This window comes from Salvia splendens, chromosome 22 (assembly GCF_004379255.2).
Source record: "Salvia splendens isolate huo1 chromosome 22, SspV2, whole genome shotgun sequence".
NCBI classification, from domain to species: domain Eukaryota; kingdom Viridiplantae; phylum Streptophyta; class Magnoliopsida; order Lamiales; family Lamiaceae; genus Salvia; species Salvia splendens.
In genome coordinates, this window is record NC_056053.1 from 16,351,168 (window position 1) to 16,638,860 (window position 287,693).

Here is a 287,693-nt window from a genome sequence, read left to right on the forward strand (position 1 = left end):
TTTACCTCTTCATTTACCTCTCCCCTTGGAAATGCTCTTACTAATAATATGGACCCAACATTCCACTAATACTACTTCTCTCTTACTTTTTTCCCTTATCTCTTACTTTACCAATTTCACATTAAAACATGTGTCATTCACAATGTGTCTTATTTTTCGTGGACGGAGGGAGTAGAATATTTATTAACGGATGGACGAAAAAGAAAAAATGAGACATTTAAGATGGACGAAAAAGAAAAAAATGAGACATTTAAGATGGATGAAAAAGAAAAAATGAGACATTTAATGGTGCAATACAAAATATAATCCCTACTAATGTACAATAATTTTTTGCGTAAGACCGTTCTTGTGGAGGAGCCAGTGGCGGATTTAAGTGAGAACAAAGGGGTACGAGCGTACCACCAAAACAAAGTGCTTGAAGTGGTGCAGTGGTAAGTAAGCATATTACCTTGCCATCCGATAGATTGGGGTTTGATTCTTGTGGATGACAATGCCATTTCTTGTCCTTGTATATGCGGTTTTTGTTAATGAATTAAATTTTCTTGTTAAGTATTTTATTGTTTTGAATGCATTTAATATTATTTATCCTTTTGTTATTGTACGTTCAAAAACTTTTAATTAATTTATTTAATTTTCTCTTATAAACATTGTTTGATTTTCTTATCATGCTTTTATTTAATCTTTACTATTTTGAAAAATGACTAAGTTTTGCTTAGATAATTGAAAATATGATTTCTTCATAAAAATAATATGTGTTGCTAAACTTTAAATAAATCATTGACATATTACTATAAACATTCACATTTTTTTATATACTGAAGTTTATTATAAAAAAAGATATCAAATGATTAAAGCATCGGTCGAATTTTGAAACTCTAAATCATTATAACTATTTATCGCACCCCCAGATCGGAAATCCTAGATCTGCCAATGTGTGAGGCATTGGCGTAGTCCATTGTCGACGTTACTTTATTTTGACATACTCATACAAAAAAATGCATATATAGAATAACAATTAATTGTCATTTAATTTTTACTTAAAGTAACATTTCGACATATTCATAAAATTAATACTACTATTATTGTGATATATGGTAATAAGTATGACTTGAATTTTGAATTTAATATATAGTGGATTACTACTATTGAGTTCATCGACAAGGTTTCTTTCCAAATCATGCTAAAATTAAATTAAATATACATAAATTTTATCAATTCTCTAAATAAAACGGATAACAAAGATAGAGAAATGAACTAGTCGTAGAATTAAAACTCCCATACATCACAAATTAATGTATTTAAAATTGAGCTAATGAAATAATGCTAGTATATACTCCCTCCTTCCACGAAAAATAGGACACATTGTGAATGACAAAAGTTTTATTTAGAATTGGTAAAGTTAGAGAGAAGATAAAAAAGTAAGAGAGGAGTAATGTTAGTGGAATGTGGGGTCCATATTATTAGTAATAGAGAAGGGTAAAAAGTAAGAGAGAAGTAATGTTGGTGGAATGTGAGATCCATATTATTGGTAAGAGAGAATTTGTTGAAAACTTTTTCTTTTTTAAATGTGCTCTATTTTTCGTGGATAACCAAAAATGGCAAATGTGCTCTATTTTTCGTGGACGGAGAGAGTATGAAGTAATATTTTATCAAAAATTAATTTTAACCCAATAAAAGGCTATAATACCTTAATTTTCAAAATTACGATGACACAATTTCACAATCAGCAACTGAACTTTTTGACACGATTTGACAATTGTAATGGGAAGTATATATACATAGTTAATTTAGATAAATACGTCCTCCGTCCCTAAAAATTATCACTAATTTTTAAAAAATTTGTCATCTTTTACTTTTACCATTTTTTTTTGTAGCAGATCCCACATTTTACTAATTCATTCTCACTCTCATTTTATTATAAAATTAATATATAAAAGTATACTCACATGCCACTAATTTTTTCAACTCTCTTTTTGTTATATTTCTTAAAATCTTGTCAAAATGGTGACAAATTATAATGCAATGAGGGAGTTACATATATATAGATCTACTTAATGCATCACAAAGTCAGTTTAGCGGGGAAATATGATGACAATAATAAAAGTACCCTGCTAATTCACTGGGAGTAACAAATTGCACAACAAATTAGTCCAACATTTAATTTCAAAGCCACCATATTATTACAGACATGCATCTACGTTTTAGATGCCCATAATATTAGAGAGTCATAAAGATACTCATCAAAGAATGTACCCAATAAATGAATCAAAATTAAATGGCAAATGCAACGATTGCACTCCAGTGGAAATATATACATAGGAAAATCAGGCCTAAATCTTACTTTAGGATGTTGTAATAATTAAAATAAATGATCCTATATAATCTACTCTATTATAGAAGTCTACTACGCGTAGAGTAAGTGCAAGGATTTAAGGTTATATAACCATTCCGGTGAATCTCACACTTTCTGGAGTTGCCGGAATCTCTGCACAATAATCATATCCGACCGCGACCGCAACCGCAATCACGCCGGCGACCAGTCCCCGCCTCACCACAATCTTCAAATCGAAGGTATCAAAATTCACATTTCCCTTGTTTAGTTTATAACACGTTAAGAGATTGTGTACAATTTACAGCGAAATTATAAAGATTTTTTTCTAATAAAATAGTACTAATTTTTTTAAAAAATTAGAATTTAATAAATGTGATGGTGTGGGAATTTAGATGAGGAGGAGTGTCCGATCGAGCAGGTGCGGCTGACGGTGCCGGAGACGGATGATCCGACGGTGGCGGCGCTGACGTTCCGGGCGTGGTTTTTGGGCATAATAGCGTACGTGATGCTTTCATTTAGCAACCAATTTTTCGGATACCGGCAAAACGCCTTAGTGGTGAGCTCTGTGGCGGCGCAAATAGTGACGCGAGGGTGCTGCCGACGACGTCGTTTAGGGTTCCGTGTACGGGGTGGTCGTTTTCGCTGAATCCGGGGGCGTTCACTATAAAAGAGCACGTGCTGATCGCCAACTGCGGCGCCGGAGGGAGGGGTTTACGCCGTCAGCATTGTGACGATTGTGAAGGCTCTCTACCACCGCCCTCTCAATCCGATTGTGGCCTGGTTGTTGGTTCAGTCTACTCAGGTTTCATATTAATTACTTGTTACTCTTGTATTTGAATTTTTTGTATATTGGTTTTGTGGGTGTGTACATATTTGATTAGATGCTTGGGTATGGATGGGCTGGGATATTTAGGAGAATGCTGGTGGATTCTCCATATATGTGGTGGCCTGGAAACACGACTTCATTGCAAAACGGGAAGTCAAAAATAATACTCCTACATTCGTTCGGCATTAAATATCCCCTTCTTACAAGCTCGGATTTTAAAATATAATTTCATTTTTTAAAATAGATTCCGACATAAAAACTATTGGATTGTGTGTCTTATTTTTATATATTGATTAAGGCCTTCATAGTCATTTTAATTACGAAGTTTGGTCAAATTCTAGTTCGTCCCATCAAGTTTAAAATTGAAATATTCAATCACGAAGTTTTAATTTTTCGTAATTGTCTTGTACATGTCTATATTTAAATAACTATTAACTCTTGATTTTATAATAAAATATAAATAAAATAAGTTAATGTAATGCGAGTTCCACTTGCTTAAAAATAGTAAAAGTATAATTAAGATATTTAGTGGGAATAGAGGGAGTAGTTAGCTATCAACTTAATTTCAATGATATACAAGTATTCGTTCAATTTTTCTTTTCGTTTCAATATTACCATGTTAATGACAGAGCACTCGTTGTCGCATCTATTTTTAAATTTGTAATCTCTGCGTTCATTAAAAATAGTCTCATGGGTAAATTACACGGATTTTTAACTATTAGTCTCATGGGTGAATTACACGGATTTTTTAACACGGCTCCAATTCTTCGTGATAGTATTCACAACAAGCTACGCATACTACGAAATCCCAGCTTACTTCTTCCCTACAATATCCTCCATCTCCCTCCTCTGCTACATCTGGAAGGACTCCATCTTGATGCAGCAGCTCGGCTCCGGCCTCCACAGCATGGGAATTGGGTCCTTCGCCTTTGACTGGGCCACCGTCAGCTTCATCGGCGACCCCATCGCCACCCCGGACTTCGCCATCATCAACGTCGTCGTCTGCTTCATCCTCGTCATGTACGTCGTCACGCCCATCACATACTTCAACAACATCTACCAGGCCAGGAAGTTCCCCTTCTTCTCCTCCGCCACTTTTGATGACACCGGCATGAAATACAACATCTCCCGCATCCTCAACGAGGCCACCTTCTCCTTCAACGTTGCTGGCTACGAGACCTACAGCAAGCTCCATATCAGCGCCTTCTTCGCCTTCACTTATGGCATTGGATTCGCCATGCTCTCCGCCACCATCGTGCACGTCGTGTTGGTTGAATTGATTTTTTAACTACGATACAAAGATACACTAACCGGGCGTAGTACAACCCAATGAAGAAAAGAGAAATTAAACGGAAAATAAATTGAATTGAAATTACAAAGAAGAATTCGAAACAATAAACCGTAAAGATGTAAGCCGAGTCGAGAAGTCCTCTTTCCGCAAGACGAGATACGCCCCGGTAGTGCTCTCGGTTTGGCGTGTCGTCCCCAAAGATAAAACGGCTTCGTCTTGTTCGTTGCAGCACCGCAGACGGAACAAGCTCCGGCAAACTAGATGATGGCGAGGGCAGAGCTTCGACAGGAAGACTATGCAGAGAGGGAGAGAGTTATGCAAATGTGTTGTGTGTCTAATGGTCTTTTGCAATGCATGAAGTGACTGTCTATTTATAGGCCAAGTCCACCCGCAGGAGCATTGATGGAGTCAACAGCCATCATGTGTGTCATGATGGATTGACTGTAACCGCTGGGGGTTACTGACTGGTGCACTAGCCAGTGGGAGCTGAAGAGACACGATGCACCTGGACATGCTACACGACGGGATACACCATGGACCGTCGGGGTCCATCGGTGACCTTTTGTCTCCCGTTATGCGTCGGGGTCCAGCGGGGACCTTTTGTCTCCCATTGTGCGTCGGGGTCCAGCGGGAACCATTTGTTTCCCGTTGTGCGTCGGGGTCCAGCGTTCCATGACGTGGACTAGGACCCGTCGGGGATAGCGTGGAGTTTGGGTTGGTCTAAAAAGAACAAGCGGGGCACGAACCACGCTCAACGACTAGCTCCAAAGAACAGCCCAAAGACCACCCAAAGACCAATTGCCTTGAACCAAGAACCAAGGTCCAAGGCACCAGGCACCAGGCACCCGGGGCACGGGACACGGGTCACGGGACACGATGCAAGGTGCGCGGTGCGCGGGTTGCAGGACACGGTGCAAGGGTGGCGGGCGGGCGGCGGCGGCGCGCGCGTGTGCGCGCGTGTGGGCTCTGTCACCCTTCTTATTCCACGATAATTATTATATATAATAATTCATCTGATTAAATACTTTATCAAAGAAGTTTATCATCCCCGATGTGGGATAATTAACACTTAGTTAATTAATCCCTTAGTTTTTCTCATAGCTCATTTCTAGCTTTATTGTGACCAAATTTAATATATTATTTCTCACTCACCGGGAATCGGATTTGAGAAAATGAATATACTACGGTCATCTACTCGTAATGTAGATCGACGTTATTGCATTTAATTTCACAAAATTAAATGTCTTATAACATTTATTATTAGTCAAAGTCATTTGATCAATCACGATTCCAACTATCCCCACATGAGTGGAAATTGCCAAATGCATATGTATGCAGACACAAGCTCAACCCTCAAGAGGTATGTAAGCATAAGGATATGTAGTTTTTGGCTTTGAACCATCCATAGTTAACACCATCGGATACACAGGCGGACTAGTAGCGCGATGCTTTGAACTATTCCTCCACGGCGTGCACCGAGACAATGATGTTAACACTTAAACACCTCAACCTCATCCGTTCTCACGTTTTTTGTCCATTTCAGGCCTTGGACACCACTTTGGATTCATAAGTGTAATTTTTGAAGCTGCCCCACTTCACACTTACATAGGTGATTCCTCGTTAAGTATCTTGCCATACTCGGTCTCTTTGAGAACTTCATCTCAACGAGATCCTTTAGGGATCATTAAAAGTCATAGACTTAACCTCACCACTAGGCAAAATTTTCAACACTCTATTGCTCTCTAGGGAATAGATATAGATGAGTGTTTCACACGAACTCTCATAGCTTATTTTTCCCATTGAACCAAGTTCTTGGGATCTCCAGTCATCATGGTTGGGTTACCTCTATGAAAATTCTTTAGTTTGTGGATTTCAAACTCATTCCCTCTAGCAATTTGTTCATTTGATCACGATTTAACCTTTGGTTAGCGGATCCGCTAGATTATCCAATGACTTCACGTAGTCAATTGTAATCACCCCTGTTGTGATCAAATGTCTCATGGTATTATGTCGTCGACGAATATGTCGAGACTTACCATTGTAAAAGTCATTATTTGCCCTTCCTATAGCAACTTAGCTATCACAATGAATCAACACTGGAGGCACTGGCTTAGACCAACATGGAATATCATCAAAGAAGTTCTTAAGCCACTCGGCTTCCTCGCTAGCTTTATCTAAAGCTATGAATTCCGATTCCATGGTTGATCGAGCTATACATGTCTGTTTCGTAGATTTCCACCAGACAGTATCCCCCCAATAGTAAAGACATATCCACTCGTTCAGAGTGAGTCTTTGTTATCGGATATCCAGTTCGCATCGCAGTACCCTTCAAGTGCCGGGGGTATCTCGAAAAGTGTAGCCCATGATTTTGAGTATACTTGAGATATCTCAAAACTCTTACAAGAGCTTTCCAATGCTATTTGCTTGGATTGCTCGTGTAACGACTCAACTTGTTCACAATACACGCAATGTAAAGTCTAGGGCAATTAGTCAAATGCATAATGCACTCATTGTCCCGTGCATAATCTTCTTATGCAGCGGGCTTGCCCTTGTTCTTGCTCAAGTGAACTTTGAGCCCTATAGGCGTCTTAGCCGGGATGCCATCATATGCGTTGAATCTCTTTAGTACTTTCTCAATATAATGAGATCGTGTCAAGATGATTCTTTTGAATTAGAATTTTTCATTCCAAAAATCACATCGGCTAGACCCATATCTTTCATGTCAAAGTTTCTCTTTAACATGGTTTTCGTATAGTTAATCATTTAGGTGTTACTACCCATGATTAACATATCGTCAACGTAGAGACACAATATAACATATCCATTATCATTTGTCACATTCGTTGATTTTAAATTCATTTGATAACATCACATTATCAAATTTCAAGTGTCATTGCAACGACACTTGTTTCAATCCATAGAGGGATTTAACCGATTTGCAAACCTTTCTCTCTTGTCCAGGTACTACAAAACTTTTAGGTTATTCCATATAGATTTCATATTAAATCACCATTTAAACTTGTCAACTGTTCCAACTGCCTTAAACTTGCTTTTAAGGACTCATTTGCATCCTAAAGGTTTAGCACCTTCAGGTAGATCAACCAACACCCAAGTGTGGTTTAGCAAAATTGAATCAATTTTGCTTTGAACAGTTTGTCTTTAATTCAGCCTATCTCGGCCAGCAAAGGCTACTTTTATTAATGTTAGTTCTTCATCCAACATAAAAGCATTATAGTCATGACCAAATGTCTTTGGTGTACTGACCCTACTACCACGTCTTATTGTATCGTTTGGATCGGGCCTTGTTCGCTTGTGCGATTCTGGCTCTTCATCCGCTGATTAAGAACTAGTGGCTTCATCCTCAATTCTCGTCTCAGAATTGAGTGCAATATTTTCTTTATCTTTGTGAGGAAATATATTTTTCAAGAAATATAACATTTCTTGACTTGATTGTTGTTCCCACGGTCACAGTCGGTATTTCACACTTGTGGACAACAAATCGATATGCACTACTATTAAGTGCATACCCAATAAAGATTCAATCGACCGTTTTAGGACTAATTGTAACTTCTTTGGGCAGAGGAACCATCACATTTACCAAACACCCCCACACTTTGAGGTATTTGTAGGATGACTTCCTTCTCTTCCACAACTCATAAGGAGTGACATCCTTACTTTTGAGTGGGATTTTGTTTAGGATGTAGTTGACTGTCAAAACAGTTTTCACCCACATGTTCTGGGGCATCCCTGAACTAATCAATAACGCATTCGTCATCTATTTAAGATTTTGATTCTTACGTTCTGCAACACGATTAGATTGTGGTGAATATAGAGCAGTCGTTTGATGAGTTATACCACATGTGTTGCATAATTCGTCAAACAGGTCTACGTATTCGCCTCCTCTATCACTTCGAATCATTTTGATTTACAATCCAAGTTTATTCTCGACTTCGTTCTTATAATAATTTTTTTTAACACTTCAATTGCTTCATCTTTACTTCTTAAAAGATAAAGATAGCAATATCTTGTGCAATCATCTATGAACGTGATAAATTACTTTATACCACTTCTAGTTTGCACGAATTTTCAATCACATACAACAATGTGAATTTTCAAAGGGTTTCATGTTTCGTTCAATATAATGAAACGATAATCTAGTCATTTTCGCCTCAAGACAAATCTCACATTTGTTTTGGGTATTGACTTCTTTCGTGTTTAGTAAATTCAAGTTTACTAAACTTTTATAGCATTAGGATTCACATGTCCTAATCTATAGTGCTACAAATAAGAGGACGTATTGGCATTTTCATTATTAGCCAATGGCTTTTCAAACACGGCGAATAGCCGATAAACTTAGTTTAAAATAGACCATCGGTTACAGAACATTTTCCGATGGATTTTCTAAACTTATACACAAAGAACTTATCGGACTCAAATACAAGTTAAAAACCCCTATTTACAAGTATTGATCCAGAAACTATGTTCTTGCGTATGTCCAGGATATATAGCACTTCCTTAGAGTGATTGTCACGTCGGACATCATCTTGAGGACCATATCTCCAAAGTCGACACATTTGGATGAGACTTGGTTTCCTATGTTGAGCTTCCTCCCCTTAACAGTCTTGTAAGTGTAGAACTTACTTCTATCGGCACACACGTGGGCAGTGACGCCCGTGTCGATGTACCAATCTCCTTTATTCTCAACGTGATTGACTTCTTCAGTTACCACGACGGCTATGTTGCCTTTGGCATATTTGATAAATTTGGATCCACCAAGCTTCTTGGTTGGTGGCTTTATCTTTCTCCCGACATCTCTCATGGAATGGGCGGGGCCAAATGTCTCCCGACATTTTGTCAAGACACGGACGGATGTCAAACGTCTCCCGATATTTTCTAAGGGACCGACGTGTGCCTTATCTCTCCCGACATTTTCTAAGGCACGTACAGGAGCCAAATGTCTCCCTATGTCTCCCGACGAACGGGAGACCGACGGGTACAAATTTGTCCAGCCATTTCACATGGGATGTAAGGGTGCAAAACGTCTACTGACATTTCCTAAGGCACGGATGGGAGCCCAGGTCTCCCGACGAACAGGAGACCGATGGGTGCAAAATTTACTCCCGACATTTCCCACGTCACAGATGTGTGGCATACGTCTCCCGACATATTCTAATGCACTAACAGGAGCGAAATGTCTCCCCATGTCTCCTGAAGTTTTGAAGGCACGGACGGGTGAGAAATGTCTCCTGACATTTCCCATGCCACGGACGGGAGTCGAATGTCCGTCATGTCTCCCGACGAACGGGAGATGTCCCTTGGGACCTAACGTGTGCCAAATGTCTTCCAACATTTTCTAAGGCACGGACGGGAGCAAAACGTCTCCCATGTCTCCTGACGAACGGGAGACGTCCCTTGAGACCAATGGGACACGCCCAACGACCCTATGTATGGGAACGATGGGAGACGTCCCGTAGGACTTACTGACCATTCACATTCACGAGGTCTCTCCCCCACATTGGAGTCAGTCGTGTTGATCCCAACGGCATCAACTCTCGTGTTGGACCCGACGGTCCCAACACTCAATCCATTCAAGGATTCTATGGAGCCACTAAACTTGGAACCACTAGTTCTCGTGCTAGCCCCGAAGGACTCAACACTTGATCCGTTAGAGGATCTAAAGGAACTACTAATAGTGGAACCGTCAGTTTGCGTGTTGGCTCCGAAGGCCCCAACACTCGTGTTGATCCCAAAGGACTCAACGCACGATCCATTCGAGGATCTCGCGGAACCACAGAAAGTGGAACCGTCATTCTTCGTGTTGGTCCTGAAGGCCCCAACACCCGTGTTGACCTCGAAAGGTCCAACACTCGATCCTATCAAGGATCCCATGGAACCACTTAATGTGGAACCATCGGTGCCACCAAAGGTGGATGCACCAGTCGACCCAAATGGGTTAGTAAGCGCTCAAGGCGCTTGGGTAATCAAGTGTGATGATGTGGAATCGACGGGAGTCGTGGTCATGGCGGGGACCCGACGGGGAACAGTGGGCACGTCGGTGTTGGAGTCGGGAAAAGCGGCAACGGGGAACGCAGCGACGGGTTCCATCTCCACGCTAAGGTATTAGTTTCGAAAGTTTTAGATTTAATTTAAAGTCCAATCTCCTTCTTCAACGGCAAGTATATCTTGTCTTGCGATTGTTGGTTGAATTGATTTTTTAACTACGATACAAAGATACACTAACCGGGCGTAGTACAACCCAATGAAGAAAAGAGAAATTAAACGGAAAATAAATTGAATTGAAATTACAAAGAAGAATTCGAAACAATAAACCGTAAAGATGTAAGCTGAGTCGAGGAGTCCTCTTTCCGCAAGACGAGATACGCCCCGGTAGTGCTCTAGGTTTGGCATGTCGTCCCCAAAGATAAAATGGCTTCGTCTTGTTCGTTGCAGCACCGCAGATAGAACAAGCTCCGGCGAACTAGATGATGGCGAGGGCAGAGCTTCAACGAGAAGACTATGCAAAGAGGGAGAGAGTTATGCAAATGTGTTGTGTGTCTAATGGTCTTTTGCAATGCATGAAGTGACTTCCTATTTATAGACCAAGTCCACCCGCAGGAGCATTGATGGAGTCAACAGCCATCATGTGTGTCATGATGGCTTGACTGTAACCGCCGGGGGTTACTGACTGGTGCACTAGCCAGTGGGAGCTGAAGAGACACGATGCACCTGGACATGCTACACGACGGGATACACCATGGACCGTCGGGGTCCATCGGCGACCTTTTGTCTCCCGTTATACGTCGGGGTCCAGTGGGATCTTTTGTCTCCCATTGTGCGTCGGGGTCCAGTGGGAACCTTATGTCTCTCGTTATGCGTCGGGGTCCAGCGGGACCATGACGTGGACTAGGACCAGTCGGGGATAGCGTGGAGTTTGGGTTGGTCTAAAAAGAACAAGCGGGGCACGAACCACGCTCAACGACTAGCTCCAAAGAACAGCCCAAAGACCACCCAAAAACCAATTGCCAAGAACCAAGGTCTAAGGCACCAGGCACCAGGCACCCGGTGCACGGGGCACGGGACACGGTGCACGGGTGGCAGGCGGGCGGCGGCGCGCGCGTGTGGGCTCTATCACCCGTCTTATTCCACGATATTTATTACACATAATAATTCATCTGATTAAATACTTCATCAAAGAAGTTTATCATCCCCGATGTGGGATAATTAACACTTAGTTAATTAATCCCTTAGTTTTTCTCATAGCTCATTTCTAGCTTTATTGTGACCAAATTTAATATATTATTTCTCACTCACCGGGAATCGGATTTGAGAAAATGAATATACTACGGTCATCTACTCGTAATGTAGATCGACGTTATTGCATTTAATTTCACAAAATTAAATGTCTTATAACATTTATTATTAGTCAAAGTCATTTGACCAATCACGATTCCAACACGTCGCGCTCTATCACGGAAAGTATGTCACTCCTTGCTTCGTTTGGAATGTCAATCATAAAAGAAAATCTATTTAGTAGGGTAGATAACTAATCTGTAATCACTCAAAATGTGTGTTCTTATTATATTTTTGTCTTATCTATCTAACTATATAATGAAATTATTTTGTGGGTCCAGGACAATTTGGACACTGTGGACAAAAACAAAGAGCAAATTCAAGTTAGATGAGCATACAAGATTAATGAAGAAGAACTATGAATCTGTGCTGGACTGGTGGTTCCACTCCATCCTTGCTCTAGTGTTCGGGTTGTCGCTTTTAGCTTGTGAAGGTTTCGGAAAGCAGCTGTAGCTTCCGTGGTGGGGGCTTATATTGCCGTGCGCGATGGCCTTCTTCTTCACTCTACCTGTCGGCATAATCCAAGCCACAACCAACATGGTATGTAACTATGTATCACCAAATCTCATCTCTATTGAAACCCCTTCTTGTCTTACATACATCGATAATTTGCGACGGCAAGCATGCCGCTGACGAGGTCGGTGAACTACCTGATGTGTGGCGGGGTAGGGGTGTGGTTCAACGTGTACGTGTATCGGGTGAACAAGCGGTGGTGGGCGAGGTATGCGTATGTCATGTCGGCGGTGATCAACGCTGGGATTGCGTTTATGGCTATTGTCATGTACTTCGCGCTGCAGTCGTATGACGTCTCGATTAATTGGTGGGGGTTGGATATTGACGACCATTGCACCTTGGCGTCGTGCCCTACCGCGCTTGGCCTCGCTGTTGAAGGTTGCCCGATGCACTGATGCCTTTTTTTCTTTTTTTCTTTTTTATTTGAGTATTTATTAATTAATGTTGTTACTATTTACTTTTGTTGGAAGGAGAAGATCTTGGAGAATCAAGAGGCTGATTTTCCTACAATCATAATTAATAGGAAGATTAGCATTTTATATTTTCCATGTATATGATATTAGGTTTAGGGCAAGGGAACTTACCTTATGTGTATTACTCTTGAGAGCCTATAAGAAGGCATGTATAGTTACTCCATAATCAATAAGACCGATTGAAATTATTCCCCAAAACTTCTCTTTAACCTATTTTATCATGGCTTCAGAGCAGGAGTCGAACTAGGGCTCAGATTTTTTAACTCATCACTGCCCAACCCATACCAATATCGGCCAATTCACAAAAATCAGAGAGCAAACAAACTCAAATCAGTATCCCAGAATGTCAGACGAAAAGAAACCAACCGAATCAGAATCAGAATCATCAAGCAGTAAAATACGAGTGAGTAAAAACGTAACTGTTGCGTTCAAACTCAATGGAGGAAATTACCCTCTATGGTCGCGGCTAATGAAGGTCGCGATTGGGAGCAGGGGAGGCTACTCCCATATAACCGGAAAACCAACTCCACCACTGTCAGGGAGCAAGGAGTACGATGATTTGGAGGAAACGAACTTAATCATTTTCTCCTGGATTGTGGATAATATCGAGAACGATATCATTGCCGATTTCGCTCATCACCAATCGGCCAAGGCGATTTAGGACGGCCTAGCCACCACATACGAGAGTGAAGCCGATCTATACCTCGTATACGACCTGGAAGATAAAGCAAATACAATCAAACAGGGGACTATGGATCTAGAGACATATTACCGCAAAATCCACGGGATGTGGATTAATATTGATCGGTGTCAAAAGCAACTGATCGATTGCTGTGAAAAGGGCGTGAACCAGTTCAGAATCTACTCAAACACCAAGAGGCTACTCTGATTTCTCGCGGGATTGAATGATGAACACGAGGGAGTACGGTGGGCCATCCTTAAAGAAGCGTCGCCCTCTCCGCTAAAAACCGCCTATAGGTGGATTAAAAAGGAAGCAACCCGACGAAGGTTGGGGCAACCAGAATCCCCAAATCCGGTCACCCATAGCCACGGAGGAGGAGACACGCAGGGGATCGGACTCAGACTGGCGGCTCAAGGACAGCGACCCGGAGGTCACCCAAACGGACCCCCCAGACAAACCACCACCGCTCACCGCCCGAGAAACAAGCTGGTGGACAAGTCTAGGTTGTGGTGTTCCCACTGTGGGATGCAAAAGCACACCCGCGAGACGTGCTTTCAATTGCACGGCTACCCCGAATGGTGGGAAGAGAGGCAGACGGCGAAGGCCAGGATGGCGGTTGGAGTAACCACCGGAGATGAATCGCACAAAATGGTGGCTGGAAATCGAGATATTCTAACCTGGCGTGGGAAACAGAGGGAGGAACCGGAAGCTTCCGGCGGAGGCGGGAACGGCGGTGGAGTGATTGGCGCCGGCAACTTCGCCGGCAGAACACGGGACCGACATGGGGAAGGCGGCGGAATCGGAGGTAACGGGTTAAGGGGTGTGAACCCTAACCCTAAATTTCCTTATGAAACCCCCACTTTTTTAAAATCTTACAAGACTCCCCTAGATTTCCCTAAATTACAAAATGTACCCCGTTTTTTGCATGATAGTCCCCAGACTTATGATGTGTTACACCTTGGACCCCAGACTATTGATTATCGTGAAAACCCCCCAGATTGTTTGGAAATATACGATTTAGCCCTGTCCCACTTAAAAACCAATTTGAGCCCTTGGACCATATTTCCGTTGCATTTACGGTAAAACGGGATAACCGGGATGGAAAAAAGGGGTGGATATTTGATTGCGGAGCAACTGACACCATGACTCCGAATAAAAATGATTTTATTTATTTTAGTGATATTACTAAGACTTACATCCAAACTGCCAGTGGGGAATTGATTACTGTGGCTGGGGCGGGTACTATTGAGATATCCCCGACTTTAAGATTATCAAACTGCATCTATGTCCCTAATTTGTCCCAGAGATTGATGTCCATAAGCCATGTAACAAAGGAATTGAACTGTACATTGCTGATGCATCCCGATTTCTGTATTTTGCAGGATAATCGGACGAGAAAAATACTTGGGCGTGGCACTGAGAGCCAAGGACTCTACTACGTGGATGAGATAGCTCAACAAGACAGTGCGATGCTGGCTCACGGGTCCACGAAAAGGGAGATTTGGCTTTGGCACCAACGACTGGGACACCCTTCCCCTGGTTATTTTAGTTTGTTTTTTCCTAAACTCTATTCCAAAAGATTTTGCTTGTGAGACTTGTGTTTTGGCCAATAGCCATAGACAATCATTTAAACCTTCAAATACTCGTATGAATTCTGTTTTTTCCCTTGTTCATGCTGATGTGTGGGGTCCTGCACCTATTATTGGAGGGAATGGTCTGAGATTTTTTGTGATTTTCGTAGATGATTGCACTAGGATGACATGGATATATTTTTTAAAACACAAGTCTGAGGTGATTGATAAATTTATCCTTTTCTTTAATCTTATCCAAACCCAGTTCTAAACCACGATAAAAATCCTTCGATCTGACAATGGGAGGGAATTTGTGAACCAAAGAATGACAGATTTCTTTACAGAAAATGGCCTAATCCACCAAACCTCTTGTCCTTACACACCAGAACAAAATAGGGTAGCCGAAAGGAAAAATAGAACCATCGTCGAGATAACCCGAGCCTTGATGTTTGAGTCTAAAGTTCCCACACACTTCTGGCCCGAAGCAGTTGCTACTTCTATCTACCATATAAACCGACTTCTCACTAAAGTCTTAAGCAAGAAAACACCCCTCGACACCCTCTCCAAAATAACCAAAATACCCAAACACCTTAACCTCCAACTAAGAGTTTTTGGATGCACAGTTTATGTCCATATCCCAAAACATGAGAGAACAAAATTATCACCTTGTGCTACCAAATGTGTGTTCGTGGGCTACGGGATTAACCAAAAGGGGTATCGATGTTATGATCCAACCACAAAACGAGTAATCACCACCATAAATTGCAATTTCCTGGAAACAGAGTTCTATTACCAAACCTAACTTAGTAGTCAAGGGGAGAGTGAGTCGTATAACTCAATAGACTACCTAAGTTGGTTTGTGCCCGAGTCAAATCACTCCAACAGCGACTTAACAGAATCAGTTAGCATTGTCGTCGAGCAGATCTCAACCACTCCAGAGTACTCTCAACCGCGACCAAGTGTCTCGCCTCAACCGATATCCGAAACACCTGAGGTAACTCCTAATCCACCTCAAGAAGATAGTACTACTGTTGACCCTATTGATACAGAAACTGTTGATGAAAGCACGACCCCTGATGAGAGTACAGGTCGATACATCCTCCCACCACGAAGTAATCGTGGAATTCCTCCAAAGAGATTCTCCCCAGGAAAAACGGGCAGGAAAAGTCAGTATGTTGTGGCTAACTTTGTGAAAGGAAACTTGGCCAAAATGGCTAGGGCATTTGAGGCTGCTCTTTACGAGGAAGAAGAAATCCCTATACCGCCGAAGAAGCATGGAAAATTAAACATTGGAGGGACACTATGTTTGTAGAGATGGACGCATTGCTAAAAAATAAAACTTGGGAAGTCAGTCCACTACCCGAAGGAGCTACTACAGTGGGATGCAGATGGGTGTTTACGATAAAAAGGAGGCCTGACGGATCCATTGACCGATATAAGGCGAGGCTAGTAGCAAAGGGGTACACCCAGACTTATGGCGTCGATTATGCAGAGACCTTCTCGCCAGTTGCCAAGATCAATACAGTAAGGGTATTATTTTCGATAGCCGTCAACCGAGACTGGCCGCTGCACCAGTTCGATGTGACAAATGCTTTTCTACATGGAGAATTGACCAAGCCGGTCTACATGGTTCCTCCACCCGGATTTACTGGCGACTTCAAAAATGGGGACGTGTGCAAACTCAAGAAAATATTATATCGCCTCAAACAATCTCCCAAAGCTTGGTTTGGGAGGTTCACTGAAGTGATGAAGAAGTATGAGTATTGCCAGAGCAACTCGGATCACACCTTGTTCCTCAAGAAGAAGAATGGTAAGATCACATGTCTCATTATTTACGTTGATGATATGATTATCATGATGAGGAAGAAATAGAGCAACTAAGGAAGAACCTGTCCAAGGAGTTCGAGATGAAAGACCTTGGTCACTTAAAGTATTTTCTGGGGATAGAAGTGCTTAGATCGAAACAAGGGATCTTCATCAACCAGAGGAAATATGTACTTGACATCCTGGCAGAAATCGGAATGGTGGATTGCAAACCAGTGGACACTCCAATGGTCCAAAATCATGGACTACAGATTCGAGAAGGAGCCAAACTCGCTGACCGAGGGAAGTATCAACGGTTGGTTGGGAAACTCATCTATTTATCCCACACCAGACCAGATCTTGCATATGCCGTTGGAGTAGTAAGTCAGTTCATGCATGCTCTACATGAAGAACATTGGGAGGCAGTAATGAGAATAATACGATACTTGAAGGGTACCCCGGGTCATGGAGTATTGTTCAAGAAACATGGGCATTTGGAAATACACGGCTATACTGATGCAGATTGGGCAGGAAGTCGACAGCAGGATACTTCACCTTTGTAGGGGGAACTTGGTGACATGGAGAAGCAAGAAACAAAAGGTAGTAGCAATGTCGAGTGCAGAGGCTGAATTCTGGGGAATTAAGAGTGGATTAACAGAAGTGCTATGGCTCAGGAAATTGATGACCGAACTCGAACTCAAATCCACACAACCATGTCGATTGTTGTGCGACAACAAGGCTGCCATTAGCATTTCAGAGAATCCAGTCCAACATGATCGGACTAAACATGTGGAGGTAGACCGATACTTCATAAAAGATACCATAGATGCAAAGATAGTGGAATTGCCCTATGTCAAGTCTGAAGATCAATTGGCGGACATCCTGACAAAGGCGGTAAACTCGAATTCTTTTCGAGGTGTATTGAACAAGTTAAGCATTGGGGATCCCATCACTTAACTTGAGGGGGAGTGTTGGAAGGAGAAGATCTTGGAGAATTAAGAGGCTGATTTTCCTACAATCATAATTAATATGAAGATTAGCATTTTATATTTTCCATGTATATGAAATTAGGTTTAGGGCAAGGGAACTTACCTTATGTGTATTACTCTTGAGAGCCTATAAGAGGGCATGTATAGTTACTCCATAATCAATAAGACCGATTGAAATTATTCCCCAAAACTTCTCTTTTAACCTATTTTATCAACTTTGTTCTGGATATCTTGGTTTGTATCCCTTTTTTGTAAATGCAGTTTATTGAATCAGAAACATCTGATTCTTCGTCGTTTTTACTTCCAATCCAACATTTCAAAAAAATAATCATTTTTTAACTGTAACAACCATTGTTAATGTTATGTGTTGAAGAAGATTAGGACATTCATGCTCATAAACATGAGATTTTGGTTCTTTCGTTGCATATCTACTCATACTCTCATAGTGCCACCTCATTTTTAATAGTGATTGTTCAAACTTTGAGAGTTCAAGTCGTCCTAATTTTTTAAGAGCATCAGCAATAGCGCCCGTCCCGGCGGACGTCCGCCATTGTGCAAGGTCGCGACGGATACGGACGTCCGCCATTGCGGAGACACGACGGACGTCCCGATTTTTTAATTTTTAATTTTTTTTTGTTTAAAAGTCTATATATATGGCTCGTTGGACTTCATTTCATTCGCACCACTTGTTTTAACAAGTTTCTCTCTCTCTAAATTTCTTTTATATATCCGTAATGGCTAATAGTGGTAGTGGTAGTGGTAGTGGTGGGCATTATGAACACATGATGCGGCTTATTCATGCACGTGTGCGGGAGGCAGCGGATAGGGAGGAACAAGCGGCCTTGGAGCCTGTGGTACCTCGAACCATCCATCGTCGATCTATAGTACCCCGGGACCACCTCGCTGCACACTGTCGGTTGTACGAGGATTACTTCTCTCCGGAGCCACGATATGGGGAGAACATGTTCCGGCGACGTTTTAGGATGCATCGTCCGCTCTCTCTGCGTATCGTGGGCACTTTAAAGCGTCGATATGGGTATTTCAGGGTGGGGGAGGATGCGGCTGGTAAACCCGGTCACACGCCGATTCAGAAGTGCACTACCGCAGTCAGGCAGTTGGCATACGGAGGCGCGGCTGACATGTTCGACGAGTATCTCCACATCGGCGAGACGACTGCCCGCCAGTGCCTGAAGTATTTTTGTCAGGACGTTAGGGAGATATTCGGGGAAAGGTATCTTCAGAAGCCTACCCCCGAAGATTGTCAGGCTCTGCTGGATATGCACGGGAATCAGCACGGGTTTTCGGGAATGTTAGGCAGCATCGATTCTATGCACTGGGAGTGAAGAACTGCCCCGCTGCCTGGAAAGGGATGTACACTACTAGTTTCAAGGGCAAGAATCCCACGATGATCCTTGAAGCGGTAGCTGACTACCGACTGTGGATTTGACATCCCTATTTTGGAGTAGTCGGGTCTAACAACGACATCAACGTCCTCCAGTCGTTGTCCCTTTTCAACGACCAGTGCATGGGTGTTGGTCCGACCGTCAATTTCGTCGCCAACGGCAACCAGCACAATATGGTCTATTTTTTGACAGATGGGATATACCCTATGTGGCCCGTCTTTGTGATGACGATCAGGTGCCCCACAGAAGAAAAGAAGGTCTATTTTGCGGGTCGTCAGGAGGCAGCCCGCAAGGATGTGGAGCGGGCATTTGGTGTGCTCCAGGCTCGATGGACGACAGTGAAGGGTCCAGCACAACTATGGTATGTTGACAGCATCGCCGACATCATGTACGCATGTATTATCATGCACAACATGATTGTCGAAGATTAAGGTCCAGCAATGACTGATTGAACCAATGATGATGCTGATGCTGCGGGTCCAAGCCACGGCGTGGCCACTAGCAATGTACGCATGGGGATACCCCACGACGAAGTCGATCGAGTCCGTGCATTTGCCGACATGAGCCAAAAACAAGCCCATGTTCTACTCCAGAATGATATTATTGAAGAAGTATGGCAGCAGAGGGGTCGTCGTTGATGTAGTTTTAATTATTGAAATGTTTTTTTTTAATTTGGTGGAATGTACTTTTCTTTTTTTATTTAATGAATTTTTTCCCTTATTTGTGTCGAAATTTTAATTCCGTAAATTATTTAATTCCGAAAATTGTTTAATTTGTGAATTTGTGAATTTTTATTATTGTGGGAAGTTCGTCGGGATGTCCTTGGGGATGTCCGCCATTGTGCAGTGGATTTCCGTATGAGGTGGCATCCGCAGTGGGATGTCCGTATGACGTGACAGGAGGTATTTTTGGGATGTCCGTGGGGATGTCCGCCGGGATGTCCGCACCACTGCTAATGCTCTAATTACACTAAACTGAAAATTCTAGATATGCCGTCGGCTTCACATTCAATCAATGCTAGTACTATTATATTTTGTGTGTTTAGACCTCTTGATAATGGAATCACTTTTAACAATGAAAATTAACTTGTTAATACTCCTAAGAAATTATGTTACTATTTTAAAGTATCGTGTTTAAACTAAGAAATTATATGCACCTTTTGATTGAAGAAAAATACTCAGCTATAGCACATCCAAAATGTGAAACAATGTACTTCTTGTAGTTATTGCTTGTAAGAGTGAACTAAAATGTGAAACAATGTACTTCTTGTAAGAAAGTGAATTGCAAATTTAGTTTCTGAATATTATTGTTTTCACCCATTCTTTATGAATTATGAATATTAGTACTATTAGTTTTTGGATATTGATATAATATCATTGAAGATTTTTATGCTATTTCATGACATTTTGGCCTTTCTTCAAATTTTTCTATTTCATGACATTTTGCCCTTTCTTCAATTTTGTCTCGAGTGGAATTTTTGTCCATTGATTATATCTTTTAGTTAGAAAATACTTCAAACAACATTATGCTATTCACATAATACCTTTCTTTGTGAGTGTTTTAATCTATGCGATACTATTTCAATCCTACATCAGTCCAACATATCAATCACGTCTCAAATTATGTGTTTATTGGTCTTTTTTAAAAAAAAAGGCATACTGAAGATATAAATGTGTTACACTAGTTATTGTATACTCCCTCCGTCCCATATTACTTGGGGCTTTTCTTTTCGATACGAGATTTAAGAAAGTTGTGCTTAATGAGTGAAATAAAGATAAAATAAGGTAGAGGAGAGAATAAAGTAAGAGAAAAGAGAGATAGTAAAGTAAAAGAAAGAATAAAGTAGGTGCAATTAGATATTTTGTTTTTAGCCAAAAAAATAAATGACTCAAGTAACTTGGGACATCCAAAAATGAAATACGACTCAAGTAACTTAGGACGAATGGAGTATATTGCTAGGGTCATACTGAAATGACTACCCTAATTAAAATGACAACCTAGCACCAATGATGACATTTAGATTTAGGAGCAGATTCAACCTTAGCCTAGCATGTCACGTGGCAGGCTTGATTGCTTGATTATATCAGATTTTATATCGCAAATTGTTTTGAACCATATGTCAAGTAACTTGCCTATGTATCGCAGATTGCTTATATAGATTGTCATTTTAACTACGGTGTCACCATAGTACTCTAATTTTGTATCGCAGATTGCTTGGAACCATATGCCGAGTTGCTTGTCTATGTATCGCACATTGGTTGTTTATATATCGCACATTGTTTGCTTAGGTTGTCAAGTTGTCATTAGAACTATAGTGTCACCATAACGTACCTCGTTCTTATTTATTTATGATTTAGAGTAAACTACATAAATGGTACATGATCTTTCACTTTAGCACATAAATGGTACCTGATCTTTATTTTATATCGTTTTCGGTATCTCGTGACAAAAGTAACCCTAGGTACTAAACATGTTATTTCTTTTTTCTTCCTTTCTTATTTCGTTTTTTCTTCTTTAGTTTCTTCTTCTTTCTTTTTTCTTCATTTCTTCTTTCTTTTTAGTATTTTATATTCCTTTCTTCTTTCTTTTTACTCCTTAGTTTATGTTTTTTTCTTTTCTCTTCTTTTTCTTTTTTCATTTTAGTGTTTTATACATACATCTAATTGCATTCATAATACTCCATCCGTCCCATAAAAATATAGGCAATAGGTAAACTTATGATAAAATTGGTAAAGTAAGAGAGATGAGAAGAATTGTATGGTAAAGTAAAAGAGAGAATGAAAATGGTAGTTAAAGTAGTGTTAGTGGATAGTGGAACCTACATTATTAAATTGATATACCTTTTAAAAAATGGAATGCACATATTTTTGTTGGACGGACGAAAATGGAAGGTGCGCATATTTTTATGGGACGAAGAGAGTATAAATCAAGAACAAAACACCAAATTAAATTAACTATTTAAACTAATTAAATCAATTAAATATTTTTACTTAAATTATTTTATACTCACTTTAAGGTTGAAACACCTAACTAAAAATATGCAATTGTTTGTATGATTATGAATACAATTCACAATTTTAAATTGTTATTAAGACTATATTGATTAGTTATTAATTTAATATAAAATAATAATTATTATATAATATTATATGATTTATAATTTAAATAATTATATTATAATTATTTATCATTAATACTAGTTTTTAAGTACTATACAATAATATTATTATTATAATAATTAATTATAATTTTATTTAAGTATATTTGAATGATATTAAAAATAAATCAATTATTAATTTATAATATTAAAATAATAATATTAATATTAATTAATAATAATAGTATAAAGAGTGAGGAGAATGAGAGAAGATATTATAATATCACTTTTGGTACTAGTTTTGTGTATGCCCAAAATATCCTTTATGACACAAATGAGAAAATGTATTCGTTTAGAGCGCATTTTGGGGTGAAAATTGTATCAGGTACAAAATTTGTGATTTATAGATAAAAACGATATAAAATAAAGATCAGATACCATTTACATGTCAAAGTTAAAGATCAAGTATCATTTATGTAGTTCACTCTATGATTTATATCTTTCTCAAAGTGTTACACTAATTATTACTTCTATATAATACTCCATTTGTTCAACAATAGGAGTCACTCTTATTGTGGGCACGAGTTTTAAGAAATGTAAAGAATAGTGAGTTGGAAAAGTTAGTGGAATATGAGACCCATTTTTTTATATTGATTTTATAATAAAATGTGAGTGAAGTGAGTTAGTGGAATGTGAGGCCTATTTACTATTTATGGTAAAAAAAATGGAGTGTAACTCTTATTATGCAATGAACCAAAATGACAAAATGTGACTTTTATTGTGGAATGGAGGGAGTATTATTAGTATCTGTTATATTTGCTATAACAAAATCACTATATTATTAAAAATGGGCTTTAATTGTACATGAGTGCAACAAAATCACTATATTATTAAAAATGGGCTTTAATTGTACATGAGTGCAAAATTTCCCGGTGGGGGCAAGAGTGAGATCCGTGATATCCGACTTCGATAACAGGAGGCTTTGACAGATTCTTGAGACCAACAAAATCCACTTTTACTCATAACTGCATGTCAACCATTTCTCGTATACATTAATTAATAATATCATAAATTATCTGCTAAGAAACAATCCCAAGTTTCTGAAACTCTCAATCCATCTACAAGATTTATTCATGTAGTCCCCACAAACAATTAATTTAAAGTATATTTTCATCAAACGAGGTGCATGGTTGCACCTGCTCAGCTTTTGTTGTCAATCAATTTCTGTACCAGCAGTTGGAAAACTCCATTTCAAGAACTTGTCTTTAATTTTCTGTTACCCTTTCGTTATATTTCAACTAACATTTTCCTTTACAATCCCTATTCTATATAATTGCACTACAATTCTATCATTTTTTTGGTTTGGTTTCTCAATTCTATTTCACAAATGCATTTATGGGCTTTCTCAATTCTCTCTTGGGAAAACATTCCAGAAGATTTATCAAAAGAAAAGACAGTGATGCCGGCGAAGCAGGTCTCTTCTTTTTCTTGATTGTTCAATTCATGATTTGTATGGATTTTAATAAGTTGAATACTTTAGCTTTTGTATGCCTCTTGTGTATAAACTTGATTTACTGAATTTTTTATTAGGGAAAGATTAATTCTTATTATTGAAGTCATGACAACATTTATGCTATTTACATAAATCTGGTACATAGCTATATAAACATGTAGTTGGTTAATCTTTAGATATATTATTGAAGTTGACATATTATCAGATTTTGAGTTCCCAATTGTAAGATAGTTGTGTTACTTGTTATACCTATGTCATCTTATTTTACGTCTCCTGGTGCCGTTTAACCAGGACGTGCATTGGAAGAACTCAGAGGCTCTCTTTATCATGAGCTTCGGACCACAGAAGGAGCGAAGCGCCAACAACAGCGCTTTTGTGGTCCGGTTGTTGCAATGACATTCAATTTCATGGTTTCTGTTGGCATAATCCTTGGAAACAAAATGGTGTGCATTTCACTCCTTTACTATGTCGTGGAATTCTCAGTTATATATAGACTGCAATGGGCTAATGAGGCTACAATGTAGCCTTTTTTCACCACTATTTTTCTTTTGTTCACGCCTCTGCATCGTATATGTTAGGATTAGGCAACTTGATGGTTTTTGACTTACTTCATCGACAACACAGGTTATGGGGAGAGTTGGATTCAATTATCCTATCTTTCTCACGCTAATCCACTACGCGACTGCCTGGGTTCTACTAGCTATTTTCAAGGCGCTCTCGTTGCTCCCAGCCTCTCCACCGTCTAAATCCACACCCTTCTCGTCATTGTTTTCTCTAGGCGCTGTCATGGCTTTCGCCTCTGGGCTTGCTAACACGAGCTTGAAGCATAACAGGTCCTTACCTTATCCAACCACTATATTTGTTCTGCTTTTCTCTGTTTCCATTAGGCCCTCCATTATCCAATCTACTTGTGCAGTGTTGGTTTCTACCAGATGGCGAAAATTGCCGTCACTCCAACCATTGTTGCAGCAGAATTCATTCTTTTCCAAAAAACGATATCGTTTAGCAAGGTAACCATCCATCACAGTTTCATACTATCATTTATATCTGATTTTGGAGATGGACAGACATTTAAAGTTGAAATCGACAATATTTAGGTTGCTGCCCTCGTTGTTGTCTCAGTCGGTGTGGCTGTTGCAACTGTTACAGACTTGGAGTTCAACGTATTCGGTGCTTGTATAGCAATCGCATGGATAGTTCCAAGCGCCATCAACAAGATACTGTGGTCTAGTTTGCAGCAGCAGGGGAATTGGACAGCTCTAGCGTAAGTTACCACATTTAGCAACGATCAACCACAGTTTAATTTATCGAAAAAACGTTGTTTGATCCTATAGGTTGATGTGGAAGACAACCCCAGTGACAGTATTCTTCTTGGTAACACTCATGCCATGGTTAGACCCGCCGGGAGTGTTGTCTTTCAAGTGGGACGCCACAAACATAACCGCGATAATGATATCAGCTTTGCTCGGGTTCCTTTTGCAATGGTCGGGAGCCCTGGCACTCGGGTACATCATACATAACCCTCCCACTGACTCTCCTATTTTGACTATTGTTTGATTTTGGCATTGTTGAGCTGCTGATTTGTGTGCAGGGCAACTTCAGCAACATCACACGTGGTGCTCGGGCAGTTTAAGACGTGCGTTATCCTCCTGGGAGGGTATGTACTGTTCGGTTCCGATCCAGGATTTGTGAGCATTGTTGGCGCTGTGATGGCCCTTTCCGGGATGTCTGTCTACACGACACTTAATCTGAGGGAGTCGCGCAACAAGGCGGTTCTGCTTCCCAACCATAACTCATCATCCGCTAACAAAACCAAAAGTGAGCAAGAAAAATCATTACTCGTCGAGGATAAACCACCCATTGCATAACCCCTTTGCAACTCATCTTCTCCTTTCTTGTTTTCTGACATGTTTTTGAGGCTTTACAAGTATGAGCTCAACTCAAACTTGATTTTCATTGATATTTGTACAGATTTTAGCATTAAATAACTAATCTATATAGTAGTTGTTATAATGTTATTCCAGCAAGATAAAATTATAGGTGTAATAATATCCATTTTCATAAAACAGTCATGTTTTAAAAATCTAATCATTAACTCATTCTTAGAAATGCCAAAACTCAAAATTGTTTACATGGACATCTTTAACAAGCCCACCAATTTGGTGAGCTAACTACTTACCAACCATATTTCTAAATTATTTTTTATATCAATATACCAATAATTAACTCTACCTCTATCTATCTCTCTATCTTATCTATCTACTTATCACTCATGTATTCTATTTTAGGATTCAAAACTACACTGAATAGAAGTTGTGGAATTGTTTCATCTCTATTTACTCACATTAATTTTATTTTACTCATTAATTTATGTATTCTGGGATGCAGCCAATCCAACAGAAGCTACCTATAAGAATCTTACAAAAAATAAGGACAAACAATTTTTGCATTTTATTATTGTTTGTCTTCAAGAACGATTCCACTTGCTCATCATCAATCGGGTATTTAATATATTCATGAATCAACTGCTATAGTATTTGTCACTTTCTTTGCTCAGCTTGAAGTTTTATTGGAACTAATATAACATTTGTTCGATGCAGAATAAAAATTATAATGTACCACTCACAACACACACAAGATACTTGTGAAATTAAGAGTATTAAAATTGAGCTTGTATTGGTAAAATAAATAAAGTTTCTACTATTTTCATTATAATGTATACCAAAATATGACAAGTATATATAGCATAATTTTTATATATGGAAAATGTGTCCCAATATATATAATGATGAAAACAGACATTGCTTTTGTGAATTAGAGTTCACTATATAATACTTCATATGTTCCACAACAGTATGCACTTTTGATTAGACACGGATTTTAATGCATAATTGGTAAAATAAGAAAAAGTAATTAAAGTATTGTTAGTGGATAATGAGTTCACCTTATTAGAGAGAAAAGATTAAAGAGTATACAAAATTAGAAAGTGCATACTCTTGTGGATTGAGGAAGTAGTACTATATTCGTCCACGATTTAAAGACTAAATACACTCTCTATGTTCATAAAAAGTTTATCACTTATTTTCTTTTCCGTTCGTTCCACATAACTTTGTCCAATTTTAATTTTACTATTTTGGTAGTAGACTCCACATTCGACTAACCCATTCATACTCTCATTTTATTATAAAACTAATCTATATAAAAAGTTGACTCACATTCCACTAACTTTTTCACCTCACTTTCAATTACATTTTTCAAAACCAATGTCGGGTCAAAACATGACAAAATTTTTTGGATGTAGGGAATGTTGAATATTTATGCACTAATTGGTATTTGGGCTGATGTATTTAATTAATTGGGTTGATCCAGTTGGGTTAAATACTAAGGCACAATTCCTTCGTGTGGCCAGCCTGTTTATGTCCAGCCCGTTGATTAACCTACCTCATCGACCGCCATGTCATGCCTCTCACCTGGGTCACCAACATCAGCCGTTGGATCCAAGGCTGTGTTTGTTGTGTGAGTTAAGTGAGGCGTCGCTTCCTTTCATCACTCATTCTGTTTTTACCTATCTCTCTCACTTGCAGTGCGATTTCTCTCTTCCTTCTCTCTTCTTTCTCTTACTACATCCACGGCGGTTAACGCCGGTCTTCTCCTCCGATCTTCAGTTTCCTCCAATGAATCTGTGTTTTAGTTGATTTTATCGGTGAAGTTTTGGAGTTAGGTTACTTTCTCGGTTTCCTTCAGAGTTTGGTGTAGGATCTGACCTAGGGTTTCAGATCCGACTAGTTCGGGTGTTTGGTGTGAGAGATCTTGTGTAGATCGTGGAAGATCTGTGAGATTGGTGACGTTTCGAGACCGTGGTTGTGAACTGGTGGTAGTTAGTGAGGTTGTGGTTTCTGGCGCTTGTGTTCAACGGTTTCTCATCTGGTGACTGACTGGTTGAAGCGTGTGGGGAGGTTCTTGGCCTGGTGTAGTCGCTGTTGTGACCTGAGCCAACTCCTGTTACTTCTGACCTTTGAGTTGTTTGTTCTGTTGTAGATCCTTCGGGATCATTTCTTGTGTTACTAACTAGTTTACTTAGTGTGCAGGGGTTAATCGATGGAGCATGAGGATTCAAGTCTGGTGGAATACTTGAACTCAACTAGGGTTTCTTGTACTTAGTATCTGTGTAATCTTGTAATTCTCTTTTGTATTGTGGCTTGTTCCTCTGAGTCTAGCCAACTCAGTAAGCGGTGTAATAGCAAAAGAGGTCCTAGTAATTAGTATCATGGTGGTCTGATCCCTACAGGGAGTAACTTGTTACTGATTTAAAAATGTGAAGGAAAATAGGTCGAAAAAATTGTGAAATGTGGATCTCACTTTTATATTTTTATGCTATCACATTTTATTACTTATAGCTCCCTATTTTTTTCCCAAAATACTCGTAGGTCATTAATTTAAAATAGAAACATTTTAATTTTAAGGGACGAACCAAAATGAAAATAATTTCTCTATTTAAAGGATGAAGGTAGTAATTGTTTTGATATTTCAAATCGTAATATTAAATAAGTCAATTAAATTTCTCCAAAACTCCTCTTTTATTAGATGAAGGTATGTATGCATGTTAGTATTGTATAATCAACGCCGAGTATTAAAATTTGCATTAGGACCATACAAGTAATGATGTCAACCGGACCAGTCCGTACGGATTAAGGCAAACCCTATCGAGTCGTTCAAGTCAATCTTAACCATATCCGGGTTTTGAGCTAACACATTGGGTCAATCGGACTCGAAAACTTTTATACTCCAATTTTTAAACTATTAGTGTGTTTCCTGTTGATAATTTTATTTTTTTAATAAATGAACACACGTACAAATTGATGTTATCACTTGAAACAAATACTCTCTCCGTCTCATTGCATGAGACACATTTATTTTGTGCACATGTTTTTAGGTACTAGTTTTTAATGGTAAATAAAGTGAGAATAAAGAGTGAAAAATAGAGAAGATAAAGTAGGAGAGAAGATAAAGTAAGATAGATAAAGTAGGAGAGAAGATAAAGTAAGGGAGAGATATATTGTTGTTTTTTTGCCATAAAATGAAATGTGTCACTTATAGTAGGACGGACCAAAAAGAAATACTCCTCACTTATAGTGGGACGGAGGGAGTATGTAACTCATAAAGTGTCCAAAATACAAATTTTAAATAAATACGAAATATTATTACTACTACTTCTGTCTTTTAAGAACAAAAACTTTGAAACGACTCAAGTTTTAAAACATAATTTGTAAAGTAAAAGAGATATAGAAAAAATGTAATTGATGTATTGTTAGTGAAAAATGAGTATCACCTCAATAGATGAAAAAAAGTCTCCTAAAATATAAATAGTTTCTATTTTTAAAGGACAAGGATAGTACTTTTAAATTTCTATATGTATATGTTTTATGATGAATATAAAGTAAAATAAAAATAAAATAATGAATTATAACTTTTATTTAATAAATTAAAAATATATTTTCACATTTATTTGAAAAAAAATACTCCTACTCCTACTCCTACTTACTAACCTTTAAAAAATGGAGTAATAGATATTGAAAATTAAAAAACAACAATGAACTCATCGAGGCAACCTATCAAGTTATAAGGTACTCCTATTTAATTTAGAGTCATTTGAATTACACTAAATAATTTAAAAGTAAAAATTTTGAACCTTGAATTATACTAAATATTTTCAAAGTATAAATTTTTAACCTTGATCCTATCAGATTGTCGAGGCCAGGAATTAATCTCCTGTATACAAGATTTTCCAATACTTATTTGTGTCCTATTTTATTATTTCTATGCGTTTCATATTAAAAATCTTATTTCACTTATAAATGATAAATAGACTTTATATTTTATCAATTTATTTTACTTATATTTTACTATAAAGTTAATATATAAATAAGATTTATTTTATTAACTTATTTAACTCAATTTTCTTAAAATTCATATCTAGTAAATGAAATAAAATTTTTATTATGAGACGAGCAAGCATAATTGTTTCATTTTTAATGTTTTGTTATTCATTTTGTTATTAAAGTCGTTGGGGTAGACCGGGACCCACGTGCAAATCACGCTAACCAAGCTAAGTATTTCAAATTTTATTTCCAATTTAATTATGAAATGCGTCGATAGAAGGATCTAGAAACCCTAGAATACTCACTATATAACTTCCCGCTTGCTCAGTCTCTCTCCTCAATTCTTTCACAACAATTCCTCCAACCCTAGCTCCCTTCGTGTTCATCTCGCATCCCTTATTTTCTCGCAGAGACTTGCAGCGATGTCGGAGACCGAGACGTTTGCCTTCCAGGCTGAGATCAATCAGCTTCTCAGCCTGATCATCAACACCTTCTACAGCAACAAGGAGATCTTTCTTCGTGAGCTCATCAGTAACTCCTCAGATGTAAGTAACCGCTTCTCTCATTCATATGCTTTTCGTTTTTTACAGATCTCGCATAGTAGCATGGTTTTGTTTTGATGTTTTATTGTTAATCTATAGACATTTTTATCTGATGCCTTATTTGTCCTCCGCTTTTGAATTTATTTGAACTGGCGCTGTTTGTAAAACAATTTTGTAGGCTACAACGTGATTTGTGGCATATTGAATTGATATGTAATTATGCTCTGTTGTAGTGTTTTCTATGCGCCGCTTTTGAATGCATTTGATCCGTCGCTATTTGTCAAACAATTTTGTAGGCTAGAGCGTGATTTTGGTGTATTGAATTTGTAAATAATTGTGTTCCAGTGTAGTTTTTTATAGCTTAAATTATGTCCATTAGATAATTGGTAAATCTTGTTGAAGTAGCATTATGTGAATATTTCTAGATCGCTACTGTGTTCACTATCGTTTCCTCGTCCTTTATCTGTATCTAATACATGAATTAGTACTAGTATTTGTTCATTGCGGTACAGTTTAGCATCTTAATTGTAATGTCTTTTGCATTAGTGGAGGTATTTTGGTGTTTTGCATTTTGTCAAGTAGATTCAAATTACTCGAAGTATGAATTGTAGCAGTATTTGATTTGATTGCTTAACGACGGGGGGTTGATATACAGGCTTTGGATAAGATCCGATTTGAGAGTTTGACTGACAAAAGCAAGCTCGATGGCCAGCCAGAGTTTTTCATCCACATCATTCCGGACAAGACCAATAACTCACTGACTATTATTGACAGTGGTATTGGTATGACCAAGGCTGGTGAGTGCTTTTGCAATTTTAAGTGTTGATTTATTCTAAATTTGTTATGTTCCATTGCGGATTACTTACCATGGATTTGGTTTTGATCAGATTTGGTGAACAATCTTGGTACGATTGCAAGATCTGGAACCAAGGAGTTCATGGAAGCCCTTGCTGCTGGTGCTGATGTAAGCATGATTGGGCAGTTTGGTGTTGGTTTCTACTCAGCTTACTTGGTTGCTGAGAAGGTTATCGTCACAACGAAGCACAATGACGATGAACAGTATGTTTGGGAGTCCCAAGCCGGAGGCTCTTTTACCGTCACTAGAGATACATCTGGTGAGCCCCTAGGCAGGGGTACTAAGATGACTCTCTATCTGAAAGAGGACCAGCTTGAGTATCTTGAAGAGCGAAGGTTGAAGGACTTGATAAAGAAGCATTCTGAGTTCATCAGCTACCCAATTTCTCTTTGGGTTGAGAAGACTACCGAGAAGGAGATTTCTGATGATGATGATGAGGAGGAGAAGAAGGACGAGGAAGGAGATGTTGAGGAAGTAGATGAGGAGAAGGAGAAAGCTGAGAAGAAAAAGAAGAAGATCAAGGAGGTTTCTCATGAATGGGACTTGGTGAACAAACAGAAGCCTATCTGGATGAGGAAGCCAGAGGAAATTACTAAGGAGGAGTACTCTGCTTTCTACAAGAGCCTTACAAACGACTGGGAGGAGCACTTGGCTGTGAAGCACTTCTCTGTTGAGGGGCAGCTTGAATTCAAGGCTGTCCTCTTTGTTCCTAAGAGGGCACCTTTTGACCTCTTTGACAACAAGAAGAAGCCTAACAACATCAAGCTCTATGTTCGTCGTGTGTTCATCATGGACAACTGTGAGGACTTGATCCCAGAGTATCTGTCCTTTGTCAAGGGTATTGTGGACTCTGAGGATTTGCCTCTCAACATCTCTCGCGAGATGTTGCAGCAGAACAAGATTCTCAAGGTTATCCGCAAAAATCTGGTGAAGAAGTGCATTGAGCTATTCTTTGAGATTGCTGAGAACAAGGAGGACTACAACAAGTTCTATGAGGCCTTCTCTAAGAACTTGAAGCTTGGTATCCATGAGGATTCTCAAAACAAGGGAAAGATCGCTGAGTTGCTGAGGTACCACTCAACCAAGAGTGGTGATGAGATGACCAGCCTGAAGGACTATGTTACCAGGATGAAGGAGGGACAGAGCGACATCTTTTACATCACTGGTGAGAGCAAGAAGGCTGTAGAGAACTCCCCCTTCCTTGAAAGGCTGAAGAAGAAGGGCTATGAAGTCTTGTACATGGTGGATGCCATTGATGAGTATGCTGTTGGCCAGTTGAAGGAGTTTGAGGGTAAGAAGCTGGTTTCTGCTACCAAGGAAGGCCTGAAGCTTGACGAGAGCGAAGATGAGAAGGCAAAGAAGGATGAGCTGGTGAAGAAGTTTGAGGGTCTGTGCAAGGTGATCAAGGATGTGCTTGGAGACAAGGTTGAGAAGGTCATTGTCTCTGACCGTGTTGTGGACTCCCCCTGCTGTTTGGTGACTGGTGAATACGGATGGACTGCCAACATGGAGAGGATCATGAAGGCACAAGCTTTGAGGGACTCGAGCATGGCTGGATACATGTCTAGCAAGAAGACGATGGAGATCAACCCTGAGAACCCCATCATGGAGGAACTGAGGAAGAGGGCTGATGCTGACAAGAATGACAAGTCTGTCAAGGACTTGGTTATGCTTCTCTTTGAGACTGCCCTGCTCACCTCCGGATTCAGCCTTGATGAGCCCAACACATTCGGCAACAGGATCCACAGGATGTTGAAGCTTGGATTGAGCATTGATGACGATGCTACTGAAGCTGATGTTGATATGCCATCTTTGGAGGAAGCTGATGCTGATGCTGACGGCAGCAAGATGGAGGAAGTCGACTAAACCTTGCAGCCTGGGCGTTATGTTTTTAAGATCCCGTCTTTACTTTTCTGGTATAATGGATTTTTAAGATTTGGTGATTTTCCCATATCTACTTAAGAACTGCTTATGTTTAACCCGGTGCCTTTTTTTGGAAAATGCGGCTGAATTGATCTATCGTCTAGTAATTAGTGTTTTGAGCTTCTGGGTGACATTTCGTGTTTTCAATTGATTTCATGCGTCTATTTTTATGCTTTGCTTTCTATGTGATTGAATTGCCAAAATACTGAAATGCAGGTAAGTTGCGGAATCTTCATGTGATTGAATCTCTTTAGAGAGATTTCAAATTTTGGGATGAAATTTACATGCTTTTCTGTTTTTGAAATAGAATTCCAATGCCTTGATTCTATATTGTGAAAGTCGTGCACATTTAATCCATAAAATTAAAAGATGTTAATTTAAGAGTAAATGTCAAAACTGGTTCTTAATATATAGTTAAAATACAAATTTGGTTTAAAACATTCACTTTTTGAGAATAGGGTTGTCGATTCAATCTTTTTTTAACAGAACTGTCAAAAATTAAAATCGGGTCCTAAACATAGCTTATTTTGATGTGTTGTTTTTATCCATGACTTGATTGGTTTAATTCAAAATACGAGAACTGCTAAATCTTAGTACGGAGTACTTGTTTTTACGACCAACTCGATTGCTTTAAAACTATGGACAGTAATTCAGTCATTCAACCAACTAAAATTTTTATGCGTCCAACCAGTTATGGATTTTAACCATATCGAAAACAAAAAAAAAATCACAACTCAATCTGCAACGTCTTCCAGAAAATAAACACAAGCCCAGCAAGGTAGGTTACTTCCAACTTCACGGATCAGGTATCCTCAACTCTTGAATGAAAAACAAAGCTTGGGAATGTGGTGGTAATGTCCCTGTTCAATAACAAAACCAAGCAAAGCGATTTTAATCACAAAATGAGGATAATCAACTTTCTAGGTGTAATCAACACAACATTACAACCTCAAACAAAATTTTATGCAAATCTGGTGCACAATTCTAATATGAACATTTTTTTTTGAAGCTGCATAATTGATTGTTCGTTTCCAAGTATTCCACGTTTAGATCTCTCAGCATCAAAGAAGAGTGGAAAAGAAGAGCAAAAAATGATTTGAAATATTGGTTTTGCTTCTTTTTATATTGGTCTTAAAGTAGGTTGGTAAAGCCACATACAAAGAATCGTTGAAGTAAGGGCATACTTGAGATACTGAAGCGTCATATTCTTCAAAAGAGACGGATGCCGCACGACTAAACTTCTCCACTCTTCTTTATCGATCTTACCATCATGCTTTGTATCAGCTTCCTCAAATGTCTGGCAAAGGAAATGAGAAACTCTGTGAATAATGATTGTACTTGTTTTCTTATCTAGCGCATGACATTGGTTTAAGTAGCCATAAACAATCACAATAATAATATTTTAAACTTTTAATTTGTGACAACTAGATAACTCTGAGATTATCAGTTTCTAATGAAGACATTTATTCTTGTACTAACAATGCCCATAAGTAATTTCAGTCATGGACTTCTTAATACACAACCAAATAATAGAATGAAGATAAGAAGATCTATATTACAAGAAACGATTCACATTACCTTGTCAATGATGCTCTCAATAACTTCGTCTGACAGGTTCATGCCAGATTCAGCTAGAGTAGCAACCACCATCTGTTTTACCTGCAAATTGGTATAGCCCAATATCAACCATACTAGCTAGACATTCGACATTTAGAAAATGGTAGAACAGTTTTACTAGTCACAACAATGTATAACATGAAAGCAATCAACGTAGTGAAGTGGGTGCAGGAGCAGGACTGTTTAATATGGGAATTAGGCAAAGCACATTCAATAAATGGGAGTACAGCCTAAAAAAGGGAATGGGATAGTGTTTCTCCTATATTAGATTTCAGATATAATTTAAACATTCATGGAGTTAATAAAAAATAATTTAAAGCCATCTCTGAGGCCTGCGAAGAAGGTTAAGTCCACTTCTAGACGATGACAGAAAACAAAAAGTGGGTGGAGATGACATATCTTATATTGTGCACATGATAGTGACAATGTGACATTACTGTAAACAATCACATATACAAGCAAATTGGGAACAACAAATGCTTTCATAACTGTAAAAAGATAGAGCAGTTCAAAGGTAAAAAGATAGAGCAGTTCAAAGGTTTACAAACAAAATCTAATTACAGGTGGAATTCAAATTAGATTGTTAGTATTACCTCTTGTCTTTCAATAAAACCTTGCTGTTTGAGATCATACAATTGAAAAGAAACTGCAGTGAGAGAAGATGGAGATGTTATAATGCTACAGAAAGCAAGAAAGGTGCTTGAAATATAAAAGCAGTTCTCAGTAGAGAACCAAATTGTACAATTTTCATACATTCAATCTTTTCATCAATAGGAGCATTAGGATGGAATACGGACAGCGCACGGGCGAACTCCTCAAAGTCAAGAATTTCATTATGTTTAGTGTCAAACAAGTCAAAAACCTGCTCCAAAGTTAGACAAAATGACAAGAAATTAGAAATTCTTTCGGATTTGTAAAAAAAAAAGGATAAGCAGGCCATCATAAAAACTTGTACTAGAAAACTTGCTAGAAAGTATATAGATTCGTAATTGGAGTACCCGATCTGCAAACAAACTCTCCTTTTTATTTGTCTTGAACAATGCTAGTTGAAATTCTTCCTGCAAACAATACGAAGGAATATGATGGTGATCTACAAAAGGATACATCATACTTTATGTGAAAAGAACAAATACGGATTATCTTTGGACTTGTAAATCAAACCTTGTTGATCAGCCCGTCATCAACCACAGCACTGCTGATCTTCTTGAAAAGCTCGTAAAGTGCTTCAATTTCACTTACACTAACTGCATAAAGGAGAAATCATGGCGCTAAGGTAGTTTTTCATCCTCATGACAGAAAAGATTATAGCAATTACCTTGGAATTAAAACGACAATCTATTAGATCCAAGGAAAAGTCATTATTATCATTTCCTACTTTTGAAGACTTTATTTTCACAAACAAAGTGCATGATAAATTATAATGGAATGTAGTCATGATTGTGAACAATTTTACAAGACAAGTTAAAAGGCGCTAAAGTTTTCAACTGTGGCTGTAGATATAATTTCCACAAACAAAGTAGCATGATATAGAATCAAGTTGACATTTAAAAGTCGAAGTTAGATTAGCGTGCTATCCACAGCTATTAGTGATTCTTAATCTCTGGTTCAACTTTAGCTTTCAGGGTAGGGATTAGGGGTCATACACACTGTCTCACGCGCAAGAATTTCAGGATCCTCTAGGCCTCTCGATTGCCTATCGATTTCACAACACTGAAGCACGGAAGCACATAAACCTTCTAAGCACTTCAACATGGTACTTCATGTACATTATTATGCTCCATACCTGCCCAAAAATGGTAAAAGAAACAAATTAAGCGATTGGTTTATAAGAAAACAGAGTACATCATCTATAAAAGAACAAAAAGAAAAGAACCTTCGGATCATTCTCCACATAAGGTACTTGGACAAAAACGAATTACAGGAATCTTATAACTGCCTGCTTCACAACACCAGTGCACAAACTATGAGAGCGAAACTTCACGGACGACACTCCATGTGAACTCAAGTCACAGGCAGCAATTCAAAGGGAAAACACATAAATGAGCACAAAGCTAAAACCAATGCTATAAAATCTCCCTAATCACAAAATCCGTTAGAAAACTCCAGCATTTTGATTTATTTCCTAACAAGATAAAAGCTCATAACAACTAACAAATTCAGCAATAAATATAACGATACAAGACTGATACACAAATTCCAATCTGCCGATAGCTGATGCACCTCAATCAACAATTTAAATTAAAGCGTTATCTTCGTCCACCAACTATAGAAACTCGAAGGAAACACATGTAGGAGTCAAACCGAAACCGCAACCAATCCGACACCAGATCCATTTAATTTTATTTCCGAATTAAGTGAAGCTATATAAAATCTCAGATATCGCCAACAGATCTAATAACAAGCAAAGAATAACGCCTCGAAAAATATTACTGTTTATATTGTGCAAATGGATAGCAGAGAGAGGAGCGTACCCTCGTTGAGAAGAAAGGCGGAGCTGAATTTGGTGCGAAAATGAAAAAAATAGATTTTGATGAGTCGCAAATTTGGATCAGAATAACGACGTTGAGGGGCGTGGTGGTTTCACATAGTTTTGTCGATTATTGTATAATTCAATGATCCAAATTTACGAGTGGAGTATTGGCCGAGTTACCTTGTCGTGTTCCTCATTCAGGCTCGCTCGGTTCACAACTGCCTTAAATAACGAACCGCCATCGTTGGGAATTTGGAATCATCATTTGCAAAATAGCCGGTTACACTTTAACCGCTCCAGGTAGGGCTGCTAATTTTTGACCCCTCGAGATACATAAATACGCACAAAATTAATGATTTTAAGTTAAGGTATATTGGAATCGTGGATCGGTTATGAGTCGAATAATTTTAGGTTCGTTTTGTGTTGAATTCGGGTAATCCATTAACAAGTTTACTATTATTATTTTAATTATATTTGTAAAAAATTATGCATTAGTTTTATTCTCTAGATTCTTGTAAATCAGGTTCAAGTCATGAAATCGAATTTTTATCGTGTAAATAAGTTTTAGTCGTGTAACATCATATTTTAATTGTGTGATATCAAGTTTAGTTTGTTATAGCGTTGTTCCCTTATTGTGTTAACCCATTATACCGTGTAGTTAACAAGTCCATGACGGATATGGGACATGTTCACGTTTGACAATAGCGTCGGTTCGCGTGTGGGTTTACAATTTTCTTAACTGGTCGAGTCAAAGTGAGGTTTTATTGGGCTAAAGATGCCCACGGTTCCGGAACCGGCGGTTACAGTTCAGAACCACCGGTTCCGGTTTTGGAAATCGCCGAACTGGAACTGAACTGCGAGGGTGTTTTACGGTTCCGGTTCGGGTTCCAAAACCGCTAGTTTCAGTTTCGGTGCCGAACTGGCGGTTTTTCAACGGTTGTTTACGGTTTTCACATTTTCGAAACGCCAGTTTTCGGCATTTTTGCGGTCCCGACTCGGTTTCATGTTTTTCACGGTTCTGGCACAGTTTCGGCTCGGATTTTGGAACCTGAACCGGACCAAGGTAAGTGACAGTTTTAATTTCATTTAGATCTTATGGTTCCGATTTGGAACCGTAACCGTTGGTTACAGTTTTAATATAAACCCATTGTCTCTTATTTTAAAACAACACGAATTTATAACGAGAGAAAAGGAAAATTACTAAAAAATAGTGTTAGTGAATTGTGAAATCTACATTTTTAATAATATTTAATTATTTATAATTTTTTTTAGAAAAATACATATTTAAGGGACATAACAAAAATAAATAAATAATTTGCTACTCCATTTTTTAAAAAATGAAATAGTAAGAGCTTGCTAACCGTTATAATTATTTATTTATACTATATTATTGAATACAAATCACAATTGCACCCTCAAAAAATACTTTAATATAATTGTGTTATTTTCAGTGGCGGACGCATGATTTTTAATATGGGGGTCCTAATTACATTAACGATAATTGCATATTTTTAGTGTCGATGATTTTAGAAACAACCCGCGACAATACGGAGCTGTGAGAGAGATGAATGAGAGAGACAAATAGTTTGAGTCTTTGAGATACAATTTTCTCCTCGTATGTGTTGTTTCGTATTTATTAGTTACATGTTATCTTCTCCAATACATTTTATATTTAATATTTTGTTTAATTTCTATTATGCTTTTACTTCTTTAGTTTCAGCACAATTTTTGCTGATGTTAGGTGAAAAAACAACTCACAATTAAAAAATGACAGAAACCCACTAAAGGGACCAGAATTGAAAACTAAGCCGTCAAGGTGATTCGAACACACGACAACCTAGTTATAAGACTGAATCACCAACCAACTGAGTTAACTATTTACTTGATAAATGATATCTAATTATATATAATATAGTAAATAGCAAAATGGGTGGAGGTTCCAAGGAATCCCCATACCCCCACATAGGTCCGCCACTGATTATTTTCTAGAGATCCAAATTTTTAAGATCTTAAAAGCATTTGCAACGGTGTTTTATGGAGAAACAACCCCTGCCACATGGCGCGTTGTCGTGCTCCCAACTACGCGGTGACGCCCACTCACCTTCTTGCATGTGGGTGTCGATTTTCTGGCAATTTTTTTTGACAAAAACCAAAAAAATATAAAAAATATTGAACAAAATACAAAAAAAATCTTCTCTCATTTTCCTCTATAATTTTTCTTTGCATTCTTAATTGAAGTATGTCTAGAGGCATGGGATGAGGCGGACAAAATCAAGCAACCCAAATTTCCATAACTCTTTCAATGGGAATGTTGTTAGCCGCTGTAACGACCGACACTTCTCGTATGACACGGTCTGAACGAGCGGCACATCACCAACAATTGCGCTCCTCGTATCTCGTTTGAACACATTGCCTCCCCACCACAACTAGAAGAGTAATTATTTAATGTTTCTTTATTTTTAGGATTTTAATTATTTTAATTTTAATTTTTAGGATTTAAATTATGCAACTTTAAATATTTATAATTTAAATTATGTAAGTTTTAATAATCAGGAATTTGTAATGTCATTTTTGAATTTTTTTAATAGTGTTTTACAAATGAAATATTTTTTATTAGATGTATTTTTAAATTAAAGAATATCCCTCCGTCCCCAAAGAATATGCACTTTGGGATCGACACGAGTTTTAATGTAAAATTGGTGAGTTAGGAGAGAGGTAGAGAAAAAAAGTAAATAAAATATTGTTAGTGGAGAATGAGCCCATCTCATTAGATAAAATAGACTTTCCAAAATTAGGAAGTGCATATTCTTGTGGGATGGACTAAAAAGGAAAGAGTACATATTCTTGAGGGACGGGGGGAGTATAATAATCATCTGAATAGTTTGGGAATGAGATGTGGGAGCCATTGAGGAGTTATGAGATGGCTCTCTGCAGAGAGCCAAAGACTACTGTTGTATATACTCTAAGAGTGTCCACTATGGTGTGGACATGGTTGGTGGACAAGCCACAAAAAGTTGTCCGCAACCACAAAAACAGTTGTCCAACCCTATAGTGGACTTGTCCACAACTACAAATCACAATATTTTATCAATTTGGTGTATTTTTGTTCAATTCGAATAAAAATTATCAGACAATTATAATTAGAAAAAAACACATAATTTAACATATAAAAAAATTCAAACCAAATCTTCGTTGTATTATAGATATGGAAATCGCTATCTCCACCTTGCATATTGAGACAACAAAAATATAGATAGTGGAAAAAGTGTGTAGATGTGTGTGAATGGGAGTGAAATAAGGAGTATTTATAATAAAAAATTGTAAAAAAAAAGGTTGTCCACGGCCGCGGCTGTCGGGCCCTGCTACAGGCTGTCGCGGTCAGAGCCGCCTCCTCCACCCCACCGCCCCGTCCTTGCCAGCTACCTGGCGCGGACGCGCCCACCCCACCCGCCCTCGTCCTCCACTATAGGGAGGCGCGGCCGCCGTGTCCTCCCATAGTGGACACTATAAGAGCATCTCAATGGCATTCCTTAAACTGAGGATGAATGTCATATAGAGTACCATTCATGGACCCACACCAATTTTATTCATTTTTTATTCACTTCCTTAACTAAGGAATAACAACTCAAATAATCTATTCCATTTTCATTAACTATTCATGGCTTACATTATTTTAACACATCAATTTAAAAACACAATCAACATAAAAACATTTTATTAAAACAATAAAAAATAACATTACAAATTCCTAAAAATTTAAAATTACATAACTTTAAATCCTAAAAAAATTCACATAAATTACTCTACCCGTCTCACCTTAAGTGACAACATTTTTATTTTTGAAAAGTCTCACTCTAAATGACACATTTCTTAAAATAGAAAATCAATCTCTTTTACTTCATTCTCTCCACTAAACTCGCAAAACAATACTACATAAAATAGCAAATGCACCACTTAAGGTAGGACGGATAAAGTATATAATTTAAAATTTCCATAATTTTTTTTTTATATTTTCCCCAATTTTTTGTTTTTAAAAAAAATTCCAACGGTGCAAATGATGTCCATTCGGAGGGGGGCAACCAGGCGCCAGCGCCCGCCCACAGTGTGCCACGTGGGCTGGCGCATCTTTCCGCTAGATCGAGTGGTGCTCTCTGCAAAGGAATGGCCGTAATTCCATCGGATGCGAGCATTCCCTGCTGATGCTCTAATATTTGAGGCAGAGATTCGAGAAGAAAATGTTAGTTCTACAAGCTCGAAAACTTTAGATCCTCGAAGAGAATTTAACATTTTTGGCATATGATTTCGTCCATTATTTAGATGCAGTGATAAATTAATTTATATCGGAATCGTGCAATTTAGTCTGTAACGTGAAATCGTCATATCATCTTCATTAGTGTGTTTGGGTTTGTTTTAACTATTTGTGTATGACACAAATAGTTATCGTCTTAAGTCTTCCTCACAAAAATATTACGTAGAAGTATTGTATTTGGTTCAGCTTATTCTATAATTTACCTCGCACAATCGTCTGTATCAAATTACCATATATTTTCATAAAATAAAAAAATTTTAATTATTAAAACTAATACTATGAAGATCATTTTGTGTATTGTTTATTCATCTTGGCAAATTTTTATTCCAAACCGAATTTGTCTCCAAAACCGTAGGTAAAAAAAAGAGCGCCACGGCACAGACGAATTTGAACAACCGCGCCAGCTTCCAAAATGGAGATTCATTGCAGCCGTCGATGAGCCAATCATCAACGGACAAAACAACACCATCTAAAAATCGCGCGGATCTCTATCCACAGCCGTAGATAACACCACGAATCCAACGGCAACCCCCAAATTTAATCCATGTATAAATAAACGTCGTCACAATTCACTCTTCCCTCAAACACGCTCTCTCCACAAAATACCTGAATCGCATCGCAGTTCAAAATCCAGGGTTTGAAAATGTCGGGAAGAGGAAAGGGGGGCAAGGGTTTGGGGAAAGGCGGAGCCAAGCGCCATAGGAAGGTGCTCCGCGACAACATCCAGGGCATCACGAAGCCGGCGATTCGCCGCCTCGCTCGCCGTGGCGGCGTCAAGCGGATCAGCGGCCTCATCTACGAGGAGACCCGCGGCGTGCTCAAGATATTTCTGGAGAACGTCATCCGTGACGCTGTGACCTACACGGAGCACGCTCGCCGGAAAACGGTGACGGCGATGGATGTCGTCTATGCCTTGAAGAGGCAGGGCCGCACGCTCTACGGTTTCGGAGGCTGAATGTCTTTTCAATTTCTTGTTGCTAGTGTTACTTTGATCTCGAATTTGAATTGGATGTAGTCATGTAGTAATTGGTAAAAGCTCGGAGGATTTTTGGTTCAATTCACAATTTACATGACAACTATATTTAGCTATGATATGGCTATTGTTTGGATATAAATAGTACAAGTACTACAAAATATTTACAAAAAGGCAGTCATAATAAATCCACATCAATCTAATTTCTTTTTGACAGGCCAAACCTTATAACTTATAAACATTTTCTTCTCCTGTCTTCTTGCTTAGTAATGCAGACCATTATTCAAATTCATGGATTTTGTACGAGCACGGTAGACCCCTAGGAAAGAAGAGAATATTCAAAGCATATGTCGATGCGAGTGGAGACCCCGTCTTCAGCAACCAACAAAAAACAGAGCCTTTTTGGGACTGAGTTGCTTTCTAGAGTACAATATAGTACGTCAGGAAGGTGACTCGTCGTGCACATATAGTATGCTTCGAAATTCAAAATTTTTGCGTCATCTATAACAAGCTGGAGAAATAATGGAGGAACAACTCAAGCGAGACAATTTTTCTCCGAGATACAATAACCATCCATCAAAAGTTGAACAACAAGTCTTTCAAGTACGTTATTACTTGGGAGAAGGATTGTTGCTTCGATAAATGGACGAGTTGGGGAGAGTATGCCCTCACAAAGCAAACCTTTGACTAGTATTCTACAAATCACATGGTGGGGTGGGCCGTCTCCCACTGTTCTGACCTACGGGGTGGATACAGGGTGTGACCTTGAAGTCGAGAAGAAGCCGTCCAATGGGATATAAGGCAAAAAAACGCAAAAGATAAGAAAGACGACGACCTCGAGCAGTCCTACAGGGTGAGATTTGGGTGGTATTCAAGCAGCAGTTGATATTGCATAAAAATTCCCAAAAAGGTAACTATAAATCTCATTAGCTTTCTATGCCTAAACTTCCATCTAGTACAAGAAAACCATGTAGCATACCTTATTAATGTCCTAATTAACTTATAAGCTGTGCTATTATTTAACAAACTGTTGATCCTGTTGCTGACAACATTAACAATATGTACTAGTCCAACAAATGCATCAATTTTTTTCTGAGTACACAAAATACATATGTAAAATAATTTGTTTAAACTAAACCAATCTATGCTTCAAAAGAAAAATACAAATAAATGAGTCAAAGCATTTCTGGTGCCTTATGATTCTACAACATGTATAGTAAGTAAAATCACAAGTTGGGGAAGAAGCTAGCAATCGCAATTATCCATACCCTCCTTCACATAGTAGCACCAGCATAAGATGCGTTAAAATGTACATGCTTTACGGAAGTTGGCTGGAATATGACTACAAGTTGTCCAGTCTACATACGGCATCATGGAACCATTCGAGTGAGTATAACATAAGCACAATTCAAGTCTGAGTAACTCAGTCCAAGCTAAACAGCAACAGTAGCCAACCAACCTATTTGCCAAGATACAACTTCCAACTTCCAAGTATATGTGTCCACTCGGATCACTCTCACAAACATAGTTATTAAGGACCGAGTAAGGCAGTAAAACATTTTTTTCATCATCTCCCCCTTGAAACCAAATCCAACAAGAATAGCAAGGCTAGACAGTTTATGTTAGACGAAAATTGGCAGAAGTAATGCTCTTAATTAAGGATTGTGTATAACATTTTAACCTATCTTCGAATGCAAACTCCAAATGCAAGTTTTTATAATCCCACGAATTACCAAAAGCACTGTTAGTCAATCCAAAAATAGCTGTCTTGGAAAATTCACATATCTTGATATGACTACAAGGAACCCAATTCTTGAGCCAAAGAGCATGAAATAGATTATATGCTACCTTTTGGGATATGAAAGCAAAAACAATTTTGTGTTTATATACCAAAAAGACGATTTAAAATTTATGACAACGTAGCGTACCAAGTCATTGACGAAGACCTTAGCGGTTCTGGAAGACATCTATCATGCTCATTTGCTCAGTACAACTTGATTCCTCACGTGCCCTTAAATAAACAGATGCAAAACTACAGATATCGAATATCATGAAACAAGCAGGAAGATCAAGCAATAAAGACAATTAAAAAACAAAACTGTTGAAGTAACTCAAGAATTGATAACTGATAAGTGAAAATTAATAGGCAATACAAGTTATATCCATCCAATATGAAACAACTCAGCATTATGCATAAAATTCCATTATTTTGTGGCATAACTATGTGTAAAAACTATAATCAAACTGTATGTGATCATCTTCATCACTGAGCTACAGCTTCAGATGGCGTCTTGGCAACGATAGACAAGGCATGTAGTCCACTCTGCAACTCATCTTGCAACAAGCTGTAAACCATTCTATGCCTTTTAACCAAACTCTTCCCTTCAAACTCCTCAGAAATCACCTCCACATTGAAATGTGTCTCTCCATCGCTACCAGCCACCCCGGAATGGCCGGCATGCTGATAAGAAATATCCTCAACATGTATTGCAGTTGGCCTTAGCTCCTTCAAAATCTCCTCAATCCTCCTTCCCCTACTACCCAATTCGCTATTACCCCCCAAATCCTCCCTCAAATCTCCACCAATTTCACTTTCCCCCTCTCCACCATCGCTAATTGCAGAATCCCCAATTCCTGAGACACCAGAGCTAGGGCTTTCACCTCTCTCGGCTTCAACATACAATTGCAAGGCCTTCTTCTGCATCAATTTCAACATATTCAAGAATCCATTATTCCGAGATGGGGTTAAGCTCTGCTGCAGCCCCAGAAGCGTCGCGAAATCGGGCGAAACCCTAACAATCTCCTCCACGGGCCGGCCCGAGAGGCCTTGGACGAGCAAAGCTGCGAGCCCTTTCGTGAGCATCGAATCCGAATCCGCTTCAAAGATCACATTTTTATCCTCGTCGAAATAGGCTCTGACCCAAACCTGAGACACGCAGCCTTGGACCTTGTTTTCGGTGGTTTTGTACTTGGAATCGAGGGCGTTGAGATTTCTGCCATAGAATAGCAGCTGTTCGTACTTGGCTTTGGGCTCTTGAACGGCCTGGAACAGTTTGACGATTTCTTGGAGCTTGGGCGGGAGCTCCTCGACGCGTTGCAGGGAGGAAGAGGAGGGAGGGGAGGAGAGGAGGGGTTGGTTTGAGGAAATTCTTTTGGTGATGGTCTTGGAGAAGAGGAATCGGTGAGGTGGAGTGGGGATTTTGGTGGGGTTGAAGAATGGAGCGGCGGAGCGATGAAAGAGGGAAGAAATGGGAATTTTAGTGGGGATTGACATGAGTTTCCGATTGAGGACTGAAAGAGAGGATTGGTAGAGTAGAGCTGTAGAGGGGAGAGTTTATGGATGATGAATTTGTTTTTTTGTTGTGTTCGTCGCCTAATTATTTATTGCTGTTATACATTCCAACTTAGAAGTTAATTTTGGTCATCGATATATGAATTTGGTCTAAAACATTCATTTTTTTTAAAAACGAGTCCATAACAAATGAAATTCGTGTCGATCCAGTCCATTTTTAATGGTTTCGTTAATTTTTAACGGTCAATCGTCAATTAACAAAATTTTGACCCAATGAGGCTTAATTGATTCCACTTTTTTTTTATATATATTCAATTTTAATAAAATTACTATAAGGATAGCCATTTATGTAATCTGTAATCACGCCGATGTTGTTCGACTCTTTATTATTCGTCAAAATTGGACAAAAAATTTAGAGCATGATGCATTTAAGCATTTTATACTAAGTCATTTCCAACCATTTACATCAAAATTAAATTCAAATTCATTTTTAATATATAAATTATTTTATTCTGATCATTTACACTAAATTTAAATTTTACAACATTTTTAGTACTCCATATGTCTCACAAAATTTTTGCAATAACATCATATTTTGTGTTGTTCTATAAAAAAAATTAGAAAATGGATTTAGGTTTGATGTAGAGTCGGGAAAGTTTTCTATAATAAAATTTATGTTTGGTGTATGATTGGAGAAGAGAGAAATTTCCAGTGGCATCAATATCACACATTAAAATCAATGCATTTCAGAGTACTACTAAAAGAATTTTTCAATGACATCAAAATCGAACTTTAAATTCAATATTATTGAATTAACTTTCATGTGCTATCCATATTGTGATAATGGTCCAATGATATGTTTCATACTCCTAAAGACTATAACTAACTCAAAACTAGATGAATGAAAAATAGAGTGACCAAAAGATATTGTTGAAATTTGAAAATATTACTGTTGAGTGTTTTTGAGCTGTAGGGATTAGGGAATATGAAGATGCATTAGATTATTAAGCACTTCAAAACTACAGCATAATATACTAATGCATTAGACTAATTAATGATGAAAAAAAGGTATAGATTCCATATTTTGAAAAGATAAAAATTGAAAATGCCATCTCCCCTTTTTATGACTAGCATAAAAATGATTTTAACAACCTACAACCAGTACATGGAGACAGCACTTGATCATAAAAATGTATATTCAAGAACAGAAATTTTTGTGCTTTGAAATAATGAATGGACTCCTCCTCCTCCTCCTCCTCACTTGGTGTTCGGGTTCCAATCTTCATCGGTGCCAAAATATCGATCGCCAAACTCGCCCATACCAGGGATGACGCGGTAACTCTCGTTCACTCCCATTTCAATCTCAGACGTCACGATCTTTACTAGAGGGAAGCATCTGCACACCGCGTGCACTCCTTGAGGCGCCTGCACACAATGTCGTACATTAATAAATAAAGGCAAACGTACGTACTCGCTTATCTGAAATTTCCAACTTACTGAAATGAGATTAAGGAATATGATGTTGGCCTCCGAGACACCCTTCTTAATAAGTAGGGAAATAGCTTCAACGGCTGAGTTACCTGAAATCGAAGATCACAAACGCGTTAGAAATGTTTTCGACCTCTCTCTCCATTACAAGTTCATGAATACAAGATTCCCACCTGTGCCCAAAATTGGATCCAGTAACAAGACATGTCTATCTGAGATGTCTGTTGGCAGTTTCTCATAGATCAGCTGCACCAAAAAACAGAAAAAACACGATTCCAAATGACATCGATCACGTGCATTTACGAGCAGACGTGTTGCCAAACAAACCTGTTGAACATTGTCACCTCCTTTATGAATAAGGATTTTGCCAATTTTGATTCCTTTGCAGCATGCTCGTAAGGCGTTCTCCATGCTCTCGCCACTTAAAAGTTCGGAATTTCAAAAACTAAAACAACAATGAATTGACACTTGAACGGATATTTTTACCTTCTGATAATAGACACACCACATAATCTTTTGCAGAAGTCTACTCCAATGTACACTGATCCTGCATTACCAAACATTCGTATAATTTACATATCTGTTTTCGACACGCTTCATCAATACGTATAACAAGCTAACCAGCAAAGGCAGAACTTTGAGAACTACAAAAATTCCTTGAGCAGATTGTGGATAGTGGACAAGAGTGGCTTACCGGTTGGAGTAGTGACCTGCTTTTCTGTAAACGGGAGATGCCCGAGACCATGTTCGACAACCTGACAAAACATGTTCCATATAATGAAAAACTCACCAAATCAATACTAAAAACAGCTGAAAGCAATCCCACTCCAGAAATAAAGACACATACCAAGCGGATAAGGCGGTCAGAATAGAAGATAAAATCATGCGTTGATGTTTTAGAATCACGTATGATCGTGTGCATTCCACGTATCTTGAAAGTCATAAACACCAAGTAAAGAATGGTGATATATATGTTTAGTGTACAGAAAGAAAATAAATAGATGGGAATGATACCTGAAAAGTTGATTGAATGACAACTAAGTTCGGGTATATTTTGCAAAGATCGTGCTGGCCAAGTTTTGTCCGTAGATGTTGGACAATTAGGTCGATGGCAACGGGATTGTCTCCTCCTCGAGGAATAATTATGTCAGCGAATTTTTTTGTAGGAAGAATAAAATCCTCAAATGCAGGCTTCACAAATCTTGCATACTGTTATTTTACATGAAACATTAATAGTTAGTAGAAATACAAATTCCTGAAAATAAGCAATGAGTTCCCTGCTATGCTACCTGATCAAGAACCATCCCGACGTCTCTACCCTTTTCTACTGTATCACGCCTTATTCTCCTCGCGAGACGAACATCAGCATCTGCACTGAAGAGTTTGTGTTATCAAAACCAACCTAAGTGCAGAAAATATTGGGAAAGGACAAGGAAGAGGAGAACCTGCATCGACGAATATCTTCATGTTCATCAAATCACGGACACGAGGATCATGAAAGACGAGTATGCCTCCTATAATTATTACATCTGAGGGATTCACCTGATAGAAGTGGACAGATTAAAGAAACAGAATAAATAAACGGTATGAAACACGAAGCAGAACACAGAGGATAGTACTCTTCGGGCAGGGAAAACATCGTTTTTATAACTCTTGAAATCGTATTTTGGAATGTCTACTGCCTGACTGTGCTTTAGTTTCTTCAACATGCACAACAACTGCTCTGTATCGAATGCATCTGAACAACAAACACGCAAACTGAATGAGTTATAGTAATAAAACTTGAATAGAAAGCATTACTCACCAGGATGATCAAAATTGTACTCATTGACTCTTGTAAGTTCTTCGGGTGTCAAATTGTGATAGAAGGAGTCCTGCGAACGCAGTCTATCAGCGAGGCTCGTGCTTCTCTACTTCAAATTATGTTAAAAAGTTCTCATAGAGAAACAGATGTACCTGGTTAACAAGTACGACGCGCTGATCATGAAGCTGTTCGATAATCATATCACAAACGGTAGTCTTTCCAGACGATGCACCTCCACCAACTCCTGCAGTTTAAAACGATCGACACATGGTAACTAAAAAAGACTTTCTAATTAGCCCCAAATGCAAACCACAACTACATAGACTTAATTCATTTCCTATATCTTTCAGTAACAGATACAAAGACACAAATTGGTTCGATTAATTCCAGTTCAGCACTACCAAAAAAAACGACAAGCGACTACTATTTGGCGATCATAGGTGGAGTTGAAGACGTTCCAAGTACCTATGACAAAAGGTTGCTTGCCATTTTTAGATGCAGCAATGTGTTGCTCAGCTTCTGAAGCACTTTGACCTGTTTCACCTAAACGAAAACCGGAGAAATGAACGCCCGATACAGCTTCTATCAAATCTCCGACCGCTGTTGAGCCCATGACTTGCACAAGAAACAGAACAATATCAAGGAAAATTAGTGTATCTAATAATCATCTCCAAACAAATGTGTATGTAAATCAATCCTATTCAAATTTCAGAAGCTTGACACTTAGAATCTGAGAACCTTAGATGAATAGTGACAAATAGAATTTCTTTTGGTGGAACATACATATTCACAAGGAGAAAAAATATCAGCTTCTCAACTTTTTGGATATTTCAAACTAGTTTAGAGGGAATAGTCACTATTCACTAAGTTAGCAATGTACATTTTTATAGAGGAAAACTGGATTTTCTCACTCTTTGTGATTATTTGCCAAAATAAGAATCGAAAAATGTATGTGGATTTAGCTGGACTGGATTGTTATTATCTCTTTTTATGTCCTATTAATTGTAACATATTCACTTTTATAATTTAGATAAGTGAACTCACGTTTTACTGATTTAATTTATAAAATTAATACATAAAATAATTTTTCTTTCTAATTTTATGCATTATTTAAAATATGTCTAAGTTAATTGAGATATTTATTCCCAACCTTAGAGAATACGACTATAGTTTAATAGAGAATAGAGAGTCTATAGACAGATCGATTTTTGTAGAAAAATGTAAACCAAGTAATATAGTAATTGCCTAGATTTATGAGGAAACAAAATATTAAGAAAATGTGCATGGATATGATAATTGTTAGTATTTATATTGGATATGGATCCTCTGCTCTGCAATTTTGCACAGCAGAAGCTGCTGTTTCTAATACATAAATAAAATAATATAAATTTATTTTATTTTATTTATTTTATTTATTTGATTTTTTTATTCATGTGTGAGAAACAGCAGCTTCTGCTGTGCAAAATTGCATAGCAGAGGATCCATATCCATTTATATTTGTGTTATTAATAAATGGAATGTCTGGCTGTCGTCGAATCTCTAATCGACACTGGATTTGTTCGAATCCAATGTGGGACGCGTTAAGATGCAAGATATATATATATTTTTTTCGTTTTGTACACGTTGGCACAAAATATCTCGAGTTGTCGAATGGGCCCATCCCTGACATGGGCCGGACAGTTTGGGCCTGGCCCTTGCACACTTAGTAAGCGGACCAGACTGGATTGGGTTGTGCAGGAAAGTATCTACTCAAACATTTTTAAACTTATCATATGAAGCTTTAATTTTTTATACGGTTATCCAGGGGCGAACGCAAAAAAAATATTAGAGTAGGGGCTATATATTCAAATTTTGTATGAGATAATAATTTACTTATATTTTGTTGTTTGGGTAGGGGCATTTGCACTTTATTTTACATAAATTACCAACAAAATCATAATATTATATAACTAAAACAATGAAAAAATTTAGTTGGGGCTTAAGCCCCTCCTTAATTGCATGTGTGTCCGCCCATGCTCCTATCTCATTTGTTGATCTTTTATTTTTAGTTTGTTCCATAAAAAATGTTATATTTCTTTTCAAATGATTTCAGTGAGAAATTCAAAGTCATTTAAGTTAACTTTTCAAAATATAGTAATTAATTTCATTTTATTTATGTATTTATAAAAAAAATTAAATTAATTAGTATTTTTATTATATACAAATTAATGAATTAAGACAGAATATATGTAATTAAAAATTACTCATAAAATAAAAATAAACAAGAAAATAAGAAAAATGAAGTGAACTATTCATATTTATCATTAATATAATTGTAGAGGCTTTAATATGTTGTGAAGTCAAAGTCAAGACGTTTGTAAAATTCACTTTGTATACATGGTAAATTCTATTCCACATTTTTAAAAATTATTAATCCGAATTTCAATTGCCAAGCGTCCTTGTAACCGGCGATATACTATTTCGTTTTGGTAAGCTAATGTTTATCTTTCAATCAATTCATCTTTTTGAGTTGCTATCATTGAATAATTCAACCTCAAATTAATGTTAGAATTAATGAAAATAATTGATTAACAAATCTAGCTACGCGAACATAAAGATATATTCACATGTAAGTGTTCTATGTTAGATAATATCCTTACCTAAAATTGAATCTTCAGAACCATGTGTAGCAACATTATTAGTACATGCAGTTATATTGACCTTAATAATTTCGCAATGCAATGACTATTTATGGATTAGCGATGCAAAACGATCTAATTTATTTAAATAATGCTCCAAAATCTTTTGGTTCATCCACCTGCAGTCAGTCTGTAGATAGCATTGTCTTCGAATAATTTAAAGATTTCCATAATCTAGAGAAAGGCAAATCTAATAATCGACTATATAAATTATAATTATAGTTTAATATAGAGAGTGTGTGATTATTGCATGTATCGCCTTCCTATTCTGATTTCGTGATTTTACTTCACTAAATATATAAAATCACTTAATTGACATTGTGATATAATTAATGTTGAACATCGTGAAACCTTTATTTTTAGTTTGTTTTAGTTCATTTAGAACGTTTTTAATTCATTTTTTGTGTGTTTCAATTCATTTTATATTGAGTTTAATTGATGGCCATTTTACTTCATTCTTTCTAAAATGAAGTACTAAAACAAACTCATAATAAACTATTGTTGGTTCGACAATTCAACACTAGGAATTAGTTTTGTATATATTACTACCCTAGACGTAGTAGTAGTAGTAATATTTAATATACTAAATATAAGTATGCTCACTTTTCCGCCTTGGCTACCAACTTTGACGTACCTAAGGTAGTCGTAATATTTAATTATACGGTACTGAAGCATTATGGTTTTCCAAAGACATTGGCTTCGAATAGAAAACATATATTTTTTTATTGTTATCTGGAATGATTTGTTGAGACTTAGTGTTACTACAGTGCACTTTACAACAACTTATCATTTAAAATCGGACGGCTAGACTAAGGTTTGAAATAAAGGATTAAAACAATACTCGCGCTCATTTACGATAATCCGTCAGACCAAATGTTCACAATTCCTTCTGTGGGCTGAATTGGCTCTCAATTGTCAATATCACGCAGGCCTTGGAACATCTCCCTTTCGGGCACTATATGGTCATGATCCACCAGCCTTGGTCTTGAGACCACCTTCAGATTCAATGCCGCCGTCGCCGTGCTTGGTCAAGATTCTCATTGAGCGCACGAGTCTCGTCGTTGAGTTGCTCCACAATCTGAGTCAAGCACAACAACGCTTACGTGACACTGCAAACGTGACTAATGCGACATGCAGTTTGCAGTAGGTGACCTAGTTTGGCTGAAGCTGCAACCCTACAAACAACACTCTTTCGCATGGCCTCAATCGGAAAAATTAGATAGACAATTTTGTTGACCTTCCGGATTCTTGAGAAAATAGGACATTGATAAGGCTAATTTCATGCATCGGTCTAGGGGTTTTATTTCGTGAAATTACTGGGTCTAACGCACGATTTAAGCCAGGTGTGTGAAGGTTTTTGCTAGATCCAGGAAAAGAAGAGGACGCTTGCATGGTCCTAGGAAACTGGCGAAAAAGTGGACATTATGAAGGAAATTGCTTGACGGAGGAAACCTCGGAGTTGAAGGGTAGAATAGGGATTTCTACGAAGACTCTAGAAGGCTATGTCCGCATCTATAAAAGGAAGAAGCATGCAAGCTGGGGGGATCTTCTCGGTGGAGACCTTGCTAACAGCCTGTAGCTTAGTCCATTCTCTTCACACTCTTGGGTTCTTTCGGTGGGAAATTCAGGGCACACTAGGGGGTTCACCTCTAGCTTTCATACATTTTCGATCTGGTTGTAACACCGTCCTTCTTTAGGGCGAAGAAACAATTTATTTTCCGCTTTCGTTTCTGCTGAATTCGCCGAGCTTCGCTGTTCGAAGCTCGGACCTTTTTGTTTCTGGATATTTCTTACTTTTATGCAAGTTTCGTTTTCGTTTACATCGATCGTGATGGTTACTGTTGTTTGATTGTGTTTACTTGAATTCTGGAGTTGGATTGTTGGAGTTGGTTGATTTCTGGATTATTGCAGGTTAATGGTTGAATCTGGGAGAATGGAGCTGGTTTGTGAATGAATCGGGGTTTTGTCTGGTTAATGTTGTGGAGTTGTTCGTGATTGTTGGAATTTGGCGGTGATCGGAGCAGATCTGTTAGAATCGGAGTTATGGAGTTGATTTTGTTGATTGTTGAGTTTGGATTGCTTGGATCCGGAGTGGATTAAGCGTCCGACGTGATTCTGAGCAGGAGTGTTTAATTTTATGCCGCGCTTACGTGTTTTCATTTCATTTCGCCTAGTTTACGTAGATCTGGTGTATTTCCGATTCGTAGCAAGTTTCCGGCGTCCAAATTTCTATATTCTGTTCGAATCCAGGAGTATGCTTTGTTTTCTGCATTTACGCGTCTGAGTTGGTTAGGAAATTGCATGGGTTGGTTGTCTGCAGCTTTTACCGTACTTGCTATTTCTGGAAACATGGTCCCCACTGTTAGTTGTTTTCTGTTTAGCTAGATTAGGTAATTGTTTACTTAGTCTAGGGAGTAATTGTGTCTTTCGGATTTGATGTCTGATTCCAGTAAGTTTTCTGTGTCCTAGGTCTAGCGTTTACATTTCTTGCCTAGATCTAGTGATAGTTAAAATCTCAACCCCTTTGTGTGGCAGCAGCCGTTTGTTTCCATAGTCTCTTAGCACTACTTTGCGAATCCATCTCTGTGGGATCGACCCCACTTCCCTATACTAATTCATAGTATTCGGGTTGAGGGATTTATTTTTGAAGGGGAGTCGAGTGTGTCCAACGACAAAAACACTGTAGTTCTCTTGAGTTCCTGGACCCAGTGATCCAGTGGATTTAAGGAGCGTTGTGTCTGGACCGAGCTTTGCATTAATTCTCATATGTGCACACTTGCTTACTCCTGAGTCTAGTCATTCGACATTAGAGTCGAATGAGATGACAGACACTTCAAATGGCGTCGTTGCCGGGGATGGATGGCGTGCTTAGTGTTAGTGTTCAGAGTCTGTGGTGTAAATAGTTTTGATTTGTTTTCCTTCTCTTTTGTTTGCAGTTTATGAGCAGAGGCTCAAGATCTACCTACTGGAGCAACTCATCTGGGTGGAAACACGACCAGTTTGATTGACTGGTTAAGGATACAGTCTCTACTGTGACCACCAGATCAGGGTTCACCACGGGAGATCCGTTTCTGAGTGAATTTACTAGCGACGAATCTTGGACGTCATCAGGACGCGAAGATCCAGAATCACCACCCGAATCAGAAACAGAGTCAGAAACAGGGGAAGCAGAGGAAGTAGTCATGGCGCAGGTGGTAGACCCAGATCCAGAAATCGGCTCTCTCACTGCCCATTTAGATGGAGAACCAGCTCAAGCTATAGTGATGAATCCACGCCAGAGAACTATCGAGATCAAGACAAACGTACTCGGCATCTTGCCGACGTTCTCTGGGCGTAGAAATGAGTGTCCGTATGAGTTCTTAAATGAATTCAGTAAGTTATGTGGTATTCAGAAGAGGCCGAATGATGCAACAGAGGAGGATTATCGCCTACGAGCGATTCCGTTTACCTTGAAGGGGGAAGCTAATACGTGGCTATTGAGGTTGCCTCCGGATTCTATCCGCACGTGGAGGGACTTCAAGTTAGAATTCTTAGATTATTTCTTCCCATCCAACAAGACGAATGCACTTAAGAAAGAAATACTAGAGTGTAAACAAGATTACGATGAATCGTTGAGTCAGTATTGGTCGAGATTTAAGGGGTTGTTGGATGCATGCCCGAATCACCGAATGATAGAGGCAGAGACCTACTCTCTGTTTTACGAAGGAGCAACTCCCGAGTCAAAGGACTTAATGAACTTCTCGAGTGGGGGAAATTTCACAAGAAAAAGGGGAAGTGAGGCAAGAGAGATCCTAGGGAAGTTGATTGACGCTAAGAAGGCGTACGATAACCCTAGGAATGCGGTGAAAAGAGGATCGGTGCATGCTGTGAGAGAACAAGAAGATGACAAAGTCGAAGCAAGGATTGATAGGCTCGAGAAGGCTCTTTTGAACGCGATTGAAAAGACGATTCCACTGGCTTCACAAGGGAATGAGAAATCTCCTGGTCCAGGAGATAATCAAATGCAACAATATTACGGGACCCAGGAAGGGGGTTATCAGGCCCAGGTCAATGCAATGGGAAGTTGGAATCCCGATGGGAGCTGGAATCCAGGGAGACAGAGAGATGCCCCTTGGAGAAACCATCCAAATTTCAGATGGACTGACAATGAACAGAATCAGCCGACACCACAACAAAGTCAGCAGTTTGCACCTCAGCCCGAAAGACAAGGTAACTGGTCAGGAAGGAATCAAGAGGGGCAGGGCAACTGGATTAATCGGAACCAAGGAGACCACTCGAGCTGGGGAAACATGAATCAGAGCAATCAGGGGAACTCTTATGTACCCCCACACCAAAGGAATTTTCAGAACAATTACCAGGGCCAAGGAAATCAATACAATAACTCTTCAGGCGGTCAAGGAAACGCTCGTCAGAATCAAGCAAGTGGACCAACTCTGAGTATAGGGCCAGGGCCCAGTCAACCCCCGAAACCACCAAAGAGTATCGATGATATGGTGCACGACCTCGTCAGTTCTCAGCAACATATGCAAAACAACCTGCAATTGAACAATGACGTAGTGCACAAGCTTCAAGATGCTCAACAGGAACAGAAGGCAGTGATGGATATGCTGGCAAAGCAACTGTCACAAATAGCTACTTCCTTGAGTGATATGCGGGGAAACGAGTGCAAAATTCCTGCCTCAGTAAGGCCACCTGATAGAGCTAATATAAGTCAGATTACCTTGAGATCCGGGAAAGGGTATGATGGGCCAGTGGTAAGAACAAAGGAGGTGACAGATCCCAAAGAAGACAGGGAAGAAGAGGATACAATTCCTAGGCCAAGACACTTGGGGGGGAGTATTACCTTGGTCAAGGATGACCTTAAGACATGAGATTTAGAGAAACCTTTGCCTAGGTCAACTGAATCATTCTTCCTCGATCCAGAGCCGGAGTTGGAAGATGAGGCAGTGGGAAAAGAAACTGGAGAGTTATCAGCTGAAAGTTCTACCGGAGCAGGAAAGCGACCGAAACCCTTTCCAAGCCGAGGGGAAGCCAAGAAGCAAAAGGAAGAGCCGGTGGACTTCATGGACATTTTTGGGAAGTTGGAGATCAATCTGTCATTCTTACAGGCCCTGAAGATGCTAGTCTTTAGCAAGTTCATCAAGGAATTTATAGCTGGGAAGGCTAGACCCAGTGGGAAAATTCTGATAGGCGAGAACGTCTCCGCAGTGATTCAGAAGAGGAAGATGCCTTCAAAATGCAATGACCCAGGTATGTTCACCTTACCCATCTCTATTGGTGACATGAAAATCGAGCATGCTATGTGTGATTTGGGTGCGTCGATAAATGTGTTACCACTTTCCATATACAAGAAATTAGTGGGGGTAGGCATGGTAGACACGAAGGTAGTGATTCAACTGGCGGACATGTCATGCATCTGTCCTGAAGGGGTGCTTGAGAATGTGATAGTCAAGGTACACGACTTCTTGTACCCTGCTGATTTCCATGTGATTAAGATGAGTGATAATGAGTCTGCAGAGTCGGGCGGAGTACTTTTAGGGAGACCCTTCCTACGTACCGCTAAGACTATCATTGATGTTTTTGATAGAACAATTTGCCTTGATTATAATGGGGAGAAATACACATTCAGCATTGATGAGGCAATGAAGAAACCTCTTGACGTTGAAAATTTGCATGCTATAGATGCTATTAACCCTTTGGTCCAAGAATACCTTGAGACGGAATTAATGCAGGAACAGATTGAGAACTCCGAGATGAGTCATGCCATTGATAGAGAAGTGGCCAGTTGGTGTCAAGCAATGAACACAAGTGAGTTATCTGATGAGGAGTTAGCTGAAGCAATTCTGGAATTCTGTGCAAATCCGGAGCTAGCTAGGTCAAGGAATACACCTTATGTGGCGAGTGTGGAAGGTTCTGCTGGGTCGAGGAAGGGAATGACAACCGAAACAACAGAGAAAAATCCCTTGCCCCAGGAAAAAGACGTTCCCAAGAAAGAGTTGAAAACACTTCCACCAGACCTAAAGTATGCTTATTTAGAGGAAAATGAAACTTTCCCTGTGATTATCAACAGCAGCTTGACCAAGGGACAGGAAGAGGAACTGCTGAAGGTAATCCGAAGAAACAAGAAGGCTATTGGGTGGACACTCTCTGACCTGGTAGGAATTAGTCCAGATTTGTGCATGCATCACATCCGCTTGGAGGAAGGAGCAAAAGCCTGCAGAGATCCTCAACGCAAATTGAATCCTAACATGAGGGAGGAAGTGCTGAATGAAGTATTGAAACTACTCTCCCTAGGAATCATTTATTCCATACCAGACAGTGAATGGGTGAGTCCAGTCCATATGGTACCCAAGAAGTCAGGAATACAGGTGGTCAAGAACGACAAGAATGAATTGGTGCCCACCAGACTAGTCACTGGGTGGAGGATGTGCATCGATTATAGGAAGTTAAATGAAGCGACCAAGAAAGACCATTTCCATCTACCTTTCATTGACCAGATGCTGGAGAGGCTAGCGGGCAAGCAATACTTCTGTTTCCTAGACGGGTATAGTGGGTATTTTCAAATCTATGTGGATCCCGAGGACCAGGAGAAGACAACTTTCACGTGTCCTTTCGGCACGTATGCTTACAGGAGGATGTCGTTTGGCCTGTGCAATGCGCCAGACACTTTTCAGCGGTGTATGATGAGTATCTTCTCGGATCTCTTGGAGGACTGCATCGAGATTTTTATGGACGACTTCACTGTGTACGGGAATTCATTTGACTCATGTTTGGCTAGTTTGGATATAGTATTGAGAAGGTGCCAGGAAAAACATTTGGTTTTAAACTTCGAGAAATGCCACTTTATGGTCCCTGAGGGAATTGTCCTAGGGCACGTAGTCTCGGAAAGAGGTATACAGGTAGACCAGGCAAAGATTGAGGTGATCTCAAAACTGCCTTACCCGACGAATCAGAAGGAGGTGGGAGGATTCCTAGGGCATGCCGGATTCTATAGGAGGTTCATAAAAGATTTTGCAAAAATTGCTCAGCCACTCACCCACTTGTTGCATAACGATGTTGATTTTGTCTTTGATGAGGAATGCAAAAAGGCTTTTCAGTTGTTAAAAGACAGGCTAGTATCTGCGCCTATTATTAGAGCGCCCGACTGGAATCTACCCTTTGAGATTATGTGTGACGCAAGCGATTATGCGGTGGGAGCGGTGCTAGGTCAAAGAGTTGATGGGAAAAGCTATGTGATCTTTTATGCTTCAAAAACGCTGAATCAAGCTCAGAGAAATTATGACACTACTGAAAAAGAAATGCTGGCGGTAGTATACTCATTTGAGAAATTTCGCCCGTACTTGCTTGGGTTGAGGGTGATAGTCTTCACCGACCACGCGGCTATAAAGTACCTGTTGGCAAAGAAAGAATCCAAGCCGAGATTAATCCGATGGGTGTTGCTTTTGCAGGAATTCGATTGGGAAGTCAGAGACAAAAAGGGAACAGAAAATAAAGTAGCCGATCATCTGAGCAGGATATTTCAAGGGGAGACCGAGGAAGCAATACCGGATGCATTCCCAGAGGAACATTTGTACTACGTGAAAAAATTTCCTCGACCTATCAGCTGGGACGAGATTATGGTGTTAACAGGTCCAGGGGATGCCGAAAAGGGAAATGTCATCAAAACGCTGAGCCATGGTTCGCTGACCTGGCAAATTACTTAGTCACTGGAGAGGTGCCCAGTTCGCAAGTAATTTCCCGGGCCCAGAAGATGAAATTGAAGAGCGAGGCCAAGTACTATTTCTGGGATGACCCGTATTTGTGGCGAATGGGAGCCGACCAAGTAATCCGGAGGTGTATTCCGGAGTGGGAACAGAGGGATGTGCTGAATCATTGCCATGCTCTAGCATGTGGAGGTCACTTTGGACCTAGGAAGACCGCAAGGAAGGTGTTAGATAGTGGTTTTTACTGGCCTACATTGCATAAGGATGCGTTCGAGTTTTGTCAGAATTGTGAGAGGTGTCAACAGACTGGGGGAATCTCCAGAAGAGATGAAATGCCGCAAGTCCCGGTGATCGTTTGTGAAATTTTCGATGTTTGGGGAATGGACTTCATGGGTCCATTTCCATCTTCATACGGGAATACATACATACTAGTGGCAGTGGATTATGTTTCGAAATGGATAGAAGCCAAGACGACCACATCTTGCGAAGCTAAGGAGGTATCGAAGTTTCTTAGAGCTAATGTCTTCAATCGGTACGGAGTGCCGAGAGCTATAATATCTGACAATGGGACGCATTTCCGCAACCGGACTATTGAAGCTTTGATGAGAAAGTATGGCGTCCACCACAGATTGTCTACACCTTATCATCCTCAATCTAACGGCTAGGCAGAAATATCAAACAGAGAAATCAAAGCGATCCTGGAAAAAACGGTGAATCCGTCGAGGAAAGACTGGAGCAAGAGAATTGATGATGCATTATGGGCATACAGAATAGCGTATAAAACGCCCATTGGAATGTCTCCTTACAGGTTAGTATTCGGTAAGATGTGTCACTTGCCGGTGGGAATTGAGCACAAGGCGTACTGGGCGGTCAAGGAGATTAATATGAATCCTCAAGCTTGTGAGGAAGAGAGGAAACTGCAACTCCAGGAGTTGGAAGAATTGCGACTTGAATCCTATGAGTCAGCAATGTGGTACAAGGAAAAGACCAAAATGTGGCATGATAAGAATCTCCGGACCAAGGAACTGCAAGTGGGGCAGAAGGTTCTCCTGTTCCAGTCCCGACTCAAGTTAATGCCCGGTAAGCTGAAGTCCAAATGGACTGGACCATACACTGTTGTGAGTTTGCGTGCGAACGGAGCGGTAGAAATCCAGGGAAGTTTTTCAAACTCTACTCCATTTCTTGTCAATGGCCATAGGGTAAAGGTATTTAGGGATAACTCGGAGATGTGTGTAGTGGACGAAGTTCCACTACGCGTACTCCCTAATATCGCCTGATCATTCTGGGAAGTGAGTGTTCTTGGAGATTTCCTAGGTCCAGTATCGAAGAAGTTTTATCATGGCCTGGTCTAGGGAATCTTGAGAACACTGGAACATAAATTGTAAATATTTAGTCGCTTTTAGTAAATCAAGAAAACCCAAACAAATCAGAAAGCAAACAATCTTCCAAAAATATTTTTGAAATACCAGGCTCCTTTAGGAATGTTTTTGATATTGTCATACCCTAGACCCGGGGAGTCTGGCGTTTCAATTTTTAGTTTAATGTTTTTCTCTAAGTGTGATTTTGCAGAAGGAAGTTACTTGGGCAGGGAATTGAGGAGTAAAATTTTGGAGGGAGTAGGCACCGGCTCGGATTTCAAAAGACACCTTTATGGGGAGGTGTACGGTCGCTAGCGTCATGCCTGCAAACCACTTGCAACAAAAACCGTCCTCGCCCATACCTATCGGATAATAACCGTGTTCTCCTTTTATTTTACTTATTCACTCTCTCTCTACATCCGAAATTCCACAAATTCTCTCTAGGCTTTCTCTTTTCTAACCCTAATCAAAGTAATTTCCGTCCAAGTCTGTGTAAAAAATTTTGCAGAGTTCTCCATGGATAACAAGCAAAGTGCCGGGAACACCTCAGGATCCGCCGATTCAAGTGCGGCAACGTTTATGGCCGAGCTATTCCAGAAATTCGGGGGTGCGGAGAAGGCGATGGAGGCATTCGCCATGTTTGCAACCGCAATGGGTAAATCCGTACAGGCTGCTCCGACTTCTAGTGTACCACAACCGGAGGCCGTTTCAGAACCCGTCGCCGAACCTAAAATCGTTCAAGAAGTCATCGCCATTCCAGAACCCACTCCCGTACTAGAGGAGACAGCTGTTCCAGAGACCACCACACAACCGGAGGACGTTCCAGAATCCACGACCACCAGTCCGGAACCACCCACAACAGGGGATCGTGAAGACGACTCAGATCTGGTCACAGGGTTGGAATTGTTGGCTGTGAACAAACCAAGGTTAGACTCTGCAACTGAGGGGGAAACCCTTATTTCGATTAGTGTTTCCGAGAGGGTGAATCCCGTACTCGCCAGTGAGGAATGTGTTGAGAGAGATGTTCTGAAACCGTCTGGGGAAGTCAAAGATTTTGTTGTTGATGTTAGTATTTCTGAGGGGGAAACCCCTGTTTTGAAAGAATCTGGGGGGGAGGCCCCTATAGTTGGTAAAGATGAGGACGACGAGGCCCCTATAGTTGGTAAAGATGAGGGCGACGAGGCCCTAAATTCTGAACAAAATATGGAGGGGGATACCCCAGAGAAACCGGTGGGTACTGAGGCCCACGTCGGAGAAGGATTTGAGGGGGTAGAGACCCCTGTTTATATTTCGGGGGCAACCCCATTGTTGTCCACGGAGGGAGAAGCCCTCGATTCTGAAGTTGGCCACGAACCCGCAGACGCTGGGGTGGATTTGATTGTGGATCTGACCGAGATCCAAGAGGAGACCTACTCACCGGTAAATCCCAGAGATGCTAGGAGGCGGGCTCGCCGGAGCCTCCTTGATGAGATTGATGAAACAGTGGAGCCGACGGAGGAAGAATTGCTAGGTCTAGAGACCGCAGTATCTGAACAAGAGAACTCTCCCAGACCTGGCAGGGGGGAGAGTGATGAGGAGAAACGCCGCCAAGCGGCTGAGAAGAAACGGAAGGGGAAACAAATTGCTCCTTCCTCGACCAAGAAGGCAAGAGGGAAGTCTACTGAATCCACACTTCCGCCGGCAGCTAAGGTGCCATATGCCGCAGAAACCGAGAGCCCCTCTGAGTCCAGCGACTCGGAAGAAGAACAAGAAGAGGAACTTAACTTTGAGCCAGCCGAAGTGTGGATAACAAACAGCTTGCTAGATGAAATGAGGAAGTTTGACGACCCAAAATGCAAGGCCATTTATAAAGAGAAGAGTACTGAGGGAAAGGTCGCTAAGTCTGGAAAGATGTATAGCTCATCGGAGCTCAAGAAGATTGCTTGCAACGGTGAATTCAGGACTTATATCGACGCCATAGGCTTCGATTGGTTGCTCAAGCACAGTACTGTCGAGGTTCCGATTGACCTGGCCCGAGAATTCTTTTCCACCTTCCGATTTAAGTCCACTACCGATTTGGATGCTGACTCAATTAATTTCAGACTTCTCAATGAGGAACATACGATGAGCATCCGGGAATGGACCTTGCGGATGGGTATGCTGACACGAACGGAGGACGATGAGGGCCTGTGGAATGCAAGAATGGTGGGTCCACCGAAAATGACGCCGGGATTCAAAGCGCATGGGAGTTTTTGACTCACCCGAGGGTGGGTCAGTTTAAAACAAGCTGTTCGAAGGCACACCATATTGAGGACAGGGTCCTGCGATTTGCCCAGACTTTTATTAGTTACAATTTAATGGGCACAACCAACAACGCTCTGACTACCGCCGATCTGTACTTCACATGGTGCATGACTACGGGGGTAAGAGTTCACTTGGGCTACTGGTTAGCCCAAGCCTGCCATCAAGTGACTGCAAATCCTTCTCGGCACCTATACACATGCCACCTACTCGGGGCTTATCTGCAGAGGAATGTGATCATGAAGTTCCATAAGGCATGCCGAGAGGTAAAGACATGCTCGTCCCCTGAGGTTTTTAACATGGATTATTTTTTCAATAAAGGGTTGCTGATCGCACGCGGAAGGGAAGTATGCTTTTACGAGGTTGGGCAGTCAGAGACTCAGGTGAAACAGGAACCCGATGTGGTGGAAGTGAAGGATACTGCCGACATGGAAGCAGGAGCCAGGATAGAAGTAGAGGAAGTGCGAAAGGAGGTTGGTTGGATGAGGTCAGAAATGAAAATGGTTTTGGAGGGGATTGTGGCCCTATGGGGAGAAGGGAATAATAGTGCTGAGGCTGAGAGTGTCAGGAAAGAAGTCGCTGGAGTACGAACGGAACTGGAAGAAATAAGGACGGAAGTTGGGAAGGTTCGGGAGGAAATGATGGCCCTCAAGGGGCGCATTTCTGATCTAGTGGTATCATCGTCCAGATGTACTGAGCAGATGACGGAGGGCGTCGCACTGATGATGAAGATGACGAAGTGGCTTCAAGCGAAGTTCCCCGAGACACCGAAGGGACTTCCTGAACCTAGCGGCGGTTCCAAGACGCCGGGTCAAGGGAGTCTAGCTGTGCAGAAGCCGCCACAAGCCCAAAGGCCTCAGACCACCTCGTCTTCCTCTAGGCCCGTGATTTTGAAGAAAACCGTACCCCGACCCACAGAAGATCAGAAGGAGACGCCGGAGTCACCGGCACGAAAGAAAGCTAAGGTGACCCAGCAGACAGTGCCACCAAAGTCTGGCCCTCGCGGGGGCCAGACCCCGAATTAAAATCCCCCAAAACCAAGTAATTCTTATTTTTTTTTTCTGTCTTTTACTTTTCGTTTTTCTTTCGTTTGTGTTTTTATGTGCCAGCATGCTTCGTTTGTATATATGTGTTATACCTTCCCACACTTAGCCCATTTTTTGGTCTAAGTGTGAGAAGGGGCTTTTGTTTTGCATGTCTTGGTTTTGTATGTTGCGCCTTCTCCCACTTAGCCCGATGTTCGGTCTAAGTGTGAGAAGTTTGTTTTGTTCATATATTTTGTTTGTTGTCTGCTGTTCTTACTTCCTTTCCCCCCCCCCTTCACTAGGATAGCTTGGGGACAAGCTTGAGTGAAGTGGGAGGGGGGGAGTAAGTATGTGTCTGTTTTTTTTTCTGTTTTAGAGTCTTTAGGATGTGTGTTTCGCATGATCTAGTGAGATAATAAGGCAGGTTTCCCTTAGTAAGAGTGATTGAAGAAAGAAAGCAGATCAACTTTGACACCTTCTTCCTTAATAAGCCGAATGCGATCTGAATGAAGTTAGGACGATGGAAAATGCCTTAGATAACCTAGCTGTGCAGCCCTACTATAAAGTGAGTTATAAGCCTAAACACCTTTTGTGCTAACATGTAAATTGGGCTGCCACTCGATGCTTAGGGAGTAGAGTATGAAGGAGAAAAAAAATGGGTTAAGAAGGTATAAGCTGGACAAAGTCCAGAAAACCGGAGGTATAAGCTGGACGAAGTCCAGAAAAAGGAGGTATAAGCTAGACGAAGTCCAGGGGAGGTTTGAAAGAAAAAAAAAATTCGGAGGTATAAGCTGGACGAAGTCCAGGGGAAAGGGGGTCATAATACAGAAAAATGAGGAAAAAAAAAATTATTATAATCCTTAAGGGCAGAAAAATCGTAGCCTGACCCAGGGAAATTCATAGGAAATGAGAAGTAAGAAGGGAAAAACTCTCATAACCCGACGCATCAGTGGTATAACCTTAACTGTGGAGCGTTTTGATCCTAGCATCCCTGGTGAAGAATGAGTGATCGAGCGAACCTAACAGATGGGAAATCGATAGGCTATCTTGACAAACTGACGGACCGTTTAGGCAGACGAAGGAAGGGGGAAGATTTGAAGACTGTAATCGATCAGATTGAACTTAAACTTGTGGGGATAGTAGCTTAAAATTCGAAACTAGTTCATGCTTGTTTGTTTTGTTGTGTTTCTGTTCTTTGTGTTGTTTTCTTTTCCAATTCTGTAGTTGCTTAGGTCTAGGAGTTTGTTTTCATTTTTTTTAGGATTTTACTTGGTAACCATGCATTGAAATTCGCCTTATTCCTATTTTCTTGTCTTCCATACTTGAGGACAAGCATGGTTTAAGTGTGAGCAGTTTGATAAGGCTAATTTCATGCATCGGTCTAGGGGTTTTATTTCGTGAAATTACTGGGTCTAACGCACGATTTAAGCCAGGTGTGTGAAGGTTTTCGCTAGATCCAGGAAAAGAAGAGGACGCTTGCATGGTCCTAGGAAACTGGCGAAAAAGTGGACATTATGAAGGAAATTGCTTGACGGAGGAAGCCTCGGAGTTGAAGGGTAGAATAGGGATTTCTACGAAGACTCTAGAAGGCTATGTCTGCATCTATAAAAGGAAGAAGCATGCAAGCTGGAGGGATCTTCTCGGTGGAGACCTTGCTAACAGCCTGTAGCTTAGTCCATTCTCTTCACACTCTTGGGTTCTTTCGGTGGGAAATTCAGGGCACACTAGGGGGTTCACCTCTAGCTTTCATACATTTTTGATCTGGTTGTAACACCGTCCTTCTTTAGGGCGAAGAAACAATTTATTTTCCGCTTTCGTTTTTGCTGAATTCGCCGAGCTTCGCTGTTCGAAGCTCGGACCTTTTTGTTTCTGGATATTTCTTACTTTTATGCAAGTTTTGTTTTCGTTTACATCGATCGTGATGGTTACTGTTGTTTGATTATGTTTACTTGAATTCTGGAGTTGGATTGTTGGAGTTGGTTGATTTCTGGATTATTGCAGGTTAATGGTTGAATCTGGGATAATGGAGCTGGTTTGTGAATGAATCGAGGTTTTGTCTGGTTAATGTTGTGGAGTTGTTCGTGATTGTTGGAATTTGGCGGTGATCGGAGCAGATCTGTTAGAATCGGAGTTATGGAGTTGATTTTGTTGATTGTTGAGTTTGGATTGCTTGGATCCGGAGTGGATTAAGCGTCCGACGTGATTCTGAGCAGGAGTGTTTAATTTTATGCCGCGCTTACGTGTTTTCATTTCATTTCGCCTAGTTTACGTAGATCTGGTGTATTTCCGATTCGTAGCAAGTTTCCGGCGTCCAAATTTCTATATTCTGTTCGAATCCAGGAGTATGCTCTGTTTTCTGCATTTACGCGTCTGAGTTGGTTAGGAAATTGCATGGGTTGGTTGTCTGCAGCTTTTACCGTACTTGCTATTTCTGGAAACATGGTCCCCACTGTTAGTTGCTTTCTGTTTAGCTAGATTAGGTAATTGTTTACTTAGTCTAGGGAGTAATTGTGTCTTTCGGATTTGATGTCTGATTCCAGTAAGTTTTCTGTGTCCTAGGTCTAGCGTTTACATTTCTTGCCTAGATCTAGTGATAGTTAAAATCTCAACCACTTTGCGTGGCAGCAGCCGTTTGTTTCCATAGTCTCTTAGCACTACTTTGCGAATCCATCTCTGTGGGATCGACCCCACTTCCCTATACTAATTCATAGTATTCGGGTTGAGGGATTTATTTTTAAAGGGGAGTCGAGTGTGTCCAACGATAAAAACACTGTAGTTCTCTTGAGTTCCTGGACCCAGTGATCCAGTGGATTTAAGGAGCGTTGTGTCTGGACCGAGCTTTGCATTAATTCTCATATGTGCACACTTGCTTACTCCTGAGTCTAGTCATTCGACATTAGAGTCGAGTGAGAGGACAGACACTTCAGACATGTAGCCTATTGTGTAGAATTACTTGAGGGGAACAGAATACACGATGAGTTTCATGTGGGGCTATTCCTCCTGATCGTGCTAGGTGATCCCTTACACATGTCGAAGTTGTTATCATCGGTCTTATGTGACGGCTGGCCAATCACCACACTCGTGGCCATATTAGATAGGCAGATCATTTCACAAAAAAGGTCTAGCTGTTGAGCAAGGCCTAATTTAGTGGTCCTGTAGTAACCGTTTATTCACTACATGGGAACCCTTCAATGACATTACATCTTGTTTCCGTCTATTCTCCTTAAGGATAGGGAGTCTCCCCTTGACAATGGAGTTGATACGAGCCCAACCCAAGAGTGAATAAACTCTTAATCAAAAAGTGAAGAGGAAAGCAAATAAACTGCCTCAGCTCGGAATCGAATTCTCACTAATCTCCGTGCTAAAGGTAGAGAAAGAAGTCAACTACGCTACTGAGATATTTGTTAAAAGTGTTAATATACATATACTAATACGTAAAATGTTTGGGGTTTCCATGGGTCTCCCATGGCTCTTAGTAGGTCCGCCACTGTATACAAGTGAGACCCATATTCTAACAATTATTCACTCACTTTTTTTAGCGTTTATTAAAATCCGTGCCGGAAAGAAATGAGACGGAGAAAATAGTTATTATAAATAGGAGAGATTGTATTCATTACCCTTAAAGAATTGTACAATATCTCATTGATACTCCCTCCGTCCCCAAAGAGTATGAACTTTGGGTTCAGCACGGGTTTAGCATTATTGGTAAAGTAAGAGAGAGATAGGTAGAGAAAGTTTTTAAAGTATTGATAGACCCTTGATCTATCGGACTAGAGCACCAACGATTTGTAACAAAACGAAGAACAAGATAAACACTAGTTGAGGTGCTAGGGGGCGATTTCCGCCAGAACCGAGAATGAGAATAAGTTTTTACTTTATTTCTCAATGAATCAAAATACTAAAGAATTCTATAATTTATGAATTCTATACCTTAAACCTATCTTGCTAATCAAGCAAGATAATTAAAATAGAAGATTACAAAAGATATGGAAAATAACTAAAGATAACTAACTAAAATAAGAAATATGCTAAGACAAAAAGATATGCTAAATAGGAAAAGATATGCCATGTTGATTATTGAGAAGATATGGCTGAAGGTATTTGGTGATGAATAATGCAACGTGAGATCCCTATCAACTCCCCCTCCGAAGAAAACCACCTTGTCCTCAAGGCGTAGATGACAAAAATGTAGCAGAAGATCAATTTTATAACTCCATGCACTGAAGCTCGAATTTGAAGCAACACACATAGCTTACTACAAGCCGCCACGTATGCTTTCTCTGCAGCTAATTTCCTAGCATCTGATCTTGCCATCTCTAATGCAATTTGAACGTCCCCTTCCTCTGCACTTGTACTAGCTAGATTAAGTGTTGGATCGGGCTCGACGCTAGGAGTCGCACTTGCATTCTCCTCTAAGCTTGTACTCTTTGTAGTTGGAGCTTGAATCATTTGCAGTATGTAGCGCGAATCTTGGCCAACCACATCAACTATGTTAAGTATGTTAATATGATCTCTATTGCAACATTTTTCAAGCCAATCATCAGCACTCTCAACCAGATCTTTCATTCTAGTTCCATCCCTAAGCTTCCTAGTAGCATCATGGTCCACCTCAAGTTCCCCACACTCATACTTATAACACCCAACAATTGATACAATTGCAAAAAAATCTCGGTCAAACCCACAAAATGTCATCCTCCAACAAGATGCATCAACGTCTTCAAAGTGAGCAAAATTAACAGAATCCTTTGCACTTGAGTCGAACTCGAGGATTACTACATTGATATCGTCATTGCTTATGAGAAGCCTGTTTGAATGGCGGATGCATCTCCCCTTGAGAGGATGATGACCATCATCGCCAATTAAACTAATATGGCTCCCTTGACTACTCGAAAATTGGATCAACCAAAACCCGTGGCCAAAAAACTCATACAGTTTGAGGCCCTCATATATTGCATCTTTACTTACATCATTGGAAATTATGAAATCACCTCCATGTGCGACCATGTCGCTAGGTCATCACTAGGGACATCAATATTTTGGCGAACATCAACGGAGCAGCGCGGCTCATGATCTACCACCTGCCTCATGGTATTACCCTCCACATACAACATGTTGTTGTCAAGGTTCAAGGTGCACAAGTGGCCTGGTCCATCGACATCAGATTCATCAACTATCGATCTCATAAAGCGAGTAGACTCGCCAGGATCCCATGTAGCCGGCAATTTCCCCTCAACGTACTCGCAAAATGGATTTGCGAAATAGGAACCAGACATTATAGCAGATATACTACTTCGACCACCTAAATCCACTGAAACTCCCTTGTTCACTACTTCTCTATCCATTGGAACCATCGGGCCTCCTCTTAGCACCATGGGTTGCGTGGACTGCTTCATATCATACTTGTTGTCCTCGATATCTTCAACGGCGATGATTTCATTAGTGATTTTCAATGCAGCGTGGGGAATACCATCACACAACGGATTGCCATCTATCCCAATGGCAGCAGGCTGGAGGTCCGAGACAGCAGAAAGAGCAACACCATCAGCTAACTTTGTGCTAATTATTTCCAATTTCTCAGAACAATTCATCATGTTCAAAACCAAGTCCCTTAGAAACACTATTGTTGGGACCACTCCCGTTAGCACAATTTTGGCTAGATACTACATTCAAAGGTTGAGAACCAAATTGAGTGACATCACTTTCTGTGTGATCTCATGATTTTGCTGTCGTGGCTGGCGATCGGGCTCCCAGCTCGCGACTGGGTATGGCCTTTCACATTTGGGTTGCCGCTGGTCTCGGGCTAGTCACCTATGTCCGTGTAAACGGTCCACGTGAGGTAGTCACCGCGGGGTAAGCTTGTAATTTCCGTGCGATGGCGAAAGTTTCTCGGAGCATGCTAGGTCGTCGCGTGAGTACTACTTGTTTCAACGGTGATTTGAGACCCGCAATGAACAAAGAGGATAGCGTCGAATCCCCGATGTGAGAAACCTTTTGTAGCAATGATTCGAACGATGTCTGATAGGATTCGACGGTTGAAGTTTGCTGGAGATTAGCCAATCGACCGACATAGTCATATAAATCGGGATTGAATCGCTACTTTACGGCTAACAAGAACTCTTTCCGGCCATTTCCTTTGTTATTTTCCTCCCAATACTCCCTCAAATCGGATGCTGGTTCATCGAATAAATATTTTATAAGATAAAGACGATCGTCTAGTGGTGTGTAGTGGTGGTTATAGTACTGTTGGATCTTACAGATCCAATCCAAGGCATTCTCTCCGTTGAAACGTGGTGGTTCCAAACGGAGGTGTGGCAGGGTGAAAGGCCTGACACCTATTGGTGCTTGCGTGACCGAAGGCGGTAATGACCGACTGCGCGTAGGCGTCATGAATGGCTGCTGGTCCGGTGGCTTTTTCGCTCTTGCGACGGTGACAGAGGCTGAGAGCTTGGCAAGGAGTTTCTCAATTTCTCTGGTTGCGGCCATGGAATGTGGGAAAAATAAGTATGGGGAGAATGAAGGGGTTGGCAGCGGAAGCGTGCGTAAATCACCGATCACATAAACTTGATCTATTTAGCAGATTATTTAGACAGATTCTATTCACGTGATTATCACATGTATCATGCTCATAACTTTAATTAAAATCATGCTTTAGAATATAAAATCCCTAAAACATGCATACTACGGAGTTAGCCAAATTACCTCGTTGATTCGATCAAGAATCGAAGATAGCTTGCGTCTTCTCCACGTGAAGATCTTCAGTACTCGACCTCGGACCTTCTGACTGGTGTCCCGGACTATACGCTGATATTTGTGTGGGCAAATCTCACCAACGTACTAGGACTTGAATAACGAAGACAGAAACTGCTCACGGCGGAAGCACAAATTTCGAACTCTCTCTCTAGAGGGGGACGAAAATTTTGATAGAATAAAAGTTGTGTTTTCTGTCTCCTTTATTCTTCTATTTATATAAGTCACATATTGGGCTCAGTCAGGGATCTAAGGAAGAATTTGGATCAGGCCTCACCCAATTAGCTTTTTACTAATTAAATTGAACTCACTATTTAATATAAGCTTATATTGGAATATTACAAGCAGCCACTACAGAAGTAATATTGCACTGCCTTCCAAATCTGAAATTACAAGTATTCCGGGTTTCCTTTAATTGCATTTAATTTTATTTTCCGCGCTTAAGATAGAAACATCAATTAATTAATTATTGTCTGCTATGGACTTAATTAATTAACATATTTTAATTTCCAAGAGTGGACTTAGCTAGAAACTCTTATTTATTATTCATAGAGTAATTAAACTCCAACTAGCTAGGTTCCGAATAATAAAACCTTGTTTCGAGCTCCTCTCGTGGATGTTATCAAACGATACTCTCCTCGCGCAAGATTCAACGTAATAGCAATCCTAGCACTGCTAGATAATGATCACCACTACCCAATATACCTGGATCATTGGGTGACGAAAAACCCGCACCTTTGGTAAGTCAAAGTAGTAGATACTCAATATCGTATGCTCAATGCTAACGTACATTGATTAAGAAATTAATTATCAAGACCTCGTCTTTCAGTAGATAGCATAAAGACTCGTCTTGCTGTTAGATCCATTCAGTGTTGAGGTGCTAGGGGGCGATTTGTAACGATTTGTAACGAAACGAAGAGCACCAACGATTTGTAACGAAACGAAGAACAAGATAAACCTTAGTTGAGGTGCTAGGGGGCGATTTCCGCCAGAACCAGGAATGAGAATAAGTTTATACTATATTTCTCAATGAATCTAAATTAGGCTAGGTAAAAATACCGAAATACCGCCCTTACCGTATCAAAAAAATACCGAAAATACCGGATTTTCGGTATACCGCAATTTTCGGTAAGGTACCATATTTATTTCGGTACTATAACGGTATGAATTTCATATACTGAGGTATACCAGGGTATACCAAAAATACGGTATATACTGTAATTTTAGATATATACCGAAAATATGGTATATATCATAATTTTCGGTATATACCGATATCAATATATGCCAAATTATATCAAGTAAATTCATACTTTTACCAAACAAATAAATATTTACATGTAGAAATCAAATCTTGCCTCATTATAGTTTTCGGGTAATCATGTGAATATAAAATCAAATAAACTCAATTAGGAAAACTTGATATCGTTGAATCAATTAGTTTCAAACAAATATAAGATTTTAGTTAAATTAGTTCCAAACAAATATCGTTGAACGTTATGTGATTGCGTGGAGTTTAATTGTTGCAGTTTTTTATTGAATATGTTTGAGATTGATTAAATTTCATGTTTTCTAAGTATTTTTGAAATTTTATTTTCATTTGTGTTTGTATTTAGAATTATTTACAAAATAATGATATTTTGGTATGTCGTATTGTAGTCCGATATACCGTAAAACTCTGGTATACCACAAAAGTACGTTATACCGAATTTAGATATGACATACTGAAAATAAGGTATGATATCGATATTGAAATTTGTCATATCGAAAATAAGGTATACCGAAGTTCGGTATACCAAAAATTTTGGTAAGGTAAAGGTATGATTTTTTCTCATATCGAATTTTCGATAAAGTATACGGTATGATGGTTTCGGTAAGGTATACCGTACCTACCCACCCCTTTCTAAATACTAAAGAATTCTATAATTTATAGAATTCTAAACCCTAAACCTATCTTGCTAATCAACCAAGATGATTAAAATAGAAGATTACTAAAGATATGGAAAATAACTAAAGATAACTAACTAAAATAAGAAATATGTTAAATCAAAAAGATATGCTAAATAGGAAAAGATATGTCATGTTGATTATTGACGAGATATGGCTGAAGGTATTTGGTGATGAATAATGCAACGTGAGATCCCTATCAGTATTGTTAGTGGAAAACAAGTCTCACCTCATTAGAGAGAAGGTAGTTTTCAAAATTAAAATGTTCATACTCTTTGGAGACGGGTAAAAAAAGAAATAGTATACTTTTTAGGGACGAGACGAGAGGGAGTAAATGTCTCTTGATGTTCTCTCAAATATCTAACTACGGTTTCACAAGACCCTAGAATCTGCTCTAGCCGTCGTGCACAACCCCTCTGTCTTCTCCAGCTATCACCGCCTCCGATAAGCCCAATAACTATCTATTTTATTTGATTTTATTTTATTTTATTTTATTTTATTAGAGTCATATTAAAACTCTTGATGGTGATCAAATAGTATTAAATCGACTGCTTCAAGCATTTGGACAGTGTGGAAAAGGATTTTGTCTGGGCTGGCCCACCAAAGAGATACCTTTCTTGTCAAGTTTCCTAATAGCTTAGATACTCAGCCAATCCCAAAAGCAATACTTATCTCTACATCACTCTCTACATTTGATAAATCTTGTCATAAAAAGAACATGATACAGATTTCATAAGCTATTAGCACTATGACCACTTAGTTTTATAATTATGATTTTCTAGTCCTTCAAGTCTTCGATACAAATATTATAGTCTGTTTTAATTGATCTGGTGTTTTTTATTCTATTTACACAGCATACTGTATATGTCACAAGTGCTCCAATATGTGGGTTACCAACCAAAAAAATAGCAACAACAAAAGGAGTAATTTATGCTTGCTTCATGGATTGAATTATTTGAAAAGTTGACAAATAGATGGCTGATTAGGACTAAGATTGTGGAACCAATCATTCCATTTTACTTTATAAAAAAAACTGAAATAAAGCAAAATTCGATGATCAATTTAACAAAAATTATAATGTTAATGATCAATTTAATTATTTAATTCATTCAAAAGGTGAGGTTCAACTGCTTTGTGAAACAATTGTTTGCTTCAAACTAAAATGAACTGTAGTCTTTGCTTTTGGATAAATACCATGATACATACATACATTACCAGAGATAAATTAGTTACATGGAATATGAAATGTAAGCGTATAAGGAAAACTATGCAATTAGGAACAATTTTTTTTATTGATTTATTATGAATGCTCTTGGCATAGCTTGAAAGTTGATTGGAAAGAAAAAACAAAAGCTGAGATAAGTTGATTGTTCAAGGTCATCAAAATAACCTAGAAGAAAAGAAATTAAGTTATTAATTATTTTTGCATTATCAAATATTCTGAAAAGTTTATTATTTTCTCCTAAAACCATAAAAAGAATAAATAAATGAAGTAGGAGTGGAGATGTAGAGAGAGAGAAACAAGTCATTCTTTGCTTGGAAGGATGAAATAAACAAAAAATGTATTCCATTCCAAGAGTAAAATTAAGGAAAAAGCTTAGACAAAAGTATAACACTCATCGTTAATAAATAACCCATCGAATTGCTGTTTAAGCAAACAAATCGACTCAAATCCAATCTCTCTCTCTCTCTTCTGGCGGGAGACCTCACAAAATAACAGAGGTGGTAGAGATAGAGTGAGTTTGTGTTGAATTCGAGGAGGAAAATATATGAAGAAGAGAGAAAATCGGCAATCTGGGAAAGCAGTTGCTGGAAGGGATCTTCGGTTGTTTCCATGAGATCACAGCCGCACTCGCTTTCTCTAGGATGAGTGACTCTGCTTACAGAGTTGAAACGACGTCGCGCCTCGCCCAATGGCGGATCCAAAATCTGGCTTCCTGCACTTACCGGAAATCCGATCCCTTCAAGATCGGCATCTGGAATTGGTATCACTCTCTCTCCTTCTATAAACTTTTTGTTTCGATTTAATACTTCCAAAAACTCATCCAATTTCTGGTAAATCCACAAAATTGAAGGCATATGTCGATTGAGAAGAGCCGGAGCTTGATGGTGAAGCTGTATCCGGAGATATCCAATGTGAGCAGAGAGAATCCTCCGATTGCATCGTTCATAATCAGAGCGATTTCCTCTGTTGGAGATCGCAAGTGTTTGCTTCATCCAGGCAAGTTCCGCTCCCCAACGCCATCAAAATACAAACTCCCCTGCATTTCACACTTGTTCATGGTTTTTTTTTTTTTTTTGCAGAGGTTACTGATAGGCAGCTCAAGACCAACGATGACTTCGTCTGGTCTATCGAGGTTCCCTTCACCGGAAAATTCATCATCGACGTTGAGTTTCTCGACCTCAAAACTGCTTCTCCACACGTAAGATGTTCTTCATTATTAGGATAAATTTTTTTAAAGAGGTATGTGAGTGTGGAAATATACCAATATATGGATGGATTTATCGTACCAAAAAAATACTAAAAATATTGAATATTCGATATAAAGTGATTTTTTGTATGATATGATACCTTATCAAAATATTTCGATAATATAAATTTTCATATACCTCGGCATATCAAAATTTCGGTATATGTCAAATCTTATTGTATGCCAAAAAAAAACCAAATTTATACTGTAATTACCAAATATATTTATGATATTATATAATGGTATAAGGGTTTTGCAACATAAAGTACCAAAAAAATACCTGCTAAGTCGTAAAATTTCGGTATACTGAATGTTAGTGGTATGATAATGGTATTGAAATTGGTCATATCGAAAATGTAATATACCGAATTTCAGTATATTGAAAGTTAGGATAGGGTAAAGATATGGTTTTTACCCATGCCAAGTTTTTGGTATGGTATACGGTATGACAGTTTACGTTATACTTACTGACCAACCCCTAAGTGTGTGTTATGAACTCTGATTCTTGAATTGAACAGGGAAGTGAGCCTTGCTCCATTTGGGGTGAAGGAGCATCTATGTTGACAGGAACAGCCCTCACATCGCTAGGTCGGATGCTATCCGAGAGCATCCACACGGACATTGTGATCAACGCCTCAGACGGAAGCATCTCAGCGCATCGCGCAGTTCTGGCCTCAAGGTCTCCCGTCTTCCGCAGCATGTTCTTACATGATCTGAGGGAGAAGGAGCTCTCATCCGTCGAGATATCAGACATGTCAATCGAGGCCTCCACGGCCCTCCTCAACTACATCTACGGGAGCATAAGGAACGACGAGTTCATGACCCACAGGCTGCCTCTTCTTCGAGCAGCTGACAAGTACGACATATCGGATCTGAAAGAGGCCTGCCACCAGAGCCTGCTTGAGGACATTGACACCACCAATGTTCTCGAGAGGCTCCAGAACGCCTCGCTTTACCAGCTCACGCAGCTGAAGAGCAGCTGCATGAGGTATCTGGTCAAGTTTGGGAAGATATTTGAGATTAGAGATGATTTCAATGTGTTTCTGCAGTGTGCAGATAGAGAATTGATTGGTGAAGTATTGCAAGAAATACTTGGGGCGTGGAAGGGATTCTGAGATTGAAATCTTATGCAGTTTCTACTTATACAATTCAATATGGAATCATAGGTATATTCTTTTGTGAAAGATTCACGATTGTTTCTTACATGTACAGGGTTATGTGACATAGGTGTGGTGTGTATAGTTTGATGAACTACAACTACAACTAAGGATGTCAATCGGGCCGGCCCTACTCGGGTTGCGGGTCAATCGGGTGCGGGCTAATCGGGTTGTGAATTCTTTCAGGTTGTAAAAGTTCAACCCTAATCCTAAAAGCTCGGGTTTCGGGCTAGCCCAGCGGGTAAATCGGGTTGCTACCGATAAGATTAACATGCGATCAATCCAATAAATAATGATGAAATTAGTTATATTCATAAAATGTAAAATATTTAATTATGACAAATTTGATATATATGGTCAAACTCAATCATAAACATGATCAAATACTAATATTTGAGATATTTCGTGAAATTTTAATGCATGTTTTAGAAATTTAAATATTTTTTTAAGTGAATTTGAAGTTTTTAATTTATTTATCAATTATTATATTAATAAAAATTCAATATATAATTTGTATATTTAATATAAAATTGAAAGTTATTTTTTTAGTTATCTATATTATAAAATTAATCAATGAAGTGTCGAATTAGGAGTAAAAAATAGAATAATAGAAATTTTATCGGGTTTTCGGGTCTGGCCCTAACGGATCGCGGGTTAATCGGGTGCGGGCTAATCGAGTTTTAATTTTATCGGGCTAGAAATTTCCAGCCCTAACCCTACAAATTTAGCGGGCTATTCGGGCCAGCTTATGGGTTGCGGGCTACATTGACATCCCTAAATATAACTATGGTGTAAATTGTGATCAGAAAATAGACAAGATTTATTCTAGTAGACTCGTATTTGTTTTTGTTATACTTTAGTTGAATCATTTTTTATATAAAAAAATTAACATATTCTTTTATTTTCATACCAAAAAGAAATGTCTCTCGATACGGTAGGACCAAGGAAGTAGAAGTTTGAAGGTTAGTTTCAAATAATCAATGACTAAACACATTCTGAAACTAAAAAAATTTAATATTAGCACATTTTTCATTATACTAGAATTATATTTCAACCATTTCTGCATAGTTAAAAATTAAAATCCATGTCATAAATTAATTGGTAATTTGATACAAATTTCTTTAAATATCTTAGGTCAGAAGAGAAACAGATTTCAATAGCTCTTTTGGTTTCCTAAGTAATTTAGGATCAATTTTTCTAGAGAAAGAAATTTAAAATGTGAGGATTTACGCTTCAATTTAAAATGGATGGCAAAAAACAACACACCATTGAAACGGTGAGGATGAAATAATACGTGGACAATAAATAATAAAGTGAACCGCACTGTGTGATGAGATTTTTCTAGGTTTATAATTAATTATCATTCTAATTAGGATATGACGTTTATTTTATTTTTTTTAAAAATACTATATTGAAAAATTGGGATGGTGTATTATTTAAATAAAAAATATCTAAAGAATAATGAATGGATCTTTTTAAATAAATTCATTTTATTATATCAAATTAAAAAAGTGATATATATAAAACAAGAATATTTTGCACGGATCTTTAGAAATTAAAAGTACTACAAATTTAGAGATTTAAGAATGTCTTTTGCCACTAACCACATTCTTATGGTGTTTTTAATTCAAGATATTTATATAAAATGAAAAAAAAACAGTTGCCTTTTTTTTCAAGCCATTAGTTAAATGGGCTTTTTAATTATGAGCACCAAGGGCCCAGAAATTGTTCCTCTTAATCCAAAGCTAGTAATACAACCAATGAAGATGTTCCTTTTTACCTCTTTTTTAGTAGTACTGTACTATTTATTTATTTATTTTTAATGAGATTATATAGGATTTGGTGTTCTTTTAAAAGATACTCCATTCCCCTACCACTAATTGTCCTGTTTTGCTATCTTTATTCATCCATAATAAATGTGTCATTTGCTTTGTTTACTATTTTTTGTAACGGGACTCATATCCAATTAATTTTATTTTATCTATATTTTGTTATAAAATATAAAAATATGACTCAACTTCCATTATTTTTTTTCACTCATTTTATATTACATTTTTTAAAACTTATATCTAAGTTAAATAGAACCTATTATTCACTAACGAAAGGGAGTATTAAAATGAAGATTATTCGAAAGCAAAAGTTGTTGAACCATTCACTTAGCCTTTTCTCTGAATTGACACCACACATCTACAACTTGTCATTAAAATAAAGAATTTTGGAAATATAAAATCTTCATTTCACTAAGGCTTTTTCGACGCAGATTCATGCTCAGGTCATTCAGTTGAGCTATAATGATCAATCTTTCACTAAAGACTAGTACAATATTATTATCTACAAAGAGCAAATATATCCTCAAAAAGTATTCTGAAAATATCAAATCATTCTAAACTTAAAAATCATCAAATGTGATGTTTCCCCAATTCGTAAATAAAAAATAGACAACAATTTATAGTACTTTCTTAGAAGTAATAACTACTCCCTCACTCCCACAATAATTGTCACACTTCATTTTACTATAAATGGTAAGTAGGTATCATATTCCACTAACTCACTTCACTCACATTTTATTATGATAAAACCAATAAAAAAGTGGCTTTCACATTTCACTAACTTTTCCAATCAACTTTTCTTTACATTTCTTAAAGCACGTGTCCACAATAAGAGTGACAATTATTATAGGACGGGTGGAGTATCCATTTTCTACCCAAAATATGTATATACCTCAAATTAATCACGTAGGGGTATATTTTTCTTCAATATAAGTATTCAAAAACATAAATAAAAACCTAAGACGAGTAAGAGAAATTATGTGTAAGGTAGAGAAGTAAACTCAAAGATGAAACAAGCATTTGTCGGAGAGCTTGGTACCAAAAAAGCTTCCACCTAAAAAACTGTAAAAACAAAAAATGAAATGTCACTGTCACCTCAACTTAACCTCGATTAATAGTAGTATTTGCGTGGAGTAACCGCTTTCAAGAACGTGACAGAGAGATTCTATATCTCTCTCATATATCGACCACTCCTCTCTTGCTGTTGCTCTTACTCCTCAATCACTCACCAACACTCCTCAATCTAGTTTAATATAAACTAGATTCGATATTCAAATATCATTTGAAGTTTGATTTGATCAAAATGTGTTGTGGGACGAGAATTTGCTGTTTGTGCATGTGCGTCATATTGGTGGTGATCGCCGTCGGTCTGCTCTTCGGGTTCGGAGTTTTCAAGCATGGATTTCACAAGTTTAAGGATACGATAAGCGTCTGCGATCCCTCCGGCCGCCCGTTCATCGGTTTTGCTCCGCCGCCGTATTAGTACTACATTTCTTCTCTTCTCTTCGAGTTGGATAATTTGATTCTTTCTTTTAGTTAAGTGCTCTTTACTATCTTGTATTTTCAAGTGGCTATTGTCGTCATGTTCAATTCAAAATTGCTTGTATTTGAAGTTTAAAGTTAGGACTGATTACTTGAAAAAAGCATTAACATATTCAACAACTCCCATTTTTTAAAGTCCATCAAAACTAATAGAGAGAAGACTCTCGAAAACTGGTACCGGTGCCAAGTTAGAGCATCTCCAATAACCGGCGTCACCACCGCCTCGCCGATTTTTCGCCCACGCCGGTTTGACGCCGAACCATTGGAACCGGCGTGGGCGATATCGGCGTCAAAATCGGCGTCGCCATGCCGATTCCCGCGCTGACGCCGGTTCCGACGCCGATCCTCACTGGCGCCATTGTGCGTCCCGGATCGGCGCCAAACCGGCGTCGGATTTAAAATTTTTTTTTTTTGTTTTTCGAACACACTATATATACGCGCGTTGAACCTCATTTTCATTCGCACCACTTGTTTTAACGAGTACTCTCTCTCTACCTTACTTTCTGTACAAGATCATAACGAGCAATGGAGAACAACTACGAAGGTACTCCAGTTAATCCCGGGGGATGGTCTCAGACTCCCCCGCCTCCCGGTGTAGGGTCTCAGACGCCCCCGACTCCCGGGGCAGGGTCCCATACTTCCCCGGCTCCTGGGGGAGGTGGTTGGCCTCCGATGAGCGGGTACTACAACATGTACCCGTGGCAGCATATGATTCCGGGGTGGGCACCCGGCATGCAGCCCCCTATGCAGATGATGCCGGGGTGGGCACCCGGCATGCAGCCACCGGCGCAGCAGATGATGCCACCGGCGCAACAGATTATTCCCCCGGCGCAGGGGACGCACGGGGGGGACAACGCCTATCGGCCGACTTTTGATTTTTCCACCGGTTCTTCGCACACATCGACCCCAACGGATGCACAGTATACGGAGACCTTCTCCTTAGCGGACTTGGGTTTTGATATTAACGAGGTTTCGGAAACTCTCATTCAAAGCCAGGGAGTAGGGCGGGGTAAGAAGAAGGGCAAGGCGAAGAAGGTCGGCGAGTCGTCGCAGCCCCAAGCCGAAATCCGGGGCCGGAGGAAGTGGACAGACGCGGAGAACGTTGCGGTTACCAAGGCGTGGGTGAGTGTCTGCGACGATCCTCTGGTTTCGAACAACCAGAGGATCGTCAACTTGTGGGCCAAGATAGCCGCAGCCTACAGGGCATTTTGCCCTGAAGGGAGACCGTGCACCGGGGAGGAGGTCCGGAAGTGCTGGGACCGAATCAGGGCTGGCGTCTCTCGATTTTCGGGTTTGTACGCCAACGCCCTCCGCATGCAGACCAGTGGCCAAACAGAGGAAGACTGCAGGAGGATTGCGGAGAGAGCCTACCCCGATCCGGATAAGAAGTACTATGAGTTCACCTACTGGAACTGCTACGTTGTGCTCAACGAGTCGGAGAAATTCCGGGCAGGCGTCGACGCTGGCTGGCCGAAGAGGCAGAGACTGAACTATACCGGAGATTATAGCGGCAGCAGCGGTGGTTCGTCAGACCTCCCTGAGACGGCCCAGGAGGTCCCGACTCCTCGGTCGTTCGGTCGCCGACCTCGCCCGGTTGGGCAAAGGCGGGCGCAGCAGGTTGCGAGGGGGGGCACCCCGAGTTCCCAGGACGTCCATTCGGCATCCCCCCTCGGCAGGTCTACCGAGGAGCTCAAATTCTTCGCGCGCCAACAAACGCGCGCTCAAATGTTGAAGACCTTGGCCGACTTCCAAGCGGCGGTGGACCCCGAGGTGAAGGATTTTCTTCGTGTATTGCTCCAGAGCCAGCGTGAAGAATTGGAGGCGATGAGGAGGGACACCGGCGGGAATAGCCGCGGCGTAGGTGGTGACGGAGGCGGCGGCGACGACGGTGAAGAAGCGCTGGGCGACGACGGAGACGAGGACGGCGGCGATGAGTGATTTTGTTTTACTTTTTTTAATTAATGTACTTTTTAATTTTTGTACTTTTTTTTATATTATTGTACTTTTTTTATAATTAATGTACTTTTTAAATTTTAATATTATTATTCGAATTTTCCGTATTTGTCTCGTAAATTAAATTCCGTATGTTGATACAAGTGTAAATTAAATTATATAATTGTTATTAGTGATGTGGAAAGGTAGTGTGAAGGCTATGTGAGGGCTATTTGATGTCCAGTTGATGTGGCAAGCTGATGTGGCAGGAGAATTGTAGTGCTGATGATGTGGCAGTGTGAAGGCTATTTGATGGCTATTTGACGTCCAATGCTATTGGAGATGCTCTTATGGATCAGGAGCAATAATAATAATAATAAATAGAAGCAACAACATGAGAGAATTTTGGAATAGAACTGCTAGCCAAAAAATATCAGAGCAAATTGAATCCAACGTGACATGCCAAAAATATCCAAAACAATGTAATCATGGTCTAAAATGACATGTCATATTCACTCCGTCTCACATTAGAAGTCCTATTTTGCCATTTTCATCCGTCCCTCGTTAAGAATCATTTTACCAAAAATAATTAGGCACACATTCCACTAATTTATTCAAACACATTTTTTTTTCATTTCTTAAAACTCATGTTGAAATCAAACAGAAATCTTATTAGGGGACAAAGAAAGTAATGTCTTAAGGTACAAACCCTTTAGATCTTCTACAAAAACTTGATACTCATAAATAAATATAGTATATAAAAGTTATAAGACTGAAAAATCAGTTGATATAGTTATAATATATGACGCATTCAGAAACCTCGGCAACGCGGAAAAATATGAATGACATTTCTTTCAAGAAAAAGACGGCCAAATTTGCAAAACAATGGCAACTGAAGAAAAGGGTGAAATCACACTACGACATAAACCCATTGCGTTTCTCTCCGCTCTTGGCAGACCTCCTCTGTAAATCTGCCTCGTAGTGTGCAAACGCCGCATCCAGAGCCTACAACAAGGTTATCTCTATTTTACTTGATCTGAATTTTCAAACATGCAAATGCAACGTTTCGATGACTACATGCAAGCTAGTGCTAACCTGAAGCATTGGGTGAACAAGAAGTGACACCTGATGCCTGAAATCAGATTGTACAGATTCCTTGATCTCCTAAAACAGGATGGAACATGGTAAGATATTCGTCCAAGCAAAGGAGGCCATAACTGAAGAACATCGATAAGTAAAGTACCTGCAACTTTGGATATACTTGGGACATTGCGTCTTTCAATCTGGTGACCTGGTGATGAATAACAAGTTAGGATACAATTTAAGTGTATGATTTGCTTCAATGTATTATGCCCCACCATATCAACTACCAACTTCCAGCAGGAACAATTCTACTGATATTCAATGTCTTCCAATATTGAATTTTTATTTCATGAAGAATGGGACTTAACTGAGAATGGACAATTTAATAAAAACAGTACTCCCAATTCTCTGGCATAAACTACTCAAATCACAAACATTCTTTACAACTTGCAAGCCCCTTGACCAGCCCTTAAGGATGATATTTTGTGGAGCAAAATAGTAAAGGTTAAGTGCTACGTAACATTGTAAACCCCCAAATACTTTAGAAACAAGGGATTAGCCACGTTATTCGTTCATTTTTACCCTGTCTTCTGCACATTGGTAAGTAATGTGGAGTATGATTGTAATGGATAATCACTTCTACAAGGGATAATGATGATTGGCAGTTAATAATGAAGTACTTTGTTTTCTTAATTTCTTCCTGCCTCTTACTTTATGAGAATTTTGAATTTAATGATGTGTATCAAATATATGGCCTTAACAGAATTTTTATCAATCTTAGAACACTTCAGGGAAATATACAAAGTTTCTTTAGGAGAATATACAGCATTTAAACATGGTAACATCAATAACTGGAACTAGGCATTCCTTTAACTGACCAAATAATTATAACCTTTGATTGATGCCCCAGACCCAGACAAAAAACTACATCTTACCTTGTTATAAAGGTACTTGGTTGTAAGAGGGTATGATGACCAAAAGTGTTTCAAGAGTTCCTGCACTGAAGTCCAGTGCTGCAAAAGAGAAGTTACTTTATTGCATACCATTATGGATTCCATAACTTAGATAATGTTTCTTTGTCTGACTAGTGAAGGCCAACTATTGGGCAAAGCTTACATGCAAGAGTTCTTCCTTAGTAACTTTTGGTAACATATCGAGGATACTGTCGTTGGAACTGTTTCCAAGATGGAACTTGGTGCTAGAGATACTCTGGGTCAACCCACTGAGGACCTGCTTTCAGTAAAACTTAGTTAACTTTTATGTTTCGAGAACTGATAATATGAAGCCTCTCATGCACCATGATCAACTTATTACAAGAAATTAGAGATGCAAAGCCACCCGTGGAGGATATATACCTTTAGTGCAACCTCCTGATTCATTATCGGCTCAGTTAACCCCATTTCATTAATATCAATTATGGCATTCCTTAATGAGTCATAAGCTTGCCGTGCGTTCGCACTGGAAATCAAGGGTTTTGCAGCTGAACCTGTATCTCCCAACGCTTTTAGTGCATTGGCCTGCTGAGAATCAAAGTAGTCCCTCGGATCCTGTCAAAGGAGTCAAGGCATTCAAAACTTAATGCTCTTGGAGACTAATGCAGTTTATTACTTAAATGACAGCCAAACCTTGATACTGAGGGGTGCAACAGCAGGATCTTGAGGGCCCTGAAGATCTTCAAGCTCTGCACTTCGAGAAATCCTGTTGGATAGTTCTTTCTCAAAATTTGTATTTAATTTGTCCTCAGATAGTTCAGCTGCAAATATATACTCAATATTAATATGCCAACTCATTATAAGATCATGAAACTGAGCAGTGCTTGTATCCATAAGAATGGCCAACAAAGTTGAAAGAGTACCTACCCTGCTTTTTCCTGGTAAGGGCTTCAGCAACATCTCTTGGTTCAGTCAGCTCAGCATCTATTCTCATGTTAATGTCACAGAAAGAAAAAGTAAAGCTATCATATAATTATCTCGAAACTGAAACAAAGACATTCATTAAGTGTACTCATTTGCTAAGATAAGACAGATTTGCGCAAATCATAACTTTGGATGATATGATTGCAGACAAAAACAAAGAGAGAGCCAAATGAAATCAGCAAGAGTTAACCTGTTAGGATGACTTACCCACAACTCTTCCTTGAAGAACAACTGCAGAATGCTGATTCAAATCTTGCGAGAATGATCGTCGGTATGGCTCATACCGAGGGTCCAAAACATCTTTGGTCTCATCACGAACTAACCCATGATCCTACAATTAAAAACATAGCATATACTATAAAATGAGATAGCAGCACATATCAAGTAGTTATATACCACAGAACACTGTCAACAAAAATGGGCATTTAACAACATAAAAGTAGAGTTACACAAAATGTCAGTAGTAAGTACTGTGTCAAACAAGAATGGTCCTATCAAATTAAATTGTTCAACAACATTTGTCCTTGGACTCAATATCAGGAAAAAACTATACACACAGATATGAACAGACAGATAAAAACCCATATAGAACCATAGTCCAGCAAAGTGCCTGAAAAATATGATTGTTGATCAATTTACCGGGAGATGTGTGTAATCATCACCCTCATCAGCTTCAATGTCCACAGTTGGATCAACACGCCTAATCTGGTAAAAAAATAAGTGCAATCAGATGAAAAAGAAATCTCAGAAGCAAGATGCATTTCCAGCTTTAAAAAATGCCAACAGAAGGTGAAAAAACAAACTTCAAGTGAACTTACCTTTCTCCGAGCTTCATTTGCCAGCATATCATCTCTCTTCAAGAAAACAGCAAGCTCCTCATCTTCATCACCCTCTGCTGCAGCTGCAACTACATTTCTCGTACTGTGAAGAAATTGTGCTCTTGAATATTTGGTCCAGAACTCGATTTCGTTCAACTGAGAATACAAGAATACATCCTTACCAGTTATGTCATTGTGGCAGAATTATGTACAAGCATATTACTGAATACTGAAGTGGCTAGATTATCATGATTTTAAGTGGTAGCAACTGCCTCCTCCGGTTACAACTGATTTATTGCACAGAAGGTTAAACATTTGAAGATATAATTTCTGAACTCATTCTTGGCAGCCAAGCCCTATCCTTCAGACTAGAATTATTATTTAACACTAGGAAACAGGCTGGTATGAACTATGAAGGAAAACATATAAAAACAAGTTCTTAGAAAGACAAACTATATTTTATTCTAGGATACTCCCCCGGGTTTACTAAAAATACGAACTTTGGAAATGGCACAAGTTTTAAAGTAAGAGATAGGAAAAGAAAAAATGGGTAAAGTAAGAGAGAGAGAGAGAGAGAGAGAGAGAGAAAGTAGTGGAATTAGTGTTAGTGGATTGTGGGGTCCATTTCCTAAAATGGAGAGTTTCTATTTTTAGGAAACGGACTAAAAAGGAAAGAATTTCTATTTTTAGGAAACGGTGGGAGTATTAAATAATGAGATTCCCAATTAACATGATGATGAGTGCAGTGCTAGGGTTTGTATCTAAAAGCATGTTTTAGAGTTGTTTTGTTTATTCCTTTATTTATGAGAATGAAGTTATTTTGTTAGCTGGCCTTTTATATTCTGTTGATTATATTAGTTGCAAAAAAGTCCATCTTCTACATTGTAGGACGTGTGGTGGATTCAAACTAACATAAGATCATTAAGTCAGATCCTTGTAGAATAAGAAAGTTCACAACCCAAATAGATATGGATAGCCTACTGCGTAAGGTTGAGGTATCAGTCTGATATTACGTTTATCTTAACTAACAGGTGATACTAGTGCAGCTATTGTATTGAAATGGAATTCATAGTGAGATAAGTTCTATTGTGCTGTTAGTGAAGAATGAGGTCTCAGAGATTGTTGTTCTCAACCTACGTGGAAACATTAAGTATATGTGGTTGATTTTATGCACTGCTTTAATGTACTAGAAAGTGCAGGTTTTTTTGCAACCATATACCTTGGTGTGTTGGGTAGTGGTATTGATTTATGATAGAATAAGCTAGGTTATTTGAGTTATATGTAGAATAAGCTAGGTTATTTTCAATGTTGAATTACTGGTGGAGCGAGATTATACAACAATAATCAAATCGAAGATTTTGCACAATAGGTAAACTAATCAAACTCTATGGGCATACTAGGTAGGGGTCTTTTAATTTAATATTCGCTTCTGTCGTATATGAGTTCTAGATAGATAATTACATTAAAATTGCATGATTTATTTAAATATTATTCCTATGATATCCTGGCATTTAAATTCATCATTGGGTTCCGTCATCTAAGACTCCAAAATAGACATTATATTGCAGATTTACAGTGTAGGAGCTTAAGAAAATATTAACCGAAAATATTAACCAGTCATAAACTTTTGAAAAAGGAATAGAATTTTTTGGCATTCTTCCTACCTTGTGCGGGACAAACTTCAAGTATGCTTGGCGAACAGCTGGTTTTTCAGCAAATATCTGTGTAAAAGTTTAAAACAATATGTAAGAGGGTTTCAGGGAACCACTTAGCAAGATTTGTGAATGAAACATACTATAAGCATTCATAAGACAAAGACTTGCATATTAAATGATGTGAATCAAATTGTACATTTTTATTCTCCTAACTTTACATGATTTATATAGTTTAATGCTCGCAAAAGTATGTTTTGTGGTGTAGGAAGAGGAATAAATGGTGAAACAAAGAATGAAGCTCGGATGGTGAAAAAGCTGTCAGAAAGCTCTCAAAATGAGGCACCCTGCCGAGTGTATTGTTTGCCTAATAATTCCACCCGGCCGGGTATGATTTTCAGAATACGAAAATTCCAGGAAGTCCTCAAAATTGGTCACCCGGCCGGGTGAATTTTATGCCTAATAATTCTACCCGGCCGGGTAGTTCATTGATTCTAACTGCAATATTGCAGTTTTGTGTCAGAAGAAAAGAATGGAGAGAGAGAGTGGATGGGACGTTTGAGACAGAAAGAAATATAGAAAAAGAGGAAAAAGGCTGCAGAAGGAAAAGACGTGGCAGTTACAAAAAGTAGGAGAGGAAAGTTTAATTTGAGTATTTTTAATGCCCAAAATATTGGGGATTTGGGGAGAGACGTTTTTTGGGAGACAGAAAATAGGAGAAAGAAGGAAGAGGAGAGAAGAGGAACGAACGATCCAAACTCCATCCCGGAGGAGATCATCCATCATCTAGAGTTGGAGAACACCACGGAGTTTACGGTTCACGGTTCTTTTGGTGTAATTCATTTTAGTATGTTTGGCTAGATTTCCTTCGTTGCTCCGAATATGTTGTAGGGTGAATTGCGGATAATTTGATGACTTTTATGGTTCAATTTATGTGTGATTCTTGTTTATGAATTGTTTAATTCTTCTACTAATCTTGAGACGTCTGGATAGGTACAATTTTGTAGCCATTATTCTATTGCCTTTTTAGCATAGATTTTGGTCGTACTTATATGCAAGGAACTCGAGATTTGATACTTGTTCAGGGAGATAATCTCGAGTGGATCGATAGTTTTCATCTTTAAATTTGGTTTAGTGTCTGCTGCATTAAGTTAAAATGAGCTAATTATCGTGTTTGACAATTGAAGAAGCTAATCTAAAGCTTGCTACGCGACCTAGTGGTGGTGATAGGTTAGTGAGTAGAACTTGGGAGACGTGTTCAGCTTATCCTAGGTTTACAATTCTCTTGAAGTGTTCAGCGGATAGGGAGCGTAAAACAAACTTAATCCTCTTAAACATAGTCTTGATCATAGTAGTCCATCGAAGTATCCCAATTCATAAGCCCGAGACATATTGGAGCAATGATTTCTTCTTATCCTCTATTTTCTAAGTTTTGTATTTTTGTTTATCTTTTTGTGTTTTATCTTCTCTTTATCAAATTTTAGTTTTTTTAATCTCAAATTAAATAACATACGCCTCCTTGTGGTTCGACACTCTTTTACTACAACTACATCTGTACTCTTGCAGATAGGTTGTAATTTTAGAGTTATTTTTATTAAACTTGTGTGATCTTGCACTCGATATTTGAACTCGAAAATTACACATCATTAAACAACGAGAATTTCTCAATTTATACACTCTAGCCATGCATGAATAGACAACTACTCTCACATACTTCTCTAAAAGTTTCAAACTTACCCTATAATGGTCCAAGTAATCAAAGAAGGTAACAAAAAAAATCCCAAGAAAGAATAGGCTTGAGGAGGCCTAGCAACTGGCTACAGAAAGAGAGTGCTTAGTGCTTACTTACGGACTAAATATGTAAAATTCAAATGCATACAATGGGTTAGAGCGTGTCACTTGATGATATTACTGGCATGTAGAGAATTGGAAAAACAAATGAGGGTTTATGGGGAAAGATAAATTCAGAAGTTTATGGGTTTGCTAGATTGTGTTATCAGAGTACAAAGTACATTTCCATTGAGGTTATGAAGATTTATTGATTCTTCTAAGCAATGAAAAAATAATTTGATAAACAATCGGTAGTCTGGAACTTCAAGGTGTGGAAATGAGAATGCATTTGGTTGGTTTTTTTTATATTTTATTTTGGGGCCCACTTTGAATTAGTGGTTAGGAACAAAGAAGTGATATGTAAGTGGTGGATCAATTGAAGTGATGATACAGGATTGAGGATTGATGATATAGGTGTTGAAAAGAAAAATTAGTGGGCCAAAAGGCCCAAAACTGAGGAGATGCTTTTGGATATAAAAACGAACAAGTCCTAGTTTCTGCATCATATGTAATGCTCAATTGTATAAGATATCGTTTACCCCCATGAATATAAAATAGGTAACATAGCAAGGCTTAAATTGGTAGTCAAATTGACTTATGTATCTAATAACAAAAGCTATCGTGGCTCTACACAGGTCTACAGAAAAGAAACACACTGATGAGAGAAACAAATGTGAAGGGAGAAGAAAGCATACCTGATGAATGAGTTCTGGCGTCAAGTTAAATGTCACTCTGTTAGACTGAAATACAACAAAAGAGACAGGAATGGGAGGTTAAATGTTAATACAAAAAATAACCATAGACCATGTCAAAATTTATAATAAGGCAGGTTTCAGCTGATGCAATGGAATCAAGCTATATGACGATTCCCAATTCAAGGTACAAACAACATCAAATTAGTTACAGATTCCCCCCCCCCCCCCTACATAATATTAATTCCGTACAGCTATAAAGAGAGCATGATCTGTTAGGAAGAACCAGGCATTGTTACTCTCAAAACCACCAAAAAGTCACTTTTATCATCGTTTTAAAAACATTTTAGTGGAACACCACAGGAAGGGTGGCTCAACATGGAATTCAAGTGTCTATGATTTTTCTACCCGTGAAGACATATACGTGAAATATGCACACTCAAAAATCAAATAAACTTAAGAGTCCACTTCCCTCCTCCAAAAGGAAATATGTCATCCTACTCTGTAATTTTATTTTCTTTTTGGCTTTCTTTAATTGAAGGCTGTGCATCAGTTATTTCTTTTTTTCTTCTTTGTTAGGGTCAGCTACTCTTTTACACTTGTACTTCCAGAAACATGCTGTAAGTCATCTGTTTGTTTAGGAGAGCATCAGCTATTGTCTTTTAAATTTAAATAATCATCATATATACAAAAAAAAGTTAAAATAAAAAAATAATTGATATTCATGATAAGTTATGTCTTTTTCTACCTTTTTAGAGAGAAAGAAAGAAAAGTCAAAATGCAATTACACAATTACTTATTACGCAATGAAAAACCCTTTTTATATTTCCTAAAATGGAATGGGACAACTCAAAAAGAAAAGTGAGACACTTCGAACCGGACTTAGGGAGTATTGATTAACAAGTGTATTGTATTTGTAAAAGCATAAATATAAAAATCAATAGAGCATATGCTCTAGCCTCTAGGGCCAGCACATCAACCACGAGCTTGAAAAAACTACCATACTAGACATGTGATGTAGGGCATTCTCTTTTTCCCAATGAGAATGAATGACAAACAAATGAGTTATCAAGTAGGAAGGTGTACCATAAGAGGCCCAAAAGCAACTCCATTTGACTAGACTTTTTAATGGACTTAAGAAAAGCTCATAACTATCCACTATACAGAAGTCGTACCAAACAAAAATCTCTCTCTAATACAACCAAATCAAGATAGCAAAAATTTGGACTGAGAAAATTAATTTCTGCTACAACAGAACAAGAATAGCAAGTAAGAGTCAGTGCTCACAACAAGACAAGCATAGAGCTGCATGCTCAACCATACATATACACTTGTAATTTAAAACTGGATCTCTGCAAAGGATGGTTATTTTTACCTGGCCATCAGATAATGGTTTTATGCTCCACATTTCATTTTTTAATGCTAGGCGCTGCTTTGGTCTTCTGCTATCATTCTGGTCTAGCAATTTCTGCACTTCATTAATGAAATATAGCTATTACATATTACTCGTATTTGGCCAAACACATAATGTGCATAGCCTTTTCATCAAAGGTGCATTGAGAAAATGAACAGTTTACAAATTAATGCTTAAAAAATTAATATAACATACTAAGCACGGGGATGCCTCCCTAGTCGATGTACTCGTTTTGGAGATCTCCCCAAGGATGTTTTTTTTCCTATCTTTATTATTTACTACCTTTGTCCCATTAAAAATGAAAAGTTTTCCTTTTTGGGTTGTCCCATTAGAAATGAAACATTTCCTAAAATGGAAACAACATCATTTCTACTTTTTCATCTATATTACTTTATTTTCTCCAACACCACAAAAAATCTCGTGCCGAAAAACAATGTTTCATTTCTAATGGGATGGAGGGAGTGTGTGTTTAGAAAAAAATGCTTTAATATGTGGTCAATTTAAGTTTGACCAAAAAAATTATTCCAAGCCCTAATTTTAGAGAAAAAGAGCTGCCTCCTCTGTCTCCCTTCACACACGACCCATTCTCTCAGCGTGAAATGGTACATGTTGTAGACTTTAGTTGGTGTGCTTTATGTTTATTATTGGAGTACTATTATTGCTATGTAGTTATATCATGGATTATGAGGTATTTTCATATTTACTTGTAGATTTTAATTTATATAAAATGGAGTCTATATTAATAAATACTCCCTTCGTCCCATAAAAATATGTGCACTTTCCATTTTCCATTTTCATCTGTCCCACAAAAATATGTGCATTCCATTTTTGGAAAGTTATATCAATTTAATAATGTAGGCCCCACTATCCACTAACTCTACTTTAACTACCATTCTCCTCCTCTCTCTTATTTTACCAATTTTATCTTAATTCTCGTGCCATCTCATCCGCCCATATTTTTATGGGACGGAGGAGTATAAAATAATAAAAAATGTACTTCATTTTTGGAAAATCGGCATGTCTACACCCCCGTATCATATTCATATCTTACACGCATTTCAAATTCGCCCCATACTCCATAGGTAACATATAGTTTTAGGAATGTTTGGAGTACAAAATAGTCTGGCATTAACATAAAATTCCAATAACTAACCTTCCTTGTTGCCCAAAATTCATCATCTGTCAGTATACCTCCAAACACAAATTGCTTGTGCAGTGTCTGTAACTCACTGCCAATTACACCTATTTAGTACATTAACTATAAGCAATATTAAAAATAACATACTGAAATTTCATTTAGAGAGCAAATTAGGCTTAGGCTCAAACTGGAGCTTAAATTCATGCTAGAATAACAAAGATACTATGTAAATAAAGGAAGAACTATTAGTTGCACTTTACTAAACTTTCACATGTAGATTCTTCTTATATGTATACTGACGATAAAATCTAGACAATGACAAACAAGTTTGACACATTTAATTCACGAGCAAATGTGATTGGGTATATCTTTCTGTGTTCCATTTACAAAAACATCAACCATCAATACATCATAATGCGAGCATACTGAGAAAGAGAAAAAGATAATGGCTGGAGTGGAGACAATAGTACAATGCAGTGCTGGAGGCTTGGAAGAGTAGCTTTGTAGCAATTACATGCCCAACCATTAAATATAGCACCACACCACAGTGATATTTTTATCAGTGCATCTTAGAGCACTCCGTAAATGTACAGTTAAATAGCTTTACTATAATAGAAGCAACTAAAACTACGAGGACGACCTACTCAGAACCAAACGATTCTAGGAATCTAGTGCACAATAAAAAGTAACCAAAAATATTGCAGCTTGTTAAAGAAACCCAGGATGCACTATGATAATGTTGATGTCTATTTTAAGTTACTTATTGGGCTCAATGGGCTCTTGAGTACTAGATGAGATGACACTTAAATCTCTAAGTCAAAGATAATCTGATATCTAAGACAAGTACACCTAGGATACAATTTTATATTCTTAGTTAGGCTTGCATCTTACATCACAGGCTCACAGCAAATCATTTGATCTTGTCTAGTAACATGTGTGGGCATAAGATAAAAAACAAATACTCCCTCCGTCCCAGCCTAAGTGAGGCGTAATCCTTTTTGGGATGTCCCAGCTAAAGTGAGGCATTTCCTCATTTAGCAATAATTAACTTCATTCTCTATCTTACTTTATCCTCTTATCTCTCCTACTTTACTCCCTCTGTTACTTTATTCTACTTCACTCTCTCTTTCCGTTTCCTACTCCCCATGTCCGAAGGTAGTTGAGTCGTATTCCTTTTTGGGTTGTCCCAAGGTAGTTGAGTCATTTTCATTTTTGGCAAAAACTTTATCCTCTCTCATACTTTACTCTCTCTTCCTCCATCTTACTTTACTCTCTCCATTTTAACTTTTAATACATCAATTTCATAAATCTCGTGCCGAAAAGACATGCTCAACTACCTTAGGACAGAGGGAGTACTTCATTCTTTCTCCTACTTTAATATTACAATTTAAATCATTACACACCATTACCTAAATTCTTGTGCCAAAATAGAAATGTCTCACTTAGTTGGGACGGAGGGAGTATAATATAACAGTCCCTGGAAATAATGGACTTCCAAACCTTGGAGTGAGCATTATCCAATTATTTAGGAGAAGAATCTTGGGTTTTCTAGTTTCTACCAGTAGGCTCACTGTCCCTACTGGAATTTGCATTAATTTCACCTTCGTGGTTAATGCATGGGAAGAAACCCAGTTCATATATACAATGGAAAACGAATGCTTTTTCCTTTTCAAATCATAGATAATTCCGTAATAACAAAGAATTTAATACATGGATGGGAGATTTTAATTAGAAATAGAAAACAGTTTACCTATTTTCCTGCAGTAGCTTGATTCTGCGCTCTGTTTCTATGCTACTAAGTTGCTCGTTGGTTACTGGAGGAGCAGTTCTTTCCGGTACTGCTTTCCCACCTTCAGTATAGAATGCAATAGCCCTGGCTGTACATAAATAGTATAACTTCATTGTAAGGTATAGTAACTTGTATGAATTTTGAGAGTAACAGCTCTAAATGTCAATCACGCTGTTTCACGCATACTAGCGTTTCAACATAAGTTTACATTTCTATTAGACTAAAGCAATAATTGGTCGTGTACAGTTACTCAAAAAACTTTTTGGCCCTATACATTAAATGTGTTAGTTTTTGGTCCTAAACAATGGGTTTTTGGTCCATATTTAACGGTTCTTTCAAAATAATTATCAGTCAATCACGTTTTAAAGTCCAAAACTGGTCCCGTACATTTGCACAAAAAACCTATTTGGCCCTACACATTTAAGTGTGTTAGCTTTTGGTCCCCTAGACAATATGCTTTGGTCCATATTTAACTCATCAATTAGGCCAAAAGGCGGTTGCCAGTTAAGTAAGTTTTGATGGAACCATTAGATATGGACCAAAACATATTGTTTAGGACCAGAACTATCACACTTAATGTGTAGAACCAAAAGGTTTTTTGGGCAATTGTACGGGACCAATTTTGAACTTTAGTCTTTCTATACTAATCAAACATGTGAACATCTCCTTTACAAGTTATTTCACATTTTTTATTTCAGAATTCAGATTCCAACTATATCCAAAGACATTACTCATGGACCATAGCAACTTTATACGGCATGTTAACACAACGACACAGCAAGAAAGCTTTTCTTATCAGGTATGTGGAGGGCCTGTCAAAAGAAAACCATATTTAATCTTTTCTAACCAAATCTAGTGGAATGTGGAACATAATTAGGGAAAACAAAAGAAAACAACATGGCTGTTGGATAAGATGGCAAATCCAGCCCATTCCGATTCTACCAGACAACCTCAAGATGCAATGATGTATGTGTATTGATATATGGAGCATAACAACTCGTAACTGTGACTCACCAACAAATTCCCGGCAAACATCGCGCTCGGCAAAACTGTCAAATTCGAAAATGTAATTCCCCCCCTGGAATAACACATATATATAAGTTACTTGCATTGGGGAATAGGACAACATACAACACCTCAAGAAAAATTGAAGTTCTGAGAATTGCAAACTATTAAGACTCCGGACCTGTTCCTGTGTAAGATTAAGCAGGGCCTGTTTGGAACCCTCCTTGGTGAATTTGTGACCTGAAATTGACAAGGATAAGTACAGATATGTTGTTTGTGACACTGCGTTTAATACGCAGACAAAATGTAAATCCTTTTAGATTGGGTTTTGGTTGATGATTATCCCCATCCAAACAACCAGCAAGGATTTATATTCATGGACTTGAGATCCTTAAAACCCAAATGCAATGTTTTTGGATACACAAGTATGACTAACATGGGGTGATTATAAGCAAACTGAGTCAATATTAATTGCAGCTACAAATTTAGTGAAATAAAATCGATATCTTAGGCCTAGTGAGGTCGAAAATGCACCTTTAACTGTTTTAAACTCCACATTTAGCTTGACGCCCGATTTTTGATCATTTGGCATGAAGATGAATCTTTCTATGCTCTGAGAAACAGAAAACCACCAAACAATGAGTTAATCGAACATTCCTACAGCGCCGCAAATCCTACTTAACATCATTTTGTGCATAGCAACACGTTCAGGAATAATACCAATTTGATTCCACTTAACAGTAACAGAACAATCCCAAAACAATACAGCAAACCCGTTTATACCAGTATAATATAGAAAGAAACACACAGAACATAATGCGAAGTGGTAGGGCATAAATTAACAACCAGTTTGAGGACGCCAGGAACGCCGGGGTCCTTGGTGGAAGATTTATACTTGGCGCGCTTAATCACATGCTTATCCGACATACTGCAATCCGAATTCCAACAAATAAATGCTCAAAAAAGAATATATAATTCGCTGGTGAATCGATGCGGCGATGAGTTAATAGAACGGAGCCATGAGGAATGCAGAGATTTAGGGTTTTAAGGAAATTATGTGGGCGAAGTTAAGGGTGTAATTAAATCCTCCGCTTCAGTTGCTGATGGGCACCAAGCCAACTGTGATGTGCTTTGCTATGGTGAGTGGCTCGGCAATCATGGCCGATCCGCATCTGCCGAAGTTGGTAATCTATACTAATACAATGAGAGAGTTGCGGACACTCTTATCAAAGAGAGTAAGCGGCGCCGGCGCTGTACAGTCACCGAAATCCTCTCGCGCATATGCGATTTTCCTTCAACTACTCTTTGATATCCTTCAAAACCAAAATAACATGGGAGGATAATAAAAATCCACAACAACAACAACAAAATTGAAATTCCCCAAATCTATGGAAAATCAAGCAGGTAAAAAGGTGAAAGCTTTAAAAATGTGAGCTTACTGTTATCGACGTTCGATGCAGAGCCGTCTGTCCCCGATGATGGGGCAGTGCGGCGGGTGAGGAAGGAGAGGCGGGCGGTGGGCGTGGCGGCGAGAGGGTGGTGGGGGTGGGTGAGGCAGGCTAGGAGATTTTAATTTATGGAGGATATTAGTATTTGGGCTTTATTTGTGTGGATTCTTCTTTAATTGTGTAATTAAATTTATATTTTGCTTTATATTTCAATCAAAATTGGAATTGTTGGTGGCTTCTGTCTGGATCAAAATTGAAATTTTATTTATTATTGTAATACTTCTTCTCCGAATTAATTTACAATTAAAATCGTAACACAAATATGTAATATTTCAATTTTCATCCTATATTTATACAATTAAAGTATTTATTTAATATATTTTAGTTAGTCTCCAATTAGGAGTAAATAATACTACTAAGTTTATAGAATTAAATAAAATTAAAAATATACTTATAATTAAATCTAAACACATAAAGTCTGTATAGCTTCTTATAATATAAAGGGTAGTGTATATTGTCACATTATTCAAAACTAACCAAATGCATAAAATGTTATCGTTATTTTATGTGAAAGTTTACTTTATATACATATGAAATAAGAAATCTGTTTTCCCCAATATTAAAAATGCATGTAGTAATAATGCATATCAAGTTATGCAAAGCTCTATATACAATGAATTTAAAATATTATATATTTTGAAATACTAAAATCTTAGTAATATGCACTAACCAATTAAATTATAGTACTACATTCATTCTAAGTAGTTGAAGTCTGTTTCTTTGGGGTTAATCCTTTATACTTATTACAGTATTTCGCAGTCCTTTATTTAAAAAATAATTTGTGAAAAAATAATAATTATAATAAACACTTACTATAATTTTTACTTTTGAAGGTATATTTAATAATATGTTTATTAATCTTCTTAATATATCATACTATAATGGATTATTTTATAAGTATTATTGTAATTATTTTTTTAAAAAAACTTAAAATCCATTCATGTCAACAAACTATACTATCCTCAAAAAAACTACGAAACTAAGTATTTGTATTAAAAATGATACTAACTCCGTCCAAAAAAATTGACAAAGTTGTAAATGACACGAATTTTAATAAGAAATTTGGTAAAGTAAGAGAGATGAAGAGAAAATGTGGTGGAATTAGTGTTAATGAATTGTGGGATCCACATTCTACTGAGAAAGGTTAATATTTGTTTAAAACTTTTCATACCAAAATTAGTCTAATTTTGGTGGACACCCAAAAATGATAAAATTAATCTGTTTTTTATGGACGGAGGTAATATTGCTAAACAAATATAGGCATCAAAGTTAATAGTACTAAGCTTCATATTTTTTAAATATGGTATTTATCACTATTTAACCCTTGTAAAAATAATTGAAAAAATTTTGTTTTACAATTTAATTATAAAATTATGTTTGTCTTACAATTCACTTGTGCAATCAATCTTATATAACTATAAATATTATTTAATTCACTATACGGTATATTAAAAAAATATTTATTAATTTGAACCAATTCACTATAGGGTACATTCAAAAATATATTATGATTTAGATGATTAAGCCTAGAAAAAAAATGATTTTAAAACCGATTACAAGATTAAATAGAGATAAGTATTTTATTGAAAATAAACAAATTAGGAGTATATGTTTGAATAGGAAGTTTTGTTTAATAGTACTCTTTATAATACAAATATGGTATTTTAAGTACACGTTAGTAATTTTAGCAAAATTGGAGATGAAAATCACTTATTTAATTTATTTATTTGGCACTTAAACTTTAGTCATCTAATTATAACATCGAAAAAATGTATTCCTGCTTTTTAAAACTTAGAGCACTTGTAATGTAGGCCGCCCGACAGGGGCTGCATTAGACCACCTTTATCGGTCATTGGAGTCGACATCCACGTAATTTTACAATTAAAAAAAAAAAAAAATCTAAACATGGGTCTCTCTCTCTCCTCGACCCATGTCGCTCTCTCTCCTCAAACCAACCGACGAGTCTCCCTTCTCATTTCACCATTCAGCCAATGAGGTTGTGCCAAATGGCACAATTTCATTGGCTGATATTTTTATTTTTAATAATTAATATATCTTTAATGTATTATATTAAAAAATTATAAAATTTATACCAAAATTCATCATTTTTCTTCCTCTATAAATAGAGACCACATTTGCTATAGTTTTGCACACAAAAAAATATCATCTTTTCTCCTCCTATAATCCTTATTGTTTAGTAGAATTTCATATTTTCTAGTTTCCCTTGTTGCTAGCTATGGAGGATTATGAGGATATTATATTCTCTGATTCCCAAAACTTCAACCCTTCCCAAAATATTAACCCTTCTCAAGATTATTTCCCTAGCTTTGATGATTTTCCGAATTCTGAGCAATTTCAAAGTTCATTTCAAAATCAACATTCAAGCCAAGCCATATCACAAACCAAGAATGTTGTAAACACCCCACATGGTTGGAGTGAGCAATAATAAGTATTTCATGTAATAATAATAGTATTAAAAATAATATAAAAATAAATATATAATAGTGGGGTTGGGTGGTCATTGATAAACCATGAAAATATGTGTGGTTGGGTTGGGTGAATATTAATGATGTGGAAGATGATGTGGATGAGATAGAAATGAATTAAATATTGAAAAAGTGGATGGTTGGGTTGGGTTGGACGGTTGCTGATAAACATGGTCTTATAGACCCCCATTTTCCATCTGCTGCCCGCCTTCTTGCACCTATTTTAGAGATGGTTGATGAAGTTAATCAGTTTATGATTTATTTAGATTAGCTTCTGGTAGAAATTATTTGAGCTTTGATAGCATTGTGAACTCTGATGGACATCATATGGTCATGCTGAAATACACTCTGTTGAATTTTTGAACAGTTTGAAATGTTCAGGTACTCCTAATCATTAATTGTTGTTGAAAGTTGGGACTTCTGTCATGTTGTTGAGAAATGTAGATCATTCTTATGGATTGTGTGATGGTACCCGTTTGATAATTACTCGATTAGGTGATCATCTTTTGGAGGCCGAGGTTGTGGTTGGTCATAAAGTTTTGATACCTGGAATAGAATGTCCTTGGTACCATCTGATCTAAGGTTCCCGTTCAAGTTTCAACGGCGGTAGTTTCCTTTGGCCGTGTCGTATGCTATGACGATTAATAAAAGTCAAGGCCAATCACTTTCACATGTTAGTTTGTATTTGAGGACATGTCTTCACTCACGGACAATTGTATATTGCTATATCAAGAGTTATGAGTCGTGAAGATGGAAGATTTTAGTTTGTGAAGATTAAGTTGATAGCAATAGTGAATCCAATGTTAATGTTGTTTATAAATAAGTATTTCAAAACTTATGAATTTCTTGTTAGATAATTAATGTGTTTCTTTTCATTACTAAATTTAAGAAAACAATATAAGTTAAAATAGAGAAAGAATAAAGTATATAAAGAAAAGAATAAATTAGGAGAGTAAATAAAATAAATATGGAGTAGAGAAGAAATTGAAGTAAGCTAATTTAAAGGATTGTTTTTATAAAAGAAAAGAAAAGAAAATACCACTTACTACATTATGAGGGTGATGGTCATATTTTACAACAGACCAAATACATGCGTTTGATTGACCAAGCAACATGGTAAATTAGACTTTGGTAGGATAGATGGATCCAAGATAGAAGTACGCTAAACTGTCATTTTTGTGGTGTACATATTTTCTACTCTTGTTATGCTTCGAAATTTCTCTCTACAACATAATTAATACTTTTGGGATTTCTAAAATTGGGTTAGTGTAACTTATCAACAAAGTCTGCTCAACTCATGTAAACGATGTATATTATCTATTTGTCAGATTACATTACTGTTTCAAAGTGCACAAGGCTAGACCAGCTCCAGTTTAAAAGCAGAAGTAAAATAGCCTACGTCCTGATATAACAAAAATTCAATCAAGCAGAGGAATTAAGACGTATAGAGCGTGTTCATTGTTTCCAGAAATGAGACGATGTCTTGCCAAATAGATTTTCACAGTGTTGGGCTCTTGCAGCTCTCAGCAGCAGCCGGGTAAGGTTAAGCTAGGCGCTCTCAAACCCAAATATTCGAAAAACACCTGGTCATTACAACAGCAAGGTGATTTTTCATACAAAGGGAACTTCATTCACATTTACCTATCCTGGAAAAGAATTATACCTTCATCAGTCTGGTATTTGTTCTTGTCGTCTCCAGCATATGCAAGTAAGTTGTACTTGGGATTCCACTCCACACTGTTCATGGCTGCACGGCACGGAATTTGGTGGACTGGTCGGCCTGTGTGAACATTGGACTGTGGAAAATTTAGCATAATAGCTGACAACACGAAATTCCTCACTACTGCAGCATGATTTCAATTATGGGGTCACTTTATGTAGTTGTGGAATATCCTTATTTTACTCGAATATTCCATATAATCTATATCTATTTTTCTAGTACATGATTTTGTTCATTCTCATCTATATTTAGTGTTGACAGTTGAATTGTCATGTATTGATACGTCCACTAATACGTGTTGACATTGATAATAATCTGTCTCTAAGAAACACAAACTCTAAGAGATGAACTTATCTTTAACAAACTAATGACTATAGTCCTAAAACAATAAACAAGTAAAAGATAAAACTAGAACAGGGAACAGATATTGCAGGAAATTGATCGGTATCAAAGTGCCATATTGAAGCTAGAGCATACAATTCAGGCATACTCACAATATCAATGAACAAGTCCTCACTGGCAGAAGCAATGTATTCTCCAGTGTGATTGAAACTAATAGTCCGAACAGGCCACCTAGAAAGATAAAGAAACGGTCCAAGTATTCTCAACTTGATGAGATTCGCACAAAATTACGATCTTAGTGGAGAAGCCATGGGAAAGGGTTCAGAAGATAGAAGGAGAGAGCATCTTACTCAAGTTTTGTGAATGTACGGACACAAAGCATCTCCTTTATATCCCAGAGGCTGACTAATGAGTCAGCACTTCCCACAGCAAAATACCTACACAAGGACAAAAAATAGTTCCAGAAAGATTGTATTGACATCTAGCAATCATTTTTTGTCAACCCCCTCATATTAGATAAGGTTTACACAGTTGCACGGCCTGGATACATAGAATGACCAGTCTATTTTAATATACACATAGAAAAAAGGAATCAGATGTTGATCTGAGGCGCACCTTCCTGCCGGGTCAATCGCAATACAATAGCAACCTGCTGTATGAGCCATGAGGGTTCCAACTGCTCGGAGTGATGGATAGGCAAGCACTTCAACAGTACCTACGATGGAGCAAAACCAGAAAAGGAGAGGGGGGTACATGGTCAGGCATCAAACAGCAAAGTCAAGACAAGACAACAAAAACATGACCTTTTCCTTTCTCACCATTCCCAGTAGTTAAAAAGAACATATCACCCGTCATGTTCCATGCTATCTCATTCACCTGATACGTAACAAGAGGTGAATGTTGGTATTAAAATCTCTATCCTCATATTTCAGTGTCTTGCACCATTCTGATATTAAACAGGCAGAGCATGGAAGTAACCGTAACAAGATATGCTGCTTCAATCAGAATACCGATAACAGGAATTGAGATGGGTCAAATTTAATTTGTCCAGCCACTGAAAGACTCAAGTTATAAATAACTTAATCCTTGTAAGAGGAGAAAGGGCTCAATATTATAACTTGACTTGTCAAATGGAAAGAAATGGCACATGTATTTTTGCAACCAAGAATCGACAACAATTGAAAACAAAAAAGGGAACACTCGGAAAAAAAGGTAAAAGTTTCTCTAGTTGTTAATAAAGAGAATAACTATAACTATATGAAGACTACGGAGGTGTTTGGTATGAAGTAATAGAGGAGGGAATGGAATGGTCATTCCTACCTCCATTCCATTCATTTGCTTGGTATGATCTTTTCTTATGAAACACCATTCTTACCAGATTAGGAATAGTCATTCCTTCCTCAACCCATGGTATTAACAATTTGTAACTTATTAAACCTAGTGTCTTTCTTTTCTGGTGCAATTACAAATTACTCCCTCCGTCTCCAAACAGTATGAACTTTGGGTTCGGCACGGGTTTTAATGCATTATCGGTAAAGTAAGAGAGAGATAGATAGAGAAAGTTTTTTAAGTATTGTTAGTGGAGAATGGGTCCCACCTCATTAGAGAGAAGGGAGTTTTCAAAATTAAAAGTTCATACTCTTTGGGGATGGACGAAAAAGGAAATAGTGCATACTCTTTAGGGACAGAGGGAGTACAAGATTTAGCATGATCCGAATGGAATCAATCAAGGAACCAAGATTCAATAACTTTTGCATTCTCTGTGCATACCAAGCATAGGAATCACATAAGGTCTGCCATTTGGTTCATACCTCATTTTGTTCCCCCTTCATTACATTATATCATATTAAGCACCTCCTAAATGTATAACAATTGGACATTTCTGAAAACTGAGTGAAGGAATAACATACAAGAATGAGTCAGTTGAAACTTATACCTCATAGTTGAACTTGCGCTTATGTATGGGCTTAAACTTGCGTACATCCAATATTGTTAACTCGTCATCCTGAAGTACGTAGAAAAAACAGGTGAGACCATTGGATGCTGATACTAACAGATGTTATCATTCAACGAAATCTGAGTTGAAATAGTTTACCCTATTACCAACAGCAATGTGGGTTCCATCAGGCTTATAAGTAATATTAATGTTTTCCCCACTAAGTTCTGCTTGCTGTGAACATTTTCCACCTGCAAGTCACAGGAAAAACACCATAAAGTATTTTTTAGCACCAACCAAGCAATTATGGAGGGGAGGCAGATGAGATGGTGAGCCATGCAAGTCACATGATATCCAACACCATGAAGTTCCTTGTAGGGATGTTTTCCTCCCATTGTTGGATTTAAGATTTTAAGTATTAACAATCCATAGCCAAATATTGGTAATTTATTTAATATCCCCCCTGCATAATATCCAACTCCATGAAGTTCCTTGTAGGCACGCATATTTGCATTATATTGGAGGATATTAAATAAATCACCATTATTCGACAATGGATTGTAAATACTTAAAATCTGAAATCCAACAATGGGAGGAAAGCAGGCACAGACAATTAAAGTTGATAATATAAAAATTTGAAATTGATTATTTACTGAACTTGAAATTTAATTTAAGGTTCTCCATGATAAACACAAAAGAAATCTAATGGCTTAACTTAAAATCAGTATAAAAATGCCAGGCGTTCAATATAAACGCATAACGGAAATTTCTGATTCTCAAAATTGTCTAAGTTAGGGCACCATAACTTACTGCGAGCATCCCATAAGCGAACAGTCTTGTCACCGGATGCTGTTGCAATCAAATCTGCATGTTTCGGATCCCAGCATAGCTGATCTACACTATCAGAATGCCCCTTCAGCTCAATATCTTTAACCTTACCCTGCATTTTCAGATTACATATCTATCACATCCTAAAAAACAAGAGCAAGCATAGTCACGATGATCACAGAAGGAAGCCCTAAAACTCGTGAGATGAGAGATGGTAAAACTAAAATTTAGTTGTTACGTACTCACTTTCAGAAACCAAAGGCCTATCAACCTCCGATATCAAGATAATGAACAACTAAGGAACTTCTTGAGCAAATGCACCATGCAATTCACACAAACTGATGAAAACACGGGGATGAAACTCCTATACTAAGTTTCACCCCAGTTGCGCCTTGCATGCATCAGCCAGTTTATCATCTATTCTGCTTCTATCAATATGCTCCACACGAAAAAAGATGACCAAACTTAATATGCCAACTCTAAAGTCAAGAATCATAACTTTTTGAAAGAAAAAAAACAAGTAATTCTATGAATGGAGAAAAGACAGTACAAGGATTAAGTTCTTACTCAAGTGTAGAGGCTATATCCAATCTAGAAAGGACAATTCCAATTTCTAACAGATTGGATTTATAGTAATAATGGTTTGGTGCATAACAAGCTACTCTAAGCTCGAACCTATCCTATACCTCCTCTAAATGTTCCTCAGAATCCTTGCAAGTTCTTCAAATCCTTTTAAGCCAGAGGAATCACATGTCAGAATGAATAGCCCCCAAAGTATAGTAATTACTAAGTACCCTCCTTTGTACTAAATCATAGGTCCCAAATTAGATAAAAACAGATCAACAAATGCATGATAGTTTATTGTAGTCCAAACTCTCCTTCGTAACACCCAGCCATAAACAGAATAAAATAAAGAGCCAGGCGATGTGAGTCAAGTCTTCAATGTTCTTGTATAACAGCTACCAGCTTGTGACCATTTAAGCATGTAAAAATTTCCTTTGTAGTGCATCACGGATGAGCAGCTTATCAGAGAATAAAAACATTCTAGGTACGATAACCCACCAAAATAGATCAGATATTTGCTATGAACTCCACTTTATCACCTTTTGAAGCTTTCCATTCCACATTAATAGATTTGGAGCTATAGATTGTGAAAACAATATATACACAAGTTCCTATATAATGGATTTTGAATCCTCCGTTTTGATGAATTTGGGATTCAAGATAAAGTCAGCTGAAAAATCCTTCCCCTATATTCTCTCCTCAATTCCAATTCCGCAAGTGATACAGAAACTTTGCCCTAAGCTTCATGATAATAAAATTAATATAGTAAATCCTAAGCAGGCTGGCCCGAATGGTTGCTTTAGTAGTTAGTACCACACTGGAGACACAATGCAAGGAAATTATTCAGCACGCGCAGCAAATTTAGCACATTTTGAACTAGTTTCATCTCAAATCGCTTGCTTATTTTGTAGCAGAAGAGTTCCCAGTATGCAGCAAGATTTGTTGTGAGCTTAAACAATAACACTACCGGAAACAAACAATAGAAATTAGAGCTTAATGCAAACCAAAATGAAGCATGATTGGATCTTTACATGGCCATGAGGTTCAATGTGCCAAACTCGGGCCGTCTGATCAACGGAACCGGAGGCCAGTTTCGTGCCCGCGCAATTCCATGCTACCGAATGCACCTGTAATTGATAAAAGCGATGCGGAAATAGATCAACTGAAATTCCTAGATAAACAAATTCAGAGCGGTTTGCTAGGGTCTGCACCTTTTTCTTATGGCCTTGGTACTCTCTACTGTGGAGTGTGTTGAACGGTATGGTCTCATCCATCAGCTCTGCAATTTTGTCCCGCCAAATCCTACAACTCTTGATCCTAAATGTTGTGAAATTTAGAGAACTTAATTAGCTAAGGGCAACGCCAACCATACACCAAAACGTCCAGTTAAAAACAGCCCCAACCATACACCAAAACGCATCTCAAATTCCCCAAATTTGCGTTTTTTGAACAGTGCTGTAGCTGCATAATTTGTGAAAAATTGCAAAATGTATGTATTTATTGGGGGAAGAAACATACCTGTGGCCTGATGAAGAGTAAAGGGCGGAAACAAGAACCGTAGATGGATAGGCGACGGGTTCTCTTCAATAAAAGAAGACGATAGTCGTGGGTGGGCCTCTATTATGTTCATGGGCCTCAATTATACTCCTATCAGTATTTTTAAAATAGCAACTATTTCAATTTTAGTTCATTCCTTAAAAATAGCAACTTTTAAACTTTCTATTTTAGGAAATCTTCACAACTATATACATTAATTTTTTACCACTTATACTACTAATAAAGTGGACCCCATAATTCACTATCATTAATTTTTCTCTTCATCTCTCTTACTTTACCACTTTTTTCTCTCTCATACTTTACTAATTTTTCTATCCCCTTTCTTACTTTACCAAATTATGCATTAAAACTCATGTTGTTTCAAATGTTTCTATTTTTAGAAAACGGAGGGAGTATTATTTAATTATAATCAATTAGTAAAAGATTAAGATATTTAATTGTTAATTGTATTGATATTTGGTTATGTTTAGTAGAGCTAATTAACTATGTTAACACTACACGAATTTAGAATTTTGAGTTTGTATAAGTAGGATTTGTTTAAATATATTTGAATTTTAGATCTATATTTAAGTATTTAATCAAGGTTAAGTATATGTAGTATTTAGTTTAAGTTTAATTATTCTTTCATGTATTATTTAGTTAAAAACTCAGTTAACATTCATTTATTTTATATAAATTAGTATTAAATAATTATTTTCTATAATTTGTGATATTATATATAATATTATATTTAAATTTAATACTATAAGAAAATAAATTAAACAATATGATATTTATTTTATAATAAAATATTAAATTATTATGGGGTTAATGTACAATTTAAATAAATATGTAGGTAAGATTGAAAAAGTAAAAAGAAGTAGGTTAATATAGAATATTCTTTTAGGCATTTTAGTGTAAATGTTTGGAGTAGAATTATTGTTTGATGTGACAGAACTGGAAAAAATGAGTTTGAATTTGATGTAAATGATTGGAGATGGTCTAAGAAATTGGAGTGATGGATTATCGTAGGGTTTTGAAATTTTGAGAAGACGCACTAGAAAATTTTTCGACCTTGGCCACTCGGCAATCATTGAGTAGTGTGTGGGGCCGTGTTCGTCAACATTTTCCATTTCAATGCACTTTATTTTGACATTATATTTCAGCAATTAGAGCTTAGAAGTACCAATTAAATGTACTAATGTAGTAAAGTTATTAAAATTGATGCATACTCCCTCCTTTAACGTCCACGAAAATAGTCTTATTTTGCCATTTTGAAATATCTACAAAAAAGAATCTCATTTCTAAAAATAAAAAGTTTCTTTATTATACTTTTCTCATCTCTCTCGTACTTTATCTGCTGTTTCTACCTATCTATCTCATTTGACTCACTTTTTTCTTCATCTCTTATTTTACCAATTTCTCATTAAAATTCGTGTCATCCACAAATGAGACTATTTTTTGTGGCGAGGGAGTATAACGAAAAGTAAATGGAAAAAGATATTGAAATATAGATCTCATACTTCTGCGATGTACTAGGGTCTTATGCCTTCTTAGTATAAAACTCAACACAAATCACAACCCTTGAATTCTTAAATTGGATGGTTGTGATAATAATAGTCGAACTACATTATTAGACTAGAAATATATATTAAACTATAAAGCCATTAGACTAAATTAGTAAACTAAAAATATACATTATTAGATAACACGTGACATTAATTTAACTGTTAGATGACAAGATCCAATGGACCGACAAGTGTTTTGTGTTTTGCATATATTTGGGGTATGAATCTGAATACATCCCCATACTTATATACTCAAATCTATACATAAAAAATGAATTAACAAAATTCTTGACTTAGTTACTATTTGTAGTAAATATGAAATGAGATTCCTAATGGATCAAGTGTTAAATTGAGATTCCTAATTAGAGAGTAATTTAGTTTTTTTCATAGGTATTTTTTCCTAAATATTACATTTTACTTCTAGCTTTTTTTTTACTTTAAAGAGAGTGATTATCTTTATATTATGGTTAGTGTTACATTTCACCTAATAGTAATATTTACATGAATGAAGTAGTCATACACTAAGTAGTACTACTTTGTTCTTGTTTATCCAATTATTTATATATTTAATATTTTCTTATTGTTTTAATCGTATTTTTGGTGATGAGATTTTATATGCTAATGTTATATACTACTATAAATGAGTACACTGCAAAAATCTCTATGTACAATATATGATGCATATTCATAACATTTTGTGAAAATGAATTGCATTCGAGATATTGGACAAAATTTGAATTCATTTAAGAATTTTTTTTTCATTTTCATGTCATTTTGTCCTTACCAATTTCAGTGACACTATTGAGATTTTCTGTAACATCCCCAACTCAATATACCATTTTATTATCAGGTGATAATTGAAAATTTCAAATGAAATTAAACTGAAAAGTCATTTCTTTATTGATAAGATATATAATGATATTTTATAGACAATATAAACATTTATATTTGAACAGTTATTATACTGTACAAACTCCAACTATGATTTGGACTGTTAGAAAATGACAACATAAGACAAAATAATAACAACAAAAAATGTCAACACAGTGTTGACGGTTGATGTTGTGTTGACATTTTTTGTTGTTGTTATTTTGTCATCTGTTGACATTTTCTAATGATTCAGATCAAAGTTTGGAGTTTGTACAATATTTAGAGTTTGCATTTTATCACTACCCTATATATATGTGTGTATTATCAATATTTCACAATTAACATATACCAGTTTTTCGATGAATATTTTCAATTTATGTAATCTATCATTATGTGGGAGAGAATCCATGATGGTTGCTATCTTCGTGCGGAAGTCGAATGCGTGCTTGGGCCCCTAAGAACACTGATAGTAAATCCATATTATTTATTTTACCCTGAAATATAGAATAAACATAAATTTTATTGGATATAAGCATTAAAATATGTTAACTATATTTGAGCTTTGTCGTTTGAAATAAACAGACAATAAACTTATTCAACTCTTTCATATTCCACTCATAGCTGAATAGCATTCTACCCGCGTCCATACTTTGTGCAAAAGAGGAAAGTAATCAAAAATTATATTTTAAACATGTTTTATCGTACTAGTAATATAGTTAATATGAACTTACAAAATTGGACAGCCTCTCGTTACAACAAAACTCTGCCACATTTTTCAATGACAAGCTTAGGTTGTGCAGTACTATCACGTTCTGGCATTCATCCGCTTATATTTATCCTTGTTGAGCTCACTGGTGCCCCTATTTTTATCTATGTTAAAGTCACTGGTGCCCCTTTCACTAGGTTCTCATTGTTTACAACAAACCTGTATTTGTTTCTTACCCCGATCACCACTAATAAACATCACCCAAACCATATCATCGGCAAACATCCTCTAATGATCTCATATAATCAGCTGACTATATGGAAATTAAACCAGTATCCTTAGCTGCATTATAATGTTTTAAACATGTAATATCTATATTACAATAAAGTTAAACTGAAATCATTTAAATTAAATGTACATTCGTATTGTCATAAAAAGTTGTATAGTAATAACTCTTATCTAATATCACGTTCCACTTCTCACAACGTGGAAGTGCAGTTTCAGAGGTTTTCAATACACAAGACTTGGCCAAATCTGGTATGAGTTCAATGAGCCACAACTTCAAAGCCTACACAACGCCTTTTAGGTGATATTTTGGGTTTTCTTTAATTTTTTTTTACCCGAATTGGTAATATATTTGCTCAAAACATAATAAGATAACGAACCTCAAGGGAAGTTCTCCCATGTCCCTTCATCCTCAATTAAATTCCACAACCATGGCCTCATTACGTTTTGTCCAAGCCCAAGAAGTACTGCGTGACCTATAATCAAGTTTGCCATTTTTTAATATGCGCTAGATTCAGTTCCAAACCCATTATCCTTAAACTTGTTTTGTACCATTATTATGCTGGGATATATACCATCGAAATGCTGACATAAAATCTCATCTTCAGTCACGTCGTTCTTTCATGTTCTTTACTTTAGTCCGGTTATCATTGCATACACTTTTGCAGTGCATTTAACAATCTGTCACCCAATAGAGAACCACCTCTCATTGGCATGTATAGTTTGCCCTCTATCTGTCGGGCAAGGAAATAATATATAGCACTGGTAGACATTGACTATTAGAAATTGACCACTCACCCCTTAAAAAGACATTGTTAGGGGGTTAGCCATACTTATATAGATGAGGTATGATGATCATCAAGTCGATGTGGGACAAGATTTAGGAGTTTTGACACGCCACTCATGTGTGGGTCGAAATGACATATCAGACTTCCATTACCTGAATAAGCAAGAGAAGAGATAAAGAGATGAAATCCATCATATAATTCGGCCCGCTCTGATACCATATTAGAAGTGTGTCACTCACCCCTTAAATGGTCTGGTAAGAGGTATGATTATTCATAATTATATAGATGAGCTAGGATCATCACCAAGTCGATGTGGTACAAAGATTTAAGAGTTTTAACATTAACTGTTTCACATTCAACAGCCTGCAAATGAACTTAAACGGAACTTGCTCACTTCTTGAGCACAACACTTTAGATTTAACACCGGCATCAACATGTCATCAAGGCAAGTTTCATCCAATTAAACCCAACCTATAACAGTTAAAATAATTGTAAACAAGACGAGCCACGAGAACATCAAAGAACATCAAAGAATATGACAGATCAGTAGGTGGACACTTTGTTACTTATGTGCAGAACAGTAGGTGAACACTTTATTACTTATGTGCATGAAACACAATTGTTACATGAATACATGTCCTTTAAATAATTTTTAGTTTACATAAAATATCTTAAATTCTCGTTCGAGTTCAACTAAACAATCAAATTAAAGCAACCAAATTCATTTAGTAACTTATATAACTCGATATATAACTTTGTTATTTGATGATTCAAGGTTAAATCATACCGGAGGTTCATGTTGAATGAATTCCGCCGATTCCCCCTCTGTTTTGCTGTGGTTGGATTTCGTTATTGTTGTGATCGGAAAATCTCTCTATTCAGGGGTTGCTGCTGCTCTATTTGTCCGGTTGAGTCTCTGATCAGGATTTGGACATTAATTGTGGTGGAATTTTAAAGAACAGACATGCGGCTAATAACGGCTTCGCATATTTTAACCTAAATGGGTGATAACATTGGAAATCCACTATAATATGAATAGACAAATAGTCGCCAGATGTTAAATACTCGATTTTAAATTTCAATTCACGACTCCCAACTTAGTTTGTTGGAAGGACAATTATACATCATCTGGATGCGAAAAAAGAATCTGACGAACAACAAGAGTTATACTCGAATGATGCATAATTGTCCTTCCAACGAGCTACATTGGGAGTCGTGATTTGAAATTTAAAATTGTGTATTTAGCATCTGACGATTTTTTGTCCGTTCATATTATAGCAGATTTCTAATGTTATCACCCATTTAGGTTAAAATGTGCAAAGCCGTTATATTAGTCGCACGTCTGTTCTTTAAGATTTACAAAATCCCTGAATAGAGAGATTTTTCGATCACAACAATAACGAAATCCGGTATGATTTAACATTGAATCAACACCTTTCATTAAACATAAACCTTCAGTGTGATTTAACCTTGAATCATCAAATAACAAGTTATACACCGAGTTATATAAGTTACTAAATGAATTTGGTTGCTTTAAATTGATTATATAGTTTGAACTTGGAAAAGAATTTAGGATATTTTATGTGAACTAAAATTTATCTAAAGGTCATGTATTCGTGTAACAATTGGTTTCACTCACATGATTAACAAATTGCCCACCTACTGATTTGTCATATTCTTTGATGTTCATGTGGCTATTTGATGAGACTCGTTTCACGCATGTGTGTTATCATAAAACTACATCAAATTCTGTGAACTAACGTCTAATTTTGAACCAGGTGTGTATGAAAGTCCGTCATTAAAAAAAAATGAGTTGATCAACTGGGCGGACGAATGGATCAGGGGAAAGAGTTAAATTCGCTGCGTAAATGGATCAAGTTGGATCAAATGGCATACATCGGGAGCACTTGTTTAGAAAACTAATGCGTCACACAAGAAAGATCCCCAAGGGCAAAGGGTAAAGCAGACTTTTTAGAGAACAAATACCCTAAGGATCAAGACCTCATGTCTTCCTATAAATGGAAATAGAGGAGGAAGGAGACAGCTTCGAACGGACGGCGTTCATTAGTTTTCAACTCTCTTCCAAAGCTGAAATGAGAGCTCCCAACACTCCGCTCCGAGAAGGAGCGATGGTTCTCGGCTTAGTTTAGCTTAGTTATGGTTTGATGTTGGTTTTTGTCACTATAATCAGTCGTTTTGGCTATCCGCTCCGAGAAGGAGCGATGAAACAAGTTTCTGTTTTCTTAGTTATTTCGGTCTATGTTTTTGTTGCTACTCATGACCTTCAGATTTAGTAATTTCAGTGTTATGATCTCATTTCATCGCTTGAACTTCCTGTTGTTATGCATAATCTCTCCGATATGTTTGATTTCCTATTCGATGTATGTCTTAGCTCAAATGTTTGTTGCGGTTTGATCTGATGTATCTGAGTCTTCGATTTATGTTTCATTTGATTGCGAAGGAGATTTATAGATGAAATGCGTTAGGAATTTTAGATCTGATAGATGAGTTTGAATTTCTGCATGATTATGAGTTTGATTCTTGTTTACGTGAATATGGTTAAGTTTTTAGGAGCAGATTTGAGTTTGCAAGTTGTTATGATGTTTCGTTGTTATTCAGATCTGCTTTTCCTCTGTTTTTCATGTTGAATCTTTGAAGAAGATGAATTTGTTAAGGAAGTTTTGCTTTATCGGACGTTTTGACAGTTATCGCTTTATTCTTTTTGTCCATTTTAGGAAATCATAGGATGAGTTGATCAAGTAGATTCCATCAGTTTAGTAAGTGGATCATTTTAGTTTAGTTAGTTTAGTCTTTCAAGTTAATTGTCCCAACTTAACCCACTGTAGTGAAGCGTGGCAGCAACCATCCCATTCGTGTCCGCAACCAATGGCAAACACATCATCTCTGTGGGATCGATCCTTACTTCCCTATACTAGTTAATAGTATTGTAGGTTAAGGTTTTGAAAACACTTTTGTGTCTCCCTGTTTATCTCACTCCAGGCGGATTAAGTTAAGTTGATAGAAGGCACGCCCCTGACCAGCTTGATCAGCTTGACAATCCAGCTCGAGCAAGCCACAACGATAAAAATAAGATGAAGGAAAACGAAACGTGGAAGCGAGACATTTTCACTATTCTTGTTTACAACCATTTAACTGTTATAAGTTGAGTTTAATTGGACGAAATTTGCCTTGATGAATATACCTTGCACATTAAGTCAATACAATTGAGGGAGTTTGGCTGACATGTTGATGCTGACATGTTGATGTCATTGTTAAATCTAAGGTGTCATTGGCAGGCTGTTGAATGTGAAGCAGTCAATGTTAAAACTCTTAAATTTTGTCCCATATGGACTTGATGATGATCATAGCTCATCTATATAAATATGGATAATCCCCCTACAAGGCCTTTTAAGGGTTGAGTGGCCAATTTCTAATATGGTATCAGAGCGAGCCCAAGTCGATGATGGGTTTAATATCTTTATCTCTTCTCTTGCCTACTCACGTGATGGAAATCCGATGTGTCATTCCGGCCCACAAATGAGGGGGCATGTTAAAACTATTAAATATTGTCCCACAACGACTTGGCGATGATCCTAGCTCATCTATGTAAGTATGGATAACTCCCCAAGGACTTTTAAGGGGTGAGTGACCCGTTTCTAATAGTCAATGTCTATCAGTGTTGTACATTATTTCCTTGCCCAACAGATAGATGGCAAATCTATACATGCCAATGAGAGGTGGTTCTCTATTGGTGGGCAGATTGTTAAATTCACTCCAAAAGTGTATGCAATGATAGCCGGACTCATGTTAGAACATGAAAGATCGACATGACCGAATATGAGATTTTATGTCAGCATTTCGATGGTATATATCCCAGCATAATAATGGTACAAAACAAGTTTAAGGATAAGAGGATTGGAACTGAATCTAACACATATTTGAAGATGACAAACTTGATCATAGTTCACGCAGTACTTCTTGTGTTTCGACAAAATGCAATGAGGCCATAGCTGTGGAATTTAACTGAGGATGAAAAGGCATGAGAGAACTTACCCTGGGGTTCGTTATCTTATTATGTTTTGAGCAAATATATATTATCAATTCGGGTTAAAAAATTAAGGAAAACCCGAAATACCACCTGAAAGGTGCTATGTGGGCTTTGAAGTTATGGCTTATTGAACTCATACCAGATTTGGCAGAGCCCCGTGCGTTGAAAACCTCTGAAACTGCACTTCCATGCTTCCACGATGTGAGAGGTGGAACGTGATACTAGATAAGAGTCATGACTATACAACTTTCTATGACAATACAAAGGTACATTTAATTTAAATGATTTCAGTTTAACTTTATCGTAATATAGATATTACATGATTAAAACATTATAATGCACCTAAGGGTATAAGATTTAACTCCATCGGGTGAAGAAGAGACAACTAATTTTATGAGATCATTAGAGGATATTTATGCCAATGATAAGGTTTGGGTGATGTGTATGGTGATCGAGCATGTAAGATTAGGAAACAAACATGGTTTGCTGTAAACACGGAGAACCTTGTAACCATACCACCATAAATTGGAAAGTGCTCGAAATTGACAACCTTTATATATCTTGAACAACATGATGCCAGGTCTAGCATGATCCTTTCATTGCTTTTTCTTGATACAACAATGTTGATCACAAGGAGGCAGCTCAGTTCTCCAATCTATCAATCCGTAGATGAATTGTCCATGAAAGTCTCCATAACTTGCTTATGGACACCAATCAAATAAAATCACTGTTTTAGGTAGGAAACAACAATATATTATTCTAAATTAAATAATTTCATTTATTAAATTGAGATTTATATTAAGTCATAATAGTGTCAAAATCTTGATTAACTAAAAAATCAAAATAAATCAATAATTTAAAGGCAATTTTTAAAGCTAATATTTAAAACTAAAACTGAATATAAATTTTTACTATAGTAAATACCCCACAAGCTGCCATATTTCTAAAATCACAGATAAAAACATGAAAAACATTATATGATTAGTCCACGGACAAATATTCTATACAAATTATTACTACTGTATTATTTAATTGTTAATATTTTAAAACACCGTTTATTCATCTATTCATTATTCAATACTAAAAAATATATACACTTGACAATAATAATTATAAATGTTAATGAAGGTATTTTAGATAATTAAATGATATAATAAACTTAATAAATATAAATTACAAATTCAAGTCTCTAACAATATAAAATGAATTACTCATTTCTTCCGCCATTAAGAGTTTCATTTCTTTCCGGCACGAGTTTTAAAAAAATGTTAAGAAAAGTAGCTAGAAAAAGTTAGTGGAATATTGGTCGAATATATGAATTTTTAAATAAAATGTGAGTAAAATTAGTTAGTAGATTGTAAGATCCTATTATCATTTTTAGTAAAAATGAACCGTGACTCCTATCGCTGACGGACTAAAATAAATTACTCAATCAAAGTAAATTATGAATTTAACTTTAAAAAAGTTATTAGTTGAAAATTTGAAATCCAAGGCCAAATTGTAGCACCATGTCTAATCGAAATGCCAAATAAATTTGGGATTAAAGAATTAGGAAAGCTTAAGAGCGAAATGTTGATGCAAGAGCAGACACCGAGCTAGGTAGATCCGATTCCGACTATAACCCTTCAAATCGCATAAGTTCTCTATTCTTATCGGAGATCTTCAACTTTTCTTCACCCAATTTCTGCCGATCCGAAGTTTGCATCTCCTTCAAATTCAATTGAACTCACATGTTTCAATCGGATCGTTTACTGTAATTGCATCGACTTATAGCGGGTGTAGGTAGCTGGAATTGTTCTCCGATGGAGTGGGCCACTGTGCACCATCTGGATCTACGGCATACGGGTCGGAGCTCCAAACCCTTACAGCCCCATGCCGCTGCATTCCACCCGACTCAGGCGGTCGTCTCCGCCGCCATCGGCACTCATATCATAGGTATGCTTTCGATGACTTTTTAATCTTCCTTTTTACAAGGAATTTTGTAATTGAAGTTGTGTTTATGCGTGTGCAGAGTTCGATGCTTATACTGGGGCTAAGATCGCGTCTGTGGACATAGGCTCACCGGTTGTTCGCATGGCTTATAGCCCCACGGCTGGCCATTCGCTCGTTGCGGTGCTTGAGGTCAGTTTTCTGAACTGCATTTTTCATCGATGATGTGGAGAATGAGATTTTTTGTGATTATGAGCTGTGGTATCAACACTAGGTAGCACCTTACACAATTTAGATTGCTTCGATATCCTGAAATGTAATCGGAAGTGCAGTAAATTTGTTTGGAGGAAGGGACTGGCGGATGATATGGTTATAGTGGAATGTGTGAAGTGGGATGGAATATGTATTATTTAGTGAAAAATATTTGAGACTGTCTCGCCGAGCATACCTTCCCTCTCCACATATGGAAATACTAGACTAGAAACATATAGTCTTCCTTTTCTCCAGGTAGGAGGCTTTTACTAATGAGGATTAGCCTAGATTGATAAAATAGTAGTCTTATTAGTCCAGTGTGCACTGAAACGGATTGAAACTTTGGGACATCAAAAGGCCGTTTGTTATTTATACAATTCAAGTTAACTTGTTTGGTTCATATCTAATTGTAACGGGTACGATCAGAAAAATCTCAATGATGCAGACTTGTGTCGAAATGATCCAAAATTTAATGTCATATACATTTCCACATCCAGTCTCATGCTCACCTTTGCTCAACTAACTTGATATCAAGGTGAGCTTATATATTATTTCCTTCTCATTTGTGAATGTGTGATCTATTTTCCATGCAGGATTGTACGATCCGTTCCTGTGACTTTGACACTGAGCAAACCTGTGTTTTGCATTCACCTGAAAAGAGGACAGAACAGATATCAATTGACACTGAAGTCCATCTCGCCTTGACTCCTCTTCAGCCTGTAGTGTTTTTCGGTTTACATAAGAAGATGAGTGTGACAGGTTGAGCCCGTTTGTGCTCTTTTTATTTTATTTTATTTTTTGTATTTTTTTGCTTTCCTGAAATGCCAATATGTAGATTGAAGGCTGCTAGGAGTGGGGTGGGGATCTTAGTGTTAAGGGCTGCCAAAGGGGAAGGAGGGAAGAGTGGAATGAAAACTGGAGAAGGGACCGAGTCTGAATTTATTGTCTTCTTTTCTTTGATAATTTGGTTTGCAAAATGGCGATGGAGTGTATATAGTCAATGATATTAGGGAACAGGATAATGATGAAGCTATATTTTTCATTGTGTTTAGTAATGGAAAAGTCATTATTATCGATACAAATAGATACACTTACCATGTTGTTGACAGTCCCACCCTCGAGATATGATAATGACCGTGACAAATTATTACTGATAGTTGCTCCTCACCATCCTTGTGCATTGTCATTCTATCATCTACTGTCTATGGCTAGTGCAACAAACCAATTATTATCCCCATCTGGTGGAAATAGCAGGTTTCTCTATTCTTTTGATGTTTTTGCAATTTGCATCATGAAAGGATGTCCGACTGATTATGGAAAAATAGATCTTTATGAGGTGTCATAGAGGACAACATGGCTGTCCTAATTAGGTTTACTGCTGGATCCCAGCATTGCAATATTAAGGAGATCTCCAAGGAGACTCAGTAAAGATAATTCTATATTCTATCATACAGTTGGCTTTGTGCACTTCGTGTAATGACAATCTAGAAGCTTATATGAAGAAATCAATGATTTCTTGTCCACTTCACTGCCTGCTTGCATTGGAAGGACCAACCTTTTGTGCTTCAGGTCTTATCTACTGCACAATACCAGCATGTTTTTGACATGGAGACACATCAATGGTTTTCTTGTTCATTTCTCAACCAACTTGCATTGGAAGGGACAACTTTTAGTGTTTTACTTATTTTCTACTGCAGAATACCAGCACGTTTGACATTAAAATTCTATTCTCACAAAAAGATAAAACGCGAGTATTAGTTTTATTGTTATAACAACTGCCTTTTTTTGTGACTTTGGTTCTTGTAATACTGAATTTCCTGTTCCAGACAGTTTATCATTATTGTGTAACAGCCTTGGATTCATTATGGTCACAGACTCATAGAGGATCTTTTTGGTTGGTTTTGCTTGCATGATTCTAATTTATAATAATTTCTTGTGTCAAGTTGTTGGAACTGTGGTTGGTGGGAAAGCACCCACCAAAATAAAGACCGATCTGAAGAAACCTATTGTCAATCTTGCTTGCCATCCCCGGCTTCCAGTTTTGGTAAGAATTTTAACTGGAATGTTCTTAGCTCCCAAATTCTGTTGCGATTCCACTTGTCTGGGTCATGTTGTACCTACCCTTCATAGATGCTGATGATTTTATGCTTTTGCTCTGTTGCTAGTATGTGGCTTATCAAGACGGTTTAGTTCGAGCTTACAATATCCAGTCATACGCTGTTCTCTATACTCTACAACGTAAGAGTTGATCAGCACCTATGTGCCTTTATACTCTCCTTTTTCTGCTGAAAGGCTGAAACATTTCTAGCTTCACTGGAATGTTCATTTCCTTATTAAGATGGAATGGTTGATTGTTAATTAGTTGGTCCCTTTGCAGTTGATAACACCATCAAGCTACAGGGTGCTGGAGCATTTGCATTTCATCCGAAACTGGAATGGATATTTGTTGGTGACAGACGGGGTACAATTTTGGCGTGGGATGTTTCCACCGAAAGACCTATAATGATCGGAATGTGAGATATCTATAGACACAATATATGCCAATATACTTGTATTGCAAATACATTTATGTCATAATGAGACCAGTATATACTATATACTTAAGAATTGCGCTATTGCATATTTGTTAACTACCAGTATATATCTGATGTTTCATGGTTATTCTTTAGTTCTTGATTCTAGTTTCTGTGTTGGCATCTTTGCAGATACTTATTCTGTATTGTGAATCAGTATTTTAATAACATTCTTGTTATTATAACTATATATTTGGGCTGTAATTATGACCCTTGTCCTTGAATCATGACAATTTTTCTTCATGTGAAATGCTAGTACGCAGGCAGGTTCACAACCAATCACATCACTTTCCTGGCTCCCAATGTTGCGGTTGCTTGTCACGTTATCAAAAGACGGAAGTGTTCAAGTCTGGAAAACACGCGTAGTTGTGAATCCCAACAGACCACCAATGCAAGCAAATTTCTTTGAGCCTGCTGGTTAGTTGAGCCTCAGATTTTCCTTTCAAGAGTAACATTGTTGTCCCATGATGTTTTCCACTTTGCTGTTAATGGCCTATCTCGAGATATCATCCTTTTAAGGTTCAAGGAAGATTGTAATGCTCTAGATAATATAGACGTATCTTTTGAAAGCTATTTCCCTCTCCAAAATACTTGTGCTACTTTTCCCCTCTTAGGAAAACTTTCACCTTTTCCCTATGTCTTCTGGAACAGCTCTCTATTCTCTCACCTTCTTTCCCAGTTTGGAAAATATTTTCAGTTTTGTGTTTAATGAGAAAGTTTCTCTTACTCTCTTATAGCTTACTCTGTTAACATCCACTCAGAAATATAGATATTAATACCCAAATGCGTATATCTAGGATTCTAGATAGTTTAATATCCAATCTCCTGAGTCTGTACTTGGTATCTTGATGGCTAGTATGAAACTGTACACTTGAACAGTTAAACATTAATTTTCTGTTTGGTTATAATTTCCATGTCTATTTTTGGACATTAGGGTGCGGTGAAAAATAGCTGAGTGAGATGCATCTTGAAGTTAACTTTCTCATTTTTAATTATGACAACCATAAAACTTAAGGTAGTGAAGATCAAGAATACACTTTTGATTGATTATTTCATTTAATAGCTTATGCTTCATGATTACTTCATTTTTGTCTTTGCTCTGTTCAAATATTTCTGACATCCTGTCATGAAGGAATGTTAATAATGACTTTTATTTTCCTCTCCGTAGTGAATGTTGGCATGTTTTAATTCTCATTATGATTTTTTTAATCTCTTATCATACAGCTGTTGAATCCATCGACATCCCTCGTGTTCTATCTCAGCAAGGAGGAGAAGCTGTTTATCCTCTCCCTCGAATAACGGCTTTAGAAGTTCACCCAAAATTGAATCTAGCAACATTACTTTTTGCTGTAAGCATCTCCGTACTTATCAGATGTGGGTTGCATGATGCGTAATCAGATGGTTTAGATGTAAACAAATAGTTTATGTGATTCTTATTTAGGGAATGTCTGGGGGAGATAACCGCAAGAATCGAGCTGCTTATACTAGAGAAGGGCGGAAACAACTGTTTTCTGTTTTGCAAAGCGCAAGGGGATCTTCAGGTGTTTTTCCCATGTATTGTTATCCTTACTTGATAATTTATCTCATACTTGCTTTGTGACAGAGGCCCCTTGTGTTTGTATTTTGGTTATTGCCATTGGAAATTTTATGTTGTGGCTGTATGTTCTAATTCTTTGTAGTTCAATTCCTTGTTTTGAAATTCTTTCAGGTGCGGGTTTTCCTGGGAAACAAAACTCATTTTCATTTTGATAATATTTGTATTGGCAGTCAGCATGTATGTGCTAGATCCCTATCCTGTCTGCTGGCCAGTCTTTTTGGTGTTAGGGAACACTTGAAGTTCTTAATCTTGTAGTGTTGGTTGTTGAGTCTGTTTTGGATTGGACTGATTTTGTAGCTTGTTTTAGTTTAAAAGAGGAACAATCATGCCAAACTTCTGCTGATTATGTGCTGATTCAACTTATGACATTTGATATTTCCAATGAATATGCAGCTGAATGATAAGATGTATTTTGAATTTTTCATTGTATTTTGTTGCTTTCTGTCATACGTGCTTATGATACTATTGGGTTATAATTGCTAACTATGATATGTTGAGCAGCATCTGTCTTAAAGGAAAAACTAGCGTCCCTTGGTTCTTCTGGTATATTAGCTGATCATCAACTGCAAGCTCAACTTCAAGAGCATCATATGAAAGGGTGAGTAATGGAAGTTGCTTGATGAGATATAATGTCAAAATTATTAGCCCAATTTGATGACCCACCCACCCTAATTTAATCTTTGATAGCAAATGGAATTCAATCTTGTCCCTGTCATAGTATGGAGCAAACCTTTTAGAGTGGAAGGTTGTATGTTGAGTGATTGACATATAAATGCTCAACCCAACTATGTATATTGACTCTTTAGAACTCTAAACATGCCTGAATGTTGGATGGAGGCTCGCAGTTTAGTTTAAGAATAATGTTCAATTGATGAATACGTTATGTTCTGGAATCCTGAGACAAGTTGTTTTGTTTACTTTTATCATTTTTGGGCATCCTTGACATTTTCATTTCATTTCAGTCAAAGCCAGCTTACAATTTCTGACGTGGCGAGGAAGGCTTTTCTTTACAGTGTAAGCTCGTATTTCACTAGCTTATTCTATTTAATATTTTCATTTAAGAGCTTATTGTTATGAAGTGCTAAGAGTATGACCACAAGGGTCCTGGTTTGACATGCATAGTTTTTGTAGCTATGTAATTGCTGATGGTTAAAGGGAAGGGACTGTTAAGAAAAGTTAATCAGCTAAACAGCACTATTCACTTCTTTAAAGGTATAGTGAATTGGGAGTGCTTCAAAATATTTGTCGTTTAACCCCCCTGCAACCAACTCTAACCACTAAGAAAATCACTTCTCATAAGACACGTTTCCTTTTACAGCTGAAGGTTAAGAGGTTTGAATAGAACATATCATGGCTAGTATTTTGACAAAACTCTTAGAAGGCCAAATTCCTTAAAACTGATATTGTGCACCATGGCAGGTGTATGCTCGTTGCCAGAGAACAATGGCCCTGTGTTAATTATTTCCTTTATTATTAGTATTGTTCGTCATTAATTCTGGTTCGGTCAGCTTGTTTGTGCATGGGCTTTAGGTCAAGTAAGGGTAGTAATAGTATTTAAGGGTGTTATGTTATTGTAAGGAGTATTTTGGATTATTATTGTTTTCTAGATGATTCGTCGCTGGCCTCGTTTGAGGAGAGCTATCGTATTATTACATTTCCATTTTGTGCTCTGCTGTCACTCCAATAAAAACACTCTTTCTACTAATCGAAAGAAAAAGCACAATGAAGAAACAGATGCTCTGGATTCTTGGACTCTGGTGTATGTTGAAAATGTAGAAACGCCGAACTTTTGTTAAAAGTTGATAATTGGGGAGAAATACATAAATATCAGTGTTTAGTTTAAGCTAAGCTCCATTTTCACAAGTGTATGGGATATGCAATAAATTCGTACTGTACTACTTATCTCTTATATTGTCTTCAGAACTAAATATACTACTTATCTCTTATATTGTCTTCAGAACTAAAGCAGTTGCCTAATCTACTTTATAGGAGTTAACTTCTGAAAATATTGTTGGATTCTTTTTTTACTTCGCTTTCGAGTCAGACAAACAACCCATATTTGTTAAATCATGATTAATATTGATTTGCTTAGATCTTTTAGCAACTTGGCATAGCTTCAATGGCTTGTAACTCATACAGGCTCATTAAATTTTAATTGATGTCTCTCCTTTTTTTACAAATATGGAGAGCTATTGCAGCTATTGCAATTACAAGGATGTAATAAGCATTTATCATTATCAACACTGTATTGTACTTTCTTAAAGATTGGTCTGCTACCAATTAATTACGACATGCGACAAACTTTAAATTGATTCCACCCCATTTCCATAAATGTGCTTGAATTATCATCTCTTCGTGGTCTTGACAGCATTTCATGGAAGGCCATGCAAAGAGTGCTCCAATATCCCGATTACCTCTCGTTACCATTATGGACACTAAAAATCATTTGCGAGACTTTCCTATTTGTCAGGTAACTGCACTGATCTTGATGCTAAATGACATGCATAGATAGGGACATTGGAGAGACACTGATTAACTCAATTTGGCAGCCATTTCACCTGGAACTAAATTTCTTCAGTAAAGAGAACCGGGTTCTGCACTATCCTGTCAGAGCTTTTTATATTGAAGGGACAAATCTCATGGCATATAATCTCACTTCTGGAAGTGAAAGTATCTATAAGAAGCTTTATACTTCGGTAAGTTCTGGTAGTTCTTTCTCTTGACTAGTAATAATTGTGTTACTAATAGAATATGATATGAAACTCATCTTTTGTTTGCAGATACCTGGAAATGTAGAAATTAATCCAAAATACATTATTTATAGTAAAAAGCAGCACATATTTCTTGTAGTATATGAGTTAAGTGGTGCTACGAATGAGGTAGTGCTGTACTGGGAGAACACAGATCCTCAGTTTGCAAATAGTAAAGTTACCACAGTAAAAGGTCTGTACAGTATTTCTACATTGTTTTTGTAATTTGAACCGTGTAGTGAGTGATTACTTTAATCCATTTTTTGCAAAGTTTTCAGGTGCAGATGCAGCCTTTGTTGGTTCTAATGAAAATCAATTTGCAATTCTGGACGAGGATAAGACTACACTTTCCTTGTATATATTGCCAGGGGCTGGCTCTCAAGAATCAGTTGAAAAAAATTTAACTGCTTATGAAAACCAGTCGGAGGAAACTGAAGCCTCTTCTATTAAGGGTCCCATGCAGTTTATGTTTGAAAGTGAAGTTGATCGCATCTTTTCTACTCCTCTAGGTGCTTAAAAAGGACTTTACTTTCATATATGCCTGAGGAAAGTGGCTTTATTTTGATCCAGAGTTCTTTTGCAGAGTCAACTTTGTTAATTGCTTCTCATGGAGATCAGATTGCTTTGGGAAAACTTATTCTAGGATACCGTCTTCCTAGTACAGATGGGCATTACATCTCAACAAAAGCTGAAGGGCGGAAATCGATTAAATTGAAAGTAAATGAGGTGGTACTTCAGGTAATTATCCAGGTTTTCAATCTTCTGTTAGTGAGGATAAATCTTAACGCTTAGTTTTCTCTTAACCTTTTTAATAGCTTGCATGTTGTAAGAAGACTTGTGTCATAGTGTTCCTTCAATATATATATTTTTACTGATTCAGAAACATGTGAGTGGAGAATATGCATGGATGCTTGAGCAGGCATCATAATTGTTGATTAGTGCAGAATAATGCATGGATGTATCTTTTATTGTTAACTTTAGATGAGCCTCCAATTACTTTTAAGGAAATGGACATGGATACTCATAATTGACAAGTTTATATGTGTTATTTGTATAAATTCTCTGTACAAATTGATTCGAAAATTTATCATTCCCATTCTTAACTAGTTTTGAGGCGATTACTGAATTTGACATCTAATGAATGTGAATTTTGATTCAACACCTTTCTGTAAATCCTCTCTACTATCAAATCCTATATTCAAGTGTGGCCTGAAATAAACTTGACATGATAATGTGGTAGTACAACCTTTTCTTTCTTGTTTTTCATTTCACATTTTCCACAGACTACAATAATGAGATTACTGCACCTTATAATGATATTTAATCAAGTTCCGATTTCAATGCTCAATAAGAGAGGTTTTCTGATGTATCCTAATACTGGAGTCCTGAACCTTTTGCATTCCAAAGATCTGAATATTTATTCGTTTATTTTCTTAAATTTCATATTGATGATTCACTTGCAAAATTTTGTAGGGCCACTAATGTATTTTTCAATTTTTGTTTTTAGGTACAATGGCAAGAAACACTTAGGGGCTTTGTTGCTGGTATATTGACCACACAACGTGTGCTCATTGTTACAGCTGATTTAGATGTATTGGCCAGTTCTTCCACAAAATTTGATAAAGGACTTCCTCCAATATCCTTTGGGCACTCCGACCACTCTCTCTAAATATGCATGTGAAAACTACACACACATGCACGTATGCATGCATCTGTTTGTTTCCTCACTCTCTTTCCCCTTGGGGTTTAGTAGGATGTAACTAACTCTTCAACAGCTCCTTGAATAATGACTATTGTTCTATTTTCAAGTCATTGGATTTTTGAGGGCCCTTAACTCTTGGTTACTTTAGATCCTTGTTGTGGCTTGGACCAGCACTTCTCTTTTCTACTTCTACTTCCATTAATGTGCTGGGTTGGGATGGGAAAGTTAGAACCATCCTTTCAATTAGCATGCCTAATGCAGGTACAATAACTAATTTTTTTGCTCAATAAAGGACCTTGGAATGGTATACTATTCTGTTAAGATTTCTCATGTTCAAAGCTTAACAAACTTTTCAATTTATTGCCTGCACACAGTGCTGCTTGGAGCTTTAAATGACCGCCTGCTGCTTGCAATATCAAGTGATATTAATGTTAGTCAAAAGAAGAAATTTGAGATCAAACATTGCCTTGCGGGGCTACTTGAACCTCTTCTCATTGGATATGCAACAATGCAACAATGTTTTGAGCAGAAAATCGATTTGTCAGAAGTACTATACCAAATAACATCAAGGTTTCTTCTTGATTTTACATCAGTAGTTTGGTGATCCACAGTATACCTTTTTCTTATACATGATTAGGAATGATGGTCTAGTTTTCATGTGCTTGTTTTGTCTTCTTCATAAGTGTTTAATATTAACATTGCATTTGCATGACTATTGACATGCTTTTTTTAATGCCTGACTGAAGGTTTGATAGCTTGCGTATTACTCCAAGATCACTTGATATTCTCGCTAGAGGCTCTCCAGTTTGTGGTGATCTTGCTGTATCACTATCTCAATCAGGCCTGCAATTCACGCAGGTGCTTGATAGTTTATAGTACTTAGAAACTTTTCTTGTAAGGAATCTGCAAACCCTCTCAATAACTTTTTTGCTTCCATGCCTCAGGTATTGAGAGGAATATATGCAATCAAAGCACTTCGTTTTTCTACTGCTTTATCTGCCTTGAAAGATGAGTTTCTGCGATCAAGAGATTATCCTAGATGCCCCCCAACCTCACATTTGTTCCATCGGTTCCAGCAGTTGGGATATGCATGTATCAGGTGTGTACTCGTAACAATTCTTGTCTAGCTTATTATATTCCAGGGCCATTGGTTGTAAGTTAGTTTGATAGTTAAGTTCGAAACTTATGCATCTCATCTTTGATACTCTTTAAATTGGTAAAATGATGATGTATAGGCTAAAGCCATCTTTAATTTTGTTTCAATGTGATCAGTAAAGAGTTTTTGTTGAAATTGACAATTTTGGTATTCTTATAGCAAGAAATTTTTTGTATTCAGATATTTCTCTTGTTTTTTTCTTTGTTGCTACACCTAGAAGGGTGACCGTATCTTCATGTCTTGGCAAAGCTGAATACCAAGAATTATTTCTTTGTAATGCCAGCCTTAATAGCTAGTAGCTACCAATTTTTGCACATAAAAAATCTGTTTTTTACTATTATATTTTAGCAGCTGGTATTAGTAGAATGTTTAGGCGATCTGTTAAGTGATTTGGTCTATGGAAGTAAACTCACGCAAGCACTTTGTTTTAAATTATTCCATGGCCCATGCAAAAATCTCTATTTTTTTTGTCACTCTATAAAGTTGCCACAAAAAATTTATTTATAGAAATTTTCTTATTTTTATGGTTTTTAGTGGCTAGTATTATGAAGAGATGTGTTAAGTGTTTTCTTTTCCTGGAAATTAAAGTCACACAAGAATGATGTGGATTACTAATGAACTTTTCCACGGTATTGAGCCATGAAAAGTATACTGGAAAATTCAGTACGTAAAAAGAACAGATTCCCTGAAAGGGAAAAAAGAAATCACTAACAAATGCCACCATATTTAGTATCATAGTTTTATTTCTCTGGGAGAGTCTTGTTTCTGTATTATGGTTATGATTATGAAAGCTATTATGTTGCTTCTAAATGTTGACTCAGTTTCATGTGTCTGGTTCTTTGTATGTGATAGTCTCTTCTTGCTTACATTTGTTTTTCCATTCATTGCGCCCTTGCTGTCTATCTTTACTGGTTTCACAGTAAAACATGCTAATAACAAGTGATGTTACAGATACGGACAATTTGATAGTGCAAAGGAGACTTTTGAAGTTATCTCAGACTTTGAAAGCATGCTTGATCTATTTATATGCCACCTTAACCCTAGTGCAATGCGACATCTTGCCCAGAAGCTGGAGGAAGATGGTGCTGATTCAGAGTTGAGGAGATACTGTGATAGGATCTTGAGAGTCCGCTCAACTGGATGGACACAAGGAATCTTTGCAAACTTTGCTGCTGAAAGTATGGTTCCTAAAGGACGTGAATGGGGCGGTGGGAACTGGGAAATCAAGACACCTACTAACTTGAAGGACATACCTCAGTGGGCACTAGCTGCTGAGGTGATGCCTTACATGAAAACTGACGATGGAACCATCCCATCCATTGTCACGGATCATATTGGTGTTTATCTTGGTTTGGTCAAGGGAAGAGGTAATGTTGTCGAGGTAAGAGAAGACAGTTTGGTGAAAGCAATTAAAGCTGATAGTGGTATCAAGGCTAATGGTCTCCAGGCAGCTCTTGCTGCCTCAGACAAACCCAAAGTGCCCTTGGATAGTGAATCCAAGGCTGGTTCTCTCATGGGTCTAGAAACTCTCTCCCAACAGTTTACCGGTTCCAGTGCTATAGATGCTCAGGCAAAGGCCGAAGAAGAATTTAAGAAATCACTATATGGTACTGCAGCTGATGGTAGCAGCAGTGACGAGGAGGAAACTTCAAAAACCAAGAAGTTGCAAATTAGGATCCGAGACAAACCAGTTGCATCTGCAACAGTAGATGTGAACAAAATTAAAGAAGCAACTAAGCAGTTACGTCTGCCAATTGGTTTGACCAAGTCATTAACTGGTTCATCGCCAGATTTGGGTGCACTTGTACCTCAACCCACGCCAGTTACCACGGGAACCCTTACAAGTCAATCTTCTCTCCCTGGAGATCTTTTTGGAATTAGTACATTGGTTCAGGGGCCAACTTCATCACAGCCTACCTCCATGGCTCCAGGTTCTGGAAGTAATGCTAGGCCAATACCGGAGGACTTTTTCCAGAATACAATATCATCCCTTCAGGTTGCAGCATCACTCCCTCCTGCTGGGACTATCCTTTCAAGACTAGATCAAAATCCTCAAGGACAAGGTATTGCAAACAACAAGGTCCCAGCTAACCAGGGTAGTGCACCTGCAGTTGAGATAGGTCTACCAGATGGTGGGATACCCCCTCAAGCTTCTCAACAACCCGTTCAATATCAGCCCATTGGGCTTCCAGATGGCGGCATACCTCCCCAGGTGTCTCTGCAAGCTGCTCCACCTCAACAACAGTTCCAGATGGCACAACTTCCAGTCTCTAGTCAGCCTCTCGATCTCAGTTCACTTGAAGCTACAGGATCAGAAGCATCTGCAAAAGCTTCACGCACAGCTTCTCCTCCAAGAGCTGTACGTCCTGGGCAGGTAGTTTTCTTTTCCCTTTGGCTCGTATGACTTTCTAACACAATGTGACGATGCTGTATATCATGGAAATATGGAATACCTCTGGGTCTTGTGTGGAGACTTCTTTGTATTTGGCAAGAGATAATTTTCTCTTCAAATTACGATGACATGCAAGAGTTATATGGAAGGTCTTTGTATAGTGTTATGGTCATAATCCCTACATTTGAGTAGTTTGTGTAGTCTTTGCATATACTCATGCTTACTGTGATAAGTAATAAGTATAAATTTGTTGATATTACTACCTCCGTATTTGAAAAATAGAAACATTTGAAAACGGCACGGGTTTTAATGCACAATGGGTAAAATAAGAGAGAAGAATTGGTAAAGTAGGAGAGAGGGGGAGAAAAATAAGTAAAGTAAGAGAGAGGAAGAGAAAAAGTAGTGGAAATAGAGTTAGTGGATTGTGGGGTCCACTTCCTAAAATAGAAAGTTTAGAAATTTTCTACTTTTAAGAGACAGCTCAAAATGGAAATAGTTTCTATTTTTAAAATACGGAGGTAGTACATTTTATGCAATTTTTGCAGCATATTGTCAGTCTTGCTTAAATGAAACTATTTTGGGACTGGGCTGCGTATGAAGGTGCAGTGTTTGAAATGTTTGGCAAATCCTATCCCGCTAGATTTAGGGGGCTTTTTGCGTCTGGGACCCTTGGTTTAGGTGTTTGTTTGGTCAAACTCTTAGCTTTCACAGTGCCACTCAGATCAAAATATAATTGTGCATGGTGATGCTGAAATGTGGTGACTGATACCTAAGACACTGACTGGTAGGACCTTAGGAATAGAGTAATATACTCTTAGTTGTCCTTTTATTTTTTTGCGGATGCTCGTCCTTTCCTTATATGGTGTTTAACAATCTTGTTCATTGTGTTTATTTTGTCAGTTCTTTTCTTTATTGTTATATTTTTTTTGTTGTGATTTATTTTTTTTTGTTGGGAGGAGGGTTGCATTGGAGTTGGGGATCAGTAAGAGTAACATGACATTTGTTTTCATTTTTCTTTAGGTTCCTCGTGGTGCTGCAGCTGCTGTTTGTTTTAAAACTGGACTTGCTCACCTGGAGCAAAATCAACTTTCAGATGCGTTGTCCTGTTTTGATGAGGGTTTTTTAGCTCTTGCAAAGGATCAATCTCGTGGAGCTGACATAAAAGCTCAAGCTACAATTTGTGCACAATACAAGATTGCAGTAACCCTTCTTCAGGTACCCTGGTTTCTGTTTGGTATCAGATTTCTTTGTCTGCTAATATTTCCTTCTAATAAACACTGTTGGAACATCCATTTGCCTATTGGTTTTACGTTGTTCTTCCAGAAGTATAAGAATGGAAGATCTATTTGCCTGAGCTAACCGATAGACCTTATTAGACATGTTTTTATCTTCCTTTATACTCCAAATGAATCTGGCATTTCTAACTAATAAATTTAGCTTGAAGGATATTCTTAAAGTACCTTGATTTGACTGATATGATATCAGCCCATGAATTAGTTGTCAAAACTTGCTTTTCCTGTTTATGAGGTACTGTTAATTATATTTATTACCACTACTCAAGTACTGACAGCCAGCACAACTAATCATATGTTTTATGTGAATATGACTTTTAATCTTTGATTCTAGTGCTGATTTGCCTCTTGTTTGATGAACTCTCAGTCTCGTGAACCCCTCTAAAATTCGTATGCACTGCATCCCTACCAAACAAATGACATATTCATATGTTTATGTGCTTTGTTGTTTTCGCTTCATCGCAGGAAATAAACCGACTGCAAAGAGTCCAAGGCCCCAGTGCAATTAGTGCAAAAGATGAGATGGCCAGGCTGTCCCGCCATTTGGGTTCATTGCCACTTCTTGCGAAGCACAGGATAAATTGTATTCGGACTGCCATAAAAAGAAACATGGATGTGCAGAACTACGCGTATGCAAAACAGATGCTCGAGTTACTCTTGTCTAAAGCACCCGCTGGTAAGCAAGATGAATTGAGAAGCCTGATTGACATGTGTCTTCAGAGGGGCTTGTCCAACAAGTCCATAGATCCCCTGGAAGACCCCTCACAGTTCTGTGCTGCTACACTTAGCCGTCTATCTACCATTGGTTATGATGTCTGCGATCTCTGTGGTGCTAAGTTCTCTGCTTTGTCGACACCCGGCTGCATTATCTGTGGCATGGGCAGCATTAAAAGGTCAGATGCCATTGCCGGACCTGTTCCTTCACCATTTGGCTGAGGTAAATTACTGAATCGTTTGAGGCTGTCTGCGACTTGCACCCAAAATTTCGTCGTTACGTCGACTAGTAGTGGTTTTTTTGAGTATTTTTTGTTCACGTCATATTTTGTTCCATTTGTAAATTTATGATGGACGATGTTTCGTCATTGCTCCCTGTTTATAGCACAACCCTATTTGTGTTTTTTCATTGTTGTATTACTACATTTGTAATTTCTGTTATTTCAGGTTGAGTTTGCGGTTACTGGTACCGGGACTTCTGCTTTGATGCCAATTAAGATTCATTCTGTTTTAATTATTTTAGTGAGTATTGGAATTGAATTTAAGGCCTTTCTTGACATGATGGAATTAAATGAGAATGAAATAGCATTTCACTATTCCTACTCTCATTTCATTATCTTGCTTGGTAGTATTCCCTCCGCCCTTGATTATTTGTCACTATTTGATTGGCACAAGTTTAAAAAAATTTAATAGAAAATGAGTTGAAAATAGTGTCATGTGAGTTTAAGCTACTAAAAATGATAAAAGTGGAGGGTAAATTTTTAGGTACGGAAGGAGTATAACTTTTGGTTTGGAATTACCATTCCATTAAAAATCCATATTTCCTTATTTCGTTCTCATTTTATCTTAATTAAAATTATAAATATATTGTAATTATGAATTAACAACACATAATTTAATAAATGAGATTAATTGAATAAACAAGATTTATAGATACGAGTGTTTTTAATTTTGATAAATCTACTGAATACATTGGAGTATTTTTATTCGACCAAATTATAGCACAACGTGATATAATTAATATGTTAATGTTGAGATTTTGATATCAAAATATTTATATTCTCTCTGTCCATGAAAAATAGAGCACATTTGCCATTTTTGGTTGTCCATAAAAAAATAGCATATTTTAAAAAAGGAAAGTTTTCAACAACTTCTCTCTTACTTTTGTTCCTTTCTCTTACTTTTTTCCCTTATTTCTTACTAATAATATGGACCCCACATTCCACTAACACTACTTTTCTCTTACTTGTTTTCTCCTTCTTTCTTACTTTACCAATTCGATATTAAAACTCGAGCTATTCACAATGCAACCTATTTTTCGTGGATGGAGGGAGTAATACTTTATCCATTTCCTAAAATAAAAGCTTTTGAAATGACACCGATCTAGGTAAAGTAAGAAAAAGAGATAAAATATAAAAATGTATTAATGAAAAATAGACAAAGAAGTTTCCTAAAATAGAAAGTGTTTATTTTTAGGAAACCGACTAAATTGAAAATAACTTCCATTTTTAAAATAAAAAAGCAGCCGAAACAAGATATTAGAATAGTAGTATGTAATTTTGTTTTTGTTGCACATAAAAGCAGCCGAGACAAGATATTTAACAACTTAAACTAGAAAAATAAAATCCATGGTATACATTAACATGAGACAGTCGGGGAAGAGGTAGAACTATATGTCGCGGTGACAAAATAAAAGATCTTTCATAATAACAAGTGCCTCTATTTAGTAGTAAGATATACATCGATTCATCTTATTAATTGTAATATATTTTACGCTATCAATATTAGTTGCATGCATTTGAAAAATTAAATAGCTAATATTCGTAACAGCACGTGAGGCGCCTCTATATATGTCAGAATCCAAGTGAAAAAGTATATCTCCTTCTCATATTTGTTTCTCTCAACTAATAGAAGAAGAAGAAGACGACGAAGACTTGATGGCTTTGAAGAGAATCCAGAAGGAACTAAAGGAGTTGGAGAAGGACCCTCCTGCAGCTTGTAGTGCTGGTTCGTATTCATCTTTTATTGATTTCCCGATTCTTTTATTCTCATCTTAACGTTTTGTGCTATCCCAACTTTTTATGCAGGCCCTGTTAGTAATGATCTGTTCGAATGGCGAGCCACCATTATGGGCCCTCCAGACAGCCCTTATGCTGGAGGAGTTTTTCTTGCAACTATTCATTTTCCGCCCGATTATCCATTCACACCACCAAAGGTACTTGTGTACAACTTTTATGCTATGTTGACACTGTTTTGATATTTTCTGTACGTGATCAGTCAAACTGCACATAATTGTAGTATAATATTCAGAAAAAATGGGGGTTTTTCTTCTTTAGTTCTAGACCACAAATAACATTCCTTAAGTGTACTGGACTTTTTTTTATTCCGTCTTTGGGAGAGACGCATGACCCTCATGCGTCTCCTTTTAATGAAACGCATGGCGGAGATGCGTCTTTTATAGAGACGCATGAGGGACATGCGTCTCTCAATTTTTTCGAATTTTTTCTTAACGACGCATGAGCATCATGCGTCACGGGCAAAGACGCATGAGCATCATGCGTCGCTGTGAATGGAAGAGGGAAACGGGAGGTCACATCCAACTCAGAGTAGCTTTCTGCAATTGTCAGATTATTTCCATTATTAATTCTATTTATTACAATTATTATAATTTAATATTACTGCAAAGCAGCTCACCGCTTTCATCATGATCTGCCTCATTCTATTCTTATTTTTCCAGCACCAAAATCGAGATTTTCACTTGCTTGTACAAACACTGGATTAATAAATTCATAAATTCATATTTTTCCATTTCTCATTCAATCGTAATAACTCAGTCCTATAACAAGAATATGCATTCTTTTATTTATGTTATCCCACAATAATATACATTTTTTTGTTTAAGCCGCCCCACAAAATTATACAATTTACAATTTGTGAACCTTTTCCCCATTAATAATACTTTGATTACTTTTTTTTCTTTACATTTCTCTTACTTTATCAATTTTGCATTAAAACTCATGTCGAACCCAAAATGTATATTCTCTTAGGACAGAAAAAATATAAATTAAAAAAATATTTATATTTAAATTATGCATAAAATACTGTAACAGTTGAAATGATAATCATAGACCCCACAATTTATTGGTTTCCAATCCTCTATTTCAGAATAAAATATAGTCCCCCACTCGACGAATTAATAAATAATGACCCTATTATTTATCAAATGGATTTTAAAATATTGGTTGTGTATTGTATCTGAAACAATAGGTTCATTTTTATCGTGATAATAGACTAAGAACCCACATAATGACAAATTGACAATTGCAAAAGCTACTCTGAGCTGCGGACCCCGCCGGATGTGACCTCCTGCGTTTCCCTCTTCCATTCTCAGCCACCTAATAAAATAGTGACGCATGACGCTCATGCGTCTTTGCCCGTGACGCATGATGCTCATGCGTCGTTAAAAAAAAATTCGAAAAATTTGAGAGACGCATGTCCCTCATGCGTCTCTATAAAAGACGCATCTCCGTCATGCGTTTCATTAAAAGAAGACGCATGAGGGTCATGCGTCTCTCCCAAAGACGGAATAAAAAAAAAGTCCAGTACACTCAAGGAATGTTATTTGTGGTCTAGAACTAAAGAAGAAAAAACCCGAAAAAATGCTACGTAATTCTGATTTTTTACTCGTATTCTGTGAACAGGTAGCTTTCAAAACTAGAGTTTACCATCCAAATATCAACAGTAAAGGTAGTATTTGTCTGGATATACTCAAGGCGCAGTGGAGCCCTGCCCTCACAATATCAAAGGTATTGTTTAGTTCAACTTGTAGTAACTTTTTTAAAGGTGTTGTAATTTTTTACACATTTTTGATGGTGTAGGTGCTGCTTTCTATCTGTTCCTTGCTGACTGATCCAAACCCGGACGATCCCCTTGAGACTGAGATCGCTAAACAATACAAGACTAACCGGAGCAAGTACGAGAGCACTGCGCGATCCTGGACTCAGAAGTATGCTATGGGCTGAAGTTACGCCGAGTAGCATTATGTTTCCCTATTAATAATAGTAGTAGAAAACAACAGCATATGCTGAAATTTTAAATTCTAATCACTTTACTATATCTCCTAGCTAGTTATGGAAGGTCTAAATAGGTTTTTCTCCAATTGATTAATATATTTTTGTTATAATTTGATATATATCTATAAATTATTAGTAGCTTTTTACTTATCCATTTGATGATCACAAAGTGTTTAAGCCCTTAATTTATCAGTCATTTTTCATTTTTGGAGGGATTATTCGTGCTACTCATGGCAATTGAATTGGCAGAAAATTGAGTTGTATCTCTGATTAGATCATAGTTTTTTGTTTATGTATGTTGAAAAAGTGGTTATGGATTTATGTTGTCACTTGTTACAGTTTTAAATTACACTTCAACAGTTTGAAATATTAATCCAGCAAAATCAGATGCAAACGTCTGGTAAATTTAAATTAACACACATTTATTCAATTCTGGATGACATCTGTATGACAATTTAATAGTACAAGTATTTTCATGGCAAGTAAAATGACAGAAATCTGCATAACAACAAAGACTATAAGCATTATTATTAAATTAAAGGCAGAATTTTCGCGCGAAAAAGTGAAGAGGGAAAAGCAGCAGCGCGATGAAGATTGGAGGGAAAGTCCTGATTGGAGTGGCAGCGTTAGCTATAGTTGTAGGAGTAAGGGTTGGTGTTGGTGATCGGCACTCAAGTCCTCGTTCGCTATCCTTGCATACGCTGCTGAACAAGCCAGGCGGATACTTCCCGATTGTTGTAATGTAGCTGAACAGTTGGTCATCGCAGTCGTTGGTTTGATCATTGAGATCTTTTGCAATAGGGCATGCCAATTCGGTCAGACTCGAACAACAGGGTTCGGGAGGGTAATTTGGTCCTTTACACTGGCTCGTTATGATAGTGTAGTTTAGGTTCTCAATGTTTACAGGGCAAGCTGTTATGTTACAACCAAATTTACCATATGTATGTTAACTCTTTAATTAACTCAAAAATATAATCAATTTAACAGTGTTCATGATCACTTACGTTTCTTTATTTGAAGAAGAGTCCTTCCATTAGTCCCAGCTTGGTCGCTGAGTTGAGCCGCGAAAATGATGAAGACGAAGACGACAACATGAAGAAATGGAATGCCATCCATCGTACCAAGAAGGGCCTTATTGAACCGAAATATATGCCTCGAATTCGAAAAAGGAAGTAAGGATTGGATTCCTAACTATCCTTTGCTTTCCAATTCAATTTAACATTAATAGAAGTGGAGAATGGCTAGACTCAGTCCTCATGCTACTTGTTGCTCTTTATTTTATTTGTAAAAAGCGATGACCAGATCAAGATTACTCCCAAACCCCAATATGGAATAAAATTTACTCCCTCCGTTCATAAAAATTAATCCCATTTGTGGACGACACGAATTTTAATAAAAAAAATTAGTAAAGTAGGTGATAATGAGAAAAAGTAGGTACAGTAAGAGTAAAGTATGGAAGAAAATTTTTTCATTTTTAGAAATGAGACCATTTTTTATGGATATCCAATATAACAAAATGAGACTATTTTTCATGGACGGAGGGAGATAGAGGGAGAGGGAGTATATATTTTACAAGAATATCATTTGTTTTATATCAAGCTAAGTTAATTTGATTAGAAATATTAATTATTTGCAGTTTTTAAAATGTAATTTTCCATATGAGTCGGAGAGTATAATTATTGGTTAATCAGGCTTTATATTTTAATATTTTTTAAAGTAGCACTAGCAGTATTCGCTGGAGTCCATCTAAATTCTAAATAATGAAATTGATATGGTTTTATTCTTTAGATTAATGTTTAGAATTACACTCCAAAGAGATTACGTTTTATTAGAAGTTCAGCTTTGTTAGAACTATGAAGTCAAAATTAATTATGTAGTTATGAAACTAGAACGTAAACTTGTATATCTCATATTAATCTTCTTTTCATTTTTTGGTCTGTGTTTCTGTAATGATGAAGCTGTCCAAACTAAGATGACATATTTTTATTTTTAGTAACTTTCTCTTCGGTTAATTATGCACACAACCACCTTTTCTCATTACAATTAAAATACTTAACTATTTTTCTTTGTTCATTTAATATTTACATCTATTTTTTCTCTCTCTAATTAAATACATTAATGAACAACTCCTAAAATTTCGTGGCGACTAAGACATGTGTCATCTTAGCTTTCACCCCAAGTACTATAAAAAATGAGATTGAAATGTAAATTTACACTCATGATCCATTTATTATAGTAACGGTATGGTCCTATCAAGTTTAATCTGCTGTGTGAATTAGGAGGTGATTTTTTCCCCTAAATAAAAATATAAAATTGAGTATCTTAAAAATAAAAGTGATACTTGACATACTTTTCGCAGAAAGAGGGATTTTCCTACTCCATTATCATAATCCTTATTTGTTGTTTTGAATTGTCATTCTCGTTTGTTTCGGTCAAATTATTATTTCAAAGGCATAGTTGATAAATTTTTCCCTCGATACGATTGTAATTTAGGAAAGTCAAATCGGTAAAATAAGTAGCAATCTCACCACCAATGACTTGGCCTGATCAAATAAAAAAGTAATCAACTTAAAAATTGTTAATTCAATCGATTTTTTAAATACTAGTGATCTCTTTTTAGGCGTTTAATTTACCAAAGAGTTGACCCATGCACGTCCACTACGTAGCAGACGTCCTCATCCCATTTTAGTAATTATATTTAGATTAGAGCCCCTTTCCCTTGTAGGTCATCTTTCAGGTAGATTAACTTAATTAGGTTTATTCTCTCGGTCTGCGAATAGAAGTCCGGATTCATTTATACAATAAACACTAACTCATTCCATTCATATTTTATTTAAAAGTAATATATACAAGTAGGATCCATATACCACTAACTTTTTCTACCCATTTTTCTTAATATTTCTTAAAACCCGTGCGAAAAAGAAATGAGACTCCTATTCGCGGACGGATGGAGTATTTCATTATGAGAGTCACTATAACAAATAAAACCGAACACTTTTTAATGCTATTAATGACAAAAAACGAAGACTTTTAATGCTATTAAGGACACTAATTTATGTGTATAATTATACATCGACGTTTCATAAAGTATCCTTTTGTTGGTGTCTCAACTAATATTAGAGGAAACAAATAAAAGCGTACTAAAAAGTAAAAAACTAAGATAATTTGCCCTTAACATATGGATGCTTTCTTTTGCGTCCTAAATTATGATTATTTTAAAAAAAATTCAAAACCCCTAGTAATTGCGTCACAAATTTGTTGTCCTTAAAAGATAAGGATGAACCCTCTATAAATAGAGTCTCGTGATCTGTAATTTTAGGTACTTTCAAAAGTGTGGAAAATCACATAATTCTAATTATATTTCTATAATATTACAACTTTATTGCAAAATTATAGCTGCAGTGGTAGTACTTCAAGATCGAGCCACAGTGAGGGAGGCGTATGATTTTTTAACTTAGGATAAACAAATGAAAGCATTAATTGGTCAACGGCGTGGAGGAAGGATGGGACGTCGACCGAATTGGACTAAATCGGTGCATCAAGGGAGATGTAGTGGGAGACGCGGTGGTCGAAGGACTTGAGCACCTACTTGATTCCGTTGTTGGAGAGCTTTATTGAACAATCTGTTGTAGGAATGACTGGAATTACAAGAGATAAACAAAAACCGGGCGTAATACAACCCAAGAAGGAAGAATTGAAACTGAAAATACAATGAAAAACGAAACTGTAAACTGGAAATCAAATTTAGCCGAGTCGAGGAAAGTCCTCTTCCGCAAGACGAGATACGCTACGGTAGTGCTCTGGGTTTGGCGTGTCGTCCCCAAAGATAAAACGGCAACGTCTCTGGTGAAGCAGCACCGCTATCAGCAGAGCTCCGGCGAACTGGAAGATGAGAGGGCAGAGCTTCGAGAAGAAAGACTATGCAGAGAAAGTATGATGCTTGTGTGTATGTTTTATATTGATGCAAGAAATGACTAGCCTATTTATAGGCCTAGTCCACTGCAGGGATCAATTCAGCCTTGATGGCTGTCATCATGGCTCATCATGGCGTTAGACATGCCCACCGGTTCCGGTTCCGGCGGTTAACCGCCGAACCGGAACCGGCGGTTCCGGTTCTGGAACCGGAACCGGCGCAATATTCCCGAACCGAAACCGTCGCAATTCGGTTCGCAGTCCGGTTCAGGTTCAAGATATTTCGAACCGGAACCGTCACCGAACCGGCGGTTAACCGTGGAACCGCCGGTTCCGGCGCTTAAATCGAGGCAGAGGGATGGGGGCCGGTGCTGATCTTCCAAACCGGTCGGAACCGCCGGTTTTTCGGCAGTTAACCGGCGGTTAACCGGAAAAACCGGCGGTTAACCGCCGGTTTAGTGGCTTTCGAGGCGGCGCGGAGCACGAGGCGACAATGGAGCAGCTTTTGCAGACGGTTCGTTGACCGAACCGGCGGTTTTATTTCGGAAACCGGCGGTTTTGGCCCGGAAACCGGCGGTTCCGGCGGTTCCGGCGGTTTTCCGCCAAAACCGCCGGTTTTGTGAAATTTCAAATTTTTTTTTTTTAAATTTCAAATTCGAATTCTTCCATTTTCCCCCTCATTTTTTTCTATAAATACCCCCCTCTATCCTCATTTACATTCACCCCACTCTTGTGTTAATAAGAGTTTCTCTCTTCAATCTCCCAATTCTCTCTCTTTGTCTCCAATTTCTCATTTGTGCTATTGTGCTTCCATTTAATTACGCAAGTGCTACTCTTATTACGCATTGTTATACACTTATACAGTTATACTTGTTCCCGTAGTTCTATAAGTTGTCTTTCTTTCTCAATTACTAAAACAAAAAAAAATATATTATTCCATATTTCTACATTTCTACATACCATTCCAATATGTCTTCATCCCGAGAAGGTCGTGTTGATAAGGGAAAGGGAAAGGCCAAGAGGCCATCTCGGAGATCCGTTATTGATGAAATTTCTCAAATGAACATGGATGAGTGGCAGGTTAATATTTATTATCTACTAATTTCATTAATTTTGAATTACATTTCATTATTGTTCATAATTTTATTTTGTATTTACAATACAAATATTATTTTGTAGGCTCGAGAAGAGCAAGATGTGGCATATGCTATTGCTCTCTCTCGCTCTCAATACCAAGGCGATGCTTATATTGGTACCGGTAGTGGTGCTCCCGGTCGCGGTGCCTATTCCCAACAAAGTCCAACCCCTGTGAATGTTGATGAAGATGATGATGATGATGACGACGAGGAGGACGGTGAACGGCGAGCACTGCCGACCAAAAAGGTAAGCAAGGTAAGAGAACTACGTGGGCTTTGATTCCTCAATAAAATTGTGGATACGTAGGCACCTCAACTTAAATTTGAAAAGTTTAACTTCGAAAGTTTAAGTTGAGCTCAAGCCCTTTTCAAATTTTTTTTTCCCCCCTATTTCATAGATCATTCAGGATGCGGCTAAGTTGTACTTGAAGATCATTAAAATATATTCCCCATTTGATAAATATCAAATGCGGAATATATTTTAATGATCTTCAAGTACAACTTAGCCGCATCCTGAATGATCTATGAAATTTTTTCTCGGAATCAACCTTTTTTTCTTGCAAAATGTTGCCCATTTTCTAAGCAAACACATATCAGCACGCTATATACACTGATACACATTGCTGCATTTCTAATAGGGGCAATTTGATCTTCCAAAGCAATCAATGCATCTCGAACACACATAGTCAGAACATTATTCAAGCATCTAGCATGGAAAAAATCAGAACAAACTATCTATTAGTACTAATTTTTTTCCATGCTAGATGCTTGAATAATATTCTGACTATGTGTGTTCGAGATGCATTGATTGCTTTGGAAGATCAAATTGCCCCTATTAGAAATGCAGCAATGTGTATATAGCGTGCTGATATGTGTTTGCTTAGAAAATGGGCAACATTTTGCAAGAAAAAAGGGTTGATCCCAAGGTAAGAGAACTACGTGGGCTTTGATTCCTCAATAAAATTGTGGATACGTAGGCAACTCAACTTAAATTTGAAAAGTTTAACTTTGAAAGTTTAAGTTGATCTCAAGCCCTTTTCAATTTTTCCTTTTTCCCCCCCATTTCAATTTTTTTTAATTTACCTTCCGAGTCCGACGAGGCGACGAGCCGACGACACTTGTAAATTATATTACATTGTTGTATGTTGTTGTATTGTATACTTATGTATTGTAAATTGTAATGTATCGTTGTCCGTTACAACTCAAAATCAATAAAATTTATTTCATTTTCTCCTTATTCGTCTTATTTGTGCTTGAATTATGCATTGTCTTGTTCCGATTTGTTGTATAAAGCCAAATTTCAAATTAAAAAAAAAAAAAAATAATAATTGAACCGGCGAAACCGCCGGTTCAAAAACCGGAACCGCCAAAACCGCCGGAAAACCGGCGGTTCCGAACCGGAACCGGAACCGCCCGGTTTTCGAACCGGAACCGGAACCGTGAAATAGCCTCACGGTCCGGTTCCGGTTCCGCTTCCGCCAAAACCGGAACCGGCGGTTCCGAACCGGAACCGCCGGTTTTCGAACCGTGGGCAAGTCTACATGGCGTGGCTGTAACGGCCAGCCGTTACGAATTTGAAAACTGGAGTGGTCGACGTTGAATCTAGACGCTATGCATACCCAGTTCATCCGTCACATGTGGACTTCGTTACGTGGCAGCCTCGTAGACTTTGACTGCGGCATAGTTGACGATGTGTCATGCCACTGGTCTTGCTGACTAAGCGTTGGTCCAAAACATTAAGTTTGGGTCCAGGGACAAGCCCCTAAACACCAAGCCCAAAGACCACCCAAAGACCAATTGCCAAGATCCAAGAACTCGGGCGCGGGCACGGCTCGGTGCGCGTGTGGGCTTCTTCAACCCATCTTAGTCCACTATAATTATTAAGTGTAGTAAAGTCACTTAATAAATACACATTAAAAGATGTGTCTCATCTCCTATGTGGGATAATTAACACTAGTTAATTACTCCCTAAGCTTTAATCTCATAGATTTATTAAAAGCTACAATGTGACCAACTTTAATCCACTTTTTCTCACTCACCGGGAATCGGATTTGAGAAAGTAAATATATTACGGTCATCTTCGCGGAACGTAGATCGACGCTATATCATTTAATTTCCAAAAAATTAAATGTCTAGTCATATTTATTATTGGTCAAACTTCGTTGACCGGACATCTTAAATTCAAGATTCCAATACAATCTACCGTCGAAGTTGTTGAAAAACTTAAGTACATCATCGGAGATAGCCGGGCAAAGAAGAAGGTGGAGGTTAAACCCTAATTTCTTGTTTTTAAAAATTTTCTGGACCAAATTTGTAAAATGATCATGACCAAAATTAGTCTTTAATTAATTATGAATTAGTATTCTAATTAGGTCAAGAATTAGTAGCACTGACCGTTAGTTTTGGGATGGGCCCATCCAAAGAGGACCATTTGCGGATCGTTTTCATTTGTTCGTGATTCACTAATAAAAAATTAAATATTTTGGATCAAATTTGTAAAATGGTCATTTGTTTAGGACCGAACATGGACTTTATTCTTCATACAAATTGATATGATTATCGTTGCTTGTTTGATGAACGATGAATAAGCAACTAAGAACTCGGGTGGATAAATGACGTCACAAATGGGATGGATGGAACGTTTTATAAGTTGTGTAATCTAATGGATGACGCTACAAGTTAGTGTGTTAAATTTAGTTTGATAAGTGGATAAAAGCCTCAATGAATTAAAAATTCAAGAGAAATAAAACTCATAATATTACTCACATCATCCCAATTAAGATGATACACTTTCTTTTTAATATGTCCCAACTAAGATGATATTATTTCTAATTTCGAAAACAACAAAGTACCTTTAGTTTGTTCCTAAACCATAACTTTCTTTCTCTAATTAATACGCACAAGCATTTTTTCTCCGATTAAAATATTCAACTTTCTTCCTTTGTCTATTTAATACTTACATCTACCTTTTCTCCACACAATTAAACACATCAACCAACAACTCTTAAAATTTTGTGCCGACTATAAATATGTCATCTTAGCCGGAACAGAGAAAATATTAATCTTCAAAGGTGTATCATTTTAGCCCAACAATAAATTTTGGAGTGAAGATTTGTATCAGGTTTGTGTTGTGGCCGTTGATGTTCTTTGGCTTGTTGGGTGTTTAGCGTTTAGCCTATCTGTTGGTGTTTGACTGAGATGTCGTTGCACTTTTCTGTTTTTGGTTTTTGCGGCTTGGCTTCTGGCAGTTTGTCTTGAACCTTTGCTCGCTGCTTGCCGGCTCGAGCCTTTTTTGATTTATCAAAAAAAAGTAAAACTTAAAGAAAATAAAGTAAAATGAACCATAATCAATAGAAGAAGAGAATATTGGGCCAATTAATAATAAATACTAAATACTGTGATATGACCACGTATGCCGGGCATCAAGAGTCACTCCGAAGACGTGAGCCGTGGGTTGATTGGGGTCCAATGATGGCCTCCCAAGGATGATAGGAAAGAAGAACGCTCGGATTTGAGGACAAATCCTTCCAAAGAAGGATAGGATGATACGACCACAAGTTCCGAGCCTCAAGAGTCACTCGTACTCCATGAGACTTGGGTAGATTGGGGTCCAAGAACGATGAAAAGGCCATGACAATTAGCTAAGATGTAGCTGGGGTCTGATTCAAGCAGTGATCTGACAAATCAAATGACGTCCAAATTCTCTTCCAAGGCAACCGATGTCTTCGTCTTCGAAAGAGGGTCGCGTGAGTATGTTTCACGCCTCGAACGGAGTTCGGATGAGAGAGATATGGCCGTTTGAAGAAAGCCGCGCAATGCAGAACAAAACGCGCGGGCGGGCGTTTTCCCTTATGCAAAACGCCCGGTCGGGCGTTTGTGTCCGATTTTAAGAATTTAGGCAGAAAATTCGCCCGGTCGGGCGATTTGCCATTTTCTAAACGCCCGGTCGGGCGTCCGCACTGTTTTTGCCAATTTTTGACTTATTTTGGGCCATTTTTCTTGGGTTTCCAACCCTAGCTATAAATACCATTTGTGAGACATTTATTTGGGACTTTTGATGAATGTTATTATGAAGACTCCTTTGAGAGCATCTCCCATGTGAGATTTCTATCCAAATTCCTACATTGTAGGTTGCTTGTTTTATGTTCATTTGGCTAAATCAAGTATATGTATGCATTTATGGTTGTGTAGTCATGAATGTGGAGCCAATGGAGTATTTGCTTTGGGTGAAAGTAGCCTAGGGTTGCCCACATCTTCTTGTGGGAGGTCATAGGTCCTCAAAGAGGATTCCTCATTCTTTACACTTTCTTCTCACCTTCTTTTCTCTCCATCAAAATCCATTTTGAGCCTAGTTTTTGTGGCTAGCTCAACTTATCTTTGTTTATCTTAACTAAAAAGTGAGATCAAACACTACTTTGGGTATTTCTTGGGCACATGGAAGGATTCCCTCACAAGGAACCTTTATCATTTGGTATCTAGAGCCTAGGTGCCTACCAAGTGTTTGATTTTAAACCTCTATGAAATTTCCTTTTCCTTATTTTTCCTTATTTCTTTTGTTTTAGTCATTGCTTGTTTATTGGTCAATTGTTGTAGGATTGAGCTGATTTTTGGTGTGCGTCAACATTGATATATGAACTATTTTCCTGAAAAATCTCAGCAAAAAATTCTATCATTTGATAGGTCAAATTAATGTGTGAAGTTGCTGCCCTGTTTTGTGCCCTAGTTTGACAGATTTGGGGAAAACGTAAAATCGAGGGTCTTCTCGAAAATCTGCTATATTGGGGATATTTTTCCCTCATTCTAAACCCTTTAATCTTGTTATCTACTAAGTTTCATCAATTTTGGGGTTGGGTAGCCATATCAAAAAAATTTCCTAAAGATCAGCCAAGAGTTACATAAATTTTCAGCTCAACTAAGTTTGTTTGTTAGCTTCCTTAGGCATTGAACCTTACTTTCACATGCTTGATTGGCTTTACTAGCTTGGTTATATTGCCTATGTGTATACCTTGATTGATTTGTCTGAGCACTTGCATTTTGGAAGTTGGATATTGAGAGTGAGTGAACCTAGCCCTCACTATATTCTAAGCCTTGTTCCGAGTGACATTGGTGAGTGAATTGGGGGTGGGATTATCATTTGGGAAGTGAGCTCTTACTAAAATCTCTTCTTGTTGTGTGGGTGAGTTGTGTTTTTGCTAACCACACTTGGACTAGCTCCTAGTGTATTGTTTGTTATTTGTGTAGGTACACCTTTATGGATGTTTACACTAAGGTCCGTGATTGGCAACTTAACTCATTGAGGAGTGAAAGAAGGATAGCTTGTGATAATTGGGGTCGAGGAGAGCAAGAGTTGGAATATGAAGAAAGACCTCATCAAGATTATAAGTGCTATGGAGGATATAGTCGAGAGAGGCATGGTAGAGGTGATTATGTGTCAATGGGGCATGATAATGTAATTAATAGAGGGATTATAAGGGAACGAGTCTCAAGGCGTTATGAAGAGCCTCCTCGTAGAAGCAAAAATGGAGAGTTTTGTAGAATTCCGGGGCTTGAGAGGGAAATTGAAAGAGAAGTTCCATGTAGTGTACGGATTGGTCCTTTTGATCGACATGGTGGTGGGGACGTAAACCAAACATTCACCTCATTCAGTTGTAAGGGCACATCCTCTTCTTTCCATACCCCGAAGGTGCCTCATGGTTTGTGTCTGGATGCCTCATCTTCATCGATTTTAATCCAAAGTGATAGAAGAGAGAACCGAGAGAGAGAAAAAATGCTTGAGAGTGAAAGTGAGTCTAAAAAGCCAAGAGAGCGTGATAAAAGACAAGAGTGTGAGGTGCAAAAGTCAAGAGAGAGTGGTTGGGGTGAGAGAAAAGAAAAATATCAAATGAGAGAAAAACCACAAGCACAAGTGAGTAAAGGGTGTTTGTTAGATTCTAAGGCCAACCTTGGGTGGGCACCTAATGAACCTTTGCCTCTTGCCCTTGGTGAGGAAAATAAGTTTTTACCCACTAACACCACTGGTATGTCTTCTTGTGTTGATGACTTTGTAGTGAGTAAAGTTGAAGACATGGAAGTAAAGTATCAAGTTGCACATGGCTTGGAAACTATGCCCCCGGAAAAGGATCAAGAGGAACGAGGGCAAGTGGATGAACTCCTTGCCCAAGGTTCAAGTGCACTATCTTTATCTACTTGTGATGATTCTTTGAGTGTGATTACATTAGAGAAGTCCCTTTGTGTTGATAGATTTGTTAATGATGATTTGTGTAAAAAGTGGGCTCATGAGCTTGAATCTTTGGAGGATAAATCTATTTTTGCCTCACATGTTGATCCTTTTGGGTTAAATACTAGCATTGATAGACATGACTACTCTCTTGTGAAATCTACCTTGAATGTTGGAGTGACTTCCTTTCGTGCCAAGATGCCTAAGCTTTCATTTGTTGGTAACTTTGAGCTTCATGAGTATGTAGATGAGAATAGTAGGACGAAGAGAAGTGACATGGATAGTGACTTTAGAACTTGGTGTGGGCTATGTTTTCAATGCAAGGTGGTTAGACCCTTCAATGGGATTGGAGTGTTCTATGGCCGTTTTGTGAAGGATTTTTCCACTCATATGTCTCTTGTAGATTGTGTTGTGATTAATGGCATAACAATGTATCGTTCTCATATTTGTGTTCATGCTTTGAGATTGTTGGGGCAATTGAGTGAAATCCTTTTTGATAAAATTGGTTTGTTGATTGACATATCTTCTTGCAAGCTTGATGTGAATTGTCATGAACCTACTTTATGTGTTGGACAAGAGTTTGTCAATTTGAGGAAGAGTATTCCTTATTTGAGCAAGAATGATGTGTTAATGATTATTGATGGTCTTCCCTTGTATGATCTTGAGGTTAGAGATTTTGTGCTTAGGTTTTTCTTGGTGATATTCGACTATGCACAATATGAATACCCTTTCTTGTGTACCTTTATCCCTAATGTGAATGTCAAATCTTTTGTAAAGATATTCAAGAATTTGGGCATAGATAGTGTAGGGATGATTGAGCCAAATAGAAACAAAGTGCTTGGGGTATGTGTGTTTTGGCATGTTAGTTGTTTTTATTGCATGTCAATCAAGCCTTTCAACGTAATTGGGATGTTTTATGGTCCTTTTATTAATGACTTTGTTTCTAGTGGTCTTGTTTGGGATTTTATTGTTAAAGAATGTATAGGCTTATGTGCACCCACATCTAGTGCCGATATTTTGAAATTATTTGAGTATTGGCATGAAGGATATCTTGATGAGCTTGATGTATTTTGTTATGGTGATCGCTATTTGAAGTGTTCTAATATCCTTGGTCACATGTTAGCTATTGAGAATGTCTATTTGCATGAAAACCTACATTTGTCGATTGGTAAGCGGAATAGATGTTATGTATTCTTGAATGAGATTGGTTCATTTGATCATATTGCTATGCATGTTAGAATCATCCATGACAAGGGAATTGAGAATGTGATGAATTGGCTTATGCTTGGTTTCTATTATGCATCAATTAACCCAATCAATGGAGTGGTAATAATCTATGGAAACCTTGCTAAAGACTTTTCTTCATATGGTTGTGCTTTGGACATGAAAGAATTCATGAATTTATGTTCTCATACTTTTTGTTACATGGTCTTGAATTTGATGAAGCATGAATATGTTAGTTTGCCGTTTGGTTTTGTGCATGATTATACCCACCTTATTGGTGTGATACCATATTTTAGATGTTGTGGTGGTCTTAATCCCTTTTATCGTACCATGATACTTGATTGGTTCATGTTCACTCTTGTAGGTACGCGCGGGTGGGATTTGAGGACAAATCCTTTTCAAGGAGAGGAGGATGATATGACCACGTATGCCGGGCATCAAGAGTCACTCCGAAGACGTGGGCCGTGGGTTGATTGGGGTCCAATGATGGCCTCCCAAGGATGATAGGAAAGAAGAACGCTCGGATTTGAGGACAAATCCTTCCAAAGAAGGATAGGATGATACGACCACAAGTTCCGAGCCTCAAGAGTCACTCGTACTCCATGAGACTTGGGTAGATTGGGGTCCAAGAACGATGAAAAGGCCATGACAATTAGCTAAGATGTAGCTGGGGTCTGATTCAAGCAGTGATCTGACAAATCAAATGACGTCCAAATTCTCTTCCAAGGCAACCGATGTCTTCGTCTTCGAAAGAGGGTCGCGTGAGTATGTTTCACGCCTCGAACGGAGTTCGGATGAGAGAGATATGGCCGTTTGAAGAAAGCCGCGCAATGCAGAACAAAACGCGCGGGCGGGCGTTTTCCCTTATGCAAAACGCCCGGTCGGGCGTTTGTGTCCGATTTTAAGAATTTAGGCAGAAAATTCACCCGGTCGGGCGATTTGCCGTTTTCTAAACGCCCGGTCGGGCGTCGGCACTGTTTTTGCCAAATTTTCACTTATTTTGGGCCATTTTTCTTGGGTTTCCAACCCTAGCTATAAATACCATTTGTGAGACATTTATTTGGGACTTTTGATGAATGTTATTATGAAGACTCCTTTGAGAGCATCTCCCATGTGAGATTTCTATCCAAATTCCTGCATTGTAGGTTGCTTGTTTTATGTTCATTTGGCTAAATCAAGTATAGGTATGCATTTATGGTTGTGTAGTCATGAATGTGGAGCCAATGGAGTATTTGCTTTGGGTGAAAGTAGCCTAGGGTTGCCCACATCTTCTTGTGGGAGGTCATAGGTCCTCAAAAGAGGATTCCTCATTCTTTACACTTTCTTCTCACCTTCTTTTCTCTCCATCAAAATCCATTTTGAGCATAGTTTTTGTGGCTAGCTCAACTTATATTTGTTTATCTTAACTAAAAAGTGAGATCAAACACTACTTTGGGTATTTCTTGGGCACATGGAAGGATTCCCTCACAAGGAACCTTATCATACTGGTGAACAATTTCTCATATACTTATTTAAATTAATTAGGAAAGCAAATAAATAACAAAACAACTTAATAAATTTAGGAAATCCTAATATATAAAAGAAAAACAAATCAAGCTGCATCACAAACATGATCAAAGGTTGAGTTTTCATAGCACAAACGCGAGTGCGAAAAGCAACAACCCAACCAAGATTGGGTGTCCTAATGCAACGGGAGTGGCAACATAAGACACGGGTGAGGGTGGTGGCAATGGGCAGGAGAGTCCATCTTTGCCGTCGCGGCATATACTGCCGAACAAGAAAGGCGGATATTGGCCGACCGTGGGGATGTAGCTGAAGAGCTTTTTAGAACAATCGTTTCTTGCATCGTTAAGCTCATCCGCAATAGGGCATGCCAACTCTTTATATGCAGAACAACATTGGTCCGAAGGGTAATCTGGTCCTTTGCACTTGCTCGTTAGGATAGTGTAGTTTAGGTGTTCAATGTCCACAGGGCAAGCTGTTCAGTTATACAACATGTAACTTCTTCATTTTCAGAAAACATATTCGGTTGGTTAGATAAGATAATAGTAAAACATATTCAATTGATTACATAAGATTAATTATATAGTGAGGTACTGCAATTAATATGAGATAAGCTACAGCAAGATTTTGTAATAATAAAGAGATATAATGTAATCTTGCTATTATGAAGGCGGGCTAAGATATATTTTTAATTTTCATAGGCCGAGCTTTTGAGAAAAGCGTCACTGAACAAGAGATAAGATTAGTCATGATCTTTAATAACTTATTAGTAATGATGGCTCTGAACGGCCTTTTACTATACTAGCAAGATTACTAATATGTGTTGCTGGGCACCGTGAAAAATACATTTGCGAGATTTGGGAAGAAAATAAATTGAAACTACTTAATTAGAACAATAGTTGCAAATCCCATCAATCTAAGTTGAAATATCCATATTTCACATATTAGGCAATTATTCTTAATTAGTATGATGGGTAAATATTTATATACTAATAAAACTTACGTTTCGAAATCTGGAGGAGACTCCTTCCATTCCCAACTTGGTGGCCAACAACAGCATCTGCGCATCAACACACCAAAAATTAATTTCAGATATACTATATATATATTCTAATTTTTCGTCTTTTTCTTTTTATTTTTTCAATAAACCTGAAATGAAGTCGGCAAAGGAGAGTGGAGCCGCCAAAATGAAGAGGAAGAACAGAGGTTGGATCTGATGGGAAGAATTCATCACTGAATTAGTAGTTTATGCTCAATTTCATTGTTGGATATGAAATTTTGAAAGTGGAAAATGGTCAGTTGGAGTCAACCCACCCTTCTTCGGTAGAATACCTTTTTGAAACGCGTTTTGCAGCCAACCAATTGTAGATATTATATGACCCACACACATACTATACCTTTATTCCTTTAATACCTTGTTATCTTAATTAGTTTGACTTGTTTAACAATTCTATTTATTAATACCTTCTTATTTTGAAAATGTAGAATTGATTTGGATTGAAAGTTGAAACCTCCATCAATGGAGGATGAAGAAACCGATAAAATTGGGGGAAATCTGTAGTGTGGGAGAGAAGAGCGGAAAAGGAAAATTTTCGCTAATTGACTACATTTGTTTGGAAGTGTTGACTACAACTTACAATAATATGCCTTATATATAGGCCAGATTAATGTTAAACTAACTAATTAAAAGCTACTAATTACATTTTTGCTTTTCTATTTCAACAGACTAAAAAAGAAACTAGTGATATTTAATGGTGGACGAAGGGAGTAAGATAAAATGTTGAATCATATCGTCAATAATAAAAAGTGACAAATTTTTATAGACATACCAATATAGAAACAGAGATGGCAAGAAGAGTATCTAGTCTGAGTTTGCCGTCCGTTGCGACTTGGTTAGTTGGGGACCAGATTTCTTGGACTTCCATCCAGCACAGTGCTTCGAGTTCCACTTTATTAATGTATTCTCGATTTCCCATTTCTTATGTTTGTTGTTTACTACTGCTCCCTCCGTCCCATAATACGAGTCACATTTATTGTGGGCACGAGTTTTAAGAAATGTGAAAAATTGTAAATTGGAATAATTATGGGAATATGAAGCTTACTTTTTTATATTGATTTTATAATAAAATGTGAGTGAAGTGAATTAGTGGAATATGAGACATACATACCATTTATGGTAAAAATGAAGTGTGACTCTTATTATGAGACGGACCAAAATGACAAGGTGTGACTCTTATTGTGGAACGAAGAGAGTATTTTTTATATATTCTCCAACTATTTATTTTTATTATCCTTCCCTTCATTACTTTTGCTATTATCATAAGTGTTACGTTAAATATATATAAAAAATAAATTTATGATCATTAAATATCTTTGCAATCTAAGAATCCATGTAAAATTACATCATAGTATAATTTGATTGTTTTCGTTCGCTCTCCCCTTGTTTACTTTTATTGTTTCCCTAATTTTATTATAAATTTATGTAAAAAATTGTTTAAAATCATTAAATAATGATTTTTGCAATCTAAGAAAAAATGTATGAATTATCATATAAAAATACCGGTTCTTTTGACATTGATGTTGCTTTCAACGATTGTAGCTGAATGTATCGCTAGTTAACATTGATCATTGGGTAATTATTTCTCTCTCATTGTCCATCTTTCTCACCTTTATTGCTTATATCGACGACAAGGGTATGAAAAATACTCCAACTGTTAGCAAATATGGCCCCCAAACACTAAAATTCTAGCTTCGCCTCTGCTATCAATATATATGAATTTTATTTTACCATCAGAAAAAAAAGTTTAAAAAAAATTGAATGGTTAGGTGAAATTTATTTTGATAGTAGTACATTTTAAATTCCAAGTTCGGAATTTCGAAATACTAAATTTCGTATATTTTTTTATGATAGCAGATTTTTCACGAGTCGCATAAAAAATTGAAAACTCATGTATTTTCCATGGATTGGAGCTTGCAAAGACACTTGGAATAAGAGTGTTGGAGGTGGAGAGTGATAACTTTGTAGCAGTTGCTATGATACTGAGAAAGTTTGAGGTGTCTATTAGTTGCAAGGCGGTAGTTGGAAGGATTTGTAAATTAATCTTAGAGTTCTCAGCAGTGGTGAGCCATATGCATCGTGTGGGGAATTTTGCGGCGGACTTCTTATCACACCATACCTACAGTTTTGCTCGGGGGATGCATGCTTTGGATCAACCACCATTAGGTCTTAATATTTGGCTCCTTCATGATAGATTAGGCATTTCATATTGTCGTTAGTTTATTTTCAACTCAGGCTTAGCCCGCTTTCTTTAAAAAAAATTTAAAATTAAAATAAAGTAAACTACAGTACAAAAAATTATCTAGTAATGAGGTTGCGGGTTGCACCTTTCTTGTATATGTTAAAAAAATATTACCAGATATCTTAGGACAAAGATTTAGTCGCATTTGAGGTACTTCACACGATTTTCAAACTATTTAGCCCTTTTATCACCTTTTTTTATTAAAAGATATTTAGTCTTTATATTTCTCTCTCTCTCTCTCATCTCTTCTCCCCGTTTTCTCCCCCCCTTTTTTTTTTATCTCTCCTCATTTTAATTTCTCCCTCATCTATTTCTCAATTCTCCCTTCTCTTAATTTCTTTATTTTAAAAAGTAAATAATACATACACGTAAAATAAAAGATCATAACAACAGTTTAATTTGATATATATTATTTTAAAATAAATTATAAAAAGTTATGAATATTAAAAATATATTTTAAAATTTTGAGTCAGATTCTATATATTGCCCTAGAAATTTATAAGCAACAAAATATAAAAACGCAAAATAAAATAAATCGATGATTATATTCGTTTCTCTCAAAAACATCCAAAAACTGAAACATTTATCTACAACAGAAAAATGTCTTCCAATCAATCATCGCTATATATAGTTTATTACGTTTTTTTGTTAAGTTTTCATTGTTTTCAAGATGTACACTCCTATTTTTAATATAAAAAATTTACAGTATATGATTATAACTAGCTAATTAGCTGTCACAGTTAAAATACACCATATTTATATAGAAAGTCTCAAACATATTTTAACATTTATATTTTTATGGTAAATTTATTATGAAAATAATATACTATAGAAAATGAAAACTATTTATTTTAATTTGAAGTGTGTATTGAATATATATTTTTTAAATAAATGAAACTGAGAAAAAATAATTGAATAGAGCGATCGAAGAGAAATTAAATAGATGAGAGAGAAAAGTAGGAAAATGAGAGAATTGAAGTGAGAAAGAAAAATATAAAGTCTAAATTATACTACTGTATAATACTACAGTTTAGTTGTACTAAGTTATCTTATCCAATTATAATTCATGGTTTACCTTCTTATATTTCCTTTTATTTTTAACTTTAAAAATAATCATTCGGATTGATTATATTCTAAAATTTGAGCATATCATTTCTTACAGTCTAGTAGTACTATTTAACTACTTCTTCTGTCTCACAAGAATATGTATTTTCTAATTTCGAAAACTGTTTTCTCTCTATTAAAGTATGGCTCATTCTCAACTAACAATTTTTTTTCTTTTTCTCTTATTTATCAATTATGCATTAATATCTATGCACAATTAAAAGTGCATAATCTCATGGAACGGAAGAGTATATGATAGTAGTTGTAAAATTTTGTCTTTATAGACATTAACTGTTGAAACCTGAAAATAGTAATGAGAGTCTGGGACGACATAAGACTTGGGACACAATCAGCTTAACAAAGTCAGTTGCTTAAGGCATAGTATTATTTCATGAAAACTCTAATCAATATATACACGACACATTATAATGAAAATAAAAAAAAGAGAAAAACCAAATCACAACAAGACTTGGTAAAGTAACGGTTGCATGTCGAGCGCCGCATGTTGTCCTAACAATGTGTTATTCAATTAAGACACAAAACCAGACTTTCCCATCTAAATCTCTGTCTCCATCACAATCACTCTCTTTCCTCTTCTCCCATTCCCACCAATCCCACGCCATGGAAAAGATAGACGACGACGGCCCCGGCGACGACCCTCCAGCCGACGCGGCGATGGCCCTAGACCCCGACGTGATCGACAATCTCGAAGAAGCCGGGGACGAATCCGAAAAGGGCGAGCCCTCGTCCACGGGCGAGGAAGGCGAATTCCCCGATGATCTCAAGGAATACGCCCGCAAGGCCCTCGTCGACCTCCGATCCAAAGTCGAGCTCGCCGTGTGGATGAACAAGCTCGTCAAAAACTCGAGCAAAACCAACGACACCCCAAAGCAACACCACCACCATCACCATCACCACAACCACCACCACCACCACAAGGGGAAGGGCAAGATGCAAGAGAAAGACGAGCAAGGCTCGGACTCGGAAGAAGCAGAAGCAGAAGGAGGAGACGCTAGCGCGGAGGCGATGGACGTGGACATAAACGTGTCCCTGTGGGGAGTGCCGCTGCTGCCGAGCAAAGGCGACAAGACGACCGATGTTCTGCTGCTGAAGTTCCTTCGCGCGAAGGACTTCAGGGCGGGGGAGGCGTTCGAGATGCTGAGGAGCTGCCTGGAGTGGAGGAAGAAGAACAAGATCGACGAGATCATGAACGAGGATTTTGGGAGTGAGTACGACAGTGTGAGCTACATGAAGGGGCTGGACAGGCACGGCCATCCGGTTTGCTACAATGTGTATGGGGTGTTTGCGGATGAGGAGATTTATAATCGGACGTTTGGGAGTGAAGGAGGGAGGGACAGGTTTCTCAGATGGAGGCTGCAGCTGCTCGAGAAGGAGATTCGCAAGCTCGATTTCTCCCCCGGGGGGATCTCCACCTTGCTGCAGGTTAATGACCTCAAGGACATGCCCGGCCCATCTAGGCGCGACCTCAGGCACGCCACCAGGGACGCTGTCGCAGTTCTTCAGGATAACTTCCCCGAGTTCGTCTCCAGAAATGTGAGCTTTTTCCTAATCTTTTTCTCATTTTGGACGATGCAGTGTTAGTGGATAGCGAGGTCCACAAAATAGTAAATTGTTAATTCTAATGTGTAGAGGCAGTGTGTTGTTCAAAAGTTTCCTGATTTAGAATTGTCTGATTTTAAGGGACCTACCAAAAGGAAATACATTACTTGATATTTTTGTGGAACGAAGGGAGTAACATAACATGGCATGAGTTGAATATATTGATGACTAACTTATTGATAGTGTGATTTGTGTGCGTAGATCTTTGTGAATGTTCCATTTTGGTACTACGCGTTCAATGCGGTTCTATCGCCGTTCCTAACACAAACGACGAAGAACAAATTCGTGTTTAGCCGTCCATCGAGGGTGACAGAAACGCTAGTCAAGTAAGGAAATTAAAGAGGGTTTAGTGCATGTATTAAATGAAATTTGAGGTGAGTATAAGAAATGCAGGTTCATCGCCGCTGAGGAGATACCTATTGCCTATGGAGGACTGCTACAAGAAGAGGATCTTGAGTTCTCGACCAAGGATGCTGCTTCTGAGATCGTCATCAAGCCCGGAGCAACTGAATGTATTGAGATCCCCGCACCAACGGTAAGTAACCAATGTTATGATTACATCATAGGGTCCTATTTCCCTAAGGCTGTTACTAAATGAGAACTGAGAACCATATCAGTTCACTGATTCATTAATATCAGTTAACATCACAAAACATATCAGTCCTGTTTCTGACTTGAATATAGTAGGGTTTTGTTACATTGAAAGTGAGTAACTCATATGTTACGATATGTCAATTGATATTAATGAATTAGAGAACTGATTGGTTTTCAGGTTCTCATTTTATGGTAGTTCTCAATTGATGACAACTCTTACATCATATATACTACATATCATGCATATATATGATAACTGAGGTTGTTTGGAAAATGTAACATACAGATTGGAGTTACAATCGTATGGGACGTGGCGATAGTAGGGTGGGAGGTGAACTACAAGGAGGAATTTGTGCCGTCGGATGAGAAGTCATACACGTTGATCGTAAAGAAGCAACGGAAAGTAAACTGGCAACAGGATCCCATGCGGAATTCTTTCACGAACAAGGAAGTTGGTAAGCTGGTCATCACGGTTGAGAATGGTCTGTTCAAAAGGAAGAGAGTTCTCTACAGATATAAGATCAAGAATAGTGAATCAACTTCCACTTTTTCATCATGATGCCTCCAACCATATTTTACCATGTTAATTTTTTCTTTTTATGGGATAAAATAGGCGTTTTTTTGACAATGGTTTTAGTTATATTCTTGGTTCAGATTCATTTAGGTATAATTGGTAGCATATGCTAGTAGAGACAGAGACAGAGTTCATCTATTATGGGAGAGTGTCGCATTCCCTAAATAAGATTACGAGAAAAACTAAATTTTTTGTCTCAATGTTTTAATTTGTCATTTCGATAGGAAACAAGTAATATAATTATTGGTTTTACAACTTGCTGCATTTGTCATGTAATTTGAATAAAGGTTGTCAAGTTTACTTTTGCAAGAAGAATAGAAATATATGTGATAAAACAAATTAAAGATTTGACCTAAGAAATATAGTCATTTCACGAGTTTATAAACATAAAACAATAACAAAAATCAATATAGACAAAACTAATTAAATATTAAATACTCATAAATTAATTGTAGAAAAACATTATTTGTAATATACCATTTCTATTAACGATACGAGGTTTAATACAACATTCATAAAGGGCAAACTGCCTTTAAAGTTAAAACAATTTTGCGATTTTCCAATTTTTCCCTGAACTACGAAAGTAGCATACAAAATCATGAACTTATCGACCGTGTGCCATTTTCCCATGTCGGGTATTCCAGCTACGAAGCGAGATGACATGTCTTTTTAGCTGGCGTGGATATTGAGTAATGCTGACTTGTTAAATCTAATCCTGACTAAGATGACATGTTTCTTAATCGGCACGAAACTTAGAGTTGTTGATTAATACTCCATTAGTCACATAAAAATATGTGAATTTGAAATAACAAGAGAATTAATGCGTAGTTGGTAAAATAAGAGAGATGATAAGAAAGGTAGTAAAGTAGTGTTAGTCGATAGTGGACCCACATTATTATTAGTGTTTAATGAGTTGAGGAAGATGTGTTTTCTTTCCGAGGATGGATTTTCTTTTTCAGGTCTTTGTAGCTAAATTCTCTATTTTACTACATTTAGTAGACATAATCCTTGAAACTTGCTGGAAGATGTGTTTTCTTTGCAGGTGTGAGTTTTCTTTTTTAGTGCTTTGTAGCTAAATTCTTTTTTTAAGGGTTTACAGATAAAGAGTACGTATAAAATTCTTAATGTGCCAATAAAATACATGTCTCATCCCCAAATTCTCAATTTTCACAATAAAACCCATGTCATTCCTAAATTCGTAGATTTGTCCCCATAAAATACATGTCTCATTCCTAAATTCTCAAATTTGGCAATAAAACTTATGTCATTCCCTATTTCACCGATTTAACTCAAACATAGACCAATTACACAATATATAAAATCCTACTTATAGAAATCCATGAATTCGGAGTGACCCATAGGATTTATATAGTAGATTAAGTTTGCTCTTGACACTAACGTGAGAAAGTTGTATATTAATTTTTTAGTGTCAATTATCAACACCCACCGATAAAACTATCATCACCCATGATCTCACGGATTTAACCTCATCTACCCCACTTACTCCCAATCCCCTCACATCTCTCCTGCTCCTCACATCCCCCACTTCCTTCCTTTGTTCATCCCAACTTTAGTTTCATTAACTCTTGTAATCTTTTATTTATTCACTTGTTACACCTTTTTTACTCATTCCATCCCTCCTAATATTCCTCTTGCAGCCTTACCTACTACATCTAATGTGTCTACGTCTTCCACATTCACTAGTACCTCTCATTCCATCACATGTTACATGGGAAATTGGTTGCACAATTGGTAGGCAGGTTATAGTTCAATTAAAAACAAACATGATAGAGCAAGACAATAGGGCATCAACCCACATATTTAGGGATGTATTGTTTACAATTTATAATCGGAATTACTCATTAGAGCTAGCTAAACACATATGAGTAAATGAAGAATTAGAAGACACATAAAAGATGAAGAATAATTACTAACCAATGGATATGATTCTTGAAACTTGTTGGAGCTTCGTAATAGGGTTTTCTTTTTTGAAGAGGGCTTTTCTTTTTTTAGGGATTTGCAGCTAGCTAACTAGATGAAGTATATTTACTAACCCTAGGATATTTACTAACTAGTCGACATGATTCTTGTAATTTGCTTTAAACTTGATGGAAGAAGGGTTTTCTTTGTGGGGTGGGTTTTCAGATAAAGAGTATTTACTAAATTCTCAATTTCGCAATAAAATTCGTTTCATTCCAAAATTCTCTATTTTTAAGAGACGAGGGAGTATATAAAACTAGACTTGCATTCTACTAACTTTTTATAATTATCTTCCTTTATATTTCTCTATTCTCGTGTCGAGTCAATATGGAATATTTAATCCGAATGAAGATTAATTGTTACGATGACCATAAAATCACATTGAAGGAGAGGGCTAAAACCACCGGTAAATATAAAGCGTTAATAATGCATAAACATGGTCTCACTTGTTTACATAGTGCAAACAACCTGAAGTTTATCTTAACGTTGTATATCAATTCGACAACATATAACGTCTAGTTTTAAGCAACAACTTCAACTTCAATCTCACCAACTCTCTTTACAATCGTAAGGAATTTTAGTCTCCTCCGTCATACTATCGTTTTCAATCTCCTCCTCCATATATAAATTAGCTTCACCATCGTCACTGAAGTAATCATCATCTCTCATTAGAGGATCGTAATCTATGTGTTCGAAGGCCATCTTTCCTTTGTAGCGCTGAAATAAACCATATGTATCTATAATTGCATTACCTCCCTCGTTTTCAATCTCTCTTTATTTTTGTTAACCACATACACCGGAATCGGGTTTGGATTCCCTTTCTCCGATCTGGAAATTAGGGTTTTCACATTATTAGAATCTCTATTGTTTTTGTTTCGAGGGAGAAACTTGCATGGTGTGAAAATAGAAAATATTCTACATATAATGTTTTTGTTTCGAGGGAGAAACTTGCATGGTGTGAAAATAGAAAATATTCTACATATAAAATATTGATATATCATGCTACTCTAATTTGGTTTACACAATAATAATAATAATAATAATAATAAAATAAATGAATAAATTTGAGATAAAATAGTACTCCTTCCATCCTCTATTATGTGTCTCATTTTTTTCATTTTAGTCTGTCATTAATTAGTTGTCCCACTTCACTTTATTACTTCTAGTAATGAACCTCACATTCCATTAAATCAATTTCACCCACATTTTATTATAAAACTAATATATTAAAGTATGACGTACATACCATTAACCTTTTCAATCCACTTTTTTTTACATTTCTTATAACTTCTGCCGGGTCAAAGTGAGACACATACTGAAGGACATAGGAAATAGTATATACCAGACTGCCCTATACACATAATCACGATTGATGGGGTGAGACACCTCAAGGGATGTGAATTGAAGATAGTCCAGCAGCCAAGAAGGAAGACACACGTCCACATCAAAAACCATACTGATTTATTTGGTTTTTGCATGGTTTTAGAGGGTAGTATTACATGGTTTTGATCATATATTGTGTACTTTGAAACATGTTTGTAGCTACTTCTCTATGATATTGGTATTTTTACCACTTTGTGAAGAATGTGTAGAAAAAGGGTCGAAAACGAGCTTAAACGGCGAAAGGAAGCATTCGGGATGAAAAAGAGCGAAAAAGCCGTACGCGGCTGACGAGTCGCCAGCTTCGCACTTGACGAACCTGGCGACTCGCCAGGATCTCCGCTCAGAAACGCCGTAAGCAGCTGGCGAGCCGTTAGCTTCGACGCTCGACGAACCTGGCGACCCGTCAGATTTGGCCGACAGTTCTAATGATGGAGATTAGAGCCCTAATTAGTAAAAGATGCATGGCACGCCTCCTACATAATTACACAAGCCTCCAACCTAGAAAATCTCAGTTTTTCACCTAGGAATAAGAGAAGAACGAGCAGAGGACGAGTATTCGTCGCAAGATTGAAGACGAGGCCTTCAATCCGCCCAATCCAATTCTAGGAGTTCATATTTTAGTTTTATCTTTTATTCAAACAATGTTTTTGAATATTTCTCTGAATAATTCTTTTAACTTTTGTGATGAACAACAAAAATGCGTCATTTTGGATGTATTGTCATCTTTTAATTAACACTCAAAATATAATGACATCATTTTATCTAAACCAATATTCATTTTTTGTCACTTCATATTTAATTTTATCATAATACTCCAATTTCAAGAGAATTGCGAGAAAATAAAACTTGTAATTTTAGATTCCAATTTCAAAAGTTAGAACATACTATGATTACAATAAAACTAATAGTATTACCTAAGATGCACAATTCACTTACTTTTTTTAACATACTTACTTTAAAATCAGCATCAATTCAATAGGAGTATGAGATATCTATTGATCAGTACTACAATCAAAATTACTACTACTAAAAGCAACTTGGCTGTTAGGGCATCCATAATGGCTTTCGCTCAGCCATAGCCAGCCACAAACTCCTCCTGCCACATCATCAACACTAAAAATCTTCCTGCCACATCAAATAACCCAGCAATAGTCTAGCCACATTACCCCTAATTATATAAAACAAATAATTGACAATCACACAAAATACGAAATTAAATTTACGACACAGATACGGGAAAATTTAATTATATTATTAAAATTAAAAAGTACATTAATTTAAAAAAATTACATTAATTTAAAAAAAAGAAGGTACATTAAAAAAATTACATAATAAAAAAAAACTAACGCCGTGCAATCCTCCGCGCCCACAACTCTTCAATTAAATCATTTTGCAGTCGAATATGAGCATCCACTTGGCGCATGTCGGCATGTGCTTGGAGGCTTGGATCGGCTTCATTATCGTCGTTGGCCCAACTAGTAAGTCGTAAACCTTCATCTTCGACAACCATGTTGTGCATGATAATACAGATGTACATTATATCAGCAATGCAGTCGATATGCCACAAACGCGTTGGACCCCTAATTGCCGCCCATCGAGACTGGAGCACACCAAATGCGCGCTCCACGTCCTTGCGCGCCGACTCCTGCAGTTCCACAAAGTAGGCCTTCCTCTCATCCGATGCGCATATGATCGTCTTCACAAAGACAGGCCACCTAGGGTATATCCCATCCGCTAAGTAGTAGCCCATATCATGCTGGGTCCCGTTGGCGACAAAACTGATGGCCGGACCGACGCCCTGGCACAGCTCGTTGAAAAGGGGCAACGAGTTGAGGACGTTGAGGTCGTTGTTCGACCCGGCTATCCCAAAATACACATGCCAAATCCATAGCCGGTAGTCAGCAACGGCCTCCAGGATCATCGTGGGATTCTTTCCCTTGTAGCCGGTCGTGTAGAACCCCTTCCAGGTAGCGGGACAGTTCTTCCACTCCCAATGCATACAATCTATGCTGCCTAACATACCCAGGAACCCATGCTTCTCCCCGTGCATCTGCATCAGATACTGACAGTCTTCGTGAGTAGGGCTTCGAAGGTACTGATCACGGAAAATTTCAATCACGCCCTGACAGAAATACTTCATACAGTCAAGGACAGTCGTCTCACCGATGTGGAGGTACTCGTCCCACATGTCTCCCGCCCCTCTGTAGGCGAACTGCCTGATTGCCGCAGTGCACTTTTGAATAGGTGTGTGGCCAGGTATGCCAGCCGCATCGTGCCTGAAGCGGAAATACAGATATCCCTGCTCCAAGGCGTTAACAATACGCATAAACAGGGCTCTGCTCATCCTAAAACGGCAACTGAAATGGTTGTCGTTGAACCGCGGCTCCTGTGCGAAGCAGTCTGCGTATAGGCGCTGGTGTGCAACTACCTGATCACGTTCAATCACTGTTCGGCGGTGGATAACTGGTCGTGGTCGAGGTACCGCCGGCTGCAAGGCCCTCTACATCAGCCGATCAATCTTACGGTTCGTATAGGCCTCTAACGCTTCGTTCATTCGACGTTCGTACTCCTCAGCATCCCCACCACTACCACCAACGTTGTTCATTTCCCGTTGTTGATCTTGTACAGAAATTAAGATAGAAAGAGTACTCGTTAAAACAAGTGGTGCGAATGAAAATGACGTGCAAATCGCGTATATATAGTGGTTCGAAATTATTTTTAAAAAAATTTAAATTGGCTCGCCGACCGCTAGCCGGTCCACCGCCTACAAAGGCGGCGAGCGGACCGGCGAGGGCATCGGCGAGCGCTCGCGGATCGGCCAGCGCTAGCCGATTTTTTCGCCGAAATGACGCTTGCTGGTTCCAATGGTTCGGCGAGCGGACTGGCGAGTGCCGGAAATCAGCTAGCCGGACCGCTCGCCACCATTGGAGATGCTCTTAACAATAAAGTCTGTTTGATGGCCTTACCGAATAAGGGGCTCCAATTCCTCCACGTAACATACACCCGTCGTCAATTCAATTCATTCATGGAATCCACAACTTAAATTGTAATCGATTGCAATTCATCAATAGTTGTTTAGCGTCACTCGATCTCAAAAAAGACTAATCTGCAACACAGCCATGGCATCCAAGGTCGCCGTGATCGGCAGCGGCAGTGAGCAGCATCACCCTTCTTCTCATATTTTTGAAGTAAATTTTGCTTAAATTAGCTCATATTAAACCGATTTGCCGGCGACACGCATGATGGAGTACGTACTAAACAAGCCCAACAGCAGTAAAGCCCATCAGCCTAAAGCCCAAGAAAGAGTATCAGTTCGGCATGACTAAAGAGTATCAGTCCGGCATGACTAAAGAGTTCAGTTCGGCACAACCAAAGAGTTCGGCCCCAGCCTACAGCTCGGTAAAAGCCAACCAATCAAACTCTGCTCTCAGGTCGGCATCAAGCTCTACTCTCAGATCGGCAAAAGCTGCTCGGCAATAATTCAGCAGTTCGGTCTCAGTATTCGACCGAACTAGGAGATAGTGGACTCATGCAGGATTTCCACCTCCACTACACCCACGATCTATTTAGTGGTGTCAAGCAGTCATTAACTCATGCAGGATAGTGGACCCATGCAAGATCGCCACGATCTCCACGACATCCACTACCTAGTAAATGGTGCTGCATGCCACGATCTTGGTCCTTTGTATAAATAGAACCTAGATCAGATAGATAGGGTTAGACTCTCTCGCTCTCTAGAGATCAAATATAAAATAGCAAGTCTGTATTGTAAGCTGTAGAAAACAGATCAAGCAATACAACTCTGCCCTCTTTTCTTCCCGTGGACGTAGATTTACCTCAGTAAATCGAACCACGTAAATTCTCTGTGTCGTGATCTGCATCTTTCAGCATTCATCACCATCAAAAATTCGCCGATTCATCACTGGCGCCGTCTGTGGGAAGCAGAGAACCAAATTTGTGATAAAGCGAATTTTTGACCCTTTTTCCACCCCAAAAAAATGCATACCAGATCACACACTACCCGTAATACCGTTCGTGATAACCGTGAGGAAGCTAGTCCAGCTCGCAGGTCTGAAAAACGGCCTCGGGAGACATCTACCTCCGGTTCTCACGAAGAAGGAACAAGCCACTCCAGGAGTCATCGCACCGAGTCTTCCCAGCAGCCCGATTTAAATGAAGCTGTCAAGCTGTTCTTGGCCGAGAAGCAGGAGGAGTTCTTAACCTTCCTGCAGAAGAGCCAACAGCCGGAGAAGACAACGGCGGATTCTCCCTCCTCATCCAGACATGAAAGTCGCTACCGCAGTAGTGACGTGTCTTCCAGGAGAAAGAATCCTCAACACCGACATGTTCCTGTTCCTCCTCGGTACCGGAACCACAGGAGAACTTCATCTCCTCCGTACCGAAGAAATATCGGGTTCGCCATGTACGGAGCATTAAAGACTCCGTTCTCGGACGATATCACCCGAACTCCTTTGCCGCGGAACTACCGGACACCGTCAATGACTTATGACGGGCTAGTGGATCCTCATGACTTCTTGGGACGCTATCAATATAACATGGCGAACCAGGGTCTCAATGAGGTCCATATGTGCAAGCTGTTCCCCGAGCTGCTTATCGGGAACGCGAGAAGGTGGTTCGACAGCCTTCCTCAAGGCAGCATTAGATCCTACCGAGATCTAATGGATGCTTTCCACAGGAGGTTCTTTCAGAAAGCGGAAGCCCGGATCACTTCGGCTCAGCTGCTTTCTATACGTCAAGGTCGCGACGAAAAGATTAGCGACTTCATGACGAGATTCCACAAGGAATGCTTACAAGTAGATGATCTCAACGATCTACTTGTCATTTCGGCATTCCAAAATGGAATCCTGCCCGGAGCTCTCTACAGAAAGCTCGTGGAATGCAGTCCGCAAACAGCTCAAGAGATGTGGGACATTGCGGACCAGTTCTCCCGTGCCGATGAGGCAGACCGTCGAAAACGGTCTTTAGACAGCTCATCTAGAGGAGACGAAAAGAAGCCCGATCATAGCGATCAGAGGCTTCCTCGCCGAACTCCTTTTGAAAGAATTCAAAGGGCACCGGTACAAGGCAGATTGGGACCACGTCTCAATCCTGAGAAGCCGCCCGCTCAGTTCGTACCATTGAACAAGTCAAGAGCGGAAATTTTCGAACTGCATTCCGATATGTTCGAAAAGCCAAGGCGGATGACGAAATCGGCCGCGCGCCGACCTCAGGATCAATATTGCTCCTTCCATCAAGACTACGGTCACGATACCGAGGAGTGCCGACATTTGGCTGCAGGTATTGATGCCCTTGTGAAAGCAGGGACGTTAAAAAAATACCAAAGCAAGCAGCCGAAAAAGAACAAAAAGCAGGGAGGTGCGAACTGCGCCCCTCAGGATCCGAAAAGGCAACAGGATCCCGAAGACGATAACGAGCCGCAATATGATGGAGTAATCCTAACTATTGACGCTCTCCCTGCCGGGAAGACTAAATCGTCTCTGAAGTCATAGAGCAGAAAAAGGCTTTTGACGAGCTCAAAAGTTATTTAGCCGAGCTTCCAATTCTCTCTGCTCCAACAGATGCCGAAGTGATTTTCTTATACTTAGCGGCATCCGATCAAACCATCAGCGCGGTGCTTGTACGAGAAGAAGGCCTAAAGCAGTTTCCCATCTACTTTACAAGCCGAGCATTAAGAGGTCCAGAAACAAGGTATCAACCTCTGGAAAAAATTGCTCTGGCGTTAGTAAATGCAGCAAGGAGACTGCGGCCATACTTCTATGCTCACAAGGTATGCGTCTTAACTGATCTGCCACTTCGGCAAGTGTTGACCAAACCAGAAGCATCAGGCAGAATCGCCAAGTGGGCTATAGAGTTGGGAGAGCACACAATCGAGTACCTACCTCGGAAAGCCATCAAGGGACAAGCCTTGGCAGATTTTCTTGCAGAGGCCAAGTTCGATCAAGCAATCCCTGTCATTGCCGAACAGAAAAATTCCGCCAATGCCGAACTAGCACAGCCCTTGGAATCCGAAGTAGAGCCGCCGGACTGCTGGAGCGGATTCGTAGATGGAGCTTCAAACAAGATGGGAAGTGGAGCTGGTATTTTACTTGTCGCTCCCGACGGACACGAGGTAACCTACTCACTTCGGTTCCTATTCCCCACTACTAATAATGAAGCCGAGTACGAAGCCCTCCTGGCCGGACTCCAGTTAGCGCAAAGTCTGCTCGTCAAATCTCTCAAAGTCCATTGTGATTCACAAGTCATAGTAAATCACATGTTGGGTACAAGTGAAGCTCGTGACGAGAGAATGAAGAAGTATTTGGACAAAGCGCAAAGCATCAGCCGAAGTTTCTCCTATTTTCGGATAATCCGCATTCCCAGAGCGGAAAATAGCCGAGCAGATACCTTAAGTAAGTTGGCCTCAGATCCGAGCTCAAAGGCGGAAGAATTAATGCATCGAAGCATTGATGAAGCCGAGGTACATTCAGTATCCAGCTCGCCGAACTGGATGACGCCGATCTTGCAGTATCTGGATCAAGGACAATTGCCCGAGGATAAGAGAGAAGCTCGGAAGATCACGTGCCGAGCACTTCGGTACGAACTTCATGAAGGAGTCCTCTTTAGAAAGTCTTACCTCCAGCCGTTATTGCGGTGCGTAGGACCAGAAGAGACGGGCTACATCCTCAGAGAAGTTCATGAAGGATCGTGCGGTAGCCACATCGGAGCCAGAGCTTTAGCTAAAAAAGTTCTGAGATGGGGATATTATTGGCCAACCATGGTACAAGAGGCAGTGCAGCTCGTCAAGAAGTGTACGAAGTGCCAAATTCATGCAAATGTCCCAAGGATGCCGCAGACCGATCTATACACTATGCAAAGTCCTTGGCCTTTCATGCAATGGGGCATAGACATAGTGGGACCACTTCCTCAAGCTCCTCGTCAAATGAAATTCCTTATCGTTGCCGTGGACTACTTCACGAAGTGGGTGGAGGCTGAACCATTAGCTACGATAACGAGCTCAAAGGCATTGGACTTCGTCTGGAAGAACATAGTGTGCCGATTTGGCATACCCCACATCCTCATTTCGGATAACGGGACTCAGTTCACCGACAAGACGTTCAAGAATTGGTGCCAAGAGCTGAATATTCAACAGCGGTTCACTTCGGTCTCTCATCCACAAGCAAACGGACAAACGGAGGTAACAAATCGTATCCTGGTGAAAGGGTTAAAAGCTCGGTTAGAACAAGCCAAAGGACAATGGGTAGAAAATCTCCCTCAAGTCCTATGGTCCTACCGAACTACACCCACAACCTCCAGCGGTGAAACTCCGTACAGTCTTGTGTACGGCACTGAAGCCGTGATTCCGGTGGAGATCGGCATACCCAGTCCCCGAACTCTAAATTTCTCGGCAGAAATGAATGACGACGGACTGAGAGCCGAGCTAGATCTTGCCGAAGAAAGAAGAGAATTGGCATGCATAAAAGCAGCCAAGTACAAGGAGCAAGTAGCCCGGTATTACAACCAAAGGGTGAAGAAGCTGCAATTTCAAGTGGGAGATCTCGTCTTGAGAAACAACGAAGTAAGCCGAGCAGAAAAGCTGGGCAAGCTCGAACCCACATGGGAAGGTCCGTATCGGGTGTCAGAAGTCCTCGACAAAGGGTCTTACAGATTGGCTCACAGGTCAGGAGAACAGGTACCCCGAACATGGCACATTTCCAACCTCAAGAAGTTCCATTTGTAAGAGACAGTCCGGTCAGTCAGTCTTGAGTCCTGTTCGGTCAATGTGCTTTATTTGGTTTGCTTGGTCTTTGTTTGTCTCTGTGCGTTTTGTCTGTGTGTTTTGTCTGTCTCTGTGCGTGTCGTCTCTTACAAATGTTACTGAGGTATCTTGTTCTTCGAAGGCTGATCCCCTTCTTAGAACATATACAAGCCAACGATTGTGAGTCAAAGCTTCTAAAGAGGATACAAGACCACAATTCAGCTTAAACAAGCAGTTCGTCTAAAACGAGCTGCAATAAGCCAACGATTGTGAAGTCAAAGCTTCTAAAGAGGATACAAGACCACAATTCAGCTTAAACAAGCAGTTCGTCTGAAACGAGCTGCAATAAGCCAACGATTGTGAAGTCAAAGCTTCTAAAGAGGATACAAGACCACAATTCAGCTTAAATAAGCAGTTCGTCTGAAACGAGCTGCAATAAGCCAACGATTGTGAAGTCCAAGCTTCTAAAGAGGATACAAGACCGCAATTCAGCTTAAGAATCAAGCACTTCGTCTGAAACGAACTGCAACGAAAGTCCGATTCTCGCGATAAAACTTGCCTGAATTAGGACAAGGGAAAGTCCGATCCACGCGATAAAACTCGCCGAATTAGGACAACGGAAAGTCCGATCCGAGCGATAAAACTCGCCAAATTAGGACACAAGACGAGTCCGGTCAAAGATGTTTATTTCATCAGACCAAAGACGAGTCCGGTCAAAGATGTTTATTTCATCAGACCAAAGACGAGTCCGGTCAAAGATGTTTATTTCATCAGACAAGACGAGTCCGGTCAAAGATGTTTATTTCATCAGACCAAAGAGAGTCCGGTCAAAGATGTTTATTTCATCAGACCAAAGACGAGTCCGGTCAAAGATGTTTATTTCATCAGACCAAAGACGAGTCCGGTCAAAGAAGAGTTCACTTCATAAGACCGAGGACAAACATCAACTTACCCCGTACCTTTATCCAGAATGCCGAAGTAATTCACTTCGCTTTCCGGGGGGGTAGTGATGGAGTACGTACTAAACAAGCCCAACAGCAGTAAAGCCCATCAGCCTAAAGCCCAAGAAAGAGTATCAGTTCGGCATGACTAAAGAGTATCAGTCCGGCATGACTAAAGAGTTCAGTTCGGCACAACCAAAGAGTTCGGCCCCAGCCTACAGCTCGGTAAAAGCCAACCAATCAAACTCTGCTCTCAGGTCGGCATCAAGCTCTACTCTCAGATCGGCAAAAGCTGCTCGGCAATAATTCAGCAGTTCGGTCTCAGTATTCGACCGAACTAGGAGATAGTGGACTCATGCAGGATTTCCACCTCCACTACACCCACGATCTATTTAGTGGTGTCAAGCAGTCATTAACTCATGCAGGATAGTGGACCCATGCAAGATCGCCACGATCTCCACGACATCCACTACCTAGTAAATGGTGCTGCATGCCACGATCTTGGTCCTTTGTATAAATAGAACCTAGATCAGATAGATAGGGTTAGACTCTCTCGCTCTCTAGAGATCAAATATAAAATAGCAAGTCTGTATTGTAAGCTGTAGAAAACAGATCAAGCAATACAACTCTGCCCTCTTTTCTTCCCGTGGACGTAGATTTACCTCAGTAAATCGAACCACGTAAATTCTCTGTGTCGTGATCTGCATCTTTCAGCATTCATCACCATCAAAAATTCGCCGATTCATCAACGCACTTGATGCATCGCAATTTCTCAGTTTCAGGAGCAGTCTGTGCGTCGATTCTGGCTAAGAACGGTATATCCGTCACCATTTTCGAGTCTGCCAGAGGCCCCGGCGGCCGCATGTCGCAGCGAAGGTTTTGGTTTTTGTTGTTTTTGGTGTCTACTCTGCTTGATTTTGTTGTGCTAAAGAAGAATTATTGAACAATTTATGTATATTTATTTGTTTAGAGAACATTGTGAAGATGGGAGAGAGCTATCGTTCGACCATGGTGCGCCCTATTTTATTTTGAACGCCACCAATTCAGAACTGCAGAGTCTAGTTAATGCCTGGGAATCAAGAGGTCTAGTGGCTCAGTGGAAAGCTAAATTTGGCTCTTTTGATTATAGCTCGAGAAGTTTTGTCACCGTTGATGAGGTTTGAAATCAGATCTTCATTCAGATATTTTGCAAATTTACACCTTAGTTAGAACTAATATCAACATCTTAGTACTAGTAGGATGGATTATACAAACGTTGTTCTGCTGCTTTGCTTGAGGTTGTGTGTAAAACTGTCACAATTATGTTTATTGTAAGTAGCTTCTCTGTACAGGTATACTTATTCTCTCTTGTGCTTGTAAGAAGTAGATAAGACTGCAAACTTTTGTAATCTCTAGTGGGGAATTCTCCGAATTTTGGGGCGCCGCATGCTTCCTCCAGTTTGTCAACAGTATTTAGGGCTCAACAAGGAAAACCTTCAATACTATGTATAACCAGTTATCATTTACGGTAATTATAAATAAGGCCATAGTATTGCAAAAACAACAGTAAATATGTGTGTGTGTACTAGGTATTGATTCATTTATTATAGAAGAGAATGTATTCCTTCCTGATGTTTAGATTGATTCAGGATCAGGAAGTGAACACGAGATATGTTGGTGTGCCTGGAATGAACTCTGTCTGCAAAGCATTATGCCAAGAGCCTGGTATAGAATTTAGGTTCATTAATTCTGTTCTTTGGGCACTCTCTTCAAGTGTTTATAATTTTTTCTGTTTTTTGTTTATCAATTAGGGATTGAAACCAGGTTTGGACACACTATTGGAAGGTCGGATTGGTTGATGGATCAAAATGCATGGTCCTTGACAAGCATCGATGGACAAGATGTTGGCCATTTTGTGGGAGTGGTAGCAACAGACAAGAACACATTTTGTCTAGGTTTACAGATGTCACTGGAAAACAGCCACCTATTGGTATAAGTGAAGATTTCAGACTGACTTATACAGTGATCTGTACTGTGTTCAGTTCACATATCTGGTTGTGGTGTTGGTGTTGTTTCTCATATGTAAATACTAGAATATGTTGTTTTTGCATATTCTTCAATCTGATATTGCATTAGCCAATCAATTCTGATAACAATCAGCAAATAGAGTTTTAGGTCAGGAGTGAAGATCGGTTGAGTGGGCTAAGGGTGCAAGAGATAGGATGATTCAGTTGTTTATCTTTATAGGTTTGTCTATGGGCTGTTAGGATTAGTAGTCTGCTAGTCGATATCTTGGTACGCAAGTACAGGTTTGAGTCAATAAACAGCTTAAAACTGGGAAGCTAGAATCTACCTTAGTTTCCTTGTCTTGTAGTATGTTCCATTCAAATTAATATTTCTTCTTGATTTTCTTGACAATTGCATGTACAAAGCTCCATTTCTTTTTATAATATTAACCAATGAATTGTCACTCGTCTTGTTCAAATGGAGTTCAGTGAATGACTTGACATATGTTATATTTATCTGCATTCTTGTCTTCTGTCTACTAGTTACTGGTCAAGCCTTGCGTATTACTCCTTATTCCATCAACCAGTTTATATGTATCTGTTACTCTTGTGACTCCAGATTGGTTGTCAGCAATGTGGTATACTTCCCATTAATCGAGTTGCTTATTTTATGTAGATCTGAGTTCAGATTCAGGAGACAGCTTTCAGATAAAAGAAATTCCAGCGTCTCCTCGCTTTGCTCTTATGCTGGCATTTTCAGAACCACTTTCATCTGTAAGTGTGTTCAATGTTCATTCACCCTGTAATGTAGGGAAAACGTTACAAACTTCCATATCCTGTTGAGCTCCTTCTATGCTTCTATATTGCCCTGTTGTTACTGAACTACCAGTTTTGTGAATGTAAATCCGATTCAATGAAGAGATTCCCTTCCTATGATCACATCATACATCACCTCATTTTAACAATTTCTTCATCTTTTAACTCTTGTGGCTAGATACCCATAAAAGGTTTTTCATTCAAGAACTCTGAAATTCTAAGCTGGGCTCATTGTGACAGCAGCAAGCCGGGACGTTCAACTACTAGGTTGTTATGATTTGGAATATGCTTATAAACTTTTTCGCTTGCATTTCTTTTCCTTTTTCCCCTTCCCCCCTTGAAGTAACACACGTTTCCTCCCTTCATGTGTAGTGAGTGCTGGGTGCTGCACTCTACTGCCAAATATGCGGAGCTCATCATCTCTCAAGCAGGACTCCAGAAGCCTTCCCCTGCATTATTAACAAAAGTGGCTGAGGAACTATTTCAAGAATTCCACAGAACTGGCATTGACATACCACAGCCTTTTTTCAAGAAAGCTCATAGATGGTTCGCATCATCCTATTGTTATCTGTTTACACTAATCTTGAATAGTAAACTAGGATTTACATAATAATATCCCTTGCAATTGGGCATATTCATCCCACAGCCTTCCTGATGATGAATATGCCCAATAATATTTAGTCCAATCATAGGGTGAATCTATATAAGTTTCTACGAACAACTTGCTCAAATGGATAAGGGACCAGTAGACTAGGGTTGATTAGAAGTTGTGATATGAGGTTCAAATACTTGTTCCATTTTTCTGGTATAGGCTAGCCAATGCTACTTTCTACTCTAGATATTGAGATGGAGAACATTTATGCCTTTGTTTCCCACGAGTTACTAAATGCCTGCGAAAATGGGAATGTCTTCAGGGGAAGTGCCTTCCCGGCTGTCAGCATTGCACGAGAGGATAAATGCTTGTGGGTAGAAAAGAGGAAGTTAGCAATATGCGGCGACTTCTGCGTGATGCCTAGTGTTGAAGGTGCAATATCTAGCGGCATCGCTGCAGCTGCTAAGTTTGTTGAAACGCTCGCTACTTGATTGGTACTATTTCTTTCAGATTCGCTACTTAATTGACATTTTGATTGTCAGCGGCCTATGAATTTTTCTCTACATATTTTTATTGCTTTGCAAGCTGCATACATTTTTACGTTCTAGCCTTCTAGGGGTAATGGGGCATTGTGTTTACCCTTATTGATTGATTTACAAGAATGTAAACTCGCCATGTCACATAGTACTCCATCCGTTCCATAGTAATGAAGGCGTTTTTTTTCGGCACGGAGATTAAGAAAAATTGTGTTAGGAAGGGAGAATAAAGTGAAAAATGAAAAAGGTAGAAAGATGATGAGAGAAAAAAGTAAGAAAGAGTAGAGTAGGTGTGGAAAAATATATTGACTTTTACTAAAAAGGGAAATGACTCTATTACTATGGAACGTACCAAAATGACAAAATGACTCTATTACTATGGAACGGAGGAAGTATAATCCATGGGGGCATTTACCATTCAAGATTGATAATACACATTACCTTATTGGGCATATTCATCATCATAACTAGGATTTTTTTCACTAGTGTCTCTTGCAATTGTGTTTAAATGCTACCCGATCTAGTAAAATATCTACACAATATTTTTCTTCGACCAGTATTTTAGAAATTTTGGATCTAATCAAAACGACCTTTTAAATTCATATCCCGATTTGTAAATTGTAATTCCAAATATGATGGTGATGGTAAACATATCAAAACTAAAATAGCTTGAACTGGTGTTTCCTGATTCCTACCAAAGAGTGGGAGGTACTTGGAAGATTCTATTCGAATTCAATATTTGCGGTTTGAGTAATACTCTCTTTGTCCACAACCAATAGTCATAATTTTACTTTAATCTGTTTATAAAATTTGTCTTTCTAGTTTTCATTCGACAAAGCTTCACAAATTTAAATGAGGACGATTATTAAAATCATGTAAATTACGTGTTTATTAAACGAAGAATAGAGAAATTCCTCAGACACTCAAATACTGTAAAACTTTCATAAAAAAAATCCAATACAGATGCATGAATATACTATACGCGTCTATACTCGAATTTAATGTCTTTCTATTAAAATAAGGAGGGAATATCTTTTTTGGTACATCAACTATCCTAAGGGCTCGTTTGATACGTTGGTTGGGTTATGCACAGATTAGATATATATGTTATTGGGCCTATTGGGCCTATTTCCCTACTCTAAAAGTTAAAGAAATAAACAAATAAACTATTACTCCTATTCCCTACTCTTCCTACACGTACACAGCCATTCCACTCCTATTTTCTCTCTCTTTGTGTCATCTTCTACAATTCACAAAACAGAAACAATCCCAACCCCCATCTCTTTTTCCTAAACTTTTGTATTATCATTCTCAAAACTCTCTCTCTATGTGACAAAGACTTCCACCTCTCTCTCTCTAGTTCTCAAATTGGGAAAACAAAGTCAGGCAGCTCCATCTCTCTCATTCTGCTGTCTCCGTTCACACACCGCATTTGTCACTCTCACGCCGGGCGTCCGTTTGGAGTCCCGAGAAGAAGGTGCGGAAGAAGGAGGAGATCGGGTGGCGCGACTTGTCGGCGGCGGAGGAGGCGGAGGACGAGGAGGATGAGGTGGAGGAAGGATCGTCGTCGGAGATCACGCAGTCGACGCGGACAATGACGTTGTCGACCTGGGGAACAAGCGAGTGGAACCGCCTCGAAACGACGCAGCATCGCCCCAAGTGCTTGACGTCTCCGATTATATTGAAGATCAATAGGATGAGCGAGTCCGGCAACCGATCGAAGTCGTCCACCGCTCGGGGGTGGATTTTCCGGCTCAGATCTGCTCCAATCGAACCCATGGTTATCGGAAACAATCAGAGATCCTCCGCAGCCGTAATACCCCCAAAAATTTGGCGGAAAATACACGAGAATCGGAAGGTAATGGCGATGGGGGAATTAGGGTGGGAAAGTTGGCGGAAAATACACGAGGGGGGTTAGTCGGAGGAATTAGGGTGGGAGATTAAGCAGGTGGGTGGAATTTGGGGGAAGTGAGGGAAAGAGGAGGAGGAAGAAGAGAATGGTGATGGCGAGCTGTTTTGGTGTGTGTTGTGCGTGTTGGGCTTTTGAAAAAAACAAGGCCCATTATAGTTTTATATCAAACACATGAAATATTCAGATATATATCCATATTTGGGCTTATCTTAACATAACCATAGTATCAAACAAGCCCTAAATGTGTATATATAATATCTTTTGAGGTTCAAATCAACTGAGTTAATATCTATTCAACTACTTTTTGGCAATTTCTAATATTTTCATGACCTAAGTACTCTTAAGGCAATGAAGGCTATTTCAATCTATCTACTCTCTCTTTTTTTAATAAAATATACTAATACTCCCTCCGTCCCCGTCCCTAAAAGTTTGTCCCATTTTTCCATTTCCGTCCGTCTCACAAAATTTGTCCCATTTCACTTTTACCATTTTTGGTAATGGACCCCATATTTCATTAATTCATTTCTACTCACATTTTATTATAAAATAAATGTATAAAGGTAGGATCCACATTCCACTAACTTTTTCTAACTCATTTTTTATTACATTTCTTAAAACCCGTGTCGGGTCAAAATGGGACAACATTTAAGGGACAGAGGGAGTATAATTTATTTCTCCTTCTTTCATCATCTCCTTTCTTCTTTCTAATTTTTTCTTTCCCTATACCTAAAAGACCCTATTCCAGAATACCTCAAATACTCCCAAATATGTAATCATACTCTCATATCTTCATTAAAATATGTAATTTTGTACCATTCAAAATTCCAATCCAAACAAATCGCCTCCTCAGAAATCATAAACCTCATTTCAACGACCCAAAATCTTGAACCAAGATTCCCTAAAAATTCAATCTTTCCATAAGGAATTCCAAAGAGAAGTGAAAGGGCATACCCGAAGAATTATGTTTTGTAGAGAGAGAGGGGGGTGTTTAATGTACTGTGGTGTGGTGGAGGAGCATTGTGCATAAATTAATACTCCATCTGTCTCATTAAACGTTTTCCTTTTTGGGTTGTCCTATTAAAAATGAAACGTTTCCTAAAATAGAAATAACTTTATCTCTACTTTTCCATCTCTCTTACTTTACTCTGTCTTCTTTAACTCACAAAACAACACTACATAAAATCTAGTGCCGAAAAGCAAACGTTTCATATTTATTGGGACGGAGGGAGTATTTATCTATAGGGTAAAGGGAAAGAAAAAAGAAGAAAGTGGATGAATAAAGAAAGAATAATAAATTACTACATACTTTAATGAAAATAAGAGGGTAAATTGTCACGCCCGCATTTTTTAAGGATAGAAAACATGGTTGATCGCGACTAGGGGAGGATTAAAGAAGAGGGGAAGAAAGAGGAAAACAACACAAATCGACCATAGCTCGAAACAAATGGAAATAGCTCGAATAAAATCAGAGTATCTCAACAATCAACAACTCCAAAAATGAATATTATCTCAGGGATACAAGAACTCAAAAGAAAACAACTACTCAGCGGAAGCATTTGAGAGAAGGAATATGCCACGTGTGAAGACATGACACATTCTAGACACTTAAATTTCTTCAATGGTCTGCTCAACACCCACCGCACCCGTCACGCTCGACCTGCACATTTTTAAAAATAAATGCAGGGCTGAGTACTTGATGTACCCAGTGAACACATGCCAAAATAATTTTCATAAAATATTGTGTCAGCATTTAAAAATGAACTCTGAGTTTTATAAAAGGCCAAGTCACCAAAACATTTTCTCGCTGAAAAGTATGGCTGCAGCCCATTTTTCTCTCTCCTCATACCATAAGTGAACCTCATATGTGAAACGAGAACGTGGCTACATTCTCGATCACTAGACCGGCCAACTCGAAAGATAGCGCACGATCCCCTCTGTGTACACTAGCTTGAATAGAGACTCACTCCCTAGACAAACCCGAATTCGATTAAACTCATAACTTCTAGTAGGGACTCACTCCCCACTAGGGCGATCAGATAGACACATCCTCAAAAACAAAATACGGCATGGCACATTATATTTGGAATTTAAGCTCATAACTCATACTTGAAAGATATTGCGTAAATTTAAAAGTAAGCCTATACAATAATGTAGGATAGCCCACCTCGTTCGCTTAAATTTCATAACTTGAAAAGTCTCACTCCGTCCTTAACTCGCTTGCGAAAGAAAAATCCTTTTAAAATAAAAAATAATAAGCTCATTAAAACTCAAGAAAACATCTAATTAAAAGAATGTATGCTTCCTATGTGAGTGCTCATTTTATCCTTGGTCTCTTCTTAGGAAAATCTCTGGATTCTCGTATAAAAACTCGGATCAGCATCAACTCGGGAATATATATATATATATATATATATATATATATATATATATATATATATATATATATATATATAGGGGAACGTTATTCTCCTATTCATCCCTTAGATCCTTTATTCTTCTTAATATGGGCCGTTAGATCTCATTCATCAACGGTCCAGATGATCTGCATTATTACACTATAATGGTGCATTATTAGTCGGTGTGCATTATTCAATTGATATATATATATATATATATATAGATGTATTCATTTCCTTTTTGTATCTTTTGTTCTTTGTTCTTTTTAATCTCAGCCCCACGATTTTGTCATCCGACGGTTAGATTGGTGCCACGTATCATTTAATAATGCAAATTTCCAGTTGAATAATGCACACCGACTAATAATGCACCATTATAGTGTAATAATGCAGATCATCTGGACCGTTGATGAATGAGATCTAACGGCCCATATTAAGAAGAATAAAGGATCTAAGGGATGAATAGGAGAATAACGTTCCCATATATATATATATATATATATATATATATATATATATATATATATATATATATATAAAACTCCATTAATAAAACAAGAATTTCCAACCAATCACTAAAAATACGCCACTTCCGACCCAAACTCAAAATAGGAAAGGCTGGCCCAAACTTAATTCCTCTAATTATTTGCCAAAAGGCCCAAAACTTAAAGCAAAACTCTAGTCCATTTAAATATTTCCTTTGACTAAAACTTAACCGCATCAAAATTTAAAAACAAGAAATAAAAGGTCTCCTCTTTCATTTATTCCATCCGTACACTCTCTCTCAATCTTAAAATCCAAATTAAAATCTCAAAACAGAAACTCCAATCTTCTTCCTCCCTCTCTCACGCACCGGCGATTCTCCATGGCGCCACCGTCGTTGTCCCCATTCGCCGGATACACTGCAGTTTTAGCGCCGACTCAACCTCCTCAACCTGCTATCGTCGCCGCGGAAGCTCCAGGCGCCGCCGTTGCGGCTCACCGCAAGTCGCTGGCGCTCCTCCCTTTGCGACTGGTACGTCCCCTCTCCCCCCAAAATCATTCTAATTCTAATTCTCTTAATCGATTTTCGATTTGTTTCTCAGAGGATACAAAAGGGCTAACTTAAAAAAATGACACTTTATACAGAGTACGATGATTCCGAATTATCCTAAATGAATGCAAGGAATTCAATGCTAGGAATTGATCGGTGATTACCTTCTTAGGTGGCAGAAAACTCTCTTCTCCAACTCGGTTCTCTCTCTATATTTTTTTCAAGGTTTCTCAAAGGTGGGAGACGTGTGGGGGTGTATATATATCACTATGGGTGTGTGTATCTGTAAAGATTGGATTTGGTTTGTTGGAGATTTTTCAGGAGATTTGGTTTGTTTGAGATAACTACTGTGGATTTGAAATTGAAGAGTGATAGATATCATTGGATTAAAATTAAGAGGACTAATGTTGTCTCAAAGAAGGAAGAATTAAAAAGGTTTTGGGCTCATAACAAACGGGTTTCTAATTGATAGTAAAAGAATAACTGTTTGACCCAAAAGTGAAATACTTCTCTCGACAAATAAATAAAGGCGAAAAAAAAATTTCAGATGCACAAATGATTTCACTACGAGAACAAATAAAAATGGTAGAAAAAGTCGGGGTGTTACTAGATTGAATTGTTCTACATGGCTTTAAGGACATTTTTGTCTGAAAAATATTGAAAATAGCTAAAAAGTATTTGAATTGATATTAATTTATAGTTGATGGACCTCAAAAGATATCATGAAATGTTACGGACCAAATTTGCTCATTTAGGATAATTAATGTACTAAAAAGATGTACTCCTACAAGAATAAATAGCAGTAGCCATGCCGCATCGCAACTTGCACAATCCTAGCAAGTCAATTGGACAAATGATCCGAAGGCACAAGGCCGACGACTCGTACAATATCTCATATCGGTGTGAGACCGTCTGGAGGAGATCAAACTTTTGGTTACAATTTTGGAGATAGAGACAGTTAGGAGGTTAGTTTGCTGGTGAGATTTCATATTCACGCGTAGGGCTGGGTAAAAATACCAAAATACCGTCCTTACCGTATCGAAAAAATACCGAAAATACCGGATTTTCGCTATACCGCAATTTTCGGTAAGGTATCATACCTTACCGATTTATTTCGGTACGGTAACGGTATGAATTTTCATATACCGAGGTATACCGGGGTATACCGAAAATACGGTATATACCGTAATTTTATGTATATACCAAAAATATGGTATATACCGTAATTTTAGGTATATACTGATATCAATATATGCCAAATTATATCAAGTAAATTCATACTTTTACCAAACAAATAAATATTTACATGTAGAAATCAAATCTTGCCTCATTATAGTTGTCGGGTAATCATGTAAATATAAAATCAAATAAACTCAATTAGGAAAATTTGATATCATTGAATCAATTAGTTTTAAACAAATATAAGATTTTAGTTAAATTAGTTCCAAATAAATATCGTTGAACGTTATGTGATTGCGTGTAGTTTAATTGTTGCAGTTTTTTATTGAATATGTTTGAGTTTGATTAAATTTCATGTTTTCTAAGTGCTTTTTAAATTTTAATTTAATTTGTGTTTGTATTTAGAATTATTTACAAAATAATGATATTTTGGTATGTCGTATTGTAGTCCGATATACCGTAAAACTCTGGTATACCGAAAAAGTACGGTATATCGAATTTAGATATGACATACTGAAAATAAGGTATGGTATCGATATTGAAATTTATCATACCGAAAATAAGGTATACCGAAGTTCGGTATACCGAAAATTTTGGTAAGGTAAAGGTATGATTTTTTCTCATATCGAATTTTCGGTAAGGTATACGGTATGATGGTTTCGGTAAGGTATACCGTACCTACTCACCCCTATTCATGCGGGCGCCGTCATTTAAAGAAATGGCATATGAGTAATAAACGCAGAACATGAGGGCATATTTGGTATTTCATACCGAGTTTCAATAATCATAAACTCTGAGCCTTCATTCTCTTGCCTGCTTAAAATGCTTTCGAAAACGACGAAACCAAACCCCTTCACGATTGATAAAACATTTCTTTATTTTATTCTCTCTCCTCAAAATCTAAACACAACAGCGCTCCTTTTCATTTCGTTCCGTTCACGATGAAGATGAAGCCGTGGTAATGGCGGCATCACTCAACAGCTTGAGACATTCTTCTGCATTCTTCTCTTCAGGTGAACATTTACTGTTTCTCTTCTATCTAACACATTCTGATGTAGTATAATCTTTTTAACCTTCGCGCGTGAAGTAGAATTTTTGTTGCCGCTGATTCCTGTGTTATAATATCTCTTTTTATGGTTTCTTAGAAATTAGGGTTCTTGGTAGGGCTGCGATTGTTTATTTTTTACAGCTTTCTGACGAGTTTGAGAGGTTTTATGTGCGAATATTGTGATAATCGAATTGCTCTTCCCAGACTTTTGCATGGAGTGGGTTTTGGAGGGTTTTCGCTTTGTTTGTAGGTCTAACTGCAGGAGAATTGATTGTTTTGAAGGGCTGTAACCTTGATCTTGAAATTATTCGGTTGCCGTTGTGTAATTGATGGGTGTTCATTTTTTCCTTCCTTCCATTGATTTTTAAAACGTCATAGATCAGGAGAAATTCCAGTAATTGTCTGCCAACTTGGCCCGGGTACATCTTACTATAAGAATGATCACCTAATTTCACAAATAATTCCATATATTCTGTAAATTTGTAAATTTGTTATGCCTCCTGCCACATTTGAATAGAATCATTACGAAGATGTGAGGAACGCGAGTCTTTTTTTTGGGAATGTGGTTTCATATATTGTTCGTTGACCTAGTTCAGTGTCTAATATTAATAAGAAATAAGTAATTCATCTTTTGACAGTGTGTATTTCATTCAGAATCCTTTGTGGAGTTTATGGGCGTCTCCACCATCGGAACTCAAGACAGAAATTGTTCCTTAACTTTATGTATCACATAGAAACGAATGTGCATTTTTTTAAACAGATTTTTTGCTTTGCAGTGAGCATCGTGGTTATCCTATCTTGATTTTTTGAGTTATTATTGAGATTGTGGCATTGGTGGTTGTTCTCTTTGAACGATTGCTCCAGAGAGAAGAAATTCTCTAATCTTGGAATGGAAACTTCAAAGAATCAAAATCCGGTGCAATTCCGTTCATCAGAAGTTGGAAACCAAGAACATCATTCTGAATTACAAGCTTCCAAGGTAGATTCTTCCGCTCATGCAAATGCGAGTTTGAACTCTGCAGAGAGTAATTTTTCAGAAGCCAAACCCGTACATAATTACTCAATACAAACTGGTGAGGAATTTTCTCTGGAATTTATGCGCGACCGGGTCAATCCCAAGAAACCTGTTTCAGATGTCGCCGGTGATTCCAGTAATGCATCTAGTCACTTGGAGCTAAAAGGAATTCGGGGCAATAATCATACTGTCTCAGAAAGTGGCTCAGCTATCACCATGATGTCTACTGCAGAAAAAGATCCGAGAGAATTTGAACGGAATAATTTTTCTTTGCATGGGGACAAATTTAACAATGGTTCTTTCCAATCGATGCAATCAGCACCACGATGTTTATCAGGTCAGAATAGCCAGCACACACTTGTTTATGCTAGATCTGGAACTTCTTATAGCCCTAAGCTTAAGGTTCTCTGCAGCTTTGGTGGAAGAATCCTACCTCGGCCAATTGATGGAAGGCTCAGATATGTTGGTGGAGAAACACGCATCGTTCGAATAAATAAAGGCATTACCTGGAAAGAATTATGGCAGAAGGCTATTGCAATTTATAACGAAACATGGGCTGTAAAATATCAGCTTCCTGGGGAGGAGCTTGATGCTTTAGTTTCTGTGTCGAGTGATGAGGATTTGTTGAACATGATGGAGGAGTGTGATGTTCTTGAAGATGGAGAAGGTTCAAAAAAGCTTCGGATGTTTCTATTCTCGCTTGGGGACTTGGATGATGCTCACTTCAGTCTGACCAACTCTGAATGTGATTCTGAGATTAAATTTATGGTTGCTGTCAATGGAATGGGCATTGGATCTCGAAAAGACTCTACTCTATGTGGTTTAGCAAACTTTTCAGGAAATAACTTGAACAACTTAGATGCACTGAATCAAGATAAAGTTACAAGTTGGAATGCCACTCAATCTGTAGCGACCATCAGGAATTCAACATTGCCAACTTTTGTTGGCCCATCAAGGGAAACTGAACCTTCTAATTCAAATTTACCTACTTCCTCCAAAGTTTGTGAAACTGATTTGCTGTCAGATAATGGTCAGACAGTCAACCACAATCAAGAAAGACAGCAGCATTCTCAATTTGGCTATAATGTTCCCACTTCAAATTACAATCATTCTGAAATTTCTACGCAACAATCTTCTAATGGGATTGTCTCTGATCAGAAGGGACTTGAAGGAAAGTCGCTAGATAGCTTGGGAATGCAAGTTACAAAACCCCAAGAGACGGAGACTATACAGAAAGTTGATGCCATAATTCCACAAGAGCGTGATAATAAGGACATGTGTGCAAACGAGAACTTTGTTCCTTCACAGGTTCGCAGTAATAAAACTGAACCTAGTTTTCCAGTTGAAGAGTCATGTATGGTCCCTAAACTGGATAGGGAACTATCTTCAAAGAGTTCAAAAGGCACAGGGAAACCAGAGGAGCATGTCCAGGTCTCTAAACCTCTTGTTTCTTCCACTCCTGATCTTCTTATATCTGAGTCTGGTTGTACTGATTTGAGTTACTTTGGGTCTACTAATCCTCCTCCGAGGGTCTTCCGTTCTGAGTGGGTTCCTCGAGAGCAATCAGAATTGCTTGGTAGAATATCTAAGTCTGATGATTCACGTAGTTCTCAGTTTCTAGTTAATCAGCCAGAGGCCGATATATCCCAGCGGGATTTAGATACATCATCTGTTGAAAACTTGGAAAAAGGGAATGCGAATATCTCTACTAAAAAGTCAACTTCTACTGAACGGCCTATCCCTCAGGAACATGAAACTACTGATGATGGGCTTGCTAATACTCAGAAGCTGACACATACGGATCCCCTTGATGCTCAAGGTTCCATCCATGAAAATCACTTCCTTAAGACAGAAGCAGAACAGTTGTCGAAGCTTCCTACTGTGGGTCCTGAAGATCCTATTGAGCACTCTCATAATTCTATGCTTGGTTTGGTTGATGAAATTAGTAGTCAGGCAGTTGCTAATGATGTTCATGGGTATTCACAGCCATTGGCATTGGCAGGGAATGTGGAAGAACCCAGCGTTGCTCCTGAGACCAAGCAGGGGGATATTCTCATTGATATCAGTGACCGATTCCCTTCTGATCTTCTTTCGGATATATTTTCAAAAGCTTTTCTTTCAGATAATGCATCTGATTTTGGCCCTCTACAGAAAGATGGTGCTGGTGTGAGCGTGAACATAGAAAACCATGATCCTAAACATTGGTCCTTCTTCCAGAGGCTGGCAGGGGATGAGTTTACAAGAACAGATGTTTCTCTTATTGATCAAGATCATATAGCATTCTCGTCTGGACTTAAAAAACTTGAAGAGGGGACTCCTTTGGCATATGACTTTGCACCGATGAAGAAAGATGGAGTTCTTCCAAGTCACATGGAAGTACAGGACAATCATGACAAAGATGGTCAGAATGGTCTTCCAGGAGAAAATGGAGCTGCTTCTACAGCTACTTCTCATTATAATGCATCTCAATTGAAAGTTAGTGAAATTGTTCTGTGTGATGATTTGATGTATAACATGAAACCCCCCCTCCCCCCCCCCCCCCCCCACCACCACCACACACACATACATAGACACACAAAATATGAGTAGCACACTGAATACAATTTTTTCCCCCAAAATGAGACCTATTCTTTACCTCTTATTCCAGGATGGATTTGGAATTATTGGCTTACCTCCTCTAGATCATTCCCTGGCTGATTTTGATATCACCGCATTACAGGTTCATACATATTCTTCCACTTTCAAATATAATTGAGGTTTAGCAGATATTATGTTGGATACTCTTCAATTAAATTTCAACATTGTCACTGTTTTTTAACCTACCTCAGGTGTTTCAGTTGACATCCATTAATTTTCTAACTGTTGAACACTTGCACCTGGATGATGATATAAAATATAAACCAACTATGCTCCTGCAACCTTTTGGCTGCTTTGCAGATCATAAAAAATACCGATCTTGAGGAGCTAAGGAAGCTTGGGTCTGGGACATTTGGGACAGTGTATCATGGAAAATGGAGAGGCTCAGATGTGGCGATCAAGCGGATAAAAAAGAGTTGCTTCACTGGTCGCCAGTCAGAGCAGGAGAGACTGGTAGCTACTCATCAATTGGCTTACAAATACTATTTTCTCTTTGTTAGGACTTTATTGATATATGCTATGTTTGATAACTTGTTTATGCTTTGTGATCTCAATACTCTGAGAAGTTCATGATAAGCAAATTGAAGGAAATGGAAACAAGTTTTCCTGAACACTTTTTATTTCTTGATGATGTTGACGTGCACACCTTGACCCTTGCTGAAACGTTGTTCCAAATTTCTATACTCCAGACATTCGAGTTTTGGAGGGAAGCTGAAATCCTGTCAAAGCTTCACCACCCAAATGTGGTTGCTTTTTACGGTGTGGTACAAGATGGCCCAGGGGGAACATTAGCTACTGTGACAGAGTACATGGTCGATGGTTCTTTAAGACATGTTTTACTTCGGAAGGATAGGTACAGCTCATCCACGTGGTTGGTAAATTTTGTGTTATCTGTTCATGAGAAGGAATGAAGAAAGTAGTTCTGATGTGCTTCCTCTTTGGGTTTTATTAAAATATTGGATCTATATTGAAACACATAGATGTGTACACCATAGATTTACTCCCTCTGTCGACACCAATAGTCCTTTTTTTCATTTCGGTCCACCCACTAAAATTAGTCCCCTTCCATTTTTGGTAAGTTTTTCTCTCTAATGAGGTGGATTCCATATGACACTAGCAAAACTCCAACCACTTTTTCTCTCTATCTCTCTCGTAGTTTACTAATTTTGTATTAAAACTCATGCAATTACTACTTTTGTGGATGGAGGGAGTATTATTTATTTTGACTTCTTTTGTTTTGCAATTACCCCTTTTTTGTTAATACAATTACAAATTTGCAGACATCTTGATCGTCGCAAGAGGCTCACAATCGCCATGGATGCAGCTTTTGGAATGGAATATTTGCATTCGAAAAATATAGTGCACTTTGATCTGAAATGTGATAATTTGCTTGTCAACTTGAAAGATCCTTCAAGACCTATATGCAAGGTTTCCTGTGAACTTTTCTTTCTACGTGGATGTGATAAATGATCAATTTGAGACATAAGAGTTCATTGTCATCCTACTAGTGTTACGGCAGTGTAATAATCTTTATTACCAGGCTCATGCTTTCACTGATCGAATTGTTATGTTGCAATGCATTTTATTAGGTGGGAGATTTCGGCTTATCTAAAATAAAGCGAAACACCTTGGTTTCTGGGGGAGTGCGGGGAACTCTTCCATGGATGGCTCCAGAGCTTCTTAATGGAAGTAGCAATAAAGTATCTGAGAAGGTCCGGCATCACTGTATACATTATAAGTAGAAACTGATACTGAATATAAAGTTGATAATATAATTTAACCCTGAAAATGTTTTTGATTCTATAAATTTTCCTATGGATTGCAAAAGTGACCTTGGTCTGTGAAACTTCTGTTTTCAGAACAATGGAAACAACATATTTACAGCCAAGCCAGTAATAATCAGTGTTCTTATTCTTCAGATCCGTTTAATAATCTTTGTTCTGTAACCTTTTGACAGGTTGATGTTTTTTCTTTTGGTATTGTCTTGTGGGAGATTCTCACTGGGGAGGAGCCTTATGCCAACATGCATTATGGTGCAATCATAGGTTTGTAATTTTACTCTATCAGGTGGCATACTTCACAAAATTATTATCTGTAACCTTTGATGGTTGGTCCCATTCCTTGTAATTTAATTGTTGTTTGTTTTGTACTTGCATGTTTCTGCAGATCTAAGAACTGAAAGTCCTTTGTGAAAATAAGCTTGCCTGTAATGTGAAAAAATTAGAAAATTTTCCTACTGATACTATACCGAATAAAAGAAATCAGATCGTTCAGTGAAGTTTTAGTTGATGAAAGGAATTGACTGCCTGGCTTCACCTTTCATAAGCATATCTAGGATACGAATACGTGTCAGCTGTGTGACTACGATGTACATCAACAACAGATTTCTTCGTGTCCAGGAAACATGGCTGTGTTTTCTCAAATTTGACAACTTCTTTCATGCTTGCAGGTGGCATCGTAAACAACACATTGAGGCCTACCATTCCAAGCTACTGTGATTCAGAATGGAGAAGATTAATGGAGGAGTGTTGGGCCCCAAATCCATCCCTGAGACCTTCGTTTACTGAAATAGCTAGCCAGTTACGCGTAATGTCTTCTTCGGCCCTGACAACAAAGAAGGCAGGTTCATAGTCAGTACATTTTGATTTTCAGTAAACGTACGTGCAATATTAATATCTTAAGGAATCATTAATATATGAACATTAAGAAATATAAATACTTTGTACTTGAAGTTGTGGAGTCCAGTGTAACGCTCAGAGCCAACTGTTGATGTTTGTATGCATTGAAAGAGAAGAACAAAGTTTTTTGCTAAATAGAAAAATGATTCTAACTACGTTGGGATGATCCAAAAATGAATATGACTCAACTATCGTGGAAGTTGGAACAAAGTTTTTGCTAAAAAGAGAATGATTCAACTACATTGGGATGACCCAAAAGTGAATATGACTCGACTATCGTGGAAGTTGTGGGACGGAGGGAGTTCTTATGAAATTTTAGTTCTTTTTAAAAATGTTTACCCTTTTTTTTAAATATTCACAGTCCACATCAAAATCAAACATAGATCATTTATTAACAGAACCCAGCCAATCACGGCAAACGGTAGATTTTACATTAAGGTAGTTTATGAAGATAGATCGAAAACTATGGCTAAAATCAAGTACTCAATCGGTTGAACTACTGCTTCATGCTATTTTCTGGACCTGTTTGGTGATTGAGATATTAATTATAGTATTAATTAGTTCAACAAATTGTTGATTGAATTAGCCTAAGATTCTATAGCTACTATATCTAGAAACAAGTATGAAAATGTAGAGTTGGTGGTGACAGGTAGCTGTGGCAATTTTTAAAACAGAAACACTACTTCCTAATCAGGTAATTGACGAATCAGATACGACACAAAACTCCTTTTCAAAATAATAAATAAATGGGATATTGAAACCTAATATTATGACTTTCAAAAAGTTAGAGTTTTTCTCACGAACTTTAAAATTGACAAATAATATCACGAACTTTATCCTGAGTTTGTTATTTCCCACCACTAAAAAATTTTCGGCTATATTAATAGATTGAAGAACAAATTTGGAGAGTATGCTTCAAGAAAAATTATTCTCAAATATTGAAAAACTTGAAGCTCTCGAAATTATTGTCGAAAAATTATGAAAAAAAATCTGTATCATGATATTATTTGCCGGAATTTTTTCATTGGTGGGAAATAATAAACCCGGGGCAAAGTTCGTGATATTATTTGTCAATTTCAAAGTTTGTGGAAAAAATCTAACTTTTTGAAAGTTCCATGATATTAGGTGCTAATATCCCTAAATAAAAATACAATTATACAACAGACCATTGAAATTCCATTAGTTTACATAGTGTAGACCATATTCGAGAGAAGCATATTATAGTAATATTAGAGAAACATAGGCCAACTAAAATTGTCTCATTGATTGTTGGCCGACCTTGGGTTTATAATGGCAGCTAAGGAATTAACATAAATTCCTGATAGACCAATTACCTCTCTGTTTAGCTCTATATTCAGAATACAAAGGCCGGCTAATATCATGCAAATAATTAAATAACGAAAATATACTTAGGTTTGGTACCAATTTATTTCGTTTCCTTCTCCCACTATAAATTAAAGTCAATTAATTTGGTTTGTTCCTCTCACTTCTATACGTATTCCTCAGATGATAATGGGACTAAACTCAATCGCAATGTCAAACCACATAACCAAAATACATAAAATCATTTTTAGATAACACGAGGATCATTACACATCAGTCATTTTTATTTCCTTTTTAGTTATGCGTTTTTAAAATCTAAATTTACTAAAATGACCATCAATGTTGCAATTTGACATTAAGATTGAGGTTTGCATAAATAAGCCAATAAAGGGAAGAAGCCTTGAATAGTGTTTGGCATGCAATTGTGTTATGCAACGATAAGAGAGACAATGGAGAATATGAGGCAAGACTCCGCCATCCGCCAGTTCTGCGCCGCCCGCGCCGAGGAGCAAGAGCTAGACCACGACCTCGATCACACATGGCCGTCGCTTGATTTCACCAACGACAATGAAAACGACGCTCCTCAACCCGAGGTAGACCAACTGGTCAACACCTTCTTCAATGACAACGACGACAACAACAACAACAACGAAGAAGATTCAATCACCGACGATGTTTACTCACGTGCAAATGTCAATCAAGCCACAGATCACGACGAAAGAGGCGCAGACGAGGGGCTTCAGCTAGTGCACCTCCTACTCACCTGCGCCGAGGCGGTCGGCTGCAGAGACGCTCACCTCGCCCACTCCATACTCAACCAGATCTCTCCTCGCCTCAACCCATGGGGCGACTCGCTCCAACGAGTCTCACATTGTTTCGCCATCGCATTAAAATCTAGGCTATTACTCCTCCAACATATATCTCCAAACGGCTCCTTTTCCACCAACAACAACAGAATCAACGCATCCACCGTTACAAAGCAGGAAAGGGCTCAGGCCTTCGCATTGCTCCACAAAACCACGCCCTACATCGCGTTCGGCTTCGCGGCCGCCAACGCCGCCATATGCCAAGCCGCAAATGGAAAGCCATCGCTGCATATTGTAGATCTAGGAATGCAGCATAATCTCCAATGGCCGTCTCTGCTTAAATCGCTGTCGATTCAACCCTCGCCGCCTAAAATTGTACGGATCACCGGTGTAATTACCGATCCAGACGCCGTCGCGGAGGAGCTAGAGCACAGCATGAAGAGATTGTGCGAATATGGAATTGATTTGGAGTGTAATTTCGTGAGGGAGGTGGTTTCGCCATTGACGCTCACTCGAGAAAAGCTAGGGCTGAAGGAGGAGGAGGTGTTGGTGGTGAACAGCATAATGCAGCTGCACAAGCACGTGAAGGAGAGCAGAGGCTCGCTGAAGACGATTCTCCAATCAATTAAGAAATTAGGTAGGTGCGCTAATTTCTATTCTCGGATATTATTAGATTTTTTTAATATTTATTCTCTTAATTGTTAAGAAATTAGGAAGGCGGAGTGGTTTTAGTTCTCTCTTTAGATCGATGTTATAAGATATTGGTATATTTATTAAGGACAAATTGCCTGTAAAGTCGTAAACTTTCAACATAGTTTGGTTTTACTATAAACTTTAAATGTTGCATGTAAAGTCATGAACTTTACCGAATTGTGTAAATTATCCGATCCAACCCAACCCGATAGATATTTGACACAAACTTATCTTTCGTGAAGCGCCGGAAGCTTAGCGTTTAATTCGAATTGTGGAATTAATGCTACTTTTATGCAGAATTCGATTTGTATGTTGAATTCATTTGTATGTTTTCATTTGTTTTATTTGTATGCTTGAGATTAGTAGTACAATGTCAGAGATTGCAAGATAGAAGAGAAACAATCAGAATTAGTGGAGTTTTGCCAAGTCACGTCTTTGGCGCTCCATGTAGAATAAGTAATTGTGTCGGAAATCTATCGGGTCAGGTCGGATGGAAAATTTCCACCGTTTGGTAAAGTTCATAACTTCTTATGCAACATTTAAAGTTCACGAAAAAAACCAAACTATGTTAAAAGTTTATAACTTTACAGGCAATTTGCCCTTTATATATTTTTATTTGTTAAGAAATTAGGTAGGTGCGGTGGTTTCAGTTCTATCTTTACGCTGATGTTATGAGATTTTTTTTTCTTCTGTTGTTGCAATAGGTCCGGATTTGGTGACGGTGGTGGAGCAGGACGCGAACCACAACGGGCCGTTCTTTCTAGGGAGGTTTTTGGAGTGTTTGCACTACTACGCGGCGGTGTTCGACTCGCTGGAGTGGAGGCTGGCGAGGGGGAGCGGGGAGAGGATGAAGATAGAGAGGTGGCATATGGGGGAGGAGATATGCAACGTGGTGGCTTGCGAGGGGGAGGATCGGGTGGAGAGGCACGAGAGGGCGGAGCAGTGGCGGAGGCAGATGGGGAGGGCGGGGTTTCAGGTGGTGGGGTTGGAGTGTTTGGATGAGGTGAAGGGGGTGGTGGGTGGGTATGGGAGTGAAGGATACACGTTGACAGTGGAAAAGGGGTGCCTTCAGCTTGGGTGGAAAGGGAGGCCGATCATGATGGCCTCTGCTTGGCAGCTAAACAATCTGTCTTCTTCTGCTTCTTGACATCTCATTTCATCACTGGTTTTATCATTCAATTTGATTTTCCGTCGACACAAACGGAAACGATGTGTTCAGCTTCAATAATTCTTTTTTCTAGTGAAGGATTATTCAAAAGAAAAACTCATCAAAGGCAAACAACCAAGTATTTGAATTTGTATTTATTAGAATTTAGATTTAGATACATCATTTACTACTAGTCATTATTAGGCTTTTTTTATTTGGTAGTCATAGGTTTCAAAATATGGTTTTCAAAAGACATCGTTTAGCGAGCAAATGTGCTCACTCAACTATAGAGTAAAAGTCAAAATTGGTCCTGAACATATGCTCATTTTACGATTTTGATCATAAACATTATTTTTTGAATTTTTGCATCCCGAACATTTCAACTCGGATCACAATTGGTCCTAAACTAACAGTAGTCAATTTTTAAACGATCAACGTTTTTAACCCGATTTTGACCTATTAAAACTGTTAAGTATGATTACTTATACCCTAATTATATCCTTAGTTATTTTAATAAGTTTTCATTTAAAATATAAAACAAATCATATCAAAAAGAGAAAATGAAATACAATGGATCATCTCAGATCTCATATCCATCATCCACCTCTTGAAATCCTCCAGCGGATTTTCCGACTTCTTCACGATCGCGAAGTTCTCCTTCACCTTCCCCACCACCGTGCAGGATATCAGCTTCTTGAACACCGACAGCCTCGTCGGTGTCGTCTCCCCCTCCGCAGCCGGCGCCCGCTTCGTGGATGATGATCTCGATCTCTGGTACAGACTAGGGAGGCTAGGATCTGAACAGCCACCGAAGAAGGCACCGGAACCTGACCGGAGATGCTCACCGACAGTTACATCATATTGAGAGAGAGAAAGAGATAAGAGAGAGGGATATATTTCATTTCATTAAGCATAAAATGTCAATTGCGATTACAGACCCTATTTATTGGGATAAGCTGCTAGCTCAGCTAACTAATCAGCTAACTAATTGACAGCTCAATTAACTCATTCTCCACTAATCTTCTTAACTACTTAACTACTACTTAGGTAGATAGTTTATTCAATCTCCCCCTCTTCTTCTTCACTCCTTTTCATGTATCAAATCATCCCACCCGAAATCAACCTTGCCCTCAAGGATGAAAATCTGAATATTTCCCGCAACAAATCGTTGAAACATTCCTTTGAAAACCCAAAAGACGCGCTCCATGCGATGCTTTGGTTCTTCAATCTTATGCGGATCTGATTCAATTTCCCCATTCCTATGATTCCCGAGTTTGAGAATGGCCTCCCAGAGCTGGAAGAACAATCTTCTTTGGCCCAACTTCGAACAACCAACCTCGAAAACTTAAAATGATTCTTTTAGCATTGACCCACCTTTCCTTCTTCCTAAGCTGATCACAATACTAGAAGTGTTAATTCTTGAAAGAGCATCTGTCTCAATCACATCTTTTTGGATTGAAGTGTGTATGTAGGATCTGCTAGCTATATCTTGAGTGCCCTCATTCAACAATATTTGATGATTATGATCTCTAAACGGAGGTAGAGATGTTGGATCTTTAAATACTACCTCATGGCCTTCCAAAAATAGAGCCATAACATCATCTACAATCATATTACTCTCAAAGCAGTCAAGTGAATGCAGTTGTAGCAACTGCTCATCCTTCACAGCTAAGTAACAAAACTGAACATCACTGTATTGAGGAAGTATTTTATCCAAGATCTTACTTGAAATGGACTGTAACTGACCCTGAGCATATCCTCTCAGCACATGTTTCTTGCCTTGATAACTAAACTCCATAGACAGATTCTTGAAGTCCCACTGAATAGTACCCAAATTTTCGAACCAGTGAAATCCCAAGACTATATCACAATTCTCCAACGGCAACAATAACACATCAGTTGTGAAGAAGGTGTTTTGCAAAGACCATTTTACACCCCTACATAATGAGTCACAGCTCCAGCTCTTCCCATCAGCTACTGCCACTTTGGCCAGTTTAACTTGCATAATTCTCAGCCCGGAAAAAACCTTGACCTCAAGTTCCAGCTCTTCAAAAATCCGCAAGACTCTTTCAGTGTGATGTTTAGGCTCCACAACTATTATAGGATGATGCTCCCAATTGTGAGCATATGGACTCTTTCCAGTTAGAAGCATCCATAGCATAACCTCATAGATAAAAACATTGTCTCTGTGATTATATAGCTTCTACTTAAAAACCTCTGATGCAAATCCTTGCCAAATTTCAGCTTCTGCAGTCATAATTCCCAGCTGAACCAGCACTTGAGCAACACCAAAAACAGCAACATTAACAGTCATTAGCACTTTGTTTTTATCCAACCAAAGGTTAGCAACCTTCAAGCCCCTAGTATTTTGATGCAAATAGCTCATTCCTTCAATGACATCAATTGTAATTTTCAAACTGCTTGGAAGCTTGAGGATACTCTTTCGATTTTGCAGATCGTCGAACACCCTTCCACTTGACATAAATTTAGTAACGAGACATAGGGGTGAAGCTAGGCAGACAACCTGAGATATCGGCTCTTGTTTAACTAACTGGTGCTTGAAGTTCCTCTTCCCCCTCTCCTCCGAACGAGATCAACTCCTTGAAGCTGTATGTATTGCATGATGCTCCTTGTTCTCACTGAGTTCTCCGCCATCACCCTGCAGTTGCAAATGGTCTTGAACATGACTTCCACTATGTTTGTACCCGTAATGACAAATGACTTCCAAACCAACTACCCCATTGAAGATAGTACCAGAAGCAAAACGGAGAGAGTCAATATCATTCCCAATCATTCTCATCGAATACAACATACACCTCTCTATTTCATAGAAGTGCTCCCTTGCAACTTGAAGTATTCGTGTCGTGCGATGCCTTGGTTCCTCAATCCACTTGTGCAGCACCTTTGGAGTTGTGTGTATAGCATCTGGTATCATAGCATTCATATCTCTAAGGCGTCCTTGTGTATCCTTAAGCAATCCATCTTCTGGAGCTGCAATTGAATGAAGCTCTTCCTTAAACTTGAGGGAGGTGAATTTTGTCTTCATTTCTTGAGCTGCGAATGATGTTGAATTCATCAACTCAAAGCTGCATTCAAGTGAGGATTCCTTCTCCTTCAAATTCATCACCATCCCCGTTTCAGTCTGCTCTAACCAAACCATCTCCATCACTTCCGCATTCTCATAGTTGCCTTCAAATGAGAATTCCTCCCCCTTCAATTTCATCACCCTCTCGTTTTCAATCTCTACCATACACACCTCATCCTTCACTTCAAATCAACATAATAAATTCCTCTAAAATTTGTAGTTGCACAATCCACTACAGAAGCTGAATTTGTAGCAGCAACGATAGCTGCTAAACATGCTGTTTGGCTAAGGAAATTGTTGTATGATCTAGGCATGAAGGAGAACATTTCAACAATACTACATGTGGACAACCAAGCAACTATTGCTATTTCATAAAATCTAGTGTTTCATGGCAAGACTAAGCATTTCAAGCTAAGGTTCTACTATCTTCGAGAAGTGTAGCAAGATTATGAAGTGAAGTTGAGCTACTACAAAACAGAAGATCAAATTGCTGATGTGTTTACTAAACCTCTTGCTGTGAGCAGGTTCAGTCAACTCATTCATGAAGTTGGAGTGTGTCCAGGGGTCTAATCCAAGGAAGAGATATGTGGTGAAGTGAATTAGACATGGATTTGAATTTTAAGTTTAGTATTTCAAATTTAGTATTTTCTGTTTCAAGTTAGTCGAATAATCTGTAAAGGCAAGTTTTGACTTGTTCTCTGCAGTATCTTTCTAGAGTCAAGTCAGTTGCTATTTTTTAGGAGTCTTTTTAGTGGCTTAGTTAGTGTGTTAGTGGATTAGTTGCTGATGCAGTACGTGTTTACTGTTAAGCTAGTTTTTTCTGTGTATTTAAGATCGAGTGATTATCACAAATCATATATTGAAGTTCCACATTTGATCATCTCCCTGTCTTTATCTTTTCTCATTTTATTCTCTATTATTCAACGCTAATTAGAGCTATACTCTCTGCTTTTTCAAGCAGATATATTAGAGAAGAGAGTGTGAGATTGGTGAGTTTGAAACAACAAAGTGGTATCTAGAGTCTTTAGCATCTTAAGGGCGATGGAAACTGGATCGATGACTGCATGAGTCATGAGTGTTGCTCCTCCAATTCTGGATGGGAGCAACTACCAGATCTGGCAAATAAGGATGCAAGCCTTTTTGGAAGGGGCTGACTTGTGGGAGGCTGTGGAGGTTGACTACGAAGTACCTCCTTTGGGAGACAATCCAACAGTAACCCAAATCAAGGCTAACAAGGAACGTGTTATCAGGAAAGCGAAGGCGAGATCCAGTCTTTATGCTGCTGTCACTCCCATAATATTTAACAGAATCATGCATCTAGATTCTGCTATGAGTATTTGGGAGTTCTTGAAGAAGAAGTACGAAGGAAACAAAAGGATCAAAGCCATGAAGGCGATGAATCTGAAAAGGGAACTTGAAAGGGTGCAGATGAAGGATGGTGAATCAATTCAAGAGTTTGCAGATAAGCTACTGGAAACAGCCAACAAATTGGATGTGTTAGGCACTGATCTAGGAGATGAACGGCTAATTGAGAAACTCCTATGTTACCTGAAAAATTTGAAGCAACGATAGCCTCTCTTGAGAACACCAAAGAGATCTCGGAGATATTATTTGCTGAAGTTGTGAGTGCTCTTCAAGCACAAGAGCAAAGGAAGATGTTGAGGACAGGTGAAGCAACTATTGAAGGTGTTATGCGAGCCAAGGTGAAGCATGGTAGTAACTGGAAGAAGAAGGCAGACACCAAAATGTCCAACACTGATGCTGCTGGATCTCAATCTGGAAAAGGTGGTAACGAAGCCTGCAAACATTGTGGGAAGACCGGTCACCCGTTCTTCAAGTGTTGGAGGAGGCCAGATGTTAAATGCAGAAAATGTGGAAAGATGGGCCATATTGAGAGGATATGCAAGGGGAATAACTCACCACAAGGAGAGGCACGGGCTGCTGCAGGAGAAGTGGAAAAATTGTTTGTTGCTTCGTGTCATGCCACTAGAACTACAAGTGAATGATGGTTGATGGATAGTGGGTGTTCAAACCACATGTCTGGAAACCAAGCTATCTTCACTGAAATCGACAACAGAGTTGTTGATGTTACTGTGAGGATAGGGAATGAAGAATTTCTAGAAGTAAAAGGCAAAGGCAATGTATTGCTTGAAGGAACTGAAGGTATGAAATCATTATCTGATGTCTACTTTGTTCCCAAATTAGACCAAAACCTTCTAAGTGTAGGACAATTGGTGGAAAATGGAATGAGTGTGACTTTCGAAAATCAAAGGTGTGTCATTTCCAGCAAAGAAAGAAAATCTCTCTTCAAAATTCCAATGCAAAATAAAGTTTTTGCATTTGATCCTGCAAAGAGAGGGTACAAAGCCATGACTTGTGTGCAAGGTGAACAGGAGGAGTTATGGCATAGGAGAATTGGCCATTTTCATTGCAGAGGCATGGAGTATATGCAAAGAAATGGTCTTGCAGAGGATATGCCTCAGTTGGAAGGAAGAATGGATGATTGTGAGGGAAACTCGCTTTGGAAACATGTGTGCTTTTAATGCTAGGTCAAGCTTCTCAGATTCAGAGAATCCGCTAGATCACGAGGTCTAAGAACTCAGAGGATATCAGAAATCTCAGTCGTTGGACACACTGATTCCGCATTCAAAACCCTCAACCCGCTATACTATGAATTAGTACAGGGAAGCAGGGATCGATCCCACGAAGATGGACGCGTAAGAAAGCATTTAGAAGACCTTGGAAATGGTGAATGGCTGCGGCCACGCAATTTTGGGTTGAGGTAAAACTACTACTAGACCTAGGAACGAATTAAACACTAGACCTAGGAAACTGAAAACATCATGCTGACATCGAACTTCCTCATAACTGCGAGATATTAAACTAACTTCTTAGACCGAGCAAATAGCTTCTTAATCTAGCTAGACAGAAAGTGAGTAAACAGCGGGGACCATCGTCCAGAAACAGCAAGTACGGAATAAAAGCTGCAAATAACAAACTAAGGTTTTAACTAACAACTACCTGCATTTCATTACCTGAATCACACGCGAACATGAAGAAAACAGAGCACATTTCCAGATTCAAACAGAATGTAAAAGCGCGGACGTCAGAAACTTGCTATTAGCCGGAAATAAAACAGATCTACATATACTAGACAGAATGAAACGAAAACTAGGCATCGACCACGATCAACTATGTTTCAGATCCAGACGTCGGATGCTTAATCCACTCCGGATCCAAGCATTCCGAACCCAACAACCAACAAAATTAACTCCATAACTTTCGATTCAACAAATCTGCTTCGATCAACACAAACTTCTAATACTTCCACTCAAACTCAGTAAACCAACGCAGAAATCAAACATCCAGTTCAGTAACTATGATAAATTCAAAATCAAATGCATCCATGATCGAAATCAACATCAGCAAAGTAAATTCAGAAACAGAAAATTGCATAGATAACGGAAATTCAACAGAAAACAGAGTCGAGCTTCGAACGACGAAGCTCGGTGAAATTCACGATAACAAACTAAAACGAAAGCAATAAATTGTATCTTTGCCCTCTTCAAGGACGGTGTTACCCAACTACGTAACAGCAATTGAAACCCGAAAACCCCTCAAGTTCCCGATAAAACAAGTGTGTAGAGTATGGTGAGTGAGCTAAGAGAGCCAACAGTGCCGAGAGACGAGAGCTCCCTGTCTAAAGTCTCCTCCCTCGACAACTAACTCTTCCTTGTATAGGTGCGGGTTTGATCTTCTAGAAGCTTTCGCAGAAATCTCCGTTCTGCCCTTCGGCTTCTTGATCTCCTTCGTCTGGTCATTTTTACACAATGCTCACTTTTATCGCCATTTCCTTGCGCCATGCAAACGTCCTTCTCTTTTTCCTGGACCTGGCGAATTCTCTACACACCTGGCTTAAAAAAATGTGTTAGACCCCGTAAATGCATGAATTTAACACCTTAATCAATGCATGAAATTAGCCTTATCAGTGAGACTTGCTTGCAAGGGAAACTTGCAAGGAAGCCATTTCAGAGGTCAAGCTGGAGAGTGGGGGAAAAGCTTCAGCTGGTGCACTCGGATATTTGTGGTCCAATGCCAGAAAAGTCTCTGAATGGGAGCATGTATTTTGTGACTTTCATAGATGATTCTACAAGATTTTGTTGGGTATATTTTCTGAGACAGAAAGGCGAAGTCGATGGTGTCTTCCTCAAGTTCAAACATGAGGTGGAGAATGAGACAAACAGCAAAATCAAGATCTTGAGGACAGACAATGGAGGTGAATACACCTCCAACAGATTCAAAGAAATATGTGAAGCTGCTGGTATTAAACATCAACTCTCTGTTCCTTACACTCATCAACAAAATGGAGTGAGTGAAAGGAAAAATAGAAGCATCGTGGAGATGGGAAGATGTATGCTCCATGGGAAACAACTGGCCAAACCATTTTGGGCAGAAGCTGTGAATACTGTTGTGTTTTTGCTGAATATATTGCCAATGAGAGCACTTACCAATCTCACTCCATTTGAAGCTTGGCATGGTTACAAGCCAAAGGTCAGTAATCTAAGAATATTTGGCTGTTTATGTTTCTATCTTACTCATTCAATTGGAAGACATATGTTAGATTATAGAGGGAAGGCCGAAATATTTATGGGTTATAGCTCACAATCTAAGGCTTATAGAGTGTATACTAGTTAGAATGGATACTATCAGACTGCTACTTGTTGTTGCTGCTCAGAAACAATGGAATGTCTACCAGTTAGATGTCAAATCAGCCTTCCTCAATGGTGAGCTAAGTGAGGAAATTTATGTAAACTAGCCTGATGGTTTTATTGTTAAAGGTTAGGAGGAGAAAGTCTACAAACTCAATAAAGCTTTATATGGTTTAAAGCAAGCTCCAAGGGCGTGGTACAACAAGATTGATGCTCATCTTCGGCAGCTCGGATTTCAGAAAAGCTTGAGTGAAGTGACTCTTTATTTTAAACAAAATAAGAGTGGTCTGGTTGTGGTGTCCATTTATGTGGATGATCTGTTAGTTACTGGAGATGAAGAGCATGAAATTTAGAAGCTAAAGGATGGGTTAATGAAGGAGTTTGAAGTGACTGGTCTTGGAAAAATAGCATATTTCTTAGGCATGGAAGTTCATCAGAAGAAAGGTGACATTTTTCTATTTCAAAAGAAGTATACCAAGGAAGTGCTGAAGCGTTTCAATATGAGTGAATGCAAGTCAGTTTCAACTCCCGCGAATCAGAAGGAGAAGTTGAGCAGGGGAAGCGAGGATGAGTCAGAACTTGAAAGTGAATATAGGAAGATGGTGGGATGCTAGATGTACTTAACAGCTACCAGACCCGATATTCAACATGATGTGAGTATTCTGTCTCGATTTCTCCACTGTGCAAATGAAGAACATCTCACAACAGCAAAGAGAGTACTAAGGTACTTGAAAGGAACTCAAGGCTATGGTGTGAGATTTATGGAAGTTCAAGAAATGAGGCTGGTTAGCTATGTGGATAGTGATTGGGGTGGTTCGGCAGAGGACATGAAGAGTACAACAAGTTTTTGTTTCTCTTTGGGATCAAGATGCTTCTCATGGAGCACAAAGAAGCAAGAAGTAGTTGCACAATCCACTGCAGAAGCTGAATTTGTAGCAGCAACGGCAGCTGCTAAACATGTTGTTTGGCTAAGTAAATTGTTGTATGATCTAGGCATGAAGGAGAACAATTCAACAATACTACATGTGGACAACCAAGCAGCTATTGCTATTTCACAAAATCCAGTGTTTCATGGCAAGACTAAGCATTTCAAGCTAAGGTTCTACTATCTTCGAGAAGTGCAGCAAGATGATGAAGTGAAGTTGAGCTACTGCAAAACAGAAGATCAAATTGTTGATGTGTTTACTAAACCTCTTGCTGTGAGCAGGTTCAGTCAATTCATTCATGAAGTTGGAGTGTGTCCAGGGGTCTAATCCAAGGAGGAGATATGTGGTGAAGTGAATTAGACATGGATTTGAATTTTAAGTTTAGTATTTCAAATTTAGTATTTTCTGTTTCAAGTTAGTCGAATAATCTGTAAAAGCAAGTTTTGACTTGTTCTCTGCAGTATCTTTCTAGAGTCAAGTCAGCTGCTATTTTAGGAGTCTTTTTAGTGGCTTAGTTAGTGTGTTAGTAGATTAGTTGCTGATGCAGTACGTGTTTAGTGGTTAAGCTAGTTTTTTCTGTGTATTTAAGATCGAGTGATTATCACAAATCATATATTGAAGTTTCACATTCGATCATCTCTCTGTCTTGATCTTTTCTCATTTTATTCTCTATTATTCAAAGCAAATTAGAGCTTACTCTCTGCTTTTTCAAGCAGATATATTAGAGAAGAGAGTGAGAGATTGGTGAGTTTGAAACAACACTTGGTACAGACTAGGGCGACTGGGATCTGAACAGCCACCGAAGAAGGCACCAGAACCTGACCAGAGATGCTCACTGGCAGTTACAGCATATTGAGAGAGAGAGAGATAAGAGAGAGAGATAGATTTGATTTCATTAAGCATAAAATGTCAATTGCGATTACAGACCCTATTTATTGGGATAAGCTGCCAGCTCAGCTAACTAATCAGCTAACTAATTAACAGCTCAATTAACTCATTTTCCACTAATCTTCTTAACTACTTAACTACTACTTAACTAGATAGTTTATTCAATCTCCATCTCTTCTTCTTCACTCCTCTTCACGTATCAATCTCCTGCTCCGCATGTGAGGGTGTCTAGGGTTTGAATTGGGGAAGGGCTGCATTTCTCGGATAGGATGGAGCACGGAGGAGGATCTCGGGGAGGAGGAGACTAGGGTTTCGATTTCCTTGTCGGCGGTGGTGGCGGCGCCTTCGCTGCTGAACCAGCCGCTGTCGGTGGAGGAAGTGCTGAGGCGGATCTTGGTGGGGAGGTTCCTTTTCTTCTTGGCGCAGCGGCGGGTCTTCTCCGACGAGGGGGGAGTGGGGGAGGTCTTCTCCGGTGGTGGGGGGTCTTCATTTCATGTATTTAAAATAAATAATTTATGATTTTATTTACAAAAAAATAATTTTGATTATTAAATAATTAAAAATTATCATACTTAACAGCTCTAATTGGTCAAAATCGGGTTAAAAACGTTGACCGTTTAAAAATTGATGGAACTGTTAGTTTAGGACCAATTGTGATCCGAGTTGAAATGTTTGGGATGCAAAAATTCAAAAGATAATATTTATGACAAAAATCGTAAAATTGACATATGTTCAGGACCAATTTTGACCTTTAATCGTCAACTATATGATCCGAGCAATTACAAGTAGATGAATATGCTCGATATAAGGGTCGCCAACAATTTATTGAGCACTTGCTCGATATAAAAATGGCATATTGCCTTAATACTAGATGCATAATTATATGATAATTAGTTATATCATCCTTTCAATTAAAATAATTTTACAATTTAATGTTAGATTGATTATCATATGATAATTAGTCATGATAATTGAATGACGTTTTAGTGGAGAATAAATTGCACACCAATAGAGAGAAATTTTTTTTAAGAAAATTCATGATTTTGAGGGACGGACTAATAGAAAATAATTCATAGTATTTTTAAGAAATAGAGATAATAATTGTTTTCTTATAAAAGTCTCGGTAATATTTTTCAAAGAGTGCTAAGAGTTTTGAAAGACCTTATTTATTGTTGTATAATAAATTCTAACTAGCTAAAACTAGCTTAGAATACCTCTTTGGGAAAATATCAACTTAGCGTATCAAGACACAATTTTATAATATAATAATGTTAGTCTCTTTTTAAATGTTAATCATCACTACTCAAGATGTCATGATTATTGAGTTATGAATAACTAGCGATATTGATAAATCAGAATACCGTATGAGCAATGTTACTTGAAATACGTAGCGCGCAACATGATCAATTTAGTGTTATATCAAACACTAACGTTTTGATTAGAATCCAAGATGGAGTAGAACTAGGTGTGCACAAGGGTCACGAACCGCCGGTTCAGGGTCATGAACCGGCGGTTCAAGGTTCAGGAAATGCTTGAACCTGAACCGGCCCGCCTAGCTCTCGGCGGTTCCGGTTCAGGTTCAACAAACCGGCGGTTTACGCGGCGGTTCAAAACCGCCGGTTTTCGGCTTGAACCGCCGGTTCCGGGCCGGTTCGACGGTTCGTCGACTTTTTTTTTTTTGCATTTTTCAACTATTCAATTTTTAATCAAATTACATTACACTTTCAAAGTTGTTTATGTATGAAATGTGAGTAAATAAAATTGAAAAAAATACGACTAAAGTTGCAATTTTATTGAAATTGCATGTTTACAAGTTACAATTGTTTATGTATGAAATGTGAGTAAATAAAATTGAAAAAAAATACGACTAAAATTGCATGTTTACAAGTTACAACAATTACAAATCGAAAACATATGCCGGTCTTGAAGTCTTAAACAAAATTTAAATACAAATGAGACTACTAGTCAACAACTAATTACAAATGACAAGAACGACGTTGAAGTTCTTAAACGTATAAGTGTATTATATATATACTCTTAACCGGCGAAGAAGCTCTTTCTACATAACTAAATTAAGGACACCTTTAGCAATTCAACTTTAAATGTTGAGTTTCGTCTAACAATCAACAATTATAGTAGAATTGTCAAAAGTTTCCCTCATTTAGCCGTATAGAGAAATATACTTCACCACGTCCCGATCCACCACGAGAAGAAGACATATTGATAAATGAAAGTAGTATGGACTTGGAATGAAATATGTATGAAGTATAAAAGAAGTGGTAAATTATGAGCACAACAACAAATATAGTAGTGAGTATAAAGTGTAGAATTGAAACGTAAACTTGCGCAATTAGAGAGAATGAGGAGAGAATAGAGAAATGAAGATTGAGAATGAAATTCTTGTTAACACAAGAATGGGGTAAGGAAATATGAAGGAGAAGTGAGGTATTTATAGGAGTAAAATTGGATAAAAAAATAAAAAAATTTTAAAATTTGAAATCGGCCGAACCGCCGGTTTACCGCCTGAACCGGCGGTTCAAGCATAAACCGACAGTTCGTCCACGGTTTGCGTCAGAAAACCGGCGGTTTATGACCGGTTTTGCAGGCCTAAACACTGCACCTACGACCTAGCCTCTGAAAAGTCACCGGAACCGGCGGAAACCGGCTGCCAAACCGGCGGTTTCTGACCGAAAACCGTCGGTTCCCACCGAAAACCGTCGGTTTACCTAAACCCTACCTGAACCCCTACGAACCCCTAGCCTACTTTACACTGTGCGACCCTTTGAACCGGCGGTTCGAACCGCCGAACCGCCGGTTCACGGTTCAAGATATTGCCGAACCTGAACCGGCCCTTACGACCCGCTGACCCTTCTGCCGGTTCAACCCGCAGGTTCCGGGCCCGGTTCCGGTTCATGAACCGGCGGTTACGAACCGCCGGTTAACCGGCGGGCTGGGCCGGTTTGTGCATGCCTAAGTAGAACATAGAGTGGAATAATTGTGGGCATAAAAAAGCTTATTCATATTACACGTGTCACGTGTTAGAAAGTACAAAGTTCGTTACAACATTAATAAATCAAACCTGGCCACGTGAAAAAATGCTGAGCTGGGCAGTAAATGCATAGTCGGAATTGGGGTGGCTTTTATGTTGTATAAATATCCAATAGATTCTAACTTGTTTTGCAAAGCAGAGAGAAATGGAATCTCCGTTCAGTGGCGATATAGTGAAAGGAAAGGTAGCTCTGTTGACTGGTGGCGGGTCGGGCATCGGGCTCGACATGGCGATCCAGTTGGGCAAACACGGAGCCTCCGTTGCTATCATGGGCCGCCGCAAAGACGTTATCGACGCCGCCGTTGCCTCCCTCGCATCCCTCGCCATCCCCGTATGTCTAACCCTCTCTTCTTCTCCCTTGCCAAATTTAACTCAAAACACTTTTCAAAATCAAATCAAATCAAATCAAATCACATCGCTTATACCGTCTCGATCCACCATTTAAAGAGTTATTTTGACTTTGTGAAAAAAATTAACGGAGAAAGTAAATGTAATGTAAAATTATTTATTCTGAGGGTAAAAAATAGGTGGAAGGTGGGATCTGTATATAAAAAAAAGGTAAATGGTTCTTTTAAGTTTTGGATAATGGTAAAATGATTTTTTAAATGGTGGAGAGAGAATATATTATTATTTTGGTTTTCAGGCAATAGGGTATGCAGGGGACGTGAGGAAGCAAGAAGATGCGCGAAGAGTGGTGGAAGAGACGGTGAGGCATTTTGGGAAGCTGGACATTCTCGTCAATGCTGCTGCTGGCAATTTTCTGGTCGTTGCTGAGGATCTCTCGCCTAATGGTTTTAAGACAGGTCAATATTCTGCTCATCCTTTTTATTTTATTTTTGTAATTTTGATCATCATACACTAATTCTATGTTACCGGAGTTTATTGTTTCGGACTCAATATCCCAGAAATCAATTGGTGTAGGGTTTATAGATCAAATGAGTTATTTCTTCTAACAAACTAGTCTTTTGATATGTAAGATTTATTTTGACCAACGAGAACTCGGATTAGAACAATCGTGACCAGTTTCTGAGATTTATAATCAAATGAGCTTTCTTTTTTATAATAGACTAGTCTTTTGGGATGGATTTTCATACTCCTTCAGTCCCATAGAAATAGACCATGTTTCATTTTTTGTTCGTCCCATACAAATAGTTCATATCCATTTATGATAACATTTTTCTTCTTCTCTTTTACTTTATTATTTATGGCTCCCACTATTCACTACACAATTTAAATTATTTTTTTCTGTTTCTCTCTTACTTTACCAATTATGCATTAAAATCGTGTCAATACCAAATGGCTTATTTCTATGGAACAAAGAGAGTATTTGGCATGTAGCTTTCCGTTTGACGTTACACAAAATCATCGTCCCTTTTTTTATTGATTTGAATTGGAGCGAAAGCTTCGGGCGAAATTGGATCTCATTAGCAAAATCAGATGATATTGATTATCAAATAAATTTTTAATGTGTGGAAAATCATTTTCAATTAGATGTGCAAAGCAAAATACTACTATTAACTACTCCTACTATTATCCCAAAATATTATTAATACTATCTCCAAAGTCAAAAAGAAAATAAAAAATATGCTGCCATGTTGTGTGTTAAACTTCCTATTACAAGAAAAATTTTGCATGAAATTTAACTGAACATTGTGTGCAGTGATGGATATTGACACTCTTGGCACATTTACAATGTGTCATGAAGCTTTTCCCTACCTCAAGACTAGTGGTGGTCTTATACTTAACATCAGTTTTCACAACTCATCATCCAATTGGTATCAAGTCCATGCCTCTGCTGCCAAGGTTTGTCAATCCCATTCCTTCCTCTCTTCCCATCTCTCTCTACAACACTCTTCATATATCCACATTGCCTCCTCTTCCTCAGGCAGCCGTCGACTCCGTCACAAGAAACCTAGCCCTGGAATGGGGTGCAGATTATGACATAAGAGTGAATGGGATATCTCCAGGCCCCATTGCAGACACAGTTGGCTTGTCCAAACTTGACCCTCAAGACGTAGATGTCGAAGCCACTACGCCTCTCTATAAACTCGGCTCAAAGTGGGATGTCTCCATGGCTGCTCTCTATCTTGCCTCTAACGCTGGTTAGTACCGCTGCTAACTTTCTTAAGTTGCTAACTCATCAATGCAGTTACTAACACGATGACATTGAAATGTTAACATAAACATAGTTGATATTTTAATACACTGTGTTGACATTTTTAATACATTGCATTGATGAGTTAGCAAGTTAAGAAAAGTTAGCATTATATCGCACCCTAACTGTTTACAATCCTTGATTTTATATGTTGAAAAGAAAACTTGTTAATTAGCATGTTGATTTTTTTTTCTATAAAGGCAAGTACATCAATGGAGTGATCATTCAAGTGGATGGAGGGCTCTTCCTAAGCAAGCCGAGGCATCATCCCAGAGAATCTGTTAAGCAGCTATCTTTGGCTAGGGAGAAAAAATTAGTGGCAACCAGCAAACTGTAGAGCATAAGCTCAATCATCTTCTATGATAATGTTGAATCTCCAAACTGCAGAAAATTGGTTTTGTGATGTCTGGTTTTATATCACAAGATTAATGTGAGGATAAATGAATAAAGATAATTCAAATTAATTTAATACTAGTTCTTTTGATACAGTATAATTTAGTTCTTCAAATGCTCAATTATTTACTCCATTTATAGTTTCACTTTGATCATTTTATTTTAACTTTTTATTTGTTTAATTATCATCTACTTTACATAAATTAATTAAAACATAAATAACAAAAGTACTGGTTGATTAAAAATCTTAAAAATTACAAGTCCTAAATTTAAAATAAATGTTCCTAAAATATAAAGACGCAATTCAATGCTGGAATTTGATGGTGCGTGTCTATATGGAGATACTAATCAAACATATCAGCATCAGTGTTGCATGCGAGTTGTCGAACAGACTTTGTGCACCGTGTCGTCCAATTCCATCGAGACGTTGCTGGAAGAACTTATCACGCACAACCAAGTGTTAGCAATAAGTTCAAACAATGATCGACGCATGCGGAAACGGTGTCGAAACACTACTCGGTCCCATCGGAGCTCCTCTACAAAATATTCATCCATTAGTCGTGCAGCGCAACCGCCTCACGTTCTGGGTGAATGTATGCCCTCCGTACGACTAATTTCCTCTTACCCTAACGTAAAATTGTCATTTCCCTCCGCTCCTCTTTGCCTCCGATGTCGCTCCGAAGACAGTAAGAATAGCCATATCCTGGATCTGCCACTGCTTTGTACTATTGGTTTGGCCACTATTAACATTTTAATAATAGCAAAAACTAAAATAAACAACTAAGTCACTACAATAAATCATGGATGGAGATTCAAAAGTATAAAAAACAAAACTTAGATATATTGATTTTGTGTTAAGCTTTTATACATTACGATGGTCGTTGAGAACTTACATTTCCTGCCAAAAATATTCAACTCAACTCAGATCTTTCCGGTATTTGACAATTTAATCTGCCGGAAATTATCATGTAGTACAAGAAAATGGTAAGAGCTATATTACATTTATAGTCACTGTGGTCATAAGGACTGAGAAAGATCTCCGATGCAAAATCCCGGGCAAATATGATTTTCTGGTGTAAGCACTTTGATCCCTCACCGAAATGTTGATGGCATTTCTTCAAACGCTTTGTCGCTGATGGCCGTTTGTTATCATCAATTTCCCGTTGTCGCCTTCTTCATGCAATGTGACTGACTTCTGACGATACAGTTCGTCTCTGAACAAGCAGAAAAAGGCAATTACCAGATTTTAGAAGCTCAGAAAGATGTAGAACTCTATAAGGCCTATTCGCACACAAATACATATAACTAGGCATTGCCATATAAATCAATTTAAACCTTAAGGAAAGGGTGCATAGGCTTGAGAAACAGGAAGAGAATGTGACATATGCTATGAACAAGCAGTTACCTGAGACAAGTCCAGATTGAATCATAATAAAGAACTCCTGCAATCTTGCGTCTTCTCCTTTCTCTCTGACCATCTTCTGCACGCTTGATCACAGGCAACTGTTTGATTCCTTTTGCCTCCATCAGCTGCTTGGCCATCGTCAGATCAGTATCCGGATAGCAGATCAAAGGTCCACATTCTCGCCCATTATAGCTTATCCCACGAGTTAAGATAGAGGAAATAGTGCAAGTATTTACCTGCAAAACCATTCACAAGAAAGTCCATCATACATCAGCAACCATTTGCAAACAGAGATTTGTATCTAAAAGGGATTTTCATTTGAGATCGGTGAGAAGATGAAAATAGCATACATCAGCTGAATCACTGCTAGAAGAGTCACCAAATCTTTTCGTCAACCAGCGTTTGAAATCCCCATCTGTCAAGATTCCTTCTAGAAAATCTTCATCTTCAACCACGAGAAGACAATCATGCTGACCATCACGCATGCAACTCAGGGCCTCCCTCACAGTTTGGTTCAGGGAAATCTTTAAGAAGTTGCTTGACATTGCCTGTGAAACCTGATAGAGTAGAAAAAACATCATTTAAATTGATTTCTGTGGAGAAAAGCTTGCCGAAAAGCAATGCATAAGGAAAAAATATGCACTACTTGGCTTTATAGATGAATAACTTCGAAAGGTAACGGGAAAGGATGAACCTTCATATTTTCCAGTAAAATGTCAACATCTATTTGTTTATGACCACTAAAGTTTTCAATGGCAGAGAGTTCTATATCATTTCTATGACTAGTTCGCCTCCAAACATCATCATCTTTGTCTTCACTAGGTGAAACAGCAGAATAACCTCGCGGAGAAATCTTTGTATTTGATGCCTCTGACTCTTTTGGCTGAGTTGTCACAGAGGGCACCCATATTGCTAATCCAACTGCACCCTGTTGCAATAAGTAAAAATCAAGGAACTTATTGAAAAATGATGCTCGTGCAATTTAAAATGAGCACCCAAAAAATGGTTTACATCATAGTAAACCATTCAAAGGCCACTTACTAGGGAAACAATCAATAAGTATAGCTTCTAATCATTTATAACCTCACATGCAAGGTAAAAATATTGCAGGTTATGGATGTATATATGTGGGTTTAGGGAATGTTACATAACAAATTTTAATGCATGAAATGCTACTTATATTTTAGAAACAATGGACAAAAATCAAAACTGATAATGCAACAAAAATTATTTAAATTTTAGAAACAATTTCATTTTAGGGAAGCATGAGATATAGAATGGTATCTTAGTTCTGAGCAAGAAATTTACCATGAGTGGAAGCAAGATTCTGTAATCTCTGGTGAGCTCAAACAGAAGAAGAACTGAAGTCAAAGGTACTGAGCAGACTGAGGCTAATGTTGCTGCCATTCCCACCTAGAGTAGCACTCAAAGTGTCAACGATAAAGGAAATAGTTTGATGGCATATAACAAAAGATATATATGAAAGAAGTACAGTCAAAAAGAAAGCCATAGAGCATATTACCAGAGCATAGGCCTGTGGCTCAGCAACAGCAGTGTTTCCGGGAATAGCAGTGTTGATAATCTCACCAGCACAGCCACCAAATACGGCACCCACAGCAGCACCAATCATCAAACTTGGGGCATATAAGCCACCAACGAGGCCAGATCCCCTACATAGTGCAGTAGCAACTACTTTTGCTGCAGCTAATTGAGCAAGTAGCCAGATTCCTGGTGCTGAAGCAGTCTTACCAGTACGTAATATTTCATCGACATTGGTGAATCCCCAATACAATATTCCCGGATATTTAAGTGCTATTAGACCAGCTCCTAAGCCTCCTAGAGCAGGGCAGACTACATCTGGAAGCCCATACTTTTCTTTGATGAACTGAAATATGTTTGTGAACCAATCCAACAAGCGAGTGAAAGCCACACTTACAACTCCACATAACATCCCCAGTATTAGATACAATGGTAGCTCTGAGCAATGATTTTGAGAATCCAATGGTCAGATATATATGTTCACATTCAGCAAGATACAACAGTTAACTTTTGCTCATAAGTCGGTAGCAATGTTATCAATCTCGTATGGCGGCTTATGGCGGTTCGCCTAAAAACCGCCACAGGGATATGGCGTATTAGTATGGCGGATATGGCGGTCAATAATTAAATAAATAAAATAATACTTATATATTTATATATAATTCAGAAATTAGAAAATAATTAAAATATAGTAACATTTAAAACAATTTAAACAATTAATAAAGTATAAAATACAACTCTAACCTCCATGTTTCTTGCATAATGCCCCATTCCTAAATACAGTACACATGTAATGTTGTCAAAAGTTGAATATGGCGGTGCTATGGCAGCGACATGGTGCTATGGCGTTTCCACCACTGAACGCCATGCCGTAGCGCCATGGCGCCGCCATATCCGCTATTTGATAACATTGGTCGGTAGTAAAACTTTTACTTTTCATCAATCAAATTTATTATGTGAAAGGTTTATTTATTAAAGAATCAATGAGACTCAGCAAAACACATGTTTTTCATGCTGGACAACAGAGAATCCATTAAGTATTTGAACTTGTTGGAAAGAAGATCTCTATCAAAGGCAGCAATCAAACAAAGATCAAGTAAAACCAAATTAAGAGAATATTTACTAATAATCTTACATGTATAGATAGAACTGGATCCTATAAAAGATTGAGTAACAATCAGAAGAAAATCATCTAATCCAATACAATTTAGTCCTTCGATTATTTTAATGTCTTTTATTTTCCGCAGTCTACTTCTTATTAGAACTCATTTCACTAGGAATGAACAAATTTAAACACATGTTTTTCATGCTGGACAACAGAGAATCCATTAAGTATTTTGATACGCGCTGGAGAGTCTACAAGCGGGGAAGCAGGGAGGTAGTTTGGCCCAACCAAACGGCTGAGTAAAAGAAGGAGTCAAAGCTGGAAAATCTCGGCAGTAGTTAGATGATATTTCCTGATTTATTCCTGATTTATTGTTGCATCTTTTTAGCATTATCAGTTATTTGTAAGCCTTTAAATATTGAGGAACCGAGAGAGGAAAAAGGCATCTTGGGAAATCAGTATTTGGGCGTTTAGACGCAGGCCTCCTTGGTGAGGATTGTTCTCTCAATTCATTTCAATTCCAGTTAGTTTATCAATAAAGCCGGGTTCTTATTTCCTTTACACGCTGATTCTATCTGTGTCAACAATTAGTGTGTCCCGTAAAGTGACAGACTTGAGTACTCCCTGTGCTCGCATACTCCGGTGGCCTTAACTCTAACAAATTGGTGCGGTGACGATGGTGGTTGGTACTCGAAACACGGACTCCAGGTTGGACGGATTAGAGAGGGCGACCGGTGAATTGGAGAAAGGTGTGGATTCACTGCGGGAGTCAGTGGGCGTGCTGGACGCCCGGTCCCAAAAAAACGGACGACCGGATCGCGGAGGTGGCTTCTCAACTCGAGATGCTCGTCGCTGAGTTGCGGAAATCCAGTGGCAAAACGGGATCAAATGCTGAGGAATCTTCGGACAACGTGGATTCTAATTCCACGGACAAGACCGCTGCGACACTTACTATGCCTCCCTTTGACGGTTCCGAGGCCGTCGGATGGCTGGCCAGGGCCGAGCAATACTTCTTGGTTTCGAATACCCCAGCTGCCAATCGAGTAAAGGTGGCGATGGTCGCGTTGGCAGGCCGAGCCCTACCTTGGTATCAGCTCTTGATCAAACGAACCCCTACTCTCTCTTGGGATCATTTTGTGCAAGAACTAATGAAACGCTTCGGAAACAACGGTGCTCTGGATGAATATGAAGCGTTCGCGGCTGTCCGCCATACCGGAACCCTTGCGGACTATGTAGCGGTTTTTGAATCGCGCCTCGCCTTGGTACCAGATTTGGCCTACCACCAATATCTGGGTTTCTTCTTGGCTGGCCTTCGTCCTGAAGTTCGGTTGCAAATGAGGGCAGCCAAAATCACGAACTATTCAGATGCGGTCCAGTTTGCTCTAGACAGTGATCAGACCCCCGGGTCTCAACCGCCGGCCTCCAGTCCCTCACTAAGCTCCAACCAGGCTGGCAGTTCGGTCTCTGCCCCTGGCCGGCCGGTCTCCAAAGGGTACTCCCAATCTTTTTCTTCTCAATCGGTCGGGGTACCTAACCGGAACCCATCGCGCCGGTTTCGGAACATGACGACGGAGGAATACCAGAAGCATCTCGCAGCAGGCACGTGCTTTCGTTGTGGCCTGAAGTTCGGCCCTACGCATCGTTGCCCCCCTAAGACACTCAACGTGTTGGTGTTTGACGAGGAGGAGGCCGACCCATCCGAAGGTTTGGAAGAGGAAGATGTTCCAGGAGAGTTGCAGCTATCAGAAATGTCCTCACACGGTTTGGATTCATCTCAAACCATGAAGCTTTGTGGATGTATTGGGCATCATAAGGTGCTGATTATGGTGGATAGTGGTGCTAGCCACTGCTTCATTTCGGACCACCTCGCAACCTCGCTGGCTTTGCGGGTGACTCCGACAATTCCTTACTCTGTCACACTAGGAGATGGGTCTAAGGTTCGGGCGACCGGAATATGCTGCGATGTCGCTCTAACCTTGGAATCTGAGGTGTTTACAGTTTCTTGCTACGTGTTTCCCCTGCGAAACATCGATGTCATCCTCGGTGTATCATGGTTGGCTTCTCTGGGGGATGTCACAGCAAACTGGAGTGATCTATCTATGAAGTTCTCGGTGCAAGGTCGATTGGTGTTGCTTCGGGGCGACCCCTCCCTGACTCGGCGGGCGTGCTCGGCCCGCGACATCCAGGCCCTCGACGTGGGCGATTCGTGCTGGGTTCTGCGCTCGATGATCAGTACCGTTTCATCCGACCAGTTTGGGCTCAGTGGAGCCTTATCAGCGAAAGAACAAGAGCAGCTGAGTAGGTTGACGGAACGGTTTCCGGCAGTCGTCAACACTCCCGTGTCACTCCCTCCGGCTCGGAAATCTGATCATCGCATCACCCTACAACCGGGGTCGTCGCCCGTGTCAGTCAGACCCTACAGATACAACCACCTGCAAAAAGATGAAATGGAGAAATTGGTGGCTGAAATGCTAGCATCCGGCGTTATCCAGCCTAGCACAAGCCCGTACTCAAGCCCGGTTCTCCTCGTGCGGAAGAAAGATGGATCGTGGAGGTTCTGTGTGGATTATCGCGAATTAAATAAGCGGACCGTGCCAGATAAGTACCCGATTCCGATTATCCAGGAATTACTCGATGAGTTACACGGCGCGCGGTGGTTTAGTAAGATCGATCTTCGGGCCGGTTATCATCAGATCCGCGTCGCAGCCTCGGATGTCCCAAAAACTGCATTTCGCACGCACTCGGGACACTATGAGTTTTTGGTAATGCCATTCGGCCTCACCAATGCTCCCGCCACGTTCCAAGGCCTCATGAATGACATCTTCCGCCCTTTTTTGCGGCGACACGTCCTGGTCTTCTTCGACGATATATTAATATACAGTAGCTCATGGGAAGCACATCTTCGACATCTGGAACAGGTTTTTCCAGCTTCTCCAAACCCATTCGTTGGTGGTTAACCCGAAGAAGTGCGTGTTAGGCCGAACGGAGGTGGAGTACCTCGGCCATATTGTATCCTTCGCAGGGGTTAGAATGGATCCCTCCAAAGTCTCCGCTGTTATGCGCTGGCCGACCCCCTCCACCCTCAAGGGGATTCGCGGATTCCTGGGCCTCACCGGGTATTACCGCCGATTTATAAAAGATTATGGGAAAATTGCAGCCCCTCTCACTGCCTTGTTGAAGAAGGCAGAACCGACCCCACTTCGACGCACTTGGAGTTGGCCAGCCGAGGCGGACAAAGCCTTTCACGACTTGAAACACGCTCTCACGACAGCCCCCCTTCTCCGCACCCCAGATTTCTCTAAGGAATTTGTCGTCGAGTGCGATGCTTCCGGTCGTGGCCTCGGCGCGGTCCTAATGCAAGACCGCCAACCCGTCGCATACTTCAGCAAGACGTTGTCATCTCGTTGGCTCGCTAAATCAGCCTACGAAAAGGAACTTATGGCATTGGTACTCGCCATCCAGCATTGGCGCCCCTATCTCTTGGGCCGACGTTTTGTCGTCTACACAGATCAACGAAGCCTGCGGCAATTATTGGCGCACCCCTTGTCTACTCCGGCACAACAAAACTGGGCAGCCAAATTATTGGGGTATGACTTCTCAATTGTGTATAAGGAAGGACGGCTCAACCGGGCTGCTGATGCTCTCTCACGCCGGGACTCCGAGCAGCTGGAGTTGGCGGTTCTCTCTCGACCGGTTTGGGCAGACTGGTCTGCTGCGCAGTCTTCATTGGCAGCAGACGAACCGCTCCAGAGGATCAAATCGGAGCTGGAGGCCGGGCGACCGGCTGCACCACATTATGAGCTGGTTCACGGCATCCTTTTCTACAAGGGCCGTTTCGTTGTTCCTTCCAACTCTTCTTGGATCCCTAAACTGCTGGCAGAATTTCACATCACCCCAAGTGGGGGTCACGCAGGAGCCTACCGGACATATAGGCGCATTGCTTCAAACGTCTACTGGCCCGGCATGGTCAAGCATGTGACAAATTTCGTTGCGGCTTGCGCAACCTGTCAACGAAGCAAAACCGAGACCAAGGCCCCAGCGGGTCTCTTGACGCCATTACCCATTCCAGAGCGCATATGGGAGGATGTGAGTATGGATTTCTTATCAGGCCTGCCGAAGGCTGGGGGCGTGGACTGTGTGTTCGTGGTGGTCGACCGTTTATCTAAGTATGGCCACTTCATGGCCCTTCGCCACCCATTCTCCGCCAAGCAGGTAGCCGAGGTGTTTACTAAGGAGGTGGTCCGTCTACATGGGATTCCCCGGTCCATCGTCTCTGACCGTGATCCCATTTTTCTCAGCTCGTTTTGGCGCGAACTGTTTCGGGCAACAGGCACTCAACTCAAAATGAGCTCGGCTTACCACCCGGAGACGGATGGCCAAACGGAGGTGCTGAATCGCTCCCTTCAAACTTACTTGCGGTGCTTCTCTTCTGACCAGCCCAAACAATGGAATAAGTGGTTGGCATGGGCTGAATATTGTTACAACACCAGCACCCATTCCGCCTCCGGCATGTCCCCTTTCGAGGTAGTGTATGGTCGCCCTCCTCCCACAATCCATGACTTCCTACCTGGAGAAGTCCGCTCCCAAGCGGTCCTGGACAGCCTTCGCTCCAGGGACGAAATGTTGGTCCTACTAAAGGCTCATTTGGAACGGGCCCAGCAGCGGATGGTCGCCTCCGCCAACAAGCACCGAAGGGAGGTAGAGTTCGCCGTGGGCGACATGGTGTTTCTTAAGTTCCGCCCTCACAGGCAGACCACTCTTTTTTCGGCGCAGAATAGGAAGCTGGCCCCTCGATTTTTCGGGCCTTTTCGGGTGGGAGCGCGGATTGGCAGTACGGCCTATCGCTTGGAGCTACCAGCAGACTCTCGAATCCACCCGGTTTTCCACGTCTCCTTACTTAAACGAGCGATAGGTTCAGAGGTGCCCGTCCACAATTTACCTGCTTCACTGTGGGCCACAGATCCCCCGGTGCTTCCCGAGCAGGTACTGGATCGGCGTTCGGTGACTCGGGATGGGGAGTCGCATGACCAGGTCCTGATTCAGTGGCTCGGTCAGGAGGTTGACGATGCCACTTGGGTCGATGTGGCGGATATGCAAGGTCAATTTCCTCATTTCCGCCTTGAGGACAAGGCTTCTTCGACGGCGGGGGCAATTGATACGCGCTGGAGAGTCTACAAGCGGGGAAGCAGGGAGGTAGTTTGGCCCAACCAAACGGCTGAGTAAAAGAAGGAGTCAAAGCTGGAAAATCTCGGCAGTAGTTAGATGATATTTCCTGATTTATTTCCTGATTTATTGTTGCATCTTTTTAGCATTATCAGTTATTTGTAAGCCTTTAAATATTGAGGAACCGAGAGAGGAAAAAGGCATCTTGGGAAATCAGTATTTTGGGCGTTTAGACGCAGGCCTCCTTGGTGAGGATTGTTCTCTCAATTCATTTCAATTCCAGTTAGTTTATCAATAAAGCCGGGTTCTTATTTCCTTTACACGCTGATTCTATCTGTGTCAACAATTAGTGTGTCCCGTAAAGTGACAGACTTGAGTACTCCCTGTGCTCGCATACTCCGGTGGCCTTAACTCTAACATATTTGAACTTGTTGGAAAGAAGATCTCTATCAAAGGCAGCAAACAAACAAAGATCAAACCAAATTAAGAGAATATTTACTAATAATCTTACATGTATAGATAGAACTGGATCCTATAAAAGATTGAGTAACAATCAGAAGAAAATCATCTAATCCAATACAATTTAGTCCTTCGATTATTTTAATGTCTTTTATGTTCCGCAGTCTACTTCTTATTAGAACTCATTTCACTAGGAATGAACAAATTTAACTCATTAGTTAACGGAAGCATTCTGCTAGTATTTAGAATTTATCATGGGAATGCAGTAGAGGACTCATCCTGCTATATAATCAGGAGCCCATCCATTCTTTCTGTATGCTAAAAGTGTGGTGTAGAATAATAGTAATAAAACATTGAAGTTAATATTTTTTTCCCTATCCTACCATACAAGACAAGATCAAGAAAAATAGAAAATAATACTCTGTATCTGGCTTGATAAACTAATTCATACTGAAAATTCACATCAGAGCTATTCATGAGTATTCACAAGATTGTCAGACAGCAGGCCAAAATATTATTTTAAAATCTAGAATCAGATCAAATACCAGCAGCAGATTTCAAATCATACGCGGGCACTGTGAAAGCTTGTTTCTCCCCAAGAACAGCATTTGATACAGTTGATGAGACAACTGAGGCCAAAATTATCATTGCTGTCGTAAATGGAGGAGAGTTTTCAGCACTGAGAGGCCTCAAAACCGTTTCAATAGCAAAGAAACATCCAGCAACAGCGGCATTAAAACCTGTGGTACATATGAAGAATCAATGAGACTGGGCTCATAAAGATTAACAAAACTGGTAAAGTGGACGCAAGAGTTAATAATCCCATCTTCATATTCAACCAATACCGTATGCAGTAAGTAACAAAGACCAAATACTCATGAAGATTCCAAGGAAGACCTTCTTAAACCCAAGAGAACACAAATGTTAAAAAAATAAGAACAGAACAAAAAATATCAACACTAACACAAACAGGTGACTTCAAAAACTTAATACATAGATGTGATAAAAGATCAAAAAAGATAAAGACGTGGGGATACCAGAAGAAATTCCAGCAGCCGCACCAGCAGCAACCAGAGCAATTTTCCTTTCTCTATTGTTCTCCATCATCAGTGAGAATCCATTGGCACATGATTTTCCAATATCAACACTAGGGCCTTCAGGACCTAAAGAACAACCAGTTCCTAAGGTCACACCAGCCTGGACAGCCTTCAGTACAGGAAAGATTGCAGCAAACACATCTAAGCCTTGTCCTTGCGAAGAAGTAGATTGCTTTATTTGACCCAATATTTCTAGAAGTCCATGCAAAACACCTACAATAACTCCACCTAAAACTGGTATTAAAAGTATACGGTGCCAAGTATCAGTTAGCCTTTGAAGCCGGAGCCAAGCAGCACCTTCATTTGGGGTGCCAGCCCATGCCCATTCATGTACCACATGTACCTGAATTAAAATTAACTTAAATAAACAAAATCCAGACATTTATACAGAATAAAATTAATTCCGATCAACTAAACTAATCTAAGATCAGATGAGTACTTCACAGATAACAGCTGTTTACGAAGTTTAAACTTCTTCTGCATAATTATGTTATAATAAAATGTCTAAGCAAGATTTTCCATCAAATCATTTCCCAGTTATAGCACAAAACTGACTAAATATTCAATTATTTCGACAGACAGAAAAAAAAATCTAGGATAATGAAAGCTTGCAATGCAGTTAAAAACATGGAAGTTCACAATGCAGTTGATCAGTTTTTGAACAATAAAAAGGTTTTACCATATCTGCAAATGAATCAGCCAGCATGCTAATTGCTAGCCATTATATCGGATAAATTCAAAATTCCAGAACTATCTAGGTTGAATAATTTAATACTACTACTTACTACACTAAGTTCTCTATTTGGTACTAACAACATTCATCCTAGTACCCTAAAGAAATAGCAGTGCACCAATATATATTCTAGCTATAAGCATATCTATCCAACTAATTAACTGCAACTAACTCATAGCGTTGAATTTCCATACATAGCAAGTCCTCTGTCATTCATTACTCACAAAAAAAAAGATCCCCAGCTAACAAAATCTATAATAAGACGAGAAAAAACAGTCAATCCAAGCGAAAAAAGAATTAAAAATCAGAACTTGGACTAACCCCGCGATTAAAAATGGCAACAAAGAGGCCGGTAGCAACGCCGAGGAGGCAGCCGATAAGCAGCAATGCCCACTCTGGGGGCGCGCCGTCCCCGAGCGAATCATCGGAGGCGGCAATAGGGCGATGGGAAGGCGAGGTAGAGGATGGGGGAGAGGAGGAAACGCGGTGGTGGACGGTCAATCGGCGGCCGGAAGCGCTGAGGCCGCGATCGAGGCGGTGCAAGAGATCGGAGGCGAGGCAGCCCCTGGAGCTGGTTTTGGGGGATTGAGAGGCGCCGTGCTCCAGATCGTCGCCGGAATTGGAGCGCAATAGAATGGCGCGATCGTTGTAGTCGGCGGCCGACGACATAGCTCGAGATCACCTCCGGTCTCCGGCTCCCCTTAATGAAGAAGAGACAGCCCCTCCATCGCTCGGGGTTTGGAGATTTTGACCCCTTTTCACGTTTTCTTTTTTCTTTTTTTCTCAATTAATTTGGGGAAATATAACATCTCAAAATAGTGATACTGATTTGTAATCCGCGCTAATTACCGTTTTTCCTCGAAAAGGAAAATGATCTAAAAGTAAATTAGATTATTCATGTACATACCGAAATTATTTGAAATATTCGGTATTCAAAGTATTTAACCACTTATTTAAAATTTTCAATCCTATACACTATATTAAGTCAACGGTTAATAAATAGTGTATTAAAGTATATAAAGTAACAGGACCGTTGGATATTCAGGTTACCGATGGTGTTATACATTAAATCACGTTATAACCTATTGAAAATCTTAATTTCTCATGTATTGAGAAGAAGTCGATAAAGTCACATGGTTTCTGTGTGCTTATCCTTAAGATTGTGACCTTGAGAAAATACTAATTCTAGATTAAATTGTGGATATGCAATTTTAAAATTAGAGATATCCACTTACCACAATCAAGACTATTTTTTTATGGATTGAAGTAGTAACAATTATGAGATATCAGTCTTTCATTAAATAGCTATAAATATGTGTCTCTATGTTGGATACGTTCAGTGTTATACCACTTAGGTGTCGCTTGTCTCTCAAAATATAAAAACTTTCGAAATGACAATGCAACATTTCACGATAGATAGTCAAAATGTATCTAGGTTGTGAAATATTGATTACTTCTTTCTGCAAGGAACCTAATGAATAGTCTACAAAGCAGAAAGCTTAGACTCGTTTGCTTATAGAGTTTGTATGACATAACATAAATAATTAAGCAAAACACAATGTGACAAAAATATTTCTTCTCATTAATAGATAAAAGTGAAGGTAGAGTTTTATATATACAAGTAGCTCGATACATGTTTATAGTATATAAACTCTAACAATCTCACTTTGTACTCAAAACATGCTTTCAAATATACTCCCCCTGTTCCATAGTAATGGAAGCGTTTCTTTTCGGCACGGAGATTAAGAAAAATTGTGTTAGGTGAGTTAAGTAAAGGGAGAATAAAGTAGAAAATGAAAAAGGTAGAGAGATGAAGAGAGAAAAAAGTAAGAGAGAGTAAAGTAGGTGTGGAAAAATGTATTAACTTTTACTAAAAAGGGAAATGACTCTATTACTATGGAACGTACCAAAATGGTAAAATGACTCTATTACTATGGAACGGAGGGAGTATTATACTACAAATAGGGATGTCAATGCAGCCCGCAACCCGTGGGCTGACCCGAATAACCCGCCAAATTTATAGGGTTAGGGTTGAAAATTTCTAGCCCGATAAAATTACAACCCGATTAGCCCGCACCCGATTAACCCGTAACCCGTTAGGGTCAGACCCGAAAACCCGATGGGCTGGCCCGAAAACCCGATAAAATTTCTATTGTTCTATTTGTTTGACTCCGAATTGGACAATTTCATTGATTATTTTTATAATATAGATAACTAAAAAAATAACATTCAATTTTATATTAAACATATAAATTATATATTAAATTTTTATTAATATAATAAAAAATAAATAAATTAGAAACTTCTTATTCATTAATAAATATTTAAATTTATAAACATGTTTTAAAACATGCTTTAAAATATTTAAATTTATGTTTTATTTTACACAAATCTCAAATATTAGTATTTGATCATGTTTGTGTTTGAGTTTAAGTATAAATCTCAAACTTATCATAACTAAATATTTATATTTTATAAATATAACTAATTTTCGTCATTATTTATTGGATTAATCGCATGTTAATTTTATCGGTAGCAACCCGATTAACCCGCTGGGCCAGCCCGAAACCCGAGCGTTTAGGGTTAGGGTTGAACTTTTATAACCCGAAAAAATCTCAACCCGATTAGCCCGCACCCGATTGGCCCGCAACCCGAGTAGGGTTGGCCCGAAACCCGGTGGGCCGGCCCGATTGACATCCCTAACTACAAAGTTCTCCCACTTATAACTCACGGTACTTTTCACGTGACGTTCAAATATGCTTTCAAGTATACTCCAAATCTCGCTCTTTCAGCGTCAGCGGGTTGTTGGGCATTTTATGACCCTGGATGTAATTTCGGTTGTCCACCGATTTTGCAAATTGACATAACTTTCTTCATAAAGCTATGAGATTGACGAATGTATTTTAGCCTTTTTTTTCTTCAAAACTCAACAAACTCCTCAAAACAACCAATTGATAGATTATTAAACAAAACTGGTTAAAATCATACTAACACATTTTTTTATGTGAAATTGGTAAAGTAAGAGAGATGTACAAAGAAAAAATGATTGACGTATTGTTAGTGGGGAATGAGATCAATTTATAAAAGAGAAAAGACTTACCAAAAATAGAAATAGGCCATTTTTGTGGGACAAACCAAAATGGAAAAAGTAGACCATTTTTATGGGACGAAAGGATTACAATATTCATTTAAATCAAATAAAAACTAATCACTAAAAATATTTAAAATATGTGTGTATCACTTACATGCATAGACCCTTATGGGTACTCTAAAAACGTTGTTTTCCCTCATTTGTGTCGATACCAGCTCGTGGATATAACTTATAAGTATTATATAAAATGATTATGTGAGACTTCATCTCTGATCTCTGCTCTAGTTCATGTACCCGTGTTAGCACTAAACACAACTGGGGAAAATATGTAACATTATGTAAAAAAATCTGCTAGTGTATGTGATAATATGTGAATATGAGAAAATATCTGACTCTTGTTTTGATTTATAGCTCATCAAGTGTACCAATTTATTATGTTGTATTTCTGGACATTGAGTGACAGATATGAAAATGCTTATCATTACGTGAGCATCACTAAGGGCCCGTTTATTGCTTGTTGTGAAAAAGATGGATTGGATTAATTACTTGGATAATTTTGGCTTTAACCAAGGTTGAAGCTATCCACATTTGGGAGTTTTATAGCAATTGAAAAGAGATGGATTGGGCTAAATCTACTCAATAGAATAGCCCCAGTATTTTTTTAGGTTAATAACTAATCAATAGAAAAAAACGTGTAAATGTTTAGGATAATACTGTTAGTTTAATTAATCAATAAAAATGTGTAATATACTAAGAGCATCTCCAATGGTTTTACGCTAGTCATAGGCCAGCCATAGGCTAGCCACAAGCTCCTCCTGCCACATCATCAGCACTAAAACTCCTTCTGTCACACCATCAGGACAAGCAACTGGACAAGCAATAGGCTAGCCACAATAAATAAAATTATAAAAAATAAATAAAATCACACAAAATACGGAATTAAATTTACGACACAGATACGGGAAAATTCAATAATAATATTTAAATTAAAAAAGTACATTAATTAAAAAAAATCTAACGACGTGCAGTCCTCCGCGCCCACAACTCTTCAATTAAATCATTTTGGAGTCAAATATGAGCATCCACTTGGCGCATGTAGGCATGTGCCTTGAGGCGGCTGACTTCATCGTGAGGTACCCCCCTTCGTACGTTGGGGGCGACCACACCGTGGCTTGGGCCGGCTTCATTAGCATCGTCATTGGCCAAACTAGCCAGTTGTACACCTTCATCTTCGACAATCATGCTGTGCAGGATAATACAGGCGTACATTATATCAGCAATGCAGTCGACATGCCACAAACTCGTTGGACCCCTAATTGCCGCCCATCGAGACTGGAGCATACCAAATGCGCGCTCCACGTCCTTGCGCGCCGACTCCTACCGTTCCGCAAAGTAGCCCTTCCTCTCATCTGATGCGCATCTGATCGTCTTCACAAAGACGGGCCACCTAGGGTATATCCCATCCGCCAAGTAGTAGCCCATATCACGCTGGTTCCCATTGGCGATAAAACTGATGGCCGGATCGACGCCCAGGCACTGCTCGTTGAAAAGGGGCGACGAGTTGAGGACGTTGAGGTCGTTGTTCGACCCGGCTACCCCAAAATATGCATGCCAAATTCACAACCAGTAATCAGCTGCGGCCTCGAGGATCATCGTGGGATTCTTTCCCTTGTAGCCGGTCGTGTAGAACCCTTTCCAGACAGCGGGGCAGTTCTTCCACTCCCAATGCATACAATCTATGCTGCCCAACATCCCGGGGAACCCATGCTTCTCCCCGTGCATCAAATCCTGCAACTCTTCAGGGGTAGGGCTTCGAAGATACTGATCACGGAATATTTCAATGACGCCCTGATAGAAATACTTCAGACAATCCAGGGCAGTCATCTCACTGATGTGGAGGCACTCGTCCCACATGTCTACCGGGCCTCCGTAGGCCAACTGTCTGATTGCCGCAGTGCACTTTTGTATAGGTGTGTGGCCAGGTCTGTCTGCCGCATCGTACCTGAACCGGAAACACAATCCAAAGCATCAACGATACGCATAAACACTGCCCTACCCATCCTAAAACTCCGCCTGAAAAGAGGCGCCCCATACCGCGACTCCTCCGCCGCTGATGTGCAGCTACGTGATCCCGATCAATCACTGCTCGTCGGTGGACAACGGGTGAAGGTCGAGGTACCGCCGGCTGCAAGGCCCTTTGTATCAACCGGTTTATCTCGCGGAACGTATAGGCCTCCAACTCTTCGTTCATTTGTCGTTCTTACTCCTCAGCATCCCCACCACTACCACCACCCGCGTTACTCATTTCACGTTGTTGCTATTGTACATAAATTAAGATGGAGAGAAAACTCGTTAAAACAAGTGGTGCGAATGAAAATGACGTGCAAATCGCGTATATATAGTGTTTTGAAAAATTTTAAAAAAATTGAGCCAACGCCCGAAAATCGGCGTCAGGTCGCCGATTTGTTCGCCGAAATGGCGCTCGCCGGTTCCAATGGTCCGGTGAACGGACCGGCCAGTGCCGGGAATCGGCTAGCCTGTCCGCTCGCCACCATTGGAGATGCTCTAATATGGGTCAACCCAATAATTAATAACTAACCAAACATTAATAGAATTAAATTAGGTTATTATTTCATATCTACTTCCTTTCCATTGTTGCGCTTCTTCTGTAAGTTTTTCTATTTCCTTATATTTTATAAATATAAAATGATTTAGACTAGAATGTAATAAATCAAAATCTGAAAAGTGTTTTGGGGTTGTTTTATTATAAATATAAAAATAGATATATTTTTTAAAAAAACCTACAATAGGATTGATTTTGCCGTATTTTTCTTTTAAAACCTACAATAGGATTGATTTTGCAGTGCGATTAGAAGTTTTTACCTACTGCATTTTAACTTTTGTATGGATCGAGTCTTAAATATTTGAGAAATTTCGGAATATGAGTTTAAATTCGCTGACCTTTCGAGATAAGGGATTCAATTCGCTTACCTTTCGAAATATGGGTCCGAGACATGCGAATTTTTCGGAATAAGGGTTTTACACCTTTTTATATTTATTCTCTTCATTTTTCTTATTATTTGCCTTCCAATAATTATAGATTTACTAAACTATCCTTTAATCCCAGTTCCTTAATCCATGTGACAAGAACCGAGAATGCAACAGACCACTCCAGATTTTCTTCATCAGCGTCACAGAGTGATTTCTTCAAATGGCGGAGTGTACTTGATAGCTGACTGATGTAAACCTGATCTAGTTCCACATTATCCGCAGAGACACAATCCTCAGCAATGTTGAGAACCTTCAATAACTGACGAGTTCCTGATCTTAGAGTACTAACATGATCTGACATCAATCTAGTTTGGAGGGGAGGTAAAATGAAATTTTTGAGAGATGGGTTAAAGGATAGTTTAGTAAATCTATAAGTATTAGAAGGGAAATAATAAGAAAAATAAAGAGAATAAATATAAAATTGTGTAAAACCCTTATTCCGAAAAATTCGCATGTCTCGGACCCATATTTCGAAAGGTAAGCGAATTGAATCCCTTATCTCGAAAGGTCAACGAATTTAAACCCATATTCCGAAATTTCTCTAAATATTTACGTCAGATACTGATTGTGAATGTTTTATGATTTTATAGTTGATTTCCGAATCATTTCCTATGATATTCTTAGGCCATCTACAATGGGGCGGACGATAGCGCGCCCGATGCATCGAGCGCGCTATAGTCCGCCACTGTGGCACCGCGAACGACGGACGTTGCGTCGTCTGCGCCCGACTCTTAGTCCGCGGACGATAGGGCATCGTTCGCGTCATCGTCCGCCCATTGTGGGCGATGCGAACGATGGCGCGGGCGATGCAACGCGTTTTAGTTTTTTTTTAATTCGAAAATTTTGTTATATATATACCCCAAGCCGAGCGCCTCCAGAGGTTGAGCGATGAGTTGAGCCGGAAGTTGGGGCTTTTGTAGGATAGTCATTTTTTTTATTTCCAACTCGTGTAACTTTTTTTTTAAAATCAATGAATTTTTTGTCGTTTTTTAGTTAATAGTTGTGTTTTTTAATAAGTTTGCATTTATATATTTGAAAACATTTAAATTAAATAACAAAATAATAGTAAAATGCTTAGGGCGCCCCACTGTAGGTGGAAGGGCAGGAGGATAAAATGCTGACGTGACGGTGCATAGGGCGGGCTTTAGGACGCCCTATTGTGGATGGCCTTATGTATAAGCATTCTAGTCTCACACGATTCATTCACTTGGCCTAGTATTTACTCCTTTTAGAGCATCAGCAATGGAGGCGTCAAAACCGCGACGTCGATTTTTCGCCGACGCCGGTTCTGACGCCGAACCATTGCGACCGGCGTCGGCGAAATCAGCGTCAATTTCGGCGTACCCATGCCGATTCGTGTGGTGACGCAGGTTCTAACGTCGATCCTCACGGCGCCATTGTAGGCCCCGGATCGGCGTCAGACCGGCGTCAGAATTTAATTATTATTTTTTCGAAAACACTATATATACGCGCTTTGAACGTCATTTTCATTCGCACCACTTGTTTTAACGAGTACTCTCTCTATCTTTCTTTTGGTACAAGATCAATAACGAGCAATGGAGAACAACTACGCAGGAACTCCAGTGACTCCCGGGGGATGGTCTCAGACTCCCCCGACTCCCGGGGTAGGGTCCCAGACTTCCCCGGCTCCTGGGGGAGGTGGTTGGCCTCCGATGACCGGGTAATACAACATGTACTCGTGGCAGCAGATGATGCCGGGGTGGGCACCCGACATACAGCCCCCTATGCAGATGATGCCGGGATGGGCACCCGGGATGCAGCCACCGGCGCAGCAGATGATTCCACCGGTGCAGCAGATGATTCCACCGCCGCAGGGGACGCCCGGGGGGGACAACGCCTATCGGCCGACTTTTGATTTTTCCACTGGTTCTTCGCACACATCGACCCCAACGGATACACAGTATACGGAGACCTTCTCCTTAGCGGACTTGGGTTTTGATATTAACGAGGTTCCGGAAACTCTCATTCAAAGCCAGGGAGTATGGCGGGGTAAGAAGAAGGGCAAGGCCAAGAAGGTCGGCGAGTCGTCGCAGCCGGAGGAGGATAGCCGGGTCCGGAGGAAGTGGACGGACGCGGAGAACGTTACGCTTGCTAAGGCGTGGGTGAGTGTCTGCGACGATTCTCTCGTTTCGAACAACCAGAGGATCGTCAACTTGTGGGCCAAGATAGCCGCAGCCTACATGGCATTTTGCCCTGAAGGGACACCGCGCACCGGGGAGGAGTGCCGGAAGTGCTGGGACCGAATCAGGTCTGGCGTCTCTCGATTTTCGGGTTTGTACGCCAACGCCCTCCGCATGCAGACCAGTGGCCAAACAGAGGAAGACTGCAGGAGGATTGCGGAGAGAGCCTACCCCGATCCGCAGAAGAAGTACTATGAGTTCACCTACTGGAACTGCTACGTTGTGCTCAACGAGTCGGAGAAATTCCGGGCAGATGTCGACGCTGGCTGGCCGAAGAAACAGAAACTGAACTATACCGGAGATTATAGCGGCAGCAGCGATGGTTCGACAGACCTCCCCGACCCCTCGTTTGTTCGGTCGCCGACCTCGCCCGGTTGGCCAAAGGCGGGCGCAACAGGTTGCGAGGGAGGGCACCCCGAGTTCCCAGGGGGTCCATTCGGCATCCCCCCTCGGCAGGTCTACCGAGGAGCTCAAATTCTTCGCGCGCCAACAAACGCGCGCTCAAACGGTGAAGACCTTAGCCGACTTCCAATCGGCGGTGGACCCCGAGGTGAAGGATTATCTTCGTGTATTGCTCCAGAGCCAGCGTGAAGAATTGGAGGCGATGAGGAGGGAGACCGGCGGGAATAGCCGCGGCGTAGGTGGCGACAGAGGCGGCGGCGACGACGGTGAAGAAGGGCTGGGCGACGACGGAGACGAGGAAGGCGGCGAGGAGTGATTTTTTTTTACTTTTTTAATTGTACTTTTTAATTTTTGTACTTTTTTTAAAATTATTGTACTATTTTTTTAAATTAATGTACTTTTTAAATTTTAATAGTATTATTCGAATTTCCCGTATTTGTCTCGTAAATTAAATTCCGTATGTTGATACGATTGTAAATTAAATTATATAATTGTTATTAGTGATGTGGATAGGTAGTGGGAAAGCTATGTGAGGGCTATTTGATGTCCAGTTGATGTGGCAAGCTGATGTGACAGCAGAATTTTAGTGCTGATGATGTGGCAGTGTAAAGGCTATGTGAGGGCTATGTGAAGTCCAGTCTCATTGTGGATGCTCTTATAAAACACCTTGTCCTTTATTTTCATTTCATTATGTTTCAGTTAACCTATAAACTTAGATGTTCAATTCCAAACAATACATTGTGAACAAAAAGTGATGAACAACAAAAAGTGTGATCCAAAAAATCTGTAAAATTTTGACCTAACATACAAACCTAAGAAACAGAAGCAAGAAACATTACATTGTGAGCAAAACTGAGCTAACTACCAAAACAGTGGTTCATATCTTGCTCCTCATCCTCACTAACTTGGCCAACGTCTCTTGCGCCGCCAGCGTCTGCGCGTGGTTGTGTCCGAGCATCACCGTCCTGATACTAATGCACGTCCGGCACAGCTCCTCCCCGCTGTCAAACTGGCCGCCTCTCAGCAGCAGCCTCGCCCTCATCTCCAGCAGCGTGGCCTTAAGAAGCGTCACCTCCTGCCACATGTACTCGTCCACCCTCTGATTCGACTGCAGTGCCTTCTTCCAGCACAGCGAGCCGTGGCACCAGTCTTGGATCTGCGACACGAACGACTTCTCCACCTCCTCCAGCATGTTCGTACACACCTTGAGGAGCTCTAGGGCCGAGTTGCACCTTGAGAAGGTCGAGAAAGCCCCTATCGCTAGAGGGAGAGCCGTCCTCTTGATGAACAGGACCATGTCGATCGCCTTGAGCTGCACTAAAGGGGGCTCGGATTTGAACCCAAAGACGAGGAAGGCTGACGCCCAGAGGTGGTCTGATGTAGCCAATGGATTCCCGAGCTTCCTCACTCCTTGGACCGTGGCCTTAGCTGCACCTAGGCCGTATTTCCATCTAGCAAACGTCCGTGTGATGGCGTGGAACTGAATCCAGCAGCCAGGCTGGCGGTTCACCTTCCACGCCAACCCGAGCCGGACTAATAGAAGGGCGGACTCTTCCTCCCCCTTCCACGTCTGGCTTGACACACAACCCGAGCAGCAGCACAAGGCGAGCTTGAGACACCGTGTCCATTTCCTCAACGTGTTCGTTTTACACTCTGTGTTGTTGGCAGCTGCAGTTAACAGATTCACCGGGACAGGCGATGGGGCGAACCATGCCCCGACCTGAAGCATCCTCGAAGCAAGGACGTTCCGATCCCCCTTCGACTGCTGCAAAACAGTAGCACAGAATGACAAGACCTTCATCAAAAAAGGGCTAGTTCTACAAAACTGCTGCTCCTCACTGCTCAATCCAGAGCCCCCATTCACCTCTTCATGCTCGACCTCGTTCATCGCCTCAAACAGATTCGACGGAAGGATCCCAAGCTCGGAAACCAGACACCCCACGACCCACAGCCCGAAACTCGACCTCCCAAGCCTCTCAGCAAACTTGTCAAGAAACTCAACCTCTCCAGCCAAGAACTCCCTCCTCCGCCTCCCTCTCACCAAGGCCATCGCATCGGGAAGGGGCAGCGTCTTCAGCAGCACCGTGTCGAAGCTCATCACCCGAGGCAGCCGCGTGGTGATGATGACGTGGGTCCCACCCGTGTTCCTCGGGATCAAGTCATGGAGATCCTTCCCCTCCCACCACTCCCTCTCTGTTTCAAGATTATCAATGATCAGCAAATAAGGCAAGTCTCTAAACAGCTCCCTCTTCACCCTCTTGAAAGCCTCCATCTCTTGCTCCTCGAAGCTCCGGATCCTCCCCCTCTCCTTCTCCTCATCCGCACTCACATCCAGCCCCATGTTCACCGATACGTTGAGTATGTTCTGCCTGAAACACCGTGCCTCCCCTCCAAACCAAAGCACCATTTTATACCTCTGCGAGTAGCGATAAGCAAACTCCAAAGCCACCTCTGTCTTCCCAACTCCCGGAGGCCCGGTTATGCACACAACGCTGCCCCCCCTTCGACTTCCTATGCTTGGTGGCTCTCTTCACCGTCGGTTCGACCTCCACCCACGCCTCCAAATTCGGCTCCTGACACCTCCCAACATCCATACTAAGTAACTTGTTACTAACTCTGCTTCCACATTCTTGTTCCAAGCAACCAAAGAAGGCACTCTCAATCTCCAAAACCTCCCTTTCCCTCCCAACAAAGAACTTATTCCTCTGAAAAGGAAGCTCCTCACACACATCAATTTCCCTCTCCACAACGCTCTTCCTCCCAAGCTTCCCTCTCAAAATCGCAACCGCCCTCGAAACGCAGCTCCTCCAGCTCCCCTCACTCGTCTCGAGCCTGAACTCATTGCACCTCATCAGCCCATCCAGCGCCTCCTTACACTCCTTGTTTCCATCTGCGTGGGCGCTGAAGAGGCTCGCGGTCTCCTCAGCGCCAGTGTCGAAGAAGAGAGGGATCAGATTCTTCTTCTGCGCGAAGAATCTGATCTCCTCCAAGCTGAGGGTGATTGAGGAGAGTGTAATCGGTCACGAGGATCACGCCGAATGTGACAGAGCAGATCACTCTGTCGGCAATCTCGTGGCTCTGATTATCGGAATATGCAGCTCTATCCGCCGTGAACGCAGCAATCCCCTGCAGCTCCAGCTCCGACTTCAGCCACCTGCAGAACCTCAGCAGGCTCGGGCTCTGGCCGTGGAAGCCAATGTACACGTCACAGCTCCGGAGCTTCGAATTGGCCCCCGCCGGAGAGGCGAACGAAATGCGAGGGATTGGGAAGGAGAAGGAAATCCGCGGCGGCGCGGATTCCGGCAGGGATGAAACGAGCTTCAGCTTCTCCGGCGGCGGGGTGTAGGAGGTGCTGGGGAGGTCGTCGGACTGGGAGCCGCTGTAGGAGAGGGTGGCGGTGGTGGCGGCATCGTCGGAGACGGCGGCTCTCGGGGAGATGTAAGGCGACTGCAGCGCGGAGACGAATGCCGACGAGAGAGGGGACACCGGCGCCGAGCTGTACGGAGATGAGGCGATCTTGATGGTGAGATCGACGGTGGAGATTTGCGCGGCAGCATCCATAATGAATGCGGAGGGGCCCACAGTGTTTTTGGGTGGAAAACAAAATCTTTTTGTTTTTTCTTTTTTTAGAAGGGGGAGAGCAGAGGAAGCAGGGGAAGTAGTAACCATACCATTTTTTTCAGTTTGAATTGAATAATGGGATGATTGTGACAGGAGGAGAGGATGAATGCAACAGTAAATGAGACTTTTTTTAATTCAACATGTGAATTCAGGAATCATCATCTTCTTCAGAATTGGCAGACTTTCTCACTGTTCAAGATCAGAGAGAAATTGTTCTAGAGATTTTCTTGTATGATTGGATGAATTAAAAGATCAAGGAAAGGGAGAGAGCGCTTGAGGAAAGAAACCTATCTTTCTATTTCTCTCACTCTGTGAACAAGCTGTACATATGGGAGAATATAAGAGCATCCCCATCCGTGCTCTTTGGGAGAATATAAGAGCATCCCCATCCGTGCTCTTTCCAAAGAGCACGGATGTGGACCCGAACCCTATTTTATTACTTTTTTACTCCCTGCTCTTAGACAAGAGCACAATACCCAAATTCATGCTCTTCCGCAAGGACATGTTCAATGGTCCCACTATTCTATTATTCAATTTAAATAAAAACATTTTTACAATATTAAAATGCATTAAAAATACCTGAAATACTATTACAAATTACAAAAAAATTAAAAATTAAATAATTAAAATCTTAAAATTAAAAATTACATAATTAAATTCATAAAATAAAAAAAACTCACTACTTGTGACCGAATTTCGCCCAAATGTGTTTGATTAAGTCTTCTTATAGCTCAGTGTGGGTTCGGGTATCGCGCATTGTGTTTCTTGTTTCGATCTTCTCGTCCACCGTCGTATGAATACCTCGGCGTGGGGGAGACCTCGCGGTTGAGCTTCCGGCTTCATCCTCGTCGTAAAAGTTAGCCGCCCTTGATCCTTCGTCAGCTATAATCATGTTGTGCAAGATAATGCACGTGTACATGATGTCGGCGATATTCTTAACGTACCACAGCCGAGACGGGGCCTTCACAATGTTGAATCGGCCTGGAAGAACCCCAAAAGCTCTTTCGACGTCTTTCCGAGCAGACTCTTGACGCTGCGCAAAAAGAACCCGTCTCGGGTCTTATGAATTGCTGAACGTCGTCGGCCACCTTGGGTAGATACCATCGGCGAGATAGTAACCCATGTGGTATGCATTTCCGTTGACGGTGAAGTCGATCGTCGGTGCTACACCATTCAAAACATCATTGAAAAGTGGTGAAGAATAGAGCACGTTCAAGTCGTTGTTGGATCCGGCAATACCGAATATGCATGTCAAATCCATAGGCAGTAGTCAGCGACCGCTTCAAGGATAAGTGTTGGGCTGCCGCCTTTGTGGCCGCTTAAGTGTTGCCCCCTCCAAGCAGTCGGACAATTCTTCCACTTCCAATGCATGTAGTCAATGTTGCCATGCATATTGGGAAAACCATGGACTGTTTCGTGAAGACGAAGCAACCGTTGACAATCATCAGTGGTGGGTGCCGGAAGGAATTCCTCACCGAAAGCAGAATGAACGTCGTCGCAAAAAATTTTAAGGCATAGGATTCCAGTTGACTCACCGACATGCAAATACTCGTCGAAGAGGTCAGTTGTTTGCCCAGTAGCAAGTTGTCGGATGGCACAAATACACTTCTGCAACGCCGATAGACTTTGCCGACCAGTTGCATCTCTACTTGATTGAAAGTATTCAACACGGGCGGACAATGTGTTGACAATACGCATAAACAACCGTTTTGACATGCAAAAACGGCGCCGAAAGTAATCTCCTAGAAACCGCGGCTGGTCGGAAAAATAGTTGGCAACGAGCCTTTCGTTGGCCCCCTCCCGGTCACGAGGGATGTAGCGGCGAATTGATCTAGTTGGTCGAGGAGGAGGGGCGGGGGTAGTGGCGGCGACATAGGCTTCATAGGCGGCACGATATTGTTCATAGTATTCTTGTTCTTCGCGCTCCGCTTCTGCCATGATATCGGTAAAATCCATTTGAGAGGGTTTGAGTAAGAGAGGAAGATGTAGATGAGTTGTATGAAAAAATATGAATGAGAGATGATTTGATGTGAAAAAATGGATGATGAATGCGTGTATTTATAGATGCTTTTGGGAATAAAAAATTATAAAAAAAATCAAAAAAATTTCAGAAAAATGATAATAAAATGGTCATATTTTTGGGAATCTGAAAATATATATTTTTAAATTTTTGGTATTATTTTCGATTTAAAAAAAATGAATTTCCAATGAATAATCCGTTGGCCAATAGAAACGCGTCACACAGCCTGCTCAGCGGCACGGACGTGCTCGATGCATCGAGTAGGGCCGTACCAGCAGCACGCACGCCATCCGTCCGGTCCTTGCTGATGATGCTCTAGAGTGTGGGTTGGATCTGTGGATTTGAACATAAAATAAGGCAATAAATAAATGCTTTAAAAGGAGCTGCAGAGTGTGTAAATATAGCAGAATTGAATATTCCAAGGGGCTCCTATTTTAATAGATTTTCTCTTGGGCTTAGTATTCCACTTTTTGTTTTTAGTGTTGTTGCTAATACTCACTAAATTCCACTAATTAAAAACAAGAGCTAATTTTTATCTGGTTTTAATCACAGAAGCCAAAGATTGGTCAGACATGATTATCTGCTTTAAATTAAATTAAATTAAATTAAATTAAATTAAATTAAATTAAATTAAATTAAATTAAATTAAATTAAATTAAATTAAATTAAATTAAATTAAATGGACTCTATATATAGATAAAGAGAGATAATATTGTTATACTATGTGAAAAATGAAGTGGTATATTTCTTTTTTTTTTCTTTCCCTCCAAAAATTGTGAGTTTGTTTTGTGTGTGTGTGGTCATCCGACACAATTGTGACAATATTGCTGTGGAAATTGGACCAAGACCGGTCCAACATTCCTACCACTCCCAGTAATTGGTGGCCATTTTGTTTTCACAATACTTAATAAATTCATAATTGAATTTTTTCAGAAGAAACCCCCCCTCGATTACATACATGATTGTTCTCGTGTACACAATCATTTTCAAATAGTTTGTTGCATTAGTGTATGATTTTGAAAATCTATATTGTTGATAAGTGATTAATTAGTTTAATATATTTATGGGGCATAGCACAGCGCAGTTCCTCTCCGGGCAACCTGGCTGCATGTGCCTCCAAGACCTTGCACCTCTTTTTTAATAAATCTCTTTCCAATTTCTTAATTTGGCAACATTATTTCACCTCCTTTAAATCACTTCCATTTTATAATAAGTAAATGCAATCATGTGTCATATGATCTGCCCCCCCTAAAAATTCTTCTTTCAATGAACCTGCACAGCTGTATATTATTAAATGTCTCCAAATATTATTTTTAGATTCATTCTTTTACATTAATATGGGGAATATAATAATAATTTATTAATAGGGCACTGCATAAATAACCTATCTAGGTAATCAAATCATCATACATTAAATAAATATATAGGTTAATTATTTATGCACTCTGTCGAGCTTACTATAAAGAACTAGTCCTAGCTTATAATGTACTATTTCCTTAGCAAAGAGAATACTGTTCAATTTTTGTGCAAGCCATTATTAGCTGGACGCAAAATTAATTGAGATTTTCAACAGTTTTCCGAAGCAAATAATGGTTGATGCTCTATTATTTGCTAATTTAAACGTGTAGACTCATTATTTTCCGGCTAAGTGGATTAGTTCAATTATTTAGCTGAATTCAAAATCCATAGATAATTACTAATGATCAATTTTTAATTTGAAAACGGTAAGTTCCACCCAACTCATATTATTGGTTAATGTTTATGAGTATTATTAACCTATGATACTAACGGACCAATCTAGCTCATTTCATATAATATAATTTGATCGAAATATTAAATTAGAAGGAATAAGAATGGAACGGTTTTTCTCATAACAGATCAAATGAATGATTATCCATATGGAAAATGAAATGGGGATTTTTAAGGGGAAACGATTGTAAATGAATGTAATGGAATTGGAATAAGAATGACCTAAAAACAATTCAATATAGATATAAGAAATGACAACACCATCTCACCATTTAAGAAGACATTGTACCACCAAGGACAACTGTTAGATTTATGAACATATTGAACCTTAGTCTGCCACGTGGCAGACTTGCTTGCCTATGTATCGTAGATTGTTTGATTATCTTTTATTTCATATAGCAGATTGCTTGCCTAGATTGTCATTTTAACTATGGTGTCACCATAGTGTTCTGATTTTGTATCTCATATTGCTTAGAAACATATGCTAAATTACTTGCCTATGTATGACATATTGCTTACATATGTATTGCAGATTGCATGTTACTTGTTGTCATGTTGTCACTTTAAGAGGGGTGTCACTCTAACACACCCCTATAAGAGCATCCACCATATATCTCAAATATAAGAGCATCCACCACATATATATCAGACTTTTGGTGCAATTTATTTAAGGAGACATATTTTCACCATATACTAAATTTGCAATTAACTCTTTGAATATATCTAATTTTACTGTTTGAACATTTCAAATTTCTAGAATTGATAATATTAGAGCATCTCCAAGAGAATAAGGTATACAAAAAGATATACTCTCGGCCCATAAAAATATGGACAATTGATATGACATGAAAATTAAGAAAAAATTGATAAAGTAGGAAGAGGGGGACAGTTGTAAATAAGTTGAAAAAGTTGTAAATAAGTTGATGTATATGGGTAATAAATTGGGATAACTTTTCAAAAATAGAATGTATATATTTTTGTGCGAAGGACGAAAATGAAAAGTGCCAATATTTTTATAGGACGGAGGGAGTATCATCTATTTACCTTCTCAGAAAGGAAAATACACCCTTCCAAAAAGTAACAAATTATGAAGGGAAAAGGTAAATTATTTTCAAAATTAAAAAAAAAATAGTACAATACACATTTTTAAATATAAAGGTATAATACTTTCTCAAATACCTTCCTCTTTAGACAATAATTTTTCATGAAAAAAGTAAATAGAATAGTTATAAGATTTTACATTTCCATCAGGTAAAGATACTTCTTTAAAATGAAAAAATGTACTCAAATATATTTCTCCTTTTTAATGGAGAGGTAAATATACTTCTTTAAAATAAAAAAATATACTAAAATATCTTTCTCCTTAGAAAATAATTATTCATTAAAAATATATATTTATATATGATGATTATAAGACTTTTCCATAAGTTAATATTATCAAACTATAAGATAAAAAGGAATAAGAGCATCTCCAGTGGTCGGATGTCCCACTCGAACATCCACTAGGACATCCCAAAAACACCTCCTGCCACGTCACTAGGACTTCCCATCCCACTGCCACGTCACTAGGACATCCCCTTCACAATCCGCCATTCCCATCGCCCTTCCCACTAGGACTTCCCGCAATAAAAAAAATCACAAATTCACAAATATACGTAACGGAATTATAATTTTGACACGAAATACGAGAAAATTGCAAATGCTTCATTAAAAAAATTACATAAAAAAGAAAAAAAATTACATAATAAAAAAGAAAAAATTACATAATAAAATTTTTGACTCGGCTCACTCCTCTTCGTCCGTGCCGCCCTCGCCGTCGCCCGTGCCGCTCCCGCCGTCGCCCGTGCCGCCCTTGCCTTCGCCCGTGCCGCCCTCGCCGTCGCCCGTGCCGCCCTCGCCGTCGCCCGTGCCGCCCTCGCCGTCGCCCGTGCCGCCCCCGCCGTCCCCGCCGCTAATCTCGGCGCCATCATCTCCAATGGGTGGCATGCCCAAATCGCGCCGACATCCATCGATGACATCCTTCAACATCCTTTTGTACACAGGATCTATCGTGCTATGCCACCTATGCATGGTCCGGACCAAGCTAGTCGTTAACTGCACGCGGGCGAGTCGGTCGATATCTTCTGGGGGGGCAGGGGCCTCTGATTGGACCTCGAACGACCCGCTGCTGCTTCCCCTAGCCCTCCGCTGCGCAGCCTTTTGCCCAACCGGGCGACGACGACGGCGAGAGTCTGATTGAGGTAGCGGGGACACTTCGTCGGCTTCTGGGAGCTCGTGCGAACCAGCACTGCTGCTGTATTCACCAGAAGCGTTGATCTTCGTCCGCTTCGCCCAGCCCGATTCGACTCCCCCACAAAACTTTGGGGAATCCTTCACCACGAGAAAGGCCTCCCACTGATCGAATTGTTTGAACTTCAAGGCTCTGTCGGGGTACTGAGCAAAGGCACGGTTCCGGACATCCTCCTCGGACATACCGCTGCTTGCCTGGCGGAGATTGTTTTGGTAGAGGCCCGCAAATCGACTAAGCTTAGGCCTCAACCGCTCCCACTGTTTCCGGCACTGTTCGGGAACGCGACGCTTCGCCCCAGCCGGTTTGTGTGTGTGGTAGGCTTCAGCGATGCGATACCACAATCTGTCAATATGTTGGTTGGCACCGACATAGGGATCCTCGACTACTGAAACCCAAGCCTTCGCAATCGCGACATTTTCCCACGGGCTCCATACCGTCCTCTTTCCCGTCTCATCCTCATCCTCCTCCTCTGCCACCGTTCGCGAGGAAGAGCCCCGGGCTTTCCCCTTGCCCTTGCCACGTCCCTTCCCCCTGCCTGGAGTCTCCCTGACTGGAGATAGCCCCAACTCCTCTAAAGAGAAAGTTTCCAAGCTGGTGAACTGAGTCTCCGGAACATAAGTGGAGGGGGTATCAGTCATATCGATAACTGGCCGATAGACATCGTCCGCTTGTGGGCCCCTGCCACCCCCTCCCCCCGGCATCATCCCCGCCATCATCTCACCCATCCCCAACATATTTAGGGTCATGCCCCCCATCGCCATCCCTGGCCCCGACATCATCATATTTGGGGTCATGCTCCCCCATCCCCATCCCCGCCATCATCCCCGGCATCATCATATTTGGGGTCATGCCCCCCCATCCCCGCAGCCCTGGGCATCATACCACCCATCCCACCCATCCAATTGTACATATAATGGGACATCATCCTACCCATTCCACCCATCCCCGACATTGTCGGAAATGTTGTCGCATTTCCGCTAACGTTTCCCTCCAGGTCGATGGGAAACGCCGGAGTCTGCGACTCGCTCGTGGCAGGGGAGTTCCTATCGTTCTCCATTAAGTAGAAATGAAATATGTAGTAAAAGAAGAGAGAAACTTGTTAACACAAGTGGTGCGAATGAAATGAAGTTCAACGAGCCGTATATATAGAGTTTAAAAAAAAATTAATTACCGGACGTCCGACCCAGTCCACAGTGGCGGACGTCCGCCCGCCCGTCGCCCGCACGTCCGAGGACACGCGACGTCCTCACGGGACGTCCGTATCCGACCTTCGACGCCACAATGGCGGACGTCCCGGTCGCCCGTCGCGGACGTCCGCCATTGGAGATGCTCTAAGGATGAGAGGGCCATTCTCAATTTCTCATAATATACGAAAGAGTTACAGTTCATATGAAAAATAGAATGTTGACTTTTAAAAAGAATATTTTAAACAAAGTTATAAAATAAAGATAGGAATGACTTATCTCCATTTCGTTATACTTAAAAATGGCCTAAGATTTCACTATAATTATAACAGATTATCTACAGTGTTGAAAAACACAATTTAAATTGTTGTGCATGAAACTTAAGTAATTACTCTTTAAACTCATGAATTTGCTACAGTGAACAGTCTCTTCATTTTCCTTTTCTATTTGATATATCTGATTTTGTAGTTTTTAGTATAAATTTAATTTTCTGCATTTTCAAAGTACAAACTATAATTTAAAATAAATACTAGTATGCTCTCATTTCAAAATTATAAACGACTTATTATGAGGTTGGAGATTACTATAGTACTCCCCATTCTTTCTTAGATACGCTTTATTTTCTGCACTAATTTTAATAAAATAATACTATTTCTAACGCACAAGAATATACAATCTTTCTTTTTTATTCCGTCTCACGACGATATGTACTTTCTAAATTTTGGAAACTATTTTCTCTCTATAGAGTTGGAACTCATTCTCCACTTACAATACTTTAATTACTTTTTTTCTATCTCTTTTATCTTTTTAATCGTTCCTAATTCAAAGTGCATATTCTTGTAGGATGGAGGGAGTAATAAATAGTTAAGTAGAGAAAGAGTAAAGTAAGTAAGAATAATGGAGAAAAAAAATAGTTGGATGGAGTAGATTTTTAGAAGTTCTGGTTACTGGGTTCAACTGTATTATGTGTTTTCAAATGGGCCTTAGTTTCATTTTCTTGAGCCCATAACATTGGACCCGCAAGAATACCAATTGGCGCAAAAAAACCCGCCATATACATCTGTGATCATTCAAAATGAAATTATGAATATTTTAAGGAATAATTTTTCATCTATACCTTTTTCTAGGGTTCATATCCCCCAATTAATATTCCTTGAATTCTCCCCAATGGAGCCTTGTTCCCAGGTAAGGTTGATCAGTTAATTTCGATTTATATTTAAATTTCATTTCCAGTCCCTGATACGAGCATATTTCTAAGGATTATCCCCATATCTATATTATTTAGTTAGTTATTGATTTACCATATCTTTTCATATTTATTAGGATTATTTTCTTGTTCGTTGAGTTAGGGTATCCACTATATAAATAGTGGACATTGTTATTCATTTGAATCATTGGAGAAATATCAAATCAGTTTATCTTTTATCGTTCTTTTATCTTTTCGTACTTTATTTTTCCGCAAGTTCATCTCGTCAAACCTTAATTGACCGAGAACCCTAGGCTGCTCGACGGGAGGATCCCGCGAACGAACCTAACCCTTCTACGGCAACCTCGCGCTGCCGGGACCGATACGAGTACCCTCGTATCATCTGGTGCTTTCATTGAGTTGATACGAGTATATCTACAAGATATTCTCATATCTCTATTATTTTATATATATTATTGATTTAGCATATCTTTCTTATTTCTTGATCACTAAGTTAGGTTATTAGGGAGTATTATAAATAGGAGCTATTGTTATCTTTTGAATAATTCATTGAAGAAATACAATTTATCCTTTTTATCGTCTTTTACTTTTCTCTGCAATTTACTTTATCAAAAACTCTAGTTGAACGATAGTTGGTGCTCGACGGGAGGATCCCGCGAACGAACCATCATCTTCTCCGCGATCTCACAGTTATCTCTCGATACGAGTTTACTCGTATCATCTGGTGCTTTCATCTGATCTCTTCCTCCGAATTACCTCAATCATGTCATCATCTACCTATGCTGCCTATTACCATCACCAATTCGACTACCGTCAGCCGCAATTCGCCCAACATCCATCGCAGCCCATATATCAGCCACCACACCACCACCCATCGCAACCCATATATCAGCCACCACACCATCCGATTGGATCGTTAGATCTGCAACAATCCTATCCACATGATAGGCACCTCCACGCACAATATCAACCCTACCAGACCCGACAGCCCACTTGCTGGGACCCGCCATGGGGGCGCATGCAACAGAGTTCTTCGACCTATGATCAGTCACCGCCTCACGGCCCGTACCTCGCCTATGGTGAAGCGACATACCAGGGTTCTGACCCCAATAATCCTGACCTCATGGCTCGATCGTTCTCCCCTGCTCAACTAGCCGCCGTAAACGATTACAACGAGAAATTATGTGTGTATAGATTGGACCAAGCCGCCCTGCTCGCCCGTATGACCGCTTGGTTTGAGGAGAACACTGATGATGAAAATATAACTGAGGAGAACATTGATAACACTTTCACGATGGTATTGAGTGCAGATGTTCCCAAAGACATTCACGATGTTCCCAACAGCATCACCGATGTTGCCATCAACACTGCTGTCGGGGTGGATGTGAGCGATGAAATTGAACAGAGTGAAGGATCTCAAGACGAGGCACGTGAGATGTTGAGGGACAACAGGGTACTCCCGAGATCTGCTCTGCAAGTGCTTCCCCATAACCAAATTATGGGAGGACAACGTTTGTTGGACAAAGATGGCGTTGGGCACGTCTCCTTGAAAGTTCTCGACATCGCTATGGTCATCTCATCTATGGGAGTGAGTCGCGGGCTGAAGAAGGAGACGCACGATGTAGAGATATATGAGAAATTCAAGATTGCAGAAGAGGGGAAAGTGTTAGACGACCACCCAGCCCCACCAGCCGCGATCTCTCTGTCGTGCTGCCCCGGTATCGTGGTCACTGATGTTGTACTTGCTGATGATATCCGTCATAATATATGCATTCATGCTAAGACAGTGACAAGTGGCTATTATAATTGGACAGAGCAATCTTTTGCATTTGATCCAGGAGGGGATACGCGATGCTCGTTGTTGCTTCTTGGTTTCCACCTTGAGGGCAAGATGAATTTTAACCGTGGGAGAGTTGATACGAGCATATTTCTAAGGATTATCCCCATATCTATATTATTTAGTTAGTTATTGATTTACCATATCTTTTCATATTTATTAGGATTATTTTTTTGTTCATTAAGTTATGGTATCCACTATTATAAATAGTGGACATTGTTATTCATTTGAATCATTGGAGAAATATCAAATCAATTTATCTTTTATCGTTCTTTTATCTTTTCGTACTTTATTTTTCCGCAAGTTCGTCTCGTCAAACCTTAATTGACCGAGAACCCTAGGCTGCTAGACGGGAGGATCCCGCGAACGAACCTAACCCTTCTCCGGCAACCTCGCGCTGCCGGGACCGATACGAGTACCCTCGTATCAGTCCCTCTCCCTACAAATTCAATTGAATCCTGAAACAATTGATCCTACTGAATTCAAGTGGGAACTTCCACGTTCTGCGATTCGTGTTCCTGTTTAGAATCTGATCCGTCTCAACTCCAATTTTGTGTTTGTGCAGTGTCCTTTTGTCGATGGAGAAAATGGAAACGAAGTTCGTAGAGAAGAAACAGATTCATATCCGGATCTTCTAATTGAGTCTATCAATGTGCTGAAAAATGCTCAGAAAGCACTAGAAAATGGTTAGCCGCGTTTTCTTTCCTCTTTGCTTCGTATATTTTTATGAATTTTCACCATAATTTAGTTTTTACAAATTCAGTTTTGGAATTACAGTGGATAGCTTGAAAATATTCTGCAATGTTGATCTATTGAAACACTTGTTATCGTTTGAACAATGAAATGAAACTATTATCTCTAGCTTTTCCACCTCACTGTTTACTGTCGAACTATGTAAAATGTTTACAGTATATACTTTGGACTTTTGATTGATTTACAAGATCGATTGTCATTTTCTTTGCTGTGCATCTGTTCAGAAGTGCTAAAGTTCAAGGTAATCAGCCAATCTACTTCTGCAAAATATACAGTTTTGGACGCGCATCCTGAGTTTACAGATGCTGGAGCCAAATTTCGTGAAACAGGCTTCGTGCAGTTGCCATTTAGTGAAGGTATACCTGATTCATTCTCCCTGGACATTACTCTCCAAGTTGATGGAAACTGAAAACAGAGATGAACAAAGAGAACTCGAGAATCTATTCGTGCAAAGGATTGAAGCAGAAGTTGAGTATATTCTAAGGGAAAAGCTAGGTAACCATATTATGTACAACCATAAAATGGTTCAATTAGAAAAAAAACCGGTTCACTTATAATTCTGGTTCAATAAAAACTAAATTTACCATTAAATCCTTTATTAAGTTTTCTGCCAAATTTTTGACCTCCCCAAAACTGGCGCTGCTTTTCCCTCTCTCCCATTCCATTCCACCCCAAAAATGACGCCTGATTTCCCTCCCATTTCATTTATCTCTTTCATTTATTTCCTATATTATAGGATTTAGTTTGTAGTTCTATTATTCATTTATAAATAAATAAAATCTAAAAAGATTTGCTCTCTTTCTGTGTTATGCGTGCGTTCTATAGGCATTGCCCATTGTATAAATTTTAAGATTTATTTTTTTTGCTTTCTATGCTACATATTATAAGATTTAATTTTGTTTGAAATATTAATCCTTTATAATCTAGCTTCGACTTTTCTGTTATGCGTTGCTCTCTGCTTTCTGCACACCATACTAAATTTATTCTTTATTTTCTGTTTTGGATAGATTCAATGTAATAAGTACAAGAAGTTGAGATTTATTTGATACGTGCACAACACTTGTTTGAAGAAATGGCCAACTGAATTTGTACTTGGTTTTTTTCCTATAAAATAGTAATACAGTACTTTATTGTATTGGTGCTAAACTTCTGGTGTTGAAGAAAATATGAATAGCTTAACTGAAACAATAAATACTAGACTGAAAAAAAAATGAAATTAACTTGATAGCTGCAAAAGAACATGCGAGAACAAAATTTATGAACACTCTACCAAAGAAATAAAAACCAAATTATCAACTAGCTTTAACACAGCAGCAATCCAAATTGTTCACAAATCACAACCAGATGAACTACAGACATATGAAGAAAAAACTTAAAAGCAGGATACAAACTCAATGTTCACTTCGAGCAACAAATCGTTTTAACAAGCACATAATCAACTAGCTTTAAAACAGCAGCAATCCAAAATGTTCACTAATCACATCCGGATGAACTACATACACCTGAAAAAAAAGCTTAAAAGCAAGACACAAACTCAATGTTCAAAATTCCAAACTAGAATCACTTCGAGCAGCAAATCATTTTACATTATGCCACTTTCAGAAGGGCCATGACCTCCACTTCGACCACGACCACGACCACGACCGCGACCGCGACCTTTCCTATTTTCAGCTGGATTTTTATATCGAGCAGTTCTTGGCCTTCCTTTTCGAGTGACAACAATCGGATCTAAAATAGAAATATCACCTCCATCAATTTCTATTGCTTGAGAACTACTTGGCCTTGTAAGAGTAGTTGCGCTGGCAGGATTCCAGCTCTTAAGGTCTCCATAAATTTCTTTGAGCCTATCTTTGACAAAATTGATTTTCTCCACTGAATCAATGGCAAAATCGCTGCATTTTATAAACTCACGCTCCATCTCTTGAAATTTTTTATACTCCTCCGACATGTGTGGATATGCACCTGCAAAAGAGATGCTAAAATGCGGTCTGTAAACATCCTTCCTCCATCGCCGCAAAATATATCTCTCGCTCACGTGATCAATCTTTTTGAATACCAAAACCTTCAATATATGACAACATAAAATACCCATGCTCTCGAATTTCTTGCAATCTTTTTGAATGTGCGCAAGATCTAACATTACAAACTTGATATCTAATAATCCGAAATTCAACCAGTGATTTATTCTCATCCAACCTCTTTTGATTTATAAGAGAAATTCTAATCACGATAGTATTTGATTAAATGATTTTTTGAATGTGCGCAAGATCTAACATTACAAACTTGATAGATCAATCAGTAATTTATTCACACCCAACCTTTTCATTCACGAGGTACGTTGCCTAGTTGTTGTATACTCATCAAACTCTTTGGTTCGTAAGAGTAATACTGACGACATCAGTCTTGATTGAGATCTCATGTTACATAATAAATATATCAATTAGTGATTTATATCATCCAACCTTTTGATTTATTTAATAAATCTTAATAAACATTACTGTTAGACTAGATATTTTTTTTAATATGCTTGTTATCTAATAATCTGAAATTCAATCAGTGATATTCTCATCCAACCTCTTTTGATTCATAAGAGAAATTCTAATCACGATAGTATTTGATCGAATGAGCGCAAGATCTAACATTACAAACTTGATAGATCAATCAGTAATTTATTCACACCCAACCTTTTCATTCACGAGATACGTTGCCTAGTTGCTGTATACTCATCAAACTCTTTGGTTCGTAATAGTAATACTGACGACATCAGTCTTGATTGAGATCTCATGTTACATAATAAATATATCAATTAGTGATTTATATCATCCAACCTTTTGATTTATTCAATAAATCTTATAAACATTACTGTTATACTAGATAATTTTTTTTAATATGCTTGTTATCTAATAATCTGAAATTCAATCAGTGATATTCTCATCCAACCTCTTTTGATTCATAAGAGAAATTCTAATCACGATAGTATTTGATTAAATGATTTTTCGAATGTGCAAATCAGTAATTTATTCTCACCCAACCTATTCATTCACACTAATAATGAACGTAGGGATGGATCGTCTTCTGAGACAAACATCGCATATATATATTTTGATTTTAATTACATAAAAAGTAGGGATCGTCTTCTGAGACAAACATCAATAATGGTAAAAACACACATCCATATGAACGCATGAAGTATAAAGATGAAAAATTATATTGAAAGTTGTGTTGTTGCCAACAATATTAAATTCTTGAAGATTTCAAAGCAAACTCAGTTAGGGTTTAGGGTTTCAAACTCAGATTTCAATTGTCCATATTTTCACTATAAAATGGTGAGTCGTATTCTCTTCCCTCCAAACATTCTTCATTATTCATCTTTAACAATGGTTGATCATAAAAGCTCCAAACATACTCCATTCAAGAAGAGTACTCCTACTAAAAGCCCCAAACCCAATACCCCAAACAGAAACATCACTCCTAAAAGAGAGCCTGGTACAACCAACGCAACTCCAACAAAGAAGACGAAGTTGAGCCTTCATGAATCATCGCCCTCCACAAATTTGGAAGCTATGTGCAGGAACTTCAAAGAAGCCGAAACAAAATTGAAAAATGAAGTGAACGAGTTATTCCGCCGGCTGTCATCGGCTGGTAACGTCGAACCAATTGAAGGCTTCCTATTGCACAACCCCCTTTGGTAAAGTTGTATGATATACTCATGGAAATGAAGCTGGATACTACATACAAGGATCAAGAAGGAACTTCCAGCCCCATCCCTGTGGTGCTAATCCCAGATAGCTCGAGCGATGTTTAATTTGCTTTACTATGTTCTAAGTATTTTGTTTGTTTTGTTCCCTGTCGGACTTATTTCTTTCTATGCAATATGGCTTCAATATCATCGTCTTAATTAGTAGTACTATTTGTTCTATGTTATGTAATCGGTTATCTTCATTATGTATCTTCATTTTTAAGCCTATATATGTTTGATTTACATATCATTCCTCAACTCCAATAAATCAAAGATAATAGTTTAAAATCTTGGCAGGTGTTGAGTTAACCCTAACAACTAGTTGAAACTTTAATTGAAGTTAATCATGTAACTTTAAATTACCGACAAATATTTAACATCTAAAATTTAAGAGATCTTTTCACAAAGTTTCAAGTGATGCACGCTTATAAGTTTGATTAATTGTCAAATGAACAATAGGCATATGCTATACCAATTTATATTTGAATAGATAGATGTGATCATAAGCAAGAATAAAATCGGTTAACATATGAATATTTTCTCCAACTGCTAGTAGAAGGAATGTTATGGAATGAGTCAATGAGTTATGGAAATTGTAATTAGAATATGAATATTTTCACCAAATAAACCCACATTTGTTATTTCATATTTTTGGAATGGAATGAGTTACTATGTAAATAGTTATTAGTATATGAACATTTTCTCCAAAATAATAGGTATCTAATATCATATTTTTGTGCTGGAATGAGTTATGGAAATTATTAGTAGAAGTATATGAATATTTTATTCCAAAATAATCATACACTAATATCATATTTTTGTGCTGGAATGAGTTATGGAAATTTTATAAATGAATATTTTTCCCAAAAAAATCGGCTAATCTTTATGGAAATTCTCTAGTATATGACAATTTTCCAAATGGTAATACGGTTGTTATATATGAATATTTCAGGATGAGTATTGTAAGTAAAGATTTTGTCATATCGGTTGTTGCTACAATATTATATTAAAGATGGCTGCTACAATATATATTGAAAACTTGTGTATTGATTTTTTATTTTTTTTGGGAACTATAAAATGTAGTAGTAGTAATTAATGCATTTAATTTGAATTCAAATTTGAAAATGAAAAGAATGAGTGATGCAGAATCAAAATGGAACGAAAATGAGGCTGAGGGTAATAAAGTCTTTTGAAATTGTCCACTAACTATAATTGATATTTTATTATTTAATTAACACTTAAATTTACTTTTATACCCCTGTGTGGTTGAATACCGCAGGGTTGGAACATTTGCAGAGCAGTGCCAAAAGTTATACAAGTCCGGAGATAAAACCACAACATTTAAGAAAGATTCTTGGAAGAGGGTAAACTGTGAAGGCAATTCTAGTGCTGATGAAACTCTGAAGCTACAGAAGAGGGGGTGTGTGCACACTTCGTATTTTTCTTTGCAGTTATTCTTGTTGCTTGTGATTTTGGGAGTCCTTATCTTCCAATATTCACCAAATTACATTGAGTTCGTTCCCACTTGATTTTGAGGCGAACTCACCTTTTATGCCCAGTATTCTCTTTTTTGGGGAGCTCATTTGTACATTAAATGTGAGTAACAGCCCTTGATTTTTCGGACTGTACAATAGCTGATTCGCTGCATTCATTTGCAATGCTATACGCGCTATCCTAAATGAAGGTGATTCACTGGTGATGAGAAACCGCAGCTACTTAACAAAGAAGTTGGAGCATATTATCATGTAGTGGTGATGCCATGGCCTTAGAGAGTTGCTTGGTAAGTGTTCGTATTCTTCTTCGAAGTGCTTCTCATTTCTCTCTTGGTAAATACTGCACTTGGGCATTTTGGATGATTTTTGTCTTTGAAACGCAGAGATGGAAGGGAAGGGAAGACAAGTTTGGACCTCAAATACCCATTGAAACACCAACTTAGAAAGTTATCTCAAACATTGTCAACATATTTTTTTTCTCCATTGATGTCGAGGCAGTGGGAATGAAACAATCATAGTTTTTGTGTCGATTTCAAACAAGTAGTAGATGAAATTTGTTTTAAATGATGGTTTTGTATGTTTTGCATTCATTTTTCTGAAACGTGGATTTGCATGGAGCATAAACTTCTAATCCGCCATTATGCAAATGTATTGGGTAAAATGAACCAAATTATGGAACAAAATTGACCATTTACCCTTAACATAATTATATTAAAAAAATATAGGACAACCCAGCAGTGGCGGAGGGAATTCAGGACAAGGGGACAGTGGTACCCCTATTTTTTTAATACTAGTATTATATATATAATTTATAAGTAATGTATTTTATAAAAATTTCCAAAAGATAGCTATGAATATTGAAGGAAGATTCATCTAAATCTAAGGAAATAAATCAGAATATAAGGTTTGAGATAAAATTTAAATTAAAAAATTAAACCCTAATTAAAATCTATAAAAAACCTCCTTCCGTCAATTGCCAGACCTAAGTTTCTAGTCCGCAATCCTCCACCTTCCCTTCCCATCCGGTGATCAGCAGCATGCAGGAGCAGAGTCGTGCTCGGCGCTCCGTCAACTGCAGAACATTCAATCCAGCCATCCAGCCTCAGAGCCTCCAGGTTTGTTTCTTGATTTCTATGAATATTAAAAGCTTTATTGCAGTGCTGCTAATCTGCTATGTTGTTACAACTTTAATTTAATGTTTGTTTAATTTATCATTCTAGTTATAGTTGTAGCCGTAGACTTGTAGTTGGGAATTGTGAAAGCATGAGTTTTATACTTTTATATAGTTTGAGTTATCTATATGCTGCAAAATACCATTTCTAGCTAGATATAAGTTTGTATATTTTTAATATTTTGCAGAAAGTGGAATTAAAAAGAATGAAGAAACAATCTGATCTTCGAAATATGTCCAAAAGAATGAAATCTCATGATAGTTCAAGTTCTTCGGCTCCAAATGATAATACGTCTCCTTCAAATGCTAGTGCGTCTCTGGCTCCTCCCAATGTTACCGTGACTCCTTCAAATGTTAGTGTGTCTCCGACTCCTTCAAATGTTACCGTGACTCCTTCAAATGCTAGTGTATCTCTGACTCGAAGTGTCCCGTTAGAGGAAAAAGAATTGATTTACGATGTTGAAAAACTTAATCATGATCCTGCAAAAAGAGATAGTATAATGAAATATCCTCCAAATGAGCGATATGCAGTTAGGGGAGCATATATTCTTAAAAAGCCTTGTCAACCAAGATCTCACAACTTTCCTAGAAAAAAAATTGGAGGACGTCGATTTATGCCTTATTGGTTCGATACATGAGATTGACTTGAATATTTTTTTACTTTTTTTCAAAAATTAACTCCTATACGAAGGAGGAAATTACAAATAAACTCCTATACTATAGAAAGGAGAAAATTACAACTGATGTCAAGAGGGCTCGAACTCGGCACCTCATACAATAATGTCTAAGCTCCTTGCCGCTAGGACAAAGGCTCTGGACATGAGATTGGCTTGAATATAGCATAACAGAAGATGCTGCATTTTGTTTTGTTTGCTACTTGTTTAAGAATGAAGTTGGACTTACTGCGGGGGGAGATGCATTTGTGAACAAAGGATTTAAGTCGTGTAATAAGCCGGACATATTTACGAAGCATATTGGTGGAGTAAAAAGTGCTCACAATCTAGCTTATGAGAAATATGTGAACTTAAAAGATGGCAAAAAAAGTCTATTCTTGTTTCTCTTGATAATGCCACCGAGGTGACCATCAAAGAATATGACATTCGCTTGAAGGCTTCAATTTCATGTTTGCGTTATCTACTGCGGCAAGGTTTGGGCTTTCGTGGACATAGAGAAAATAGTGAATCCCTTAACAGAGGAAATTTTCTTGAACTTTTGAAATGGTTAAGGACACATAACGAAGTTGTTTCAAAAGTGACTTTGGAAAATGCTCCTAGAAATTGTCAGTTGATATCTCCAACTATTCAAAAGGATATTATCAATTGTTGTGCTAAAGAAACAACTAAGCGTATTGTGGAAGAACTTGGTGTTGACTATTTTGCTATATTAGCTGACGAATCAAGTGATGTGTCCCAAAAGGAACAATTATCTCTTTGCCTACGCTATGTTCAAAGAAAAACAGGACAGGTAGTGGAAAGATTCATTGGTCTTGCTCATGTTGGTGATACCACAGCTTTATCTCTTAGAAGTGCAATCATATCATTGCTTATTGAACATTCATTGAGTCCATCTAAGATTCGAGGACAAGGATATGATGGGGCTAGTAACATGAAGAGTGAAATACATGGATTGAAGACTTTGATTATGGAAGATACTCCAAGTGCTTACTACGTCCACTGCTTCGCCCACCAACTTCAACTGACTCTTGTAGCCATTGCAAAAACGAACAATGAATGTGCTTGGCTTTTTGATACGATTGCAAATTTATTAAATGTTGTAGGAGTTTCTTGCAAGAGACGAGAATTGATGAAATTCAAGCACAAAAACTTGCTCAAGCCTTGGAAATTGATGAACTTGAAACAGGGTCTAGGTTAAATCAAGAACTTGGTTTGAAGAGGCCAGGGGACACTCGTTGGAGTTCTCACTACAAGACTCTTTTAAATGTCATGGACCTATTTTCTACAATTGTTAAGGTTCTTATGATTATTGGAAAGAATGACTCTAAATCGAATGATAAGAGCAAAGCTCAAGGCATTTTGTACTCAATGGAGTCATTTGACTTTGTTTTTATGGCACAACTAATGACTACTATATTTGGGTACACTAACAATTTGTGTCTTGCTTTGCAAAGAAGGGATCAAGATATAATTAATGCTATGAGGCTTGTCTCTTTAACGAAAAGTCAACTACAAAAAACGAGGGAGGATGGATGGGAGATTCACTTGAACAAGGTAATCTCATTTTGCAATAATTATGACATTGTTGTTCCAGATTTGGAAGGTTGTTATGTGCCTCATGGAAGATCAAAGCATTTTGTTCAACAAGTTTCCTATCGTCATCATTTTCGCATTGATGTGTTTATAGAGGTAATTGATTTATTACTTCAAGAATTTGACAATTGATTTGATGAAGTCAATATGGAGTTGATCAGATGCATGGCTTGCTTCAGTCCTAGAGTGACTTCTCTTCTTTTGACAAAGAAAGTGTACTCAAACTTGCAACATTTTATCCTTCTGATTTTTCAAGCATTGATTTGAGGTCTCTTTCTTGTCAACTTGATATATTCATGGAGGATATGAGAAGAGATAATGACTTTCAGAATTTGCAAGATCTTAGTTCTCTTTCAATGAAGCTTGTTGAAACAAAGAGGGATGTGGCTTACCCCTTTGTCTTTTTGCTTATCAAGTTGATTTTGATTCTTCTAGTTGCTACTGCAAGTGTAGAGAGAGTATTTTCTGGAATGACGTTTGTGAATAAGTTGTGAAATAGAATTGGTGATAAACGTTTGAATGATTGTTTGGTGACTTTCATTGAGAAAGAAATGTTTCTACAAGTCTCTGATGATGATATAGCCCATCGCTTTAAGGAAATGAAGACTCGTAGAAAAATAAATTAGATGTTATGTTTAGTTTTTTGTTTATTTTATTTTAAAATATACGAGTTCAAAATTGAATAATATTTCAAATATTATTTTACCGTTATTTTCTATTTTTTAAGTGTTATGTAATTATTTATTATACGACTCGTACCCCCAGTTGACAAATCCTGGATCCGCCACTGCAACTCAGCCATGTCAATATTCACTTAGATCCACATGAGTGCACATAAGATTAAATACTTATGCACGTATGTGTGAGACAACTTGATCATTGCCGGAAAACCGCCGTGGGAAATTTGCACGCTCTATCAAAGTGTATGATTTGAGCAACCAATTTTAAAGTTTATGAAAAAATATGAAAATGCCTAAGTTCATGATACTATCGGGAAAATCGTAAAGGGCCTAACTTTAGTGTGACTATCACATGGTTATTATGTACAAACTAGAGCGGACAACCCCACTGATTTGCAGCGGTCCCTTTTTAAAACACTAGTAAAGAGCCTAGTAGTAAAAGCCATGTTGCATTTCCTACCAAAACCACTATATGAGATTTATCATAAAGTATATTCCAAAACTCTAATTGCATTTGAACCCAAAGCCTTAGATTGAAAATGAATATTGCTACTATCAATATTAGAAATGGGACTAGAAATATGGGTAGGGATTACAATGGGATTGGATTTGAACCAGATCTTGCTAAGCCCATATCAAGATTTTACTCTTTTTTTTTTTGCTTATTGTCAGATCCATAAGATCTAGATCCGAATTCAAATATTTTTATAAAACGACTATAAGAACAATATAATAAGCTATAGATTCATATGAATATTTTGGGCTTATTTGGTTGATTATGTTCATAATTCTATAAAAAAATAATTAAAGGCTCTTTTTAGTCAAAAAGAAAACATATGTTAGGCCGTTTTCTACTTTTGCTATTGTATGTTTATTTTCATGCTTAGCCTACGAAAATATTTTAGGTCAATGGCTATGTTTGGTCTCTAACATGCTGACGTTGATTAAATCATATAGGATAATTTCTAATTAATTCCGCAATTTTTAAAAACAGTCAGTTATAGCTTTGAAATTTTTTCAATTATTCTATTAATTTGGATTTAGGAGAAAGTGTGTATAACACGAAATCCGAAATTAACATCTATATATATGATAATAGTAATTTACAACATTAACATGAAAAATGATTTCTGATCTTAATTTTAATTGTATTTCTCAAATTTGTTTAATTTAGTTCTACATCAAAATTATCACCCGTAGAACAGGATTCTCACTATTCCTTTTCGTTCTTTCAATTCAACTCGATAAATATGTTTTAGCTGCGATTATTAGATATGTGATGCCAAAATATTGAAGATGATAAATACAATAATACAGAAATGTTAATATATTTAAAAAGTAGATTAACATTGTGGTCATAAATTTAAAATACCAAAATTGAGGGTATAAAGTATAAACTGTTAGCCTTATATATATAATTCAAAAAAGCTTATTAACCTCTACATACAAATCATTTTTGTAACAGTTGTAAACCTTGATTGTATTTGGATTTGATAGAAAAATGTATTCACCAAACATCTCTGTTTCTCAAGTCGAATCCATGGTACAAGAATTAGCTAGAAGAAGTCATCTCTTATTCTGTGTTTTCCCACCCACAATATTAAAATTGAAATTAAAAAAAAAAACAAAAACAGAAAATAACACCAAAATTTCACCACTACTATTATTTTTGTTCCCAACGGAAATCGTTAGGAATTTTGGTGTCTGTATCGGCTATGTCAAAAATAATGGAATCTAGGTGGGCTCAGTTTATCTCAAGCCATAGGTGCATTGTCTACTCTGAAAGTTTAGAGGATTTGGATTGGAATTATTCTTACTTTCTGTTTAACATGTCAGATATTCAATTCATTGCAGTAAAACGGCGATTCCATCGCCTTGGTGGCCCCCACACTCCGGCCCGACATTATGTGAGGGGGTTCAATCAGGGTACGTAGTAGCTCGTTAAGGGGGAGACCTTAATCCACTGGCTGCCAGAAGCCCATTTCCAAAGGCCTCACACTTGTGTTACATATTTAATTCATGCTGATATTGAAAGATTTGTTTTTATTGGGAAAAGAATTAGACACATATCATGCTTCACATACCCTCTATATTATTGTTTTGAGATTAATTATCTACTATACTGAATAAATGGATATGTCATCAAATTCCTTCCACTTTTCTATAATTAATCAATGAGTTCAAAGGAGAGTGTAGAGTAGAGAACACAAGTTCCTCACATAAGTTCAAATAAACAATGGTTCAATAAATGAATGTTGATTCCACTTTGGATTACTATATATTTTAGCAAGAATTTAATGATTTCAGAGTTGTGTAATTTTTTCTTAATATAATGATTACTGCTGCGAAATATCAAAAGTCTCACATGTAAATTATGGTTGGCCACAAAATTCAAACTTATCCAAGGTATATATCACACTGTTATATGACGTGAAGTTTCCATTATTAAGACCCTAATAATTCACTTTTTTGGTGTAACACATTACATAATATAAGGTCCGTTTGGTTACGTGGAGTTTGGCGTGGTGCAATCATTTTATGAAAATATTTTACTATTGCGCATAACATTGGTGTTTAATTCAGCAATCTATATTATATTGCATAGAGGAATTTGCTTGCAATTAAAGTCAGACTCCACATTTGAAAAACACAGAAAAAATTGGTAAAAAATACAAGGATAGTTATTGCACGCAGGGGAAAAAATTCCCTAGTCTAGACATACCAAATGGCATAATGAGTTGGTATGTCCAACAAATAGTTATTTGACAAATGAAACTCTAAAAAAGTCATATTCCAAGTATACATAACTATCTACGGAAACTAAGGTATGTGATCAAATGCAAACTCTAAATATTGTACAAACTCCAAACTATGATCTGTACCGTTAGAAAATGTCAACAGATGACAAAATAATAGCAAAAAAAAAATGTCAACACAGTGTCAACGGTTGATGTTGTGTTGAAATTGTGTTTACATTTTCTGTTGCTGTTATTTTGTCATCTGTTGACATTTTCTAACAGTCTAAATCATAGTTTGGAGTTTGTACAATATTTAAAGTTTGTATTTTAATACTACCCCGGAAAGTAATGTATATAAATCCTAAAGTCATTCATTATTTTAAAATATCGAAATTTCTCAATAAATTTTGAACCTTCCTTACATACTGGCAAGTGCATATTAAATCTTATAGGAATAATATATACATGGCTATGCTATTTTCTTTTTATATTTTTTTTTAATATTTACATGCTATAAAAATATAAAAGTTTGAAATTAATTAATCATATTAACAAAACTTAAGTTAATGGCCACGCTTCTTTTATTATATACTATAATTTACATTTATTTAATATATAATTTACAATTAAATATATATAATAACTTAATAAAAAAATAGGTATATCATGAAATTCCAATTTAGTGACAAACCAAGGATGAATTTTGTGTATTGACATGAAACAATGCGTAGAAGGAAGTTCCTATACATATACACATGATATTATATATAAAAACGTATATTCTACATAAATAATAAAGTTTGGCTATTAATTTAAATTTTGTTGATGTAGTAGTATAGTACTATTATTAATTATTTCTAGGTTTTTTTGTACTACGTATATTCTACATAAATAATAAAGTTTAGCTATTAATTTAAATTTTGTTGATGTAGTATTATATTATTATTAATTATTTCTAGATTTTTTTGTACTGTTTTTTATAACATGTAAAAGTTATAACTGTACGTTTATATTTTTCCATTAAATACAATGTGCAATTGGGAGCATGTATATGAGGAATGTCCAAATTTTGGGAGAAATTTTCATAATTTAAAGTACTAATTGAATTTAGATTTATATTTATTAGTTTCTATGTAGAGTTATGTATAGTTGGAATATTACATTTTTAGGTTTCCACTTGTCAAATATCTATTTGTTGGACATACCACCTCATTATGCTATTTGGTATGTCCGGACTAGTGAATTTTTTCTCTGCACGCAGACCTTTTAATAAATACCAACACTTAGATACATGGTACTTCTATTTAAATGGTTCGGTTCGGGCAAATAGAATGCTAAATTCAGAAGGTTAGAATTATATATATATTATATATTTTAATAAAATTCTAACTCACTTAATTTTTATTAGATAAGCCCGTAACTTGTGTAAGACTAATCCAAAAACTAATATAGTCGGCCCGATCGACATCCCTAGCTAAGTGCAATTATTGTCTATTGTTCCAGCATGTTTGATAATTCAACGATAATCGTGGTAAACAAATATCTATGCAAGAATAAAAGGGTTATTTGTTGTAAGTACACGAACTTTTTACATTTTTTATTTTTTGCCAAATTTAAATAAATACATGAACTTTGAGTTTTTCTAATTTTTCCTATAATTATTTTTTTCAAAATTGAAGTTGATGCGTTCGGCAGAAGTGCCAGCTTGACAATAAGCGATGAGTATTAAAATGAAGTCGTTTGAATAGATAAAGATAATTTGTCGTTATACACGAACTTTTGAGATTATCTTGAAATTTTTTCCCCAACTTTGAGATTTTCTAGAATTGTTACCAAACTTTTAAAGTTTTCTGATTTTTATGGCAACGATGGATTTTTTTTTCTAAAATCATTCAATATCCAAGACTTTGTTTGAAATTTATGTATGAGTATTAATTTATATTTGTTGAAATTTAGAGAGAACGATTTTTTTTTAAAATTGACAATCCAACAAAAATTTTGAAACCACATAATTTAAATAAAAAAACATATAATCAAAGTAAAATTTGTCTCCGAATTCTTACATAATCATGTTAAATTGCAAAAAATAAGCAATAATAATTATTGGTATATAAAAATGAAAACTATTATCATCACAATTAAATGCAATTTGATGGACAAAACTTATAAATATTTCAAGTCATAATCTCTTAAAATTTGTTAAATCTCCAAGACTTTTGATATAGTTCTATATAATTTTTAAATAAAATTATTGTTAAACATTACAACTTAGAAAAGAGTTAGATTAGAGTGATTCACAAAATAATTTTATTTGATTGAAATTATTCATCGGCAAAAAAAATCAGAAATCTCATAATTTTGTATTAGGGTTTACAAAAGAAAGTTATAGGAAAAATAAGAAAATGTTGAAAGTTTGTGTTTTCGTAGGCTAAATGACATGTCAAGTTAATATACCACCTTTCTCCATGTAGGTAGAGTAAACAACCCATCTAATGACTAAAAATGATCTAAATGTGTATCCTCATCTTCTTTATCAAACTAACCGAAAATGTGTTGTTTCCATTATGATATTTTTTTGAATATAATATATAATAGAAAAACGAGTTAGAAAAAATAAATATATTAAGCAAATATTTTAAATTTTAAGACATGTTTTAAAATTATCAAAATGTGTTTCTATTTCATTTAATTTTATAAATTTTGGATTGAATTTTTAACGTGTCAAGATCCATCATAACCTATTTTTATATATTAAATTATTCAACAACTCAAAAATTATCAATCGGCATTCTTATGATATGATTATGACGAGTCTGATCATCGATCCTATTCATATTTTAATCAATAAATTTAATACTCCGTACTAGAAAATTGTTACAACTTTTTTAAAAGGCTTACTTTTTTAAAAAAATATTTTAAAGTCACTGTCAAAGTAAAAACCGAACCATGCCAATTTTACTAATCATATTATAAATATGTATAGTATCGAAGTAACTATTAACTTTGGAGACCTCGGATTCCAATTCAGTGATTATTTTTACTTAAACTAGGGTTGGTAATTTGGTATGGATCATATGATTTTGGAATTGAAAGTGAAGTGATCACTCTCGTTTTCTTTAATAGCTTAATTCCATATTTTTTATTTTAACTTTATGTTTTGATTCTTACCAGTGAAAGCAATGGCATTTCTTTATCATTACATCACCATCCCAACTAAATTCATCCCAATCAGCAATGCTTGCTTTAAAATCAATTTTTCCCAATATTTTCATGGCTATAGTGTCCAACTGGACATTCTGAGATCATATTTGGTTGAACTTTAAACATTCTTCTATCCTGGGAAATCTTTCAAGTCCATCCCAAGCAAGATGATCAATTTCTTGAGTGGCACGAGATTTTATGCAATTTTATTTTATGTGTTAGATGGAGAGAATAATGTAAGAGAGAAGGAAAAAATTAAAAATATGTATAAGTTTCTATTTTTAGTAATGAGTCATTTTGGGTGGGATAAAATTGAAAACAAAAGTGGGTCATTTTCAGTGGAGTAGGTCCCACATTCCACCAATTAACTTCACCCACATTTATTACAAAAACTACCGGGACTCATATTCCACACTAATTTATTCAACTCATTTTTCTCTATATTTCTTAAAACTCGTGTCATAACTAAATATGACTTATATAACGAGACAGAGGGAGGGATTATGTAATACTACATTTCGTAAGAGTTAGTAGTAGTTTTCATTTTTGAAATGAAACAATTTTTTGTGAACACCTAAAATGGCAAAATGAGAATATTTTTGTTGGACGGATGGAGTATGTATTACCTAAACAATGAAAATAAATGCTAATGATTTTCGAGATGCCAAAAGATGCATGAAATGTGAGTGAATTTTGGGATGGAATCTCCATTGGAGTGTAGGGTCTTATTCAATCTAAGATGGTAATTGGGTTTTATTTCCTATTCATAGTGTAGTTTTCATTACTGAATATTCTTAGATTCCATCTACAAGTCAAATGCAATGCAAAAATAGATACCAAGTCCTAACAAACTTGACTCACACTTGATGAAAGACTTAGACCTAACAAAATGTTCATGGAGATGCATCATTTCCGGTTTACAAAAGGCCATATTTTAGGAACGGGTTCACTTAAAAGCAGCCCATTCATAAGCTAAAGCATCCGAAGAGTGTAAGAGTTATATATCCTTTAATTAATTAAGCTTAATTAGCTTTGAACTGAAATAAATTTCAATTAGCTAAGTATATGTACAATTAAACCTTGTTCAGAACATTTCACAAGGAAAATATCTTCTCTGACATGCCTAGACATAATTCTATAAAAGATCAATACTAGTAATTTTCAAAGATTGATCACCGATGCTCAAGTTGACATGATTATTAGGTTGTGTAAAACTAAATCAGCACATATTGACAAGTCTGTTAAGTTCATATACTAAAGCATGTTTCCAACAAAACTATACTCCATCCGTCACAAGCTACTCGCACTTATTTCCTTTTTAGGCGTCCCAAGTTACTTGCACTCTTTCCATTTTTAGTAAAAATTTTCACCTACAGCCGTCATTTTTTACTTTCCTATACACTCATTCCTTAATCTCCGTGCCGAAAAGGAAAGGAGCGAGTAGTCCGGGACGGAGGGAGTACTTTTTTACTTATATTTGTAATGAGATGAAATACTTATGTCACATTGTGTCTAATTATTCATTAATGTGGTCAAACATTTATGTCTTATGATGGGATACTGAAACGAGGTTTTTATGTTGGTTGTATATATCGAGTGTGCACAGAAATAGATCACTGCAAGCGCTTGGTCAAGACACCACGCTCCTTAAATCCACTAGAGCACAAGGTCTAGGAACTTAAGAGAACATAAAGTGCTTGGTCGTTGGACACACATCGACCCTCCTTCAAAAAAATATAAATCCCTCAACCCGAATACTATGAATTAGTATAGGGAAGTGGGGTCGATCCCACAGAGATGGACTCGCAAAGTAGTGCTCAGAGACTTTGGACAGACTAATGGCTGCTGCCACGCAACAAAAGGGTTGAGAATTTTAAACTAACTCTAGACCTAGGCAGAAAATGTAAATGCTAGACCTAGGACATGTTAAACTTGTAAATTCAGACTTCGACAACAAGAAACATAACCACTTCCTAGACAGTGTAAACAACTACCTAATCTAGCTAAACAGAATATGACGGAAGGTGGGGACCATAATTCCAAAAATGGCAAGTACGGAAAGAACTGCAGATTAACAAACTCTGACGCTAGCTCGCAGCAAAATGCATCCTCTCCACCCAATTGAACTTGCAGATGAACAAACAGAGCAAAAAGCGAGATTCGAACAGAATATAGAGATTTGGTCGTCGTTATCTTGCTGCAACTCGGAAACACATCAGATCTGCGTACACTAGACGGAATGAAAGAAAATCACGTAAACTAAGCATGAAAATCAGATCGAAACTACTCAGATTCACGTCAGAATGCTTGATCCCCTCCGGATCCAAGACATCCGAACCCAACAACCAACAAATCCAGCAAATCCAGCAAAATTCTTCCACAATCCAACTCCAATCTCCCAGATCTGACCATTAACCTGCAATAACTCAGTAAACAGCTGCGAAACGCATCCAACTCAGACAAATTAAAACTCCAAAATCTCAATAAGCGAAACGATCAAACCAGAAATCAACACAATCGCCATAACGGAAAATCAAACTTGCACTTAAACCAGAAACTATTCGGTGAAAACAGCGAACCGAGCTTCGAACAACGAAGCTCGGCAAAGTAAGCAAAATGCGGAAAGCAGAAAGTAAATTGTTTCTTCGCTCTTAACAAGAGCGGTGTTACACCATATCAGAAGCTAAGATGAAACCCGGACGTGCGAACTGAGATCTCCTCAAAAACTAGTATCAAGTGTGTGTGTGGGAAAGTGAACTAAGCAACAGGCTGTGGTGAGGTCTCCCCCGGGAAGATCCCTCCAGCTTGCATGCTTCTGCCTTTTATAGATGCGGAAATAGCCCTTGAGTCTTCGTAGAAATCTCTATTCTACCCTTCAACTCTGGAGCTTCCTCCGTCGAGCAATTCTCTTCATAATCGTTCACTAAATCGCCAGTTCCTCGACCTTGTGATTTTTTGGTCTTCTTTCCTGGACCTGGCGAATTCCTTCACACACCTGGCTTAAAACGTGCGTTAGTCCTAGTAAAATCACGAATTAAATCCCTAGACCCATGCATGAAATTAGCCTTATCAAACTGCTCACACTTAAACCATGCTTGTCCTCAAGTATGAAAGACAAGAAAAAGAAATAAGGCGAATTTCAATGCACGGCCCTCCTCCAAGTACTTTTCTACAAACAAAACAGACTCCTAGACCTAGACAACTACAACACGAAACACATAAAAATCACAAAAGAGAAGAAAACACATAAGCGCATAAACTGGTATTTTCCTAGCAGCCATCCCCACAAGTTTAAGGTCAATCCAAGCGTTTACAGCCTCAGATTCCTCCCCTTCCCTTCTTCTATCTAGTCGAGTTGTCAGTTCGTCAAGATAGCCTTCTGACTTCCCAATTGTTAGATTCACTCGATCACTCATTCCTCACCAGGGATGTTAGGATCGGATCGCTCTTAAGTTAGAGTTACTCCACTGATGCATCGGGTTATGAGAGTTTCTCCTTCCTACCGTCTCCTTTTTATTCCTGGGTCTGGTCACTACTGCTTCCTACCCTTAAAATTTTTTTTTTTTTTTTCCTGGACTTCGTCCAGCTTATACCTCCGGTTTTATTATTTTAACTCCTCCCCTGGACTTCGTCCAGCTTATACCTCCTTTTCCTGGACTTCGTCCAGCTTATACCTCCTTTTCCTGGACTTCGTCCAGCTTATACCTCCTTTTCCCTTTTTTTTTTTTTTTTTTTTTCGTCAGACTCTTCTCCCTAAGCATCAAGTGGTAGCCCATTCTTTTTACAAGTTAGCTCAAAGTGTATAGGCTTATAACTCGCTCTTATAGTAGGGCTGCACAACTGGGTTATCTAAGGCATCCTCTATCGTTCTCACTTCATCCAACTGACTTTGATTTATTAAGAGAAAAGGATTCACAATTTAGCATGTATTTTCTCTTCAATTACTCTCCCTAAGGGGCTTTTTGCTATTTATTATACCAGTTATGCAAACACGAAACCTAAAAAAAAAACTTCTACAAACTCCTAGACCTAACAGAATATGTACAAGACACTAACTGCACTAACTGCGCCCCCCTCCCACTTAATTTATGCTTGTCCCCAAGCAATCCGTATGAAGTGGAAAGCAGGCCAGTTAGTGGCGACATGAAACGAACTCAACAAAACACAAACTTCTCACACTTAGACCAAGCATTGGGCTAAGTGGGAGAAGGAACAACATACAACACAAAACATGCTATGACATATAACCCCTTTCTCACACTTAGACCAATGCCTGGTCTAAGTGGAAGGGTTCAACACATATATACAGAACCTAGCATGCTGACAGGTAAAACAGAAATAAAACGAAAGAACTGTTAAATAAAAGAAAGAAAAAGTTACTTGGGTTTGAGGGGAAATTCAATTCGGTGTCTGGCCCCCGTGGGAGCCAAACTTTGGTGGCACCGTCGGCTGGGTCATCTTTGCTTTCTTCCTGGTCGGCATCTCCGGCTTCACTGGTCTGTCATCAGTAGGTCGGGGTATGGCTGTCCTCAGGACCACGGGTCTAGCGGAAGAGGGGGTGATGTGAGGCCTCGGGCCTTGTGATGGCTTCTGCGCGGATACACTTCCTGGACTTAGCGTTGTAATGTTGCCGCTAGACCCAGGAATAGTTTCTGATGCATCCGGGAACTTTTTGTGCAGCCATTTCAGCATGGTCGTCATCAAAGCAACACCCTCCGCCATCCTGTTGGTTTGCTCTGTTGACGAAGCCACCCAATCGGTGATTCGTCCCCTTAGGACTGCGGCCTCTTCCCTGCTTTTTCCGAATTCCCTTCGGATCTCAGTCATTTCCTTGCGTACCCCGTCGATTCCTTTCCTTACCTCCTCAACCTCTTTCTGAACTCCCTGAACCATCAGCCTGACTTCGTCCTCAGTGGCTTGATCCTTTACCTCCACACCATCGGGTTCCTGCTTGACTTGTGCCTCTGACTTACCGACCTCATAAAAACACACCTCCTTCCCTCGGGCGATCAGCAACCCCTTGTTGATAAAAAAATCGAAATTGAAGACTTCCGGGGCTGAGCACATCTTTACTACACGGCAGGCCTTGCTGATTTTAATTACAATGTTGCGCTGCAAATAGGCCCCGAGAAGATGGCACGTGTACAGATGCCTGGACGGGTTGGAGGTGACTTGATGGCAGGCTTGGGCTAACCAATAACCCAAATGAACTCGTACTCCTGTGGCCATGCACCACGTAAAGTATAGGTCGGCGGTCGTCAGGGCATTGTTGGCAGTGCCCATCAAGTTGTAGCTAACAAAAGTTTGGGCGAATCGCAGGACCCGATTTTCTATATGGTGTGCCTTCGACCAACTTGTTTTAAATTGACCCACTCTTGAGTGAGTCAAGAACTCCCACGCACCTTGTGCCTGAAATCCTGGCGTCAACTTCGGCGGACCAACCATTCTGTCGTTCCACAGGCCCTCATCATCTTCTGTTCTCGTTAGCAAGCCCATCCGCAGCGTCCACTCCCGGATACTCATCCTATGTTCTTCATTAAAAAGCCTGAAAGCTATGGAATCCGCATCCAAATCGGCGGTGGATTTGAACCGGAAGGTGGAAAAGAATTCACGGGCCGCATCGACTGGGACTTCGAAAGTGCTGTGCTTGAGTAACCAATTAAAACCGATTGCATCTATATACCCCCTGAACTCATCGTTAGAGCTAATATGTTTGAGTTCCGCCGGGTGGTACATTTTTCCGGACTTCGCCACCTTTCCCTCAGCACTCTTTTCCTTGTATATGGCCACACGTTTTGGATCGTCAAATCTTCTCATATTGTCTAACAGCTCGTTTGTAATCCAAATCTCCGTCGGCTCAAAGTTCAGTACATCCTCGTCTTGCTCCTCCTCTGAATCACTGGACCTGGCAGGATTCTCGGGCTCCGTGGCGTATGGTACTTTGGCGGGTGGAGGAAGTGGAGATTCAGTAGATTTCCCCCTCTCCTTCTCGGTCGAGGAGGAAGCAATTTGTTTCCCTTTCTTCTTAGCCCTCGCGCGGCGCCCCTCTTCGTCACTCTCCCTTCCACTCGGCCTGGGGGAGTCTTCCTGCGCAGACACGGCTGTCGCTAGGTCCAGCGTATCCTTTTCCTTTTGTTGGGCAGAAACGGCAATGTCATCAAGAATACTCCGACGTGTCCGTCTCCTTGTTTCCCTTAGATTAAGCTGCGAATCGGCCTCCTCAGAGACCTCAGTTAAATCCACTATCATGTGGAGTCCTGCATCGACAGTTTCTTGAGCACCCTCAGAATCGAGTGCTCCACTTTCCTCTGCTAACAATGGGGTTGCCCCCGTGATATAAACAGGGGTTTCTAACCCCGTAAGATTTCCTTCAGGTTGGGCTTCAGTGCCCACAGATTTTTCGGGAGTCCTTCCCGCATCAACAACTTCCTCAGTAAATTGGGCTTCATCGCCCCCAACTACGTCTAGGGTTTCCTTTTCTACATCCTTCTCAGAATTTAGGGCTTCTCCGCCCACTTGAACATCATCATCATCAACAACGGCATCCCTCTCAACAGACGCCTCCAGAACAGGGGTTTCCCCCTCAGCCCTACTGACAGTAATAGCGGTGTCCTCAACTACCGCAACAAGAGCATCTACCCCCCCAACAACACTCTCCACCAAATTCACAGCAGAAATATCAAGGTTTACTCCCTCTGAAACACCATCACCTCCAAACTTTAAAACAGGGGATTCCTTCTGAGAATCAGAACCTAACCTGGGTTCACCTACGGCCAATAACGTCAGTCCCGCGGCCAGATCTGTCTCTACTTCGCGAATCTCCGTAATGGGTGATCCTGGAACGTCGGGCACTGCATCGTCCTCCGGCCTGGTGGCGGTTTCTGGGACTGTGTGCTGGGCAGAGGTGGTTTCTTCTGGAATAATGGTAGCAGCCTCCGGTGCGGTTTCTTGTACAGCAGTGGGTGGTGTCTCGACAACCTCCGGTTGTGTCACGGTGGTTGTTGGAACGGCTGGCATGGGTTGTCCCATTGCAAACATCGCGAACGCTTGCATCGCTTTATCGGCCCCTCCGAACTTCTGAAATAGTTCATTCATGAACTCCGCCGCACTCTTCTCGGCGGATCCAGAAGCGCTGCTGGTTCCTTGTTGGTTATCCATGGTATTCTGTAGAAAATTTTGAAAAGAACTTGGGCGAAATTTTCAGATTAGGGTTAGAGAGAGATTGAAATTTGGGGTTTTTGATTTGGGAGAGAGAATATTTGGAGAGAGAATGAGTAATGATAAAAATAAAAAGGCCAAAACCGATCATAGTGTAGGCATTGAAGAGGACAGTTCCTTTTGCAGGCGGGTGCAGGTGGTGACGCTAGCGACCGTACGCCTCCCCATAAAGTGCTCTTTGAAATCCGGACCGGTGTCAATTCCCTCCAAAACTCTTGTACCCCACAATTCCTTGCTCAAGTAAATTCCTTCTGCCAAAACACACTAAAAGAAAACATCAAACTAAAAAAATATGAAACGCCGAACTCCCCGGGTCTAGGATATGACAGCATCAAAAACATTCCCGATGGGTCCGGTATTTCGAAAATATTTTTGGAAGAATAAAATTTTTTATTTGTTTGGATTTTTCTTGATTTAAAGAAAGCAATTAAATATTTACAAAATTGTTGTCAAGTGTTCTCAAAATTTCCTGGATCAGGGTATGGTTAAACTTTATATTACTAGACCCAGGAGATATTTTAAAAACACTTCCTTCCTAGACTGGTTAGGTGATATCTAAGAGTGCGCGTAGTGGCACTTCGTCCACTACACACAACTCTGAGCTATCCCTAAAGACCTTTATCCTATGTCCATTGACAAGAAAAGGTATGGAATTTGGTGCACTTCCCTGGATTTCAACTGCTCCGTTTGCTCGAAGTCCCATGATGATGTAAGGCCCAATCCATTTAGACTTTAACTTTCCAGGCATCAACTTGAGCTTGGATTGAAACAAAAGGACTTTCTGTCCTACCCTGAGTTCCTTGACCCGGAGATTTTTATCATGCCAAAGCTTAGTTTTTTCCTTATACCACATGACAGATTCATAAGACTCAAGCCGTAACTCTTCCAGTTCCTGGAGCTGCATTTTCCTCTCTTCTTCACAAGCCTGCGGATTCATGTTGATCTCTTTGACCGCCCAGTATGCTCTGTGTTCGATTCCCACGGGTAAGTGGCACATTTTTCCGAATACCAACCTATATGGTGACATACCAATAGGTGTCTTATAAGCTGTCCTATAAGCCCATAATGCATCATCCAGTCTCTTACTCCAATCCTTCCTAGACGGGTTCACCGTTTTTTCGAGAATGGCCTTTATCTCCCTATTTGATATTTCTGCCTGGCCATTGGACTGAGGATGATAAGGCGTAGACAACCTATGGTGGACTCCGTATTTCTTCATGAGAGCCTCTATTGTACGGTTCTTGAAATGGGTTCCTTGGTCTGAGATGATAGCCCTAGGGATCCCGTACCTGTTGAAAATGTTAGACCGCAGAAATTTGGCTACTTCCACAGCTTCGCAGGAGGTCGTAGCTTTTGCCTCTATCCATTTCGAAACGTAGTCCACCGCCACAAGTATGTATGTATTCCCATATGAAGATGGAAATGGACCCATAAAGTCCATACCCCAAACATCGAAAATCTCACAAACAATCACCGGAACTTGTGGCATTTCGTCCCTTCTAGAAATTCCTCCAATCTGCTGACACCTTTCACAATTCTGGCAGAATTCGAATGCATCCTTATGTAATGTAGGCCAGTAGAAACCACTGTCTAGAACCTTCCTTGCAGTCTTCCTAGGTCCAAAGTGACCCCCACAAGCTAAAGCATGGCAATGATTCAGCACATCCCTTTGCTCCCACTCCGGAATGCATCTCCTAATTACCTGGTCAGCTCCCATTTTCCACAAATACGGATCGTCCCAAAAGTAGTATTTGGCTTCACTTTTTAATTTCATCTTCTGGGCCCGGGAAATTTCGTCGGAACTGGGCACTTCTCTAGTGACCAAGTAATTTGCTAGATCAGCGAACCATGGCTCTGCATTCGCCTGGCATTTCCTTTTTTCAGCATCTCCTGGACCTGTTGCTGCCATTACTTCTTCCCAATTGATAGGTCTAGGAAAATCGTTAAAATAATAAAGATGTTCTTCCGGGAACGCATCAGGTATTGCTTCATCCGTCTCACCTTGGTAAATGCGACTCAGGTGATCAGCCACCTTGTTCTCCGTCCCCTTCTTGTCTCTGACTTCCCAGTTAAACTCCTGTAACAGTAACACCCATCGGATCAACCTTGGCTTAGACTCCTTCTTTGCCAGTAAGTACTTTATCGCAGCGTGATCTGTGAAGACTATCACCCTCGACCCGAGCAGATATGGTCGAAATTTTTCAAAAGAGTACACGACTGCCAACATTTCCTTCTCCGTGGTGTCGTAATTTTTCTGGGCTTGATTTAGCGTTTTTGACGCATAGAAAATCACGTAACTTTTTCCATCAACTCTTTGACCTAGCACCGCCCCTACTGCATAGTCACTCGCATCGCACATGATTTCAAACGGCAAACTCCAATCAGGTGCTCTGATGATGGGGGCAGATACTAATCTGTCCTTCAGCAGCTGAAAAGCCTTAATGCACCCCTCATTAAAAACAAACTCAACATCGTTATGCAACAGATGAGTGAGTGGCTGAGCAATTTTGGCAAAATCTTTTATAAATCTCCTGTAGAATCCTGCGTGACCTAGGAATCCCCTCACTTCCTTTTGATTTGTCGGGTGGGGCAGTTTTGATATCACGTCCACTTTTGCTTGGTCCACCTGTATGCCCCTTTCCGATACTACATGCCCCAGGACAATTCCTTCAGGGACCATGAAGTGGCATTTCTCGAAATTCAAAACCAAGTGCTTCTCTTGACATCTTCTCAGCACTACATCCAAGCTCGCCAGACATGAATCAAATGAATCCCCGTATACAGTGAAGTCGTCCATAAAGATCTCGATGCAATCTTCCAGCAGGTCTGAGAAAATACTCATCATACATCGTTGAAAAGTGCCTGGTGCATTGCAAAGGCCAAACGGCATTCTCCGATATGCATACGTTCCGAACGGACACGTGAAAGTTGTCTTCTCCTGGTCCTCGGGGTCCACGTAAATTTGGAAATACCCACTATATCCGTCCAAGAAACAGAAATATTGCTTGCCTGCTAATCTCTCCAGCATCTGGTCAATGAACGGAAGGGGAAAATGGTCTTTCTTGGTTGCCTCATTCAATTTTCTGTAGTCAATGCACATCCTCCAACCGGTGACTAGCCTGGTCGGTATCAACTCATTCTTGTCGTTCTTGACAACCTGGATTCCCGACTTTTTGGGTACCATGTGTACTGGGCTAACCCATTCACTGTCTGGTATGGAATAAATGATTCCTAGGGATAACAACTTCAATACCTCCTTCAATACCTCCTCCCTCATATTGGGATTCAATTTGCGTTGAGGGTCTCTGCAGGGTTTCGCTCCTTCATTTAATCGAATGTGATGCATGCACAGATCAGGGCTAATCCCTACCAAGTCAGAAAGTGTCCAACCAATAGCGCTTTTATTCCTTCGGATGACTTTCAGCAGCTCCTCTTCCTGTTCCTTGATCAAGTTGCTGTTGATAATCACCGGAAAAGTCTCATTCGCCTCAAGGTAAGCATACTTTAGGCCTGGCGGAAGTGTTTTCAACTCCTTGGGAACATCTTTTTCCTGGGGCAGGGGGTTCTTTTCTGCAGCTCCAGTCGTCATCCCCTTAGTCGACCCAGGAAGATCTTCCTTGCTTGCCCCATAAAGTGTCTCCCTCGATCTGGCTAGCTCGGGCTTGGTGCAAAATTCCAGAATTGCTTCTGCTAGCTCTTCATCTGACAACTTGCTCGTATTCATTGCTTGGCACCAACTGGCCACCTCCTTATCAACAGCATGACTCATCTCTGAGTTCTCAATCTGTCCCTGCATTAATTCAGTCTCGAGGTATTCCTGGACCAAGGGGTTAATGATATCTACAGAATGCATATTTTCAACATCAAGTGGCTTCTTCATTGCCTCATCTATGCTGAATGTATATTTATCCCCATTGTAATCGAGACAGATAGTACCATCAAAGACATCAATGATAGTCTTAGCAGTTCGTAGGAAAGGTCTCCCCAATAATACTCCGCCAGACTCTACAGACTCATTATCGCTCATCTTAATCACATGGAAGTCAGCCGGGTACAGGAAGTCGTGTACCTTGACTATTACGTTCTCGAGCACTCCTTCAGGGCAGATGCATGACCTGTCCGCCAATTGGATCACAACCTTCGTATCCACCATACCTACTCCCACTAACCTCTTGTATATGGACAGGGGTAACACATTTATGGATGCTCCCAAGTCACACATAGCATGCTCAATTTTCACATCGCCGATGGAAATAGGCAAGGTGAACATACCTGGGTCATTGTATTTCGAAGGCATCATCCGCTTCTGAATTACCGCGGACACATTCTCGCCTATCAAGATTTTTCCACTAGGTCTAGCCTTCCCAGCTATAAACTCTTTGATGAACTTGCTGAAAACTGGCATTTTCAAAGCCTGTAAGAAGGGTAGATTTATCTCCAGTTTCCCGAAAATATCCACAAGATCCACTGGCTCATCCTTCTTTTTCTTTGCCTCTCCTCGGTTTGGGAAAGGTTTTGGTCGTTTCCCGGTTCCGGAACATTCACCTGCTGAAGATTCATCGACTCCTTTTTTCTCTACCAATTCCGGTTCTGGATCTAGGAAAAATGGTTCGATTGTCCTGGGCAGCCGTTTCTCTAAATCTCCTGCCTGAAGTTCATCTCTAACTGCAGGGTTGCTTTCAACCGAGTTTCTTGATTCAATGGTTTTTTCCTCTGCTTCCTTATCCGTAATGGGGGTCGTGACCTCTCTGTACCTCATGACCGGCCCTTCGTACTCCTTCCCAGATCTCAGCGTGATCTGGCTAATATTGGCCTTGTCAGGTGGTCTTACCGATGCAGGAATCTTGCCCTCGTTTCCCCGCATATCACTCAAGGAAGTAGCTATTTGAGACAACTGTTTGGCCAACATATCCATTGCCGCCTTCTGTTCTTGCTGCGCATCCTGAAGCTTGTGGACCACATCATTGTTCGACTGTAAATTGTTCTGAATGTGCTGCTGGGAACTAACGAGGTCGTGAACCATCTCATCAAGGTTCCTTGGTCCAGAGCTTGGCTGACTAGGGCCTGGCCCTATATTTTGGTTTGTTCCACTTCCTTGGCCTGGGCGAATATGCCCTTGACCTCCTGGATTGTTGTTGAAATTACTTCCTTGACCTGGGTAAGGTGCTTGGAAATTCCTTTGATGTGGTGGTACATAAGAATTCCCTTGATAATTTTGATTCTTGTTTCCCCAGGTCGAGTGATCTCCTTGATTACGGTTGTTCCAATTTCCTTGCCCCTCATGATTTCTCCAGTTACCCTGCCTCTCGGGCTGCGGTGCGGACTGTATACTCAGTTGGGGTGCTGGCTGGCTTTGCTCGTTTTCAGACCATCTAAAGTTCGGGTGATTCCTCCAGGGTGCATCTCTTTGTCTTCCTTGGTTCCAACTTCCATCAGGATTCCAACTTCCCATCGCGTTCGCCTGGGCCTGGTAATCACCTTCCTGAGGTCCGTAATATTGCTGGGGTTGATTATCTACTGGACCTAACAACTTAGTCGTTTCCCTAGGTGCGGCTGTATTAGTTTTTTCGATAGCATTCAGCAAGGCTTTCTCCAGCCTATCAATCCTTGCTTCAACTTTGTCATCCTCCTGCTCCCTCAATGCATTCACAGAGCCTTTTCTCACAGCATTCCTCGTACTGTCATACGCCTTCTTGGCGTCGATTAATCTTCCCAAAATCTCTCTTGCCTCACTTCCTCTCTTTCTTGTAAAATTCCCCCCGCTCGAGGAGTTCATCAAATCCTTAGACTCGGGAGTTGCCCCTTCATAAAACAGAGAGTAGGTCTCTGCCTCTATCATCCGATGATTCGGGCATGCGTCCAGCAATCCCTTGAACCTTGACCAGTATTGGCTCAATGACTCATCGTAATCCTGCTTGCATTCCACTATCTCCTTCTTCAGAGCGTTTGTCTTGTTGGATGGAAAGAAGTAATCTAGGAACTCCAATTTAAAGTCCCTCCAGGTGCGGATAGAATCCGGGGGTAATCTCAACAACCATGTATTTGCCTCCCCCTTTAGAGTGAAAGGAATCGCGCGCAAGCGATAGTCCTCCTCTGTCGCATCGTTAGGCCTCCTTTGAATGCCACATAACTTGCTAAACTCGTTCAAAAACTCGTATGGGCATTCACTCCTTCGCCCAGAAAATGTTGGCAAGACACCTAACACATTCGTTTTGATCTCAATAGATCTCTGACGTGGGTTCATCACTATTGCGTGTGCTGGTTCTCCATCGAGATGAGCCGTTAGTGACCCTATTTCTGGATCTGGGTCCGCTACGTGTGCTATCTCAACTTCCTCTTCCTCCCCTGTTTCTGACTCTGTTTCCGATTCTGGTGGGGACTCCGGATCTGTTCGTCCTGAAGATTCCCAAGATTCGTCACTCAAAAACTCAGTCGGGAACGGATCTCCCGTCGTGAACCCTGATCTGGTAGTCACAGTGGAGGCTGTATCCTTGATCTTCCAAACGAACTGACCGTATTTCCAACCAGACGAGTTACTCCGGTGGAAGCTCCTGCTCATGTACTACAAAGAAAACGGAAAGAAAAAGTAAATTAAAATTATTCACACCAAAAACTCTAGGCACTAACACAAAGTACGCCATCCATCCCCGGCAACGGCGCCATTTGAAACGAGGTTTTTATGTTGGTTGTATATATCGAGTGTGCACAGAAATAGATCACTGCAAGCGCTTGGTCAAGACACCACGCTCCTTAAATCCACTAGAGCACAAGGTCTAGGAACTTAAGAGAACATAAAGTGCTTGGTCGTTGGACACACATCGACCCTCCTTCAAAAAAATATAAATCCCTCAACCCGAATACTATGAATTAGTATAGGGAAGTGGGGTCGATCCCACAGAGATGGACTCGCAAAGTAGTGCTCAGAGACTATGGACAGACTAATGGCTGCTGCCACGCAACAAAAGGGTTGAGAATTTTAAACTAACTCTAGACCTAGGCAGAAAATGTAAATGCTAGACCTAGGACATGTTAAACTTGTAAATTCAGACTTCGACAACAAGAAACATAACCACTTCCTAGACAGTGTAAACAACTACCTAATCTAGCTAAACAGAATATGACGGAAGGTGGGGACCATAATTCCAAAAATGGCAAGTACGGAAAGAACTGCAGATTAACAAACTCTGACGCTAGCTCGCAGCAAAATGCATCCTCTCCACCCAATTGAACTTGCAGATGAACAAACAGAGCAAAAAGCGAGATTCGAACAGAATATAGAGATTTGGTCGTCGTTATCTTGCTGCAACTCGGAAACACATCAGATCTGCGTACACTAGACGGAATGAAAGAAAATCACGTAAACTAAGCATGAAAATCAGATCGAAACTACTCAGATTCACGTCAGAATGCTTGATCCCCTCCGGATCCAAGACATCCGAACCCAACAACCAACAAATCCAGCAAATCCAGCAAAATTCTTCCACAATCCAACTCCAATCTCCCAGATCTGACCATTAACCTGCAATAACTCAGTAAACAGCTGCGAAACGCATCCAACTCAGACAAATTAAAACTCCAAAATCTCAATAAGCGAAACGATCAAACCAGAAATCAACACAATCGCCATAACGGAAAATCAAACTTGCACTTAAACCAGAAACTATTCGGTGAAAACAGCGAACCGAGCTTCGAACAACGAAGCTCGGCAAAGTAAGCAAAATGCGGAAAGCAGAAAGTAAATTGTTTCTTCGCTCTTAACAAGAGCGGTGTTACACCATATCAGAAGCTAAGATGAAACCCGGACGTGCGAACTGAGATCTCCTCAAAAACTAGTATCAAGTGTGTGTGTGGGAAAGTGAACTAATCAACAGGCTGTGGTGAGGTCTCCCCCGGGAAGATCCCTCCAGCTTGCATGCTTCTGCCTTTTATAGATACGGAAATAGCCCTTGAGTCTTCGTAGAAATCTCTATTCTACCCTTCAACTCTGGAGCATCCTCCGTCGAGCAATTCTCTTCATAATCGTTCACTAAATCGCCAGTTCCTCGACCTTGTGATTTTTTGGTCTTCTTTCCTGGACCTGGCGAATTCCTTCACACACCTGGCTTAAAACGTGCGTTAGTCCTAGTAAAATCACGAATTAAATCCCTAGACCCATGCATGAAATTAGCCTTATCAGATACGAACTAAACAACTAAACAATAATTGCGAGCCCAATAGCAGTGACGGCCCATCAGCCCAAAACCCAAGAAAGAGTATCAGTTCGGCACAACCAAAGAGTTCGGTCACAGCCTATAGCTCGGTAGTATCAGTTCGGCACAACCAAAGAGTTCGGTCACAGCCTATAGCTCGGTAAAAGCTGACCAATCGAGCTCAACTCTCAGATCGGCAAAAGCTGATCGGCAAAGTTCAGCAGTTCGGTCTCAGTATTCGACCGAACAAGGAGATAGTGGACCCATGCAGGATCTCCACGACCTCCATTACACCCATGATCTATTTAGTGGTATTAAGCAGTTATCAACCCCCCTACCAGGGCTGCAAACCACGATCTTAGTTCGAATGTATAAATAGAACTTAGATCAGATAGACGAGGGTTAAGCTCTCTAGATCCTGAATCTTATATAGCAAATCAGTATTGTAATCTGTAAGCTAGATCAAGCAATACAAATTTGCCCTCTATTCTTCCCGTGGACGTAGATTTACCTCAGTAAATCGAACCACGTAATTCTCAGTGTTGTGATCTTCATTTATTACTTGCATTTATTCCCATCAAAAATTCGCTAAATCATCACTGGCGCCGTCTGTGGGAAACAGAGAACCAAAACTGTGATAAAAGCGAGTTTTTGATCCTCTTCCACCAAAAAATGCGTACCAGATCACATAATACCCATACTTCCGTCCGTGATGAACGTGAGGAAGCTAGTCCAGCCCGTAGGTCTGGAAAACAGCCTCGGGAGAAATCTGCCTCCAGTTCTCACGGTGAAAGAACAAACCACTCAAAAAGTCATCGCACCGAGCCTCCCCAGCAGCACGATTTGAATGAGGCTGTCAAGTTGTTCTTGGCTGAGAAGCAGGATGAGTTCTTAACATTCCTGCAAAAGAGCCAGAAGCCGGAGAAGAAAACGGCGGATTCTCCCTCCCCCTCCAGACATGAAAGTCACTACCGCAGTAGTGTCGTATCTTCCAGGAGAAAGAATCCTCACCACCGATATGTTCCTTCTCCTCCTTGTTACCGAAATCACAGGAGAACTCCATCTCCACCATACCGTAGAGATGTCGGATTCGCTATGTATGGAGCGCTGAAGACTCCATTTTCGGATGATATCACCAGAACTCCGTTGCCACAGAATTACCGAACTCCGTCAGTGACTTATGACGGGTTAGTGGATCCTCATGATTTCCTGGGACGCTATCAGTATAATATGGCGAACCAAGGTCTCAATGAGGTTCATATGTGTAAGCTGTTTCCCGAGCTGCTCATCGGGAACGCAAGAAGGTGGTTTGATAGCCTCCCTCAAGGCAGCATTAGATCTTACAGAGATCTAATGGATGCTTTTCATAGGAGGTCCTTCCAGAAAGCTGAAACCCGAATCACTTCGGCTCAGCTGCTTTCTATACGTCAAGGTCGCGATGAAAAGATTAGCGACTTCATGACAAGATTCCACAAGGAATGCCTACAAGTAGATGATCTCAATGATCTACTTGTCATTTCGGCATTCCAAAATGGAATTCTGCCAGGAGCTCTCTACAGATAGCTCGTTGAATGCAGTCCGCAAACAGCTCAAGAGATGTGGGACATTGCGGACCAGTTTTCTCGTGCTGATGAGGCAGACCGTCGAAAACGGTCTTTAGACAGCTCTTCCAGAGGAGACAAGAGGAAGCCCGATCATAGCGATCAGGGACATCCTCGCCGAACTCCTTTTGAAAGAATTCAAAGGGCACCGGTACAAGACAGATTGGGACCACGTCTCAATCCTGAGAAACCTCCCGCTCAGTTCGTATCATTGAACAAGTCGAGAGCGGAAATTTTCGAACTGCATTCTGATGTGTTCGAAAAACCAAAGCCGATGACGAAATCGGCCACGCGCCGAAGTCAGGATAAATATTGCTCCTTCCATCAAGACCACGGTCACGATACCGAGGAGTGTCGAAATTTGGCAGCAGATATTGATGTTCTTGTGAAAGCAGGGACGTTAAAAAAATACCAAAGCAAGCCGCCGAAAAAGAATAAGAAACAGAGAAGTGCGAACTGCGCTCCTCAGGATCCTAAAAGGCAACAGGATCCCGAAGACGATGACGAGCCGCAATATGATGGAGTGATCCAGACTATTGACGCTCTCCCAGCCGGGAAGACTAAATCGTCTCTAAAATCAGAGCGCAGAGGCTTCAATCGAGAGGAGCCAACACACAAAAGGCTGAAGAAGGAGGAAGTAATTACATTTTCAGATGCAGATCCCGTCCCGGCCATTTCTCCTCATCAAGACGCTATTGTCATTCAAGCTGGAGTGGCAACCAAACTGATCCACATAGTGTTTGTGGATACAGGAGCGTCGGTTAGCATTCTTTTTAAAGAATGTTTTGATAAACTGGAAGTGGATCCAGCTCGGCTCAGTCCGGCCCCACTTCCTCTGAAAAGTTTCGCCCAGGAGGACACCCGCCCTGAAGGTATTATCAGCCTTCCGATTACGGTAGGAAGAGCGCCTACAAGCTCCAGTACGATGATCGAGTTTTTTGTGGTAAAAGCTCGATCCCCGTATAACATTATACTGGGAAGAGACTGGCTCAACACAGTTCGGGCCATTTGCTCTACTTATCACCTCACAATCAAGATCCCCACTAAAGGAGGGATAGCAGTCATCCGAGGTGATCAAAAGAGAGCAAAAGAATGTTTGCAGATTGCGCTTAAAAGTGCCGAACAATCAGATCGGCACCATCAAGCATAGCAATCACAGCAGCCGGAGTCAGAGGCAGACGAAATGAACGAAGTCACACCGGAGCCGAACTCGATGAAAGTTCAGTTATACGAAGATGATCCATCCAGAACGGTCAAGATCGGTTTTGCGGGAACACCTCTACTCCGGGAAAAGACCATCCAGCTCCTCAAAGAGTACAAAGATGTCTTTGCGTGGTCTCCGTTGGACATGACTGGAGTGTCTCCCGAGGTAATTACACATCGGTTAAATATTGATCCTTCAGTCCGGCCTATAAAACAGAAGCAAAGACTCTTTGCGGCAGAAAGAAGTCAAGTCATCCATGACGAAGTCCGCCAATTACTGAAAGCGGATGTATTATTTGAAGTAAAATATCCTTCTTGGGTGGCCAATCCTGTGATGATCAAGAAAAAAGAAGGAGGATGGCGGATGTGCATAGATTTTACGGATCTAAATAAGCACTGTCCTAAAGATTGCTACCCCCTTCCCAACATAGATAAAAAAGTAGAAGCTCTGATAGGCTTCGAAATTTTCTGTTTTCTTGATTTGTATAAAGGATACCACCAAGTTTTAATGGATGAGAATGATGCTTCAAAAACGGCTTTCATTACTGACTTCGGCATTTTTGCTTATAAAAAGATGCCATTTGGTTTAAAGAATGCCGGAGCCACATATCAAAGGATGGTAGATAAGCTATTTCGGCACCTGATCGGAAAAGAGGTTGAAGTATATGTTGACGACATAGTTGTTAAAAGCAGAAGCACTTCGGAGTACGAAAACAATCTCAAATCCACTCTCGACGTGCTCAGAAAAGCCAACCTCAAACTCAATCCCCAAAAATGTACCTTTTTGGTAGATTCGGGAAAATTTCTGGGTTGTTGGGTTTCAAAGGAAGGACTCAAGGCAAATCCCCTAAAGGTTCAAGTTGTTCAGAACATGGCAATGCCGAAGTCCATACATGAGGTGCAAAGGCTAACTGGATGTCTAGCCGCACTGAATAGATTCCTTTCCCAAGCAGCCGAAAAGCAAATGCCGTTCTTCAATGTTTTGAAGAAGGCACCAAAGTTTGAGTGGGGAGCCGAACAGAAAAAGGCTTTTGACGAACTCAAAAGTTATTTAACCGAACTTCCTACTCTCTCTGCTCCAACAGATGCCGAAGTGATATTCTTATATTTAGCAGCATCAGATCAAACCATTAGCGCGGTGCTTGTACGAGAAGAAGGCCTAAAACAGCGTCCTATCTACTTTACAAGCCGAGCATTAAGAGGTCCCGAAACAAGGTATCAACCTCTGGAAAAAATTGCTCTGGCATTAGTAAATGCAGCAAGGAGACTGCGGCCATATTTCTATGCTCACAAAGTATGCGTCTTAACCGATCTTCCACTTCGGCAAGTTTTGACTAAGCCAGAAGCATCAGGCAGAATTGCCAAGTGGGCCATAGAGTTGGGAGAACATTCAATACAATATCTACCTCGGAAAGCCATCAAGGGACAAGCCTTGGCAGATTTTCTTGTAGAGGCAAAGTTCGATCAGACAATCCCTATTATTGCCGAACAGAAAAATCCTACCAATGACGAACTAACACAGCCCCAGAAACCCGAAGTAGAGCCGCCGGACTGTTGGATTGGATTCGTAGATGGAGCTTCGAATAAGACAGGAAGTGGAGCTGGTATTCTACTTATCGCTCCCGACGGACACGAAGTAACTTATTCACTTCGGTTCTTATTCCCAACCACTAATAACGAAGCCGAATACGAAGCCCTTCTTGCCGGACTTCAGTTAGCGCAACATCTACTTGTCAAATCTCTCAAAATTCATTGTGATTCACAAGTCATAGTGAGTCACATGCTGGGTACAAGTGAAGCCCGTGGTGAAATGATGAAAAAATACTTGGACAAAGCGCAAAGTATTAGCCGAAATTTCTCTTATTTTCGGATAATCCACATTCCCAGAGCGGGAAATAGCCGAGCAGATACTTTAAGTAAGTTGGCCTCATATCCGAGCTCAAAGGTGGAGGAATTACCGCACAGAAGCATTGATGAAGCTGAAGTACACTCAGTAACCAGTTCACCAAACTGGATGACGCCAATATTAAAGTATCTAGATCAAGGACAACTGCCCGAGGATAAGAGAGAAGCAAGGAAAATCACATGCCGAGCACGTCGGTATGAACTTCATGAGGGAATCCTATATAGAAAGTCCTACCTTCAACCGTTATTGCGATGTGTAGGACCAGAAGAGACGGATTACATCCTTAGAGAAGTTCATGAAGGATCTTGCGGTAGCCACATCGGAGCTAGAGCATTAGCTAAAAAAGTTCTGAGATGGGGATATTATTGGCCAACTTTGGTACAAGAAGCAGTACAGCTAGTTAAGAAATGTACGAAATGCCAAATCCATGCAAATATCCCAAGGACGCCGCAGACTGATCTATACGCTATGCAAAGCCCTTGGCCTTTTATGCAATGGGGCATAGACATAGTAGGACCACTACCACAAGCTCCCCGGCAAATGAAATTCTTGATCGTTGCCGTGGATTACTTCACAAAGTGGGTGGAGGCTGAACCATTAGCTACGATAACAAGCTCAAAGGCATTAGATTTTGTCTGGAAGAACATAGTCTGCCGATTTGGAATACCCCATATCCTCATTTCGGATAATGGGACTCAGTTTACTGACAAAACATTCAAGAATTGGTGCCAAGAGTTGAATATTCAACAGCGGTTCACTTCAGTCTCTCACCCACAAGCAAACGGACAAACGGAAGTAACAAACCGTACTTTGGTGAAAGGATTAAAAACTCGGTTAGAACAAGCCAAAGGACAATGGGTAGAAAATCTTCCTCAAGTCCTATGGTCTTACCGAACTACACCAAAAACCTCCAACGGTGAAACTCCGTACAGTCTAGTGTACGGCACTGAAGCCGTAATTCCGGTTGAGATCGGCATACCCAGCCCCCGAACTCTTAATTTCTCAACAGAACTGAATGACGACGGGCTGAGAGCCGAACTAGATCTTGCCGAAGAAAGAAGAGAATTGGCCTTCATAAAAGAAGCCAAGTACAAGGAGCAAGTAACCCGGTATTATAACCAAAGGGTGAAGAAGCTGCAGTTTCAAGTGGGAGATCTCGTATTGAGAAACAATGAAGTAAGCCGAGCAGAAAAGCTGGGCAAACTTGAACCCACATGGGAAGGTCCGTATCGGGTGTCAGAAGTCCTGGGAAAAGGGTCTTATAAATTGACTCACATGTCAGGAGAACAAGTACCCCGAACATGGCATATTTCCAACCTCAAGAAGTTCTATTTGTAAGAGACAAGGTCCGGTCAGTCTTGTGTCTAGTTCGGTCCTAGGGTTATGTGCTTTCATGTTTTTATTGTTCTTGTGTCTAGTTCGGTCCTAGGGTTATGTGCTTTCATATTTTTATTGTTCTTGTGTCCAGTTCGGTCCTAGGGTTATGTGCGTTTTGTCTCTTATAAATGTTACTGAGGTATATTGTTCTTTAAAGGCTGATCCCCTTTTTAGATCAACTATTAAAGACAATTGTGAGTCCAAGCTTCTAAGGAAGATACAAGACTCCACAATTCAGCTTAAGAAACAAGCAATTCGTCTGAAACGAACTGCAATAAGCCGAAAACCACTTCGGTTAACTAGGGAAAGTCCAATCCAAGCGATAAAACTCGCCAAATAAGGACACAAACTAAGTCCGGTCAAAGAAGAGTTTACTTCATAAGACTAAGGACGAGTACACAAACTAAGTCCGGTCAAAGAAGAGTTTACTTCATAAGACCGAGGACGAGTACAATAAATGAAATAAAAAATCGCTGAACTGTAAATACGCAGTGATAGAAGCGAAATGAAAAAATTTCATTTACTAAGTCTTGTTGGGCATACAATTCCGCTGCCCTACGAGAATGCGTTACACCATTACAAAGGACTACTCTACTGTCTACGGTTGCTAAAGTTGAGCCACCTATCCAAAAAGTCCTCATGATGCTGAGTTCGGGCGTTCCGAGCAGTTGAAGAATCAGTAGGTGGACGAGATGCTCTGATCGACCTACCGCCTCTTCTCTGAGTCCGGGAAGTTCTAGCACCTCGGCGGCGAAGAGTCTCTTCACGAAGCATTCGCTGATCTTGCTCACTCATATTCACCACTCCTCTACGAACTTCAGGGCGTTCTTGTCTTGACGTTTCCGGTTGCTCCTGAGTCCGTTGCTGACTTGGAGTATGTTCTTGTCTTGACGTTTCCGGTTGCTCCTGAGTCCGGTGCTGATTTGGAGTAGAAGTTTGAGTAAGTGGATCCGAGGTTTGAGTTGGAGCGTGAGCGTCTGTTAGCGGGAAACGGCTAAGGAATCTCTCGATCGCGGGACGCCGGGAAAGAATGATGTCGTACAGAGAAGCCAAGCGCCGCAATGATTTCACAACTTGTTGGCAAGCCGAGCTCTCCAGCACATTGTTCTTCCGGAGTACATGAAGCTTCTCCCACAGTTCATCAACTTGATTCTGAACTTCGGATATAGTCATTCCCCCGCGCCCGCTGATGAAGTCTTCATATGCAGTCCTCTCAGCGATGACAGTATTCAGCTCGGCCTCTAGATCTCTCCTTATGGACTCTAAGTCCTTATTGTTGGACTCCAGCTCCACTAAACGAGCCAAGAGTTCGTCATACTTCATCTGGTCATCTATAGCTTTTTTCTCAGCTTCATTTAAAGCCGAAGAGTATAGCCGCTTCCAGTGAAGTACCTCCAGCTCCTTAGAGTAAAGAATACGAAGCAGCTATGTCAGTTCGGCATTACAGTTTACCGAGCAGGCAGTAAACCACAATAGGAGTAAAAGAGATTAAGAAAAGCTATAAACAAGACACGAGTGTAGAAAGGAGAATTTTTTCATTCAAAGAAAAAATTTACACAAGGAGGGCTTCAAGGCCATTTTACAAATAGAAAGAAACTAAACTAAGAGAAGGGAGACGAAATCATACTCCGCCAGTTTCGTCTCCGGCTTCTCTGTGGGTTTCAGCTTCTTTCTCCTTGTCTACCTCGGTCTCAGCCTCGGCCTCCCTACTCCCTCCCTCCTGCTCGGCGCCCCCATCGCCGGTCTGCTGATCCTCCTGCTCGGTCTCCCGGCCGGCCTCATTTTCCTGCTCACCCTCTTTGAAAATTGAAGCGGGTGAAACAGGCCCCAAGGAGGCAAAGATGGCCTCCATGTTCTCGTCACGGTCAGCACGGCAATTACGGACTCGTTCAGCAGAAAGCAGGACCGATGAAGACGCAAGCTCCTCAAGGAGCGGCAGACTCTGGAGGCGCGCTGCAATCTCTCGGCCATACAGCGGCAAAACGACTTCGGGTTCCTCCTCAGCGTTATCGGTCATCAATTTCAGCAGATCGCCGATAAGGGCCGAAAATTGATTGCTCAAAAAGAGTTTCTCCGTGTAAACACGGAGAGCCTCCCCCTGAGCAACCACGGCAGCAGCCTCCCTCTGTTTCGACTGCTCTCTCTGGATGATGAGCTGGTTTTTGGCACGCTGGGCTTCATCCTGAGCCGAGATCCTAGCGGCCCTTGCCTCCTCAAAGTCTGCCCGAGCCTGTTCGGCCTGGTGACGAGCAGCATTCAAATTCCTCTGCATCTCATCATAATCGCTGGACGCTTTAGAGAGTTCAACTGTGACGAGCTTGCAGAGCATATTGTTCCTCTGAAAATGGAAAAAGGAAAAAAGTCAACAGAGGGGCCACAAAAAATATAGGAAAGAAGCAAAACCAGAAAATCAAGAAGGAAATTCACCTCCACAAAGTCCTTTGGCCATAAAAAGGGCTCAGAGATATGTTCCGAAGTGGCCGCAACCGCTCCGGATCCACAACCCCCCAGGACAATGTCTCTCTGTGGCGCTTTTGGGGGTTTCTGAGTCTTCGCCTTCCCCTTTGCCGAAGTCGATTCCAGCTTTTTTGGATCCGAAGACTGACTCGAAGAGGTCTTCTGCCTCTTCGGATTCTTCTCGGCATCAGACGCTGAGCTGGTGGCTCTCTGTTTCTCCGGCTCCTTGGATTCGGAGGATTTGCGACCTAGCCTACTTAGCATGTTCACTGCCAAAAAGCGAGAAAACAAAGTTAGTTTTCGCCGCTAAAGCAGTAAAGCATAAAAAAGAAATCCTCACCCTTAGTCTCTTCGTCCGAAGACGAGGAATCGAACACGAAGTCACCCTTGACGAGCTCAGATTCCGAATACTGTTTCCTAATCATGGGAATCTTATTGAGCTCGCCCTCGAGCTCGTCCAACGGTTCTACCCGAGGATGAGGAATTACGGACTTCGGCCCTCTCCAGGAAAAGTCCGGAGCCGCTGTCCTATTGTAAAAAAAGAAACGATTTTGCCACTTCGGCCATTTGGTTTTACAGAATGCTCTGAAGGGCTGTAAAGGGATCAAGTAAAACCAGGATCCCTTTCTCTTAAACTGAAAGAAATTAAGGATTGCCCTCAGAGACAGATCCTTTTCTAGTCTACGCAGCTCGGCAGCAAAGGCCGATAAGTGCCTCCAAGAATTTGGAGTCACCTGACCTAAAGGAAGTTGAAAAAAATCAAGAAGCTCTACAAAGGCAGGGGGAAGAGGGAAACGAAGCCCGCATTCTAAGCAGGCTTCGTAAACGGTGGCATAACCCTCCGGCGGCGAGTTAGCCCTATGAATGTCGTCGGGAATCACCACTAACCCCCCAGGAAGAAAATATTTTCCGTGTAAGGATATCACAGTATCCTTACTCAAAATGCTGTGAAAATATTCTACCGTCTTCTCCCCGGACCTTTTCCGGCCAGAAGACCCCTCACCCCCCTTCCTACCACTACCTGATTCAGAAACAGATTCAGAAGAAGAAGACATGATTCTTACTCTTTGATGGTCGAAAGTCTCTGAAGAAATTCTTGAAGAAGCGGAAGAAAATTTTACGCAAAAGAGAGAGAATGCAGAAGAAATAATCGCAAAAGTGTTCCAATGATGAAGAAAGGAAATATTTTTCAAATTCGTCGCACCGTTTCAAATCCCACTTTTTCTGGGTTCTCTGGCCGGATTTGCTGTCACATTTAATGCAGACACGTGCAGAGCACGTCCCCTGACGTCAGCCTCCCCCTTACACTTATCCAAAATGCCGAAGTGATTCACTTCGCTTTTCGGGGGGGGTGGTGATGGGATACGAACTAAACAACTAAACAATAATTGCGAGCCCAATAGCAGTGACGGCCCATCAGCCCAAAACCCAAGAAAGAGTATCAGTTCGGCACAACCAAAGAGTTCGGTCACAGCCTATAGCTCGGTAGTATCAGTTCGGCACAACCAAAGAGTTCGGTCACAGCCTATAGCTCGGTAAAAGCCGACCAATCGAGCTCAACTCTCAGATCGGCAAAAGCTGATCGGCAAAGTTCAGCAGTTCGGTCTCAGTATTCGACCGAACAAGGAGATAGTGGACCCATGCAGGATCTCCACGACCTCCATTACACCCACGATCTATTTAGTGGTATTAAGCAGTTATCAACCCCCCTACCAGGGCTGCAAACCACGATCTTAGTTCGAATGTATAAATAGAACTTAGATCAGATAGACGAGGGTTAAGCTCTCTAGATCCTGAATCTTATATAGCAAATCAGTATTGTAATCTGTAAGCTAGATCAAGCAATACAAATTTACCCTCTATTCTTCCCGTGGACGTAGATTTACCTCAGTAAATCGAACCACGTAATTCTCAGTGTTGTGATCTTCATTTATTACTTGCATTTATTCCCATCAAAAATTCGCTAAATCATCATCTTAAAAGCAACAAGTCCAAGAAGATAAATAATATTTTGCAACCTATATAGGTTTTGACTCTCTTTCGTGAATGGTTATAGTGTTAGTCTGAAAGTTGTTTTATCTGGAAAGTTAATGACATTGGTGTGATATAAAACTTTATTGCTATGTACTGAAAAATGCGGTCTCGGTGATTGTTATTTGTTATCTTTGTAAATAACATTGAGCATGCGATATTAATTATATATTGCTTTGACTTATCAATAGGTACAAGTTTTTTTTAGGAACATAGTAAACCTAATATCTTCGGCAATGGTAATTATTGTCTGGCGGTGCTAAGATTATTATTGCACTGAATCGTGGCTCAGATGAATCAAATTCAATAATATCTTGAAGAGGTTTTCATAAAATATTTTATTATTCGGAAGCTCGACTGATTGAAATTTCCATGAAGAATAAATAATTTTTTAATTATAGTAACATTGAGAACATAAGATGTTAATTAATTAAAATTAGCGGCAGACTTGAATTAATAAATAGTACTCATATTATATCTTAAAACATGAGAAACAATTAAATTAAAAAGAAGTATGAATTACTCATGATTTTGGATTAAATTTATTGTCAATTTTATTTTCTATAATGGTAAAATTATATTATATTGGGTTTAAATTATATAAAGGCTCAATTTAATTAATGAGAGTCCAACATATAACAACGCTATAAATCACTGATCTGTCTCATTATAATTTTATAAATAAGAAACTAGACTTAAAAAACATAAACTCTAGCCCTCATAACTTGTAATTTTTGAAAATTAGAATTTACAATATCCTAGATCTATTCTAATTTATTTCCATCTACTTTCCAGACCAAGTCCTATAAATTCTAATAAGCTTTGGTCAAATACATATGAGAATTTGAGTTTAAGAACAAATCAAAAGATTCCGTATATACACAAAACTTGTCATCAATTACTCAACCTAACAAACCACAATAGGATCGAATTATCAACTTCATGATATTGGACGATATTAATTACCAAAACAGTTTTACAGGGACATTCGCAACCTTTTCATACACCATTAATTACATAAAAAAATTCTGGAAAATTTTAAATTTCAGTATAGTGAATTTGCATGCCACAAAAAACCTGTTGAGGCTTGAGAGTTAATAATCTGATTATGACAAAAAGTGGAAGCAAGAAGCTATTAAAATACAAAATACAAAATACAAAATTTAAATAAAACAGTAAGTGAATTAGCATCTCCAATGGGAGAGGTAAATTAATATAATTAGCATATTTACCTTTTTCGTGAAAAAACAATCTTCAAGGGGAGAGGTGTTTGGGAAGGTATTATACATTTTCCTATTTTGAAGATGTATCTTTACTTTCCCATCAATGGAGGAGAGGTAAAATCTTATAACTTCCATATTTGCCTTCTTTTCATGAAAAACTATTCTCCAAGGGGAAATGTATTTGAGAATGTATTACACTTTATATTTTTTTTAATGCATTTTGTATTTTATTTTTAAAAAATAATTTACCTTTTTATATACCTTTTCCCTTTGGAATGTGTTACTTTTTTAAAGGAGTATATTTCACTTTTTAAGTAAATAAATACATAATATACATTTTTTATATATCTTCTACCCTCGAAGATATCTACAATTTAACAAAAAGTGGAAGCAAGAAGCTATTAAAATATAAAATACTACAAAAGACAAAAATTATATAAATATTATTGATGAAGTGTATAGCATTGAAGATGAGTTTTGCGACGTAGATGATGATAAGACTGACAATGAATGACGATATAATTATAGAAGCCATCAAAGTCTGCCGATAGAAAATCGTAATCAAAATAGTAATGAGGGTTGGCCGCCTCTTAAATACAAGTATATACATTTACTGTTTCTTTTAAATACAATTTCTACTCATTACTATGGTTGATATAAATAATTACCAACAGTCGAAACTTCACTTCATACTACTGTTTTTTGCCCAAAAAGTAAATAATCCACACCAAATTATGAGTTTCGTTTATTATAGCACAATATACTAATTTCGGATCTGTTTCATTATTTAAGAAATTATTGAGATCTAAACTCATTTCACAATCAACTGATCCACTTAACCAACTACACTATAACATAAAAGAATCACTAAAATATGTTATTTTTCTCCAAAAAAAAAAATTAATCTTTATTTTTTCTTGATAAATATGTAAATAAGGAAAATGCACCATTGTCTAGAGGATTATTTTATAATGATAAATTTGTAAGTAGTTGAATCACATCATACTAAAACAACTACTACTATAATAATAAAATTCATTACACATTAGTAAAATAAAGACATTGAATCTTCAATCATGGCTCATGGGTTTATATAATTGTACTGATACCATTTGCCCAACGGTGAAGGAAGTGTTTGAAGATTCGAAAATGATTCTTGTTTTACTCCACAAATAAGGCTCACAAATATTGACATTTCAGACGGCTGCCCTGCATACCCCATAGGCCATAATTGCATATGTGCTCTCTCTCTCTCTTCACACATCTCTTTAATTTGTTATACTACTATTTCGAATTTCGATAGACTCTTTCTATTTTACCAAAATCCGTTACTTAATTTACCATATTCTCTATCATTACGATTTTAAATTTACTTTTCCTTTTTAACATAAATTGTCCAGAAATTGATAGTATAATATTTTTCGAGAAAAACAAATTGAGGGAAACGAGGATGGATATAACCGACAAATAAAAATAACTACGGAAGTTTCGGAAACGCCACATGTAATAGAATTATTTTCTCAAAATGATGCACCGCTTTTCAATATATTTAAAGTTCCGATATTAATATGAATTTTTGTGGCAAACGAACGCTCCACGTTTTGATTACCAAATTAAATCATCCATTGTTTTTTTTACCGAAAAAGTGAAATTTGATGCAAATAAAAAAAAATAGGAATGGAAGAAACGAAAATATTGGAAGGTGGGTTGTGGGTATGGAAAGCAATGCCAGCACATGCACACACAGAGTAAAGAGTCAGCAATATATAGAATTTTCTCTCTCCTACTAATTTCATTTGGTGTTTGTTTGTTCAACTAGGCCCGCCCCCACTTTTCGCCCTTCTTCACACATTCATTCCCTTTACATACTGCCCACTTCCATTTGCAAAGGCATCCCCTCTCTCTCCTTCTCCTTCTCTCTCTACAAGTTTCTCTCAATTCATTGCTCAAACCAAAGCCATGGCAACTGAGAAGGTATGCCTTTCCCTTTTTGCCACATCAGTTAGATGAAATTATGCAAATGAATTAATCCATTTATTTGTGTGAATCAGGTGACTCTAATGGTGCTACAGGCTGATCTACAATGTCCATGCTGCTACAAGAAGATCAGAAAAACTCTTTGTAAATTCCCCCGTCAGTCTCTCTCTCTCTCTCTCTATGAGACATATATATGCTTTTCAAACCCACCCACTTTGTACCGGTGATTCTAATACATTCTTGTCTTGAATTAGCCCAAATATATGTTCTGACGATGCACACCTGAACAGACATATCAGTTTTGTTATTAAGACACTTTCCAAAAAAAATTCATAATAATAAAGTAGGGTAGGGTCAATTGATTGTACATTTTCTAATTAATTCTTTTAGGAGGTGGGATGATTTGGACCTAATATATTCTAACTACAAAAATGTACTTTTTTTGTGACAAAACAAAAGAAATTAGGGACCAAGTGTATGATGAAAAGAAGAACGAAGTGAAAATCACAGTGGTGTGTTGTAGCCCGGAAAGGATCCGTGACAAATTATGTTGCAAGGGTGGAAAATCCATCAAAAGCATCAAGATTATAGACCTCAAGCCCGCCGACAAGCCCAAGGAGCCCGAAAAGCCCAAAGACAAGCCCAAAGAAACACCCAAGGAGCCCGAAAAGCCTAAGGAAAAACCTAAGGAGGCCGAAAAGCCTAAGGAAAAGCCCAAGGAGGCCGAAAAGCCTAAGGAAAAGCCCAAAGAGGCCGAAAAGCCCAAAGCCGAGAAGCCCAAGGACAATCCGGAAAAGCCCAAGGATACCCCCAAAGGGCCCGAAAAGCCGAAAGGAGACGGCGGAGTGCCGCCTCTGGGAAAGCCCGAACCGGTAAAAATGCCCGAATCGGCTGTGATGCCGCCGGCAGCAATGCAGATGATGGGGCCCGGGCCCGGCCCGGCCCTAGTCCACGGCGTTCCGTCAATATTCCCCTATGTCAGGCCGAGCCAAGACGCTTATCCGGCCGGCCCGTATTACCACGGGTACGGATTCCCACCTCCGCCGCAGCCAATTTACGATGGATATGGGTACGGGCAAGGGCACGGGTTCGGGTATGGGGGTGGAGTAGTAGCCCAGCATCAACATGGGCATCATGTGAATAGAGATAACTACTTTAGTGATGAAAACCCTCAAACTTGCACTATCATGTAATGGTGTAATTAATGCCATTCTGGTCTTGTTTTTAATCATATTGATAAAAATATAGTGAAATTAAATAAAGTTTATAGAGAGAAAAATAAGACTAATGTAAGTTGTCGGTGGGCAATCTCTGGTTGTAAAAGTTGATGGTATAATTTCTTTTTCTGCTTTTGCTTTTTGTATTAATAAAAAGTTGTCATTAATCATTGATGACCTTTTGTCATTATTTGTGCATTTAATTAGTTTTAACTTTTAATTAATTGAAAACAGCTCATATTGTATGAGAGATGAGAGTTCATTTTCATGCCTTGGTAATGCTGACAAAGTCAGGGTGTCATGCGTCGTCCCTATTCGGCGGCTATGTGATGAGTAACAAATTTTGGACTTCTAAATTGTTCGCTGAATTTATGCAATTTCTTTTATAAGTATATTATCGGATATTGGTTACTAATTAAAATAATGAATTTTAATAAAAAATTCGTGTTTTCCATTAATATTAAAAGTGCTTTAAAACATCATAAATATTTTTTTCGTTTGATATTTTCTAGGGCAGGTCAATTCTCATATCTGATGATGTACATAATTTTTTATAATCATATTTGACACAACTAAATCAACTTCACTTTATACGTACGTGGCTTTTTTCGTACTTGCCAGCCAAGAACTTTAATAGTCGTCTAATTTATTAAGTACAAATGTTTCATGAATTTTCAAGTAGAATAAGTTTTTGCTAAAAATATCTTATTCAGGCTGGATTTAGAAATAACATAGTACTACATAACTATACAGAATTTGTAATATTTTAGATAAATTTTAAAATTAATAGAAAATACTAAAATTGAACCAATTCATGACTTTTAAGGACAAATATCTTAAATATTTACTACTAATTGTTTATGTCCAGTATTTAGCATTTGAAATAGGATATAAAAACGTCATTCTATATTAAGTTACTCCACTTTCATTTTATCAAATTGTCAGAAAAATAAAATGACTTGAAAAATGGAAAGTACAAGTCAAATTCAAATTACTATTACTAATTTAACTTAATAAAATGAATTGCAAAAGTATGCATTTTGGGTGTACTCTGCACACAGCATTTTTCACAACCCTTAATTATACGCGACATTGGAGAGACGACGTACGAAGACTGTCTAGAAAATGAATCTCAGGATGTTTTTAAGAGCACCCGCAACGCGGGCCGCCGGCGTTCCGTGTGTCGTTTCGCCGGAACGGTTTCGCCTCGGAACGCGTTGCGGCGCATGGTTTCGTCCCGGTTTCGTTCCCATTCCGTGTCGGGTGCCGACGGAACGAAACGCGGCACGGTCTGTGCCGCCACGCGCTTCGGCGACGTGGCGCTGCCCGCGGCATGCGTGAGTCCCACTCGCCGGCCCGCGAGTGGGACACGTCACCTGCTGACGCAATAATTATTTTTTAAAAAAAATTAATTTTTTTAAATTTTTTATTTTAATTGAATGTTTTTTATTTTTTTAAGTTTAAGTTGTAATTTTTTTAATGTTGTGTGTTTTTTAATAAAGTGTGTTTGTTTTAATTGAATTGGGTTGGAATAAAAATAAGAAATGAAATTGAATGAATAGTAATTTAAGGAACTGTTAAACGGCTAAGGAACGGAGGGTTGCAGGTTCCGTTCCTTAGTTAAGGAATGGAGTAAAAAAGTACAGTGGGGCCCGCAAATAGTAGTTTAAGGAACGGTTTAGGAACGGTATAGGCACGGCGTTGTGGATGGCCTAACAAAGTGTTAGTGCTTCAAAAGCAAAAAATAAATCAATATATAATGCATTCATAAATCATACTAATTATCATTTTCCTTAATGCACTTTCCAATGCCTTCTTTTCACGTCTTTCTCATAATTAGTTGGATATTGACACCTAATATTAGGGGTGAGCAAAAAACCGGAAACCGAATATCCGAACCGAACCAAACCGAAATTTTGAAATTCGGTTCAGTTTTTTCAGTTTTTCGGTTCGGTTCGGTTCGGTTTTAAAAATAAAAAAATTTCAGTTTTTCGGTTTGTTTCGGGCGAAGAAAAAAACCGAAAAATCGAAAAACCGAATTATATATATATTCTATTAATGTAATATATTATATTTTATATATATATATATATATATATATATATATATTCTTTTAATATATTCTACTATATAATATATATTATATGTATTATTAATTTTATATTATATATAAATATTCTATTAGCATATATAAAATAAAATAAAGTACACATATATAAATATATATTTATTTTTTT

At 38.9% G+C, this 287,693-nt stretch overlaps 21 protein-coding genes, 1 long non-coding RNA gene and 3 pseudogenes across 33 annotated transcripts; 16 read left to right on the forward strand and 9 right to left on the reverse strand.

Moving 5' to 3' along the window:
• The first annotated feature begins 315 nt into the window (after window positions 1-315).
• Window positions 316-12,707, forward strand: LOC121786820 (annotated as a pseudogene).
• A 10,974-nt stretch (window positions 12,708-23,681) lies between these two features.
• On the forward strand, window positions 23,682-25,874 carry LOC121786106 (nucleotide-sugar uncharacterized transporter 2). 2 transcript variants are annotated; one of them, XM_042184641.1, is made up of 7 exons: window positions 23,682-23,804; window positions 24,135-24,286; window positions 24,468-24,676; window positions 24,760-24,853; window positions 24,941-25,107; window positions 25,178-25,348; window positions 25,435-25,874. In XM_042184641.1, exons 1-7 carry the CDS (start codon window positions 23,726-23,728, stop codon window positions 25,709-25,711), a joined length of 1,149 nt encoding a protein of 382 aa, XP_042040575.1. In that variant the 5' UTR covers window positions 23,682-23,725; the 3' UTR covers window positions 25,712-25,874. The 2 variants fall into 2 exon arrangements, with proteins under 2 accessions (XP_042040575.1, XP_042040576.1); XM_042184642.1 differs by having other exon boundaries at window positions 23,690-23,804; window positions 24,150-24,286.
• Window positions 25,875-30,055: 4,181 nt separating this feature from the next.
• Window positions 30,056-33,099, forward strand: LOC121787398 (heat shock cognate protein 80-like). Its single transcript, XM_042186107.1, has 3 exons — window positions 30,056-30,267; window positions 30,920-31,061; window positions 31,152-33,099. The coding sequence occupies exons 1-3, from the start codon at window positions 30,145-30,147 to the stop codon at window positions 32,984-32,986; spliced, it is 2,100 nt and encodes a 699-aa protein (XP_042042041.1). The 5' UTR covers window positions 30,056-30,144; the 3' UTR covers window positions 32,987-33,099.
• Window positions 33,100-33,650: 551 nt separating this feature from the next.
• LOC121787399 (calcineurin B-like protein 3) lies at window positions 33,651-37,328 on the reverse strand. Of its 3 annotated transcripts, none has more exons than XM_042186108.1 (10): window positions 37,132-37,327; window positions 36,534-36,596; window positions 36,304-36,443; window positions 35,822-35,904; window positions 35,659-35,718; window positions 35,414-35,522; window positions 35,254-35,306; window positions 34,622-34,702; window positions 34,202-34,340; window positions 33,651-33,903 (listed from the first exon to the last, which is right to left on the reverse strand). In XM_042186108.1, the coding sequence occupies exons 3-10, from the start codon at window positions 36,410-36,412 to the stop codon at window positions 33,839-33,841; spliced, it is 699 nt and encodes a 232-aa protein (XP_042042042.1). In that variant the 5' UTR covers window positions 36,413-36,443; window positions 36,534-36,596; window positions 37,132-37,327; the 3' UTR covers window positions 33,651-33,838. The 3 variants fall into 3 exon arrangements, with proteins under 3 accessions (XP_042042042.1, XP_042042044.1, XP_042042043.1); XM_042186110.1 differs by having other exon boundaries at window positions 34,228-34,340; window positions 37,132-37,325; XM_042186109.1 differs by lacking the exon at window positions 36,534-36,596 and having other exon boundaries at window positions 37,132-37,328.
• A 4,700-nt stretch (window positions 37,329-42,028) lies between these two features.
• Window positions 42,029-42,528, forward strand: LOC121785790 (histone H4). Its single transcript, XM_042184232.1, has one exon. The coding sequence runs from the start codon at window positions 42,083-42,085 to the stop codon at window positions 42,392-42,394; it is 312 nt and encodes a 103-aa protein (XP_042040166.1). The 5' UTR covers window positions 42,029-42,082; the 3' UTR covers window positions 42,395-42,528.
• Window positions 42,529-44,513: 1,985 nt separating this feature from the next.
• On the reverse strand, window positions 44,514-45,765 carry LOC121788040 (sufE-like protein 1, chloroplastic/mitochondrial). The gene has a single exon (XM_042186893.1). It carries the CDS (start codon window positions 45,684-45,686, stop codon window positions 44,676-44,678), a length of 1,011 nt encoding a protein of 336 aa, XP_042042827.1. The 5' UTR covers window positions 45,687-45,765; the 3' UTR covers window positions 44,514-44,675.
• A 1,047-nt stretch (window positions 45,766-46,812) lies between these two features.
• On the reverse strand, window positions 46,813-49,921 carry LOC121787852 (uridine kinase-like protein 3). 5 transcript variants are annotated; one of them, XM_042186691.1, is made up of 15 exons: window positions 49,780-49,921; window positions 49,462-49,611; window positions 49,149-49,240; window positions 48,997-49,066; window positions 48,812-48,930; window positions 48,638-48,734; window positions 48,482-48,561; window positions 48,207-48,401; window positions 48,040-48,123; window positions 47,887-47,947; window positions 47,679-47,739; window positions 47,366-47,613; window positions 47,202-47,284; window positions 46,966-47,129; window positions 46,813-46,856 (listed from the first exon to the last, which is right to left on the reverse strand). In XM_042186691.1, exons 2-15 carry the CDS (start codon window positions 49,607-49,609, stop codon window positions 46,832-46,834), a joined length of 1,527 nt encoding a protein of 508 aa, XP_042042625.1. In that variant the 5' UTR covers window positions 49,610-49,611; window positions 49,780-49,921; the 3' UTR covers window positions 46,813-46,831. The 5 variants fall into 5 exon arrangements, with proteins under 5 accessions (XP_042042625.1, XP_042042629.1, XP_042042627.1 ...); XM_042186695.1 differs by having other exon boundaries at window positions 47,366-47,438; window positions 47,520-47,613; window positions 49,462-49,857; XM_042186693.1 differs by having other exon boundaries at window positions 49,735-49,856.
• Window positions 49,922-74,258: 24,337 nt separating this feature from the next.
• LOC121785799 (BTB/POZ domain-containing protein At1g55760-like) lies at window positions 74,259-76,382 on the forward strand. The gene is made up of 4 exons (XM_042184241.1): window positions 74,259-74,719; window positions 74,810-74,955; window positions 75,039-75,157; window positions 75,724-76,382. Exons 1-4 carry the CDS (start codon window positions 74,601-74,603, stop codon window positions 76,318-76,320), a joined length of 981 nt encoding a protein of 326 aa, XP_042040175.1. The 5' UTR covers window positions 74,259-74,600; the 3' UTR covers window positions 76,321-76,382.
• Window positions 76,383-82,315: 5,933 nt separating this feature from the next.
• LOC121787707 (general transcription and DNA repair factor IIH subunit TFB1-1-like) lies at window positions 82,316-96,574 on the reverse strand. The gene is made up of 21 exons (XM_042186523.1): window positions 96,442-96,574; window positions 95,849-96,315; window positions 95,537-95,615; window positions 95,184-95,242; window positions 95,012-95,075; window positions 93,959-94,085; window positions 92,224-92,299; window positions 91,032-91,124; window positions 89,660-89,704; window positions 87,147-87,203; window positions 85,483-85,638; window positions 85,304-85,369; window positions 84,872-84,995; window positions 84,608-84,664; window positions 84,374-84,501; window positions 84,104-84,295; window positions 83,865-83,978; window positions 83,684-83,761; window positions 82,909-82,956; window positions 82,761-82,829; window positions 82,316-82,670 (listed from the first exon to the last, which is right to left on the reverse strand). The coding sequence occupies exons 2-21, from the start codon at window positions 95,927-95,929 to the stop codon at window positions 82,581-82,583; spliced, it is 1,803 nt and encodes a 600-aa protein (XP_042042457.1). The 5' UTR covers window positions 95,930-96,315; window positions 96,442-96,574; the 3' UTR covers window positions 82,316-82,580.
• A 3,717-nt stretch (window positions 96,575-100,291) lies between these two features.
• Window positions 100,292-105,994, reverse strand: LOC121786120 (THO complex subunit 3). 2 transcript variants are annotated; one of them, XM_042184659.1, is made up of 12 exons: window positions 105,905-105,994; window positions 105,598-105,703; window positions 105,418-105,513; window positions 103,805-103,934; window positions 103,154-103,245; window positions 102,995-103,063; window positions 101,877-101,934; window positions 101,674-101,773; window positions 101,409-101,495; window positions 101,211-101,289; window positions 100,660-100,792; window positions 100,292-100,579 (listed from the first exon to the last, which is right to left on the reverse strand). In XM_042184659.1, exons 2-12 carry the CDS (start codon window positions 105,658-105,660, stop codon window positions 100,545-100,547), a joined length of 942 nt encoding a protein of 313 aa, XP_042040593.1. In that variant the 5' UTR covers window positions 105,661-105,703; window positions 105,905-105,994; the 3' UTR covers window positions 100,292-100,544. The 2 variants fall into 2 exon arrangements, with proteins under 2 accessions (XP_042040593.1, XP_042040592.1); XM_042184658.1 differs by lacking the exon at window positions 105,905-105,994 and adding an exon at window positions 105,790-105,821.
• A 9,712-nt stretch (window positions 105,995-115,706) lies between these two features.
• Window positions 115,707-131,013, forward strand: LOC121785748. Of its 3 annotated transcripts, XM_042184168.1 has the most exons (25): window positions 115,707-115,786; window positions 115,961-116,122; window positions 116,199-116,308; window positions 116,962-117,127; window positions 118,312-118,412; window positions 118,534-118,606; window positions 118,731-118,881; window positions 119,198-119,358; window positions 120,166-120,290; window positions 120,383-120,482; window positions 121,040-121,136; window positions 121,501-121,552; window positions 122,907-123,008; window positions 123,088-123,234; window positions 123,319-123,481; window positions 123,567-123,797; window positions 123,872-124,026; window positions 124,796-124,924; window positions 125,134-125,251; window positions 125,365-125,560; window positions 125,737-125,848; window positions 125,935-126,089; window positions 127,098-128,520; window positions 129,559-129,753; window positions 130,296-131,013. In XM_042184168.1, exons 2-25 carry the CDS (start codon window positions 115,990-115,992, stop codon window positions 130,764-130,766), a joined length of 4,866 nt encoding a protein of 1,621 aa, XP_042040102.1. In that variant the 5' UTR covers window positions 115,707-115,786; window positions 115,961-115,989; the 3' UTR covers window positions 130,767-131,013. The 3 variants fall into 3 exon arrangements, with proteins under 3 accessions (XP_042040102.1, XP_042040101.1, XP_042040103.1); XM_042184167.1 differs by having other exon boundaries at window positions 115,722-116,122; XM_042184169.1 differs by having other exon boundaries at window positions 115,723-116,122; window positions 118,746-118,881.
• A 1,454-nt stretch (window positions 131,014-132,467) lies between these two features.
• On the forward strand, window positions 132,468-134,659 carry LOC121787984 (ubiquitin-conjugating enzyme E2 11-like). Its single transcript, XM_042186841.1, has 4 exons — window positions 132,468-132,551; window positions 132,632-132,759; window positions 134,246-134,350; window positions 134,423-134,659. The coding sequence occupies exons 1-4, from the start codon at window positions 132,482-132,484 to the stop codon at window positions 134,564-134,566; spliced, it is 447 nt and encodes a 148-aa protein (XP_042042775.1). The 5' UTR covers window positions 132,468-132,481; the 3' UTR covers window positions 134,567-134,659.
• A 368-nt stretch (window positions 134,660-135,027) lies between these two features.
• LOC121787056 (GPI-anchored protein LLG1-like) lies at window positions 135,028-135,789 on the reverse strand. Its single transcript, XM_042185671.1, has 2 exons — window positions 135,622-135,789; window positions 135,028-135,529 (listed from the first exon to the last, which is right to left on the reverse strand). Exons 1-2 carry the CDS (start codon window positions 135,731-135,733, stop codon window positions 135,153-135,155), a joined length of 489 nt encoding a protein of 162 aa, XP_042041605.1. The 5' UTR covers window positions 135,734-135,789; the 3' UTR covers window positions 135,028-135,152.
• A 12,799-nt stretch (window positions 135,790-148,588) lies between these two features.
• On the reverse strand, window positions 148,589-149,983 carry LOC121785972 (GPI-anchored protein LLG1-like). Its single transcript, XM_042184468.1, has 3 exons — window positions 149,759-149,983; window positions 149,613-149,669; window positions 148,589-149,084 (listed from the first exon to the last, which is right to left on the reverse strand). Exons 1-3 carry the CDS (start codon window positions 149,838-149,840, stop codon window positions 148,735-148,737), a joined length of 489 nt encoding a protein of 162 aa, XP_042040402.1. The 5' UTR covers window positions 149,841-149,983; the 3' UTR covers window positions 148,589-148,734.
• A 3,643-nt stretch (window positions 149,984-153,626) lies between these two features.
• LOC121786821 (patellin-4-like) lies at window positions 153,627-155,785 on the forward strand. Its single transcript, XM_042185436.1, has 4 exons — window positions 153,627-154,566; window positions 154,834-154,958; window positions 155,026-155,167; window positions 155,513-155,785. Exons 1-4 carry the CDS (start codon window positions 153,634-153,636, stop codon window positions 155,783-155,785), a joined length of 1,473 nt encoding a protein of 490 aa, XP_042041370.1. The 5' UTR covers window positions 153,627-153,633.
• A 6,376-nt stretch (window positions 155,786-162,161) lies between these two features.
• On the forward strand, window positions 162,162-171,875 carry LOC121788038 (annotated as a pseudogene).
• Window positions 171,876-176,658: 4,783 nt separating this feature from the next.
• Window positions 176,659-177,484, forward strand: LOC121786435. The gene is made up of 2 exons (XR_006047162.1): window positions 176,659-177,112; window positions 177,226-177,484. It is a non-coding gene; the product is annotated as an uncharacterized LOC121786435 (long non-coding RNA).
• A 1,666-nt stretch (window positions 177,485-179,150) lies between these two features.
• Window positions 179,151-185,842, forward strand: LOC121787208. Of its 2 annotated transcripts, none has more exons than XM_042185884.1 (9): window positions 179,151-179,322; window positions 180,134-182,847; window positions 183,020-183,091; window positions 183,310-183,462; window positions 183,699-183,862; window positions 184,290-184,437; window positions 184,599-184,721; window positions 184,967-185,054; window positions 185,459-185,842. In XM_042185884.1, exons 2-9 carry the CDS (start codon window positions 180,247-180,249, stop codon window positions 185,638-185,640), a joined length of 3,531 nt encoding a protein of 1,176 aa, XP_042041818.1. In that variant the 5' UTR covers window positions 179,151-179,322; window positions 180,134-180,246; the 3' UTR covers window positions 185,641-185,842. The 2 variants fall into 2 exon arrangements, with proteins under 2 accessions (XP_042041818.1, XP_042041819.1); XM_042185885.1 differs by lacking the exon at window positions 179,151-179,322 and having other exon boundaries at window positions 180,568-180,709; window positions 180,786-182,847.
• Window positions 185,843-187,353: 1,511 nt separating this feature from the next.
• LOC121787009 (GRAS family protein RAD1-like) lies at window positions 187,354-189,693 on the forward strand. The gene is made up of 2 exons (XM_042185612.1): window positions 187,354-188,453; window positions 189,214-189,693. The coding sequence occupies exons 1-2, from the start codon at window positions 187,427-187,429 to the stop codon at window positions 189,654-189,656; spliced, it is 1,470 nt and encodes a 489-aa protein (XP_042041546.1). The 5' UTR covers window positions 187,354-187,426; the 3' UTR covers window positions 189,657-189,693.
• A 4,119-nt stretch (window positions 189,694-193,812) lies between these two features.
• LOC121786822 lies at window positions 193,813-194,747 on the forward strand. Its single transcript, XM_042185437.1, has 2 exons — window positions 193,813-194,242; window positions 194,305-194,747. Exons 1-2 carry the CDS (start codon window positions 193,813-193,815, stop codon window positions 194,745-194,747), a joined length of 873 nt encoding a protein of 290 aa, XP_042041371.1.
• Window positions 194,748-202,441: 7,694 nt separating this feature from the next.
• Window positions 202,442-204,937, forward strand: LOC121786331 (peroxisomal 2,4-dienoyl-CoA reductase [(3E)-enoyl-CoA-producing]-like). The gene is made up of 5 exons (XM_042184947.1): window positions 202,442-202,644; window positions 202,957-203,116; window positions 203,974-204,116; window positions 204,199-204,415; window positions 204,669-204,937. The coding sequence occupies exons 1-5, from the start codon at window positions 202,459-202,461 to the stop codon at window positions 204,803-204,805; spliced, it is 843 nt and encodes a 280-aa protein (XP_042040881.1). The 5' UTR covers window positions 202,442-202,458; the 3' UTR covers window positions 204,806-204,937.
• A 743-nt stretch (window positions 204,938-205,680) lies between these two features.
• LOC121786080 (chloride channel protein CLC-f-like) lies at window positions 205,681-217,152 on the reverse strand. Its single transcript, XM_042184605.1, has 9 exons — window positions 216,684-217,152; window positions 215,570-215,972; window positions 215,078-215,272; window positions 207,789-208,243; window positions 207,575-207,679; window positions 206,961-207,194; window positions 206,617-206,823; window positions 206,267-206,502; window positions 205,681-206,075 (listed from the first exon to the last, which is right to left on the reverse strand). The coding sequence occupies exons 1-9, from the start codon at window positions 217,029-217,031 to the stop codon at window positions 205,979-205,981; spliced, it is 2,280 nt and encodes a 759-aa protein (XP_042040539.1). The 5' UTR covers window positions 217,032-217,152; the 3' UTR covers window positions 205,681-205,978.
• An 8,672-nt stretch (window positions 217,153-225,824) lies between these two features.
• LOC121786132 lies at window positions 225,825-229,009 on the reverse strand (annotated as a pseudogene).
• A 17,395-nt stretch (window positions 229,010-246,404) lies between these two features.
• Window positions 246,405-248,932, forward strand: LOC121786823 (zinc finger MYM-type protein 1-like). Its single transcript, XM_042185438.1, has 4 exons — window positions 246,405-246,701; window positions 247,216-248,038; window positions 248,440-248,534; window positions 248,624-248,932. The coding sequence occupies exons 1-4, from the start codon at window positions 246,405-246,407 to the stop codon at window positions 248,930-248,932; spliced, it is 1,524 nt and encodes a 507-aa protein (XP_042041372.1).
• A 35,145-nt stretch (window positions 248,933-284,077) lies between these two features.
• Window positions 284,078-285,643, forward strand: LOC121785945 (pollen-specific leucine-rich repeat extensin-like protein 1). The gene is made up of 3 exons (XM_042184435.1): window positions 284,078-284,236; window positions 284,314-284,395; window positions 284,699-285,643. Exons 1-3 carry the CDS (start codon window positions 284,222-284,224, stop codon window positions 285,430-285,432), a joined length of 831 nt encoding a protein of 276 aa, XP_042040369.1. The 5' UTR covers window positions 284,078-284,221; the 3' UTR covers window positions 285,433-285,643.
• The last annotated feature ends 2,050 nt before the right edge of the window (window positions 285,644-287,693 follow it).

Coding starts and splice junctions, on each gene's coding strand:
- LOC121786106 (XM_042184641.1), top strand. CDS start 23,726: ATGGGCTTTCTCAATTCTCTCTTGGGAAAACATTCCAGAAGATTTATC. Junction 24,287..24,467: donor TAATCCTTGGAAACAAAATG/GTGTGCATTTCA, acceptor TCGACAACACAG/GTTATGGGGAGAGTTGGATT. Junction 25,108..25,177: donor GGGAATTGGACAGCTCTAGC/GTAAGTTACCAC, acceptor TTGATCCTATAG/GTTGATGTGGAAGACAACCC.
- LOC121787398 (XM_042186107.1), top strand. CDS start 30,145: ATGTCGGAGACCGAGACGTTTGCCTTCCAGGCTGAGATCAATCAGCTT. Junction 30,268..30,919: donor TCATCAGTAACTCCTCAGAT/GTAAGTAACCGC, acceptor GTTGATATACAG/GCTTTGGATAAGATCCGATT. Junction 31,062..31,151: donor TATTGGTATGACCAAGGCTG/GTGAGTGCTTTT, acceptor GGTTTTGATCAG/ATTTGGTGAACAATCTTGGT.
- LOC121787399 (XM_042186109.1), bottom strand. CDS start 36,412: ATGTTGAAGTGCTTAGAAGGTTTATGTGCTTCCGTGCTTCAGTGTTGT. Junction 34,341..34,621: donor TTGAGAGCATCATTGACAAG/GTAATGTGAATC, acceptor TTCCTTTGCCAG/ACATTTGAGGAAGCTGATAC. Junction 33,904..34,201: donor CCTTACTTCAACGATTCTTT/GTATGTGGCTTT, acceptor GTTATTGAACAG/GGACATTACCACCACATTCC.
- LOC121785790 (XM_042184232.1), top strand. CDS start 42,083: ATGTCGGGAAGAGGAAAGGGGGGCAAGGGTTTGGGGAAAGGCGGAGCC.
- LOC121788040 (XM_042186893.1), bottom strand. CDS start 45,686: ATGTCAATCCCCACTAAAATTCCCATTTCTTCCCTCTTTCATCGCTCC.
- LOC121787852 (XM_042186691.1), bottom strand. CDS start 49,609: ATGGGCTCAACAGCGGTCGGAGATTTGATAGAAGCTGTATCGGGCGTT. Junction 48,402..48,481: donor TCGGGATGGTTCTTGATCAG/GTAGCATAGCAG, acceptor GTAAAATAACAG/TATGCAAGATTTGTGAAGCC. Junction 47,285..47,365: donor GGATCCAATTTTGGGCACAG/GTGGGAATCTTG, acceptor CTTCGATTTCAG/GTAACTCAGCCGTTGAAGCT.
- LOC121785799 (XM_042184241.1), top strand. CDS start 74,601: ATGAGTGACTCTGCTTACAGAGTTGAAACGACGTCGCGCCTCGCCCAA. Junction 74,720..74,809: donor AAGATCGGCATCTGGAATTG/GTATCACTCTCT, acceptor ACAAAATTGAAG/GCATATGTCGATTGAGAAGA. Junction 75,158..75,723: donor TCAAAACTGCTTCTCCACAC/GTAAGATGTTCT, acceptor TGAATTGAACAG/GGAAGTGAGCCTTGCTCCAT.
- LOC121787707 (XM_042186523.1), bottom strand. CDS start 95,929: ATGTCGGATAAGCATGTGATTAAGCGCGCCAAGTATAAATCTTCCACC. Junction 87,204..89,659: donor CGCCAGAACTCATTCATCAG/GTATGCTTTCTT, acceptor ACTTTTACACAG/ATATTTGCTGAAAAACCAGC. Junction 82,957..83,683: donor CCAAGTACCTTTATAACAAG/GTAAGATGTAGT, acceptor ATTCATCACCAG/GTCACCAGATTGAAAGACGC.
- LOC121786120 (XM_042184658.1), bottom strand. Junction 103,246..103,804: donor TCGCTTATGGGATGCTCGCA/GTAAGTTATGGT, acceptor TGTGACTTGCAG/GTGGAAAATGTTCACAGCAA. Junction 100,793..101,210: donor AGGACTTGTTCATTGATATT/GTGAGTATGCCT, acceptor AATTTTCCACAG/TCCAATGTTCACACAGGCCG.
- LOC121785748 (XM_042184168.1), top strand. CDS start 115,990: ATGGAGTGGGCCACTGTGCACCATCTGGATCTACGGCATACGGGTCGG. Junction 120,483..121,039: donor AAGCGCAAGGGGATCTTCAG/GTGTTTTTCCCA, acceptor TATGTTGAGCAG/CATCTGTCTTAAAGGAAAAA. Junction 125,849..125,934: donor CAGGCCTGCAATTCACGCAG/GTGCTTGATAGT, acceptor TCCATGCCTCAG/GTATTGAGAGGAATATATGC.
- LOC121787984 (XM_042186841.1), top strand. CDS start 132,482: ATGGCTTTGAAGAGAATCCAGAAGGAACTAAAGGAGTTGGAGAAGGAC. Junction 132,552..132,631: donor TCCTGCAGCTTGTAGTGCTG/GTTCGTATTCAT, acceptor CTTTTTATGCAG/GCCCTGTTAGTAATGATCTG. Junction 134,351..134,422: donor CTGCCCTCACAATATCAAAG/GTATTGTTTAGT, acceptor TTGATGGTGTAG/GTGCTGCTTTCTATCTGTTC.
- LOC121787056 (XM_042185671.1), bottom strand. CDS start 135,733: ATGGATGGCATTCCATTTCTTCATGTTGTCGTCTTCGTCTTCATCATT. Junction 135,530..135,621: donor TCTTCTTCAAATAAAGAAAC/GTAAGTGATCAT, acceptor GTAACATAACAG/CTTGCCCTGTAAACATTGAG.
- LOC121785972 (XM_042184468.1), bottom strand. CDS start 149,840: ATGAATTCTTCCCATCAGATCCAACCTCTGTTCTTCCTCTTCATTTTG. Junction 149,670..149,758: donor CTTTGCCGACTTCATTTCAG/GTTTATTGAAAA, acceptor GTTGATGCGCAG/ATGCTGTTGTTGGCCACCAA. Junction 149,085..149,612: donor TCTCCTCCAGATTTCGAAAC/GTAAGTTTTATT, acceptor ATAACTGAACAG/CTTGCCCTGTGGACATTGAA.
- LOC121786821 (XM_042185436.1), top strand. CDS start 153,634: ATGGAAAAGATAGACGACGACGGCCCCGGCGACGACCCTCCAGCCGAC. Junction 154,567..154,833: donor CCGAGTTCGTCTCCAGAAAT/GTGAGCTTTTTC, acceptor TTGTGTGCGTAG/ATCTTTGTGAATGTTCCATT. Junction 155,168..155,512: donor TTGAGATCCCCGCACCAACG/GTAAGTAACCAA, acceptor TGTAACATACAG/ATTGGAGTTACAATCGTATG.
- LOC121787208 (XM_042185884.1), top strand. CDS start 180,247: ATGGAAACTTCAAAGAATCAAAATCCGGTGCAATTCCGTTCATCAGAA. Junction 183,863..184,289: donor GTTTTACTTCGGAAGGATAG/GTACAGCTCATC, acceptor ACAAATTTGCAG/ACATCTTGATCGTCGCAAGA. Junction 184,722..184,966: donor GCAATAAAGTATCTGAGAAG/GTCCGGCATCAC, acceptor ACCTTTTGACAG/GTTGATGTTTTTTCTTTTGG.
- LOC121787009 (XM_042185612.1), top strand. CDS start 187,427: ATGCAATTGTGTTATGCAACGATAAGAGAGACAATGGAGAATATGAGG. Junction 188,454..189,213: donor CCAATCAATTAAGAAATTAG/GTAGGTGCGCTA, acceptor TTGTTGCAATAG/GTCCGGATTTGGTGACGGTG.
- LOC121786822 (XM_042185437.1), top strand. CDS start 193,813: ATGAGTGTTGCTCCTCCAATTCTGGATGGGAGCAACTACCAGATCTGG. Junction 194,243..194,304: donor CAACAAATTGGATGTGTTAG/GCACTGATCTAG, acceptor AAAAATTTGAAG/CAACGATAGCCTCTCTTGAG.
- LOC121786331 (XM_042184947.1), top strand. CDS start 202,459: ATGGAATCTCCGTTCAGTGGCGATATAGTGAAAGGAAAGGTAGCTCTG. Junction 202,645..202,956: donor TCGCATCCCTCGCCATCCCC/GTATGTCTAACC, acceptor TTTGGTTTTCAG/GCAATAGGGTATGCAGGGGA. Junction 204,416..204,668: donor CTATCTTGCCTCTAACGCTG/GTTAGTACCGCT, acceptor TTTTCTATAAAG/GCAAGTACATCAATGGAGTG.
- LOC121786080 (XM_042184605.1), bottom strand. CDS start 217,031: ATGTCGTCGGCCGCCGACTACAACGATCGCGCCATTCTATTGCGCTCC. Junction 207,680..207,788: donor AGCCACAGGCCTATGCTCTG/GTAATATGCTCT, acceptor GTGCTACTCTAG/GTGGGAATGGCAGCAACATT. Junction 207,195..207,574: donor GAATCTTGCTTCCACTCATG/GTAAATTTCTTG, acceptor TTATTGCAACAG/GGTGCAGTTGGATTAGCAAT.
- LOC121786823 (XM_042185438.1), top strand. CDS start 246,405: ATGTCCAAAAGAATGAAATCTCATGATAGTTCAAGTTCTTCGGCTCCA. Junction 248,039..248,439: donor GAACTTGAAACAGGGTCTAG/GTTAAATCAAGA, acceptor TTGTTGTTCCAG/ATTTGGAAGGTTGTTATGTG. Junction 248,535..248,623: donor GCATTGATGTGTTTATAGAG/GTAATTGATTTA, acceptor CTTCAGTCCTAG/AGTGACTTCTCTTCTTTTGA.
- LOC121785945 (XM_042184435.1), top strand. Junction 284,396..284,698: donor AACTCTTTGTAAATTCCCCC/GTCAGTCTCTCT, acceptor ACAAAACAAAAG/AAATTAGGGACCAAGTGTAT.